At 41.8% G+C, this 288,358-nt stretch overlaps 1 protein-coding gene across 1 annotated transcript; it reads right to left on the bottom strand.

The window, feature by feature from the left end:
• Positions 1–19,794: 19,794 nt before the first annotated feature.
• On the bottom strand, positions 19,795–215,992 carry PHLPP1 (PH domain and leucine rich repeat protein phosphatase 1; the record flags this gene model as incomplete). The annotated part of the gene is made up of 17 exons (XM_080926865.1): positions 19,795–21,892; positions 23,895–24,123; positions 26,372–26,566; positions 32,234–32,338; positions 35,657–35,787; positions 44,458–44,620; positions 48,005–48,205; positions 60,333–60,488; positions 63,825–63,920; positions 66,084–66,144; positions 68,906–69,108; positions 77,088–77,318; positions 77,846–77,992; positions 99,055–99,221; positions 116,094–116,219; positions 120,036–120,232; positions 214,525–215,992. 17 exons carry the CDS (start codon positions 215,990–215,992, stop codon positions 20,699–20,701), a joined length of 5,070 nt encoding a protein of 1,689 aa, XP_080782991.1. The 3' UTR covers positions 19,795–20,698.
• Between the last annotated feature and the right edge of the window lie 72,366 nt (positions 215,993–288,358).

Genomic DNA, 288,358 nt, shown 5'->3' on the forward strand with positions numbered 1-288,358 from the left:
TTAAAAAAACTGTAGGCCAGCAACAATGAAATGTTTTCACACACACACACACACACACACACACACACACACACACACCCTAAAAAAGAATTAGTAGTAGTAACAAAGAATGTTTTTAAAAAGGAAAACTATTGGGTACTCTACACATATACCCACAAATGAAAAAATAAAAACAAGTTTTTAAATTAAAAAAAGGCACAAAGAAGGCAACATAGCATGGTGTTTTGTGAACGGGAACTTGGTGACATGTTTAAAATCCTTTGCATTTACCCTGTGAGTCAGTAGTACCACCTCAAGAAATCAATTTTAAAGAGACACCAGGGAAATGGTGCGACCGCAGTGGTGAGGCTTGTGGACACAGACATAGCAAACAGCCAAATGCCCACCCTTAGGATGAAGCCAGGACCACACAGCACATGAAGTGCTGTTTGTGTGGCTGTAGAAAGCAAAAAGGAGCCCCTTCTATACTGATGAAGAGAGATCTCTAAGACCCAGTGTTAGGCTGGGAGGGAACAGAATGGGAGGGCAGTAACTACGTCATAGGATCCTATGTTTGGGGATATATCTTTCAAAAAGGAAACAGAGGGAGAGGGAAGGAAGTGACTGGACATGAACAGTTGCATGTGGTGGTGATATAATCTTACTACTCATGAGCCAGAGAACGGAAGACCTCTGTGAGTCAGAGGGATGCCTGAGCTATGGAGTGAACTTGAGGCCAGTTTGAGTCCTAGAACTCTAGGGTAAGACTACATCAAACATATCTATGCGGGGAGGTGAGGAAGAGAGAGGAAAGAGCGATGAACACAAGGGAGGGTTGAGTGAATAACCAGATAGATCTTTAGGCAGATCTTTCCAATATCCTTAACACTGCACATTATACTTGTATACATAAAGCAAAACCCAGGATTATTAACAAGCCCCCATTTTCCTGGTCCCAGGTCATTGCAGAAAGGACCCTTACCCACGAGCCCTTACCTACTGTATTTTTTATTTCTACAGGATAGAATCTTAAATGGAATTTTGGAGGAGGTCATACATTTTTAAACTTTATATTATGAAATTGTCAAGCATATGGAAATAGAACAGGGCCATGAGCCCAATGTTCATTAAAAAGGTAGGTGGTAGAAACTCAGAGTGCAAATTACTTTGGCATCTTGTAAATGCAGTATTTCTGCATATTTTTGGGTGGTGTGCCCTCCAGGAAACAGAGAACAGCAAAGTAATTAAACACTGGCCACTGGAGCCAAAACTTTAAAGGGGTCCCACCAATCTAAGCCAGACTAATTTGTGCATTTAAGAGAACAATGGTTGCAATGATTTGAAACATATAAATTATATAAAACCCATGAATTAACAATTACACACACACACAAAGTGTAAAAAGAAATCAATGGGTCTCACTAGTGGGACCTAGGGCACCAGCTTTTTCGCTATTCTGAAAACTTACACAAAAAATAAAAACCCAGCATTTACCATTCCTTTTCTGAACAAACTACTTCAGGGCAGCTCAACAGTTTTTAAAAAATTTAAAAAGCTCAACAGTTTTTTTAAAAATTAAAAAAGCCCAGCCAAACATTTCACACAACCTACCAGAAAATCACACGGTCAACGTGAAAGGGAAAACTGGATCTAGGCTACAAGTCAGTAGATGCTCAGCTTATACAGGGAGAAGGCGGTAGGGGGCCTGAGTTAGGACTGAGCAGTCTGACTTCCTTCGAACCCTTTGGTCAGTGCTGTGGTTTAAAGGAGGGTGGTCCTCAAAGGCTCATATGCTTGCATGCTGTGCCTCAGATACTGAAACTATTTGGGAAGGATAGGAGGTGTGGCCTTGTTGGAGGAGGTTTGTCACTGGGACTGGGCTTTGAGGTTGCAAAAGCCCACACCAGGTGCTCCCCTCCCTCTCTTCCCCAGCCCCTGCTGCCTGGGGGTCATGCAGGGGAGCTCTTTGCTCTTGGTCCAGCACCACGCTTGCCTGCATACCACTACACTCCCTGAATGACGGTCCCAGACTAACACTCTAAAATGGCAAGCAAGCCCTCGATTAAGTGTTTTTTTTGGTTTTCCTTTTTAATAAGAGTTGCCTTGGTCATGGTGTCTCTTCACAGCAACAGAACAGTGACTGGGATGGTATCAGCTATCTCTCTGGGTTTGAACATTTTGGGTGTACATGTATATAGCATGTAGGCCCATGGGAATATATGAATATTGGAAAGAGTAGGAAAGATCACCTGCACCTTAAAGTGAGTCATCCTGAGGGCTGAGTTTAGATGGTGCCATCCCACTATAGAAGGCCACATGCTGTAAGTGTGCAGGAAGAGAGGTTACCACACAGTGAGGGTGCTCTTTGCACAGACTGTTGGGCTCCTCTGAAGCTTCCTGGGCTCTCAAGCACTCTTGCCATAGCCAACTGCTGTACCAACTGCTGAGGGACAGTGGGGGAACACACAGCACAGGGAGGTTTCTGCAGGGGTCTTTGACTATCCTGTTCACTAGGAACTGGGACCACACAGCCCTGCAAAGGAAGAAATCCCAAAGGATCAACCCCACAAGAAGCCAGTGACCAGAAATGGGATGGGATGTGAACTGGGTCATTAGAATCCAGGTCAATGACAAACCTCTTCAGGTCTACTGGGTATCATCCAAGTGCCTTTAAGTTATGGTTAACATCACAGTGGCCCTCCACTGTTAAGTGCCCACCATCTTTCATTGTCAAGTGGTCTAGAAGCCTTGAAAGTCCTATGCAGAAGTAGTTCGGGTTTTGGATCAGTCTGTATCTCTCTGCAGAATCTAACAATTTGCTAATATGTGCATGTGTGCTTATGTGTGTACCACAGATATGTGCTCTGTAAACTTTAATTGGCTCCTTCATGTTTGACACCTTTAACTTTCAACTTGGTTGCTGAGGGCAAGCCCCAGTGATGGCCAGATCCCACAGAGGGGATATGGAATTGGAGGAGTGAACCAGGCACAATGGGGGTGTTTCTGCAGCCTGACTGATGGGCAGTGGGGTGCTTCTTTATCCATACAGAACCTGGGAAGCAGGGATAGTCATGCTGCTCTAAGAGAAATAGATGCTCCCACACATTCAGTCTCTAACTCTAAGCCAGTTGTGCCATTTGGAGTCACTGCTGCTGTGGAATTTGATTTGTGTGCTTAAAAAAAAAAAAAAAAACTACACCTGAAACAGGAGGAGGCAGGAAGGAACTGGTGGCGCTGGGGAGGGAGGATGCTGGCTGCTTCTGAAGGAAAGTCTGAAGGGTCCGTGACATCCTCTCACTGAGGACCCGAGAAGATTCATCAGTCTTCCCCAGTGAAAGAGGTGATTCTCATAGATCTGCCTGATCCGCATGCTCCCATTTTCAAACGGGCTAGGGTTGGGTGGAGGGGCCCTCCCTGTGGACCACACCCTGGCATGTTCTCTACTTGTCAGAACTGGGGCCAAGAAATGGGGGGAAAGTGGAGACAGGGCCCACAGAGATTTCACCTGGAGACCAGCATCAGTGTATATATCTAACTTTATTATTCAGAAAAAAAACTTATATACAACTTTTCAGCCAATAAGGGTGCAGTTATATAATCAAAATCTAACCAGAAGATTACAGGAGCTGTCTGGCTTTGCTTACCCCTGACTCTGTAGGAGAGGGGGCCGATTACCCAATGGAGGATTTCAGTAAAGGCAGAGAAAGCAGCCTTCGCTCTGGACTCCCGTCCCTTTTCCTGTTTGCCGGAAGCCCTTCATATCTTAGGCTGCATCTGGCCCGATCAGGATTCCTTAGGCAGGAGACCATGATGTCTAGCTCTCTTTCACTTCCTCCTCCAATTGGTTCACTCTCACATCCCCCACACCTAGTCATCCCTGGAGAGCCGCACAAAGCCATCTTTGCAGGTCCTGGAAGAAGTACCTCCTCTTTTCAGTCACCCCTAGCATTTCTGTCTCTCCTGGCTGTGGTCCCACCAGGTCACTTCCTTCATTTGCAGACTGAGATTCTGAGACAGTGACTCATCCAACTGTGACTCTACCTCACCCAGGGCCAGCAAGGTTTCAACCATACTCAGCCCCCAGCCCCTGAGCCAAGTGCCTTTTTTAGAACCTGTTATTCCGCTGTGAAAATGTGGTACCCTGGTTTCTGATGTACTACTCAGTAAGGCCCTAGAGTTCTTTACTCAACAGGTGTTGAGAAAGAAAGAAAGAAAGAAAGAAAGAAAGAAAGAAAGAAAGAAAGAAAGAAAGGAAGGAAGGAAGAAAGAAAGAAACCGATGTTATTCTCCTCAACCTTCACCTAGGCTGCAAGAGTACAGCCCAGGAAACTTTAGGGCAAATCTGGCTGGCTGCTCCTATTGTGGCTACTGACTAGCTGTCTCTCTGAGGGAGAGGTGGCCACAGAGCTTGCTACAAGCTCAGTTCACCAACTAACTGACTGGCAGTTGAGGGCAAATTCACTGATAGCTCTCACTAAAGCAACCCATCAGAAACGGGCTCCGGTCCCAAATGTCCTCAGCACTGTTTAGGGATCCTTGAATTTCTCAGGTGTTCACTCCAGTAACCACCACTTCCTCATGCTCCTATATACCATACTTTGGTTCCTCCTGGCTCCACCCAGCCTCAGTGACGCCTTGGCCAGACACTGTGCCCAGTTCCAAGACCGTGCTTCCTAATGGACTCATTGTTAGGTTTCAGTGGCGGAAGGAGGAGGAGCTTGGTGGATTGATGAGGTCGGGGGCAAGGAGTGCCACAGAGATCACACCAAACAACAGATCCCACACAAGAGATAAGGAGCACAGGGAGGCAGAAAGAGACACAAAGAGCAGGAAACAGAGGGACCAGAAGGCAGACAACGGGGCCTCCATGTCAGGAACCTTTCAAAGGATATGAGTGTAACATTTGGGCTGGTATGACAGGGCTATTGGTAGAGTGACTGAGGGCAAGGCGGGACTAACATTCTTCCTCTTTGTTTATAACAACAGGCAAGGAATAGGAAGGGGAGATGGTGAGGCAGGAGTGGGGGTACCATGGATTTTTTAGACTGCTTCCCACTGTGCGGGGCATTGACATCTTTAGGGACCCAAGAAAGCTGGGGTGCCGCCCAAGTCTTGGAAGAGCAGGCTGTTTCCCTCACTGTCCAGCTCTGGGGGACAATCTGGGGGTACTGACATGCAGCTTGTAAGGAAGGATAACCTGGGCTAGCTACAGATTTTGAGGGAACACCTGGAGCTGGCAGTAATATAAGTTTTTCCTTCCAGGCCTTGGCTCCCAGACTAACAACTGAGACTCAAATATATTCACAAACACCTAGGCTATAAGCTTTGTCTGTTCCCTGATTTGATCATAACTTATTGCTGGAATTCTAAAAAGAAAAGATGATGTCTGGCACTAATGTTAGGAAAAGGATGAAGGGAGTAGGGGGTGGGGGGTATGGCCCATGGAGGTGCAGTGAGGTATGGGGATAGAGGGATGCCTCTGGGGGACCCATGTTGGGAATCCCATCCCCCTGATGGACCAGCCACATGATAGTAGAGTATAGAATAAAGTTTATTCAGGGCATTGGGAGGGGAGTTAAGAGGGTAGTAGAGGCAGAGAGAGAAAGAGAGAGAGAGAGAGAGAGAGAGAGAGAGAGAGAGAGAGAGAGAGAGAGAGAAGCAGGAGGAGTGGAGAAACAGAGGCCGGCCATGAGCACGTGGAGATAGAGGGGGGAAGGGAATGGGGAGAGGTGGGAGGGGGAGATTCCAAGAGGCCAAGAGAGCAAGAGAGAGAGGAAGGAGCAAGCAGCCCCTTTTATAGTGCCAGATAGCTAGGGTAGAGCATACCTGGCTGTTGCCAGGTAACTGTGGAGTGGGGTTTACAGAATCCCAACAAACATCCCATTTATTCACACCTAGGTTCTGCTGTGTGGCTGGTTACCTCCACTTAGCTCCCATGCCTCTGAGCCCCTCCATGTTCCCGGGTCAATCCTCCCATGCTTCTGTCTGTCCCAGAATTCAGTCTCCCAACTGGATGTCCCACCTTCTTTCTCCTGCCTACGTTTATAGGCCAATCAGCATTTTATTAACAGATGCTGCATCCATACAAAAGAGATTCTCTCTACAGTTTCACTTTTACTCCAATAAAAGGCAATTTCTCTTACTATAATAAAGTATATAAGAATAACAATTATGAAAATTAAAGATAAGAATCACATTCACAATGTCCAGTCCATATGTATTTGGCAACTTAAGAGAAAGTACTAGACAACTATTACTGTGTACTTGAATAAAACTAAGGAATTTATAAATCTCAATTATCAAATATACCTTATTCATCAAGCGTGTTACTCATCTAAATTTCCTAGCAGCTTGGTGTTGAACAGTTAGCAAAAACATACGTAGCTAGACATAAGCTTAAGTCAGCTTTGTTATTCTGAATAGATCTTCATAACCTTAAAATTTTATCATTATGGTCTGGAGAGATGGCTCAGAGGTTAACAGCACTTGCTGCTCTTTCTGAGGTACTGAGCTCAATTCCTAGAAACCACATATAGGCTCATAACTACCTATAATGAAATCTGGTGCCCTCTTCTGGCATGAAGGTAGAGCACTATACACAATAAATTTAAAAAATCATAATTTTTTCATCATATACAATATATTCTAAATCAGAGTTGAATCATATATATAGTATGTTGGAACTGATATAACCTTACATTTTTATCATCATACAAAAATCAAAATATTTGAGACATATTGTTTTATTAGTCTAAAAAAGAGATACAACAGATAAACAGAGAGTTCACTGGGACTAAGAAAATTTGTAATTGTTGCTTTAGTCAATATGGTTATCTTAAGATGGTGACGTCACGTGGCATGTGCTCTTTAACCTTAGTAAAGGTAGTTGCCAGCTATGTGGCTGCTTATATCCTCATGAGGTCATCAGCCAAGATGGAAGACAGCCACATGGTTGTTATTTTAAAACTATGTTTTCCTAGTAGATCTTTTTTTTAAAATGTAGTTGAATCCAAGTTATATACTTATATACACAAAGTTGAATCCAAGACACACACACACACACACACACACACACACACACACACACACAATCCTTAGTAAGAGTTGAACTAAGAATCTATACCCAAGTATAAATTTTTAGCTAAAAGCCTTTTTTTTTTTTTTTTTTTTTTTTTGGACAGGTTTAAAGCCAAGTTTTGTTACAGAATTTGGAAATCAAGTGCACAACAGTTTTGGCCATCAATCTGTCCTGGGGTCAAGCTGTAGTAATAAAATCTGAGTCCATGGGAAACTAGAGAGATAGTGACAAACAGGAACACCATGTGGGTGTGTCCTATAAGCTCCAAGGGGGAGCTCTGAGCTGAAGCCACTGGAGTGCAAGCTAAAGACAGAGATAGCCAGGAGGGAGCAGGAGAAAAAGCAGATGTCTACGTGGATGCAGCGATCCAGCAGCCGGCCAGCAACATCTGGAAAACCAAATTCACAACCAAATGATCCATACACACTTTGGGAGACTTGGTTCAGAGTGGGTGCTGAGAGACAGGTGTATTCTGGGTGTGTACATACTTGGGGCAGGGGCTGCTCTTTTGCTACCCAATCTCCTTCTCCCCAGGTCGGGCTCCCTCTTTGCAACAAATTTACAGATCCATTAACCATAACTTAGAGAAGGACGTTTACAATGTTACCAGGTGAGACAAAACAAACAGGGTTAGAGTAAGGGAAAAGGTGATAGGGAATGGGAAATTTCTGTTTCCCCAATTGCTGGTGTAGTTTCAGAGGTCCCTAATAATGTTAGGATCTAGGGTGCCACTGGGTGGCCCTTTGATTGATTATCTAAGGGGTATTAAGGCCAAATTCGGCAGCAAAGGTGAGTATGTTTTGAGGCCCTGAAGTAGGGTGCTAGGCAGAGGGTTCAGGGGTTCTTCCAAAGGCTACCCAAAGAGGAGGTTGCCAAGAGGTATGGAGGACACAAAGGAAGGGAGGGGTGGTTCATGACCTGAAACCCAAGATGTTTTGGGACTCAGGATTATCAGTTGAGGAAGGTACAAGCTGTATAGTGGGTTGTCACCTCACTGGACCAGGGCCAGAGCTAAAACATCCTAGGAGACTCTGTACCTGGTTCCGTGAGTTTTTAATGAAGCCAAAAGGTGAAAACTGAGCTAAATGAATGAAGCCTCACCCAAGGGAAAGGTCAGAGGTGGAGTCAGCAAAGAGGATCAATCACAGCCTTAAAGACCCAGCTGTGGTTATCTCTGCCCCCAGAGGGTATTTTCTGAGCTAGATGCTCAGAGAAGCATTTATCCTAACCAAAGGGAACATGAGCTGCCACTGTTGGACAGTATGCTGGAGAGTGAATCTGTTGCAGGTTGACTGAAGATGAGGGATAGCGCCCCAGTGTGGCTCAGACCCCCAAGCAGAGAGTGCACAGCACCAGGATATCCTGCTGAGTTACCAGTGTTAGGGGTTTACAGCAGAAGAAAGGGTACCTCGGCAGATTGGGACAAGAAACTCCACAAAGCCATACCATACAACAGGCACTGTTTGAGAAATTTACTGGGGGCCAGGGTTGGGGAGACACAAAGAGAGACAGACAGTCAGAGACTTGAAGACAGAGAGAAGGCCCTGATGGTGGAGACCTTTGAAGGAGGACACGAGTCACATTTGGCTGCTGGTGATTATGTGGCTGCTGGCATTGAGTTGCTGAAGGAAGACTGGGACTAAAACCTGCTGAGTCACTGCAGAGGTCCATTCTGAGTCTCTTCCCTCACCCTCTGTGATGGAGTTGTCCCATGCCGTCACTGACCAGGTGGACCGGCTTTTTCCTATCAGCCCCCTTCCCCGACGACCCCATCCTTACTCCGGTTGCAGGGCAGAGTTGGTTAGAGCCACACAAGGACATGGCTGGTGGGCCCACATTCTCTTTCCACCATGGGCTTTCACAGATCCTGCTTCTGTAGATGCCAAGGTCTGTTCCCAGAACACTCTAAGCCCCTGGACAGAGTTTCTTCTATTAACAGAATTCCTGAAAAGCTGTGTCCACAAAGGCTTATTACTACAAAGGCTTATTAGAAAAACATCGACGACCATGAAGTTTGCAAGGTCCAGAGCTTGATTGCAAGCAGTTTCTCTTGGGCTACCTTTAGTCTCACAAAGAACAAACAGTTCCTTGGCCACCCCAGCATTGGTTATAACATACAGTTAAAGGTCTTTGGAAACATGAACATAACAAAACCCCATTCTCCACCAATGGAAAGGCTAAGAATAACATCTGAGACCTGTAGCTGAGGTAACCCCCTCTCTGATCCTCTCTGATGCTTCCACCAATGTGTTTTAAGAGTCCCCCAATTCTCACCTCCCAGGTCTCTAGAACTTTCTAGAGGGTGTCCTGGTCTCCTACCCCCAGAGGCTGCATGTTTCTGATCATTTTCCCGGTTCTCTGGGTTTCTCTCCTGTCTATGCCCCAACCCCCATACCTGATCCGGTTCCCTTTCCCCTCTCCCTCCCCTCCTCCACCTACACCCCTCCCTCCCTCTGCCTCCCATGATTATTTTGTTCCCCCTTCTAAGTGGGATTGAAGCATCCTCACTTGGGCCTTCTTGCTTGGTAAACTTGACTGAATGGAGGTTTCCTTATCCAAAATGTCCAACAGTGGGGAGATAGAACTTGAAGAGTCCACCTTCAGCAGATAGACAGGGCCTTAGGGGAGAGATGGGGTTACCAACCCACAGTCATGATTTCTGGCCCAGAATTGTTCCTGTCTAAAAGAACTGCAGGGATAAAAATAGAGAGGAGACTGAAGAGAAGGTGGTCAGTCCAGTGACCGGCTGAACTTGGTGTCTATCTCATGGGGTTGGGAGGCTCTAAGACCTGAGACTATTACTATGCTATATTGTGCTTACAAACAGGAGCCTAGCCTGACTTCCTCTGAGAGGCACTACCAGCAGCTGAGACAGACACAGATACTTACAGCCAACCAATGGACTGAAGTCAGGGACCTCTATGGAGGAATTAGGAGAAAGATTGAAGGAGCTGAAGGGGAGGGGGACCCCATAGGAAGACCAGCAGTCTCAACTAACCTAGACCCGTGGGAGCTTCCAGAGACTGAGTCACCAACCAAAGAGCATACATGGGCTGGTTCGAGGTCCCCAGCACATATATAGCAGAGGACTGCTTAGTTTGTGCTCAGTGGAAGAAGTTGCACCTAATGCAGCTCCCTGGAGGACTAAAAGACTCATAGTCCTTCCATAGCTCTTACCTCAGGGCACATTCATCTCAGGTTCACAGTTTCCATGTGCCATTGTTGTTGACATACACAAAATCAGTGCAGGTCCGGATTAGTTCATGGTTAGTTCAAAATGCAGGGTAAGCTAACAAGCCCCTATGATAAGACTGTTCAATGTCAGAATCTCAAGCAAGGCCTTCACTGAAGTGAGTAGAATTCCTGCACCTCTCAGTTTCCCAGAGTCCCCTGAAGTTGCAGTTATATGTATGGTCACAGTTGTTCCCTGAGAAGGCCTTGTTACGGCCACATTGTATCTGCCATCCAAGCCATTAGGGTTGGCATAACTTTCTTTGAAAGAGGGTGGGCACCAGTGAACTAAACAGATGAGCTCACACTAAGTTAGAGTTGGGCCCAATTTAATACGAGTACTCTTCTTACTGCAAAGGGACACAGAGAAGTATACAGAGAAAAGGCCATGCATGATGATGAGTTAAGGCAGAGCTTAGAACAACGTTCATTCAAGCCAAGGAACACAAAAGACTGCCAGCAACCCCCAGAAACCAGGGGAAAGCCCTGGCACAAAGGGGTCTTTGCAGCCCTCAGAGACTGGTCCCCTTGATACCCTGACCACAGACTCACCTCCAGCATGGAAAGGCAGTGTTATGTTTTCAAGCCAGTTACTGGTTCTCTGTAATAACTGCCCTAGCAAATCAATGATGTTCCAGTGCTGCTCATCCCCAGGTACCGCCTACCCCTCCATCCCTCTGGTCACTTGGTCTTCCCAAGTCTCTTAGTTGCTTGGGCACATAGTCTTTCTCTGCTGGTGCCATCCTGTCCCCTTTCCCTCTAACATCCACTAGGGGACTGAGCTGGTTGAGAGAACAGATGATCCTCAGTGCCAGAGGTAGGACCTTCTGAGCAGCTCTCCTGAAGTCATGGCCGCAGACATCCCCAGTACCACCATCATCCATCCTCTACACTGTTTAATATGGCTTGCATCTCAAATGCACCTCACAGGCTCTCTCAGTACCCAGCTGCTGGCCCTGTTTTAGAAGGAACCTGCCTATGATGGTTTGTATATGCTTGGCCTAGGGAGTGGCACTATTAGAAGGTATGGCCCTCCCTGTTCAAGTAGGTGTGGTCTTGTTGGAGTAAGTGTGTCACTGCGGGTGTGAGCTTTAAGAGCCTCATCCTAGCTGGCTGGAAGCCAGTATTCTCTTAGCAGCCTTCAGATGAAGATGTAGAACTCTCAGCTCCTCCTGTACCATGCCTGCCTGGATGCTGCCATGTTCTAGCCTTGGTAATAGTGGGCTGAACCTATAAGCCAGCTGCAATTAGATGTTTTTATAAAAGTTGCCTTGGTCATGGTGTCTGTTCACAGCAGTCAAACCCTAACTAACTAAGACGTTGCCTATTGGTGAGTGGTGGGCCTTTGAGGGTTAGAGCCTGCCTTAATGCTGGTTCTACTGTTTTGTTTTTCAGGTCACCAGGACATGGGAAGCTGCCACTTATACTTGTTGCCACAGTTAGTTCTGACCAGCTGCCATGACTTTGTTGCTATGATGGCCTGGACACTCTGCAGTTATAAACCGAACAAACCTCTCTCTTTAACTGCTTCTGCCAAATATTTTGTCTCAGGAACAAGAAAAGCAACTGATATACACTCTGCATGTTCTTTGAAATCTGCCATAGGCTTGTGAGATCTATGAGACAGGGATGCCCTCCAGCCTGGTTCAGATCTGACTCAAGTCCCTTACCACAAGTATCACTCCTTCCAGAGAACTATTGGAGCTTGGGGTCTTTATATGTTAATTTATATAATATAAGACATTACCAGTGCACACCAGCTTTAGGTGGTAGGCTAGGCTGGACAACATCCCCAGAAGTTTATGACCACCATGTTGGGATGGGCAGCTTTATGTGATAACAGGGTCCTTGTAGATACAGTTAAGCCAAGATACTGTCCCAGTGGATTAGGGCAGAACCTAAGGACAGTATGCCTACCATCCTTAGATGAAGAACAGAATCCCAGACTCACATGGAAGGAGGCAACATGATAACAAAGGCAGGTTGGAGTAAACCCAGAGGGTGGCCCTAACCCCTAGAAGCTAGCAGAGGCAAGTAAGTGATTCCAGAGTCACGAGTGGAGCTGCTTACAGTGCTTTGGGGCTCTAGACTCCAGGGCTTCCCCAGAAGCCACACACTTGTATTTCTTTGTTACAGTAGCTCTTGGAGACCAAGGAGGGATCTGCCCATAGTCCTTCCACAGCTCTTACCTCAGAGAGTCTGCTGGAGATATGCCCCACATACTGCCCAACCTGTTGATGAGCTGTCTCAAAACGGAATGCATTGTGTATATTTCTGGTTGCTTGATAAAAATGGATATGTACTTGCAGATAATAATTAATGGATAGGTACAACGGCATCAGTGTACACATGAAATTGCTTTCAGCACTGCCAGGGAGAACATCGTATGACCAGACAGAAGCTGCTATCTTCCACCTATGTGTATGCACCCAGCTTTCGCCAGGGTTTCCCTTATGTTCTCGCTGGAAGTGGATTTTGTGCTGGAACCAGTTGTGAAAAGGAAAGGTAAGGTTTCACCTTTTAGAAAAAATGCTTCCCAGAAGTTCTGTGCCTGGCCTCTTTATGTAGGTTCTGGTGATCACTGTCAGTTTCTTGTGCTTGGAAGGCAAGCATAGCCTGGCTGAGTCATTGCCCATTCCATCAGGAGTTAGGATCAAGCATCTGTCACTGAGCTTTATCCAAGGCAGGAGGGAGAAAGAGACAGTATGAGGAGGGAGGGGAAGGAGGAGAAAGAAAATTAATTTAATAAGCATAAGACCTTGGTAAAATATCTGGAATCTTGACTTCAGGCAATGAGTTTCCAATGACTTTCCCAATCAATATCTTCAGCATCGTCTTTAAGATGTATGCAGGTAGCAGAGTTGGTGACTCAACGTTAGCTCACCACAGTCATAAAAATGACTGATTCTTCCACCCTATCCATACATGGAAGATGTTGCAATGAGGACCACAGACTGTTGCTTGAATCTCCTCCAAACCCCTGGGGATCAAAGCCATGAGTATCCTGGGCACTTAGCTCAAGCGTACAGACATGCTGCTCTCTGGAAGGACAGGCACTTTCGCAAGCTTACTGTGCTCATTGTGTGAGCAGCTGCATGTCTATCATAAATAATCTGGTGATTCATTTTTCTGCTGCAAGCTTCAGAATTTGACATAAATTTTGTCAGGGCAACCTTTCCCCCCTCCGCTTCCGCTTCTAATATTTAATTGTAACACGATGTGGTTGCAACAAGCTAAAACAATTGAGATTAAAAAATGAGTTGTAAAAAAAAAAAAAAATAGTGGAGAAACACATTCTTTGTGGTGAATACTAATCTTGCAAAGCATTTTATTTCCAGGGAGGCTGCCAAGAGCAAGTGTGGAAGAGTAGGGATTGAAATGACTCACTGCTTCTGCAGCCTCAGGAGGTCAGAGCTGACAAGGAGATCAAACAGTCAAGGGCTTGCCCTAGAGGCCAGAAAGGCCTGCCACGTGAGGGCCAGAAGCAGAAGAGCATTCCAGTCAGCAGCCAGAACAGAGGCATGTCTGAAAGGAAGGATTCCCACACTGGGTCTGGGGCACCTTCCCTTTCCTAGGTTAGCTTCCTGACTTGATGAATACTCCCCTCTCGAGAGTCAACCAACTGCAAGACTGAATTACTAACTCTTGGTTCTCTGAACTCTGGTGGGCTGTCTTAGAAATGACCCCTCTGCCTAGCCTGTGGGATCTGCTCAACCAGGCCTGTGTGGTCACTCAGTCACCTTCTGAGGGTACTGGGGACTATAGGATGGAACCTGCCTGGAAGAGCTAATGGTGGATGGACCACAGCAAGCTTAGCTCAAATGGAGGGATATGACTGGAAGGCTCAGGACATAGGTACAACAGAGCCCAAGTCCCAAGATGCTGAGGATGCAGGCATGTTGAAGAATTCCGTTCTCCAAGCAAAACAGCCACCAATTTCACCAGCTCAGCTGTACCTGTGCCCACCAACAGGTCTGTGGACTGACCACACTCCCTAACAGTAGGGTATAGGGAGTCATTGAATCCTAACCTGAGATTTTAGCCATCTGTCCTAGCCATTTGTAATCCTGCCCTAACTCTATGTTGCCTAGAGTACATAGGTTGGGGACAGTTGACTCAAGGGGGCTGCATCTATGTGGCTATTGAGGCAGGCACCATTCATGCTGGGTGAAGTCTGCAATGCAGCTGTTTTGGAGTTACCAAAGTTCCAGTATACAACCCCCTCACCCATGCTACATAGGTAAGGCCGATAAACTCGGTTGAACTTTGAATTACATATATTTCTGTTTGTTACTAGAGCTTTATGGGAATGTAGGTATTCTTTTGGTCTCCATTGGACAAGAATTTGAACAGCTGAGGCAGAAGGGCAAGGAAGATCCGAGAAAAAAGAGAAAGGAGGGAGGTCAATTCATATGTCTCCTTTCAGCTTCCTCAGAGAAGCCCAGACCATGGCTGAGCAAGGGGTGGAGGCCCAGAGAGGTTTGGAACTTGTGCAGAATGGGAGGAGATGTCTAGGCCGGGTATAAAGGTGGCCAAGCAGCCCTCAGACACAATGGGAACTTAAGGCTGGATCTCTGAGGGATAAGCCTCTGGTTTCACTGGGGCTGCTTATGACCATGGGTAAAACAAGGAGCCACTGTCACTGTGGTCAAGAAGGTTGCAGGGGCTCAGTGTTGCTGTCACCATAGGAATTTTCCCCCAGTAACACATATTTGAACTTTGTTAGGCCAAGGAGGAGCAAGGCCTGCCTTAGTGAGGGACATCGAGGCTGAGGACATTTTGGGTAAATGGAGAGTATTGAGGTGAAATGCAAGTAGAAGGGCAGGTTAAGAGACGTGCCAGAGGGTAGCAGTGGAGACGGCTGCATCCACTTTCTCCAAAGGCCTGGCACGGGAAGGTAAGCAGAGTCAGAACTGTGAAACGGCTTATTAGGTGCTGGCTGTGCAGAACAGCCCCGGCACTCCCCGCCTCCTGTGTTCTCAAACTTGGGATCCAAGTTAGCACTTAGTACAGTTCTGTCTGCTCTTCCGTCCTTTCTGGCTGGTGCTGCTGGCAGAACTGGGGATGAACACAGTAGTTAAGGCTCTTCAAGCAGGAGGTGGGTCATCTGGGCAGCAGAGTATGACTGACATCTGTCTCTTCCTTCTCTCGAGGGAGGAGTCAGTCTTCTCTCTCACAGTGTGGTCACCAGGGCAGGGATATCAGACTGTGTTTTTAGTGGTCCTGCTGTGGGCTGAGCTTTGGACAGTTTGCAGTCTCTGTCTGGGTCAAGTTCTTCTCTGTCTGCATGCTTTCTCTCCAAGTGTGAATATACCCATGGATATGCATGTCTCTCCAGATTACCATCATTAAATGTGTTCTAGTGTTTGCCCTTGGGGTCTCAGGCACTCCACCTACCTGCCATTTCTACAGAATGGATGCCCTGTGGACTTAAGGAGATGCTTAGTTTGAGGAAGGTTAAGGAGACTTCAGAAGAACAAAATGAGCACCCCAATCCATCAGGATGAAACTCCACCCCTATACCCCAGCCTGATGAAGAAAAAGATGCATAGATACACACACACAGCAGGATGAAACACACACACACACACACACACACACACAATACACAACACACCAGCAGTATGAAGGGTAAGACTGTTAAATATGTAAGGCAGTATTTGTGTGGATTTGGTGATAGAAGTTAAATTCTTCACCAAACAACAACATCACCATACAGAATACACAGGCTGCGTTCTGCCTGCATACAGGAACCGGGTAGGCTCCTGATGCCGTGTCCTGTGATGCTGAGACTAGAGAGGTAGAAGAGAGCTCTCTAGCCCACACCAGCAGGTTTGTCACTTGCGTCACTTTCTTTTCTTTCCTACTATTCCATCCTGTCCTTAGTTATTCGGAAGGAAGCCAGAAAGAACACTACAAAACCCCTACAGGTAGCCTATCTCTAGAACCCATCGTGGAAGATGGGACATGAACAGGAGCTGAGTTTCAACATGTCTCCTTGTGCTCAGGGAACGCTATTACTTTCCCCCTAACTATACTGTGCTTGAAGATGCTGACAATCAACTGCTCACGGTCAGACTCTAGAGGTTGGAACCAGCACCAGCTAAGTCATCCTGAACCGGATTTCCTTCTTGCCTCTAGCAGAGAGATACTTTTGCTGGCCCTGGTGGTCATAGAGACTCCCATGGAATTTCAACTGATAAGTTTCAACTGAGGGCTCAAAGGTGAAAATGACATGCAGGTGACATCATAATAGGAAAAGAACGCAAGTATTTGCCTGCAATGGGTGGCTGGGCTCCTGGGAGGCATGGCTCATATTAAAATGAGATATAGCCTGCTGAGACACTCTATAGGTAGTCATCAAAAGTGTGGTAGGTCAGGAGGCAAATAAAGGGTGTTGCTTGGCTTAGTTCTGACTTAAAGGCAACTCTCAATTTGGAGCTGGTTCGGGCACACTCAGGCATTATTAGGGAGGTGGTCTTCTTAAAGACTTGGAATTAAGTATGGGTGCATTTAAGGACTAGACATAGGACACTGAAAAAAGTCCTAATTGCCATTTTGATGTCTTTTCAACAGACAGGGCTTCTTATTGGAGAAAAGGTCAAGTTCACTGAAACCAAACAGAGGAGCAGAAAGTGAAAGACTTCAGTGTGCTGCCCGGCAGCTCTTCCTGATGTTAGAGGATTAGAATGATAAGAGAAACTCCAGTTGTGTGCAGGAGGGACCCTTCTCTAAGCATTCTGTTCCTTTACACAGAGTAGACAGTTGTGTTCTTGAACAAGATGATCCAAAGGCCAACAAATGCAGCACTTATTTATGTGTAAAGTGAGGCCAGGAAACAAAATGGTAAAGTCAGGGGAGGTGGTGGCAGGAGGGCCATTTGCCCATTTCTTCCTGTGTTCAATGCCTTCTAGAAGGTAAGTGGGGCCACTGTGAGGGGACCATTCTGAGGGGACACCGTTCTGCTTTCAGACATTCATGTGGGGTTAGGGTCAACCTGGGGCTAGCTTAGACCCTCAAGGCTCTCAAGATCACACCCCAGCCAGGCTCTGCAAGTCCTGTGCTGGTTTTGATCCAGCCTTGGATTCTGGATGCGGGTGAGTAAAAACGTAAGTCAGATGGAGGTCAGGACAGGGCTCCTTTCCCTTAACTGAGCAGGACCAAGTGTGAACTTTGTTCCAACTGATAGAGCAGGTAGGGGTTAGGAAAAGAAAAGAAAAAAAGCCATCACAAATACTTTAGAGCTATTTACGTTTGCAAACACATATCAAACATACCGATCTATATCCACACAGGTCAGATCAATGACCATGACGAAAGCAGTTTGCACAACATGGGAATTACAGGAGATGAACTGAAAGAAAAAAAAAAAACTAGCAGTATTTACTGACAAGAAATACAAGGAACTTTCCCCGCAAAAGTTCATCTTCTCTTCCACTTGCCACTTAGTAGCCGTGCTCCGGATTCTGAGCAGCCTAGTTCTAAGCTGGAATAGTGATGGCTTACAAGTAAGGCCTTAGTGACTTTTCTTACTGTCCCTTGGGAGGCGGTTACAGGCAATACAACCCTCACGTTTCAGCAAGTCTCCTGCTTAGCACCAGGGAAGGATTCAAGACCCTTTGAGGAAGAGTCAACATACACCAACGGGGCTCTTTTTCCCTCCCTTAGTTACAGCCAGCAGTGACGTCACAGATTTACTGTTAAGACTCAAGCGTACCATTGATGCTTTCTGTTTTGCTTTGTTTTCTAACCCTAGGGAAGACAAAGGAAGACAAATGCTGGATAGAATTATAATTCTGGTAACATGTTATTTCTGTATTTTAACTTCCCATGGGAAGTTGCCTATTATAGGAAGCATGAAGGTCACCCATGATACCACATAACAAAGCAGAAACAGGTACAGGCGCAGCAGACACTAGGACTTAATACAACATCTCTGCCACACTTACTTAGTGGCGAGGATTACTTTCTATTCACGTTGAAGAAAACTGTTAAACAGTTTCTTCTGTCCAAATGACGTCCACAGCTGCTCCCCCCAAACTACTCACCAGTAGGTGGTGCTACAACAAAACTGATAGAAGGGAAGCCCCGCCACACTAGTCTGGCCCTGGCCAGATTGGCCTGGAGGCTGTCTGAACAGGGTAGTACATTGCTGATCCAACAGGAACCGGTGTCCAGGCCCCCCACAACGTCATCAGCTGACTAGGGTCACTGCTTCCTCCTCTTCACTCCCGTTCTCAGTGGCCTGAATCTCCTCACAGGCAGGACCCTCAGGGCCACCTTTTCTCCTTAATGCCTGCTGTGTAGACATCATGGCTTCAGGGGTCTTCAAGTATTAATAAAGTACTTAATGCTCAAACCCCACTTGAGATTTATTAGCAGCTTTACATACGCTATTAGAATGCATCTTGGTAAACAGAAGGGAAAACTCTTTCCTTAGGAAACAAACTGGGGCAGATCCTACATAAAAGCGTGGAGGCTTCCCTGTACGTCTACACCTCTTCAGTCCCTTCGCACGGATGCAGCATAAGAGCTTCTTCTCTCCATGTTCTATGTAGCGCAAGTCCCCAAAGGGGAACTTCCGTCTCCATGGTTCCGCATATCTGGTACGCACACAACATCTCAGTGACAGAACAGACAGCACGGATGGATGGGGACACACAAACACAACAACATCTATCCTGCTGTTCTTCCCCACGTCTGCTGTCTCAGGTGCCAGCACAGTCCACAGGTTCTGATCCCTCTGGAAGAGCCACACTGTGCTTCCTCTACAAAGGTGAGCTCTTCCCAGAGTTGGAATTTAAGCACTGATAAACTAGAAAGTCAGCTCAGCTGAAAAGGAAATAAGGCACTGGGGAAAACCAGGAACTTGTGTGGCTTCTCTGGCCTATGCCCCACAGGGTATGATGCACAGTAAAGGGAGGGAAGGGCTAGAGAGTCGGACAGGATCATCCTCTGGGATGACTGGACTGCCAGTTCAAGGGACAGGGCCCCTGCCACACTTGGGAAACACAGCTCCTCAGCTACTGTGCAGGCATGAGCTAACTCATTCTGTGGCCTTGGTCACAGTCTGGGCGCCAAGCACTACTCAGTGCATACCTGAAGGGAGACAGACAGACACTGGTGCCACCTGTCTTCCAAGTACAACTCTTGACTGATGCATGATCTCCTGGAAGAGCTGAAAGCCATCTTGGTTCTCTAGGTCTGCAGGTTTTCTGCAGGGCTCTCCTCTCTGCGGCATGCATCCTGTCCTCTTTCGGTATCTACCTTGCATAATGCTAAAGAGAAAAGGGTAACAGCAGCTGCGTATACGGTTGACCAGAAGATCACTTTCACTACCTCATTCACTGCAGCTGAACTTGAATATTAAAAGGAAACAAGCCCCAAAGCACAATGTTGGTCAATCTCAACCCCCACCCACCTATTCCTTCCAATCCTAAGCCAGTATGATTGTAAGACACACTTGGATGTCGAGATAAAAGCAGATGGATCCAGTACTTGTAAATTTCATATTTATTATAACAAAAATTATGACATGTCCATTTGGGCATTCTGTTTCCATATAACTCTGGATATGTAGATGGTCTAAGGAACTCTATACAGTCATGCTGATTGTGACAGCAGGAAGGAACACAATTAAAAAGTATCTGTAAAAGGTTCTGGGTTCCCAAGATCTGCACAGAAACACGCTGAGCAAATGGCCCACACTGAAGATGAACTAGGTGGGGCTGGGGCAGGGGAGACTCAGCAGAGCAAGGAGGAAGTCAGTTACTGAGGCTGTGTTCTTACGCCAAGACTACAAACACTTTAAGCTTTACTATGGAACACTGAGATATTTACAATAGAAATCTCTCAATCAACTGTTCTCTCAGAGAAAATTAGTGAGTCCCAGTGACTTAAGTCACGTGACAGAGTAAAGCAACTCCTAGGAGTTAGTCTCCGTATTCTACAAATGTCTATCATTTTCAAGACAAAAAAAAAAAAAAAAAAAAAAAAAAGCTTTCCCCACAAAGAAATACACAATTACAATATTATTAAATCATTTAGCAATGGCAACTAGCCCTGCCTTCCAAACAAACAAAACAACAAAAAGCCATTTTTAAAAATATTACATTATCATTTACTGTTTCTTTGTAATATATTAAACCTTTTGTTCTTTGTCTTTACACAGCTGATATGTTAGGGAAAGAAGTTAACAAATTTAAATCATATTGGTAAAGTGTCACTAGAAGAAAAGTGGTTAATTATTAAAAGTAACCAATACAAAGAGAACCTACAGATGAGCTGCAGAGACAGGTGGGGCAGTGTCTGGGAGAGGGCATGAAGTAACACCCCTGGTTTAATGTGAGCCTGGGAGACTCTCTCGGTCTCTCTGGTTAGTTTATTGTTTAAAACAGTACTTAGGCTGGGTCATAGTGGTGTATCGTAACAGTCTGGCAGGTGATCCATTTGGAAGTGCCGCTGTGCCTGTGGCTGTGCCTGTGGCTGTGGCTGTGCCTGTGGCTGTGGTGGCTGGAGTGGAGGCTGCTGCTGCTGCTGCTCCTGGTGATGTTTCATGATTTCTTTGACTTCCTCTTCCAGCTCTGGGGGTATGATAAACTGATCATCTGGATCTGGCTGAGCAGGGGCTGCAAAATAGCCTCCTGGCTTCCGGAGAGGTGCATCCGTGGCAACCTCTATCACATTATGGCTCCTTTCCTGGGGAGCTACAGAGCCATTAGCTCTGCGCCGCCCAATGGTCCCCACAGCAGAAAAGTCTGCCTTCTTGGACAGACCCGACTCATCCTCATTGGCACTGATGACAATGCCCTCGTCACTGGCCTCGGCTGGCACCTGCAGCACGTGCTGCTGTCTCTCCTTCTCCTTGGCCCGGCCGCAGTGGATGTCCACCTCCACCTCTACCCGGCTGCCATTGCTGAACACACCCTCAATGGGTTCTTCATCGTCACTGTCAAGGCCGTTGTCAGAGAACGCACTGGAAAACGTGGCACTGGACAGCTGGCGTTGGAAGGAGTTAGACAGGCAGACGGGGTGGAGCATGCAGCGCTGCTCGCTGGGGTAGGCAGGGCTGCTCTCATTCAGGACTCCAGACGGGGGCTCATCAGAGGCTGTAGAGCCCACCTCGCTGCTCATCTCGGAGGTAGACAGTTCACTGCTGATCTCAGATGCCATGCCACTGCTGGAGGATGGCACTCCCAGCCCATCTGAGGGCCGGTCTTTGATCACCATGTTGACGGAGGGCGGGAAGATCCCTGGGCTGGGTGGTGGCATGCTCCCTCCAGCACTGAGCTCACAGCAGCAGAAGCTGTCTTCGGTGACACTGAGCTGCACCACCACAGCACTGATGCTGTCATGGCAGCCATAGCTCTGGGCCAGGGTGCACAGCTTCTTGGCAGCGGCCAGAGCATCCGGAACATTGCGCACGGCTTCCACAGCCTCTTCAATGGATAGGCTGTCCCACAGCCCTTTACTGCCCAGGATAAAAAACTCATCCTGTGGAGTCAGAAGCACCGACTGTACATGGGGGCGAGGCACCACACTGGGGTGGAGGAAGGTGTAGCCCAGAATGCGTGTGGACTCTGTCACTCCGTTGACCTTGCCATCCTAAAAGAAGAATTTCCAAAGAGACAGTGAGCACAGAGCACATGTGGTTACCAAGCAGCCTCCCTCTGGGCCACTGACTGGGTCACAGGGAAGTGTTGGGCACCTCACAGAGGAGGCTCACACACCCTATATGGAAGGGCTGAAGTGTAGACCTGGGCTTGTAAGGAGCAATAGCATTTCCTTTTGGCTATTCCTTTAACAGGGACCACATTTATACTGGGTGGTAAGTCTCTTCGAGACAAGCTGATGTCTAGTCTCACATGGCAAGCAGGCTTATTGGATTCTAAAGAGGTACGCCCCATAGAAACACCCAGGACAGTGACAATTCAACTTCATGACTGTCCAGCAGCACCGCCAGCACAGAGAAGGGCTAGGCCATCTTGTATGACCCACGAATGCTTGTTTCTGGGTCACAGTGCTCTGTGTTTGGAGAGGCAATGCTAACAGAAGTGCCCATTCTTATGCTTTTCTTGAGCCTGACTTCTAAGGACAAATGTAGAAACCAAGGAGCCCTGTCTTGGACAGCTCATATTGTTGAGACCAGCAGCCAAACCCGGGCCATTTGCTGGGGAAAAGATGAGTACTTTTAAATCTTAGCTGTGCTCTCTACCTTCCAGGGATGAGGGTCTCTCTGGCTTACATACTTCTGCAAGAGAATGCCCCCATGCTTCAGCTCAGTGCGTGCCTCCACCTGTACCCATGAGTATCTGCTTGTTCCTGGGGCCTTTCCAGTGTGACCTCACCAGCTATGCTTGGACCAGGGGCTGTGTGGGAACTAAGGTGGGTAAAGCAGGCTTTCAAGCAGTTTGAAACTCCCTTGATTCCAGTAATGACATCTGCTCACTGGTGTGGGATCTGGATGCGAGCCACTCCTCAGGCTTCTCCCCAGTTTGTGCTTTGAGGACATCTTCAAGGTACAGAAGGATGCGTGAGAAGTACTCACTGTCGAAGACTGAGCAGAGCAAGCAGAAGTGAGGAAGAGAAGCCGCACAGAAAAGGGGAGAACACAGCTGACTACAGACTGAGACTCATGTGCAAGACATCTTGCACTCGGTGTTGCTGCTCAGCATTAAACGGCCCACCCTGACCTGCTCAACGTCCACGCTAACCTCAGTGCTGGAACAGCAGGGAACTGAATGTATCTATGTGCTCAAGCCCAGGTCTCATGGCTGCCTGGTGTCCTGGGATGCTCAACACAGCCTCTTTTTCTCTTCTGGACATTCTCCTTCAGGCAGTGCATTGTTCTGAGAGTTTTACTGCTAAGAGGTTATGTTCTCATGAGCAAATGTGTTATTTATGAATATTCCAGGCTACTGGTGAATGACCGGTATGCTGGTAAAGTAGTAAACAAAGAACTGTAGAAGCTAGTTTTCAAGTTTCATTGATAATAGATTGTGCCATAGTTTTGTTTTTGTTTTTTTAAACAGCAGTACTATTGCCATTTGGGACCAGGTAAATTTTGTTGTGTAACTATGCCCACACTGTAAGCTCTTTAGCTGGAGACCTAGCTTCTACTCTTTCTATGGCAATAGTGTCCCAGTTTTGGTGATCAAATATATCTCTAGACCTTGTACTTTGCCTCCTACCTGCTGAGAATGGTAGTACTCAACTGGCAAAACAGAAAATATTACACACTTGAACAGACACCATAGCTATTGTGCAAGATTACCCTTGTCAAGTAGGGCAGGTATCTGATTCCCACTTTACACGTGAGAAAACAAAGACACAAAAGCAGAAGTGTGATTCAAGAGTCCAGTTATCTACTGGGACAGTACCCATGAAGCATTCCTGTGTCCATGCAACTGATGAATGCCTTATTATTCTAAACTACAGTGATACTCCACAGTGATGTACAGAATTTACTTTGTAATACTATGGCTTTGGAACTCTAAACCTGAGCTAAGATCAAAAGTTTCCTCTGAAGAGAAATGTTGCCCAAGGATTCTCCACCAGAGGGTGCTGCTCACGTCTCCCTGCTGTCTGAGGAAAACTGGCTCCTCACCTCAGTGATGATGGCTTTGTGCTGCTTAATCCTCTTCCGCTCTTCTTCACAGCTCATGGTATATGACTTGGACAGAGACAGTGGCTTCCCATTTCGACAGAGAACTGTTTGGCACTTGCCAACATTAGCAGAGGTCAGGGTAAAGGATCCTCCCAGGTCCACAGGGTCATGCTTGATGTGGCACAGGACGGCAGCGCCACCAAGTTTCTGCCCAGCAGTTCCCAGTTTCCTGAGCCCAAAGAGAAGGGTGAACACTCAAACACCTTACTACATTTTGTCATTCAGAAGAAAGATGACACCACTATACAGGGCCAGAGCTTAGGCTCAGCCCTGTTCAGCAAAGCCACTCAGCTTCCAAGAAGAAAATGGTCTGATGCTACACGTGCACATGGAGAGGTGTCTGCTCACCTGGCAGGGAAAGGGCACCTGTGGGTTGAAAGCTGCACTGCTGTCCTGCATCAGTTGTACAGCCTCAGCACTACATTCCCAAACATCAAGAAAGTGTTGCTTCTCTCCCCACACACTTCTCAAAACCCTCTGTTCCCATGGAAATCAGAATAGGTACAAACACTGTATGTCCATGCATGAACTGCAGATTGATCCTAACCACCCTTCTTCTAATGGATGCTCACCACCGTTCTTGTCTGTACAGCCAAGACTTTCTTGATCATAAAAGCCACAGACACAGCATTCAGGTGTCAAACACTGAGTGTTTTCACCTTATCCTCCACTGTCCATTGACCCATGTACTTCTTGACTATTTTGAGAATCTATAAATACTGACCATCATAAAGAGCAAAGAACTCTCATCATAGGTCTAACCAATGGTCATTTCCAAGCCTCCTATAATGAGCCTTGTCAGTTACAAAAAACACAAACAAAAACAAAAAAAATTGCCTGTCTTGCCCAATGAGGGCAGGAAAGACCCAGAAGCACTGCCAGAATCTGAGTTCAACAACTGGGAACAGAAGCAATGGAAACCAGGAACGCCCAGCCACACACATGACAACTGGGCACTAAGAATAGGCAGTTACTCTAAGGACTGAAGTGCTCCCTGGCCCTATCACCTGTTAACCAACAGGCAAAGTCACAAAGACGACACTGCAGGTGGGCCTGTTGTAGGACTCATGGCCAGATCTGACTGGTACATGCTTCTAAGGCAGCATGACTTCCACATGCACAAAGACTGGTGAGGAGAAGCTTGAACCGAAGTCTACTAGAGGTTTATTTGGATGGTGTGTGTGTGTGTGTGTGTGTGTGTGTGTGTGTGTGTGTGTGTGTATGTGTGTGTGTGATATTTCCTGTCTTCTAGGACAAGGAGGTGGCTGAAACTAGAAAAGTTACTGTGTGTGGTGACAAGAGCATCCATGGGGTCTCAGAATTCTGCCTGTACAATCTATTGTGCCTGGAGGGTACTTTGCTTTACCTCTATGTACTTTGGTTTCACAAACAAGATATGCAGAGTAGCAATGCCTATCTTACTGGGTATGTAAGGCAGTTAGAACAATGACTGTTAGCTTTTACTGTTGTGCTCAATTACTGTCTGCACCCACTAGGAACCTGGCAGGCAGGGGGAGACCCGAGAGCCAGAAACCTGCCTGCTTTGGCTGTGCATGAGGCAGACAGCCATGGAGGCTGCTAGGGGCAGCATTCCACAGCAGGCAGACGCTGCCTATCTTGGTTATGAGCCATCATCTCTGTCAGGTTCTCCATGGGGAGAGGAAGAAGAGGCAGAGAGCTTATCAGCACTGCCAGAGCCTTCAAAGCACTAGGATCTTTATCACCACAGATCCTGTAAGAGCAGGGTCTGCGGCACACCTTTCACAGTAAGGCAATTCTTTACAATCCTTAAAGTCCTCAAGGTGACAAAAGAATGAAAAACTCTTTGACTGAGGAGCCCTTGTAGTATGTGACCCTAAGAGTTTGAGTCGTATGGCTTAGTTCTTGCAGTGACCTGAAGCTCCGGTGCAGGTACAATGAGAGGAAGGCAGCAGCCCAGAGGTTGGCAATACTTGCACCAACCTTGAGTAAGGGAAGAGAGGGTAACATACAAAAATGGTTTAAAACTACTCTAAAATCTGAGCCACTCAGTTTCAAACCAGTGAAAGCATTTCCTATTGGTCAACAAACTGGGAGAAAAACAATCCATTCCAGAGAGAATTCCACACCCCATAAGAGAAGATCTAAGAAACCTATGGTGTCCTTGTGGTTGGAGGAGGCTAAGTGTTATAAAAGATAAAAATATGTTACCAATAGAGGCCAGTTCTGTGAGAAATGAATCCCTGTCACTGACGTAGGAATGTCAGTGCATCTCATATTGAAGCACAGTCCACACCTGACAGAGAAGCCTGACATCAGCTGCTACACTCAGCCATGTGTGCCCTGACATTACTGTAACCAACTTTTCTAATAACAGAGAAGCGTCAAACAAGATCAATAATAAATACATAAGATAGAGCGAAGAAGAAATCATTTACCGTTGCATGACTATGAACGTATTGACCATGTATTCTTCTTCATTTTTCGTTTTCTGAAGTTCTTCAGCCAAGATGTCACTCATGGTGCACTGGAGAAGGTAGGGCACCTCCACATTCCGGTCTCCATCAAACACACCATAGAGGGCCTCTCGGTTGTCACGGAAGTTATTCACAGACAGGGCTGCGACACACAGCCTGCAGAGTCAAAACACTTTTGTGATGAGCCCATTCATCATTTCCTTCTTATGCTGCCTGACACAGTTAATTTCCTCCCCTACCCACAATGCTCTGGTTGGTCTTTCTTTCTGCCTCCGGGAAGGTTTCAGTGAACAGAGCAAAGACAGTTTGTATCAACCGACTTCTGCCTTCTCTCACCCTTCTCTTCCAGTTTTAGTACCGTTGAAATGTTTACAATTTTTATTTATTTTCAAATGTTACATGTGTGAGTGAGTGTTTTGCCTGTGGGGTTGAGAGCAGAGCAGGGAACCTGGAATTGTAGGTGGCTGTGAGCTGTCGTGTGTAGGAACTGAACCCAGGTCCTCTGCAGGAACAGCATGTGCTCCTAACTGGAGCCATCTCTCCAGACCCCATTTTTACATGTTAAAAAGCACTCATTTTATTTATGTGTGTGTGTGTGTGAGGCTGGGGTGAGGACTGTAGATATGAGTGCAGATGCCTGTGAAACTAGAAGCATCAGACCCCGGCCCCAACTGCAGCTACAGCAGCCTTCAGTGGCCTGACGTGGGGGCTGGAAGCCAAACTGGGAACTGAGCTTGACTTATCTGCAAGGGGAACATATGTGCTCTTAACTGCCGGACCATCTCTCCAGTTCCAATGTTACCTCTAATGACAAGGAAGAAGGGAGAGTAAAACACATGAGAAATAATATGAGGATATAACTTGTAACCTACACAAGCATATCATTATTGAGGAGAACAGACACATAAGCTAGAGTAGCAGTACAGCGCCGGAAACATCAGCATCCAGGGTGATGCTGACCCTGCTTATCCCACAGGAAAGTACAGAGGCTGCAGGAGAAGACAGTGCTGGATGAGGAGCACCAGGCCATGAGCACTAGAAGGCAGGATATTTCCAAAGTAAAACCAAGAAGCCAGGCACAAGGACACAGGCCTATGATCCAAGCACTTGAAAGGCTCACATGAGAGAAGCAGAAGTTCAAGGTCGGCCTGAGCCACGTAGTAAGACCCTGACAACAAACCCCACACATACAACAGCCAATGGAAACAGAGAGTGGAAAAAGGATTAGAAGGAGAGTTGGGCACTAGAGCATGGGGGGTGATATCAAACAGCCTAATATATGGGAACAGCAAGAGCCTTGAAAAGACAGACAGGAAGGAACTTTACACATTTATAGTTACACTTTAACACGTGATGAAAACTTTACCCCCATGGATACAGAAGCTTAACAAACTGCCAGCAAGAGACAGAAAAGAATGGCTTAGGGCACAAGAGAATCAAATCGATACAAACCATGAAGAAGGGAGGCAGGATACAGTACAAAGCCACGAAGGGCAGACAGCTTGTGGCAAAACCACAAGGGACATGACTGCAGAGGAGCTTCTGTCAAGTACAGTCTAGATTCCCAGCCAGTGAAGAACAGACTGGGAAGGTAACAGTCCGTGACATTTCAGATGCACAATCAAGAGGGTTCCACCTGAAGACTTCACTGCAGAAACACAGAGAGCAGGACCAAGGAGATCTGACGCCTGCAGAACAATGAAGCCCAGTGGAAAACATGGGGTTCCTGCTACAGTGGGATTGTGGCACCTCCACGTGAAACAAGAGATGTTGCTCACACCCCACGATAAATAGGAGGTTTCCTCCCCTGCCGCCTTTTACCTGGCTCAAAATGCCTAAAGTACCGATGCCGAGAAACACTAACTACTCCAGGAAGCAGAGCACTAAGCTAAAAATGCTAAGCAGTGCATTCTGGAATTTTATAACAAATGAGAAAGAAAAACAGACAAGGCAACAGACAGTATAAACATAGACACGGGAGAAGCTGAGATGTTTCCCACATTCTGTAAGAAGAGATACGAAATCGAAGGGAAGCTGTAATAAGTAAAAGAATACAATATAAAGACATGTGCTTGAACACACACACCTGCCCGCACCCGTACACAGAAATAAAACAAGGAAGGTAACATGGAAAATGAGATTAAAGTCATTCAACCCAAAATAATGAAAAGAAAAACAACTAAGATTTTTAAGAGGGGAAATGAAAGAAAGAAAACAAGCCAGGCATGGTGGCACACACATGAATCCCAGCAACCAGGAAGCAGAAGCAGGTGGATCTTTGTAAACTCAAGGCCACTGTGGCCTACAAAGCGAGTTTCAGGACATCCAGGCTCTGTTACACAGAGAAACTTTGCCTTGAAAACAAGTAAGCAAGCAAGCAAACATTCAGACAAGAAAGAAAACAAACAAAACCCAAATAAGTTGAAATTTAAACTTAAGCTATTTTCATTAGATATGAATAAAAGACCTAAAAATTACCCCCCCAACCAGAAAAAAAATCAAACCGGATAAAAAAGGAAAATAAGATTCTATGCTGCCTATAAAAAAGAACACTTAGAATAGAAAAAGGAAAATAGGTTTAAAGCACAAAAGTTGAACACCAGCATTACCTTCTAGCCAGGTTCCTAGAAACACTTGCTACATGGGGGCCCCAGAGGCTACTCTGACTGAGATTCAGACCTCTTACATTACCCTTCATTACTCTTGCCACAGCTCTGGAACAGCCTGCTTACAGGTGCCTCACTCTCCCACCCCTCCTTTGGGTACCTCCTTTCCCGGCATCTAGCTTCGCTGTTTTTATGCTCACCTGCAGTCCTGTAGTAGCCTGCTTGCAGCTTGCTAGTACCCCCTTGCACCTCAACTCCATCCACTGGGCACTCCAGCTCTTGTTCTTACACAGGGTCCTCCTCATCTGCCCATTCCTGACTCTCCAGACATATCCTTTTCTACTGCACCCACTTGCCCGTCCTCCCTACGATTCCTACCTCTGGATGTGGACAGGATCCCCTAGCTCTGTACCACAGCCCTTCTCGGCTTTGCTTCTAGCCCATCTCTATTGCTTTTGGCCACTTGCAGACATGCAGGAATACTCTCTACCAGGGAACCTACAGCCACACACTTTCCTAAGATCCAGAAAGGGCAGCAGAAACCAAGGCACAGAACACCCTGTCCAACAAAAACAGGACTAGATATCAACAGCCAGCATCACCTTAATCATCCTAACTCCACATGCCCAGACACTAGTGGAAAATCACAATCAAGAATAGCTAAGAACATGCTTTTACCAGAGTCCAGCAAGCCTGCTACAGCAGGCCCTGGAAATGAAGCACAAGACAAAGATTTCAAAACATGTACCATGAATATGTTCAAGGACGTTAGAGAGGATATGAACAAATTACCCAAGGAGGGCTGCGAAAACACACAGTGGAACAGGGTAATAAAAACATTCTAGGACACGAAAGGAGAAATAGAATCACCAAAGAAAAACCAAACTGAAAATGAAAAATTCAGGGAAAGAAGAAGCCAAAATATTTTTGTTTGCAGATGATATAGCTTTATATATTAAAGACCCTTAAAATCCATCTGGAAACTTCTATAGATTAGAACTATTTTCAGCAGTGTAGCAAGATATAAAACTAACACACAGAAATCAGTAGCCTTTCTAAATGCAAATGGCAGACTGAGAAAGAAATCTGGGAAACAATACCTTTTACAATAGCCTTACGTGTGTATGTGTATGTATACACAGACACACACACATATACACACATATGTATGCATATGGATAACTCTAACCAAGCAAGGGAAAGACTAGTAATAATAAAACCTTTAAGAAATTGAGGAAACAATTTGAAGAAGGTATTAGGAAATGGAAAGATCTCCTAGCTCATGAATGGGTAGCATTAATATTGTAAAAATGGCCATCTTCCAAAAGCAGCCTACAGATCCAATACAATCCTTATAAAAATTCCAACATAATTCTTCACAAAAATTTTAAAAAATTTTTCAGGTTCATTTAAAAACACACATACACACATACAAAACCCAGGAAGCTAAAACAATCTTGAATAATAAAATAACCACTTGAAGTATCACCAACCCAGATTTTAAGTTGTACCAAAGAACTATAGTAACAAAAACAGCCTTGTATTGACATAAAAACAGACAGGTTGATCAGTTCAATTCCATTGATCCACCCAGATTTGAAGGCAAAGATGCTGAAATGACCAATTCATTTATAAAAGAATAAAACACACAACCGTCTAGGAAAAAAAAAAAGACAAAATAACCCCATAACTCTCTACCCCATAAAAACACAAACAAGCAAACACAAAACAATACAGCAACAGCAAAAATGCCCAAGCACATGTGATGTGTCCTGGCAACAGCAGAGTCAAAGAGAGGGCTGGCTGATGTGCTGGGGCTGGGGTTGCTGTTTGCCTTCTGTTGATCCAGTTGGCTGTCTGCAAGTGTGTTCAACTCCAAGACAGCTCACAGGCCAGTGCATTCGCTACTTACACACATTTCTCAATCTTAAGTAAAAAAATAATAATATTCAGAAAAACAGATCTAATTGTTGTTTACATTACTCATATAGGTGAGTAGGTAGCAAATGTCCTAGAATTAGAAAGCAACCACATCCTGAATGTGTAAGAGGCATCCTACAGTCTAACATGGAATGACCTCCACAAAGGCATCCTGAGTTTCCAGAAGAATATGCCAATCTCTTCCTTCGACAGTGAGAGCACACAGTGAGGAGAGCCGGAGTGTAGGCTGCTCAGGGCTTCTGCCTTTGTGGAGTAGAAAGCACAAAGCCAAGTCTACCTACAGGGAAGGAGGAACGACCCAGAAAAGCACTTGGGTGTGGTAGCATGCCCCACCTTCTACTGTCCATGAAAGGCACTCAGAAAGTGTGTGGTTCTCAATCCTTGACACTTAGAATAACCTCAGACAATTTAAACTTTCTAATGAAGGGTGACAGTGAGAAGGCTGTGAGGACCTCTGTCTCTATGTATGTTGGTTTTTCTTTTTCTTTTTCTATCTCCTGCCTCTACCTTCTGAATTTGGGGATTATAGACCCACGTGGGAATATTGTTGTTTATCGGGCTGGTTCTAACTATGCCCATGATTTAACGAGTTTAGTACTGGATCATTTTCCACTTTCTATTCATTCATTACTCTCAATACTTTGCATTCTTAGGCTTTAGGCAAATAAATTATGACTATTCTACTTTATAGGACTTTGCTTTTCATCAGTACCTCCTCATACAGTGTGAGCAAGTCTGATCAGCTTGATTGTATTATCAGGAAAAATCCTTATCCACAGCTAAGATAGAGTGACTGGTGAAAATAGTTTATAAAAAGAAATGAATTCATGGCAGGAGAAGCAGATGACATGACAGGGAATCGAGATCAAAGGCTGCCAAGCTGGTTTGGACTGTAGGCATATTACAGTCAGAGATGTAAGTGATCTTGAGCACAGACAATCAGCTGCTTCTCTCTTTGTAAACAGACTTCCCAGAAAGATAAAGGGCTTTTCAAAGGAGCTGAGATACATTTCAATACTTAGGCCTTACATAGATATAATGTGTCAGCTACCCTGTATCCTAGCAACAGCTATCACAAAAGGAGAGCATGTGATTCCAAGCAGGTCCTCAGTGTGGTGCTTAAACATTGAGGAGTGAGCCTCATTCTGGAGAAACATGCTCTAAGAAACTCTACAGGACACAAGGATGTACCATACTACCCACGGATGCAGGTCTCCTACCCAAGAAAGGCGGCACACAACAAGCATTTTTGGGTCCACAGTTTCACAAAACGTACTTGTTTTTTACTCCCGATGCTTCAGTGTAACCATGACTCCATACTGCTGGGGCTCCAGATGCATCACCTGCTGACGGCTGGTCAATCTTGAAGCAGCGGATGTTACTAAGGGGAGAAAGAATGGCAGGGAACGTCAGGGACAGTTGAGTGAGATCTGCTGCCTTTACCTGAGAGATGACACTGCTAAGCACTCTCCACTTTCCACCTCTGCTGTGTCTACAGTGAATGAAATATTTATGGGCAGCAGGAACCTGCTCCTCAGGTGCCTTACGTTGATAATGAGAACACGGGTGTGGATGCGGCACAAAGACCATTTCCCAGGGACTGTAGAGCAGCAGTTAGAGATTGGCAGACTGTACACTACATGTCAACTCTTGGCATGAGTAAACAACACAACTTAACACAACAGGGAGATAGCTCAGTTGGAAAAGTGCTGTGCAAGCTTCAGAATCTACATGGAAAGTTGCAATGCCAGCACTGAGGAGACCTGGTCAGACCAGGTCTGGTCACACAGGAGCTCTGGTCAGATAGTCTAGCCTAATGGTGAGCCCCAGACCCCAGTGAGAAACCCTGTCTCAATTTAAAAAAAAGTGGCTGACTCCTGAGGAACAAGGGCGACCTCTGACTTCATGAGCACCTGCACACATACAAACATGAATACAGACATACATAAATAAAACTAAAAAGCAAACAGAAAGTACTTGTCATGCTAAGTTATATGCAAACTTGAAAAGAACAAACTCTTCAGAGTTGTGTGATAAAAAAAAAAAAAAACTCTTCAGTATTCATCTACAAACCCAATTCTGTCCACATCATCCATTTCAATAGCCAACAAACATTACTGAGGACTTGCCACCCCCTAGATCTTCCAGTGTCTTCCTAAAGCATACAAACCTACAGCAGACATGTAAAATTATATTAATAAGTTACTAGTTCACTATATGTTCTAAGATGTGAGATTTGGGTTCTCTCTCAGCTCATGACTACTGATGGTACCCTTCTACAGACACTGAAATCTTTGTAGATCAAAGAATTTTCACAGAAATAATTCCATTTCCAACAATTATACAAAAAATACTAATGTGTCTGTCTCATTCAAAAATCTTTTGTAATGAAACGACCACCTGCCAGCTAACTAGGTAACTAAGTGGCCTCCCAAGAAGATGGCTGTGTGGACTGTCCAATACGATGACATCTGGAAAGGGATTGGGCTCTGGAGAGTTCCTGTATGCATTCACTCCAGCTTGGAGAGGCACATCCCCAATCACAGTACTATTCGGAAACTCCCCAGTGTTACTAAGAAGACTCTGGGGTACTAACCAGAAGGTAACATTTTCAGTATTATGATTCATCCTTAGTAATTATTTTTTAAGACTGAGAGCACAACGCCTTCACCATAGAAGGTCACTCACTCCAGTAACATATGCTTACTGCAGAGACTACCAGATTTTATTTATGCAAATATAACTGTGGGATCCCTTATCCATCATCTATCTAACTGCCTATATCTATCATCCATCTATCTATCATCCATTTATCTACCATCTATCTATCAACCATCTATCCATCAACCATCTATCTATTATCCATCTATCTATCATCCATCCATCCATCCACCCACCCACCCACCCACCTATCCACTCACCCATCTATCCATCCATCCATCCATCCATCCATCCATCCATCCATCCATCCATCCATCCATCTATCTATCTATCTATCTATCTATCTATCTATCTATCTACATACCTACCTATCTATCATCTATCTATCATCTGTCTATCTGTCTATCATTTATCATCTATATCATTTGTGGTGGTTCAGCATTATTTGTCTATATTATAACACAAATATTATCAAGTTACTTTATTTCATTTCAAATATAACTAGAAATATCCTGACGATGATCTCTGTGCTTAAAATAAACATTAACTGCTTTTTAAAATGTAAGTGTGAACTGAAGATCTATGAACAGCCAATGACTTCTGGAGGGTAGAGTCAGTTCTCTCTGAGGGTATGGTAGGCTGACCACATTCCAGGGGATGGCCCCACACCTGGGATTATCTGAGTAGATTAGTCATTTAAACCACACAATGTTTCATAACAATCCTCCTGTCTCAGCTTCCTACATACTGTATTACAGACAGGTATGAGCCAACATGCCAGGCACTGATCAATTTAAAATAAAGCTTTCATATCAAAATTATTCATGAAGAGGAAAATATATGTTGACATTTCATGCCAGTCTTGTTGTCAAGTACCTTAGGGATAATGCCAACCATCCACTCAGCTTACAGGGCATGAGGACACTGCAGTCTGGTGTCTGAGGGCTTCAGGCAATACCCCATACAGAGTGAGGAAAAATCAGGTCCCCATGTCTTCCCTGGCATTCTTTGTTAAGACAGCATTCTTCAGTTATATACCACATTAGTTTTTCTATCAAGTATTTAAAAAGCCAGCAAGTGAGCATTAACTAGAACAGCTGGGTTCTAACCAAAAAGCAGATCTTTGAGCTTTGATTTGTGCTCCCCAAAAAGATTACTAATAACCCATTTACCAAAATTCTCATCTTTTCAGATTTTTCCTAATATATGGCAGATGACTTCTGGGGGGTGGGCAATCCATCCTTGTGTAAGAATATATGGAAGAAACAATGACTACGCTGGACACCGTTCAGGTCAAGAATGTTATTTACAAAAGCAAGGGCTGAGAAGTACAAAGGAGAAAGCAGAGGCCCCTCACAGAATCCACTACTTAAAGGAGAGTATGGAGAATACTCTCAACACCCGGTACCTATCCTTTGGAGTGTGCTTTAGGCACATGCAGATGCTCACATGTAGAATGCATACATACTTAGTTTGAAAAAAAGATTAATATGTGTAAAAATCCTTCATAAGTGTTCTTTGTCTAACATTATACTATAAAGACCCTTTGGATGACTTCTACAGCTTGACATCGGGATGGTAATGGCTGTAAAGTATCTGTGAAGCATGACTCACCCAGTTATATTAACTATATTTGGAGTTCTGGGATGAACATTCAAATAGTGGCATCTTTTCTACTGATGCTACCCTTAAATGTCAACCGATCACACTACCAACATCCACCATGAGCTCTCCTGAGTTTTTTTTTTTTTTTTTTTTTTTTCCCTTAAGGATCTAGATTGTAGCATCTAATAAGTTCTTTCACATAATGTATCTCTTTCAAAATGTTTCAGTGACATTTGCATTAGGCATCACAGTCACGTGACCAGGACCCATTGTGATTTGTGTTCCAACTGAGGATGGTACCTTCCTTCTGTCTTCTTCCCTGCTGTGTATATGGCTTCTAAGTCAAACGAATCTTCTGGTTCCAAGTGTTTGTGAAGTTGTAACCCCTCTGCTAGTGAACATGTGAGGGGCCACAATGCTTTGCAGTACTCACTTGAGCAGCTCCAGGCTTTTGTGGTCCAGGGCAAGTCTTGGGTTTCCAGTCAGGTCCAGCTCCTGCAGTTTAGGTGGCAGGTTTTCTGGTAATGTGATTTCACTCAGCTCATTACAGCTCAGATCTACACTCTGATGGGACAATGGAAACGAGAGAGATGATCTGGAGAGGCTGCAGGTGAACATCAATCAATAAGAGGCAGCTGCCTACAACTCGGCCAACACACATTTCAGGTCTTGGCAACAGAAACTGTTTCCACTTTCTTTGACTCCATCATTAACTTTTTCCATTGAAGTTTACCTCTGCATTTAAGATAAATCATTAACTGAAAAAAAAAAATCTTAAGAGTGGGATCTTTTCCCATGGCTTGTACCTGTGCATGCTTGTATCTTTAGGTTTATAATCCCCTCATTAGCATGAATGCCAAGGGCCTTCTTAATGCCAAACAAAAGACAAGGGAGACACAAAACTTTAAAAACAAAAACAAACATGGATGACAAGAAAACAACCCAACTTTAAAAAACCGAGTTTTCCAGAGATGCAGCATGAACGCAGACGCAGGCTTACAGGAGTGTTCGGCTTCCATGGCCATCTCACAGACTGTGGCATCAAGCACAGACCTTTACAGGCTCAAGCCAAAGGGACCTCAGTATGAAAGGGGGTTGTGGACATCATGTCCCACTGTTCACCAAGAGCTAGTCACTAAGAATATCAAAGGGAAAGTCAATTTTTCTCTAATGGAGTGTCACTGGGTATATTAACCACACTCCAAGGCCAGCCATGTACCCGGAGGTACAAACTGAAGAACAAACTTAGTGGTGGGCTTTTATTTCGTTTTGCAATGTTGTGGCACTTTTTGTCTTACTGGCCTTTTGCCTGTTTGTTCTGATTTTTGTTTTTGTGGGGGTTTTGGTCTTTTGTTGTTGTTGTTGTTTTGTTATTTCTTTCTATTTTTGAAAGTCAGAGTGAGAAAGGACAAAGTTAGATGGTAGGAAGGTGGGAAGGATCCGGAAGGAGTTGGGGAGGGTATAATCAAAACATATGATATGCAAATTAGTTAAAACTTATCCACTGGACTTCCATCAGACGTGGAGGAGGAGATTCATAATGCAAGAACACAGAAAACGAGGCAACCTTGGGCTGCTGCATCGTCGATATGGGGAATGATATCAGCCAGTCAGTGGGAAGAACGGACCAGGTCAGAGAACCAGGGGGCAGGCAAACCTTCTGTCATCCAGTTTAAAGACCTTGAATTGAAATCACCTTAGGAACATCTGCCAGTCTATTATTAGAATAATGGCTAGATTATAGAGATTTCGTTCAAACAAACAAGCAAACAAACAAAACACTAGAGAAAAATGATACCTAAGAGAAAGATAACTGACCAGAAATATGCCTATCAATCTAAGACCATGTTTTACTGTAAGAACAGAAGTCAAAGTATAGTATTGCTTTTCTAAAGTTGCATTTGGATATAGTTATTCAAGTCTAATTAGTATTTAAACTTAATCTGTTAAGTAGCCTATCTTTTCAATTGACATGTACTAATAACTTCATTGATTGCTCTTGAATAGATTTTAGATTTAGTTACAAGAACTTTAAACTGATAAATTACAAACAGGGTACATATTTTCTTTCTAAAAGTACATACTCTCCCAAACAGCATTCAATTTCTCTATATACTAGATTTCCTGGAATAGAAAATTAATAGCAAAATTTGAATGGAGGAAAATGCATTATAACAGATCAATTTCTTTGTGTCTTTACTTTTTATTACTGGCTATAGGTGGCCTGTTACAATGTTACAGGTACAGGCCTTTGCAGGCTTTGGTTGAGTCTTTTACAGTTTTTGTGAGAAGAACCAGTATTTTTGTAGTAAAGCATTTTTAAAGTAAAGTATTTTTTTAAATGGCAAAACATAAAGTGAACATGGCATTTTTGACTGAAAAAGATCTTAAGTTTTGAAGTCATCCCAAGCTGTCTTCCACATTCCACAGAGCAGGAACACACCATGCTCACCCACAGGTAATGGGAACAGGAAGGAAGCCACCTCATGGCTGCCTCTGAGGACCTTTGTACAAGGGCAACTATAAGCAGATGCTGAATATGTACAAGGAGCTGGCACTGGCTGGTTTTACCTACTCTGAGAGATGAGGTGTGGCCTAGTGGGAAAGTCTTGAATTCACAAACATCTGGGGGAACTAGAGCTTAAAAACAGATGGAAACACAACCAGTCAGAGTGCCCCAATTTTCTAAGAGTGAGAATACGTAGCTCAGAGCTTCCTACTGGTCTGTTCCTGAGAAGACCAAAATAAAGTGGCTTTAATGGCTATCTTGTGCTCGCTGCTTCTTTCCCAAGCCCTCTGAAGGTGCTCTGCCTCAAACAAGAACTGACACCAAATTCCCTGGCTGTCAGAATGACATTTCCTAAATGATTATTCCTGAATTGGCTTCCATAACTCAGACTGTGGTTCCAGGTCCAGTCTGTTGGATGTACATCACAGAAGCCACTCGACTTGAAATGTACGGATCTACCACCTGCATCCTGACCTAGCTGCTCTCCGTTATCTTTTTCTTTCTATCCATGTTAACCCAACCTTCTCCCCAAATTTTGGGGAACTTTCTAAGGAAGCATACACTCTCTTTACTGTTTGTTAGCAGACAGGGTTTCCCGGTACAGCTAAGCCAGGCTGAACTACATTGCTGACTCTGAGCTTGTACTTGCCTCCCTTTCTGACTGAGAGCTGATCTATACCCAGAGGGAGGTCTATTTATTTTCAGCTTCTTATAGCCACTGATTAAAAGTAACCTGTAGTCCATTACTCAAGGATGAGCTTACACAGCATGTCCACAGAGTGTGCAGCATGTATTCGAGAAAGATTCCTGAACAGAATGCAGGAAGCCATATTCAAGAGTAAAGAAGACACACGAGAGCTCGACAAACAGGATCTGCTGATGTGGTGCTGAAGCCCTACAATTCAAGTTGTACTGGCCAAGTTTCAATTGCTGAAAACCTATTTCAACTTGCTTAAAATAAAATTCCATAAAACATTGTAGTAATTTACTAATTTAAAAATTATTCAATTAAAAATTTGGGTTTTGAAGCAAAACAGTGCTAACATGGCCTTTAGGCAGTTTACTGGCCCAGTGAAGAGAACCAAGTGCCAGCAGCACAGTGACCTTGGTTTCTGGAACATGCCAGGCACCAATGAACTAGGTGTGGACCCGGGCCCAGGTCTAGCCAGGCCAAGCCTTATGCTGTGATGTTGAACATGTTTTTCTCACTAGCTGCTGGAAACTAGTTAGCTACATAGAAAGTTAAAGACCAGCTTGAATACATGAGACCATGTCTTAAAAACAATCAGGAAAATAAAATCCACCTACAAAACTAATGTCATCTAGGAACTTATGAATAGACATATGACTTTGAAATTTGGAAGTTAAGGCCACATGAAGAAAACTATCTTAAGATCTTGCCCTTTCAAACGGTTAAGTTTGATAATTATATACTACAATGATTATAGCACCTTTATGAAATATATTGCAACTACCACTGTACTTTATTTTTAAAAAACAATATAAATGAAATTTAGATTATCAAGCTCAGTAATAAAACTATTATTACCATGGTAAAAGTAGACTTTATAGTGTATTATCTGGAGACATGTCTCCGTGAGTAAAAACACTTTCCCTGCAAGCTCAGTAACCTGGGTTTTGTCTCTCAATCCCATGTAATGGTGGCAGAGAACCAACTCCACACAAGTTGTCCTCTGATCTCCAGCATTTCATGGTATGACTTTTTGCTATTTTGGATTTTTTTTCAATTAAATGCTTTTTTTTTAATTGAACAACGTTATTTTAAAAAACAAAGATAAATGTACAATTTTTAAAGGCATTCTTGCATAAAACTATATGAATACATTTTTGTCAGTACTTGATTTTTTTTTAAAGGTTTGATAGTATGCCTTAAAATCTTACTAGTTACAATGAGCATAAACTACACGTAAACCAAGATGTAACCTGGAAATAGTCAAAGTTTTCTTAGTGTGTAAAGATTAAGCATAATGATTTTTTTTTTTTTTTTTTTTTTTGGCCTTTATTTTTCTTGAACTTCATACAGTCTGTAAGTTGTTTCTGGGGTGTTCAGAGCTTTTTTTTTTAAATCCAATTATCAGTGACTGCATATTATGTCTGTTCTTTTGTGACTGGGTTACCTCACTCAGGATGATATTCTCTAGATGCATTCATTTTCTTAAGAATTTCAGAAATTCATTGTTTCTGATAGCTGAGTAGTACTCCAGTGTGTAAATGTATCACAATTTTTGTATCCATTCATCTACTGAAGTACATCTGGGTTCTTTCCAGCTACTGGCTATTATAAATAGGGCTGCTATGAACATTGTGGTGCATGTGTCTTTGTTGTATGTTGGAGCGTCTCTGGGGTATATGCCCAGAAGTGGAATAATTGGGTCTTCAGGTAATATGTCCAATTTTGTGAGGAACTGCCAGACTGATTTCCAGAGTGATTGTACCAGTTTGCAACCCCACCAACAGTGGAGAAGTGTTCTTCTTTCTTCACATCCTCGATAGCATCTGCCGTCATCTGAATTTTTGATCTTAGACATTCTGACTGGTGTGAGGTGAAATCTCAGGGTTGTTTTGATTTGCATTTCCCTGATGACTAAGAATGTTGAGTACTTCCTTAGATGCTTCTCAGCCATTCGATATTCCTCAATTGCGAACTTTTTGTTTAGCTCTGTACCCCGTTTTTTAAATAGGATTGTTTGATTCTCTGGTGTCTAACTTCTTGAGTTCTTTGTATACCTTGGATATTAGACCTCTATCTATCAGACATGGGGTTGGTAAAGATATTTTCCCAATATGTTGGCTGCCATTTTGTTTTCTTGACAGTGTCCTTAGCCTTACAGAAACTTTGCAATCTCATTAAGTCCCATTGTTGATATTTGACCTTAGAGCATGAGCCATTGGTGTTCTGTTCAGGAAATTTTCTCCTGTGCCTATGTGTTCTAAGGTTTTCCCTATTTTCTCTTCAAATAGTTTCATTGTACCTGGTTTAATGTGGAGATCTTTGATCCACTTGCACTTGAGCTTTGTACAGGGAGATATGAAAGGGTCTATTTTCATTCTTCTGCATGCTGAGTGCCAGTTGGACCAACACCATTTGTTGAAGAGGCTGTCCTTTTTCCATTGAATGTTTACAGCTCCTTTGTCAAAAATCAAGTGATCATATATGTGAGGGCTCATTTCTGGATCTTCTATTCTATTCCATTGATCCACATGCCTATCTCTGTACCAGTACCATGCAGTTTTTAGCACAATTGCCTTGTAATATAGCTTGAGGTCAGTAATGGTGATTCCAGCAGATGTTTTCTTGTTGTTGAGGATGGATTTCACTATTCTAGGTCTTTTGTTATTCCAGATGAAATTGCGAATTGCTCTTTCCAACTCAATGAAGAACTGGGTTGGAATTTTGATGGGGATTGCATTGAATCTGTAGATTGCTTTTGGTAAGATGGCCATTTTTACAATATTGATCCTTCCAATCCATGAACATGGAAGAACTTTCCATTTTCTGAGATCTTCCTCAATTTCCTTCTTTAGAGATTTGAAGTTCTTGTCATACAGGTCCTTCACTTGCTTAGTTAGAGTCACACCAAGGTATTTCATATTGTTTGTGACTATTGTGAAGGGTATCTTTTCCCTAATTACTTTCTCCATATGCTTGTCCTTTGAGTAGAGGAAGGCTACTGATTTGTTTCAGTTAATTTTATATCCAGCCACTTTGCTGAACTTGTTTATCAGCTGTAGAAATTCTCTGGTGGAATTTTTGAGGTCACTTACATACACTATCATGTCATCTGCACACAGTTACGTTTTTACTTCTTCCTTTCCAATTTGTATCCCTTTGATTTCCTTTTACTGTCTATTTGCTCTGTCCAGGACTTCCAGTACTATGTTGAATAGGTAGGGGGAGAGTGGGCAGCCTTGTCTAGTCCCTGATTTTAGTGGGATTGCTTCAAGTTTCTTACCATTAAGTTTGATGTTGGCTATCGGTTTGCTGTATATTTCTTTTATTATGTTTAGGAATGAGCCTTGGATTCCTGTTCTTTCCAAACTTTTAACATGAAGGGGTGGTGAGTTTTGTCAAATGCTTTCTCGGCATCTAGTGAGATGACCATGTGGTTTTTTTCTTTGAGTTTGTTTATATGGTGGATTACGTTGATGGATTTCCATATATTAAAACATCCCTGCATCCCAGGGATGATGCCTATGTAATTATGGTAGATGATCGTTTAGATGTGTTCTTGGATTCAGTTTGCAAGAATTTTGTTGAGTATTTTTGCATCAATGTTCATAAGTGAGATTGGTCTGAAGTTCTCTTTTCTTGTAGGGTCTTTGTGTGGTTTAGGAACGAGGGTTATTATGGCCTCGAAAAATGGGTTAGGTAGTGTTCCATCTGACTTTATTTTGTGGAATAGTTTGGAGAGTATTGGTATTAGGTCGTCAATAAATGTCTGACAGAATTATGCACTGAACCCATCTGGACCTGGGCTTTTTTGGTTGGGTGGCTTTTGATGACTGTTTCTATTTCTTTAGGTGTTATGGGATTATTTAGATGGTTTACCTAGTCCTGGTTGAACTTTAGTATCTGGTATCTGTCTAGGAATTCATACATTTCCTCCAGATTTTCCAGCTTTGTTGAGTATAGGCTTTTGTAATAGGATCTGATGATTTCTTGAATTTCCTGAGTTTCAGTTGTTATGTCTCTACTTTCCTTTCTGATTTTGTTAATTTGGATACTCTCTCTTTGCCCTCTAGTTAGTCTGGCTAAGGGTTTATCAATCTTATTGATTTTCTCAAAGAACCAGCTCTTGGTTTTGTTGAGTCTTTGAATGGTTCTTTTTGTTCCTATTTGGTCAATTTCTGCTCTGAGTTTGATTATTTCTTGCCGTCTACTCCTCTTGGGTGTATCTGCTTCCTTTTGCTCTCGAGCTTTCAACTGTGCTGTCAAGTTGCTAGTGTATGCTCTCTCCAGTTTCTTTTTGGAAGCACTCAGAGATATGAGTTTTCCTCTCAGGACTGCTTTTATTGCATCCCATAGGTTAGGGTATGTTGTATTTTCATTTTCATTAAATTCTAGAAAATCCTTAATATCTTTCTTTATTTCTTCTTTGACCATGCTATTGTTTAATAGAGCATTGTTTAGTTTCCATGTGTATATGGGCTTTTTCTTGTCTTTGTTGTTATTAAAGACCAGCCTTAGACCATGGTGATCTGATAGGATGTATTTCAATCTTCTTATATCTATTGAGGCTTGTTTTGTGACCGATTATATGGTCAATTTTGGAGAAGGTGCCATGAGGTGCTGAGAAGATTGTGTATTCTTTTCTTTTAGGACGAAATGTTCTGTAGATGTCTATTAATTCCAATTAATTCATAACCTCTTCTAGTTTCACTGTGTCCTTGTTTAGATTTTGTTTCCATGATCTGTCCATAGATGAGAGTGGGGTGTTGAGGCAGAGTTCCTGCTCCCCTGAACCAATAGGGGTGGTGGGGCATGTTTTCCGTGTGCTCAACCCAGACCTCTCTGCACCTCAGCTACTCGAAGTGCAGTCTCACAAGGCCTTCATCTCTGGATCTCCGCTGTTCCCAGAGACAGATGGCCTGAGCGTCGCTATTTTATATATATATGATCGGCATAGATATGGTATATATACATTTGTACATTCATACACAAATATATATGTATATATCGTCTTTCTCTTTCCATGTATGTGTATCTATATATAGTATATTGACACATTTTAACTTTCCAAAAGAAAATTCCTGGCTTAAATGTTTAATAAATCTATTAAAGTCTTCACAGCAAAATAAGCCCTATTGCCGATTTTAAAGCTTGTTATTATTGTGTATGATATATACATATACACGTATACATGTATATATATATATATATATATATATATATATAAAATACATATGTGGTATATATGATACATATAATACCCATTTAGACTTATAAAAGAAAACTAATTTTTTTCAACAGCAATTTGGGTATATAAAAAACCAACCAAACAAACAAACCAAAACCTCCAAAAAGACAAGCTTGCTCTATTACTTAAACTCCAGCCACTAGACTCCTGAAGTCAGGTATTACTGGATCTATTTGTAATGGAGGAGCTAGAAATGAAAAATGCTACAACATAAGAAAATGGAAGAAAATGAATCAAAGAAAAAGAAATTTAAAAGCAGCAACAGAATCAAGCAAAGGGGGTGTTAGGGCTGCAGAAATGATTCCACAGCCACGTGGACCAGGGTCTGGAGCTCAGCACTGACTTGCAGCTCACAACCTGCAGTTCAAGGGGATCCATGGCCTCTTCTGGCTTTCACAGGCACCAGGTACACATGGAATACACTTTATTCTTAAGAAGCACTACGTATACAGACAAACACTTAAAACACGCAAATGAAAATAAATAAAACCTTAAGAGAGAAGTGCAAAGTGTGTGAGAGACAACAGCAGAAAATGAAAGATCTCGGCAGAAACAGAAAGCATTGACTTTTGAATTAAGAAATCTAAGGGAAATGCTAGGATAGAATTACTTTTTCACTCAGTAAGGCCATATTTTATAACGTATAATTAAAAATCGTAGACTTAAAAGTCTACTCCTATTGTCACCTTCTAGGTGTGTGAAAGCCACCCAGCACAGCCCCTCACTATGTTTGGGAAGGAAACTCTTTGCTGACTTGAAGCCTGGGGTCCACGATCACCCACAAACCTTGACTTCTGGAAGCTGCATAACTTCAGGAAAGACTTCGATACAGTTGGAGTGAGCAATCACTGTGTGCATGCGCCTGCAGTTCATGATTGTTGTTGGGATGGCTTTCAGCTTATTCCCACTGACATCAATTTCTTCAAGTTCCTCCAGTTTTGCCATTTTACTAAAGAAATGAACAGGAAAATTATCAGTTAACTATAAGACAATTTAAGTGCAGAGACACAATGAGAAAAAAAGAGGAATTTATGAAATATTATATGATTCACTTATAATAGTCATTTTTATAAATACTTTTTACTGTTGCTTTTGAGTAACAAAATGTTTTGCCATTTCCTTTTTTCTTACATAACACTTGTGTTCAACTTTTAAAGTAACAAACAACATGAAGGAAAAAGGAGGTTCTTTTCCTCTGAAATTTCCTTTGACCACATAGCTTAGTTTGAATTCTAGCGGAAATCCTAGATAAACTGGTCAAAAGCTAGTGAGAATCACTGTAACTGTTCTGAGCTTAGGGTGGCGTGACTTCTTTGTGTTGGAGATGAATGTTCAGGAAGATGCAGAGAAGTATTTGTCAGCTTTTGTTCTTAGACGCAGCACCCAAACCTGTCTGGCACCATCAGTGATTACAAAGTGGAAGTGAGGAGCAGGGTAGGTTGGAAGTCATACAGTTCACCTTTTCTTCATTCCAAGATGGTTCCATCACCTCAACCTTACCTTAATGGCCTGTTACAATGTAATTTAGCATTGTATTTAAGAACAACTTTTTTAAACATCTGTAATCTTAATAATGAAAGTAAGCAATTAGGGCATGGCCTAAGGACCAGAGTTTCTTGTTGCAGTAAATATTAAGAATGGAATAGCTTATCTCTTTATCAGCCCTGCTGTCTCACTCTGCTATGCCACTTCTAGTATGGCGTCAGTGCACAGACTGTCACTCAGTCCAAGCTGCCACCGCCATCGTGGTCTCACTCTGTCCGCACGACTGCCTCCGTCCCCGGTGAAATCACCACCCCACCCAGCAGAAACATGGCTCTATGGCCCGGCAGCTTTTCATACAGGTTTATAAATCAAACTCTCAATCCACAGACCCTCTACACAATAAGATTACAGCAAATGGACAAAGATACAAACTGCCTTGTAAAATCCTTAAATGTTCATAACTACCTAACGTTAGTCAATTAAGTCCACTTTATTTGACTCATTATTAAGGATCCAATTCTTCCTTCCCGAGCTCCATCTTGATCCTCCTCTGTCCTCCCTGTCCCCTCCACTTACCCTTCCCCGGCTCAACCACAGCCTTGGCCTTTATTTTACTAATTAAAATGGGAAGCTTCTGATGAAGTCACCTGAGTACTGGACTAGGCAGCCCTTCTTAGGGAAGTGGAATTAACATAAAAATACAAATGGCTGTAGGACAATGTACAACAGTTTCTCACTTTCTGTCAGTCTGGAGGACAGACCAAGTCCACCCTTGCAGCATTCACTCCTTAGATCCATTTCCCACCCTGGTGATGAGCAGCCAGGGACTGTGACAATCCTCATGAGTTTACAGCCCCTGCTATTTTATCTTCTCATAGCTCCACTTGTTCCAACACATTTGAAAAACCACATCAGGGAACACTATTGCTGTGTCACCTCCTCTGAAATGTGAAAGATTACCTCTTTCTTTGCTTGATAAAAACATATGTCTCAGATATAACAAGTTTTCTTATGAAACCATGTCTTTAGATGTCATAAAACACATCCACCAGGCGCTGTGCTTATAGAACAAATAGTAATATAGAGTCTGAGGTAGTAAATTTATGACATCTACAATTTAGGTATGTTTTACTATGTGGTTCCTCATATTTAAAAAAAATATGAAGAAATCTATCAGCAATGGGGCATGAAAAACGAGGGGAGGTATAAAAACTAGGCCCACGGAAGGAAAAGGTTTTATTTCTCAACACAGAAAGAAGGTGGCTGAGCAGTGGCTTCATTACTGGAGCGAGCTCCCAACCATCTGGCTAGTGGTCTACTCTGAAGGAGACAGGAAGGCTTCCAGGAGTGCAGGTTTTAGGGAGATACTACATATTATAACCCTATGGGAAAGAAATCATAGCAAGATTTTTTCCAAGTACATAAAAATCTTCTGTAATCTTCATGTTAGTGATTGATGCCTGCAATGTGTAACTGGGGCACAGCCAATGACTGTTTTTCATACACAGATAACCACCCAAAACTGGACAAGAGAAGCTCTTAGTCACATTACTATGTATGGCCATGCCCGCTCCCAAAGCATTGTCTTTGTATTCCACTAAGTGTTCAAAATACCATAAATAAATTTAAAACTACAAATGCACTGTTTTATTAAATACTATATCAAAATAATCTCAAAAAATGCTACTACTAAGTTTCTACAACAGTTTGTATTAGGTGGAAAATATAAACAAAATTCTATCAAATATATTTAAAATTTTTCATTGCTTGCTTATGTGTATGTGTGCTCATGCATGTAGGTAGTTGGGGAGTCCAGAGGAGGGTGTCAGGTCTCCTAGAATTGGAGTTATAGGTGGTTGAGCCAATTTTGGGGTAAAGAGAACAAAAAAGTCTTTTGAAAGACAAGCAAGCACTCCTAACCACTGAATCCTCTTTCTAGAGTTGTCTGTCTGTCTGTCTCTCCCTTTTCTTTCTTTCAGTGTGTATAAATATGTGTAAGAACAAAAGTCTATTTAAAAACTAAAAGTTGCGAGTGGTGGGGACGCACACCTTTAATCCCAGAACTCGAGAGGCAGAGCAAACTGATCTCTGTGAATTTAAGGCCAGCCTGGTCTACAGGGATAGTTTTAAGACACCCAGGGCTTCACAAAGAAACTTTGTCTCCAAAACCCAAAAATAAAATAAAAATATAATGTAAACTTCAGTAAAGAAAAGCTTTTCTTTATCACTCTAGAGAAATTTATACTTAGAAGTACTGATAATATTGCTCAGCAGGATACCATTACTTGGTAAGATTCAACTGCCAACTATTTTGTTAAAAGATAATTTATTAATTTATATAAACACTTTGCCTGCATATGTATGTATGTACTACATGTATGGCATCTCTAGAGGTCAGAAGAGGTCAGAGAGGTGCTGTATCTCCTGGACTGCAGCTAGAGGGAGTTGTGAGCCGTCATATGGGTGCTGGAAATCTGAACCTAGGTCCTTCACAAGAGCAACATGTCCCATCTCTCCAGTCACCCCACATTCCAACTCTTACAAGCACATTAGTGGGTTTTGTTTTTCAAATAAAACTTAGTAGCTAAAGAGAAGCAACACACAAACAGCTACTGAAAAACATCTTATTTGAAAATCTTAAGAACATTTTAGTGGTTTGGGTTTTGGATATATTCATATTAGAAAAACCAATACAGTTGTTGTAAGGGAATACCTTTGGTTTCAGCTTGCATAACAGTAAATGAGGAAAAAGAGCAAGCACACTTTAGTCACCTGGGGTCAAAGCTTCTGCTGTGATTTATCCTTCTGTGAATATGTGTGTAAGAACAGCACTTTACAAACCCCTTACCTTGCTGGGAAGCTCTGAAGCCGGTTATAAGCCATGTGTAGGATCTTCAGACGGGGGTGCCCTGTTAACAAGGGCACACACTTATCGGTGAGGCTGTTGTTTGTCAGGTACAACTCCTGTAATATACTGCTTGTCTCCTCAGAAAGTGTGGCTGGAGGCAGGGTTTCCAGTTTGTTTGCAGATGCATTCAGGAATCTCAGGCTGCAGAGACAAAATGCAGGAATGCCCATTAATAAGATGGAGCTCTAGTTCAGCTCCCTCAGTAAATTCAGAGTTTAGAAATGGGCTTAGAAGCAGAAACAAAAAGACAGGTCCTGGGTTCGGGGAGTTAAATTCAGCAGGTGTATGGATCCCTGGCCTACATAACATAACATAACATAACATAACATAACATATGTTTAACATAATAACTATCTGGATTAAACACAAAGTCAAATCACCTTTTACTGGTAGAAAATAAAAGAGGTAATACTAATAATCTGGAAGAAAGTGGTAATCACATTTTTAAAATAAGGGATTTTTTATACTCAAAACAATTCAGTTAGATCACAATACAACTAAACCCTGAGGTGATGTGCTCCTTTTCCATGAGGTTGGACAACATTTTGCTGTCTAGTACTCACAGCTATTTGAGGTGATCTGTCTCCACGGTAGCAACACAATGGAGATTGGTGGCAGGGTATGAGGAGTTACAGCTACTGAACCAAGGGCTGACTGTCAGAAAACAGTGCTGAGAGAAGCCACGCAGAGCTGAACACAGCTGGAGACATCTCGGTTTCATCACATACAGTCCCTGTCAGACACAACCAGTTCTTGGACAGAGAAGGGTGGCTACCACCCACGGGTAGGAGAGAGTACAAGGAGAGGTTGTTTCATGTTTCTGTCTCCTTAGACCGAGTGCTAGTTATACACACGTTTACTCTGAGAAAGTCATCAGGTCCTACACTTAGGATTTTGCTGTGTAATTTCCCCTACTTACAGAATACTTTAAGAAAATTTACACTCAAACATCCAGGAAAGATACTGCGTGCTGCCATGGTTACCAGAGGATGGTGTGAACAATGGGTAAAATACAAACAACAGGTTTATACCGAAAATAAACCAAATCACTTCCTTCCACTTACTGTGAAACACAAGTCAGAGAACAATGCAGCGCAGAGGACAGGGAGAGAACCCATGCCTCCATCAGGTTCCAAATTCTCCACAGGGACAGGAAGGACAGGGTGGTGACAGAATATGCCATAGTTTTGGACTCAGATACCAGGCTATACAGGTGCTCAGTGCACAGGGTCGCCAGCCAAAGTTTGAGGACACCTCCATGTGCCCAGCAGAGACATGTGCCATAGGAAATAAACCATTCTCACAGAGCACAAACAGTTGGTAAACTGGCCAACATTCAGAGAATAAGAGATTGCAAAGGATCCAGCCCTAAATACGACGTGCAAACCACATCCAACCCTCCAGGCTCAGGGATCACTGTGAGAGAGGGGGCAGAAAGACTGGTAAGAGACAGGGGTGTAGATGTCTATAAGGAAACTGTCTTCCAGATACAATAGGGCAGGTGAACATAGGAAGTCACAACAGTTGTGACAGTACCCATAAGGTCTTTGCAAACTCAAGCCAGGAAAAATACCATCCCAGCAGGAAGAGGACAGGTGGGCATAAAGGGGACGGGTAGGCATGAAGTTCCACCCGTAGTCGAAGAGCTACTGGCATTTGAAAGCTTTTAGGAGAGGAATAGCTAGTTTTCTTTAATGGTATGATCTCCATGCTCTGGTGCAACCCTCTCCAAGAATATGAAGGAAGCACAAACTGGACTTGACTGATTAAAGGAGGGAAGGAGAGTATAAGAATGAGAACACAAAGGAGGGAGGGAAGGAGAAGTTGGAGAAAAGGGGGATGAATATAATCAAAATTCATTGTATAAGTTACCAAAGAATTAATAAAATTATTTAAAACATCATCTTGGATTAAATATCAAATATGAGCTCTGGGCTGCTCTAGCATATGTTGAGAAAAAAATTTAAAAAGGAGCAATATAGAATGTTGGGTACAGTTATTTTCTATTTTGGAAAAATTTTAAAGGCTTACATTAGGAGCCCTTTTTCGTGCTCAGTCCTCATATACTAATTTAACATGCAATTCTGTACACACACCCCACTTAAACACACACCCAACTCCACTATTTATCTGAGGAAAAGCAGCTTCCCCCAAATTAAGGAAACATGTATTCTGTTGACACTTAAAGAAAGCAGGGTGGGTAGGTGAGGGTTGAAGTGGACTGAAGAAACCCCAAGGAACTGTAGGAAATGAGATCTGTGTAACAGAGTAGAGAGTAAAAGGTCACAGTTTTCAAATTGGTCTTAGGAAGAAAACCAGTTTCTAACAGAATTCTTTATTTGTTAGGTCCCATTTCTACAAGCTGATTTAAGTACGCCAGTTAAGAACTTACTCTGTATAGAATTAGGATAAATTAAAACTTAAGAATTGCATTTTTATTGCCCTTAAAATATCATGCAGTAGGGTCAGTTGGGAAACCATCTAACAACTATTAAAATACAATTCTCTAGGAAATGTGCAGTGAAAGACACATGAAAGACCTCAGAGAGAATGAGACCATGAATATTTGCATAGTTTAGACCAGGAAGGGGGAAATATTGTTCTAAAAACACTGACACACCAGTGCACATCTATAAAGCTGCAAACGGGACCTCAAAAGCTCTCCCATCTGAACAAGAGGAAGAAAATTATTTCCCAGAACTTCTCCTTGGCAGCTTGAAATTGCCAGCTTGTATGGAACTTTCTACACTCCACAGAAAATTAAGAGTGGGGAAACCTTGTACTATACTCCTTCAAGACATGAAGCTAAGTTAGCTGGAACTGTGATTGTTAGCTTCAAAGGATGGTTTTGAATCACATAAAGCACAACTGTGTTAATGCCAAATATGTGGACTGACACAATTTTTATTCTATCATGATCCCAGGAAAACTATGCAACATCTACTCTCTTTCTTCAATTTGAATAGTGAACAATGTGAATATTGTAGCAGGTGCTGAACTGAGTATATTTAGTGGTCTAGATGTCATCCTTCCTCCAGAAAGAACAGGAGGAGGACTGTAATGGGTAAAATCCTCCAGTGTAGACACCAACTGACTTCACAAGCTGCATCAGCCTTCCCCGTGTGTTCAACCTGAACAAGCTACATCCCTCAAGCCACTGTGATGTGCTAACTATTCTTAAACTTCCCTTTACCAGCTTCTATAATATCAGCATGGAAGACTGTTTAATGTAAAGATGTTTCAGCCACGTAGCTCTGCTCACAACATAACATCTAATTAAAGAAAAGGCAATAAAGTGCTTCCCACGCTTTCATTTCAAAGGTGCTTTATAGGAAGCAGAGGGCGCCCCTCTTTTCCATCTTTCTGGATGTTCTCATGATCCTAGACGTTCCTCATTTCCGAGAAGATAGAAAGTGAAGCAGAGAAAAGCAGATCACTTGACAATGGTCACACAGAGATGAGTGGCACCGACAGGAATTTCATCAGTTTCAACAGCCCACTACTCCTTACACATCTTCCAGCATTCAGATGCTAGAAACAGGACTAAGACCTTCTCCAAGAATGACTTCACAGGCCCCTTTCTCGCAAGCTGCTGGGGTCTGGCAGAGATAGCTGGGCCAATGTGAGGAGGCTGTGTGCATGACACTTCAATAGAGTCTTATCATCAACAGCTCTGAGCTCAACACCTCCTCTTAGCAGAAAGCAAAAGGCACAGAAAACACGGCACAGATGTGGTTCCCTCCCAAGAGCACTTGGGAAGCCACAGCAAGACAAAAAGCCACTTCCTGCCTCTAGAGTTCAGTGCCACAACAGACTTATCCTGTGGCAGGACGTCAGGCACTATGTTTTGGATTAAGTTTTGGGATAGGTGCTAGGCCTTGTTCTCTATTTTAATCCAGTGGCCAAGATACAAAATACTCTACTTGTAGGTTATTCCTTGACTTCTGTGTCCCATGTTTTAAGGTGTTACACAATACAACATATATTTTTTTTATTGTTTATCTTTTAACATCACTTTCACAAGACAAATACTTTTATGGCCTTTCCAACATTCCACGATGACTACTTGGCACGTAAGTTTTATGCGGCTGGACTATACACATGCAATACAGATGCACAACTCAAAGTTCATGCAACAGCACTTAGTCTTACTCATTGCCATTGTGGACTTTTTAAGACAGGATTTCACTGCATAGCCCCATCCGGCTTCAAATAGAAATTCTCCTGCGTCATCCTTCTGAATGCTGAGACCACTGATAGGAGCCAGTAGGCCTGACACTACTAACTTTTTTTTTTTTTTTAATGTGTAATCCAGGCTGGCCTTGAACTCAGAGATCCTCCTGCCTCTGCCTCCTTCAGCAAATCCTACCGGCCCGCGCCACCAGTGCTGGCGAGCTACCGGAACGCCACACCTTTTTTTTTTTTTTTTTTTTTTTTTTTGACACCACTAACTTTTAAGAGTAGTTATAGCCCACTATCCTCATATTATAGCCCACTAAGCAGTTTGAAAACATGACCAAGATTGTTAATTGTTAATGGTTTAAGATTAGTATGATAAAGTAAGAAATAAGGGTGAAGGACATTAAATCTTACACACTTAAGTCAATGCTATCAGGAAGATCTAAGGATTTGGACAATAGAGGCTTTAAGTGAACATATAAAACAACACATATTTAACAAGCTGCTGAACACAACAGTTAATTTTAATGGCTTGAATTAGTTAATACTGATACAGTGCGGTAGACACATCTTCAGACTGAATTCTATGTGTGCCAATTATCCTGCTGTGTTCCTCACAAGGGCCAGCACACACCCTGTCTTCTCTAATCATGCTTCTCTCACGAGTATGTCTCTTACATGACTGATACCTTCGAAGGTTCCAGATAATCATTTTGTAGAATGTTACTCTAAATGTGTTGCTCCACAGTTGATAGAATAAGGTCACATAAAATTGAGGTGGCCCCCTAGACTTATATATATTTGAAGACTTGGTCCTTGGTTTGTGGAACACATGGCCTTGCTGGAGGAGATGTGTCACTGTGAGAAAACTCTGATGTTTCAAAGCCCACACCATTCTGAGTTAGCTCTCTCTTGTTCTCTTTCTGTCTTGTCCTTGTGGATCAGAAATAAGCTTTCAATCACTGCTTGAATATCATGCCTGTCTACCTGCTGCCATGTTTCTACCACAACGGCCATGACTCCCCCTCTGAAACTGGAACCCCCATTAAGTACTTTCTTCTAAGTTACCTTGGTCATGGTATTTTATCATAGCAATAGAAAAGTGAGCAAGACAAGGAAGTTACTCCATATTCTTTGTTTTTCATCACTAGCATACAGGTGTGCAGATGCCACTGCATCTGAGTTGCTACATGGCTCCTCTGTAGAATAAGGCCATGGAGAATGTTATTCTAAGTGGCTTGCTCCATGGCCCATCATCATGAGAATAAAGCAGAGACCAAAAGTTGCACCATTCTCAGTTTACCATTTTAGAAGGGGCACAAAGCCAGTGTCATACTACAGTCAACATTAGCTCAGATTACTTGGTATTATCAATTATAACCACTTACACTGCTATTTTCGCCAACCTGGTAGTTATTAAATTTGCAGGGAAGTCAGTTAATACTGATATCCTAAGTCAACATCCCACTTCTTATCATACTTTCTCTCTAAATTTTATTTATTTATCCACTCTTATGCGTATTGGTGGGTTTGGTTCATGGTTTTCTGCTATGTAGAATCAGGAAACAACTTGCAAGTGTTGGTTCTCTCCTTTTAATGTATGGGTCTCAGGAAGCACTTGGGTCATCATCTTGAGTGCCAAAGTGACTTCAGCAGCCAAACCCAGCTTGTTGGCTCTTCCTTCATATCTTTTGCTTTTAACATTTTTTTTTCAATGATGTGACTCTTTTTACTTATGTTAGCTGTTTGGAATTAACTATAAAGAGAATTCCTATTCATCTACTCAATTTTTTACTTTGTGCAAATGAAGACTTACAGCCATTTATTTTATGCTATAAAGAATAATTCATTACTTTTATTTTGCATTTATTACTAAGTCTGTCCCAGAAACAGCATTTTTTCTGATTTACTTTTGAGTTCATCTTGTGTTTGGTCAGCTCTAGTGTTAGAATCAGTTCTGGTTTACTGATATCTTTTTTTGTTTGTTTTTGATATTTTCTTCATATAATTTTTGAACATTTCTTAAATTTATTCCTAAGCATCCAACCTTTCCTAATGCCATTTTAAATGGGGGTTTGTAATCAACATACTGACTATATTATCTATTGCTTGTACATATAAAGCTCCCTGCAATAAATATTATATCCTCTTACCCTACCCAACTGAAGTGTTTAAGAATGAGTTATTTATTAGGTTTCTTGGTATGCTATTATATTTTATGCAAACAAAAAACTTAGCACTTTATTACTAATTCTGATGCCTATAGTTAATTTTTGTATAATTTCATGGCTAATATATTTAATGTGCCATTAAATAGCAGTAGAAATAGTGGGCATCCTATTCCCATTACCAGCCCTAACAGAAACACACCAGAGGTTCCTAAAAAGTTACTTTTAGGAGGCTGAAGAGATCCCAGCAACCACATAATGGCTCATAACAAACTATCATGGTATCTGATGCCCTCTTCTGGCATGTAAGTGTACATTAACTCATATATATATATATATATATATATATATATATATATATATATATATATATATATATAATTAAAAATGGCTTTTAGAATTATGGTGTGTGCATACAAGGGCAGTAAAGTGTCCCTCAATCTCTATCTTCTTATTAAAAGCTTTCTAGCATATAAATCATAGTTCACAAATAGATACACAACATTTTGTTCACCAATCTATCATCTAATGGACATGGGTAATTTTACTGTTGAGGATAGCTAAGTGCAATCTTATGTATTGATAAGTGTGAGTGTGTGTGTGTATGTGTGTGTGTTCACATGTGTGCTTGATGTTTTGACTCAGCTATTATATTACATGCAGACACACTTTTTTTCTATAGGATTTTTTAAAAAGGAAAGTGGATTTGTTCCAACAGTTACCTAGTACTTATACATTGTCACTAGATGATCCTAGATCCTAACAAGAGTGTGTGCACTGTGCATATGAAAGCAAGAGGTTAATGCTGAACTGGATGCTTTCCTCAGTCACTTTCCTCCTTAGCTTTCAAGGCAGGCAGGGCCTCTCACTGAGCCAAGAACTCACTCATTCAGCTAAATTCCTGTCTGTCTTCTGACAAGCTATAGGAATCTTCCTGTCTGCCTCCCAGCAGTGGGGCTGCAGACTTGAGCTACCACTCCTGGCTTTCTACCTGTGGGGTTGGCAATCTGCAGGTCTCCATGCTTGTATGGCAAGCACTTTGCCAACTGCACCATTTCCCCAGCTGCCATTGGATTTGTATATGATCATTACTGTCTGGCTTATCATTTTCCTACTGTAACATCTTCAATGCACTACCAAAAATATTCTTTGGATTACAGTTTTAAGTACCAGTTTTGTTGACTGTTTTACATCATTGCTCTTCAAGGACTTACCCACAAAGCTGCTCTTCTGTTCCCTCTTCCATTCACATTAATTTACCTCTAACTTCTTCTTTATGGCATTTTTAGTTTTCACATCTAAGTCTCTGTTTATTCTTAAAGAGAACTTGGCCTGCTATAAAAAGTTTAGGTTATACTTTGATCAGTTTTTAAAATATTGCTCCATTATTGCTTTGCATTAATACTTTTGAGGTCTAGTGACTATCTAAATAAATGTCCCTTTAAGTCCCTTTAACCAATCTTTTAATATAGCCCTGAAACTATTTTTCAGAACCTAAATCTTACTATTAGATCTGAGAGTTAATACAGTGTCCAAGGCCCCAACTTAGTAGTTCTTGTCAAATATACTTATGAGTCAGAAAGAAATCTGTCCCAGTCCTTTCTCTGTTCTGCAAGCTTCTGATATGCAAATTCTGTTCCTTCAGAGCTGGTTTTCCACACCCTCTTCATCTCTAACCTTTTTATTTCTTCAGTTCACTTTCACTTCTCTGCTTTTCTTTGATGCTTCTTTCTGAATTTTTAATCAAGATTATTACCCTTTATCCACTTGGTAATATGCTGTTCATTTATAAAATAATTATTATTTCTTCCATTTTATGAATTTAATGACTTCTCTTCCCATTTGTCCATTTTTGTTCTAAACTTCCCAATATTTTTCATTTTTATATTCCCTAATGCTCACAAATATATTTAATTCAGCTTGGAATGTTGCCTTTTGTACATTTTTGTCTTAATGATAACTTAGGGGAGGATGTGTGTTCTTTGTTGTTTCTTAGGCATTGTTATTATGTATATGTTCATCGTTTCCCTGTTGGTTTTCATGGCATCTGAATATTTATGAGAGTATTCAAGGGATTTTAAATTATGTGCATGTGTGTGTAGGCTTGCTGTACTTGAGTACAGTGCCCATGAAGACCAGAAAGTATCAAACCTCTCAGAGCCGGAGTTACAGGCAACTGTGAGAAGCAGAGCCTGCATGCTGGGAAGTAAACTTGGGTCCTCTGCAGGAACTCTGGTCCTCCTAACCACTGAGCTACATCTCTATCCTGTCTATGAGATTCTAAGTCTTTGGAACCAAAGGAATTAGCCTAAGGAATTTTGTTTGGATTGAAAGCAGATGGATGCTGTATCCTCCAGTGTTCTGTTCACAGAACATTCCTTCTTTACATTCCTGCTCCTGCTCTGCTTCCCGCCACCAGGCCAAGTGGGCAGCCTCTGCACCGCACTCAATTTACCTAAGCTTGGGATGGTAGCTGTAGTCCACGCTGCCACTCCCGTCCACTGTCCTGCAGAGTGTCTCCCAGCCTGAGAGTAAGATGGTGGGAGGCAATTTGAGCCTGCTTGCTGAAACCTTTTTCTTTAGCTTTACCTCTCTGGAAGCTAAGATTGGATAATATGCCACTGGGAGGAAGCTAAAAGAGCAGTGCTCCCCATACAGCTGCTCTTGGCCAGCAGCTCACAACAGGGATGTGCTTCACAATTACCCTGGGAGCTCTCAGAGGAGCGGCAGCTCAGATGTAACCTCAGTTAGTCTTGATAAGTGAGTCAGGAGTACACTCAGTATCTAACTGCAAGGGTTCAGTCTTGTGTGGAATTCACAACTGTGCACACCTCCCATCGTAACACATTCTTGTGGTCACCTAAGAACAGATGACCCCTGTGAGCACCAGCAGCAGATGGAATGATCCACCTATTATGAGGGTTCTAGAGAGTGGGTGACAAAGGTCACCAACGTACATCCTGCATAGCAGACAGCACGCTTGTTGATCCTCCCTGCACCTTCCTGTGGATAAGTAAGTCTTCTTTGGTAGGTCTCTGTCAAAGAACCTCCCACGGTCACCTTGAGCTTTCAATGTCTGCAAGACCTCATGTACTACAATTATGATGCTGGCCTTGTTAAACATGCTGGTTCCAGCTCTCTCTCTAACATCTAAGTCAGTAGAATGGAGATAAAAGCCAGGAATCTGCAAGTTCTCTAGAGGCTTCTGAAGACATACTTTTAGAAACACTTAATCTACCACATCTCCCAAAACATCACAACTTCAAAGATAGCTCACATAAAGAAGTGTAGGCAACTCAGCTTTTCAAAATGCCAGAAATATCTGCCTTTGCCAAAAGGCACCAGTTGTCATGGCCAATTGATCACTCTCCTCTGATTCTCTGTTCTCTTTTAGCTCCTTTGATATTTACACATATTCTTTCTGAGTCACTCAAGCTTATGGTTATGGTGTGACTAATACTCTAGGGATAGTTAATGAGCACAAGAAAAATACCACAAGTCTCATTGGCACATGGATGTCCCCACCCCCATCTTCTATCTCTGAGTGTCCCTCTGCTACTCCAACCAGGTATAAAAATAGATCTGGGTCCCACCAGTACTGGGATCCATGCACCTTCCCTTTAAACACATCTGTGCCAGCTTTGTTAGTTGGACTAAGTCCATTGGGAGAAGCTATCTGGCCATCAAATGTGCATGAAGATGCTAGGTGGACAGGGAGTCAGCCACTGCCAAGATTCCAAGAAAGAACAGAAGGCTAGAAGTACCTCTGGCTGTGACTCATTCACTCTGATGACCCACGGGGAATTACCTAGCCTTCCTCCGACCATCTGCTGGTGACAATTATGTATCTGAAAACTCCTTTGGTGTTTTCATCACGAGAACTCTCAGCAAAAAGATGTTCAGCAAGATGAGGATTAGAATATTTACCAGTTTACCCAACAGAACCAAATTCTGCTTTCTCTCAAGATGCAAAATCAATTAATTTCTTAACAATATATGGTCCTTCAAATTTCACATCCATCTACAACTTTGAGGTATGACCTTATATTTATTTTAAAATATATATTTATTTTAATTCTCATAAATGCGTATGTTAATATTTATACAGTGACATTTCAATTCAAGTACAGAGTATGAACTAAGCAATAAAATTCAAAGGTGAGTAGAAAACTTAACTTCATAACTTGGTGATCAAGTCATAAGAATGCTAATAGGATGGACCCCAAGCTCCAGGAGAGACATGAAGACTTTACTGAAAGTCACCTAATTGAAAGTAGATTCCCTTCTCTGGTTATAAAAAAAAATTCCTGCTAACAGGGAAAGCAGATCAACACATGCTATTTCTCAGTTATAATACCTAACCTAGAGCTGAAAACAATTTATTATCACAAAAAGTATTTTGTGATAACTATTGTTAAGATTTGAACTACAGAGCAAGCTGAAAGAGTAATTCAGGTGATTTCAGTAATAACTGTAGCTACCCGTTAAACACAAAACAGTAAATTCATTTCATCATACAGCAACAAAGTGTTCTTCCTCATACCAATATGCCAGGCTGTCCCTATTTTCTGTCTTTTCTGTCCTCTTAAATTTAACTTCTAAACACCATCGCTGTGATCTTTCTGAACTACCAAGCAGCCTTACGCCATGTGCAGTTATCAAGTATTTATTAAATTGTAAAGGAAAATAAAACACTACCCAATTAAAACTTTTTAAATTCTATTATGTTCACTGTACAGGTTTTTTTTCAAGTTACACATTAAAGCTGAAGCAACTTGGTGGTAACAGTTATAGTCACTAATTTTCAATGTCCTATAGCATCAGGTACAGTTGCTGAGCCATCAACTATAACAAATCAATCACAACTGAAACTGTGTACCTCAAGTCTGTGTCAAGGCTCCTTCCTGAAAAGCCCCAGTCCTCACTCAGGTGTTCTCTCTGCTATCCAGTGCTTCACTCTAAAGCGCTTGTAGACCTCCACAGCTGACCATGACAGAGATCTACCTTTCCCCTTCCTCTTCTCCGTCTCCTTTCTCCCAGAAGCTGACAAGGTTTACAACTTGCCTAAGATGTGGTTCTTCTCTCAACCTCCAATTATTTAAATGTTTACTGAATTTCAAAATTAGAATTTCATTTAACATCTAAATTAATCCCTCATGTCAAATCAACTTCTTCAAATGCTTAGATACAAGTTATTTAGGAAAACTGAAAATATCAATTTACCTAAATATGAGTGGAAGCTGGTTGGTAAAATATTTGTCTATAGCCCGGTAGACATCAGGCCTAGGGTTCAATTTCTAGCATCTTAAAAAACTAAAGGTAAATTTTCAGTTACTGAGAACACCCACTGACTGTGGGTGGCACCATTCCTGGATAACGTAAGAGTAGAGGATTGTGTTTAAGTTGAACATTAACATGAGCACATTAATTCATTGTTCTCAGCACTCGACTATGTATATAATATGACCAACTCTTTCAAGTTCCTGCTTCCTTAACTTCCCTACAGTGAAGAAATTATGACTTGGAATTGTGAGGCAAATAAACCAGTCTTTCTTAAATTTCTTTTATCAGGGTGCTTTACCATGGCAGCAGGAAATAAAATGAAGACAATCAGATAATTAAGCTAAGCCCTAAAATGGCCCACACAACTCCTGTCTAAGGAGCAGTGTATGAGTTCACATCTCATTCCCATGATGCATACTTAGCCACAGTACAAAATACCTTTCTGTAAAGAACAGTGAAACTAGAGAAGATATGCCGTTTTCTCTATTCCATATAAAATAGTAGAAAGGTGGCTAGCTAAGCCATGTTGTATTCATACACCTGGGAGAGAGAGAAGTTCCTACCAATGAGCTCAGATAATAGGTGAAGACATCCTTAGTGACACGCCCTGTAATACTGAAGACAGGGAAAATGCTTACCTGTCAGCCTTCATGAGGAGGTTTGGTGGGAGCTCAATGATCTGGTTATGCTGTACATCTAAGACCTCCACTGATGTTCTCTCCAGCCTTTCAGGAAGCCTGGCCAACCGGTTGTGTCCTGCCAACAACTTCCGGAGACTACTGTTACAAAACAAGCTGTATGAAAACACACAAAAGGAGAAGACAACTATTTATATAAGGCTAATTTAGGATGAGGGTTAAAAAAGAGAAAGACTTGAGTAACTATCATTCCACAATTTATACAATTCAGTGCACGCTAACAAGTTCATTTTAATGTTTTATTAAATTTATTTATTTTAGTTAGTGTATACAAATGTTTTCCCTGTATGTATGTATGCACACCACATGGTTGCCTGGTGCCTGTGGCAGTCTGAAGAGGACATCACATATCCTAACACCAGAGTGAACATGGTTATGAACTACCATGTGAGTGCTAGGAACTGAACTCAGTCTTACGTCGGAGCTGCCAGTGCTCCAAACTGCTGAGGTATTTCTCCAGCTTTAGCAGGTTTATTTTAATACACACTTGGAGCTATTTGTATGAAAGTACTTTCTATATTCATTTCATAGAGGGAGACACAAAGAGCTTTGTCTAATCTTGAGTGAGAAGGTGAGTGCCACCCGCTGTATGCTTCTCTAGATCCATGATGTCCTGTCCAAACATGGCTGAGCAATCTTTGCAGAGAAGATAAACAGTAAACAAACTCTTCAGAACATGAAGCTTTTATAAATACAAATGAGAAAATGTTACATTTACTTTATTCATACGTTAAAATTCAGTCTTCCCTTTTTCTCTCCCCAATGCCTGTATAATTTAGGGATGCATAGTTTTATACTACAGAGAATAGAATGGGTGGGTTCCATTAACTGCAGTATCAGTCCATCAGATGCTAACTCAGTTCAGGTCAATCCTTCTGGATGTTATCTATACATTAAAATATTACTTTCCTATTAATATATTTTCATTAATAAATAACTTGTTTTGTTAAACTCATCATATACCTTCCTTAGAGACACAAAGTTTAAATACTGAATCAATTCTAATCAATCACTTTTACGTAAAGACTATACCACCAACTACATCACCCAAATCTTCAGCTAAATACCCAGAGGGAGGAAGCAATAGGCATTGGTTTTGTTCTCAGTTAAAAATACAAAACACTAAACTCTATGATAATATAACACTTGGTATTTGCTTTGAATAAGCATTTCTTTAGATCCCCAAAAGCCTATACTAGTGCAGAACCAAAGACTGGCTTTGGAAAATGGTAAACAAACAAACAGCTCAGCTAAAGTGTGCATTTTGTACTAATGTGAAAGCACATTTAGTCACTGATGTGATACCTGTTAGACTGAGAAATAAGAGGAGAGAAAGACAACACCAAAGAATAGCAAAAAAGGCAATGGTAAAAAATTTTCCAACAATTTTCTTTCCCATATGTGGCCATTCTTTTTCAGTGTTCCTCTTCTAGAAGCACTGGACATGGGCTGTGTCTGTCTGTCTCTAGTGATGACTGCTGCATGAGGTCAATTAAAAGCCCAATTAACTCTGGGGCAGAAAATGTTTTTAATGGATCACACTCATGGGCATTATGATGGTTAAGAACAAAGAGAAATTAGTCGTGTCAGTGACTGAAATGTAACTTGGAGGCATTTTATTACAACACAGCAAGAGTTACATATGCCATTATAAACTCCTAGGTGCCACATTAAAAAGTAAAACAATAAAATTCTTATTGTATGACTACATCTAAAAATGCTTTTAGTACTACTATTACTAATACTTGACATTCAGTGTCTCTCTACCTATAGTTTTCCATTAGAACTAGGTACATCTCAGATGTTCTCTCTCTCTCTCTCTCTCTCTCTCTCTCTCTCTCTCTCTCTGTGTGTGTGTGTGTGTGTACATAGATAACAGAAGTCACACTGGCTATCTTCCTCAATCACTCTATATTTTTGAGGCAGGGTCTCCCACTGAACCCACAGCCCACCAACTGAATTAAACTGGCTGACCACTGAACTACAGGGACCTGCCTGTGTTTGCTTCCCAGTGCTAGGATTAGATACATGCAGCTACACATGGCCTTTTTCTGTGGGTAATGAGGTTCCAAACTTAGGTCCTTATTCTTGTGTGATAGGCACTTTAGCGATGAAACCTTCTTCCCAGGCCCTTCTCACACTTGTATGAGTCAACTAAAAGAAGACTGAAGTAAAAGATCAAATAAAGTTTAAACTGCATGTTATTTCTATCATTGATATTTTTAATTGTACATTGATAACAAGTTTTCTCTGTCCTATAATTGGCTAAAAGCATTGAAATAATCAAACTTTAAAGTTTGCCATCAACTGGCCATCAATTAAGTTTAGTTATTACTTAAAATTAACAGTGAGTGCCATAGTCAGAAGAGCCACACTTCAAATGCCAGGTCTCCCGTGTAGACATGGGAGCATCAAGATGAACACTAGATTCATCATAGAATGTTCTTCATGACAGCCCGGGAAAGACTTCTCCTGTTGTTTACTAACTAGCTGGCTAGTCTATTGGCCACTATTAGAGCAACTATTCTACTGGAAGAGTTTTATCTTTTTCTATGGATGCTACAAATCATCATATGACTGTTTTAAAAATCTTGTTAATAAAGAACAAATCATGATGGACTGGGAAGGTGGCACAGTGGGTAGAACTCATGGTGAGGCTTAGCAACTGGCATTCAGATCCTGAAACATGCAAAAGCCAGAAATGGTGCAGGAAGTCCTTGTGCTTCCATGGGTGAAATAAGGGTCTCCAGAAGTGCAAGGGCCAGCTAGCCTAACACACCATCAGTATGTATAAAGACCTGACTTCTCCAAGGCACACTGAGGACTGAGCCCCTCCCCGAGGCAGTCCTCCAGCCTCCACGTGTCACTGGAACACATTCACACCCCTCAACACTTCTAAAAGAACACAAATGATGAACAAAGGTAAATGTTAAAGGAGAGAAAGTGAAACTTGTAGGTCTCTTACTCCAACTCTGAATTCAAAGAGAAAAACACAATATAGTTTGCAGTTTCAAGGTTTAGTGATCTAACAATATCCACCTGCCTTGTGTCCCACCACCAACAAAATTATATCCCTGGGAAAACAAAACTTGTCCATGGTAAGGTAGACATGCTGTCAACAGACAGTAGAGATTCTGAAAGAATTAAGATTCCCAGAGGTAAACCATTTATATTGTTTGCTAAGTCTCTTAACATTTCTTTTGGTTTATTTATAATTTTCCAGTCAACACTACTGCCTAGTATAGATTTGCAATGTCAAACTAAAAAGTCTCCATCCCATGATGATACATGAATAAAAAACAATGAATACATTCTAAAATACAGAGTCTCTTGGGACTCAAACCAACCCGCTAACAAGATAAACACTAAGCTACCACATTATTTCCAACCATCTATCATTTCGTGTCCTTTCATTCGATCTGAAATGCTTACCGGGCAGGAAGTTCACATATTTGATTATGGCCAATATCCAAAACTTCTAACTTCCGGCTTTCACATACCCACTCAGGCACACTTTCTAGGCAGTTTCTAAAGATGAGAACATAAAAATTACAACTTAAAAAATTAAATCTGGCCTTAAATATCTAGTCTAATTTTTTCTTTAATTTATATGTGTCTGTATACATGTATACATTCATGCAGGTGCCCACTGAGGCCAGAAGAGGGCAGAGGATCTCGGAGCTGGAGCTATAGCCAGTAGTAAGTCACTGGTGTAGGTGCTGGGAGTGAACTACAATTCTCTGCGAGAACACTACATACTCTTTACTACTGGGCCAGCTCTCCAGTTCCTCAAATGTACTTCTAAGCTCAAAACTACAGAAAAGTAAAACTTTACGAGAAATGCCAATCTCCAAAGCAAGGTTAAAAGGATATATGTAGTCACAGTATTTTAAAACCAGCACGAATCATTATAATAGAGAAAAAGAAAAAGCTAACACAAATCTGCATCATCTGCATCATTTCTAACATCTAAAGGACTTGTACCTCTCAGATGTTAACAAGTCTTTAGAGACCACTGCAGACTCAGAAAGAGGACTACCATAGGGAAAAATACACAGTGATCGAGTTAAGGCAAACGATCAACTAACAAATTTTTTATTTTCAAATGTACATCTTTTTCACTGGCATTAAAAATAATCCTCAAATCTGTGTCACCGTGAAGATGCAGCTGTGGGGAAGGAGAGTGACATGGTGCATGGCCAGGTATGACTTAGAATTAGTGATCTGATGTGGTTAGTTGGCCGTGTTGTGCTCTAAAATTGTTTTATTTAATAATAGTTGACTTCTGAAAATGGATTAATAAGAGAGAGATGTGGGAAAATTCCTTACCAATGTAATTGTAGCAGATGGAAATTAAAACTATAAATGATAAAAGCATGTAGAACTCTGTGCTAAAGAACTCTAAGCTCCCTACTAAAGGCCTTTCTTAACACCCTAGGGAGCAGTGTACACAGTGTACACAAGTAAAGCACACGAGTTAGACATGTACCATGAGATTTATAAAGGAAGGTGAGCACTATTGAGGGTTCTGACCTCGGGTTTTCAATGGTACCATTAGACAATTAGATTCTGCAGGTTAGATGGAAACAGGTTCACTCTGTAATCAGCTCTCTTGAAGTAAATCTGCACAAGGTATTTATATGTACCTATGTATACAATCCTGTTTTCATTTAAAAGATGAAAAGTTATATCCAGGGCTGGGGGGGGGGGGCATACCCAAAGAACTTAAGTAATGTCTAAATTTAATTAAATAAAACTGTAGAAATTTTTTTTAGAAATTTCATTAAACACTCCAAGGAACTTTATATCTAAGTGATAATAAAGTTACAATTGGAATAATTCTTTAAATATCTAACAAACTGAAAAGGTGCTTATCATTAAAATAGCTACATGTATATACTTTCACAATGTAAGCTTGTGTGCTTTACAACTCACAGTGCCAGTGGAATCCTAAGGATGCAGTCACACCCTCAAATGTCTCAGGAGGTGGCATCTTCAGAGCCCCAGAGCCCCATGTGTTTTGAAATTTTGGGTATTTCCTTAAATTGACTTTCAATTTTAGTATATTGAAATTAGTGAAGTTTCACTTGTATAAATGCATGCTGTAGTCACAGATGACTAGCCTTTATGTCATAAGGGAAGAGAATCTATCTTTTTATTTTTAGGCACTGCAACAGATAGTTTCCCACTGCAAAAGGGAAGCTACTTAAAAGTCAGAGGGTCTGCCTACCTAAAACAAACTAAGAGCCCAGCAACTTCCGGAAGTCTTGGCAGGTCGATGTGAACAAAGTGACAAAGAATCTCAGAGAAAAACACAAGGTGCAGTTAATATACTTAAGGGTGACTGGACCTTCACGCCACACTGGTCTCCAATCTTTCAGGCTTAACGTAAGGTCCAAATTGGTTCTAGAGCTGGGGCCTCTTCCTCAGTGGTAGGGGCTTGCTTAGCTTGGATGAGGTATTGAGTTTGAATCCCAGTTTAGGAAGAAAACCAAAAAGATGGCATCCAAAAGGCAGTTGGTTGCATTTTTTAAAGATGAAATTTTAAATTAAGTTTGATCTTTACTATTTTAAAATAACTTAAGATTACTTTCCTTCAAAGTCTATTAAAAACATTGCCATAGGTTTGGATAGAATCATCTAAAGAATTCTCAGAAGAGCCAACATTTCTATGGGATGCTGTCTTCTTACCTTGAGACATCCATGTAAGACAGATAATTTGGAACTGGGTAGACATCAAGGTGAACAAGTTCTAGGAGGAAAAACATAAGTACATTACTACTATCCACATGGCTCTTTGTTCTCCTCTACGTTAAGAAGTGCAATGCATTTTCTTCTGTAATGTTACAATTGTGGGAGAACAAAGACATCTTGTATGCAATTGTAAGACATTCACTCTCTGTTCCTATTAGTTTATGTGGTTTCTCGGTGTTATGTGTACTAAACTGTACCTCAAAAGTTACTTAAATGATCCTTGCTTTGGGTCCCTCACAACTGAAGCAGCATACTCTGGAGAGCAACAGATGAGTTCCACGAATCAAACCACAAGGTCTTCTGAACTTTATGAATGTGACACCGCTGTCTGGAGCTCTGTCCCTTGGGCAGAGTAGTTTCTGAAAGTCCTGCTCTCTTTGCTCATACGTTCTGTCCTTATCTAGTGCCCACTCTGGTCCCAGCTGTGAGAGGCTTACAGCAGCACTCTCAGTACCAGCTCTTCAATCCCACTTACAGAGCAGGCCCAGGCTCCCTCAGCTCACACGAAGCCCACCTTAGATGCCTGCACAGCTGGTGGCGTGCATTATTGTTGTACTCTCTCTTCAGTGTGTCTTGCCTAGTGCACTCTCTCATGTTACGTTTCTAAGCATCACTCTATCGTCCTAAAGATCTCTCCCACATCCTTATGAATTATTATACTGTGTTCAGAATCTCAAAATCAGGCTCCACACCATAATTCCTTGATTAAGGAATTACCCGAAAATAAGCAGTCTTATGAGATAGCTAAGAATCTTGCTATTGGTATTCCAGTGGATACTTAGTTCAGGTTTATCTCCAAGTAACCCCATTGTCAATAAATCATGAAATTGCAGGTTTTAAATGGAGCCTACAGTGGACTTTCTTCTTCTTCTCCTTCTTCTTCTCCTTCTCCTTCTTCCTCCTCCTCCTCCTCCTCCTTCTCCTCCTCCCCCCCTCCTCTTCCTCCTCCTCCTCCTCCTCCTTCTTTTTCTCCTCTTCTTTTTGACATTAGAATATAGGGGTTTTTTAATTGAATATTCTCTACATTTACATTTCAGGTGTTATCCCTTTCCCCCAATCTCATCCCCCTCCCCCTCCCATTGTCTCCATAAAGGTGCTTCCTCTCCCACCTCAGCACCTTGGGGTTCTCCTACACTGGGAAAACAAGCCTTCCAAAGGCCTTTCCTCCCATTGATGTCAGAAAATGCCATCCTCTGCTGCATACATATGCACCTTGGGCCACGGGCCTCTCCATGTGTGCTCATTGGTTGGTGTTTTAGTCCCTAGGAGCTGTGGTGGCTTTGGTTAGTTGATCATTTGTTCTTCCCATGGGGTTGCAGACCCTTTCAGCTCCTTCAGCCCTTTCTCCAGCTCCTTCATTGGGGCCCTCGTGTTCAGTCTGATGGTTAGTACCCTCCTCTGTATCAGTATGACTCTGGCAGAACCTCTGAGGAGGCATCCATATCTAGTTCCTGCCAGTAATCACTACTTGGCATCAGCAATAGTGCTTGGGTTTAGTGGCTGCATATGGGGTAGATCCCCAGGTAAGGCAGTCTCTGGATAATCTTTTCTCCAATCCCTGCTCCACTATTTGTCCCTTTATTTCTTTCCATGAGCATTTTGTTCTCCCTTCTAAGAAGGACTGAGGCTCCTACCTTCTGGTCTCCCTTCTCTTTGAGCTCCATAAGGTCTGTTAATTGTTTCTTGGGTATTCAAGCTATTTGGGCTAGTATCCACTTATAAATGAGTACATACACTGAGTGTTCTTTTGTGACTGGGTTACCTCACTCAGAATGATAGCTTCAAGTTCCATCCATTTGCCTAGGAATTTCATTGTCATTGTTTTTAATAGCCGAGTAGTACTCCATTGTGTATATGTACCACAATTTCTGTATCCATTCCTATGTTGAAGGACATCTGGGTTCTTTCCAGCTTCTGGCTATTATAAACAAGGCTGCTATGAACATGGTGAAACATGTTTCCTTGTTAGATGTTGGAACTTCTTTTGGGTATATGCACAGGAGTGGTATAGCTGGGTCCTCAGGTAGTACTAGGTCCAATTTTCTGAGGAACCGCCAAATTGATTTCCAGAGTGGTTGTACCAGTTTACAATCTCACCAACAGAGGAGAAGTGTTCTTCTTTCTCCACATCCTCACCAGCATCTGCTGTCACCTGAGATTTGATCTTAGCCATTCTGACTGATATTTCATGTATGTTTTCATGAATGTAGAATTTCAGGGTTGTTTTGATTTGCATTTCCCTGATGACTAGGGATATTGAGCATTTCTTTAGGTGCTTCTCAGTCATTCAATATTCCTCAGTTGAGAATTCTTTGTTTAGCTCTGTACCTCATTTTTTAATAGGATTATTTGATTCTCTAGAGTTTCATTTCTTGAGTTCTTTGTATATATTGGAGTCTAGCCCTCTGTCAGATGTAGGATTAGTAAAGATCTTTTCCCAATCCCTACAGTGGATTTTGCTTCTACCCTCTATCTAGTATTTAATCAAGTAGCCAGTGGAACATTTTACTTTGCCCCTTATGTTAATCAGAAGAAACAAATGACCAGTGGAAACAATTTATCATGATAAATTAAAAACAAGAAAGGAACAATAAAATCTTTCCTTCTGATTTAAGTAAATACCAAGCCAACATCTTTCTTTTATGCCTTTTATCTAGAAAGGATTTGACACTTATTTAAGAGATGAGGTAAGAGTGTCGGTAAGCCATGGCTGACGGTGCTGGGTAAACAGACCGGCTGGGGTGGAGTGTGCTACTTACCATTAGAAGAAGCATAGAGTGCTTTTAGAAAATAGCCACAAATGTTCAGTGTCACCAGCTGATTCCTCTCACAATGCAGAACTTCGATGTTGTTGAAGATCATAGCATCTAGATCACCAAGTTTATTGTCTCGAAGGTCAAGCTGAGTGACGTGTTGCACAAAGTCCACTTCGTCAGCTATAAGTTTTCTGAGTATGTTCAGTCTTAAGGAGGAAGGACAGAAATATAAGCTATTTAACTCCAACACTACTCCAAACAGTGTTCAGTGATGAGGAAGGACTCATGTCCCAGTGCACCACAGTTCCTCATGCATCTGGCCTTGTATAACTGGCAACATTTATGAGATATTTTTGGCGACAATTCTAAGAGGCCTGAGCCTTTATGGTATATTTTGAAAAACAATTTAGGCCATAAAGACTGGAAGAAGAAAAAGTATATTGACTTTACCTAATTCACTTCAAGAGAAGAGAAAAAATATCCATTTAATGTACTTATTTAAAAAAAAAAAAAAAGACACTATAAAACATCAGACACAAGCCCAGAACTATCAGAGATGCACTGCAACTACACTGGCTCCCGAAAGGGGGAGATGGGATGATGGAAAATATATGGGTAATCACAAAGAACAAAGTCAAGGACAATGACTTCAAGTCATGTATTGAATGGGAGCACCAGAGATGGAATGTAGGAACAGAGAATCTTGATTCTCAGGATCAGGACGAATAGGCAAAGGTATCTCCATACATGGAATACTACTCAAAGAGGAAAGTACAGAAGGCACTAAGTGCTGGCATCCAGGAGTCACTGAGAAATCATAAAATAAAGGGCATCAGTGGGGACCGACAATCTGGAACACATTGAACATAGGAAAGAATCATTCGTCCTGACAACTAGTTGTTTAACTGAATGAAGCAGTTGCAGGTGAGGTGCCAGTGACAAGCAGTGATGGATCAAGAAGGAAGATAGGAATCTAATAGAACAAATATAGGTTTATTTTTCCACTTTGAGAATAGATAACAATGTTTGTCACCTCTTAGTACCAAGGTTTGGAAAGAGACATCTCTCCGTAGTTGAGAAAGCACCGAGCTTGTGTACTGGATTAGGGTGCTGGTATTATAGACAGAGTTTGAGACTAGACATTCTCTGCAATGCCCACCCTTTAAAAAACAAAACAAAGCTACATCTATGAACTGATAAAACATATAGTAAAGCCATCGAGTGAAACAATAGCGAGTGACAGCTCCAAGTGAGGATTTGTCAATAGCAAGTGTAGCACATGGTGTCTTCAAATGTCCCCAAAGTGATAGTTTGGCTCCTTTTCTTGTTCTGGGTTGTAAAAATCAGAATTTGGCCCTAACCCAGAACGTTGCCTATTTCCAAATGTTCACTAGACTGTCAGAACGTGCACAGTGATTAAAAAACATGCCTCATCTTTGAGAGAAGAGGACAGAAAGAATTTAAAGAATGTTTCCTGTTCTCCACTGCCTCACACTTTGAAAAAACATAATGGCACTGTCATCTTCATTGCAAGCAGCAGCCCACTCACAGTCACTCTATGGGTAGTAACGAGGTAAGAAGTGTGTTAATGGGAAGCAGTAAACGAACCCTAGCAGGATAGGGAAGGTGATACGCTTTGTGTGGAAGACCAGCTCCAGGTGGAGAACCTTGAGCAGCAGTTGCCTAACGATCATCTGTGAAACGAGAACAGCATCCTTGTTTGAAAAAGAGTTAAGAAAACGAAAGAAATCTCTGTGTCCCAGCTCTGTGTACACTGTGAAGGGCTGAGGTCGTGGTGATGACAAGGGTGATGACCTCCGCCTTTATACTGAACAGTAATAAGATGGAGTGCTGTGCAGCATTCCATAGGAGAACTCTCAGTGCTGTGAGAAAACCCAACAAAGCAGAAGCCACTGAAAAGGAAACTCCTCATCTGGCTCTAAAGGGTATGGAAAAAAGAGAAAAGCGGGTCACAGGAAGTGGCACTGTGGCATCTGAACCACAGGCAGGAACGTGGTGTCTTTCACGAATACTACAGACTAAGAGGGAAGAGTAGTAACATGGCTGGCTATGCCCATGTACTGCTCAGTTAGAATATTTTTCAAGGGTTTTACCTACTAAATGCTAACATGGGGGATCGAGGATAAGTAAGGGTATTACTTAACAGGCCATGCCAAGGGGTCTTCTTTCTAAGTCACCACAGTACACACCAGCACACAGCTTCTACAGCATGTGACTTGCTATGCAAATCTAATACTCCAGCTGTTTTTCTGTAATCATTCTGTCATACATAAAGTGCTTGAATACAGTACTGATGTCAAATTACTACATATTTCTAAAATATGAGTTTCTATCTCATTATGGAAAAGTAGAAAAGAAAGGCTTCCCAGCCTGTGTTGGAGGACACATGGAGGCAGCTCTAAGACAGAGACAGAGCCACACTTACAAAAGACTTGTATGTTAGGGGGCTGAGAGCAAACAACAGAGCTAGGAAAACTCGGGCTGTGCTTCATGGGCACAGGAGAGTAAGGGAAAGCTAGGATACATTTTCCAGCTGGCAGCTGAAGAGAAATTAGTCCCAAGAAGACAAAGAGCTAAGGAAAGATTAAGGAATGATTAAAATCAAGATGATCAAAAAGATGGAGTTATGAGCACACACCACCCAAGTTAAAATTCAGAGAGAAAAGCCAGCTAAGAGAGAGAACTGGGACCAGTTACGTCAGGGGCTGGTGCAATTAGTGCTACAAAAGAGGACACTTAGATTGAAAGATGTCAATGTAGGGGAATGGATAAGAGAAAAGGTGATGGTTTAAGTCTGACATAACATTTCTTTAGGACAGAAATGCAATACAATCAGCTCTTTGCAGTCACTGTGAGTTTGAGGCCACTCTGGTCTACAAAGAGAGTTCCAGGACAGCTAGAAGACTACACAGAGAAACCCTGTCTCAAAAAACCAAAAACTAAAAACAAACAAACCAAAATCAGCTGCTTGCTCAGAGGAAATCGATAATGCCACAAGTTACTCACTAGGTTCAACTGAAGCACCAGAACAGAACTGCAAGACAGGCTACATTCTCCTCTCTGCTTTAGCACAGCAACCCAGAAGGAAGCAGTTATCTATGCACTCAGTATTTGCAAAATGCCCAGAGTCCCCTCTGGTAAATTTTATCTACCTAATGTCATCCAAAAAGACAAGACTCAAGTTAGAATGGTCAAGCCCAGGACTTCACAAAGCTATTCCTAAAGATTGTTACCTCCAGACACAGTAGGTCAATCTTATTTGTAAGCTCCTTCAAAAAAAAAAAAAAAAAAAAAAAAAGAAAAAGAAAAAGACTCCTTTGACACATATACCACTAAATTCTGAAACTATCTCAAGCTTGTTACCTGAGGTCTGTGCCCATCATTTCTGGGTCTAACAAACCTATGCCATTAAGTCACTGAGGGTAAAAAACCATAAATTATGAAATATGAAATTATCTATACAAAAAATTCAAAGTTAAATAACATTATGTTTGCACATAAATTTAACTGGGCAAACTATTGATCCCTGTCCTATTCTGCAAAGTTCTCAGGCTCAAATTAATCACAACCATTTATGTTTGGCAAATTAAGAGTTCTAGCCCTGCACAACATTAATAGCCCAGAGTTAGGAGAGCCTGCCTGCTTTAGTGTGAATGGTCCACAGGCCAAGCCACATATGGGAGAAGAAGGGACCAAATGCAACCTTCTTCTGTAGCAAGGGAGGAAAGTGAGTAATTCAGCAAAGACAGACCCACCTTCCACAATCATTAAAGACACCAAGAAAGACAGCTGAGCAGTTTAACTTAATTCACTCCACAACTCTATGAAGTGGGTTCCATTATTAAGTATAATTTGTAGATGAGAAATGGAGGCATAGAAGTCAAATAGCTCAAGATTTACAATGGCTAATAAGCAGATATAAAAGTCTGGTTAAGCTGAGAGAGTTAGCATTAAAGACTCTCACCCCAGTAAACTGTTCTGTAAGAAGTTAAATTCATGAATCTATAGATGCTCTTGTGTTTTTTAGGTTTTTGTTTGCTTGCTTGTTTTGATTTTTAAAGATAAAATTTTAAAAGCATTTTCTTGTTTACATGGTATATTATGTTGATGGATCTTCATATATTGAACCATCCCTGCATTCCTGTTTTTTGAGAATTTTATTGAGCATTTTTACATTGATATTCGTAAGTAAAATTGCCCTGAAGTTCCCTTTCTTTGTTGGTTCTTGGCGTGGTTTAGGTATCAAAGTAACTGTGGTTTCATAGAATAAATTGGGTAGTGTTCCTTCTGTTTCTATTTTGTGGAATAGTTTGAAGATTATTGGCATAGTTTAAGGGTATTCGTATTAGATCTTCTTTGAAGGTTTGATAGAATTCTGCACTAAAACCATCTGGCCCTGGGCTTTTTTTGGTTGGAAGGTTTTTAAGGCTTACTTTTATTTCTTTATGAGTTATAGGACTGTTTAGATGAATTAAATGCCTGATCTTAATTTAATGTCAGTATGTGGTATCTCATTAAAAAAAAGTAACCTGATCTGTAGACAAAATACAACACCCCTTGATGTTAAAGTCTTGGATAGGTCAGGAATTCATGGCATGACATAGCTAAACATAATAAAAGCAATGAATAGCAAAGCAACAGCCAACAGCAAATTAAATGGAGAGAAAATAGAAGCAATTCCACTAAAAGCAGGGACAAGACAAGGCTGCCAACTCTTTCCCTATCTATTCAATATAGTACTTAAAGTTTTAGCTAGAGCAATTAGACAATAAAAGGAGATCAAAGAGATACAAAATTGGAAAAGAAGAAGTCAAAGTATCAATATTTACAGATGACATAATTGTATACATAAGCAATGCCAAAAATTCTACCAGAGAACTTCTACAGCTGATAACTTCAGAAAAGTGGCTGGATATAAAATTAACTCAAACAAATCAGTAGTCTTCCTTTATACAAATCATAAATGAGCTGAGAAAGGAACTATGGAAACAAAATCCTTTATAATAGCCACAAATAATATAAAATCTCTTTGTGTAACTCTAACCATGCAAGTGAACTTCAAGTCCATGAAGAAAAAAATCGAAGAAGACCTCAGAAAATGAAAACATCTCCCATGCTTTTGGATCAGCAGGATTGACATAGTGAAAATGGCCATCTTATCCACAGCAATCTACAGATTCAATGTAATCCCCATCAAAATTCCAACACAATTTTTCACAGACATGGAAAGAGCAATTCTCAACTTCATATGAAAAAACAAAAAATCCAGGATAGCAAACATAATTCTCAACAATAAAAAAACTTTTGGGAGAATCACCATCCCTGACCTCAAGCTGTTCTATAGAGCAATAGTGATAGAAATTGAATGGTATTGGTACAGAGACAGACAAGTTGATCAATAGAATAGAATTGAAGACCCAGAAAATAAACCTATACACCTATGGACACTTGATCTTTGACAAAGAAGCCAAACCAAACAGTGGCAAAAAGAAAATATCTGGTCTAACTGGTAGTCTGCTTGTAGAGGAATGAAAATAGATCCACATTTATCACTTTGCAAAAAGGTTAAGTACAAGTGGACCAAGGTCCTCAACATGAAACCAGATACACAGAATCTAACAGAAGAGAAAATGGGACAGAGCCTTAACTCCTTGGCACAGGGGGAAATTTCCTGAACAGAACACCAATGGCTCAGGTCCTAAGATCAACAATTGACAAATGAGACCTCATGAAACTGAAAAGCTTTTCTAAGGCAAAAAAACAATGTCACTAGAACAACCTAAAGATTGGAAAAAGATCTTCACTAACAGTACATCTGATAGAAGGCTAATACCCAAAATATATAAAGAATTCAAAAATTTACATCCATAAAACCCAATTAACCTAATTAAACAATCCAATATAAAAAAAAATTGGGTAGAAAGCTAAACAGAGAATTCACCATAGAGTAATCTCAAATGGCCAAGAAGCAATTAAAGCCATTTTTCTAAGTCTTTAGTCATCAAGGAAATGCAAATCACAATGACCCTGAGATTCTACCTTACACCAATCAGAATGGCTAAGATCAGGTGACAGCAGATGCTGAGGAGGATGTGGAGAAAGAATAACACTCCTCCATTGTTGGTGGGACTACAAACTGGTACATCCACTCTGGAAATCAATCTGGCAGTTCCACAAAAAATTGGAAATAGCTCTACCTGAAGATCCAGCTATACTACTCCTGGGCATATACCCAAAAGATGATCTACTATACCACAAGGACACATACTCCATTATGTTCACAGCAGCCTTATTTGTAATAGCCAGAAGCTGGAAAGAACCCAGATATTCCTCAGCTGAAGAATGGATACAAAAAGTGTGGTTCATTTATAAAATGGAATACTATTTAACATCATGAGTTTTGCAGTAAAAGGGATGATGGAACTGGAAACTATCATCCTGAGTGAGGTGACCCAGACCCAAAAGGACATGCATGATATGTACTCAGTGTTAAGTGGATTTTAGCTAAAATACAGAATACCTAGGAAACAACCCACAGACCATAAGAAGTTTAACAAGCAGGGTGGCCCAAATGAGGGTATTTCAATCACATTTAAAAGAAGGGAGAAAATAATCATAGGAGGCAGAGGGGGTAAGAGACCGGGGTAAGGGAGGGGAAGGGAAAAGGGGGAATAAGATCAGGTATGGGGGTGGGGAGGAGACATGAGAGAAGTTCAGAGGGCCAGAAGAATAAATGAAAACATGCAACCTCTGTGTTTGGGAGGTGGGGAAACCCTCTAGAAAGTCCCACAGACCTGAGAGGTTAGAGACTCTCAGGACTCAATGGGAGAGACTCTAGCCAAAATGTCCAACAGTGGGGAGATTATTTATACCCAACCATTGAAATACAGTTGGGGACCCTGATGGTTGAATTGGGGGAAGGATTGAAGAAGCTGAAGGAGAGGGCAAGCTCATAGGAAGACCAGTAGTTTCAATTAACCCTGACCCCTGGGAGCTTCCAGAGACTGAGCCACCAACAGACAGCATACATGCCTCCCCGTCCTGGAACATATATAGCAAGGGACTACCTGGTCTGGCCTCAGTGGGCGAAGATATGCCTAATCCTCAAGAGAAGTGAGGTCCCAGGTAAGGGCGATGCCTGATGTGTGTGGGAGTACCCTCTTGGTGGCAAAGGGGGAGGACGAATGGGATTGAAAAATGTGAGATCGAGGACTGTGAGAGGGGGCAACAGCTGGAATGTAAATCAATAAAGTCATTTTAAAAAGGCATCTCTTTGGGCATCTAGAGATGGCTCAACTGTTAAAAGCACTTGCTTGCCTTTGAGGACTGGAATTTTGTTCCTAGTACCCACACAGCAGCTCACAATGTCCATTACTCCAGTTCCAGCAGACTTGACACCTTCTTCTACTATCAGTGGGCACCAGGTATATACCCACATGCATACAAATAAAATAAATAAATCTCTAAGGAAATCTAAAACCAGATCCTTCTTGTATAATATTTCTCTATGATTAAAAATTGATAGGACCTTACCTACCCAAAGAATAATGACTAAGCAGTCACTGGAAGCAAAGTCTGAGGCAGAAGATTCTTGTTGGGTTTTAATGTGGTCTCTGAGTTGAGGGGGCAGCTAAATTTGGACCTGAGAGGAAATTATAGAATCTATATTTTTGTGAGGAATGATAAGCTAAGCTCAGAGCCACTTGAATGAATATAGAAGAAATTTAAACCAATTTAACTTAAATTAAGGAAGCCAAGAGAAAAAAAACAAAAAAAAAAAAATACAAAAAGAAAAACAAACCGACAACAACAAACCAAGAGATGCTCTGCAGTATCACATGCCTCAGGTGAGGTGATGAGAAAGACTATGAACAAGGTCCACTGTGTGCTTGATGACTTCCAGTCAACATAAACAGTTCCCTACCCCAGTGCTCCTACAGATCCATGCAAATTCCAACTGAACTCAAGTTTACAGAACCAACGTGAGACAGAGCCAAGAGGTGAGACAGAGTTGGTCAACAGTAGGATTTTTCAGTGTAAGCTTGAAACCTTATAATTAGTCATCTCTTCCTTCTGGTACTAGTACTAGCCAGACAGTTTGGCTAACTCACTCCACAATACAGCCAGTCCCTCAAGCAGGATCTACTTCTGAAAGGTTGGTTACCTTAGGTCCACATGTTTAATATGAGGCATTCTTCTTAAGGCCTGTAGTCTAAGGGTCTCCATACAGTTTCCAGCCATACACAGTTTCTCCACAGCAGTCAGCTTCTCCAATACCTCTGGAATGTCAGTGAATTCATTAAAGGAAAGACCCAGATAGCTGAGCTGGTGCATGTTCTCCAACTCAGCAGGAAGGGACTGGAGAAAATTTCCATCCAGCAAAAACGTCTGCAAGCTATCAAAGAAGACATAACAATTATACACAAGAGTAAACAGTTTTGAATTTCACTATCAACATACAAGTTCATGAAGATCATATCACTGTAGAAATGCATAAAGAGAAGGTAGAAGGTAACAATGGACAACGAGGGAAAAGAAGAGAACTAAGAACCTTGAAGTCTATTAAAATGGGAAATGTTACTGATCTCCTCAACTTGCAAAGGCATACATGGGGAAATGTGCTAACTGCAATACAAGCCAGCCCCAATATTCATTGTTACCTTTTTTCTTAAAATTAATATCTAAAACTTAAAATTCAGTAACTCAGAAAATGAAAAAATCATTCACAAAAAACTTTAGTTTAATTTTTACACAACTCTGAGACTCTAAATTTTTAACATGTGAACTCTACACAGACCACACAGTGACTTACTGCTAGGTCTAAGGCAAATACTTCCTCAGTAAACATAACAAATTAATCAATATGATGTTCAAGTTCCACAGAGCTTTCTACAGATAGCCCCAGTGGTTTAAAGTACTCACTTCTGCATAGCTCCAACAGCTGCTGGGACTTCTCGCAGGGCATTGCAAGATACATTCAGCTCTGCTAGGGTTGGAATGCTGCAGACTGCTGACGGGAAGGCTCCGAGGTGGTTATTGGAAAGGTTAAGGCTCTTCAATTTGGTGAATCTATCGCAATACAAGAAACAAATGTCACAAATGCACAGCACAGCCTTGAGGATAATCCTGCTCAGCTCCCTGGTCTGACTGAGGCAGACCTCGGCCCTTCAAGGCTTAGGGAGTAGAAAAGCCAGAGAGTAAGTTTGAGTCCAAGGGCAGTGTTTTACCTAAAAGGTAAGAGCATTCAGCAAGACTTGATGCTTTAAAGTTGGGTGAAGTGGTAAGTTCTATGGTCAATGTTTTTATGTAAATGATCCTGGGAACGAACCCAGGCAAGAAAATCTGGGAAACAAGGCTTCCTGGTGTCTCCAAGTCCAAAATTTGTGCCTCTCACCTCCAACCCCAACTCAGGAGAACAAACTATCAAAGTCAATTTCCTAGATGCCCCAGGCTCTGTAGGGTCAGGTTTAGGAACCAGTTCCCATCATCCCCCACCTGAACACAGCACTTGCTGCTGCTGCCCACCGCCCTTTCTGAAGATCTGTCAGTTCATTCCAATGATGTTTCCTTCCCTGCGCCCTTCTGAACTCTCCTTAACCGTCTTCCTCCTTATGAGCATCTTAGCCTCCATTTCTTCTCCCACTTCAGACGGGCACGCACGACCAGTCTATTATTCATCTTATTCCTGTCCTACACTTGTCTTCCTTGGACTCACTGCTCCACGAACGGCTTGTTCCGTTCCATCACAACCTGTCCCTGCTCTGAGCCATCCTACCTCTTCCATCAAAAACTAAATAAGCCCTTCCACCTGCTTTGTTACGGTCCTTTTATTTTCTCTGTCATTTAGGCAACTGCAGTTGCTGTCTTTAATGTCTGCCTCTCTATGTACTCAACATTTACACTCTGGACATCGACTCATATGAGATGAGAAACAGTGAATTCTTATAAAGACTGTCTAGCCTAATAGTTGGCACTTCACACCCTGCCAAGTGCAGACGGATGATCACATGACCTACTCACTAAAATTTATGATAATATTATTAAGCTGTAGTCTATAAGAAATGTAAATTTTTATTCAGCATAGAAAGCTGATAGTGTACTACTGAACAAGGTCAAAAAGTTACCATCATTTTTAATAACAGTTATCTTATTGAATGCATGAATACAGATCTATTAGTAACTTAAATTGACAAAATAGGCAAATAATTAACTGAATTACCATTTTTAGTTGTTTTTAATATTATACTTCAATCCATTAAATCTTTTTTTTTAATTGGATATTTTCTTTAATTACATTTCAAATGTTATCCCCTTTCCAGTTTCCCTTCTGGAATCCCAGAATTGTAAAAAAAAAAAAAAAAAAAAAAAAAAAAAAAAAAAAAAAAAATAGCTTTGACCTTGGGATTTAATGAGAGGATCTTAGAACCCTTTGGAGGTCCCCAAAAACATCTTTACAAAATTCCTAGGCAAATGGATGGAACTAGAGACTATTATCTTGAATAAGGTAACTCAGCCACAAAAGAACAGATATAATATGCAGTCACTGATAATTGGATACTAGCCCCAGAAAGCTCTGAATACCCAAGAAACAGTTCATAGACCATATGAAGCTCAAAAAGATGAATGGCCAAAATGTGGAAGCCTCAGCCCTTCTTAGGGAAAAAATAAGTATATAGCACCCTCTCAGAGTGTGGTACACCTAGACCTTAAATCATTAAAAATTCAAGACCTAAGAATGCAGCCTTGTGGCAATCCTTGGTATTTAAAAATCTTTATGTTTTAATCTTTACACACCAAGAAAACTTTGACTATTTCCATGTTACATTTTGTTTTATATGTACTTTATGCTCATTGTAACTAATTAAGTTTTCAATGCATCCTTATCAAACCTTTAAAAAAAATCAAGTACTGACAAAAAAATAAATTCATATAGTTTTATGCAAAAAAAAGTTGTCAGTGTTTAAGGGCAAAAGCTAGAAAGTCAGGGTCCAGAAGTATAAAGTGAAAGTAAATCTTATCCTTTCTAATCCCCATGTTTTTAAACTTTCTTTCCAGAAAATATATCTGCACATGTAATTATGTATATAAAATTGTTTTTCCCCACAGATGGCACTTTGACCTTTCCATTTCATATATAATTTGAAAGCATTCGAGTATGCAATCATTTGAAAATAGCAAGATCTGAACAAGTTTAAATGGTACAGGATGTTTATACAATTTATAACAGTTGACTTAATCAGTTCCTCCACTGAAGTATGTTTGGGTTTTTTAAGACAATTCAAAGTGGACAGCTATGATATGCCTCTGCATGGTTTTATTAAGTATTACCTATAGTAATGGATTTAACAGGAAAATGAACACATTTTCCATTTAACAGTTAAGGCCACGTTGCCATTTCCTCAATTGCTATATTCTCAGCATCTGTATGTCAATAAGTTCTTTATAATCTACATAATGCATTTCTTATTGATTGGTTAGGATGCATGACTTTTTTTCCTCATGGGAGGGGGCTGCTCATCTCTTCTTCATTTATTGGTCACTCCTGCTTTTCCTTCTTGTACATACTCAATATAGAACACTAACAATGTATCTTTACAGCTATGATTTTATAGAAAACATTAAATAGGGCATTTAATAAATCAAAATTTTAGGTGAATTTTTTTCCTTTAAAAAGATAATACACTGTCATCATACATATCTAATACCCTTTGATATTTCCTGTTTGAAATTATACAGGGAAAGGGTAGTATTGTGTAATTGACTTTATTCTCTCCCAATTTTGTCAAAATTTTATTTTCTTCTGATTTTGGTCAGAATAACTTTGGAAATAAATTCATACTCATGGATGTAGAATAAAGCAGGAAAAAATTTAAACATGGACATTTGGCCAAATAATTTTTAAAATCCTATTTCAAACTAGTACTTCAATTCACCATCCACCATAGGTAGAGGGAAAGAAAGTATTGGAGTGTGTGTGTGTGTGTGTGTGTGTGTGTGTGTGTACCTATTTAGAAAAGTTCTTTAGAGCAGCTTCTGTGTTGTCTGTTCACAGGTCAGCAGTGGCAGCTCGATCACTCACAAACACTTCACAGACACACCAACAGTCCAGTGCGGCAGAGTTGAAATAACCAACACAAATCACCAGCAGTGGCCTTATTCCTAACAGAGACTAATACAGAGTAATTCTAATCGTTACAGTGATGTTCATGAAGCAGTGTTACAGCGGTACACTGAGCAGACAGTAATGGGCACTGTAGCAGTTCAGACCATTTGAGTTACCCCAAAGCTCCGAGGCACAGTTTTGCTTTGCAGTACTGGCATTGGAAAGTCTGGGCACTGGACAGACTCCAAAATTTTCAGAGACTAGACTAGAGACTTGTAACTAATTATGGTTTGTCACAAGCAACACTTGAAGTCCCCTTCAAACTGGATACCATAAAAGCCCCATGTATAACAAAGTACATTTTGGCTTGTTAGGAATGGGACCTCACCTGACAGGTGCAAAGTGAAATCAGGGACAAAACAGTGGAATGAAGCTATTGATAGCACTACAGGTCAGGTTGATGGCAGGTCCAGAGTTGCACCCCCTTACTCTATGGACATCACAAAAGCACTGAAGTAGGACACGAGATGTCCAAAGTGCTAAAACATCTAGAGTGTCATGCGTTGGTGCACGTTTTTAATCTACATGTTCCCTTCTGCGGTTTCAGAGACATACTAATAAGCTGCTGAGAGGAAAGGGTACCTTTAAAACTGGGACTGAGGGAACAGGGCAATCAGTATTTCTGCCCTTTCCTCTTTAATCCAGGCAACAACACAGTGTGCAAATGTATTATTGTCTGTGCTGGATAATTTCATGCTAACTTGACAAGAGCTAGTCATTAGATAGGAGAGAGTATCATCTGAGAAAATGTCTCCATAAGACCAGGGGATATGTAAGCTTGTAGGGCATTTGCTTAATTAGTGACTGATGGGGGAAGAACCAGCTAACCAGAGCTAGTGGTCCTGTGTTCTACTCCATGGAGAGCAAGCCAATAAGCAGTCCTCCTCCATGGCCACTTTTTAAGACAAGCTTTTTAAGCTTAGTCCTCGCCCTGTATCCGTTCTGAAAGGTAACATCCATAAGGGCTCAGGTGGCCTCAGTGGACAGTTGCCAGACCGCCAGTACTGAGACCACTCACTGGATGTGCTTCCATAAGCAAAGCTGCTCATGTTCATGACAAATGCTAGAAGCATATAAAGAATGGGTTAGGAACAAGTTATGAACTTCTACTTCTCTCCAATTCCATCCTCCACTGAGGATAGTTTGGTTCACATCCACACTTGGCGTATTGATAATTTCAATTATAATGCCAAGGCTGTGGTATAGCCGAAATTCTGACATCTAACAGACCCCAAAGAAACGAAACCTAAAAGCTCTGCTGTAATGACTCAACCGGTACCAAAGACATGAATGTTCTCCAGAAACCAAAATGTGCTGTCTATCAGCCTCCAAGTCCTGTTGATGGTGTGGGAAAAGCTAAACTACACAGGTAGTATTTTGTGTCATCTGAAAAATCTCTGGATTCCATAACACAAAGGGTCTCAAAAGTTTTTCAAATGAACTTGTATTTTCCAAACTATCACTGATAGAATAAAGAATGTGTATAATTTAAATTTGAATACATGGTGCAAGTTTTTAAAAGAAAAACTATAGCTTTAAAACAAACAAACAAACCAACTGAGGTTCCTCCTCTTCCCTAAACCCTGTCAGTCATGTCCAGTGTGCAAGTCCTCCCAATGCTGCAGACAGACCAATGCTGCTCGTCTGGCCATCTTTGGTCTGTCTAAACCTCTCAGTGAAGCACAACTATTTACAAATGGAAGGATATGCACGAAGTGCCTTTCAAAGATATATATGCTTTGCCCATTTTTCTAAAAAGTTTCCACTCAACAGTCTGAGGAGCCCTGTGAATCAATCTGCATTATTAGATTTGTAAAAACTCTCTTAAGTTTTCCTACTGTTAACTAGTGTATGCCTTTTGGCATGCACTGATTTTTAAGTTTTGTTGAATCAAATTGGTTATTCTTTCCTAGTTTTTGTTCGTTAAATTTATTTTAATATTTACACTTTCAAGAATTTCCACTTTTAGCTATTTTATTTTTATCTATTTCATTGTATACTTCATTTACTATTTCCTTACTATTACAATTTTTAGTTCATATATTAACCTATAGCATTTTCATATACATTGTATACTGTACCTTTTACCTTGCCCTTTCCCCTGCTGTCTCTCTTCCTCCCCCAACTGTCCTATTTCTGCTCTCGGAACATCTGCTTTCTCATAGACTGGTAGAAACAGTCTGCTTTCTTTTTAGTAGCTAATTACATTTACTATCTAAATCACTTTTTTCTGATGCTTAATTAAAAACCTTCTACACTGGGGGAGAATAAGAGAAGCATGGCTGCTACTTAACTCCAACAGAGCAGCATGGGTAAAACCAGCAGTGTGTGCTTTCTGTTTCCTAAGACTGCTTCCCAAACCATGCTGGGCTTGCTGTCTGAGAGCCCACCTTGAATTGTTCAGCTGGTAAACATCTGAGTTTTGCATACTGTAAGGGTTCTCTTGATTTACCTTCTGTGTACTCTTCAGACTGAAGCCCTTGCTCCTTGGTGCTCTATCTAATTGGGAACTCGATCCTATAGCATGTCAGGTGTGACATAAGGAACCTACATACACTCTAGCATGTAAGAAGCTGAGTACTTTGCATGGTAGAGGCTTGTGCTCCTGCATTCAGAGGAAGTAATAGAAAATACCTTTGACCCCCATTGTCTTATGGCTATTTGTGTTTGTAGGAACATGAAAAACCCTTTGCTCCCAGGCCAGCCTCAGCATCACTAGGAACACCCGTCCCTCAGAAGGCATGACTCATCTTCTGGCGCAAATTTGTCCTCACATCACAAAACGACTCCCCTGGAACTGAACTTTCATCTCTTCCCAATTTCTTGGCACATGTCCACCCTATATAACTTCGGAGACTCTGCACTGATTTATGCAAGGCCTGCTCCAAGAGATGAGCAGTTCACCAGCTTCAGTCCAGGAAGTACCCATCTTTCTTCTGAGGCTCAGAAGTACACAAAGCAAATGTGGCTTACAATCAGCTTTTCAACATTTGAGCTAAAACAAACAGAACCCACCCTATCTGGATTCTCAACACAATAAATGACTCTTGGACTCAGCAAAATACGCATAACACCTCCTCATATGACTAGAAAACAAAAATAAGCATATTAATATTTCACTTGGCTTGAAATTTAAATTTGCTCCTACAAAAAGATCTGCTCAAAATCTTGGGGAAAGGATTACTGTGGACATTAAACCCCAGAATAAGGTACCATAGCTAAAGTAGGACAGCATGCTCTGCACCTGCTAGGTCAGGGGTCAATCTCCAGGCTAGGAAGCTCACAAACATTTTTCTTTTTCTGAAGTAACAAAAGAAAAACAAAGAACACTTGATGTTGTGCAATGGAGATGCTGCTGTAATGTCAAATTAAAGCAGTTCCTAAAATGACAAATTTATATTTTAATCCTTCTTCAATGTTAGGCAAATAGGAGAACATCTACTGATCAGATTCTACATCTAATACCCTAGCCTGGGTTAACTAACTAACTAACTAACTAACTAACTAACTATATATGGTAAACAATATGGCTCAAAGGATAAACAGAGGTGGGACAAGTAACAGTGTTGAAAGACTTCTGTACAAGACAGAAAAGAGATCACCATCTAACTTCTCAACAAAAAGAGGTAAAACTGTGATCGGTTAAAAGCCCAGCTGATTCATGCAAGAATATACAAGAGCCAGGGACCCACATCAAAGCAGCGCATGTTCTAGGAATGAGAAAATGAACGTGAGCTAAAGCCACAGAAAATAGCTAAAGCTAAAGTCACAGAAATGTTCTGGGAGAGAGCAGTGGTGTGAGCTCCTCACACAGCCAGACTAAGCATATCGCACAGTGAAATAAGAAAATTCCAACACTCAAAGCTCAAAGGATAGTTACCAAGGAAAGACACCAAAGCATCATTCACTGAACATGTACTGGGTTCTTAATGCTGCCCCTGGAGCATACAGATATGAAAGGTGACAGGGACTTTACTCCACGGGAACTAGGAATGCTTGGGGAAAGAGTTGCAACCATGTAAAGTGGAAGGTGGGAGCTCAGTGAATGTTCACAGGGGGATCTCCTCTCGCTGAAGAGTATGACAGGCAGCGGGTGACTAATGAGAGAACAGTACCATAGACTCCAGGCTCTGTGACTAGACGGTCTAACTGAAGCCTGAGATAACAGAAGAGCTCCAACGACCCCAGTAAATACCAGGGTGAGCCTAGTGTGAGTAGTTCATGAACCTTATTTTGAGAAGAACTGAGGCTATAAACTACAGGACATACTTGGGAAATACTAAGCAGGCCAAATTCATATAGCAAACGAATGCCTATGGTGGTAAGGGCTGCTTAATCCCTAACCACAGAGCATCTCAATGGAAAGAACACTGGTGTTTACCTAGAAAAACTTCAAGCTAAGTCAACAAAATCCCAGGATGCCTGATTCATATTTATCACAAAAATCATACCTCCACTGCCATCCTCCCTCCCATGGGAGGAGGGGGTTAAATTCAGGAGATAAGCAAAGCTATGCTTTCTCTAGTTGTTTTGTTTGTCTCTGGCTCATTATAAGTCCAAACACCCTAGAAAGAGAGGGTGTGTCCTGCTTTCTACACAGGCCACTGTGGATACCCCGCTGGGCAAGTGCCACCATTGAAACCTTCCATTCAAAATCCATCTGAACGGCATCAAAATTAGTCACTTGGGGGAAGAAAAAAACAAACTCTCCTAGGACTGCAGCTTACAAAAGTTACACAAGTACTGTGTGAGCATTGGGAGTTAGTGTGCATGTGTGCCATGAGATGTGCAGGCATGAAGCCGACTGCTCTAGCAGTGTGCTTACACTGGCCACCGAAAGGACACATTTCACAAGCCATCGGGGATAATGCAAGTCCCAAAGACACTCATTACCCAGTGTTACAAAGCAAAGCATCTGCTAGCCATCCCTGTCGCCAAGAAGATAGGCAATGAGTAGCTGACTGCCACTCAGATCAGGGGATACCTACAAACACTGTGTGGTTCTAGACTCTTATAATTTGGGTAAGGCTTGGGGAATACAGCAGAGAGTTAAAACCACAGAAAAATGGAGTTGGGCAGGATAAAAATGCTGAATTGGAATCTACCAGAAGCTTTAAAAGTCACTATTATCCCCCACATATTATCTATAAATGGGACAAATGTTAAAAGCATCTTAGCTGACTGCGAGAAGTGATTTGAGCAAAGTTAAGACAGACTGGGTACAAAAATCTTTTGTTTTCCTTTGAGTTTCTTTTTAGAAAGTGCTGTCTGAGGGGGAAAAAAAGCAAACAGGCCATAATTGTGAGAGCACAGGAAGCAGAGAAAGCTGAAAGGGAGACTAAAGGTGCACAACCCAGAGCCCTAAGTCACATCAAGGCTTTCCTTTGGTACAGAGCTCGGTGCAGCAAAATGGGAGGCCTATGAAACAGAAAGCTCCCCTAGAGGATCCAAACTGCATCTGCAGAGCTCAGCTGTGCAACAGCTAACAGGAGAGGAAGTCCATGCAGTCTTTGAAATTTCTTCATCATCTGGCAAGCCTCGAACCCGGCGCTGGAAATCTGCATCCCCGCCTACCCCCCCCCCCCCCCAGCACTTTGCATGGCTACCTTCTTCCTTTACATGACAACCTCTCACCACTGATCATCTCCAACCGTTACCACTGTTCTTCCAGAAGTTACTCATTAAGTAACAACTGAATTGCTTCTTAGACAAAGCCTAAGAATGTTAAAGTGTGGCAAGCATAAATAATTTGATAGCTTCTTATTGCTAGAATGTAAAAAGTGCCCCAAGACAAGGCAGGAAGATACAGATTGGAGACATTTCAAGAAAGGGAGCTGAACTGCAGACTGAACTGGGAGTCCATTCTCGTCTCCCCACGGTTACTGCGATGTCACACTATGCTTGCGCACGCAGCGTCTCTCCCACTCTCTCCTTGTCAGAAAGCACCAATTTCACATCTACTCGTAACTCAGTTCACTGCTTCCTTCTAAGTCTTTCACGTCTTAAACTCATTCCTTCCACCCACAGGAAGCTCTCCCCTCGTCTGAGGTGATACTAGGCTTATCTATACCACTTAAGGTTCACTAAGATTGATCTTTACGTATCACATCATGTTGTGATCAACCGAAAGGCATCTAAACAGACTTAAGACCTATATATGAATGCCGCTGCTCAAAGCAGTTTGCAAACCTTCATCTATAAGTCTTGTAAAAGTCTTACAAAGGGAACCTTCCGTACTCCTTGGTGCTGAAACCAAGAACTGAACTGAAGCACACCGTCCTTGTGTCTGCCCTCCTCCATTCAGCTCTAGGCTAAATATGAAGGGGAAACAGAGAAAGTAGAGACATTCCACCTCTACGGTCAAGACATTTACAGATATCGATTTAGAAATGTTTGAGAGGACAGCATCTCATGAGGGGTGAGAATGGAAAGTATGTCAGAGACTGGCAGTGGGTTTTGCTTTGCTTTGGTCTTTTTTTTTTTTTTTTTTTTTTTTTCATTAGAAAAAAAAAAACATTATGGGGCCTGGGGAGCTGACTCAGTTGTTAAGAGAGTGGTGCCCTTCAAGACGACCAGGGTTCAATTCCCACCACCCATAGGGCTGCTTACAACTGTCTATGACTCTAGTTCCAGGGGATCCAATATCCTCCCATAGCTGTGCATGCAGGCAAAACACCAATACACATGAAATAAAAAATAAAATTAAAAATAGATCACTCTGCCCATTCAAACTTGCTTTCTCTTTCTCCTACTTCCAATTCTTGGTTACAAACCTCCGTGTCATACTTCCTCAGTGGTCTAATTATGCACCAAACCTTCAACCAAAGAGAAATGACGAATTACCAGTTTCACTTCTTTCTACAAATTGCCACAAAAGCCTGTTGCAAAGAAATGCGTATGACTAACAAGAAGTGGTGACTAAGAGCCACCACATTCTCACACGTAGTCACAGGGTGTTTAAGGGTCTCCCTCACAATGGCAACCATCTCTGGGGACCCGATTTCTACCTTTTAGGAATTTGAGCCTAAAGTAGATAAACAGAACAAGGAGTAGCAAAGGTCACGAGGGCAAATGTCTCCTCATCTCTAAGACAAAAAATTAAAGGTAATCAAATGCACAACAGTTAAGGTTATAGTACTATTTCTACATTTAAAAAAAAGTCTTTTACAAACTATATCCGAAAATTCTGTAAAACTGCCAGGGAATAAAGAATCACACTCGAACTTGAGCAATAAACAGCAATAACAAATTGCTACTGAAAAAGATGTTGGCTAAAATCTGATGGTGTAGTTGTCTTTTTATGTGTGCATGGCTTCAGTGTTATAGTGAAAATAATTCATTAATCATCGTGTGAATTCCATTTGTCACTTACAATATGAATTTCTAATGATATTAAAGACTATGAAAATAACAAAATGACATGAATAAATTTAAATCTTTTGATAGTAGCTGAATATTAATGGCCTCATTTCTTCCAAGCAAAAGACACAAGCTGTTACAAGTGTGGCTCGAGTCTGGAAAGTGAGCGTGGTTTCCATGTCCTTGTGCTTCTCTACAATGCACAATGAACTGTACAGTGACACGTGGGCAGTTACAGGAGAGGGAGATACAGAACCAGGAGGTGCCCTAGTCAACTCAGTACCTGACTCTCTCAAGATTGTGTGTGCACCTTTCAGAATGTCTCTAGGTTCAGTGCAGCACAGGGAGAGACTAGAGGTGGATTCAGCTCTTTCTGTTGCTGTCAACATTTATATGGTGATTTCTGGAATGTTCTCTCCACAATTTCTCGTAGAACTGTGGTGTCCCAAAAGTCTTTCGCAGGTACAAAGACAAGACAATCGACCACCTTCTATAACTATGCCCATGCAGACGAGGGACAAGACTCTGCCTATCTTACCTATTGTGGGAAGAGGCTTTGGTTTTTCGGGCCTGGGAGTTGCCTAGAATTTCTGTGTCACCGGGGGTTTAATTTGAAATCATTAGACATCCGAGAAGAAACAAATTTCATAAGATTATAATGCAAAGTTTAAGTAAGGGCAATATGATTAAGTTAAAACAGTGCTCCACGGCTATACTGGCTTTAGGAAGTCATGTTCACAGGTTGCTTTCAGGAGTGTGATCCCTTGCATTGTTAAGAGAAGGAAGTCTAGTCTAGTACTGTCACTCTGCTAAGTGGATGCAGTAATCAACTGTTCCCTAAGTTATTGTTATACACAGACTAACTTGTCATCACAGCCGCTCTTTTTTGTAGTGGATGGTTGGTAACACAGAGACCATAACTGGCCAACATGTAGAGGAAAAGAGACTGTGGAGTGCTCAGCTACATCACAGTCCTTGCACCGAGGCTCAAGGGTCATCGAAGAATACGAGGTGGAAAGGATTGTAAGAGCCAGAGTGAGTAGACATCTGCAGCAAAAAACTAATTAGGATGACAGTGCAGTTGCACACATGAGCTTACAGTGGCTGTGACTCTGTAGCAGCTCTGTACATGCATTGTACCAGCACCGGTGAGGCCATTATGAAGCTCCACCCCATCTGAAAACTTCTGGCAATTGATGGCTACTGTGGGATGGAGGGTTAGGTTTGTTCATAGGTATGGACCCAGAGAAGCGACAAATGTTCCAGAAGGTTATCCCACACTCATGCACACATAAGCAACATTAAGTAGACTCCGGGTTTTAAAACAGACTACATAATAAAAAAAAAAAGCAGTCCTAATTAAGTCTCCAAATAATGGGGGAGACAGAGTCCCAACTTGGCCATCTCTTGTCACCAAGTGAAGCTTCCACTACTGGGTCTGGGTTACATTAGATAGAGCCAATTTAGTAAGTGGCTAAAAGGAGTCTCATAGAAAATCACAAACAACTCAGGCTGTTGCCAAGACAATACGTTACTCCAAATAAACTGAGAGCAAGGTCCCATTGCTGAAGACAACACCCGCACACCTCACTGAACATGGAGAGGATAAGTTGATGCCTACAGACTAGTGTCCTTGGTACAGGAAGGCACTCTGCGGGATATCAAAGGAAGACATAAACAGCAACACAGTTTCTAACCCTGTGACCTACAATACTTTTCTGCAAGATATGCTAGGGCAAAGGTAACAAAGAGCTTGTAGGAATAACCACCACTGTCTGATTTGACTTAAGGCTCACTTCACAAGATAAAACCCATACCCAAATCCTTTTGTGTGGCCAAGATAGTCCAGAGACCTAAAGTAAAACCAAATACTACTGGTTTTTAAAAAACAGTGCATCGCTCACTTCTGGATCTCTTGGTTGGCTTGCGCCCTCTATTTACCCTCCCCACCCCATCATGACCTGGATAAGTCTGCTGGCTATGTTGAGTCTAGACCCTTCCAGGTGCCTCTGGTTGTTCTCTCATATGCACAACAAACCTTGTCCCTAAGCACATCTAGGAGCAGAAATGTCCTCATTTGTCATCAGTCTCCATCAAGCCCTTCTGCTCAGAGAGCAGGAAACCTCATGGAAAAGTAGGTAGAAAAAGTGTAAGCCAGGACACTAGAAAACTAAGGCCCTCCAAATGAGCAAAGCTCATATGAACTAGGAGATAGGGCTACACCAGTTCTTCTGTCTACATATTAGAGCTTTCAGCTTAGTTTTATTTTTATTGGACTGCTGAGTGTGTGAATAAGTGTGTCTTTGACTCTTGTCCCTTCTCTTGGGCTCTCTTCCTTCTGTTGGGTTGCCATATCCAACTTCAACCTGTTATTATATTAATCTATTCTATCTTATTAAATTTTGTTTTGTTATGTTTGGTTGTTAGAAGCCTGTCCTTTTCCTTTTTAAAAATATTGGATATTCTCTGTATTTACGTTTCAAATGTTATTTCCCCACCTCCGCTTCCTTCCATGAAGGTGCTCCCTCTTCCCAATCACCCTCTCCACCTCAGTGCCTTGGCATTCCCTTACACTGGGAAAACATGTCTTCACTGGACCAAAGGCCTCTTCTCCCATTGATGCCAGAAAATGCTATTCTCTGCTACATATGCAACTGGAGCCATGGGTCTCTCCATATGTGCTCAGTGGTTAATATTTTAGTCCATAGGAGTTCTGGAGGGTTTGGTTAGTTGATAATGTTGTTCTTCCCATGAGGCTGCAAACCCTTTCAGCTCCTTCAGTACTTTCTCCAGCTCCTTCATTGGAGTCACTGTATTCTGTCTGATGGTTAGCTGCAAGCATCCTCACCTGTATCTGTATGGCTCTGGCAGAGCCTCTGAGGAGGCATGCCCATCTGCTTCCTGTCAGTAAGTACTTCTTGGCATCAGCAATAGTGCTTGAGTTTGGTGGCTGCATAAGGGGTGGATCCTCAGGTGAGGCAGTCTCTGAATGATCTTTTCTTCAATTCCTGCTCCTCTATTTGACCTTGTGTTTCCTCCCTTGTTTTGTTCTCCCTTCTATGAAGGACAGAGGAATCCACCTACTGGCCTTCCTTCTCTTTGAGCTTCATAAGGTCTGTGAATTGTTTCTTGGGTATTCAGAGCTTTTGGGGGCTAATATCCGCTTATTGTGAGAGCATACCATGTGTGTTCTTTTGTGAATGGGTTACTTCACACAGGATGACAGTTTCTAGTTCTATCCATTTGCCTAGGAATTTTATAAAGCCATTGTTTCTAATAACTGAGTAGTACTCTATTGTGCAAATGTACTATAATTTCTGTTTCCATTCTTCTGTTGAAGGGCATCTGGGTTCTTTCCAAGTTCTGGCTATTATAAATAAGGCTGCTATGAACATGGTGGAGCATGTGTGTTTGTTAGATGTTGGAGCATATTGAGGGTATTCCAGGAGTGGAATAGCTGGGTCCTCAGGTAGCACTAGGTCCAATTTTCTGAGGAACAGCCAAATTGATTTCCAGAATGGTTGTACCAGTTTACAATCTCACCAACGGTGGAGAAGTATTCCTCTTTCTCCACATGTTTGCCAGCATCTGCTGTCACCTACATTTTGATCTTAGCCATTCTGACTGGTGTGAGGGGGAATCTCAGGGCTGCTTTGATTTGCATTTCCCTGATGACTAGGGATGTTAAGCATTTCTATAGGTGCTTCTCCACCATTTGGTTTCCTCAGTTGAGAATTCTTTGTTTGGCTCTGTACCCCATTTTTTAAGGATTATTTGATTCTCTGGAGTCAAATTTCTTGAGTTCTTTGTATATATTAAATATTAGCCCTCTTGTCAGGTGTAGAATTGATAACAATCCTTTTCCAATCTGTTGGCTGCCATTTTGTCTTCTTAACAATGTCCTTAGCCTTATGGAAACTTTGCAATTTCATGAGGTCCCATTTGTCGATTCTTGATCTTAAGCATAAGCCATTGATGTTCTGTTCGGGAAATGTTTTTCTGTGCCTATGTGTCCTAAACTGTTTCCCACTTTCTCTTCTAATAGTTTCAATGTACCTGGTTTATGTGGAGGTCTTGATCCACTTGCACTTGAGCTTTGTACAAGGAAAGATAAGAATGGATCGATTTGCATTCTTTTGCATGCTGACTGCCAGTAGAACCAACACCATCTGTTGAAGAGGCTGTCCTTTTTCCATGGGATTTTTTTAGCTCCTTTGTCAAAGATCAAGTGACTATGGGTGTGTGGGTTCATTTCTGGGTCTTCAATTTTGTTCCACTGATCTATCTGCCAGTCTCTGTACCAATACCATACAATTTTTATCATGATTGATACAGCTTGATGTTAGGGATGGTGATTCCCCTGGAAGTTTTTTTATTGTTGAGAATAGTTTTTGCTATTCTGGGTTTTTTGTTATTCCAAATGAATTTGTAAATTATTCTTTCTAACTCTATGAAGTATTGAGTTGGAATTTTGATGGGGATTGCATTGAATCTGTAGATTGCTTGCGGCAAGATGGCCATTTTTACTGTTGATCCTTCTAATCCATGAGCATGGGAGATCTTTCCATCTTCTGAAGTCTTCTTCAATTTCTTTCTTCAGAGACTTGAAGTTATAGTTATGCAGATCTTTCACTTGCTTATTTAGGGTTACATCAAGGTATTTCATATTATTTGTAACTATTGTGAAGGGTGTCGTTTCCCTAATTTCTTTCTCAGTAAGATGATGCTTTGAGTAGAGAAAGGCTACTGATTTGTTTGAGTTAATTTTATATCCAGCTACTTTGCTGAAGTTGTTTATCAGCTGTAGAAGTTCCACAAACTCAAAGAAAAAAACCACATGATCATCCCATTAGATGCTGAGAAAACATTTGAAAAAATTTAACACCCCTTCATGTTAAAAGTCTTGGAAAGACCAGGAATTCAAGCCCCTTAATTAAACATAGTAAAAGCAATATACAGCAAACCAATAGCCAACATCAAACTAAATGGTGAGAAACTTGAAGCAATCCCATTAAAATCAGGGGCTAGACAAGGCTGCCCACTCTCCCCTTACCTGTTCAACATTGTACTGTAAGTCCTGGCCAGAGCAATTAGACAACAAAAGAAAGTCAAAGGGATACAAATCAGAAACGAAGAAGTCAAAATATCACTATTTGTAGATGATATAATATGATAGTATACTTAAGTGACCTCAAAAATTCCACCAAAGCCTGTCCTTTTCTAATGAGAGGAGAAAAAAAAAATTATTTATAGAGGTGGGATGAAACTGGGAAATGTAATCAGGATATTTTGTATGAGAAAACAACTTGTTTTCAATGAAGGTGGGGAGGAAATGGACCAGATTAAGTTAGAAGGAACAGAGGGATGAGGGAGTTTAGGAGGAGCTAGAAGGGAGACAGTAGGGGTAGATTTGAGTAAAATACAATGCATAATATGTGAAATTCTTAAATGACAACAAAAACCACATTAAGACAAAAGTTAGTATTCCTCCTAGAAAAATAATCCCAGTCTTGCTTCCTGTACCAGTCTATCAATATGCAAGAGCAAATATCTTGTTTGTGGTTGGCAGTGAAAACAAAGACTGATCAAAGCAACATATTTAATAATTTCTATTTAACAAAGAAAATTCCTAGGTAGAGAATTAAATAATTTAAGTGTGAGCATACATTTCAAGAATGTACTAAAACATAGGCTTATCTATTAAACAAAATGATTACTGCCATAGGTAAAGAAGTTTAATTTAAATTATAAAAATCACAAGAAGTATGGACAAATCCAGGAGAAATGAGCACATGCAAAGTGTTACTGTCCGAGTGCACACTCCACACTGGGCCTTCCTAAGACTGCAAGTACCATAATAAAGAACTCTGCCTGCTATCCTTTTAAGAAATGGCTTTCACCCCTAAATCTGCCTTTGTGTCATAGGATTGTTTTGAACTAAAGAAAACAGTAGATGATAAAGCTGCCCTTTGGTCCCTTAATTTTCCTGAAGAACAAGAGAGATGTGTATGAATGGTGTCCTCACGTACCAGGAAGGGGAAAGGCGTTTAGCACTGACATGGGATTAGGGCTGCAGGGTTCTCTAGAAACTGACCCTGTTAAGGCTAGGCTATCTCTTCTGGGGCTTCTGCTCTTGTTTTCCTACCATTGACTCCCTTTGTTGAATCTAATAACAAGCTCTGGGCTTTGTTCTTCTCAGATCTCCATTTTCCTGTCAAGACTCTCATTGTGTGTAACTATATGGAATGGGTGCTTTTCTCTTGTCATCAGGAGACCCTTGTAAGACACACAAAGTTTGATTTTTTATACGCAAACTCTGGGTCCTTCAGTGACCCAATCCATGACATTGCAATAAATCACAAATTAAATTATTAAAAACATAAAAAACAAAATATCTAGGCATCAGTACAGTTCAGTGCAAATAAGCTAATATAATTAGCTACCATATTAGAACCAAATTTAAATATAAGGCCAAAAGTTAAAAGTCCTTGAATACACATCAGCAAAAACCTGTCCTATTCAATGACTCTACAAAAAATGTTAATTAAACATAATTGTCTATTACAAAGAGCAATGACATATTAAGACTACTTGGTTCACTTACATGGAGCTATGATTAGTTATATGAGGTACTGTCTACTAATAAAAAAGAAAGGTGTAAATAACACAGGATAGTTACTAGTCTGAAACAGAATATCTATATCACCCCACTTAAGACTTCAAAATACTGCACAGTTATGTCACAGCCACTGTGATCATGAGCCCAGTAGCAGAGAAGGTGACCTCTGCTGGCTTCACAAGACTGGGCCTGACATCAGACAGCCATGATCAAAGGGGCTCAGGGAGACCTAAGCTCCCTCCTAACTATGGGATACTGATGGATTTTGCAGGAAAAGCAATCAGTCTTCAGGTATGTACCCACATGTGAGCCCACCAAGTTCCCGTGAACAGTTCCAAAGCTATAGACACAGATAGCCTTGTTAAATTCAGTTAATTCACAAAATAAAAAGACACCAATATAAGAAATAGAGTGGTAGGGAAACAGGATGCATGAGGAGTTGTAGGGAGACAGGATGCAGGGGAACAAGTTGTAGGAAAGAGGGAGTACTAAGTGGTACAAGTGTATAAGAGAACAGCCTAAATACAAAATGTATGTAGATGTACAGATACTAAATTTTCATGTACAACATATACTATATTAAATTTTATGTTTTATATATGTATTTGTGTATTTATATACATATATATAACAAATTATATATAAAGAACAAACTTGCTAAACTATATTTTAAAACATATGCTAGTGATTGCTAAAGTATAAATATGACTTCCTTAAATATACATTATAGTTTTAATTCCTGGCATCAGTATAATTGAATGTTTTGTTTGACTATTTACTTCTTACCTTTAAAACATGAACAATGGGGTGTCATACAAGTGCTGCAGAGTACTGTGTTTAAGGAGGATTTAGTTTGAAGCCTACTTTATTTTCTGAAAGGCAAGGTAACAGCAGCCTCACCAGAGGCTCACACCTCACAGACCAATGCTCTTAGTTACACCTGCTCAGCCTTAAAGCAACAGAAAACAAAACAGCTCTTTTATAAGATAAAATGTGATAACCTTCCACCTTATATCAAGTTGTTTGAGTTGGCTAGTCTTTCCAGCCTGAGACAAATACCAAGCTGACTGAATACTCTGCTTTGCTTTTTTACAAAAACATGATGTATGAAAGAAAGTCGATAGATGCACTGTGTGGACTCATTTATATTAAGTACGTAAGCAGGGAAAACTGAGTCAATGTCAGCAGCTAAGTCAGAGATCACCTTTGGTTAACAATGGGGTTGGGGGAGGGGCTATGTGCTGTTAACAGTCTATTCTCAATATGGGGAGTAGTTATATAATATGCGCATTTGGTAGGAACACACCAGGCTGCATGCTTCTGTTTCGGCCTGCCCTACATTTTTGTTATACATCTGTTAAATATGCCGACTTTCTACCTAGTTCCATCAAGAGAATTTATTTCCCAAAGAAACTAAGGCAGATAATTACTGGTTCGAAGATATTGGACACAGCGAAACATAGTGTTTTGCAAAACAGGGACACTAGAAAGAAATGCACATAGTAAACTTGAAGATTCTGCTCCTCTTGTCCACTCATTCTTGGAACACATCGCTCAGAAGCCAAAGGATTCCTCTCAAGTAAGACTGACATGCCCTGCAGGAAAGGATGTACTCACTATCTTTGCTATGTAGCAGACAAAAGGTACAAATACCTGCACTGCCTCCCAGAGTGGGGCAGTCTCCAAGTAAAAAGTGTTAGGAAGAAAACTAAGTTCTGTCTGTGCCCACAAGAGCTACAGAAGAAGAATGCAAACAAAAAGAAGAGGCACGTATTGAGCCAACTCCAGAAATGTCATCACAGAACTTAAGTTCCTTGGCTGGGGACAACAGTTCCATGCTAATGATGGTAACAGTGAAGGCCAATAGTTCAAAAATTGATGACATATCAAGAGACTGGAAACAGAGCAGTGCATGCAGCATGAAGCAGGAACGGTGGAAGACAACAGGAGAGCCAGGGCCTCCCCTCTTAAGGCAGTAAGTAAGCCAGCACACAATGTCCAGCATGGCTTCGTGTGCAGATTTAGGAAGAGCAGAAAAAAACGCAGATCCAAATGGCACCAAAGGGACTCATTCGAGAGCAGGACTCAGGAAGAAAAGTGGACTGAAAATTTAGCCAACTGTTTATTCTAAACCTTGTTTAGTAGAATTTTAAAAATATATATGACATTATTTGAATGAGGAAGAAGTATATGCTTTTTAAAACACACACACACACAAGCAAAATCATGAAATGTATAAAACATGAGACAAGAAACTGGCTAGCTGGGTGGGAAGCGAGTCCTCATTCCACACAGAATTCCAACACCAGATATAGCTGACAGGACAGGTACAGGGCAGGAAGGTGTGTGTGTATGTGTGTGTGTGTGTGTATCTGTGTGTGTGTGTCTGTGTGTGTGTATGTCTCTGTGTGTATGTGTCTGTGTGTGTCTCTGTGTGTGTGTCTGTGTGTGTATGTCTCTCTCTCTCTCTTTCTCTCTCTCTGTGTGTGTGTGTGTGTGTGTGTGTGTGTGTGCATGTGAAAGAGAGAGGGGTGTGCAGGAAGGCTGGGAAGAGGAGTGAAAGGGGAATGTTCAAAAGACAGTTCAGGAGTCACGGGGTGAGGGTCGAGTGGAAGTGACAGAAACAACAAGGTGAAACCTTCACCCCTCTGGATTTGGGTCTATCTGCATGTTTACTTATTTATTCTTTTGTGACTATTCCTGTAAGTAGTAAGAAACCCATCTTATGTTGGTTGTAATTTTTCATTGCTATAGAATACCTAAGCACAAGAACAGAGAAAATAACACTGACCAGATACTTAACAATCCCCTTTCTCAAATGTTAACATTTTTGCTATGTTTACCTCTCTATTTTTTTTCTTCTTAAAGAAGTAAACATTACATAGATAGCTGAAAATGCCTTCAAGACATTCTGCCATCCCAGCACCTAACCTCCTCCTCAGATCACAACTGACCTGTATGTGCCTTAATAGCCTATAGACCCGTCCATCACAGGCTTAGTTCAGGTGACTCCTGATGCCCCTTTCTAGCCTAAAAAACCGTTTGTCAAAATTGGTATGGTATTAAAATAAAGTTTATAACTTTTTGGAAAACATAATTAAAATATTCTCTCAGATATGGTGGGAAGTGGAGAAGAAAAATTAGAACAAACTTCAGGAACACAAATGGAAATGCTGCAATGAAACTGAGAAACGTGCATGCTAACGTTGAAGTTAGCTGTTAAATACTACCTCATTTTGCAATTATATATACAAAGTTCACAGTAAAATGTGGTTGGATTCTTTCTGGCTGTTAAAAACCATACATAAATAATCACAATGGCTGATCAGCATAATTTTCTTTCTAAGCATATTGGCCACTTAATGTATGAATCCCTCTACTCCTTGAACACAACTACACCCTAATCAGTACAGTCTCTACATGCACAGTCACAAGTGGCTTCATGTCCCACAACCTCTCGGGTCCTCTTTAGAGATACTCCCAGTCGTAATGGGGCAGATTCTCCTTGCTGACCCATATGACTCAAGTCCAACATACTGATCTCCAGATGTCACAGAGTTTGGGATTTAAACTATGGTTCTTATATTTCTAAGATATGTATTTTCATGAGGAAAACCTGATCCACACATTTCAAAACAAGTCATTTATTCTGAACAGACTCTTGAATTTAGAAGAAACACATGAAATACCATGAAAATTTCACACTCTATTTGCAGATAATGTAGGGGATGAAGTTTGTTTAAAAAAAGAACTGCTCTTATGTAAATCTACCCAATGGGAAACTACAGTCATAATTTTAAAAGCAAGAAACCTTAGAGAAGATTTTAGAATGATAGTTGATACTGTTCTCACTATAAAGCAAAGCTGTGTTATATTGCCTTCTGAAGAGAAAAATGTAAATACACTATACCTGTCAAAATAGTGACAAGACCACTCCCAACTGGTCTGTCCCCCAGATTCTAAAGGATTCTAGCACTTGAGCAGGCTCACCTTTGCAGTTCACCAAGTCCTCTGGCAGCTGGGAGGCTGGGGTTTTGCCTTAGGAAGTTCTGTTTTAGATTGAGATGAGTAAGGTCTTGGCTGTAAAAGAGGTTGGCAGGCAGATGTTCAAGGCTACAACATGAGAGGTCTACTGAGCTTATGCGCTGTGATGCAACCTGGAGAAAAAAAATAATACATTTAATTAATTTTTCCTGTGAACTATTGTCTATACATAGAAATGAGACGTTCCCTCTTGGGAACTCAGGAGCACCATGAAAGTAGCACTTCCTGTCCAAACTCAAAGGGATGAAGTATTGGCACTTCTATTGTACAAACCACACTCAAACACGCCTAAAGTAACCAAGCACAGGGCTCCGAAGAGCACAGTTACCTCATTAGGCTTACTGATGCTACTAGTCTCTCCTACAGGTGGTTTTAATCCTAAAAAAAAAAATTAAAATCAAGAAAGAGAATTTTGAACAAACTAACACAAGAGTTTAAAGGAAATACACAATCATGAGCTAGACAGGAAGACAGATGCATGATAGAGATACAAAGCGCACTGGGCAAGCTCAAATGTTCTCTAGGAGTTACAATGTTAATTTATAAAGAAAATAAGAGATTTAGCCCACTTCAAATATCCTGGCTCTCTGATAGCAGACACATAGTTCTAAGGCTTTTCCCAAGTTCATTTCTGACTTTACTTTGCAAAAAAAAAATGAATAAATAAAGAAAGGAATATTTTATCCTTGATCAACCTGATGTACTTTTCTGTTACCAAATTCTAGCTTTTTTTTCCCTAACCCAGAAGAAGAAGAACAGAGTCCTGGCAATGTGGCTCTGGACCCAGAGGGCATGGATTCTTATCCAGGAGCCACCACCTTGTGGCCGAGCTAAGATGAACAGACAGATCATTGATCTCTTCTGAGTCTCAGTTTTCATGTCTATGTAGCAGTATTAACACTGCATCTAGTCCTACTTTCATAGCTAAGAAAAATCATCAATAAATCCTGCTTTTAATTTTATTGCTTTTATTATAAAATAGAATTACTCATAGTTTATATTCACCAATTCCCAAATTTCCTTGATGCTAAAAAAAGTATTTAGAAATGAATAATGCATAAAACAGACTCTACTAAGGTCATACTCGAAATTAAAGACAAATTACATTGTACATATGCAGCAGAAAGATGCTGATGTACACACGCTCGAATACAGAAGTCTAAGTTGGCATTTCAGCAATTTTGGCTTTTCTTGAATTTACACCATTAAAAAAGAAAATTCCAAAGAGAGCCAAATTCCTGATGTAAACCAAAAGGACTTGAGGTTGTGGGGGTGGCGGTGCTTTATTTTGCTCACTGAAACAACCACACTGAGTACTCACTATGACCCTAAGATGCTGTACAAAAAAAGAGGGTCAATGGCCCACCCCACAAGTTCTTCTGCCACCTACACCAGCAGTTTGCCTCTGGCCTGCGTAGTACAATGTTCCCTTGGAGACTACTTTGAAGAAAACAGGTTCTATTTTAACAGAAGTCAAACACTGCTCCCTTTGGACAAAGAGAAAATGATTAAACATCAAGTTGTCCTTGCTCCATTCCTCATTCTGGACTAAAAATTGTTACTGCTGGAAGCAGGAAAAGACGTGGGCACAGGAACAGGATAGAATCAGCCAGCACGGTCTCAGGGGGACCATAGTGCAGAAACAGAAACATCTATAGTAAGACCATGAATTCAATATGTAACAGCCGTAGGGCAGGGAGCAACCCAGGAGACCACAAAGGCTACCACAAGCTTCTCCTGTGAACAGAATTATATCTTGGACCCAAAATAAATGAAGTAAGCACATCAGCACAGACTAACCAAGGTACATCTCATCCAAAAGAGAAAGCACTGCTCCCAAAGAAGAAAAGATGGACATCCAGCCGAGAATCTGTGCTGCACCTACATAGCTGCTATTAAAACTCACATCCTTCCCGAAATCTACATACACAGGAACTATTAATAAGAAAGCCACCTGGGTCCATCTCAGAGCAAGCAGCGTTCTTACCCAGTTTCCTTTCCCAGTAGTTGTAACTTACTATTATACAAAGGAAGTGTGGCCCCAAGGAAAGATAAAGATACAATATTGAGGTTAACTTCCAACAAACTCCATATAGTGAAGACTAAACCCCTGACTTTAATTTAAAGGTTAAAGTAAACTGAACTTCATGCCACAGCTGAACCAGGCCCAGAGTGTGAACAAGAGCCTGCACTATTAACCACACCCATCAGGCCAGGGCCTGGACCACTGTTAGATGTCTTCAGGACCAGGAAGGGAGGAGGAACATTCCCCTACTTCTCAAGGAAATGGGATCATTGCTGGAACACAGAAAAGCAGTCCCTAAAAGAAATGTAAACATAGGTGAGAAAAAGGAGCAGTAACAGGGCATGAATGCTCCAGAGAAATAGAGAGACCATTGGCTCAGCAAACAGATTCCACAGAAAGGGTGAAATCCGGTGGGATCATGATTCCTTGACATCATGGTTCTGCCCACTCCAACCCTAAATCCCTTGTCCATCTAAAGAACAATGACTCCACAGTGAATAACTGAGGAACATCAACTCCATCTTTATAAGTCTGTGAGAAAGGTACAACTAATCAATCAATCAATCAATCAATCAATCAATCAATGTTATTAAAATTTGGAAAGTAAAAGAAACTACCCTATGTGAAAAATGCCTAAAATCCTTGTTATGAAAGGGACTTCTCAAGGACCTCGCAACTGAAATATAAATCTCCCTTTGGCAGAAGCTACTGTACATACATCACACCAGCAAACTACAAGCCACAAAACTGGGGATCAAGAACAGTATGTGTAAGATGACTTTCTAGCCTTGTGGCTTTGAACAAGTCACTTCATCTCTCCACCCATCAGTTTCTTCATCTCTGAAGTGGATCGCCTAACACATACCTGATTGAAATCAATACATATTTCTCATTTTAAAAAATGTCCTTAATCTTTTATTTTTATTTTATGTGAGTAGGTATTCAGCCTACATGTGTGTCTACACACCATGTGTGTGTTGGGCTCCCTAGGACTGGAGTTACAGGAGTTGTAACTGGAGCTGTGAGCTTCTCTGTAGAAGCTGGGAATTGAACCTAGGTCTTCTGGAAGAGCAAGCAGTTTTCTTAACCACTGAGCCGCCTCGTCTGCCCCTACCCTTCTCATTTTAAAATTTCAAGGAAGTTTCAGCAACATCAACTACTATCCCCAGTCCATACCCCCATCGTTTGAGCAGTTAAATAACAATGTGAATGGATTATCAGTTCAAGATAAGTATAGTTTAAAAAATTGTTTCTAATCTGTATTAAAGAGAGAGAGAGAGAGAGACAGAGACAGAGACAGAGACAGAGACAGACAGACAGAGAGAGACCAGAACTGGAGAGATGGCTGGGTGGTTAAGGGCCTTCGTTTGCTGTTCCTGCAGGAGACTCAAGTTCACTTTCTGCACCTACACATGGTGGCTCACAGAGACCTCCAACTCAAATTCAGAGAATATGGCATCTCTGGCATCTATATTAACAAAGACACACATAGATAGATAGATAGATAGATAGATAGATAGATAGATAGATAGATAGATAGATAGATAGAGATAGTAAGACTAACTAGAGTCAGAATGAACAAAGCCTGAAATATATATTAATATAAATATTAATTCTAACCACCTATTCAAATTATTCTTTTGCAAATGTCTTATAAACATATACAATGGGAAAAGTACGTTTAGTTCTCAAAATATTTCTTCCTAAACACTATGGGGTTAAAATATAACAAGAAAAATAAAAATTTCAGATGACTTAATAGAATTTCTTATATTCACTAACATGTTGCTTATGTCGACAAAGTCTTAAATTGTGTCTTTCCCTACCCTTAGGACTCTTGGGCCAAGAACTTTTCCTCTGAGTCTAGCTGAGCTGCATTTCTACATCAGAAGACCCATCCTAGCCTAACCTGTATCTGTCATGCTCCCAACTGTCGACCCCCCTTCCCTGTGATGGGCCTGTCAATCTCATCATGCTGATAGCTGTTCAGGGGACAATATCTTCCTTAGGCAAAGAAAGGTTGCAGTAACATCTGTGTGACATTTAGTACCCCCTCTACTTTAGGGAAGTCATATCTAGCCTTTTTGTGTGCATAGCAACTCAAATCCAAGCAGAACTACTGAAAGCCTTGGTCAAAGCAGCCAAAATAGCACAATGAATTCTGCACATAAACTAAAAGACTGCTGTGAACTAGCATGAGTCACTAACTGCTCTGGTCCAACCTTGAGTGGTTTAGAAAATGCTGTCCCTGGCTAAAGGGAGAATCTCAATGAGGTCACTAGGCTTGGGTAATAATTCTTAACTTCAGCTGGTCTAGTTCTAACATCTCCACCCATCAATGCTTTGGGAAAGAGTGATCAGGACATAACTCGTTAATCTTTCTCAGACATTTTAAGGCTTTACTTGTTTCAACTTTGTCCTCACCAGCACCATGCACTCATATTCTAATTTTTAATTCATATGTGTGTGTGTCACACACACATACACACACACACACACACACACACACACACACATACAAATTCAAACAGTTGAACTACTCTAAAGAAGCTATTTGCTTTGCAGTTAGAACACAAAAATCCAAAAAGGAAAAGATGTAAGTTCTAAGTTTCCTGTGCAATGTCTACATGTTAAATATACAGTTCACGGAATCTTCTAATCATCTCACTATTTATTTCCTAAAATTATTAATTAAACCAATACAGATACTCTAGCCCTTCATAATAATCAGAATGCAATGCCCTAGGCTAAAAACAATGGAACTCCTAAAGATAAACAAACAAAATGGGAGATAATTTTTAATAATAAATATCTACTTAAGTTAGTCTAAACCCTCAAATTAAAATCATTCAGCTTCAAAAACTAATGACTAAAGCCAGGTGTAGTGGCACATGCCTTTAATTCTAGCACTTAGGAGGCAGAGCCAGGCGGAATTCTTAGAGTTTGAGGATAGCCTCTCTGTAATACCTCCTAAGCCAATCAGGGTTACATGCTGAAATCCTGCCTCAGAACAAACAAATAAACCCAGTTTTAAAATACACACATGAACACACTCAGGCATACATGAATACACACACACACACACAATCACACTCATACACATAAGCATGTACACTCTTGCATACCTATATGACCAGATATCTGGTTAAAACTGCTATGTTCTTGATATAACAATATTTGACCAATTTTCAAAGAATCAGACAACAGTTCCTGTAACACTGACATCAATTTAACCTGCACAGGAACTCATAGTGCATCTCATGTTCTTTAGTGTGTGCTATTCAACATAAAGATGTGGAATGGTTGGTTGATCATGTGTCTTCAAGCTACACATGTTGACATGGAACTTGGAAGCCACCTTTTCTATAGCATTGAGTAAACTGGATCCTGCTGAAAACTGTATTGTGGAATCCTGCCAGTGAGTCTTAGCTGCTGTGTAAACCCCAGTTTTAGTCCCTTCAGTCCTCCTTTGCAAAACAATGAAAGTAGAGACAAACAAAAAGAGGAAGCAGGAAAATGTATCACACACAGCAGTGCAAGGTCTTCATACCTCCATTCCTTTCTCTACAAAGTGTGATGACATTGTCTCAGGAGATACCACACTGGTTGTGAAGCCAGGCCTCATGACTGTTGTGAGGGCCACTCATTAGCTCTCACTTGTTACTGCTACCTCATAAGGTTGTTAGAAAGTAGGTAGAACAGTTTGTCACATGATAATGGGCAAGGGTTTAGTCTTTACTCTGAACCTTGCAGATTATTGCACTACAGCATAAATTCAACTAACTGCAGTTTGTAATTAACAAAATAAACCCATTAACAACTTGAAGGAAATCAACACAAAGCCAGAAGAACTTATATTGTTTTGTATCGGCCTCACCACACTGACGACCTATGTCTAAGGCTAGAAAGACAATAGTCACAAACTGTGATGCTCACTCACAGGGTGTCACTGTGTCAGTCAGCACACCAGATAACACCAGAAGGAAAGCTGCTACACAGGGAAACTGAGAACCAAGTGACAGAGAAAGCACAGAGATGCTCCCCCTGAAAACGCACTGCTAACAAAAGGATAAGGACCATGGTAATTCTGCAATACTCAGAAGTTAGCGGTTAGGAGAGGAAGCTGACTTATCTTGTTATTCCAGCAAGCAAAACAGGAGTCAATACCACAGGAATCAAAAACTCAGTTCACTTATAGGAAAATAATTGTTACATCAGACCCTAAAAGAATCAGAAACACTGTAGACCAGTGGTTCTCAACCTTCCTAGTGCTGCAATCTTATAATACCATTCCTCAGGCTGTGGTAACCAACCCCCAACCATGAATCATTTTCATTGCTGCTTAATAACTATAACTTTGCTACTGTTATGAATCATAATATAAGTATTTGACATTCAGGATATCTGACTGTGGCCCCTGTGAAAGGATCTTCCAACACACACACACACACACACACACACACACACACACACACACACACACACACACGAATTACAACATGTGGTTGGGATGAAGCAATAAGGGTACAAGGTCTTTTTTTTTTTTTTTTTAATCTCACATTCTAAGCCTATGAGTGTATCTCTGTTTAAAATGGGTAGAATTCAAAGTCAAAGAATGTTTGCAAAGAAATTGCCAAATAATTATGAGAAAAATCACTTTCAATAATTATAATTAATACTGCATCCTTGGCAACTGCAAGAGACCTTCACAATGCTAAATGACATGCTGTGACTTTAAAATGTAACTTTAATTTCTCCCCTTGAAAGTTAGAATGTATTTTATACTCCCAACCACCTTTAATAATTCTAGAGGAAACTGTTTAAAGAGTTCCACCAGTTCTGAAGAACCAGCAGTCACTGGAGCCTGGAAGAACAGTACCTGGTGCAAAGAAAGTAAAAGATGTGTTGTCTTTCTTCCCTCCAGCTTCTTCACTTCCCTGTTAGGCAGGAGTAGCAAGGGGGCTATTCCCAACATGTTGGAGAAAAGAGAAGGAAGGAAAGTAGAGGGGAAGGGTGGGTTTGAAATGGTAATAATCTGAATCTACAAACATGTGCATCAAACACTACGAGACAGTAAACAAATGAGATATTCATCTATTTGTATAAGACTTTAGAGAAAATAAGATTAAACAGTTTTAAGCTGAAATACCTTATGGTGAAATGAAAATCCCTTCTTCTGGAACAACAGTCACCACAGGAAAAAACAAAAGCATTTCCACAAAGGTGGAAACAGAACAGAAAACAGGGCTGTAACTGTAAGGGGATTAGCCTACTGTTTTACCCACTTAATCAGGTTCTATACAACAAAACAAATTTATACAACACAAAATACTTCATTTTCTGCCTGAATTCAGAGTAGAGTTTCTATGTTCTCTAAACACCATTTTATTAGTAATTAGGGACAATTCCAATATGGCATTATTCTATATTAAAATCCATGCTAAATGCCACAAGAAAGTAAACGGCGACCAGGAAAAAACAATGTATACAGGCATTCACACTTTGCATTCATGTCCCTTTGCCCTCCTCATACTGCATAGCCATCACAGGACTAGTCTGTACTCTCACGTCTTAGCTTCTAGATAGATGTCTCTTCCACACTGTTTAGATAAGGTCATGAACATTTCTATGTTTTACATAGGCTTGCCTTTCTATACAATTAACCTCTATGTGGAATAGATATTCCTCTCGATTTTTGTGGTGTAGGAAAATGTATGAGAACAGTCCCTGTAAGCTCATATTTGAATACTTGGTCTCCAGTGGATGGAGCTATTTAGGAAAATTAGAAGGTGTGGCATTGGTGGGTCACTGGGTATGCTCTTTAAAGTTTCAAGAAATTCATGCCATTTCCAGATTGTGTGTATCTTTCTCTTCCTCGCACCCCCTGTCTCTGTCTCATGGGTGGCAATCAAGATGTGAATAATCAGCTGTTCCTTTCTCCATCAGCATGGATTCTAACCCCTGACCAATAAGCCATATTAAATGCTTTCTATTATAAATTACTCTGTTCATGGTGTTTTAATATGGTGACAGAAAAATAATAAAAACTAGGTACCAGAAAGTAGGCTAGGCTACTGCTGAGACAGAACTGATCGTGTTTTTGTTTGTTTGTTTTAGTGTTGTTATTCTTTGTTTTTGAGGAACATAAAAGACTTTAGGACTTTAGAGTAGGAAATTAGTTGAACACTGTAAGAGAGATTAATGGCTATCCTAATAGGAGCTTGGAAGACAAAGGTGCTGATAGCAATATAGGCTGAATATAGGGTCAGCCAAAGAAATTTCAGAGAGAAACAATTTTAGCAACTTGGCTAGAGACCATTCTTATGATATTTCGGCAAAGAATTTGGCTTTTCTTTGCCCTTGTCCGAAGTCTGCATGAAGATAAATTGAAAAGTAATAGATTCATTTCCTTGGAGGCAATTATAAGACAGCCTAATATTGTCTCTGTCATGTGGTTAGTAGTAATCAAGTGGGGTAAGAAGAAACACAAAATGTATACAGTTTTGAAAGAACAACATAGGGAATTTGAACTTGGAGGAAAGCCTTGTGCTGAAAGAGATGGTTAAGATTAAAGAGAGACCTGATTTGAAATAGATTAAAAAAGAGGGGTACCCTCAAGGCAAGACCCCACTTTCTACAAAAAAAGGCCTGAGGAAAAGCAACAAAAGTAATAAAAGTTTCTGCAAATGTGATTCAAGGAGGCAGTTCTATCCCAAGAAAGCAGTCAAATTTGGCCATGTTTTTCCACATGGTTCTGGCTTTAGAGTCACAAGAGAAAAGGGGTTGTAGAATATTCCTCTGAAGTTACAGAGAGCCCCCAAGGCCAGGAGTGTCCCTGATAATTCATTGCACGAAGCTGTAAACATGAAGCCTGAATTGTGTAAGTGACTCCAAGATGGTGGAGATGCCATAGCTATGGGTTATCTGTCCAAGAGAGATCATACAAGAAACAGAGAGAGAAGAAGATTATAGGCAGCAAAGCTGGAAGAGACGAGCCATCAAAGACCTTTGATATCAGACATGGAGTGTCAGCATTTGGAGTTTGTCAGGCTAGATTTCTATTTTGCTTTGGTGTAATATTTATTCATTATGTCCCCCTTCCCTGCTTTTGGAATGGTTACGTGTATTCTGTGCTATTATCTGTTGGAAGTATGCAATTTGCTTTTACAGGGTATTATGATTAAAAAGCCTTGGAGTATCCAAAGAGACTTTGGACTTTTTAAACTGTGTTGGACCAAATGCTATTAGTATTAGGATATAGCTACAAGCCAATAGGACCAAGTATTAGAATGTAATGGCTTGAATGGGAATAGTGGTCCCCATAGATTCATGTATTTGATTGAATACTTGATCCCCAGTGAGTGGAATTGTTTAAAAAGAATTAGGAGGTATAGGTTTGTTGCAAAGGTGTGTCACTGGATGTGAACTTCCAGGTTTCAAAAGAGCCACGTCGTTCCCAGTCCATGTCTGGGTGGCAATCAAGCTATGAACACCCAGCTGTTCCTCTCCTCCCCCATCACAGACTCTAACCCCTTGAAGCCAAAAGCCAGATTAAATGCTTTCTTTTAGAAATTGTTCTCTGTCATAGTGTTTTATCACAGTAACAGAAAAGTACCAAAGACATCATTCAAGATTCATTTTGATACTGCCCTCATTTATCCTCCTATGCCCCAACACCTCCTATTCAATTTCCAAGATTTTTTAATTTTCACTACAAATTGGTACAGGAGCAACTTTTGAAGATATAAGCAGATATCCACATCAGCAGACCCCTACATCCACTTCTGATTCTACAAACCTTGTGGATTGCACTTGGTCAAAGGATCCTTCATTATTTAAAGAATAAATGTGAACTGAGAGTTTCCAGAAAATTCCTGGGTTCTTGAGAAGACTGATTCTAACAACCTTCTTGTGTGGCATTAGAAACATAGGAAACAAACTGAAGAAGGGTCCCTAAGGCACTGGCTATGAGAAGACTCTTTAGACTGCATACTACAGATGACTAAGTCACATTACAGTGTCTCTTGCAACTACTGCTAATGACATGAACCCATCTTAATCCTATTTCACACTGATGGCTTGGCTCAAGTGGTCAATTAGGTACTCTCTTGAGTTAAATCTGGGCCTCAGAACATTTTTAGCACATGAAAACTCGAACGTGGCTCACTGTGTAGCTCACTTTTATTTCAAGGGTGTCACTTAGTCATCATTTCACGTAAGCTTTAATTCAGCATGAAGTCTGCTCCTGCCCTTCACAGCAATGACTTACTTCCTTTTCAGATGAGGGCCCCAAGACATAAAATACACTTCTATAGAGAGTCACACAGCAGGAACAAGTGACAGCAGTGAAGTCCCAGTTAGGAAGTAAGTCAGACCCCAACTGCCAATACATTGGCCATGTGAGCACAAACAGACACACTGACAAGCTACATGGCCCTGAAGAAAACCTAGGATGATAATTACATTTTAACCAAACCAGTCTGATTTAGGCTAGTTCGGAGCTACTGAGGTCCTCAGAAGAGACCATGATGTGCCTTTTCCTTTCTCCACAGAAAGCAAAAGGGGAGGCCATTATCAGAAACAGTCTAAGTTGAGGATTATCAATCTGAAATTCTATAATCTCAAATGGCCCAAACATTTTCAATAAGGATTGGAAACTCTTCTAAATGAAACCAAAGCCAAGGCAGTAGACACAATAGAGAGAAATCAACTCCATTACACCAAGTTACCTTTATGCCCTCTTTTATACAGGATATACAACGAACAGTTCGAAAGTTAAGCTCAGGCTCTCTTCCCTGGGAACAGCTCACTACCCCTGTGCAAATATTCTAAAGTCAGGGTGAAATGAACCTGAGATGGTCCTGGTCCTTAACACTTGAGGTCAGAATTATTCAAGACAAACTCCTACCTGTGCGTTTCTGTGCTTTCCAGCCAATTCTTTTCTGTAAGTTAGTGCCAAGTGGTAAGTCATTGCCAGCTTCCTTTAGCTAATTAATAATTGAAAACATCCGATTTGTCTTAGAAGAGCAACTTAGTATTCTTTGAAGCATACTTGTAACAGCAATGATCTGAAACAGGGCTGGAGAGATGATCAAGAGCACTTGCTGGTGCAGAGGACCAGAGTTCAGTTCCCAGCTCCATCAAATGCTCTCTTCGACATTCTGCAAGTATCCCCAAGTATCCAGAGGGTGCCCGTATATCCACACAAGCAAAACATTCATATTCATAGACAAACATTTTTAAGAATTTAAAGAAAAAATATTTATTATCTGAAACACTTGTTAAGCATGAAGGAGTGGTTTTGTGGTTAGATCTGTAAGCTATGTCTCACTGTAGAGAGTTGCAGAGAGTCCTATACTGCATTGTAGCTATGCAGAGAAAGGGAACAGACAGTTTAAACAGTGTGGCCATGAACTGTTAGCTGTGCAGGTGAGTTACAGATATGCTAGTGTTAAAAACATTAACTCTACTTCATAATATTTGACAATTCTGTAATTAAAGTTAAAAATACAAAGCTAGTGTGGCTCAGCATTTGGAGGCAGAGGAAAAAAACAACCACAATTTAAAGAATAGCTTGTTACTAGCTTGTTGCTATATAGCAAGTACTGAGTTAGCCTAGGCTGTGAGTGCACCCAACCACCACCACTGCCATCCCCACCCCCACCACCAACACCTCAAACAACAAACCAAACCAAAGTCAGAAACGCATACACACAATGCTAAATCAGTGACCCAATTCCACTTTTAGCATGTGTAAATTAACATCAGGTTGAGGTTAGGTTACAGATTCACATAAAAAGTGACACTGAAGAGAGGTCACAGGATCAATCAACATGTCTAAGGAAAGCATGCTCTAAAAATTTGGCTACAAATGTGGACAAGTAGGTTAGCAAATCCTCAGTGGCACAGGTATGTCTGAAAGTATAGTGAAAACACCATAGTGAAAACACCCTAGATTTGAGTCTGTATGCTGAATAAACGGACGGCCCCTTCACACTGCATACAAGCTCGTTACTGAATTTCTAAAACATGCTGCACATTTGTACTTTAGAGATGACTTCAAAACCAATGCCGTCACTGTCCCACAGGATTTTTCACTAACATACGCCCAATATAAACCCGAAGCTCCTGCCTCTGGCAAGCAATGCCAAGTGCTACAATTAGTCTGCAATAAACTTTTAACCATTTTCTCAAAAACAACTGACATAACAAAAACACTGCTCTCAGAGCTAAAATCCAAAACCACACACTGAAATTTAAGAACTTTCTTTTAAAATTACTTATCTGGGTCGTGTTGATTTAAAAACCATTGGAATTTGGTAATCTGTATCTTTTCATTATGACTAGGGTAGGGAAAAGGACATTAAAATACAAAATACAATTTTCATGTTGCTTGTATTATAAATCCTCTTCAAAATGAATCTTATGTTCTCTCAACATAAAGAGTTTTCATAGTGACCTTGGGTATGACTAAAAAGTACCTAGCTTCCTAATACTACATCTGAAGAATGCAGATGACAACCAATTCTGAGTAGAAGCCACGCCCACCCCACCTTCTGTTAGTACCCCCTGCCTACCCTCCCTGGATTTGGGGTTAAACAGATTATGATGTTTGTTCCCAATACTGGGGTTTAAACATCATAATCTGCCCAGAGCCTTATATACAAATTCTACCCAAATGAAGAATTCTGCATTTATTTCTTCTCCAATAGCTCATTATAATTTGTTTTTGATTACTAACCATAATAGTAAAAATAAAATAAGAAAATAAGATGAAATGAAGTATTTGCGGTCCTGGAGAGCTAGCTGCATCTTAGAACACACTGACCAGGATCCTACAGACTATCTGCATCACGTCGGACATGTGGGAAGTTTCTCAAGTACGTATGTGCTGTTTGAGATTAATGTTTACACTAAGCCATTCCCAGACCCCTGTTTTCTCACAGAATATCCATCACTTCCCAAAACAGCTCCTATGACTGAGAACATCAGAGTTTACCCAACTTGGAGTAACAAAACATGTGTTCTCTTATTTGCTAGAAATAATATAAACAAATAAGTCTTTAAACAATGGCCTGATCAAGTGATAATGGCAGAAATGACAGTCATAAAATTAGCACATCTGCTTAGTTATGTACATCCACACAGACACACATATACTTATTAGAGCTGTATAGGTCCATTACACATGCATTTCACACAATCCATAAGAAACACCATTATTCTCCCTTCTATCAGATAACAAAGCTTAATATTTGAATCCTAGGTAAAATCATATAGCTAGGAAGTAATAGAATAGTAATGACTACCTTATTTAGATTACTAACCTTCACACACACACACACACACACACACACACACACACACTGTCCTACACTGCTTCCCAGTGAAGTCTGGTGTCTAAATCTGTTCATAATTTGAGCAATTAGAATGAGAGGCTCATCTAAACCACAGAGACAGTACATTATCCAACCACAGCTAAGAAACACTAACCAAGCTAACACCCGACGATCACAATTATCAAGACAGAACTAAATATTTTCCCACTCTACTGAGGAGATAAAGCTCGTGAATCTATCTCTTGTGTTCTGCTTTTTTGTCTACTCCTGTAATAGAAGCTCTTGAACAGTCAAATCATATATGTAGAGTACAGTTAGTGCTATGATTTCCAACTGAGGCTTTAATCTATCACAATTCAAAGTAAAGGTCTAGAAGACATGAACATTTGTGCATTTACTTAATTAGCACAATCCTGCAACTGTTAGGGACTGAACTTTTCTTTGCTATAATCTCTATAAATAAGTCACAGACCTTAGCAGAGGTACTGAGTAAATGCTTAAGAGAATTAGAATAGTAGCTTACCAACTGTGGTGCTCCACAGACAAGACAATCTTTTTGTTATAACTGCGTTGACCAACTGCTGTGGTTTACTTGTCAGTTTATATATGCTCTTCTCTACATTCTCATCACTATTGAAAAATTTGTATCTCACTTGTTTTTTATTTAAGCAGCTCATATTTGGCCTAATATATATTATTTTGCATTTGGTATACAAGACCAAGAGTATTTCATATAGGACATTCTACAACTCAACTGTACTGAAAAATGGCAGTCATAGAAAATAGACTATAACAGCGGTAACGCAGAAGTAGGGACAAGAAAGCATAAAGACCAAATGATAGGTAGTACCTTGCATTAGAAAGAGAACAGAAAGGGATAGGACACACACAGGCTTGATGGCAGTCCAGGGTGACATGCCAATAGGTCTGTTGGTCTCCTGTTCTGATAGATGCACCATGACTACATGTTCTGGAAACAGAACAAGGGTCATGTGGAAACAGTTCTTTACAACACTTCTGTAAACATTAGATCAGTTCAAGGCAATTAAAGAAGAGGCTTAATTTATCTCGACACAGAAGAAATTATGTGCTGGCTTTGTATTCTGAGAGAAGGAGGACATCAGCTTCGAACCCACAGCGTCACTTAACTGTAAACACACGTCTAAAACTATCTAAATGCGAAACATATTATTTATGCTTGTCTACTAATGGCTACAAGCACAAGAGGAATGTTAAAACAATTATGCAAGCATATATATACTTTATACCACAGTTGGCCCATGGGTGTCCCTGAAAGGGACATACCATCCTTCCCACTTCAGCTGTAAACTGCTTTCCTGTGCACTCAGAACCTACATTTGCTCTGTTAGGAGGATCCAAGTTCCATCAACCAAACTCTGCCAATGCTTTTCTGAAATGGAGAAAAGCTAAAGATTCTAAGAGCCAGCCTTCATCAGAGAACAGCCATGCGCCTGTCCAAATGAAGGAGTACAGCAGAAAACCTAGGAAAGGCCATTCTCCGGTTTTCCATTAACTGTTTCTACAGTTATTCTCTTACTTGCTTGCTCAACAAATAACTCCATCATGCAGCGATGAATCATAGTGAACTGGGATAACAAATTGGATTGTAACTTTAAAACTATGACAATGAATTCTGTGGCAATGTTCTTGCACCCAGAGACCATCATTTAAAATGCACGCCCAAAGCCAAAACACTTAGTGCAACAATCCAGCCCATCGCTTCCCAATAAGATGCAAAAATGCCTGCTCATAGAGAACCCGAAAAATCAGCATTTACTCACCTTAGTTATATGGTATTCTGGTAATACAGAAGGTGTGTTATTTCATGAGACAAATACATGTGCATAATACACAAGGGACTAGGGGAATATAAAATAGCCAGAATAAAATTTTAAAAAAATGAAATTACTCAGTGAGGCAGAATAAAAGAAAAATGGAGACTACATAGAGGTTAAATGGTGCACATGAAAATATAATCAGAAGATAAGGGAAGCTTGTGAGATTTCTAGCATATTCTGTGCTTTTGTATTTATCCTGTCCTAGGCTAGTTAGTAAAACAGTCTCAATCTATCATCATTGATCTGTAACATTAACATAGTCATTCCAGTCTACTCAATGAATTTAAGGTTTACTAAAATCTAACAAATAAAAAAAACCTATTTATTTTTACTGGGTATAGCTTTTTTTGTCACCATACAGGTGACTGTGAGCTGCATGTCAAGCATGGGAACTGAACCCAGGTCTTCTGGAAGGTCAGCAAGTACTCTTAACAGGAGCCGTCTCTCCATCCCCCATACAAAAACTGTAAAGGCTCATTTTCACTACGCTGGTCTTATTTAAGCAACCATATTTTTTGAGAGTCTATGGGTGCCGTTTCCGTGTCACGTGTAGAGACGCTGTCTCACAGAAGATGTCCTGGTACTCAGGTTCTTACAGTCATTCTGACAACCAGCTTCAGCAACTGTCTCTGAGCCTTAGGTGTAGGACTTGCATTGTAGATACATCGGTCTGGTCTATGCACCCCACACTCACTCATCTGTACTGTGCCCAGTTGTAGACTACAACACTTCCATCTACTGCACAAATACAGTTTCTTTAAGGGGGTGAGAGGTACACTTATCTGGGAATAAAAGGGTTAATATTGAAAATTTACAAATTATATGGCTTTAGGAAAATGGCCAAAGTATGTTCTCTCTAGGATCTATGACTTCTCTAGCCGGTGGTAGTTGGCTAGGCCTAGATTTACAGTACCAGGCATGAATGCCCTCACAATGAGTGGACCTGAAGTCCAATTAGACAGCTATCACTATCTCAAGAAATGAATGCAACTACTGTACCACAGTGGCTATCTTGAAGGGCCAGTCACAGGCTCTGCCTCAGATGCAGAGCTACAGGCAATGAGTGGTTGATGAAGGAGAGAGCATCAGGCTTCTTCAAGGATGAGCTTCCTGATAGTTATCCCGTCCCAAGTGCTCAGCCGCAAACCTTAAACACATGTGCATATGAGCAACACTGAACGGGCTCAGTAGACTGCATCTTTTTCATTGTCTCTCTCTCTCTGTCTCTCTGTCTGTCTGTCTTTCTCTCTCTCTCTCTCTCTCTCTCTCTCTCTCTCTCTCTCTCTCTCTCTCTCTCTCTCTCTCTCTCACTCACTCACACACACATACACACACCACCACCACCACCACCACCAATAAACAAGTTACAACTTTGAGAATGAATGGGGGGAATACAAAGAATTGGAGGGGTAGAAGGAGAAAGAGAGATGAATACTCAAATGAAATTCTAGGAAGGAAGGAAGGAAGGAAGGAAGGAAGGAAGGAAGGAAGGAAGGAAGGCAGGCAGGCAGGCAGGGAGATACATCTATTAACTTTTCTTTAAAATGCTATGTTTGGAGACTAGGATTTAGTGTCACACAGTCAGTGACACCAAACTACGATTAGTGGGAGGTGTTCATTTTCACCCGTATTTAGCTTTTAAACACTAAAAGTTGCTAGCCATTAGTCTGAGAAGAAAAAACACAGTGCAGAAAACAGTGTTTGGGAACGAAGTAAGGCACAATCCTAAGGGCTGTAGGCTCCTGCAAATGTACTGCTTACCTTGGAGACTTGCCGCAGCCACCGTAAGTACTCCGTGAAAGTATCAAAGCAGATGTAGTACGTCTGGCTCTGAGGCCCAGAAGAGCTGAACGCTAAACAGTGCTGGTGCTTTTTCACTTCTTCCACCTGTGGAAAGATGCCGAGCACAAAGACAGTAAAGCAGACGTCCTACAAAGGTGAAGTCATTACTGCTAGTTCTGCCTACAAGCTGCTGAGAGGAGTGGTACTTCTCATCAGAGAGCATTTAAGAAGTCACCAGGCATTCCTTACACATGGCTACAGTCAATAGGCTATAGCTCCAACGTGGGTGGGAACAGAGAGACAGCTGCAGCTTGTTGGTTTCCAGTCTAGCCAAGAAGTGAGCCTGAGGTTCAGGAAGAGGCCCTGCCTCAGAGAAGCAGGTTGGGAATGAGTCAAAGGGCAGCTGATGCCCTTCGCACCTGCATCACACAGACACAAAAGTAAGTCTTTAAACAGATAAGAGCCAGTGAACGATGTTTCAGTTAGTTCTTCCTCTGCCACAGGGCACAGACTAGACAACAGAACAGAGGATCAGGAAGGGCTCTTACAGAAATAAGTGTACAGAAAGAGAAATCAACTCCAAAAGCCGCCAGCTCCTAGTGGACACATGATATGAATGAGAAATCACTGCTAGAAACCAAGATCTCCAAGTTAGTGTTTCAGTCTTTGTTGTTTCTATCTGGGTGCCCTGGGTTTGCCCTGTGACCCACTCCTACTGGGGAAGGGAGGTGGGCAGGAGGCACAGATTTCACTGTCACCTTAAGTCTAGAAAGTTCCCCTAGGTTTTCCAGGACCTAGACTCAGGTCAAACTGGGATTCACAGCTTTGGTGCTGAATGTTTAATGAAAATTGTTTTATGGGTACTAAGAAGAAAGCAAGATACACCCCTTGAAGCCAAGCATGGGCTTTTCAACAAAGACTTACAGAAAAGAAGATATACCTAGTGTCAGTACAGTGTCAGCATAGACATATACTTCTCTATAAAATACCGATGAGCACAGAAAGTCTCTTGTAAACAACTGTAAGTTCTGCCTCAAAACAATGTGTTTACCAGGAGGCATATCACTCTAAGATTCTGTCAGCAACAACCTAACAACAAAAACATGGAAGCAACCCAAATGTTCATCAGTAGAAAAATTATGTTAAAAATTGTGAAATATTTACAGATTGAAACATTCGGAAATGGAAACAATGTAAACATGAAATCTTATGGAATATATGCAGTGAAAAGCCCCTATCTCAAGGCATGCCCACCATCTTCTTAGTCTCGCTGCTCCTGGAGTCTGTACTGGGTGCTGTGCTGACTGGTGTGATGTTTCCTATGCTCTTCCGTTTATCACCACCTCCATACCTGAGATTTATTCTTTTATTTTTCTTTACTATACACTTAATAAACTCACTCATTCAACACTAAAGTATGGCCATCCTGGATAATACTCAGTAATATATGAAACAAAAGGTAAACATTTATTTCATTTGTTATTCCTTCGTCTTTATTTGAATAGGTATTAAAAAGCCTTACTTAAATGCATTTATCTAAAAATCTGCTTAATTCTAAAGAGTAAGTTTAGCATAACTACAAAATGAATAAAAAACATATCAATATTTTTCAACATGCTGAGAGAGCTTTAGCTTTTTAAAACATTACACTATTTGTGTGTCTGTGTTCACAGGGGCTAAGGTGCATATGGAGGTCAGAAGACAGCTTGCACAAGTCAGTTCTGTCCTTCTTCCAATGCAGGTCCCAGGAATTGAACTCAGGTCATTAGGCTTAGCAGCAAGTGTCACTACCCATGGAGACAACTCACTGGCCCAAGTGAGATTCCTTTAACAATGTAGCCACTTGTTATTTGAAAACTGTAAACTGATCATGCTCTGGTGAGGAAAACTGATAGGAGAACAGCCATCCCTAGACTCTGACCTGCCTACTCCACACTTCACTTCTAGCTCTTCCAGAGACTAAAAAGAAAGGAAAAGGGTTCAATCTCACTCTTCCTTTACCAGATGAAACAGGATGACAAAAAGAAATACACCAATATTACTGAGAGCTCAAATTACACAAAGTGAATTATTTTCTCTCAACTGGGTCAACAGGTTTTAAAAGACCCAGGTCTACAGCAAGCCCCATTATTTTAAAACAGTACAAAGCAGGTTTGACAAGATCTACTTGTAAAAAGCGGAAGCTATTAACTTTCAATTCACTCAATAGTGAAGTCTGTCCAATACCAAGCCTGAGAAACAGGAGGAGACTCTGAATGGCAATGCTAATTATAGCTAGCTTTTTCTGACCTCACCTGAACACTCCATGTGCTTTTCTGCCTCTCTGGGTACAATCTTCATTCCACTATATGTCAAAAGATTTTTTTTCACCCTTCAAGTTCTAGTATCGTTACAACTTTCATTACAAAATTCTCTCTTTCCTTCAAAGTTCTGGCCTTTTCCTAACCTCCCACAGTGCTCTTGCTTTCTGAATCTCTCCTAGAGCTGTAATGCAGGTGATGATGTACCCACCCTACATCTCCTGATTCGGAATCAAGCTGTTCAAAGATACAGATCGTGACTCTCATTTCCCAGATCAAACATAGTACCTTCAACCATAAAAGATATTTAATAGTGTTATATTCACATTTGCCTGTGCAAATCCCAGCATCACAGACAGACAGAATTTAGGTCTAACTGCATCAAACATTAAATACAAAACTTTCAGTAGTCCATGAAAAGACAAAATGTTCAATAATAAGTTGCAATACCACATGAAACTGATGTCACACGCCTGTGATCCCAGGCAGGAATATCAGGAGCTCAAGGTTCTCCTTGACTACATACGTGGTTTCACTCAGCAGCCTTAGTGCTCAGAGGAGGTAAATACGCAGTGCTTTCAGAATGGGAGAGTGACAGACCTAAATCTGCTCTTCAGTCTGGTGCGATGCTTGAGCACCAGCCTTCCTAGGACTAGTGTATGCAGAAGAGGAGAGGACCTTGTGCAGGGCACTCACAAGGGCGGGCCAAACTACAGAGCTGCTGAGCATCAAAGTCACTATGCACATACAGCCTGACCTTCCATTCTGAATCTCAGAACACATCAGACACTGGTCAAGTTTTTTAAGATTGGATTTCTTAAAATGAAAATTGGCTTTTAATTTTTTTTTCTCTCTAATTGCGTTTTCCACCTCTTTTCCTATCCAGGAGTAAAAATATTGTAAAGAGAACTCTTGGTTTATATGTCCCCAATTCCAACAAACCATTTCTTATCCAAATCTTCCCCTTTAAAAATTGTGTCATTTAAAAAGCAGCAAACATTGACATGTGTTTATAGTCATGCTATTCCCACAACAGAGAATTTAATACTTCTTTATAACTAACTAGCAGGAAATTTAATATTTCCCTCAAAAAAAAAGTTCTATTTTATAAGCAATGGGCATGAAATAGTTAACATGCCCAAAGAAAAGCAACCGGTAATGTTGGAAATTCCTGCCAAGTGTATGGGTGCCATTTCCAGTTCACAGTAAACTAAGGACGCTGATCCCACTAAGTCACTAAGCAGGAAGCAGAGGGCAATGGGAGTCTGGCCTGAGTTCTGCACCAGGAGATCTTCATCTCCATCATCACTTGCTTATTCCTACACACAGACTCAGGAAGAGTGTCCTGCACTCTGGGCCGTGTGCTCGACAGCACAAAGAATGCCTACTTATGAGGACATTATCATTGGCACTCTGAAACAGAACGATGACACTGTTGGGCCGCTCTCTCCTGTGAGCCAATGGCACTGTGATTCTCCAGCTCCAATAAACAACAATGCCCACCAGCGGAACACAGTGAAAGTGAGAACTCAGACAGGTCAACCCCATGTCCCTCTTATTACAGAAACGGATGGAGGTCCTTACTAATGCTGGAAGACGTCAGTATTCTTGCTTTACTTACCTTTCCGCCAATGAGGGGCAGAACATGCATCTTTCCAGTCGAGCTGTCTTTCACAGACGACACTATCAAGCATGTCCCACAAAGAATGACCTGGCGTCTCGTCCATCGGTTCACTGGCAACTGCATCTTGCCTTTTCGGACATTGTACATTCCCGAGAGCTGAATCCGCTCAGAGCTCCCAGTGCTATGAGGCTTTCCTGAAACAAACACAAGCAAACATGTTACACGTTAGTTTTTGAAAATGAGCTTTACCCCTCAGCTGTATGCCAAATAAAGTAATTAGGAAGCAATAATTTTAGGGGGTTAAAGCTAACTTATAACTAAAAGAACATATAGTCAAACTCATTGTGGAATTATGGTAACAAAAACAACCATAATTATTCCTAATGTATATTTTAATGTCAAGTGAAGTGCAATCTTCTTTTGTTAAAAACACACACAAAAAGACTGTTTTAGGCCCTTTCTTATTTCCTATTTCTATCGTTTATTTTATATATTATAAGAGATGGATTCAAGATGTTTATGGGTAGCTAGTCACTAGTAAACTAAGAAGATGATATTATGAGCCAAGATAAACATTGAGCATTTCACATTTGACTAACAATCAGTCCTAAGAGGACTAGTGCTGGTTTGCTCTCCATACTTGCCCACTGTGCACTTCCTGAAAAGAAAAGGTAAAGTGTCTGCTCCGATAGGAGCATACCACAGGATGCAGGCCGGGCACTGCACGCCTGTGATCTGTGCAGACAAGTGGAGGCAGAGACCAGCACTGTAAGTTAGAGATGCGGGGAGAGGCTTCAGAAGCTACTGCTCTGAAGAAGAGCGTGAACACAACACTGTCAACAGCAGAAACCACTTTGACCTGACACCACACTGATAAAGCTATAGAACTATCAATCAAAGTCGGATGCTGAATACATCAGAAAGACATAAGAGACAGATGTCCAGCACTGGGACCCAAGTGAGCAACGAGGCATTTAGAACTCCAGCTGCCAAGGACCAGGAGAGTAAAAAGTTCAGGAGATACTGTATTATTAAAAATGAACAAACAGTTGACAGGCCAGCAGTAGTGCAATGACTGATGGTGCAAGCCTGACTGAGTCTGATCCCGAGGACCATGGTGGAAGGAGCAAACGACCTCCCAGACAAGCTGCTCTCTGGCCCTCGCACAGGTACACTCCATGGCAACATACACACAATAAAAAAGGAGACTTTAAAGTTTAAAGGCAGAGCAACAAAGACCCCAAGAGTTGAGAGATGCCTGATGCCCAGCGAGCATGGGGCAAGAAGAGCCAACAGCACTTAAAAACAGACTTCAAGAGGACCCAAGGAGTTTTGAATCCATCCAATAAACACAGTTGGGCCGAGATGTTATTTTCTAATAAAATAGCATGTTCTTATTTATTTCCTTCTCCAGCATACCAAACTGTTTTTATAAAATGACTACTTTACCCTTCCAATTTTACGCTGGCTAAGCAAGGATGAAATGTCACTGTACAGCTACTTGAGCTAGTGCCCAGCCAAAAACTATCCTACTGAAACTCCCGGCAGGAAGGGGTCTGTGCTGCCGCCCACCAGTGCCAATCTGCCCGCAGCACGTTGGAAGCCAGGAGACTGTTCATAACGCACAGAACCTGCCACTGTCCCGGTCCATTCTGGACATGATCATTTATGCCGAGGGAAGATGCCCAATGTCCTACTGTGCTTTCTCTTGTGGTGATAAACACAATGCCCAAAGAAATTTGATGGGAAGAGTTTATCTCAGCTCACAGGTCGCACTCCATTACTGAGGGACTCAAGGCAGGGTCCTGAAGGACAGAGCTGAAGTAGAGGCCATGGAGGAGTGCTTGCTCTCTACCTGCTGTCTTTCTTCCCCAGCCTAGGACCACCAGTCCAGGCATAGTTCTGCCCACAGTGGGCAAGGCCCTCCTCTATCGATCAGTAGCCAAGACAATGACCCTCGGACATGCTCCAGAGCAATCTGAGGGAGGTAGTGCCTCACATTTGGTTCCCTCGAGTATGTCGAGCTGACAACCAATACCAGCTACTACAGGAGTCCAGTTTGAGACCTCTGTATGTGACAGATTTCTCTCCCATAGAGGAGATGGTGGGGAACAGATTATAAGGAAAAATAAAGACAGACTAAAATAATGCCTGAATCCTAAAACCCAATTTCCTTGACTGTAAAATAAAGTAACATTCTCCAAGAAAAGATCTGATCTAAATACACTCACACCTCCGCACACATGTGTGAATACAGAGAAGCAAATGTATCATTTAACCACAGCAGAGAAGCTTCAAGGACACATAGAACCTATCGCATTTATTCAGATTTGCAAATAGGTATAATAGACACTAAGAGGGAAAAAACAAAAGCCGGCGTATATAAAAGAGAGCCCTTCAATTCTCCAAATCCAAACACCCAGAGAAAGCCCAAGCAAATACGAGACAGACTGACTTAGCCCAGAAAGAACCTTTAATAGAATGGACATATCAACAAAGACTGGGTTTTGTTTTCTACTCAGAAAAATTCCCAAGAGTTCCACATAGTCATAGAATCCAAGGACAAGACAGGTTTGTTTTTAGAGAACACTAAAGGGACCACACTGAATCAAATCCCCACCTGCCTACCCCACCCTACCCACCCTCATCCCACCCACACCCACACCCCTACATCCACCCCCATATTGTTCTGGATACATTTCACTCTAGCTGTTTCTCTCCAGGGCGTTCCGTATCAGACACCTGCAGACCTGGCTGTGTACCAGCTGCCCTCTCGGTACTATGGAGGTGACTGAGGTAACATACACCTGGGCACTCACACAGGCACACCCTCCTTTGTGGGAAACTTCCTTATTCTCCAACACTGGGATTATTTCAGCTCTCATACGTAGTCGCAAAATTTTTAATTTAATGTTATTTCAATTGCTTGTGCTCTAATAAATACCAGTAACATCACGGCAGTTGTCTGCCGGTTTGAAGCTAAGCCAGTGGGTATAGATTGGGCTGTAGAATGTTACTCTGACCCCTTGCGAGCTCAAGACAATCTCATGACGCAGTGTATGCTCTGAAAACAAACATTTCAGGCTCGAACAGACATAGGACAACAGACATTTACAGACATATGCACACACGTTCTCTCTATCTGCTCACTTGGCACATAGCAGAACTGGTGGTCTAGAGCCAGCACGATGGTTGGTTCAGCAGGTTCCCAGTTTGCCCCGAGGCTTGAAGTTCTGAAACCAATCCCTGGTACCCACATGGACAGAAAGCTCCCACAAGCTGTCCAGTGTATTGCTGCACATGCATACATGTATGAATACATACATATACATATGTAATGATTTTTAATGGTGATCTATATAACCCCCAAAAGACATTACTCCATGAAGGGGGTTAAGGCCCTTGTAGGAAATTATACCATGCCTTTAAACGATCTGCTTCTTAATGACCCCTTTCCCACATGAAAAGATAATTTCTTTCTTTTACTTATTTCTTATACTACAACTCCTGGCTTTGGTGATGGCATGTCCACTATAGGCTTGCGCAGGAAGTATGCACATGCACGTCACGCACACGCCTGAGTAACAGTCTTCTGTGGGTCATCCCTGCAAATAGGCCCCACAGCCTAATGCCCTAGGCATTGGTACCCATGACGACGCCATGGCCCTCGAGGAGTTACTACTAGGTCTCCACAGAATGTAAGCCCTAAAAAAAAAACATGTCAGCCATCACTTTCAGCAGCAGCGACACCTGGGCTCTTTGTCCTGTAACTGCTAGTTGCAGAAGTGTCTGGTACCCCAACACACACACACACACACACACACACACACACACACGGGACACCGTGCCCCACATCCAGGGTCTCCCTAAGGCTGACCCGGGCCATTGATGCACCAGCTTCTTTTTCAGGAAGTCAATTTTCATTCACAGACACAGTGACCGAGAGATAGAGTCTCCTGAGCAGAAGGCCCCTCCCTTCCCACACACTCCCCACTGCTCCAGAAGCCTGATCATTCCTGAAACAGTGAAGAAAAGTCAGTCATCCACCTGGGACAGGCCAACACCGGGGACCGGTCCTGAGCTGGCAAAACCATTAGCCACCCCAAGCTTATGTGGTGCTAGGCCAGAGCTCCATCCACTCATCCAGTAGGAAGGCTGCAGCAACAGACGCCAGCAGAAGATAGTTCACAGCACTGAGTTTCCCTGATCTTATCACTGTGCCTTGCACCAAGCAGAAAATAAACTCCCAGCAACCATCTAAAAAGAACGAGAAGAAGGGAAGGAAGAAGGGAGGGAGGAAGGAAGGAAGGAAGGAAGGAAGGAAGGAAGGAAGGAAGGAAGGAAGGAAGGAAAAAAGAAAGAAAGAAAGAAAGAAAAGAAAGAAGGAAAGAAAGAAAAAGAAAGAAAGAAAGAAAGAAAGGAAGAAAGAAAGGAAGAATACTATAAACCAGACCTATTAAAAATTCTAGGGGTATTAAGGAAATCTTTCCTAAAATACACAGCTTAAAGCAATGTTTCTCAGGATGTGGTCAGAGACATGCATCAGAATCACTTGGCTTTCTGACAACTCTAAAAGACTACAATTTTGGAATCCTGGTAGTCACCAACCAAATGCTGCTTTCAGCATTGCCACCAAAATTTTTGCTTTACGGCAATAAATATAAAAAATTAATACATCTGCAACTCATTCTGCAAAGTAAGATTTTCCTCCAACAAATGTATTCTTTATACTCATGAATTTCAACTTTGTGCTCTCTACAAACCAACTACTTAAGTGTTTCTATACCACATACAATCACTTGAAATATACATGAAAGAAAGCTATGGACTCTAGAAGGAGTAAAATTAAGAGGGAAAAAAATGTATAGAAGGCTGGAGAGATGGCACAGAGCTTAAGAGCACTTGCTGGTCATGCAGAGGCCCTGGTTCAGTTCCCTGAAAATGGCTCACAATTGCCTACAATCCCAGTTCCGGTGGGTTCAACGCTACATGCATGCAGCATGTGTATGTACTACACACACACACACACACACACACACACAACTTTATATATAAAAGTCACTATGCATAAACATCACACTTGACAGATAACTGCAATTGCATTCATGTGACCCATCTCAGAAAAATAAAGGGTGTTGACAATAGGGCAAGAGTCTACCAAATTTCCTCAAATCACACCCCAAACATTTCTAAGTTTTACAATAAACATTAAATTACTTTGAGAGAATTCTAATATCTTTTATATCTATTATTTCAAGTGCTTTTCACTCCTTTATATCAATCCAATCCATGTGAGATTATTTTCATTCTGCCTTTTCTTGTGGTACAGATCTGCCAATAATAAACTTTGTCTGCTTTTGTGTATAAGAAAGCCCTCTTTTCCTCTGTTTTTAGTAATATCTCAGAGCACTGTGGATTAACATTATTTTCTTCAGAATTCTGAAGTAAAGAAGTGCGCTGCTGTAAGTGTGCATGTCACCCGCTGCCTTGCTGGCCTGTTAAAGATTCTGTCTTTATTGACAGTTTTAAGTATTTTTTTTTTCTCGTTAATGCATGGTAGTGGGAGGGTGTACAAGTACAGGCCAGAAGACAATCCTGAGTGTGAGGATCTCTGTCCACAACCCGAGCGACAAGGTTTCTGGTGTCTCCACCTTCCTGGACTGAGATTACTGGTGACACCACAACAGGCATTTTTCAGAGTGAGGACTGGGAGTCAGCTAGGCTCCCTGTGCTTTCGAAGCCAGCATTTCACAGGCTGAAGACTTCCCCAGCTCCCTGCTATTTGACATTTGATATAGTCCTTCACCATTTCTAAATCACAAGACTTAGAAATGGCGGTCAGAATTGACCAGCTATTACCACTTCAAATACTTTCTCTGATCTCACTAGTTCCCTTTGGGGTTTCCAACTGCACATACACATATTAAGTACTTAAAATTATAATGTTCTTTCTATTTGCTTTCCTTACTGGCTGTGCCCATTACTGTAGCTTCTAGTTTACTAATCTTTTGTTCTGCACTGTTTAAATTTGGTTTTTATTAAATCAGTTCTAGTATACTTGTTATCTTTAGAAGCTCAATTTGGGTATATACACACACATACACACACACACACACACACACAGAGAGAGAGAGAGAGAGAGAGAGAGAGAGAGAGAGAGAGAGAGAGAGAGTTTCATTCAAAGAATGAGTACAGGAGCTGTGTACATGCCGTTGAAATTAATCCTGTCCCTCACACTGCTGCTGTCAGTGTTTTCAGGGACTCTTCTCGATAAGCATCTTTTTCCCACATCACTGATAATTTTTGTTTGAATACCATTTGCTATGAATCCTAACCCAGTGAACGCTAATTTGTGTTTTCACAAATACAGAACTGTTCTAGAACAGTTATTTGGAAGAAATGTATTTCTTGTGAATTTGTTTGCAGGACAGCAGTCTTGGGCCAATAATATGAGCAATCAATACTCTGGTAAGTGCTCTTTTTCCACTCTCGATAGTGGAAACATGACCTACTCCTGGGCTGCATGTGTGTCAAGTCCAGTCTGCCAGTGTGTTTAGTGTCTTCCCAGCTTTGTATACTTTCCTCACATGTGTGCTCTGATTGGTACTCATTATGTCTCAGTGAGGACCTTGTGCAGATTTCTAGAACTTTGCCTCCCTGAGCTCGTTTCTCTCTAGTATCCAAGCTTTAATTATGTGGGCTACTTCCTGAAAAAAATGAAACTATGACTTTGTTGCCAATGAACTCTCTCTGCTGAGCACTTGCTAGAGCCTTTGTTGCTGGTGGTTTCTTAATTATGTACTTGTTTATTCTGTGTGTGCTTGTGACACCTGAAGAAGTTAGTTTTCTCCTTCTACCATGTGGGTCCTACGGCTCAAACTGAGGTCATCAGACTTGACAGCAAATGCCTTTCCCTACAGTGGCAGGGATTCAAGAGATGGCTCAGTGGTTAAGAGTATGAGCCACTCCTGCAGAAGACATGAAGTCCACTACCAGAGCCATGTCAGGCAGCTTACACCCTCTTCTTCGGGCCTCCATGGACACCCACACACAAGTGGCATAGACACACACACACACACACACACACACACACACACACACACACACGCACACACACAAATACATCCACATTTAAAAAAACATGTTCACAAATTCTTTTATATTATTCCTTCAAAAGCTGGCCCCTCCTTCCATCCCCCTTCCGTGTGGCTAGCTTTACGTTCTTAATAAAAAGAATGGTAGAAGGAGCACTAGCTGCTTGCCACCTCCAAAAGTGGGGCATAAAAGACACAGGGCTTAGATACCACTCACTTTCTAGGATTTTATAAAGACCAAGTTCGTTGGAGGAAGCCACTGTGGGGTCATGAAGGCATGCACACAAATGGATGAAAGGCTGAAGAGAAGAGGTACAGGGACGTCTCACTAGCAGCCATGGAGGAACTGTGGCTTCTAACCACCTGCCATGTAAGTCCTAACACAAACAGATGTTGAAGCTGCTGGCAAGCCCAAATAACTGCAGTCCCTGGGACATAGGACTGCAAACTTCATGACAGACCTTAAGCCAGGCATTCAAAGAGCTCACACCCAAGCTACCAATGCAGAAAAAGCATGGGGGGATAAGGTTTGAAATTCTGAGCCACTGAGTTTGAGGACACTAACAAGTGTCCCTTACCATGTTGGCCTCACTTAGTTCTGTTTCCTGAACACAGTAAAAACATAATCGCTTGTATTTCTCTAAAAGGATCTAAGAATATAGAAAACTTTATAAAAATTAGTAAACCTGGAAATGGTAAAGAGAAATTAAAACAACTGCCCAATGTTATGAACCTTCATGAACCAAAAACCAAGGAGTGTCTGAGGACTCCACAGTTCATGGAGAAATTCAACCTGGCCCCGTATGAGTGACAGCACTCAATGCTCTCCCTTCAACAGCTCTATCTTTTGAGCTTAAGCACTAATAAACTATAAAGTGTGTTCTTATTGGACTCAAATCCCTAAATCCTTTCTGACTGGTTCCAGTGATAGAAAGGATGAATTTAATCACTTGTCTAGGGCCATCTCAAGAGCTGACAAATAGACTAAAATGACCCTGTAAGAGTCTAGAGACCTGATCCAGGCCCTAAACCACATCCCATAATTTTGTCTCAGACCAAGAAGCTAAGGTCGCAATGAAAAGCCCTGGCTCTGAAACAGACTGAAGTCTGATTGCTCTTAGCTAATGAAAATGACAACCATTCACTAACTGGATTGGGGGAGGGTTACTTTATGCATCAGATCAAAACGCATCAAGTCAGCTGTCCAGTAATTCCTGCTTCTTCCTGATAGCTACTCAATTTGATTAGGGTTATTTATAGCTCTCAAACTGCTGTAGACTCTTAAGCCTTGAAAACACTAACAGAGGTTACAATTCGATTTACAATACTCATTAAGTAGTGCCAAAAATTGTGTACTCTCCCCAGTGGCCTTAATGATTCAGTAAACACAGAGCAGAAGTAATTTAAATGTAGGAAGAGAAATCTACCAAACTCTTAAATAAGCTATAACAAAATCAGTTATGAACTTTCAAATTATAAGATTATTGTTGTAACTGAATGACTCTGCATAAATGCTAAATGGAAACCAGTTCAAGTGGAAGACATCAACTTTTAGCATATACACCCAATCACCTAGAAGCCCACAAATAGAACAGATTGTAGGCTTTCACCTCCAAGAGTTTTAAATTCAACTTAGTTTTAAAATTCACTGAGACTATAGTTTGAGACACACCAACTTGCAGCACTGGGTGCAATGGCTCTTTTAACAGAGGCTCTGTAGCCTTTGATTACACTAACTTGAACCACAGAAGCAAATGGACCAGGCTGGGGGTAAGATGAACTAGCTTAAGTTCTCAGGCACCTTTAACTCTACCCTCTATGCACCAAGGAAAACAGTGGTTTAGCTGGCTTTAGTAGTCGATGCTTGGGTCTGTTCTTGGGCTGTGTGTTTTACAGAAGGCTTCTTTAGGTGTTGGTTTTGTTATAACTTTGCATTCAGAAATTATAATTATCTCTCTCTCTCCCTGCCCCCGTCTGGTTCTAGGAGCAATAGATGAATAGCGATCCTTGTTTGCTTCTTTGTGTCTATAATAAGACAGTGACCAAACTCAAGTTGGGGAGGAAAGGATTTATTTGGCTTATACTTTGACATTATACTTTACCACTGAAAGAAGCCAAGCAGGATGTCGGGGGCAGCAACTTTAGCAGAGAAATGCTCCTTCACAGCTTATTCAACTTCTTTCTTATATAATCCAGAATAGGGGTAGCACTATCCACAGAGGGCCAGGTTGTCACTAATGAAGAAAACAACCCAGAGATAAGCCCACAGACCAGCCTAATAGAGGTAATTCCTTAGGTTAGGCGCCTTCTTTGAAGCCAGGTGACTCTGGCTTGTGTCATGTTGACAAAAGCCAACCAGCACAGTAGCTGGTTGAGACGACTTCCTGCTTTTAACTTCTGACAAAGAAAACATAATTCAGAAATTTTCAAATTAGTCTTCACTCTCAGCCTAAAGTCTTAACCACCTGTTGTTCCCCCTAAATGGCAGGCTGTAATGTTCACTGTGCAGAACTTTACACAATATCCTCAGTCTTTCAGTATCTCCCTAAGTTGTCTTTCTTACCTGCCCCCCTTACTTTCAGTAACAGCTGCAGTAACTCCTGCTGCTGCTGTCTCTGTTGTGACAGACAGTAGACCTGTCCAGGTCCGAGGGTCACATGTCTGCTGCACTCAACTCGGGCTACCTAGAATTCCTATTTTCTGACCAAAACATCACTCTGGCAGACTGCATCACCTACCTTCCTGACTTTGGTATTTCTGTACAGAGAATGTCACAAGGCACAGGGATTTAAGTGTAAAATGCCATGAATGAGAAGAAGCAGCTGAACTTCATGGAGCTGAGAAAGCTGTGCAGCAATCAGGCCTGAGGGTTGGCTTAATTTAAATTTGAACTTGAGAAAACTAAAAGTACAACTTCTTGTGAGGCTTTAGAGGTCTAAGGAATGCCTAATTCTTTAACCTGGAAATAAAATAAAACCTATATGGCTTCTAAAATAGACATTATGTTCAGCTTCTTCCTTCTGATGGAGCCAAGTCCTTGAGAGGTGATGAACAATCTGTGGGCGGAATTCAGGACGACAAGGCAGGGCAAGACTTTCACAGCTCCAAGTCAAATGTCCACTGAGAGAGGTTTCTACTAGGTGTGCTATGATCCATCAGGTATATAAACAAGTCTAAATAAATGCTAAAATAAAATCCCTAATACCAAGCATGAATGGCTGTCGGAGAGCCTATGCTACTGTCCCACTCTCTTAAACCGTTTAAGAAAAATTAAAAAAAAAAAAAAAAAAAAAAAAAAAAAAAAACTGGCTATATTTCCAGTTCCTTTCCTGATAGATTTCAGCCATGGTGCATTCAGAAAATTACAAAGAACAATTTCTATATAGCCATAATAATTATATTGTGACTTATAGTCACAATATAACTCGAAATTCTTTCAACAATAATTCTCTCTAGGAGGCAGGGTTATGGAAGTTATCCCCCATGTCATAATACATTCTAAATGTCAATTTGTCAAAATACATTTGTTTTATTTCAAGGGCAAAACCACTTTCTAAAAACTGTATTCAACTCATCAGCTGTATTAGGTAACTCTCTGTTAACTACCGTTTTCCCTACAATGTCGATTAGAGATGAAAAGTCTAGAATCAAAAATTCAAAAACTGACTTAAGACGCTAATCTTGAGCCAGCTAATGGTGAAGTGAAGACAAGGCTGGCCATCCAAGTTAGATTCCTGGACCCACATGATAGGAGAAAAACTAATCGCCACAACTGTCTTCTGCCCCCTCCATATGTGTACACCCACATACACACATGAGCACATATTAAAGTATAATAACCTCATCTTCATCAAATGCCTAAGCCTCACTCATTCCAAACATACTAATTAGGAATCTCTAAAAATATACATATGAAACATTCCACATTCCTATGATATTCCATAGGAAATAAAGTTTAAACTTCTTCAGAGCTACACATAAAACGGCTACAAAGTGATCATTTAATTTTCCCAATATAATATTAAAAACAAGCCAGACAGAGTGCCAGATGCCTGTGATCCTAGCACTTGAGAGATGGCAGCATTAAGTCAGTTGCTCAAAGTCATCCTCAGCTACACAGAAGTTCAAGGCCAATCTGAACTACACTAGACCCTGTCTCATACATACATACATAAGTACATACATACATATATACATACATGCACCATCATCAAAAGTTTGAAAGTAAAAAAGAATAATCTATGCTACCCTATACCCAGCAGCAGATGGAAAGAGCCATGCCCACCATGGGTCTTGCAGAGCTTTCATCACAGAGCCACACCCAGCAGTCTTTCAGACTGAGGGCACTGACTCAGTCCTTGTGAGACATATTCACAAATCAGACAGTATTTATCAGGGGTCTTTTATAACTTCATAGTCCATTCCCACTGTGTTTTGGAGACCTAGTCCAACCATATCCCATGGCTTGTAGATTCTAGTGCAGGTAAAATATAGGGAAATTTTTCTCTAGGTGCAAGATCAAAGCCTCACCTACTATGTGGTGTACACTGTGTTCTATAAGTTACCTACTAGAGAAATGAACACAATCTGTTTAGCCCAAAGGAAGCCAGTTCCTGAATATGCAGCAAATTAGTCAAACAATAAAATTTCAGCTGAAATTTTGAGAAAGAAAAAAAAAATCACAGGAAAATGAGTGTCTCAAAGCAAATCTTTGTGCCCTCTAATAATCCTCAGTTTCTACAACCGTGATAGTTTGTCTATGCTCGTCTCAGGGAATGGCACTATTAGGAGATGTGGCCCTGTTGGAATATGTGTGGCTTTGTTGGAATAGGTGTGTCAAGGTAGGTGTGGGCTACAAGACCCTGATCCTAGCTGCCTGGAAACCTGTATTCTGCTAGCAACCTTCAGCTGAAGATGAAGAACTCTCAGTTCCTCCTGCACCATGCCTGCCTGGACACTGCCATGCTCTTGCCTTGGTGATAATGGACTGAATCTCTGAACCTGTGAGCCAGCCCCAACTAAATGCTGTCCTTCTAAGAGTTGCCTTGACCATGGTGTCTGTTCAGAGCAGTACAACCCTAAAACAACAAATGAACAAAATATTTGTCTAGATTATTAGCACAATTATTTTAAGCTTCTCTTCTAGAAATACTAAAGATTTTGTTGTTATATAAATCATAAAAAGCCATTACTCAAAACAGCACTAAAACTGTGGGAAATATTTAGAATACACACAGGAAAAGTAATTCTCACTTTAAAATGGAGAGCACTACACAATGCAAAATAGATCTATTTTTATATGAATGTACAAAGATTACAATGTGCTGTTTAGCCAGAGACTGGCCAAGTCTCTAACAACTTAAATTTTAATTCCTGAACATACATGGTCGTTACATCTCTCCATTTCTCCTGGAATGCAACTGAAGACATATATTGGTCCTGACCAACAAACTGAGGGCAGGGACATACATGCCATTTCCAGAACTGCCTATGAAACAGCCCACACTACACTCTGCTCCACATACTTTCCACCCACTGCCCAGACAGAAAGACTCAGGCCAGCAGATTCTGAGGGCTCTCAGGCATGGGTAAGCCACAAGACAGCAGTCTAAGTTCCTGTGTCAGCTGAAATGGAGCTCCCTGCCTGGATAGATTAGCCATGAACTCAGTGAAGAGAACTTAAAAAGAAAGAAAGAAACCTTCTATTACACTTTATCACTTGATTTGTATAGTTGCTACATTAACTAAGATTTCTTCATCAGTTACATTCAAATTAAATTATACCCTCACTAGGGTACTAGGCTCCTGTTCTTCCATCATGCAAGCAAAACTATGAAAACCTGTAAGTGTGCCTGTCAGGAGACACAGATTTCTAGAGTGTGGCAAGCAGTCTATTCCCCAATACAGGAGTGACTCAGAGCTTCCAATAAAGGTCCCCTGGAGGAAGTAGGTGGCAAGGTTCTGTTGAGAGCAAGTCTTGGAGCCCAAACGCTGCACAACTACCATAAACTGTATGGACTTAAGTAATCTATTTTCTCATAGCTCTAGAGCCTACAAGTCCAAAGTCAAGGTACTGGTGTTGGTTCTGGAGGCTCTAGGAGAAAAACCACCTTATGTCTAGTTCTTGAATTCTGGTAGGACCAAACAAGTCTTGGCATTCATTCTTCTGTTTGCAGTCTGACTTTATATCACCACCTTCTTGGTTTGTATCTCTACACTATTTTCTTCTAAGGGTACTTCTTGTTGGATTTAGGGCCTAATATAATCAATAATGATCCCATCTTGACTAATTATAGCATGTTGAGATTCCAGTGGGACAATAATTTTTGGAACAACCATTGGCTGTACGACCAACCACTAATCTAAATAAGTCTAATTTTCTTCATTTTTAATTCAAAAATTAAGCATTTACTACCTATATCCAGTATTAATACTTTTCAGTACAATGTAGTTAAGAGTATTTGTGAAACCTAATATCTTCTAATTAATCTATGTAATTCTCACCTAACAGAGCTCTAAATAGATTGCAAGGCACAATATATAGTGTTTTGACTTTGAACTCCTAAAGGTAAATGTAGTTGTAAGTATTAATAAAAGTAATAAGACACCAGGCTATGCTACCTCTTGCTATTCTCTGGCCCTAGTAGTGAACGCCCTGTGACTCTCTACTGTGGACTCTGCCCACATTACCAGCATCCGCCCCCTGTGGTTACTGTCGCAATTCCCAGTAACCCGACAAAATCAAAACTCTAGAAGCTTATAATTTATTCATCAGATTTATATCAGTATATTCTCACTCCACAAAACATCCACACAATAAACTCAAAGCCAACTGATAGGATATAAACTCCCCACCTAGATAAGACAAATTGTCCTGTAATTATCTATCCCTTATAAGATATTTATAGCTACCTGTGGCTGTTTAAAGCCTCAAGGGTCCAGGTCATCCTTCTCTCCCTCCAACTTGGTTTCTTCTTCCCTCTCCTATCTCCCCTGCCTCTCAAAAACTCTGTCTGCCCTTCTTTTTCAATGCCCAATCACAGGCTTTGCCTTATCTTGTGCCTGCCTCATCTGCTCATAGACATCAACCCATAGGTAAATGCTGTGGAAGGGGTATCATGCCTCTTGGCATCCTATCTAGAAATCCAAGCTAATAAAGGCACATGACACATTCAGCAGGAGCTTTCTTCGGAGGAGTGGGGTTGTGGGACAGTAACTTAGCACAAGGTCCACTCAGCCTAATAGCAGGCTGCTAAGGTGAACACTTCACTGTAAGGTGAACTTTATTTCACTATTTTATGAGGCGCTCTTACCAATAGAAAAGAACTTCAAAACTACAACAATCCTGGGAATTATCATAAGCTTACAGGTTCAAATATTTTCCACCTACTCACAACTCTATCCAATAGAACTAACATTCATTAATTAAATCTAAACTAGATGGTAAGATACAAACATGGTGTACAAATGAAATATATACCGAAATCCTTTTTCATTTTCTATTTTCCTAGGAAGTACTACCTGTCTTTAAGAATACAGAGTTTCTCAAAACCTTAGGACCAATAAAATTTTTTAAGAATAAAATTACTTAAAAAAAATAACAAGCTAAGTTGAAAGTATAACACTTAATTATCAACTCTATTACTTAAGTCATATGCTTTAATGAAAAACAGGGAATACAGAAAATCTGCATGATTATCACAAAATAACGAATGGCTAATATGTAAAGTAAAATGCAATTTAAAAATAAAAATGGTCGCCAGATTTGAGTAGTTGTGAGATGCTGACAAATGCCAGTAAACTTGTAAAATTATTTCAGTGTACTGAAGGCGACCTGTGAGGGAGTCAACCGCACATCTTAGACTCATGTTGACAACAAATCTTACCTGCTCGGCCTCCCAGATACAACCTGAATCTAAGTCACGATGCTGTCCTATAGAACACAGCCCTCTTTCTTATGCTCCCTTGTTTCTACTCTTCAAGTCACAGTGGCAGCTATCCACTGCCCCCATTAGCACCTCAAAGTTGTGTTTGGGCCTTAACATACAGAATATATTAATTCAATGTAAGCAAAGTCTCTTCATATATAACTAAATTAAGATAAGGTTTTATTAGATTAAAACAAATCTTAATGTAATGACTATAGTCTTTATAAAAAGGGAAATTCGGAACACACACAGAAGGAATTGAACAAGTGAGAAATGAAGGCAGAGGCTGGAGTCATAGTTTAGTAATAAGAGCATTTTCTATGCGTGTGCAAAGCCCTGGGTTCAACCTCCAGCGTGGGGAGAGGAGAAACAAGAAAGGATGAGTAGCTGGGGAGCAGGAGCACAAGAGAGACATGGACAGGCAGACAGCAAACATGGGCTGGGACACCCAAAAACAGTAGGGCTCTAGGAGGCCAGGGATGAATCTCTAGGGAAGGACCAGCATCTAAAGCAGCAAGACCAGAGAGGACACCCACGGCATCAGAGTGGGAGCCAGGGCTAGTGTGGACTCTGGAACTGCCTGGCAGGGGTTGGGGGAAGAAAAACTAGGGTAGAGGACAATGAAGCAGGACCATGAATTTGAGGTGAGTTTCAGATCAGCGTGGGCTTCAAAGCTAGCTAGACATAGCAAAAATAGAGGGAGGGAAGGAGAGTGGAAGAGAGTGAAAGGGGAAAGCAAGGGAGGGGGGGGAGAAGGCGGGCAGGGACTGAAGAGTAATGTACAAACTTGTACAAACCAAGATCTCCAGGAACTGCCACCTGCAACCAGGAGCTAGAAAACCTTAGGAGGAAGTCAGTCCCTTCTGAAATCCCTTAAAGGGGATATTTTGTCCACAGCCCTTCCTTTCTTCTCCTTTGCTTACAGGCTACCATGAGGTAAGAAGCTGTGCTCAAGTAGGCATGCTCTTCCATCATGACACTCCCAGAGACAATGGGGCCACGAGACTACAGCAGAAACCATAAGCTCAAACAAACCTTTGCCTTTAAGTACATTTTCTCAAGCATTTTGTCACAGCAGCAGTGACCTAACATAGCTGCCTCATCAGTAACCGCACCACTACCTAAAATTAACTAGAACAAAGAGCATTCCTCTCATACACTGTCTTGCATTAAAGCACACAGTGGGAGCAACTGGGTAACGGTGCACTTCAAATCATGTAATCCCAAATATATTTACAAGGAAACAAAGTTAGATTTATAGGCTTTAAAACTGAAGAATATAATCTTATATTAAGACCAAAAGGCAACATTCTACTGAAAGGAGCAGTTAATTGTGAATTTCAAAGAGAATGTAAAATCCTCAAATAAATCACTTTCACCGTGCAAACTACATTTACATACCCAACTACACAATACCGTGTGCAAACAGTATACCACAAAATCCTCCATTTTCTGCTACCCTTGGAAGTACTACTTATCTTTACAAATAAAGAGTTTCTCGAAACCTTAGAACTAATAAAATTTTTAAGAATAAAATTATTTAACAAAAAAAAAAAAAAAAAAAAAAAAACCAAGCTAACTTGAAAGTATGACTCTTAATTAACAACTCCATTACTGCAGTCATGGGCCTTAGTAAAAAATAGGGGAAACAGGAAAAAAGAAAAAGTATGAATAATAAAAACTGACAAGAGGAGCAGTTTTTCTTCCCTTCCAGTCTCTAAACTCTCTGGAATGACTGCTATACAGCTATCTAGAAGGAAGAACTAGACTCGGTGACACAGGCACTGATGTACCCAAGACTTCCCTGTTATCTATGGATTCTCTGTTCTTTAATGGAAACATAAATATACCTGAAAGTGACCTAGAAGATTATCTCTTGTGTTCAGCATATGTCCATCCCGAGGTGATAGAATCCTTAAGTTTTTGTTTTGTTTTATAAAGAGAGGTCCCAAGATAAAAAACAAAAGACAATCTGCATACAATTCGTATAGTAAAATAAAAACAAAGAAATATTTAATTCTACTAAAAGAACGCATTTTATTTAACTCACTTATAAAAAGAAAATATTAAGTTTGATGAATACTTTGAAATATTCTTCTATGATTTGAAACAAACAATACAATGTCAGTTTTCTGTGTGAATGTAGTGGCCAACTATCAACCTTACATCACCAAACCAGTGCATCAACTCAGGCATTGAAACTACAGGGTACCACTAAGACAGACTAGGGAGGTGGCACAGGGGGTGAAGTGTTTGCTTGTGCCACATGAGGACCTGACGTCCAATCTTCAGCATACAGATAAAGCCAGGCTCAGGAGAGTAGAGAAAGGCAGCTCTGTTTCAAAAGGACAATAGAGTAATAAAAAAAGATATCTCTTGCCTTCACATGCACACACATATACAAAGGGTGGGGAGGAAGAAAAGGATACTATTAAGAAAGGGGAGGAATGGTAAGCTACAGCACAGAACCATTAACCTGGCTGTGCACCCTGCGATCACAACACTCAGGAGAGAGAGGCAGAGAATCAACAGTTCAAGGTGGTTATCCTTAGCTACAAGACTAACTCAATGCCAACCTGGGATACAAACTAACCACTAGCAAAGGTTTCATAACAGAAATACAAAAAGAATTTTTATGACTTCGTTAAAAAATAAAAATAGTATCCTTTTAAAAGCAAAATACTAACTTGTACCGCAAAACATACACAAGCCAATATTAAGAGGTTGACTTCAGTTATGCAGGAATACAAACTACTATCACAATGAACTTACTTTATCCATCAACCAGAATGGCTGAACGTAAAACCATCAAACCTGACTCAACTGTTCCACTCCTGTAGGTTTACCCCAGGAAAGTATGTGTGTATGTGCAGTAAAGGATGCCCAGTAATGTCACTGGGGGAGAACCTGAATCTCCCATAGCACAGTAATCCATAAACTGATGCAATTTCACAAGGATGAGCTTCTACATGAAAAAGTATCTTTTTAATTCTACAATCTTAAACAATGGAAGTTAACACACACACCAAAAAAAAAAAAAAAAAAAAAAAAATGTATTGTAATGAAAGATCTGACTTTTTAAAGTAATGATTTAGACAATCAATAAGTGAATAAATGTTAGATTAAAATTTCTACTACACAAAGTGTTAAGACCAATAGGTGACAAGCTTCCAAAAATGAAACACTTTGAGATTATTTCTAATTCTAAGTCAAGAAGTTAGGATCTAACTAAAGCAATGTTCTGCCATTCACTGTCTCATAGCAACACTCAGTCCGAAAGCGGTCACCCTTTCCCACATGCTCCCCAGCTGCTACACCCCCACCTGGGATGGCTGTTATAAACTCCAAGTCAGTTTTTCATTTGGATTCCATAAGACTAGACTCACCATACCTAAAAGGCATATCTGTTTTGTTTTTCCTTTCTCCTGGGAAGACTAGCTACTTTTCTTTTTCTCCTTAAAAACTCTCACTGCTAGAAATTTCATGCAACAGAGAACATTTCAAGGCCAGAGGGAAGGACATGGGGTTCAAATAACCACTGTGACGGCTAACAATTCATCTAAACACATTGGCTCAGGAGGAACATCGCTTGGCTAAGACACTGCAATTCTCGGGGTTGTTTTGGTTTTTTAAATATTAATTTTTCTTGAATAGGTGTCAAGTAGACACACAGGAAGAACTGGGAACATCTGTTTTCTTACCACTGAGACTCATCAGGGACCTTTCTGGTTTTGATCAATGAATTAATTACCCACAGCAACTACCCAGAGATCTCAACTGAAGAATTCAAAGAGGAGTCTGAAGTAATCTTTCAAGAGCAAATGAGCAATGCAGAAACATGAGGCAGAGATTCTCTTTTCCATATGATTTTTGCTGGAATGGTAAGAACAGGACAATAAACCTCTACAGCCACTCAAACTCAACAGCACAACTCCAATTACTCAGTGTAAGTTTAATTTTTTTCCTAAACCTATTTTTAATGATGATTCTTAAGCGCTTTAACCTTCCTTGTATCCCACCGCTCACCAGAGATAGTGGAAGAGAAAGGACTGTTTAGAAAGGTTCTTTGAGCAACTCCCAACTGTGTTGTCTGGAAATTGACAGCTCAGTTCACAGGTCAGCAGGCAGTGGCAGCTGGATCCACTCACAAACACGTCACGGATAACACCAACAGCCCAGTCCTGTACAGTCCTGTTAGCAACAGTGGTGACACAACCCAGCACAGACAGCCAGCAGGAGTGACCAACAGGAACACCACAAGCTCTCGCTGTGCCTCTCAGGGAAGCAAAGATCGGTGAAGATGAGAGATCCACAAGTGTTGCACAGTTAGCTGTTGCAGCAAGCCAAGCTCTGTCACTCCACTCTGTGACATTTATACCCGCCAAACATCCCGTGTCCTCCACGCGCCTTGCCTCAACATGTGCATCCAACCAGCCAGAGTCCATGAAGCAGCAACAAACTGCAGTACAGCACCAGAAGTTTTGGTGTTTTTCTCTATGGCGTCCAAACTCAACTATGCAATGTAATGTGGACCAATACCTGCGTGTTGTCACCCCTGCGTGTTGTCACCAAAGAATTTTTTATCACGTGTTCTTTCAGAGGCTTGCTTTAGCAGAACATACTCTCTCCTGTGTCTGCTTCAATGAACCTTTCTCTCATGAGTCTGCCTTAGCCTTTTACGCCTGTGTCCACTTTTGCCCCAGCAAAACACCATCCAACTGACTTTCCAAAGAACCGTTAAGTTTCCACTTCAACTCAAGGTGGAAGTGAGCTGTGGTGTGCGGGTGTTCGCGTCTGTGCACACGTGGAAGCCAGAGGAGGACACTGTGTGTCCTCATCTCTCACTTTCTGCTTTATTCCCTTGAAATAAGGTTTCTAACTGAAACATGGAACTAGGCTGGCAGCCAGAAAGCCCCAGAAACCCTCCTGTCTCTATCCCCACCACAAACATGCACATCAACACTGGTTTACAGGCATACATGCTCATGCCTGCCTTTTAAAAAAATGAGCACCAGGGGGTAAAACTAAGGTGCTCAGGCCTGTGTAGCAAATGCCCCTTTCCAGTGAGGCCTCTCCCCGGCCCCAACTCTAAAATGCTCATCATTTCAAAGGGCCTTTCTGGTTGGCAGTTTAATGTGCTCTACTTTAACAAAAACAGGCCAAGTCCTTCATGGGTCAACACTTATCAAGTATCACAGAGTTTATATTTTGCAATATAAAATATACCAATGTCAGACTTAGGAATACTAAGCACTAAAAGATAACGTATTCCAAAAATCTCCAAACAATAATCTAAGGAATACACAGACTAGAAGAAAGCAATTCAATGCCTTGGGCAAGTTAAGTTCCTTTCTGAATAACATAGAAAATACAGCAATTTCTGAGGAAAGGGGCAAGAAAAAAATCCAGAATCCACTCCATCAGCACCAGCTCAGGACTTGCTAGGATGGCACATCACTGGGACAGACTGCCGAGTCTTTAGCATGCTACCTGTGTCACAGGCTGCCAGGAAGGAATCCGGTTTGCAATACCCGCACCTTGGAAATGGCTTTCAGTATTTTTTCAGCTCTACTTAAGAGTCCAGTTTTCTCCTTTCCAATGCGTCTACTGAGAACCACTACATAATGAGAGGCAGGCACAAATGGCAGAACACAACTTCCCAGTGTCACCCCTTACCATCAACTGATATTTTATCAAGAAGCTCACACTGATTTCACTGAGCCATAATCAAGTTCCATCCACAGTGATACAAATCCCTAAAGCAGACCATTTTGAATGTGGAAGGCTGAGATACGAAAAGATGATATACAAATGTCTTACACAACTAGGGACAAGTTCTGTGTGCTGCTCACACAGAAATTGAAGGACATAACTGCTTAGCTTATCCCCTCATTTCTTTCAAATATTTGCATAAAACCAGGTACACTGAATCTAACAGAAGAGAAAGCAGGAAATAGCCTTGAACACATTGACACAAGGGAAATTTTCCTGAACAGGACACCAATGGCTCATGCTCTAAGATCAACAACTGACAAATGGGACCTCATGAAACTGAAAAGCTCCTGTAAGACAAAGGACAGAGCCAATAAGACAAAACCTCAACCTACAGACTGGGAAAAGATCTTCACTAACCGCACATCCAATAGAGGACTAATATCCAAAATATACAAAGAACTCAAGAAATTTTACTCCAAAAAACAAAACAAAACAAAAACAACAAATAACCCAATTTTAAAATGGGGTACAGAGCTAAACATAGAATTCTCATCAAAGGAATCTGAAATGACTGAAATGTTCAACAACCTTAATCATCAGGGAAATGCAAAAATCAAAATGACCCTGAGATTACAAACCATCAGAAAGGCTAAGATATAAAAAAAAAAAAAAAAAAAAAAAAAAAAAAAACACCTCAATCAACAGTACATGCTGGTGAGGATGAAAAGAAAAAGGAACACTCCTCCACTGCTGGTAAAATTGAAAACTGGTATAACCACTCTGGAAACCAATCTGGTGGTTCCTCAGAACATTAGAAATAGATCTACCTAAAGATCCAGCTATACCACTCCTGGGAATATACTCAAAAGATGCTCTCCTATACCTCAAGAAATAATGCTTCATCATGTTCATAGTAGCCTTATTTGTAATAGCCAGAAGCTGGAAACTACCCAGATGTCCTACAAACAAAGAATAGATACAGAAAATATAGTTTGTTTACACAATGAATCCTATTCAGCTATTAAACAACAAGGACATCATGAATTTTGCAGGCAACTGGATGGACCTAGAAAATACCCTGAGTAAGGTAGAATTTTTCTTATCAAGCAATTAACAATGCATAAACAAGATACTAAAAACAATTTTTGAAACAGCTGGAAATTCATAAAGTTCCTTTCTGGCTTCAAGCAGATGGCTGGCCAAAACAGTATTTTGTTTGTGTATTTAATAAATTCCCACAATGAAGAATCATGTGCAAATGCTTCCCCTTGTCTTTGTTTGTGGATAGAGTCCCTAGCAGGCTATCAAAAGACACCTATCTCACTTGGTTCTAGGAGTAAAAAGGTTGAATGTTTCCTAGTCTAATAACATTCAACTCTTCCCTACTTCAAATATTCAAATACTGTCTCAAAGTTCAGCCAAGTTCACAAAAATCTGGCAAAACAACAAAATACAAAGGTCCTGAAACCTTGGCAGGGAAAGGAATGAAGGCTAAGGCTACGCTTAGAAGATTCCAGCCTCTCCTCTACTAGCTTCAACGCCCTTCTTTACTTCATCAACTCATTAGGGAAGCAATAGAACAGTGTTTTCTTCTGAAGCCATTTGGCCTACATGTGCCCCTACGCCCAGTAGTCACCCCTCTGAGCTCCTCTATAAAACTGTAAACAGCTCCTTCCTCCATAGTGTGTGGGGAATGCCACGCGAGCCAGTGTTTTCTTTAAAGCACAATGGCCAGTGCACAGTATTATGGCAGCCACTGAATAATACCTGCACCTTTTACAAACTTAAAAGCGTATATTTAACACTGTACTTCCACAATTCCAGTTATGTCTAATAAATGTTAGACCTGTCAGGGTATCAATCATAAGCTATGATCTATTAAAGTGTGGGCTCTGAGAGTGTTCAATGTATGAGAAGCTCAGAGTCAATTCTTAAGTAATGAGATGACAAGAGTCAACATCAAACAAGAAACCAAAAACACATTAGTAGAAATTATGGAGCAGACCTATGTCAACAGTGCTTTCAGAGAACAGTGTAGCTGAGAATAGCAACAGAAGTAGTGAGAAACCTTCATTCACTGCAACAACGAAACAATAATCCATAATCAGGGAATAAAGGTTTAGATTGTAAAACAGAATTAGAAAATAAAACGTAGATGATCACTTTCTACGGATGTGGTTAAATACCCCAACCAACAGCAACTTTGAGAGGAAAGGATTTCTATGGCTTACAGCTTACAGTTCGTCATCAGAGGAAGCCAAAGCAGGAAGGATGTAAAGACAGGAACTTGGAAGCAGGAACTGAAGCCGATATCATGAGAAAATGATGCTTACTGGCTTGCTCTACCTAGCTTGCTCAATCTACTTTCTTACAAATACTAGGACCACGTGCCCAGGTATAGCATTACACACAGTAAGCTATGCCCACTTACAACTGTTAATCAAGAGAATTCCCTACAGTCATGCCCACAGGCCAATCTGATAGACTCATCTCAAATGATTTTCTCAATCATTTCCAGATGGTTCTGGCCTGTGTCAAGTTCACAAAACCTTGCCAGCCAGCACAGATCCTACTCAAAGGCTGATAGAAGGATGCCTAAGGGAATTACTCACAATACATAAACTATCTAGCCCTTTGAATGAAAAATTTGGCTCTATTGTTCTAAAATACTCTCAGAAAAGGTTTCAAAATAAGTGAACCAGTTGATAATAAAGAATCTGGATGCTGCAGTAGAAGGCCCAAATGATACATTGCTTTCTACTCTGGTCCTTTAAGAGACATTAGTTCCCTACTGTCTCTCTACCTAATCATTAATTTGCTTGTAAGTGAAAATGCTGCTTCTCATTAAAAGTCACTTCCCTCTAGTACTGTAAACATCAATTCTATAGTCACCTTTGAACATTTAAGTCATAAAAGAAATGATCACAAATCCATCCTTTTTCTTTGCTTTTTTAATTTGTTTTTAGATTTACTCATTTTATGAATGAGTAAGCCATCATGCAGATGCTGAGAACTGAAGCCAGGTCCTCTGCAAGTGCAAAAGGTGCTCTTAACAGCTGAGACATCTCTCCAGCTCCATTTATCCTCTTTCCAACAACAAATTTCCAAGCATGACCTAAATTATTTTAAACAACAACAAAATTTTGTTTAACTGTTAATCAAAGTCTGAAACAGTAAAAAGATTTCAAGAAAAACTATTCGATAGTTCATTTTCTCTATCTTCAGAACCATAGTTAGCACACTAACTCACAAAGCATTCCACAAAAACTTGGCTTAGCACTCCTGAGAAGAAAGCACATCAAATACACTGAGGGTGCACTGCATATGTTTGTGTGCTTGTGCACATGCACAAGTGTATATATGTGTATAAAACTACATGAAATTTCATCTCAAGTTTTTAAATATATCACAGTCTTGAAGACAGCCACTTTCCCCCAGCACAGAAATGATGGATTAAGTTATTTAACCCAGTTTCTAGTAAAGGTCATTACATATGTACACAGCAACAACAAAGAAGGCCCAGTAACATTAAAGAAAAAAAGCAAACTAGGATGACATTGATTTGATACTATAGGATTAGACTCAGATCTTAGGTCAATAAGCTCCAGGCTTGAAAAAACGATCAACTAGTCTAACCATAGCAGCTCGACCATAAGAGTTAAGAGCACAGACTTGGAACTGGAAGACTTGAGCTTGAATCCTGCCTCTGATGTCAGACTGAGGTCAAGGAAGATGTTAGATTATGAATCTGTGAAGTAGAGAAAATGAAACTGTAACTATCTGTAGTACTTAGCAGAGTTTCTGAAATATAGTAAGCATTCAACAACTGCTAATTAAATGTGTGTGTGTGTGTGTGTGTGTGTGTACCAAATGAAGATTATGATTACTACAGGAAAAGTAAAGAGCACACTACATGAGACTGGCCTATCCCATGTCAGGAATGGGCAACACTAAACATCCGTTAGACCAAATTCTCTGACGCTCATTTTGAATGGAGTGACTCAAACTGGAAAGTAAGCAAGCTAGCAGAAAGGAGAGTCAGGAGCAGGGGTAAAAGACCTAACTTGCAATGCAGTCATTCCAGCTGGAGCTGGACCAAGATATCTCCGAACTTCAGTACACAAATGCAAAGAACACTTGTGGAACTACACTCACTACCAAAGGCTTACACATATTTTCTAACAGACTGCTGTCATCATTGGTCTTTATCAGGAGCTACACTTTTAGCTGCAGGCCATTCCTTTGTGCACTGCCTACAAAGCTTCAGATATAAGAACAGCCCTATTTTCAAAAAAAGATAAAGGAAAGGAAATTTTAAGAACCATTTTGGCCAGCAAGATGCCTCCCCAGGAAAGGTTGCTCGATGCCACACCTGAAAAATCGAGTTCAATCCCAAAACCCACACTATGAAATGAGAAAACCTGTGCTGTTACACACACACACACACACACACACACACACACACACACACACACACACACACACCCTAACAAACAGGAGAGGTTGTGGTTGTTTGTCAATTTTTCATTGGAATTAAACTGTTTAAAATTTTCAATGCAAACTTAGTCTGAAAGTAAAAAAGAATCAATAATTTATACCCTGTTTATCAGTAGCTTTTCTTTTTATTGTGTTTAGGGAATAAGGCATTTTGAGAAATTAGAAGGTGAATGAAAGAAAAAAAGCAAAGACTAATAGTGATACGTTAATGAGAAAAGAGGAGCAAAGTCAGAATATTTTTCCCAGAAAAAGTTCTCAAACTTCTGAGAAATCATCTATCCTAAAAGGATATCAGCAACAAAACCAACTGCTTCACAGTTGTGACTATAGAGCACAAATGTGACAGCAAATTACAGTTTTACTTCAGAACCAAAAAAAAAAAAAAATTAGAAATTGAATAAGGCATGCCTGAGAAAATATTCTTTTCCAGAAGCCTGAGCACTTTGAAAGACTGGTACCTCTCCAACTCTAGAAATAAAGCTTAGTCAGTATAGTACACTCCCCTGTAGCCCAGATACTTTTTCTGCAGCATACTTCAGGGAAGGGAGAGCTGAAAGAGGTCTATGAGTCAACATTCCGGATTAGAAAAACATATGCTTAGCTTTGTAAAAACAACTCCTTGGTTATAGGAATTCAAGTTGACTAAGTCCAGGCTGGAAAAAAGAAAATTTGTTTTTATGATATTTTTATTCAGATAGAGAAAAATCCCTTCCCTAACTCACTAATTAATAAATAGAATGCTCAGTAATTAACAGAGTAGTTACTAGAGACAGAAAACAAAAGTGGAACTAATCCAGATCACCCACAGTTTCCCTGAGGTCCACCTCCTAATCTATTAGGCTTTTAGCAACACTTTCTGCCATTATTAAGCAGTGACTTCAATAACCTTGGATTTATTATGAAGACTGACGTCCTTAGTCACCTCCAAAGTGTACAAGGAAGTACAGCTGGAGCATCTTACTGTGCCAACAGCATCCTACAATGTGCAGCCAATAAACTTGGAATACTTGTGTAAAGATTAAAGAAGTTCCAAAACATTCAAAGACACAGCAAAAGGGATACCACATTGAGAGTGGAGAAACTATCCCTTGGAGTTCAAGTCAGTCATGAGCAAGTCACCTCAGTAGAAGAAATGCACAAGCACAGACAAACATGGTGGAAACTTCTCATGGTAATTATTAATGTGCCTGTACTTTTAAAACTACAGGGAAGTCAGCAAAGTACAGGACAGCAGAACAGTGAGTTGGTGTGACATTTCCAGAGACCGTGCTGGCACAGGGATCATGGGCTAGCCCACTGGAAGCGTATGGACATGTCTCCTTACTTTTTGTAAGTATCTGAATAAAGTTTATTTCTAAGCAAATCCAGTCATTCCACAAAATTCAAAAGAACTACAAACCAAGCAATAATTATTAAGCATTTACCAGGGCAACAATGAAAGTATGCCTGTCTTTGCTTGCCTGGGGATCTGCTGAAAAGAACCATTCAGAGCTCCAGGCCGGTACATCCAAGCTCCTGTCAGGTCTCTTGCCAACTTAACTCTGCACTCTAGAACAAAGCCAGCTTTCCTCCTTGCAAAACGCAGTGTCCCACTTCTGCAGTGGTAATGCACATGCTACCAGACCAAAACACTGCAAAGTCTACATCACTTCCACTTACCCCTCTTTGTCATTTACAGCCGCCTCATCACTTCTTGCACATTTTTTCCTGTAAGTCTTCCATGCAACCTTTCCACTCTTGTTTCCAGACCCAGCCCACCCCCCCCCCCCCGTTTTTAAATTTTATTTTTAATGGATATTTTATGTATTTACATTTCAAATGTTCTCCCCTTTCCCCTCTCTCCCATCACCCCTCCCCCTCTCCCTGCTTCTATGAAGATGCTCCCACTCCTACCCACCCCTCTCCCACCTCACTGCCCTGGCATTCCCCTACACTGGAGAAACATGCCTTCACAGGACCAAGGGCTTCTCCTTGGTCTTGGTTCCCTCATGTCCTACTCAGCTACAGCAATAGCCACATAGCTCCTTTTTCTGTCTCTAGCCTCCTCCCACTACCAGGATTAACTGCTATATTCACTTAGAAGTCTAAGACATTGTCTAATTCATTTCGATCCTGTACTTATTAAACATAATACAATGGCTTTCTGAGAGTTGTGAGTCCAGATTGTGGAGCTTTATAGATGTCCAAGACTTAATTCTTCTGGCAATAAGTCTTATTTCAATACTTAAGAATGTTATATAACTTGTCCTGTCTTATCACAAAGCAAATAAACACTGAATATTTTAATGGCCTTAGATCATCATTTTAAGAGCATATAAGAATACAGTATTAGGCTGGCTATCATCCACATTATGACTGCTACTTCTCCCATACCGGAAGTGTCTATTCTTCTTGGACTACTTAAAAACCTCTTCTGCTTAGCATCTTGGATTAAAGTTATTCTTGGAAGTGATAAGACTCTCAAAACCAGACACCAAATGTATTAGTCTTCTCACTGTTGCAACAAAATGCCTGACAAAAGCAACCTAGGAAGAAGAGGTTTACTTTGGTTCACAAGTAACAGACATCATGGTAGGATGTCATGGTAGTGGGAGCAAAGGCCTGGGCACATTGCATCCACAGCCAGGAAGGAAGCAGAGAGGGAAATCTTGTAGTTCTGCCCCTTTCTTCTTTTTATTCAGGCCAGACCCCAGCCTGTGGAAACATACCTGTCAATATGTAGAGTGGGTTTTCCCTCCCTAATATTCTAGATCCTATCAAGTTAACAGATTGGCCATCATACTGAACAAATAGGATGTGTACGTATCTACCTTCATAGTTATAAAGTCTTACCTTTACAACTCTCTGACAGTTGGTGGAAGGTGGTGGCCCTCTTTATATACTCTGCATTTCCTGTCATCCCCAGCCATGGTTTCATCATCTTTTGATTCATGAGCTCACCAACCTCACAGAGTTTTTTTTTTTTTTTTTTTTTTTTTAGTTAGTTGGTAAATAGGTACTTTCAAACAAAACTTTAACCATAATAAACAACATATGGAGCTCAGTGAATTTGTTTCTATGGAGAGTAACAAAGGTTTCTATGCTTATTTATTTTGTATTAGGTGTATGTCTACTCATGGAGATGGACATAAAACAGGCCTTTCAAGTATGGTTTTAAACCAGTTACCTTTACTAGTCACAATTAAAAGACTAGCTCAGGAATCTGTAGGATAAAGAACAAAGCCAGACAAAACAGGAACTTGAAACAAAAGCTTTGGAACCTACAGACTATAACAAGAATGCAGACAATCTGGTGCTGGTAAGACTGATGCACAGAGGGAGCCCGTCCCCACTTCCCGGTGCTGGGCTTTCCTGCTGCACCTACCCACACCATCAGGGCACAGTAAGACCAATGTCCTCCTATGTACCCTACCTCACCAGAAAACCTTTTAAAAAGACTGAAAATTCTGATAGCAAGTTATTTTTAAAATCCAGATATATATGGTTCTTCAGAAACAAAAATATTGGTTTTATTTTCTTTCAAAACCAACATGCTGTCCTAAATTGATACAGCCACATATATATACACAGAGCCATCTGAGATTTTTCCTTTATAACATAATTCTACAATTCTCAGGATAACAATACCATTGAACCACATGGAAACACTTACCTGTATTGTTTATTTCCATGCGAACAACAAAAAGATCATCTTTTCTTTCATTCACATTTAAAACTACTACACAGCAGACAGCAGTCACCCCACTCCCCAGAGGTGCTCATTTGACATAAGTATGGCTCTCCCTGTCTGGCTCTCTGCCTTAGCCCAACACCTCGATATGTCTTTGTTGATTCTAGCTTTATGGGCTTCTCTGCCACAATAGCAACATCTCACTAGCAGGTTAACGCTGTTTTGTTTGCTTTTTTTCACTCTTCCATTATTTGCTTCCACCAAAATAGAAGGGCCTGATAGAACTGGTTCCCATCACAGAAAATAATAGAGGTTTAAAAGAAAATCACATAAACAGATAAAAATACATATACAAGTAAGATACAAGAAACTCTGCATACGATCACACATGAGCAAGGGGAAAGACTAATATGTGAAATTTCAGATCTAGCAATTTTAGTGGACTATAGTTTTTTTCTGAAGATTAGAGCAGTTTATGACCACAAACAATAAATAATAACTAAAAGCAAATCAGACAGGTAATAGTAGTGACAGTGAATAAGATTTTCCAGATAGTTCTACTTGCCTATATTCCGTATAGATAAATAAGGCTAGCTACATTTTTTAAGTGAACAATCTAATCTCAAAACAAAAAAAAAAAGAGGAGAGGGGTATTCTCTTGAAACAAATACAGTCTTAAATTTTCCATTCACTAGTAAACCCTTTGCCTTAGCAAGCATTTGTGTTTTAAATATGTAAAACAGACCAAGTAGGCTGCATATATTTAATCCCACTAGGGAGGCAGAGATAATCCAGGCCAGTCTGGTCTACGTAGTTTCAGGTCAGTCAAGGAGTAAGACATACACAGTGAGACCCTACCTTTAATAAAATGGAAGGGGGGGGGAGGAGGGAGGGAGGGAGGGAGGGAGGGAAGACATGTTTTAACCACAATTTATGATGATGGTCCTAGGAAAAAACTGATGCTAAACAGTTTATATTTGGGGTGTGTGTGCGTGCATATGAGCACATGTAGAGGTCAGAGGACTTCTGTGGAGTCAATTCTCTCCTTCTACCATGTGAGGTTTCTGGGGATCAAACTCAGGTCCATCAGCTTGGCAGCAGGTGTCTTTCCTCTCTGAGCTATCTCTGGTCCTCAATTAAAAAGTTCTCATTACACACATTTTGAGGGAGCACTGGCTGGGACAAGGCTGCTATAACTAGCATCCAAAGGCTAGAAAGCACAATTCCACTATAAACTGGGAATGGGGACGCTGATCTTACTTTAGACTTGCCCTGATCCTTATTTTGGCAATGGAGATAGATGCACTGGGGGTCCTGACTTGCCTTGGCTGTCCCTGACCAGTTATCCATTCCACTTCCTGAATTACTCTCCTGGCTTTTTGTATTCCAATTACCTAGCTTATCCAGAAAAGTACAAGAGTACCCAAACTACACAGTGTGTGGGCAGTATAAGACAGCTCGTCTAGAATACTATGCTTGGAACCAGAAGTTCCCCACTAGCTCATTGTGACAAACATGTATTGATTTGGTCTCCAGTTAATGGCACTACTTTGAGATGTTCTAAAGACTGAGAGGTGGGAGCTAGCTCAACAAAGTAGGATCTCTGTGCTGCCTTGATCCTGGTGTCTTCCTAACCTTCTGCCTTCCCGCTCTACAGCACCATGCTGTTCTGCCACACTCTTTGTGCTCTCTGATATGAAAAATAAAACTTTAAATCTGTGAGCTAAAACAAATCTCTTGTCCCTTCTAAGATGGTTCTGTTGGGCACTGGGCCACAGTGACAATAAAAGAAAACCAGCAGCAGGAACTAGGGTGATTATAGGGCTCTGGGGGAAGGAGACGCTGTTAAGCCTTTGGAACTGGTTTGTAGGAAGAATGTGAAAAAGCAGGCTACCGAGCCTAGGCTGCTGGGGAGTAGAACTTTTAATAGATGATTCTGTAGAATGTGGGCAGGGGACTGGCCTAGAAGCTGAGTATGTATGTTCAGGGAAAGAACTGTTCACATTATACTATGAAAACTTGTGGGAAGCCAATATTAATCTAGCTGGATATTAGGTCACTGAAACATTCTGCTTGTGGCATGGCTACTTTCAGCTAGATTTACAAAGAGAATTGGGTGCAAAATGGCTTTTAAAGAGATTAGTACCATTAAAAATAAGCCAAAGGCTCAGGATTTAATCCCATCAAAAGCCAAAAACGAAACAAACCAACAATGAAAAGTCACCAGCACTCCAAAATACTCACTGAAGTTATTACTGTCTAGGTCATATAGTTAGTTCTTGTTCCAAGTAATAAAGACAAGAACTTTGCATGGGACAAAAGTTAAGGTGTTATGATGATATCTCAGGAATCATCTACCTTAGGTTCTAAAGTTATAAAGAATTAAACTAATCTGAAAGACATTCCCCCAAGAGTAAATATCTCTACAGTGCCTTGTTCAGTCGAGAATATCTAAGAAATTATTTCATAATTCATTGTCTTAAGCCCAGTCACCTAGCTACTCAGATAGCATTTCCCCATTGTCCAGGGGACCCAGCTATATCACGGGCAGTTAACTGTGTTGCCATCCCCATCGAAATGGTTTTCCAAGCATGAAAAATATATGAGTTATAGGGTCGTGGAGACTTCCAAGATTTCAAGGGAGGGATTGGAGAGATGGCTTAGAAGTTAAGAGACTGGCTGCTCTTGTAGAGGACCTAAGTTTGATTCCCAGCACTCACATGGTGGCTCACAACCATCTATAATTTAAACACACACACACACACACACACACACACACACACACACACACTGGGGTGGGGAGGACAGAGAGAGGGAAGAGGGAGAGGGAGAGAACCTAGGAGATGGCAAAGATGGGGAAACCTAAGTCTGAGTGAACAGTGTTTGAAACTAAGAGGGTAAAATCAAAGTTATAGAAGACCCTGAGCCCTAAGATATTGGTGATGCCAGGATAGAACGCCTGCCAAGGAGAGCGATACATAGCAAATGGAGCTAAGTCTCAGAGACAGGGTAAGTGGGCTGCCAACAGCAAGGCCACTGGGGTGGACTGCCCTGAACGACTGCAGCACATACTATGTCACTGTGTGCTCTGGCGGCCAGACACAGGGACACTGCAGTGTTACACAACAAGAGGTTGTCTTGCTAGATGTGGGTCTTGCTTTATCTAATCCTTCATCGGACTCTCCTATTTTTCCCTTTTGGAATGAAAATGTTTACCCTCTGCTGCTTTGTCTACTGCTAAGTCTACAACTTGCTTTTTTCTTTTTGCAAGGATTTAGCACTAGGAATCTGCTTGAGTCTCAGAGGAGACTTTGGGTTTGGACTATCAAGTATATTGGGATTGTTAAGATTGGCAGGTCTTGGAAATGAACCAAATGTATTTTGCATAGCAAGATGCCATAATTCTCAAAGGGACACACGTAGAATTTTCTGGTATGAATATGAAATGTGGCCAAAAGCTCTCTGGTAACCAGTTCATGACAGACTCTATGGAGAGAATCTAGAAGCTTTGCCAGGGAGGACATAGCTGGAGAACGTAGATTATTGGTGACAGTTCAATCCTTGGAGAGATCCTATCCCTACCTCTTCTGCCCTGTCTGCTTTCTGGCCACCATGTCATGTAACTGTTCTGCTCCATCATGGACTAAAGAAACAAAGTGAAATAGATCCTTTCTGTTGGTATTAGGAACCACTTTCACCTCTGGCCATGATGTCACTCACAGGTGACAGGGACCTGCATTATCCATTGCCATGGCAATGGCCATACATTTCCAGCATACATTTGGTTCAGCTCCGACCTTCACCTGGGAGCAGTTTATGTACTGACCCTCATGTCCCAACCTCCTCTCGTCCCCACTCTTGTCTCTGTTGTCCCCAGTAAACCTCTTCCACATGGGATTGTATTGGCCTAATGTAGTCTGTTTGGATGCGAGCCACTTCCTCCCTACATAAGCAAGCAAGCCTGTATACACACACATACACACTTACTTCTGGGTATGTTCTTCTGAGTATTCGCATCACAGTGATAAGAATGACAATGAACACACTGAAATGTAGTGTAAGATTTTATAACAACCAATGCAAAGGAAGGAACTTAAAAACAAAAAAGGGCCTCTTAGCAGAAATCTATGGGACTACAAGGTCTTTCACTTTGTACATAATATGTTTTTATTTTTCCTATTGAATGGAGACTCAACATGCAATGCTAACTAGACCTTTTATATTAAATTTTTATAGATCAGTGAAATAGGAAAACAAATTATTTTTATAAGAAAAAGAATATCTTGGAGAAAATCAATTAATAAAAGATGAAATAGTTTGGGGAAGAAAGTATAAGAGCAATGGCTAACACAAACACCACCTCATTCTTAAACAAGTAAGAGTTCTACCCGTCCCTCTAAATGTCACACTAGAAATTCCTGCTCTGCTCAGAATGAGAGTTTAGAAGCTGCTTATCTCCCCGGCACGGTACAAAGTGTACAGTGAAAAACCTTACAAAAGTACCTTCATTGGTTTTTAAGTACGTGTTAACTAGCTATTTTTTAACTTAACCAACACAAATGTAGTTGTATTCCTGTTAGCTGAAGTTTTACATGAAACAAGATTAGCATAAACCATGCCATGGCTCAGAGACAGATGTCACCAGTTATTTGACAGGTGTCAGCTTGCAAGCAGATAGCTCAGTAGTAGGGGGAAAAACTGAGTGGTAGGGCTATAAGGGCACTTTATTCAAATTATTTTCTACAAGTATAGCTACTATTAATAGCAATTATTTATGGACACTCTCTAAGTAAGGATACTGGGGGAAAATAGCCAGTTTTTATTTCATTTGTTTGTAAATAGCACCCTTAAATTTCAGATGACAGTTTTTAAAGAAATCTGGATGCTCAAAAGGGAAGTCTGGTGCACTGCTCTCCCCAAAAAGGCACTGATAAAATGTGGCACTAGAAGGTTATTAATAACATACCCAAGGATCACAGGGCTAGGAAATAAAATGGCCAAGGTACTCTGAGTCCATGGACTTAAGTTTTAGCCAAAAAGTAAAGGTGGTAAGGACCATGATTTACAAGAGAAAATATACATAAAATACATAAAAATACCAACTGTCACAGTTCAAGTCATGAAGGCCAAGAAATAAGAAGCATCAGTTTCATTGGTCTACTTTGGAAAATTCAATAAAAATAATGTCCGTCTTTAAGTCTGTGTCATTCTAGATGGGGACAAATATTTGCATGCTCACTTTTCCTCACAGACATTTTATGCACAGATATCTATGGATAAAAGAAATGGAGTCCTTTAGAGTTAAAGGAATGGCTCAGCAGATAAGAGTACTTGCTGCACAATCCTGAATAGTGATGTTCAGATCCCAGCATCCACATAAGCCAGGCATCCCACATGGCCCTGGAGCCCCAACTCCCAGGGAATAAGAGATGGGAAAACCACTGGAGTTTACTCTTTCAAGCCTAGCAAAGCAAATGTGAGTCCAGGTTCAGCGAGAAGTCCTGAAGCAAAGCAATAGATGGGAAGTGTTAGAGGAAGACACACTAAGCCCTCTCAGCACACAACAGACACACACACAAACACACGTGCACACACACACACATACATGCATGAATGAATAAATGAAACACAATGCTTCTCCTGCAGTAAAACACTCCAGCATTTTTTTTTTTACAAGAATGGATAAGAACTTTGAAAAACAGAAATGGCTACTGTTTTCCAGTTTCAGTTTGCTATGAAACAAGAAACTAAGGAGCCTGAGCTAACAGGGCTGAGGCAGATAGTCAAAGAAGTTGATGAGACGCACTTAGAAAACATGCACCTCATTCTATTTGCCTGTTGTTGTTGTTATTATTATCTACAAACTATTATAGTTACTGATGCACTTGACTAAGATGGAAAATGTCAAAACAAAACAAAACACAATTCAGTTCACAGCCTAATGTACCTAGTGCCCTAAACTTACCTAGTACCCTGTGCCCAAAGGATGGCAAAGTTTCCTCACTGCAAAAGAAACTGCCAGGCAATACCATCTTTTCCTATATGGGTTCCAACAGTATGGAAGATAATGATTCAAAGAAAAAAAGTGAAAATCTAAACAAAACAACCCAACGGGCTGTGGGCATCTGACAAAGAGGACCGCTGACAGTCAGAAAATTAAGGTGGCTCACTGGGTCTTAGCAGGGTCACCCCAAGGAGCCCAGGCTGCCGGGAGACTGATCAGCCTCCCCAGGGCAGAGACTACACACCACTCAAGCAGAAGACTAGTTTTAAATTAACCTCTTTCTGCCTGTGATAAAGCTTTGTGATTTCTGTTGGTTCTGTTTGCGTTCACTTTTGTTACACACACACACACACACACACACACACACACATACTACAGCCATTGCCTTTCCTAGTAAGAACTACTCATGTAAAAATAGTGCTAAGAGTCACTGCTGAGTTAGGCCAGTCTTAGCACTGTCACCCCATGTGGCTATATGCAGGCAGACACAGTATGGAAGGAAACCAGCATGATTTTCTCAGTTCAGTGTTATACATGCCATACTTAAGGGCAGGCCTCCTGCCGGCCAACACAAACACACTCTGGTGTTCTGGAGGTTTTTGTTTTGCCGTTGTTGCTGTTTGTTTTGTTCAGTCCCAGTGTGCAGCTGCTGTAACTGTTCTGTACTCTCTGCATTCTCTCTTTTTCTGATGATAAATAGAATTTGCGAATTATAAATAATTAAATGTTGTACACGCCACTTAAAGCAACAGAACCCAGGAACACAGTAGGAATCTTAACAGTGCTTCCAGTTCTGCACAAAGTCCCCCTGTCCTCTCATGATGCTCATGGAGAGTCTCCAAGTGTCCTTTCTCTGCTGACAGTGACATCACCATTGGCAGCCCTGCACTATAATCGTTTAGGAGCACAAAACATCTCAGAGCTGCTATCACATGACTCCTCAGTGCTCTCTCTACCATCCAAACACTGTGTTTAGTGAGCAATATAAACAATGCATCAATTAGAGTCTTTTGAAATTGAGAGTCAAACAGAAAAGCATACCAATTATATGGGTTGTTTTGTTTTACAACAACACGATTTTACAGCTATAATTTATTTGCCTTAAAAGTTGTAAATGAAGAGTGTTTCAAATTATTCTCCTTTTTCTACATGTTATACTAATCTTTTCCCAAAAATATCCATATATTCTGACTTATGACTCATTTTGCCCTAAAAAGACTACATTTCAACATCTCCACTGTATCAACTACGTCAAAAAAGAAACCACGCTAGAAATGCGTTAAGAAATGTGTTAAAAAATGTGTTAAGAGCCAGTGGGCATAGAAAGCACCAGGGAAGCCCAGCTCTGTAAACAGGGCGGGCGCACATATGAACTCAGACACTGGCAGCATGCACTGGCCCTGCACATCTAAGCCAGATGGGGTCCCAGTACCGAGAGAGACACATGCCCCCATCCCTAAAGGAGAAGCTATCTCCAACTGATAACTGCTTGAAAAGGAAAAATTAGGTTTCTCCAGAGTCTCACTTAAGGGCAGGCCTCCTGCCGGCCAACACAAACACACTCTGTGGTGTGTTGGAGGTTTTTGTTTTGTTGTTGTTGTTGGTTTTGTTTGTCTCATAAAGCTTTGTCTGGACTATTCTGTAATACAGTACAGGCCTTTTGTTTGTATGTTATGGTTTCTGGTTTTATGTTTTTTGGGATTTCTAAAAGTGCAAATCTGTGTGTCTTTATGTCCATGTGTTTCTTGAGCTTTTTCATTGGCTATATTTTCTGCTTCTTTGTTTTGTGCTGTTCTGGTTTGCTTTTATCTTATTTTATTTTATGAAGATGCTTACTTGTTTTCCAATGGGAAAGAGGAAGAAAGGGTATGAATAGTAAGGTGGGGAATTTTCTGGGAGAAGTTGGGAGTTAGAAAAACTTTAATCAAAACATACTACATAAAAAAAAAAAAATCTATTTTCAAGGGGGAAAAAAAACACCCAAGGTCCTAAATGTCTGTGAAAGAATGTCCTAAAGCAGACATCCATCTAAAGCAGGTGAAAGAATATTTTGATAAAACAAACACATGAAAAGACCTGTGATGAAGGAGTATAAATATGACCCCACAGACAGTGTGAGAGGAGCACTAAGCCTTGGCTTGGTTTGTTTCACCTCCTTATCCTTCACTAACAACATGTATGTATTGGTTCCCCTTACACAGAGGCTCAACTTGTGGTAATGCCACCATTGAAATAAACTTGTCCAACAACTGCTGTGAGGTTCCTGTGAGGTTCCCTACAGCTCTGCAGTCTCAGGCTGGTTGGTGAGCCTGGTGGTTCCTTCAAGGATTGAACTACCACTGCTGGCTCCTGCCTGGTGTCTGCCTGTCTAGAGGACTGGTCTGCAGCAACTGATTCATATTTGGTGTTTTCTATGAGACTGAACTGCTGCCAAACGAGATTAACCCATAGAACTACTGCTGAACAGGTCCACTTCCCCAATATCCCAATAACTTTTCTCTTCCACTACTTCTGCTGGGTGGTGGGCTGGAGGAGAGGTTGAACCCTTATTAAAAGTAAGATGCAAAAAACATTTATGTCTACAAGGTAGGGCTCAGGCCACTTTAAAGCAACACCATCCCTACATGGGTATGCCTAGGTGGGGTAAGTGAACTCCATAAGGAAGAGAGCTAATAAGGAGCCTTCCTCCACGGGAGTGGCTTCAGGACTTACCCTGACTTCCCTCAGTGTCAGACTGCTGGCTGAGAAGTGTGTGAGCCAAATAAGCCCTTCCTCCCAAATGTTTATCACAATCCAAAGCAAAGTAGAACAAGCAGTTTCTGAATTTGTACCACTCACATAAAGCAAACTGTCCCTCACTGAAATTAACCTAGACCCTAAAATTCTCATCCATCCAAAGATAAGGACTGTAAATAAAGTCATTAAAATGTGAGAGACTTATCATAGCTAGTACACCAATTTCATTTTAAGGCAGTAGCTAAATTGGAGTTTCAACTCTTACTTTCTCTGAATGGTCAGAATATTATACTAGAAAATTCTGCATCCTCCTATACCTCTCTGGGAGGATAATAATGCTTAAATATTAGGTTTCTCACCTTTGGCACTACTATAATTTTGAGCCATATAATTCTTTCTTGTGGACTGTAGGATATACCACTGTCCAACAATAACAAAAGACAAAATTAGTCTTCATAGTTTTGACAACCAAAAATATCTCCAAATGTAGCTGAATGTCCCTGTAAGCAAAGCCAGCCCAGATGAGAGCCACAACCATAGAGCCGTCCCACCATCGGCTTCCCACAAGGCCTAAAAGGGAGAAGTGGGCTCAAAGAATGACAGTAACTTACAGATTTCCCATTGTCACAAATGTTGAAATGGCCTGAGGCCCACAGCTTGGAGCACTGCTCCACTCTGTCCCTTGCTCCTGACTAGCAGACCTGCTGTGTTGAACTCTTTATTTTCAGGTCCTTGAATGGTCCATCAGAACAATACTGTGAGCATATACATTTTCCAATCAAATTCTTTTTTATTTTCATTATGTAGATGACCTATAGTCACTTATTTTGCACCCAAGATCAATAATTACTGAAAACTATATTAAATCATAAATTATACTGGGTTATATTCAAAACATAAACTGGTAGATGCTCTGAGAGAGAGAGAGAGAGAGAGAGAGAGAGACAGAAAGAGACAATAAGAGACAGAAAGACAGAAAGGGATAGGGAGAGAGAGATACCAAGAAAGAAAATCTGGGCATGATGTATTATCTTTATAACCCCAATACTTGGAGGCAGAGGCAGGAGGATACCTATCAATCCAGTATGAGGCCAACATGGTCTACAGAGCAGAACCCTACAGGTTCCAGGGCAGGATCTGCATAAAACAATCCCATTCAAAAGCCAAACCAAAACAGGAAGAGAGGACAGGTGGGTAGTGGCTCACATTTGTAATCCCAACACTTGGAGCCTAAAGCAGGAGTATCAGTAAGGGTTTGAAACCAGCTTATGGCTACATTGTAAGTTCCAGGACCACTCGAACTATTTATTAAATAGGACCTTATTTATTAAATGAAAGAACAGGAAAAAGAGGGAGAGAAGGAGGGGAAGGGAGGAAGGGAGGGAGGAAGGGAGGGAGGAAGGGAGGGAGGGAGGGAGGGAGAGAAGAAAAACAAGGGAGGGGAAGAAAGGAAGGAGGGAGGGAGGGAAAGAAGGGGAAGGGAAACATTCAAAATTTTAAGAAGCAGAAAAGTTTTTCTTTAACTTTTCTTTAATCAAGTGTGCCCTTCTTAGAGATGTTATCCACAGATGAATTTAACACATTCTTTTTGTAGAAACTGTTACATATGGCATTTGCCTCAAGACCTAAGGAGCAAAACCAACATCTAGTATCCAGTATTTATAGGTGAGGCATCATTTAGCTCTAAAGAGAAATACAGCTCAGCAAGCTTTGCACGAGCACCACTGACACATACCATTTACACTCTTCAAGAAAAGTGTTATACTGACCACTACACTACTCAAAAGACTCTCATAGACACAATAAAACTACTGACATCTGAGAACCAGAATCTCTCTGAAGAACAGTCCGGCTGTGGAGACAGCTTACTGAGTAAAGACACTTGCATGACTGATGACATGAGTTAATCCCTGAGAAGTTGCACATGGTAGAAGAGAAGCAACTCTCTTAAATTGTCTTCTACCTCCACATGAGTGCTAAGATGCCCACCTCCTCTTATATATTTATATGTAAAATAAATGCATATTTTCATCTAATAAATTCATGTAATTCTAGCACATGCATCAAAAAGTAGACCAATGGGGGGAAAAAACCTTTTTGTTCAAAAACATCTAAGTTAATCCGTGAAAACCACTAGATAGTTCTTTATATATACTTTCTCAACTACACGAAAAGACAGGATTCCTGGTTACTTCTCCAATCCTGAAAAATGTATCAGCAAGTTACATATTAGAGACAGATACTTGAATCAATGAATAGAATAAAATTATAGATTTTAAACCTTTCTTTTACCAATTCCCTTATACTTACAAAACATACTTAATACAAAAGATAAAGATCATAAATCTAGATTTATGCAAGTAAAATTTGCATATGCTGTCTGTACTGTACTGAGATACTCACCAACACTCTAACTAGCAAGCACACGGGCATCATTTTTACAGTAGCCCTTCACAAACTCTATAGTCACACATCTTCAGCCACCAATCAATCCGGGGGATTCCAAATTACTCAGGGGATGGTGGGACTATGGCATCTGTACTAAATGTGTTCATACTACTTTGTATTCTCAAGATTCCATAAATGATACATCATGACAGCTACTTACATTCTACTAGAACATGTAAGTATCTAGAGATAATTTAAAGTATGTATAGAGATATGCAAAGATTTCCTAGAAATACTATTTATATGCAGAGCTTACCAGTCCTCAGATTTTGCTTCGGGAAGGGAGTGTCCTGCTACCAATAACCTGTGGCTAGCAACTGACAGTAATGGTCAAACATTTATAAGTAGTCATATCTTTTTAATAGTTTCATGTGATAATATTGTAGCCAGTCTTAATTTTCTAACATTTAAATATCAAAATTCAATCCAGTGAAACTACCACATTTTATTTCTTTGTCCATCATAATTTTTGACTCCAAATGTAAATAATAATCTATAATCAGGGGCTTATATCTTTCCTTGCAAATGTAAGCCAAAATCATAAGCAAGTGTTCAAATGGGCAAAATCACACAAATTGCTAAGATCCTCTGAACAGATGGGTCCTGGAGAAGTGAAATGAAAAGAGAAAACATTCGTTTAAATGTTTGTCACAAACCAACCAAATCCTTTAGTGTCTGAAAAGCATAAAATCATAAATGTGACTGAAAATACACCATTACAAGAAGCCTTAGGACAACAGAGAGGCCATGGTCCCAACAGAAACACACAGAGAATGGTGACAGTGACACAGGGCTGACTTCAGCACTGCCCCGGGCAGCTGTGATGGCAGCAACTGGCACCTAACACTCCACAGTTGTGCAGCTCAGCTTGTCAGAGAACCCAAGCGTCGGAATTCACAACTGAACATTCCTCAAGCATATCTCAAGCTAACTACAATCTGTGACTATATGTTCTTTTCTAGCAAACAGAGCAAATCACTTTCTCTTCATGAGATTGTTTTCATGAATATTCAAGTTTAAAACCAGAGTTGAATAGTCCTAAGAAAAGTTTGTTTCAAATCTAAAGAAACTGAGAACATAAACTTACATGCCTCTAGCTACACTGGTTTTCAGGTGAAGCTGGAAGAGAATCTCAACGTCACACTGTAGCGGTTCAGACTGCAGTCAGGAACTGGCCACATTAGGTTGTCAGAGTAAGAAGGGCCTGATGTAGAACTAGGAGCAAAGCTAATGCCCAGGACACAGAGCCAGGGTGGACAGAAAGACCACAGCACTCCCAACTAGCAAACAGTGCAAACCCCTAGTTGTCTGCAGTCCAGAAGCAGGCTCAGAAAGCAGCTTGGGTAAATGCTCTCACTTGCTTTGTTCCTCTCATAAAACACTGAAAAAAGCAATTCAAGCATTTCAGCTTAGAACTAGTACTCCATCACAGAGGGAAGGCACGGCAGGAACTGAAGCGGAGACCGACCGTGGAGTGCTGCTTACTTACCTTACGTTCTTACAAAACCCAGGGCCATGGGTACAGGAGTGGCACCAGCACACATATGCCTACAGGTTAGTCTGATGGAGTAATGCTACATTGTGTCACAAGGACATAAACTATCCAGTACAGTGAGCAGGGCACAAACGCAACACTGCCCTAGAACAACATGGAAGTTACAACTTTAACATTTAAGTTTTCCTCTTTTTAAAAAAAAAAAACTTTTTTTTTAATTTTTATTCACGTGTATGTGTGGGTGCCCTCTGAGGGCAGAAGAGGGAGTCAGATCCCATGAAGCAAGATTTACAGGTGACCGTGAGCTCCCAGCAGTAACTAGAAACCAACTCCAGTCCTCTGCAAGAGAAGCAAATGCTGAGCCATCCCTCTGGCCCACAGTTAGATTCCTCTAAAACCACTAGTTACTGAGCCTCTATGAAACAAATTTTTATAGCCTAATTAAGTCATCACAAAATCCTATTAGGCAAATATTACCAATTTCACTTTAAATATAAAAAAAAAAAACTAAGTTTTTGTTTATTTTTTTAAAGTTACATGGTTTTCTCAAACTCCAATAGCCACTGAGTGGTAGAAACATCTTCGAATTAAGGCTAATTTTATTCTAAACCCAGGGTTCTCAATTGACAAGCATAAACTGCCTGTCCCCTCTAAATGCATGCTTGCACACGACCTCAAAAGGTTAACGTTACTGGCAATACCTTGTTAAGGATTTCGTGTACATTTCAAATTTTGTGTCCTACTGTATCAAGAGGTTGTGAAAGGACTTACCATGTGGTGAGAGGAACATCAACAAGTCGTGAGAACTGCTGCATTACAGAATTTGGAACAGAACACAGTATTCTGTAATTTTCTTAAACCTGGTGTGTAGCCAAGCCTGTGGCATGAGGCTTTAACCACAGGACCTGGATGCAGAGACAGGTGGATCTCTATGAGTTTCAGGCTAGCCTGATCTACAAAGTGAGTTCCAGGACAACCAAGGCTACTGAGAAACCCTGGTCCAAAACCAAACAAACAAAAGATAGGTACTTTACAAAAGGAATTATTATACATACATATATATATATATATGTGTATATATATATATATATATATATATATATATATATATATATACATACATACATATATATTCAGTGTGGTGGGGATACAAATTAATACAGCTTTTATGGAATTCAGTTTGGAGGTTGCTCAAAAAATTAGAACTACTACATGACCCAGCTATGTCACCACTGGACATATAGCCACAGGACTCCATATCCCACCACAGAGTTATTTGTACCCTCATATTTATTGTTGCTGTTTTTGGAATACAGCAAGGATATGGAACCCACCTAGTTGTCTGCCAACAGATGAATGGATACTAAAGCCCTGATAAATATTATAAAATGGAATACTATTCTGCTCTAAAGAAAAATGAAATCACAAAGATTGTCAAGAAAATGAATAGACTTAGAATGTATAAGATTAAGCAGAAAGAGGAAAATGCACGGTACCCTCATATGTGGAGCCTTGCCAATAATGTACACAGGTATACATGCAAAGTCAAAGAGATGCACATGTGGGTGTAGTATCACATGCAGCGGGGAGGATAGGAAAGGATACCATCAGGTGGTGGGGCGAAATGAAGAACGCTCAGGACACACATGATCCTGAAGGAGGATACAAATATGTTTGTTTTTCTAGTTTTAACTGTTGTAGACATTTGGTGGGTTTTGTTTGTTTGTTCTCAATTTGGTTTGGTGACAGATAAGTGAATACGAAGCTAACTGACAATGAAAGTGCAAAATCCAAGTGAAGCAACGTGGCTTCTGAAGGGCTGTTTAATTGTACAGAAGTTCACTGAGATGTGCAGGCGCTACGTCTAGTCAAGCACTCGTTTGAGTTGCTATGTGTAGGCCTAATGTTACAGTGCCCTGGGTAAAGACTGTCCTTGTTCAGATGCTGACTTCTGTGCTGCCACATATGGTTACAATCCTTATTCTGAGAATCTCCTGCCTCAATGTTGTGTAAACATTGCTCCCCAATTATTCTCTGATTGGTCAATAAAGAACTGATCAGCCAATGAATGAGCAGGTGAGAGAGCAGGGCTGGTCTTCCTCCGAGCCAGGGGCAGGGAGGGGGTGAGAGAAAGTGGGAATTCAGCCTCAAGGGCGAGGGTCCAGAAGACATCACCAGAAAACAGCTGGCACTATGAAAGCCATAAAATTAAAAGATCATGAGGATTTTGGCTGGGAAGTAGCCAGATTAATTTACAGCATAAAACAGATTAATATTGCTCAATTGTTCCTTAAAACTGTTAAATATAGTAAGTCCTGTCTCTGTTTTTTGGGAGCTAGCTGGGTTAAAATAAATCTGCAACATTTATAAAACAGCTACTAACAGCTTCGTTAATCTAGCTCTGTGATGTTTTTATTTGCAAGTTCTTTATAATATGGATTTTTATTTTAAAATAAACTGATGTGATAAAACAGACAGTTTAGGCTAGTGATTTTTCAACCAAGAACACAGAGAGGATGCTTGAACAATGCTCCCTAAAGCTAACTGTTACTATTTAGTTAACTAATATGGTCTATTTCCAAGTCACTGCTTCCATAAATTATGTATGGTATCCTTACCACAGCTACTGCCAAAAGTAAGTGACAACTGAAGTCAAATGATACAAGTAACCATTTCTATATTCCTCAGATGATTTCGTGTTTAGCTAAGTAAAGCAAACTTGACTTTCCACTCTTGCAAAAGCTTAATGCTCTCTGGACAACTATCATAGATACTGAGTTATCAATAAGTAAATAAAATAGTAAATAAAAGACTATGCCCAGAATTACATAACTACATACTGTTAAAAAAAAAAAAGACAGATATTTGCAATCATCTTATTCAACCCTACTACTTTATGAATTAGGGAAGGGAGAGCCAGGAGTTTTTCACGATGAGCTGGTACCAGCAGAATCACAAGAGGAGCCTGAGCTTCTGAACTCTGGTTCTGGTGCTCTCAGTATGCTTCGACAAGAAACCAACACACAACAGCAACATTTTAAGAAGCCTTCAATGTCTTGAAATTAATACGAATTTCTTTAAAAGACAGTTATTATTCAGCCATCTGTCTTAAACAGCTGGAAGGAAGTGAAATCATAACACAACAAATCAAATGCAAGACAGGACCTTATACAGAGACAGCAGCTACAGAAACATGAGTATCTGCTTCTACGGTAATTGAATTCTGGACCACATAATGAAAAGATAGATCAATTACTGAGTAATCTAAATGGCAACTTATGAATTAGTACCTGTTTAGTCACAAGTTGGCTTTGACAAGTCACTTTATTTCAGTGAGAATAATTATGAAGATGACGGTCATCTCTTCTAACACTTAGAGAACAGCCATCATGTAACCCTGTACAGGGATAGCACAGTGACTGGATAAGCAAGCAAAAACATAAAGGCTGTCCAGAGGACCACTGACCAATGAGTGTGTGACACATACTAAGGAGACAATAAAAGAAGCCCGGTGGATCAGGTGACTACTGGGAAGCAGAGACTGATAAAGACTTTTGCTCAGGTGGTTAACAATGATCTAATACCTGAGAGGAGTAGATAGGTCTAAAGAAAGGAGTTAGAACAGAAATGGCAGAAAAGGATTAAAACAAACTTATAAAGGCCTGGACAAGGGTGCACTTGGGAACCAGAGGCTGTGGCTGAAGCAAGGGAAAAAGGAGACAGATGTCCCAGGTCTGAGAGCAGAAGCAGGTGACCAGCTGGGGTGTTTGTGTCCCATTCTCAGTACAATGGGAAACCCCTGGAGGTCTTAAATAGAAGCACAGCAGGATCTAATTATATATGAGTAGGAGCCCATAATTACAAAGTCTAACCACCCTTTGAGTTTTTACTACCACAACACTCATCCCCAGAACCGAAGATACAAGCCACAGCTAACTTCACTGCAGCACAGAAGAGAGAACATTTCTTTAGAGTATTTCCATTGCACATTATGAGCAAAATGCTACGATATAACTCTAGCCTAACCACACCACTGAGCTCTGGATTGTAAGTCAATAAACTAAAAGATATCCCACATCCTGCATTACTCTGTTTACTGGGAACCTGGTCTATGTATTAACTGGGATGCAGTAATAAAAGTTTAATAAGGCACCTCCAAGAGCCCACTAAAGAATAAGCCTAACTTGACAAATAACATATATGGTGGTTTAAATAAGAATGGCCCCCATAGGTTCATGAATTCCAGTGCTTGGTCATCAGGGAGTGGTACTGTTTGAAAAGATGAGGAGATTTGGCCTTGTTGGAGGAACTGGGTCATTGGTGGAGAGCTTTGAAGTTTTCAAAAGCCCAAGCCAGGCCTCCTCCTGCTGTCTACAGCTCCAGGTGCAGAACTCTCAACGTCTCCAGAGCCATGGCTACCAGTGCACAACCATCCTCTTCTAAGAGCTGCAGTCACGGCATCTCTTCAGAGCAACAGAACACTGACCAAGACACCATGCTCCTTTAGAAATTTTATTTCCCAAAGCAAAACAACAGCAAAGCCCCTAACAGAGTTGCCATAGTACACAACATCAGAGGAAAATCAGATTAATAAATATCCTCACCATTCCCAAGAGAGATTCAACTTCCAGTTCAAAAGCTACTTCCTAATTACAGTGAAGGTTATATTTCCTCTTGTAGATTCTCTTTAAATTTAGGGGTTCCAAATATAAAATTACATTTAAAAAAAAAACCACATCACAAATATACAAGGTCCATACACTCCTAAAGTCAGTCATTTCCAGCACTAATATCAGTTTTAACCCTAACAGATTTCCCTTCCTACCCACTCTCCAAAAAGATATAGTTTCCTGTGTCACCATAGTATGTTAGGTGCTTAGGATACTATAAAAGGCACCAGAGGAACAATGAGTCATAAAATAAGGCAATCATAAATAATAAAAGGCATGCCTAAGCCTTCCAAGTGTGGGAACACTAACTGATGTCTTCCCTCCTCACCATACCCCTTAACATGGAAATTCCATAAAAGGACTTCGCCTACGGTAAGGTATTTATTGGGAGATGGTTGTTCAGTGAAGACTTTTCAGCCAGAGAGTAGTAACATGAACGGGCTGAGTTTTAGAATAACTTGTGACATTATGAAAATAGATCAGAGAAGAAAGACGCCAAACAAAGGGCACAAACAAGAAACATTTTCATGTTAAACCCAAAAACAATGTAAGCGTCAACAAAAACTGGAAGGCAAAAGAGTCCTTGAGGGGAAACAAGGCTGTCGTGAATCAGTCATCATAGCACAGGGTGAGCAGTCCTAGGGAATGCCTGAAGATAGCGCAGACAAACTGGGTCAGATACCTCGGGACACAGTCATTTAAAGCACAGCCCTGTGAGCTGCGGGAGATTCCTGGGGTCCACATAAAGGGAAGGAGAAAACCGATTCTGCAGTTAATCTATGACTTGCACTTGGACACACACACACACACACACTGTGCTATAACCACAGCTGCACTCACATACACAATAATAATAAGTAAATGTTTAAAGAAAATGCATAAGAAGCATACAAACAGGAGAATCTTCCTGCAATACAAAAACTCACATAAACTCAGCCACAATCCAGTGAGAAAAGATGGGCAGAAATCTGCCCATACATGCATTAAAGAAGATGATGTGAATGGCAAGTAAGAATTACTCAAGAGCCGGGCCTGATGTCTTACACCAGTGATTCCAGCAGGCAGGAAGTTTGAAACAGGAAGAGCCCAAGCCCAGGGCAACCTGGGTTATATAGGAAGAGCCTGATTCCAAAAAAGAAACTCAAAAATTGCTCATCAGGAAAATGCAAATTTAAGCAGAAAGTTACCGGTAGACACCTATCAGAGTGGCTAAATCACACACTGAGGAGGATGTGGATAGTTAGAGCTCTCACACTGGAAGTGACAATGGAAAATGGTGCCCACCCCTGAACCTGCTTGGAGTCTCTCACAGAGTTAAATAAACAGCTACGAGAAAATTGCTCAGTATTAACCCCAAGAAGTAATACATTCAGGGAAAGGATCATATACAAATGCTCCTACAGCATTATCCACACCAGGAAGAACTGGAAAGTGTTCATTTTCCATCAAAATAATGACTAACCTAATGTTCATACAATAGAGTACCATTCAGTAATTAAAAAGGGGGAGGGCTACTAAATATATTGTAGATGAAGCTCAAAACTGTCACAGTAAAAACAAGCAATCCAAACCCAGAACACAGCTGAGACTGTCCCAAAGAAGTAGACAGTGCTCTAGAAGAAAACTCCCATGGTTCTCCCCCAGCCTCCACATGTACAAACAAGCACATGTGTACATGTATACACACACACACACCACACACACACACACACACACACACACACCCCAATGGAATTTTTAAAGAGAGTACACAGCTCAGATGATAAGATTTGAATGTCTACACGCTGTGCAATGATGCCCAGCTTTTTGGTCAAATATTAGTCTAATTTTTCTTCTATTTTATACATGAGACCAACATCTACAACCATTGAATTAAGCACTCTTATCCTAATAATGTGGGTAAGCCTGACCCAGTCAGTTGTGGGACATTAAGACAAAAACTGACATTTCCCAGACGATTTATGACTCTAACATAACAATCCTATCTAAATTTCCATACTGCCTCATAGGTTTTAGAGTCAAGACTACGTCAGCTCCTATCTGAGCTTCCAATCCTGCCAGCCAACTATAAATATCTCACAAGACTGTAAAGTAATCTTGCACAAATAAGTTTCTAACTTGCCAGTTTGTCCTAAAAGCTTTGGACTTGACAGTCCTCAAAAATAAGCCAGTTCTCTCCCCTCTCCTCCCCCCTTCGCCCATATTCCCCGCCGTGTGTGTGTGTGTGTGTGTGTGTGTGTGTGTGTGTGTGTGTGTGTGTGTGTGTGTGTGTGAAAGGGAGAGTGAATAAGAATATTTCCCACAGGTTCAGATGTTGATGTTGCTGTTTGGGAACATTTAAAAGATGAGAGCTTATGGAGAAAAAGTGTCCCTGGGGACAGGAAGGCTTTGAGATTTAAAGTCCTCACACCATTTCTACTTCTCTCTCAGCCTCCAGCTCCAGCTATCCTCCCTCGCTCTGCCACCACCTACTCTAAGCTGTTGGAACCATAAATCCAAACAAACTCTTACACAAGTTGCTTTAGTCACATTTTTAGCACAGCAATATGAAAAGTAGCTAATACATCATATCTATCTAGATATCATAAACTTACTTTAGAAAACCCTGACTAATTCAGCATTTATACTGACATTATATTCAGTATAAACACTGACATAAATGTACAGAGAATTAAAACTAATAATTTTAGTAATTTATAGGGCATTTATGTAAAATTATTTTAAATTCAGAGTACTCTCAACTGGAAACAACTCACAGTTCCCTAAAGCTCAAGGTAGAGAAGAATTGAATTACAAAGTACCATGAGAAAACTTCTGAATAATGGATATATTTTACATCTTGACTAGTTAAGATAACGCTATATACTATTTAATGGGTAAAGTTTATTGTATAGTAAATCATACCTCAATAAACCATAGCTAATATAGGTACCTAGGTGTGTCATGGTGTTATTATATTAGTAGACTTCAAAAAAAATCAGGAAGTACACATACTAAAGCAGAGTCACCTCTATTCCTATCAAACTGTGCCTCTTGGAGGTGTACTAAGTTAAAACCAACAGAGCTCATGAATGTGAGTCCAGGCCTCCAGAGGATCAATCTACAATTGTAGCTTTTAGGGTCCTTTACAAAATAATATTAGCTGAAGCTAAAAGGTAAAGACAACAAATGCTTCAGAGCATCTCAGATTATGGTACTGAGTCTCAAAGAACCTCTTTTGTGACCTCAAAGAACAATTTTAATAGTTTGAAAATTGGGTTGGGTCAGTTTGAGAAAGGAAAATATGACAATAGTGGGTGAGCGGTTATGGTTATTTAAAGGATTGTATATTTAATTCATTTTATTATTTTTAATTATGCACACATAGTATGTCTCTCTGTATGTAAGTATGTACGTTTGAACATAGGTATCCATGTAAGTAGGAGGCACCTGACGTTCTTGGAGCTAGAGTTAGAAGCAAGTGTGAACTACCTGACATGAGTTCTGGGAACTAAACTTGGGTTTAGTTGCAAGAGCAACACTTGCTCCTGACCTCTGAGCCACCCCTCCAGGTCATAAAAAAATCATATTTTAAAGAAACTACCTATAAAATGGAGAAAACAGAAGCTGATAAATAGGAGTAAGAACCAAGATGGAGTTATCTTATCAGTTTTACATGTAAGTAGGCATATGTACTTGCATGTGTTCTCGTTTGTGTGTGTGTGTGTGTGTGTGTGTGTGTGTGTGTGTGTGTGTGTGTGTGTAGGAGCCAGAGGTTAGCTGTGATATCCTCTGTCACCTTAGTTTTGAGACAGGGACTCTACTTTTGGTAACATTGGAGCTCACTGACTGAGTCCTGTGTCTGAGAGGAGGCCCTGTCTCATCTCCTAGCTAGGGATGGTCTCCCTGCACACCTCACTGGTTCTTAGGCATGGCTGCTGCAGGTCCACACTGAGATCCTCAGGTTTACATGTCAAGCACTGAATGAGGGCCTCCCTCCCACCCCCAAGAAGATTTATTTTTAATTAGGTTTCAATGAATAAGTATTTTATTTGTTTGCATTTTATCTTACTATTCATTTGACCTGATATATTATTTTGTTTTATTTGTGTGGAGATAAACATAAAATTTTTCCAAAATGTAGATCAGTTGATGGAGTAAGGCTGGTTTTCTAGATCCAGATCAAAGGCACAGGCGCAGTTGTTGATACCTGAATAAGGCAACATCCAACTTAAACAATACTGACCTCACGGCATACTTTCAAAGCTTTCTCCTGTATCAGCACACTGACAGACCACAACTTTTTATCCTCCCAATCCACTTGCAGAGGACAGTGAAAAGCTCTTGAGTTAAATCACTTTCCAGCATGAAGACCCGTCATCAGTGGAGTAAGCCTCAAAGAAAGGTTGGCCTAGCCCCACGGCTCTTGCACATGCCTAAGCCACGGGTCCATAAATGTGGACATCGCATAGGGTTACAGGATGATTCAGCCACAGCAAACAACAGGAGAGAAGGGACAGGCATGACAAACTGCAGGTGATCTGCACGGGTTAACAGCACACTGCTGGTGTCCACTCAAGTACCAATTAGTATTCCCACGTCCTTTTAAAACAATTCCATTTGCAAGGGCCATACTTCAAGTTTCATTTTTCTCTTGAAGATCTTCTGAAAACAAAATGACATTCAGGCCTTTCAACTGCACGATGGATATGCTGTGGCATTTTATAAATATACAAAGCATTACAGAATCTCACTGATCTTACTTTGCTTATTACTTAAAATCCTTTGCTATTATCGCCATCAGGAATATTTAATCATTAGCCAATCATTACCCAGTATGCTCTTTTAAAATCTGACTATAAGAAGAAAACAAAACAATGGCATAAAGACATAACAGTGAGCTGTCACTCCCACCGATCCCTGCTATACCGCCTAAGTATCAGACCATTCAACGATAAAACACGATATAGTCTTTTAGCTTTCATTGAAAAGACCTGCGAAGTGTTTTTTTTCCATTTTCTGCCCACTATAACAGAGAAACCTAAAAAAGAGGAGATGTATTACAACTAAAATCCGAAAATGAATACACTCTAGATTTTAACGACACTGATCAATCTAACTATGAGTTTACATGATGTACATACATAAATATGAAGATATTCGAGGTATTTTTCTCACATTTCAGAGCTGGTGTTAATTTTAAACATACATTAAAAAGTGCACAAATTACACTATAATATTTTCATCCAGTAAGTACTTTAACATAAAAGATCATCTTAATTTTGCAACAACTTGGAGTATACCATTTTGCCAAAAAGGCCCGACCAGTCATTCATGTATCATTGTGTTGACACGTAAAAATTTGCTTCATATGGTTCAGGGGTAGATAATAAATTAACATATTGAAGGCAGAAGACTAAAGAAATACATGACACATAAGCAAAAAGTACTCATTTGAGTGACAATTTGTTTTTATTAACCAAGAAATAAAATCTATTGCAATTATGAAGCAAGGGTAACATCCCTTCCTTCTTAATAAAACTGAGTAGACTGTAATTTTGGAAATCTAATTTAAGTACATCATTTAATGAATTATAAAAACATGAAGCAATGGCAGAGACATTTTTTAAATTTGAAACCAATGGGAACAAGATGGATAAGCCTAAGACTCAAGCATTAACATAATAACGGATTTCTGCCTAAGTCTCTTTTAAACCCGGAAAGCGATGAATAAGAATTTGTGTTTCTAAGTTAAAACTGTTATTAACATTTCTAATAAAGTTGTTTCCAACTACCCCTTTGTTATCCTGTAAATTATATTTAAAATATGGATAAATATTTTTTAAAAAAACACATTGGGGCTGGTGAGCCAGCTTCGTGGATAAAGGTGCTTTGCAAGCAAGCATTACCTAACAGCCATTAAATGCCCTGTCTTTCCACAAGTTGTCTTCTAACTTCTGCACATATACCATGCCATACACACACACACACACACACACACACACACACACAATAAATGTAACCTTTCCACTTAAAAATGAAAAGAAGCCCTGGGTCCCAAGAAGTAAGTGAAATAATAGAGAATTTTTCCTGGTTTATAGAAAATAAATACATGTCTATAAATGCTTTAAAGATACAGTTTAGAAAAAGATCTAAATTTGTGATTTTATTCACTTTCCTTGTGGCAATCACATTCGGTCACTCTACTCATTTCAAAATCAGAAATAATTTCTTTCAATTTTGGTCAGTAATGTTTCCTCTACAATGATATACTATAAAAACATAAACACCCAGGCATTCAGCAGGGACTGCATGAAATCCTCTTTATGGTGGTGCCCAATGTGGATATCTGATTCCATGATACTGAAAGTTTTAGTATTCAGTATTAAGTATATTTCTATTCTACATTAGGTATACTTCTATTCTATAACTTTTAATTACACTTAACTTTGACCTTTCAGTTACATAGCTGCCGAAGTCTGCACATAGTGCTATATGAATAAACAGTCCGTAATCATTTCTAGATATGAACCAGTTCTAAGCTCATTCTATTTATCTTTCATGATCTTTAGTCTTAAAATTATACAATGGCATATTACACTTTCAAAAGTGTGCTTCCTTCCAACTCTGATGAGCAAGGACAGCAGCGGTGACCATAACACACTGCCATCTGCATCTGCTTCCCAACACTGCAGAGAACATAAACCAATTCGGATGTCTGCAAGATAATTGTAACTTCAATACCTAAAGGCTTAAAGCAGTACGGATTTCTTCCTAGGTCATCATGTGACATCTCCACCTACATGCTTTTCTGATACTGTCACTATGAATGCCTATAGCAGACTCTTTCCCAGCTGCATACTTCTAGAATACAAAGCCAAACTTGGTAGAACTGTGTGTGGAGAAGGAAACCTGAGGTAAGTAGACATCAATTTGGGATATTCGGAGAATGTGGTGTATTTTCTCATGCCACACAGAGCCTTTTGCAGAGCTGCTATTGTTTGCAGAGCATTTCCCAGAGTAATAAACTACACTGCACTAAGCTTAGCCAATGGCACTGGAAATTGGCATTGTCCTTCCTGCCTCACCGGTCGTTTTGGAATATTATCCATCCAGTCCCTTTCATGTTTAAGGTGCCTAATCACTGTTCTAGGGCTTAAAGAATGAGAAAAAAATGTGTTTTGTTTGTTTGTTTTGTTTTTTCTTTCATCACAGCAGCTGAAACTTTTTTGCCAAGCTGTGGCTTCTTCTACAATGTACCTTTCAAGACTTCTAAACTTGCATTTCTTTTGATAGTTCCTAAGATAAAAATTAAATTTAATACCAGGTAGCCTTGGACCTCCATCCTCTAGCAACCTTTTGTCCCACCTTCATCAGACCTGACAATCCAGAAGCATCCATGTTAAATTCCCTTCATGAATCCATCTGTGCTGCCTACTGAGACCTCCACTGTGAGGAGTGTGCTGCCAGTGTGAGTGTTCTACTATCCTCTGGACCTCCACTGCCCAGCCCCCTCTCTGCCCACCTTCATTATGCCTGCTGAAATGGAACTATACAGGTTAGATTCACCTCCCCCTACCCACTGAGTCCTCTGGGGCACGCCTAGCTGCCCTGAGTGGCCTGCTCTAGCCCACACCTCCACCTCTCTACCTGCCTCTCCTCTCCCCAATGTTCTTCCCACCCTATCACCAGGAGCACACCCAACTGCTACAAGATTTGCATTACACCTGAGTTACACTGTCCAACCCAAGTACACCCACAAAAGGCTGGCCACAACAGGATCACCAAAGTTAGATCTCCTCCCAATACCTGCAACAATGGGAACATCCAAGAACAACCAGATGGCTAAATCCTTCAATAAGAAAAAGAAACACACACACACACACACACACACACACACACACACACACACACTGGTAACAAAAGCCAGGGCACTATGACATCTTCAGAGCACAACTACAGAAAGCCCTGAATATCCTAACACAACTAAAAAACAACAAAATGTCCTTAAGTTAATACATGCCTTAAAGAAATACAGGAAAGTATAATTAAACTGGTAAAGGAAAGAAATAAAACATTTCAAAGCCTGAAAATGGGAACAGAAGCAATTAAAAAAAAAAAAAAAAAAAAAAAACAAGCTGAGGGAATCCTGATGTAAGGATGGTTCTGATGCTAAGGTCCTGTTCCCAACTGGTTTTTGATCTGTCAGTAAAGAAAGCTATTAGCCAATTTCTGGGCAGAAGGTACAGACATGGGGGACTTCTAGATCCCAGGAGGAAAATGGAAGACAAAAGAAAGGAAAGGAGGAGCTCATCATGCTTTGGAGAGAGGAGAACCAGGCAACCATGTGAGGCACTCAGCAATTGCACCTACCAAGAAGGCAAGTTAAAAATGAATGTGTGTGGGGCTGGAGAGATGGCTTAGTAGTTAAGAGCACTGACTGCTCTTCCAGAGGTCCTGAGTTCAATTCCCAGCAACCACATGATGGCTCACAACCATCTGTAATGGGATCTGATGCTCTCTTCTGGTGTGTCTGAAGACAGTGACAGTGTACTCACATACATAAAATAGATAATACATTTTAAAAAAAAGAAAAAGAAGTGTGTGTGTGTGTGTGTGTGTGTGTGTGTGTGTTTTAACCACAAAATCAAGGGAGGCTGAGGGGGGCTAATAGGGCAGCCTTATCAGAGCAAAGATGGGCAGAGCAAAGTACACACACATCCTGGAGATAGAAAACCTAGGAAAGAGAACGGGAACAACAGATGCATGCATCACCAACAGAATACAGAAAATGGAAAAGAGAATTTCAGGTTTAGAAGATATAATAGAAGAAATTGATACATCAAAGAAAATGTTAAATCTAAAAATTTCCTACCACAAACCATCCAGGAAATCTGGGGTACCATGAAGAGACCTAATTGAAGAAGGTGAAGAGTCCCAGCTCTGTAGGCCATAAAATATTTTCAACAAAATCATAGAAGTAAACTTTCCCAACCTAAAAAAAGACATACCTATAAACACACAAGAAACTTACATAACACCAATTAGACTGAACCTGAAAAAAAAATCCTCCCACTGTATATCATAACAATAATCTCACAACAAAGAAAGAATATTAAAAGCTGCGAGGAAGGGCTGGAGAGATTGACTCAGTAGTTAAGAACATGACTATTCTTCCATAAGTACTGAGTTCGAATCCCAGCAACCACATGGTGGCTCAAAACCATCTGTACTGGAATCCAATGCCCTCTTCTGACATATAGATGTATTTAGAAAGGGTGTGTGTGTATATATATATATATGTATATATATATGTATATACATATATATATATAAAGTAAACAATTTTTTAAGCTGAAAGGGAAAAAAATATCCAGGTAACATACAAAGGTAGACCTATCAGATTAATGTCTGACTTTTCAACAGAGACTCTCAAAGTTATAAGGTCCTAGCCAGATACCTTCTCTTTAAAAACAAAAACAAAGCTAATAATAATAATGATAAATAAAATATAAAAACACAGAAGGCAACCTATACTATTACTATACCTATCAAAATTTCAATCACCATACATGGAAAAAACAATGTATTTCAAGAAAAAAAAATTTAAACAATATTTATCCACAAATACAGCCCGACAGACTATACTAGCATGAAAACTCCAACCCAAGGAGGATACACCTAAGAAAACACAGGAAATAAGAAATTTCCATGTGACAAAAGAAAAAAAAAAGGGAGCAGATGCAAACACACACACAAACTAACACAACCAACATGAAAATAACAGGAAACAACAATTACTGGTCATTAACACCTCTCAACATCAATGGACTCAATTTTCCAGTAAAATGCCACAGGCTAACTGAATGGATGTGAAAACAGGATCCATTATTCTGTTACATACAAGAAACACACCACAGCAATAAAGACAGACATTACCTCAGAGTAAAAGACTGGAAAAAGTTTTCTAAGCAAACGAAACCAAGAAGCAATTATCTACTAAAATATACACTCAACCAAATTTAATAAAAAGAGATGGGGAAGGACATTTTATACTCATCAAAAGGAAAAATCTACCAAGATCCTGAACATCTATGCTGCAAACACAAGGGCACCCACATTAATAAAAGAATTACTGCTAAAGCTTAACTCACATATTGAACCCAACACATTAATAGTGGATATGAGGCTTAAGTTATTGTAGGCTCCCAGAAGAGATATGAAAAACCCACAAGGCATAATGTATTTGGGAAAAGGGTGGGGAGGTTGTTGTTGTTTTTTGTTTTGTTTCATTTTTTTACCAAAAGTCCCTATTTTGTACATTTGTTTCCATTGGTATTCAACTTTTTTTTTTAATTTTAGTTTTTTTATTCACTTTACATCCCAATGACAGTCCCCCTTCCTCCTTTCTTCAGGACCACCCTTACAGGTCCTTCCCCCTATTGCCCCTTTCTTTCTCAGAAAAGGCAAGTCCCCCTTGGGTACTACCCCACCCTGGGGCATTTAGTGTCTGCAAGTCTAGGTTCTCTCCCACTGTGGTCCAACCAGGCATCCAAGTAGTGGAGAAGGGGATCCAATTGGCAAGAAACAGAGAATGAGACAGCTCCTGCTGTCTTCTTAAGGGACCCACATATAGATCAAGCTGCACATCTGCTACAAATGTGTAGAGGGTATAGGTCCTGCATGCTCATTGGTTGGTGGCCCAAGCTCTGTGGGCCCAGTTTAGTTGACTCTGTGGGTTTTCTTGTGGTGTCCTTGGCCCCTCTGGCTTGCTTACTTCTATCCCCTAATCTTCCACAAGACTCCCTGGGCTCTGACAGATGTTTGGGTGTGACTCTCTGCTTCTGCCTCCTTCTGCTGCTGGATGAAGCTTCTCAAGAGTGTTAGCTAGGTTTCTGTTTGCAAGCATAGCAGAGGATCATAGTGTCAGGGGTTGGCTCTTGCCCATTGGATGGGTCTCAAGTTGGGCAGTCATACTCTGCTTCATCTTTATCCCTGCACATTTTCTAGGCTAGACAAATTTCAGGTTGAAGGTTTTGTGGACAGATTGGTATCCCCCTCCCTCCTCTGGAAGTCCTGCCTGGCTGCACAGCGTAGCCACTTCAGTCTTTATAAGCCCCTCTGACAAGAATCTTAGCTAGGGTCACTCCCGCAGACTTATCCTATCCTCTCCCATCCCAGGTCTTCAGCTATTCACCAGAGATGGCTTCCTGCACCGACCCCCACTCCAGTTTTCATTCTCACTCTATCCTCTCTCTCCCCTTCTCCCCCACACCTGATCATCATCCCCATTCTCCTCCTCACCTCCTCTCCTGCCCAGGTCCCTCTCTCCCTCCATCTCCAATGAGACACTTCAACACCTGACTCACCAATTGACAGGTCTTGCAGACAAGAACTGAACAGGGAAAAAAGTGAAAGTAACTGAGGTTATGGAAAAATGGACCTAACAGGTATCTACAGAACCTTTCGATGAAACACGAAAAAAAATATGATATGCCTTCTTCTTGGCACAAGCCTTAACAGATTCAAGAGAATTGAAATGATGCTTTGTATTCTACTAGATCACCATGGATTAAAGCTGGACTTCAATAACAACAGAAACACAAGACTGATGTGGCTGTGATCATTCCTGTGAGTCATTCCTGCGGATACCGCTGGTGTCATATTCCAAGGCATAAACCATTCTATCTAAACCTTCATAAGAACCAGCTGCCGTACGTGTGCTGTCTTTTCACATACATGAAAAGGCACAAACAAAGCACTGCCAGAGATGCTCGTCTTCCTGGTGTATACAGTAGTGAGTCTCTCTTGCAGGCTGTGGGGCTTGCTCAAGTCTCGGTCGGGATTGTGGTTTCAGGTTTCCCTGCTCTAAGACAAATATATTACTTAAATGTTTGCCATTCTTTTTGGAAAATTAATTTTATTGATCTGGTATTTCTTCATTTGTATGATCTTTGATGCTGTAATAATAGTATAATTCAAAGCCTAATATCAAGTTTATATTGAAAATGGGCTTTTGTTTCTTTTGGTTTGATTTACAGTTCTGGAGACCAATGCCCAGCCTCAAACCCAGGTATGTGGTATTTTTCATTTGCTATATTCACATGCGCACATGCAAATCTCATCCTGTAATCCCAAGTGTGTGCCACTTTAGAAAACTGGCAAAGGAAGATCACAAGTTCTGTTTCCAAAAGAAAAATAAAAACAAAACAAAATCTCATCGTACACCTAAGACTTTGGTAGTTTGATTTTAGAGGTAAGGGCTTCTTGGTGTAAACTAAGATTCAATACTTAGTGGCCCTATTTTCCTACCCAAATTCAAACCAGTCAGAGAAACTGACTGGGACACTTAAACAGAATAAGACTTGTGTCTTTTATTAATAAAGGTTAGGTTGAAAAGTAGCTGAGCTCAGTCGGAGTGCCCTGGCTTATTATTTTTCCAGTTATCTACCCATTTGCTTAATGAAAACTAACTGCATCCCCTGGAAATAGACTTGGGCCAGCACACATAAACTGTTTGCAATGTGCTGAGAAACAAAAGACAATGGAGGGCTACTGCTTCTCCTTTCAGTCTTCCTTGCTTATTTAAGATATATCAAGATACCATGGGTTGTACACTTATCAAAGTTACCAATGCCAGTGCACACACAAAATGATTTGAATTTATGCATAAATTCAGATCTTAGTTGTTTCTTCCTATATCCAGTGTACCTGTATTTTTGTTATGGTATTGGAGGGAAGATCTGTAACACAGGATGTTCTAAAGGAAAACAGTCCATCCTGCTGGGAAGCTCCTTAAGCTTTTGAAGTTAACTCAAAGGACTCAAGAAGTCCCTGAAACTGCCCAAGCACAAACAGGCAGTAAAGACTAAGAACAGGTCCTCAGACCAGACAAACAAAACAAAACCCTGAAAACAAAAGCCCAATGAGCTTCCGGAAAGAGGCTCAGACACGCAAGCTACCTGGAGAGGATACCCTCCAACCTGTAGGGCTGTGTGCACACTGTGAAGTGTGCTCCAGGTGTCTAGCTTCCATAAGCTGCCATTCATGCTGGGTGGGCTTTGGTGACATAGCTATCTTTGAGTCACTTTTGCTCCTGTGAATAACCCCTCACCCATATTTCTACAAAGAACCAAAATGAAACTTGTTTGTTCACCAAGTTGGACTTTAGCAGCAACTTTACTTTGGTCTATTATCAGTTTCTCAAAGGGGGGGCTGCAGTTCGAGATGTGTGCACATGTCCTCCATGAGTAGTGTCACAAAGCATCCTTCTTGGAGACCAACACTTCATGCAGTGGGGAGTGATATCAGAGATGAGCGTCAAGAAAAGTGGCCACAGGTGGCTGTGATTGAGGGCAATTCCAGAACTCAGAAGGCAGAGGCAGGTGAGGCTATTTGAGTTCAAGATCAGCCTGATCTACTTGTTGAGTTCCAACCAATCAAGGCTACACAGTGAGACCATGTCTTTAAAAAAAAAAAAATTCAAACGAAAAAGAAAAGAATGAAGGAAAGAAGGAGAAGAGGGAGGGGAGAAGAGGAGAGAAGAGAAGAGAAGAGGAGAGGAGAGAAGAGAAGAGAGAAGAAAGGAAGGAAGAGAAGAAAGCTTTGGCTGCAGTGTGGAGAAAGGAAGTGACCAACTATGTAAAATGTGATGGTATCAACATGATGGACAAGCCCATACATGCTAGGGTTGAGGTACATCATTAGTGTCAAAATTCTGTGCAATGACTGACTGAAAATAGAGAAACTCCTCCTAGGAGGGCTGAGAAAACAGCAGCTGAGGAGGAGCCTGGAGGAAATGGTAACGTAGGCTCAGGCTTTCCTTCACTGGTGAGTCAGTACAGGACTAAGAGGCTGAATGAGACACTTCCTGTGTGCGAGATGTATAAAGCTGACTGAATGACTAAAGGCAGTAGGTGGTCAGGGCCAATAACCCATAGGAAAAGCAACTGGGTTGTAGGTGGCACCTAGTTCTCCTCAAACTCCAGAAGAAACAAAGGAGCAGAGTGACAGGTCTTTACACTGTAATTATCCATCTCAGAAGCAGATATACGTATGTGGAGAAAAGACTGTTCAAACGCAGTGGACGAGGCAGGTGGTTACACTCAAGTTTCAACTGCTTGGGAGCAAAGGGGAGAGAAGGGAGTGACGTCTGGAGAAGCCATGATGTCTTACAGAGACAGAGACAGCTCCTGGCTTGCAGAGGACTCGGACTCCTCACACAACATCTGTGAGTCTAGCTCCACAGGGACCTGGTGAACACCTGCATTCAAACGCACACCAAGACAGAGACAGGCAGACACACACACACACACGTGTGCACACATACACACAGCCCATAATTAATAAAAATAAACCTTTTAAAACGTATTTTTCCTGTGTGCATTGTTGTTTTGACAGGTACCCTGAAGTGAAGTTACAGGCAGCTGTGAGCGGCTGTGTGGGTGTTGGGAATTAAACCAGAGCAGTCAGGAAGTGCAGACAACGGATTAATCGAGAGCCATTTCTCCAGCCCCATAAGTCTTTTTTTTTTTTCCCTCCGAGTAAAGAAGTCTATACTTGGAAATTTTCTGAAGGAAAATTTTAACCAGATACATGAATCACTGGGCTAGATTTTGTGGATTTCGTTGCAAAGTGGTAATTATTTTTAAAGTAACGGTTTTACACAGTTTATAAGTCATCTGTCCAGGGTAAAAGCACTCTTTCCCACCTCTGCCTCTATCACAACTATTATAGTAAAAATATACCACCAACATTTCAAAGTAGACTATAAATGTACAACAGGCATTTCCTCTGAGTAATATATATTGATTATTCAAAAAACTCAAACTCATAAAATTAAAAAAGTGTTCTAATTCTTAAAACTAAACCTCTAGACGTAAACCTCTGTGAAAAGCACGTGACATCACAGAAGCCGAAATGGTTTCTAGAATAATGCTTAGTAGGCATTTTAAGTTTGTTGCTTGCTCTTCAGAGCTATAGAAAAAAGTGAATAGAGAAAGACTGGGGTCAATCAATACTGATAAATAAGCTTATGATTTTGTGTCAGGCCATAAGTTAAATACCCCCAAGTTCTGAGTTTAAGATACAAGTTAATCTGCTGAGCAGTGGTGGTGCACACCTTTGGTCCCAGCTGTGGGGAGTCAGGGGAAGGCTGATTGATCTCTAAGTTCAAGGCCAGCCTGGGCTACAGGGTAAATTCCAGAACAGCCAGAGCTACACAGAGGAATCAAGTCTCAAAACACAAGCGTGCACACGCCCACGCACACACACCTAAGTTAACCTTACTCTTTAAATCTCATTTTAATAAGAAACCAATGACTTCTGGAGCCCCCAACCCTAGCATAAGCTACAGGTAAGAGCCACAGCACATATGAGAGAAGCCAGCCACACACAGAAGCAAAGGTATGTGCTGGGAAAGGATACATCAACAGAGTGACAGACACCTCTCTGGGCCCAGGGCATGGAGCCTTTGACCTTTCCCAGGCTCTGCCCACTTCCATCCCAAGTACCTTTGTCCCTCAGAAAAATACCCCCTCTTCTGTCACTGTCCATGTGCTCAGTCCGAAGCCCTGTTCAGGGACAGAAGAAACTAGGAGTCCTAGGGGTGCCACAACACTCCCAAGCTCAGCTATAATACCCTGCTTCAGTTCTATGGAATGCATCCATTTAACCTCAAAACTGCTGCTCATCTCCCGTTCTCAATGTAGCAGTTTTAACATGCTGAACAAACACACTGCATTGCTTCCATGTTTGTAGTGTACCCTCAAACTTATTTTGGGGGGCCAGAGTTTCTCACTAGCCTGGAACCTGCCAGGTAGACAGGTTTGCTGACCAGCTTGCCCCAGAGACCCTCCTGCTTCCACCTTGCATGGACAGGGTTACAAGCCTGGCTTTTTAAAGATGGGTCCTGGGAATCAAACTCAAGGCCTAGTATTTACAAGATAAGCAATTTACCCACTGATCTGTCTTCCCAGCCTAGATCTCTGCACCACAACAGACACGTTTGGCTGTGTATCTGCTGCCTTGCCTTGTTAATTGCACCAATGAGATGTACCTCGTGGCAACTTTTATCTTTTCTTCCAAGTCTGAAGCAGATTGCCAATAAAGAACAAAATCCAGCTATGCATAAAATTTGCTTGAAATTTACCTGCAAACTCTGAAATCCCAACAAAATTAAATTGTGTTATCTAATTTACAATGTAAATGATAAAAATAAAAAAAAAAAAAAAAAAAAAAAAAAAAAACCCAGTTGGAAGAAAGTGGAAATGGAAGAAAAATAGAAGACAGTAAGAAGAGCCTTATGTCTAGCTACTGGTGCACCAATGGAAACCACACATTCACTGAGGAGGAAGCCAAAGGTTAGGTCAGGACCTAACCTGACCATTTCCCCTCAATGGAGTCACCAGGAGAGACTTTAAAGGGGAGAGACACCTTTTCAAAGTGTTGGGCAGAAGAAAGAAAGGAAGGAAGGAAGGAAGGAAGGAAGGAAGGAAGGAAGGAGGGAAGGTTATGTCTGAACTACACCAAGAACCAAAGGAAGAAACAGCAGAAGCAATGCAGGCGAGGGAGGAAGGAGAGGAAGACAAGCACAGGCCAGGGCAGGCCAGGAGGAAGAGTTGGAACTGCAGGCCTCAGGGCACAGGGACCCCTCACCTCCCACAGTGATCCTGTTCACACTCACCTCTACTCTCTTGTCCTCTGAACATCAGTTCACTGATCATCAACATGAGATGTTTCATTTTATATTTCCATTTTTAAAACTGTTAATGTCAGTCATATAGATACAGCTGAGCATGCTTGCAACTAACCATCGGACTGAACTCGGGGACCCCAATGAAGGTACTAAAGAAAGGACCTAAGGAGCTGAAAGGGGTTGCAACCTCATGGGAAGAACAACATTATCCACCAAACAAACCCTCCAGAACTCTCATGGACTAAAACACCAACCACTGAGCACACATGGAGAGACCTATTGATTCAGTTGCATATGTAGCTGAAGATAGCAGTGTCTGGGATCAATGTGAGAAGAGGCTTTTGTTCCAGGGAGGGCATGTTTTCCCAATGTAGGGGAATGCCAAGGCAATGGGGTGGAGAGGGTGATTAGGAGGAAGTGCACCTTTGTGAAGGATGATGGGGAAGGGATAACATCTCAAATGTAAACACAGAGTATCTAATAAAAAAATGAGAACAAAAAAAGAAAAACAAACTATTAATAATTACTTGTGCCCACAGTATGATATGGTTTGCTTTTTATATGAGGAAAAATTACAATTATTAAAAGGGGGGCCCAGAGATCACTTTTTTACTAGTACTTTTTCAGGCGCTGGGGAACAGGCCATTTTACATTCATAAAAACTCTATATTTATTTATCTAAAAATGTCCCTAACCTGGAACCTTATATAAATGAGAAGCACTAGAACATCTTTTAAATCACAAATGCATAAATTTTTAAAAGCTTTGCTTGGCAAATACTAATGAACATCTTAAGGGCCCAGAGCCTGATGGGCAATATGCAGGGTTTTTGCATGAATGGTCATTTCTGCTGTCTGTTTGTAGTCTTTCTGTAAGGTTACAATGTAAGACAGCAGTGAGTGCTGACAGCTGTAAACTAGGAAAGAGTACCAGGGCAGCCTAGGGCAAGCCAGCACTCCAAGGCAATCCAAACGTCCCTGCCAACTGATTGATAGGGGAAGGGAACATTGTACTAAAGAATGCAGATAAAAGAAAAGCTATAAATACAGTCCGGTGCCAGTTTTAGGAATCAACCCCTGTCCTGGGTACTTCAGAGGCTTCATAAAAAATTAAAGTTCCAACCTTAAGTATTTCCACTGGGGGAAAACAGGCCACACAGTACAGATGGGTAGAACACATATCAGTCTGGCCTGCATCAGGGAGGTAACAGAAAATTACAATACATCTTTTCCAAAATCTCAAAGAAAAAACAAGAAACATATCAAGTGGAGTTGGGGTAACATACTAATACAGTTCTAATACTAAGAACGGAAATGGAAATTAAATTTGTATTTGAATTTTATTTTACCTAGGACAGGAAGTTTAAGAGGTACTAGACACAATGGCCAATCTCTGCCTGCTACATGGAGGACTTTGCTTCAGTAGTTTTGTAACTAATGGCAGATTATAAATTTGCAAGAAATTTAGGACTTGTCTTTTCTGTAGCACTCAATCTGGCGCCTACTGCAGCATTATGCACACACTGACTTAGCACAAATGACATGTTCATTCACTGTATCTGCTGAGCTATCTGAAGGCTAAAGCCACCTTTGTCTAATCAAGTCACCTTCTTACATATCCTCTTACACCCATCAGACATTAGTATCTCAACGCCATCAGGGACAAATGCCCAGATCACAAACACACCATGAGTGTAGCAGGTGCTACCTCAGCTCATTCTGCCCTCCCCTTCTTGATTAAAGCCCACTTTTGTTGACCATCCACATACAGCCATATGGAGAATGGCAGTCAACCCTATCCCTAGCTCCAACAAGTGGGTTCTGATTTTTAAATCAATCACAGTAGCTGGTTTAGAAGGGCAACACGAAAATCCTTTTGGGATCTGGAGGGATGGCTCAATGGTTAAGGGTACTTTTGCTGTTTCAGAACTCCCAAGTTAAAATCCCATGAATCAACTGATGGCTTATAACAACCATAACCCCAGTTCCATAGGACCCAATAGGCACATATGTGGTACAGTACACACTCAGAAGCAAAACATTCATTCCCCTCATGAAAAAAAAATTTTTTAAGTGAACCATATGAAACCTGTGTGTTTCTAGGAGTGACTGCATTAAGGAGAAAAGAATGGCAAGTTCTTTCCTGAAGCCCTCCTTCCTTAACAACTCTCTAGAATCTCCCTAGCATCTCTAGAAATGCTGTCTGAAATCCTGTGCAGCTTAGGGACAAGGGGTGTGCACAGCTGAGAGCAAAGCTCAACCTCAAGATGGCAGAGCTGGACAGGAATTCAAAACCTAGTGACATCTCTGATTTATTGATGACACCACATACTTTCAGGATCCAGCCTCTAATATCTCCACATTTTGAAATAATAAACCTCCTTATTGTTGAACTTCGCTTGATTCGCTCTAAAACTTGCCACCAAACATCCTAAATGACCCACACTGTAGTGTCACTTCACCTGGACACTGGCAGAATTACCCTTCCTAGCTCCCTGGGGGTTGAACTGTATGAGCGCTGAAGCTTCTTTGACAACAAGCAACGTACCAGGCAGTATTCGCTCTACCGGTGTCTCACGCAATAACAGTATATACAGAGCTCTCTGTGCTCCACAATTATTATACACAAGATTCACAGAAAATATACATTTATATACACACTAAGACATTAAAGTCATCTGGGAGCTACTAGCTGGTTTAGCATAACCTTGTCTTTTAGAAGACATTCAGTTATTTTATTATGGGATAGTTTATGTATTTACATTTCAAATGTTATCCCCTACATTTAATTTTTAAGAATAAGAATAAACAATGTGGATTTCAGATTAGTAACAACTGAAAATAGGAGGGGCCGCTGATTTACAGGTTGATATATGATACAGAATGACCATCTATCTAGAGCGTAAGAAAAAAATAAAAGTTTATACCTCTGTATCATAGTGTGTATCTGTATGCTGATGTGTGTGTGTTTGTACATACATACTCATTTGACTACACAGGTCATTTCAAATTGCTGTTATTAGGCAGCTAACTCAAAATCAAAAGCTGTTAATTGCTGAACCCTACTGTGGTCCTGAAGGCATCCTAAAAAGACACAGCAACGTGATGCTTCCCATCACATACTGTAAAATTGACCTAAACCCTTATGTTTTCTTCTCATTTATAGGCAAAATTGGGTACATTCATATGCCGTTGTTACTTATGTGAATGGCAAACCACGTTTTCCATGACCTTCTGGAAGAGCAGCTGATTACCCCGACCTTCCAAAGGAGGCTCTGCTTTTGTGTATCCAAAGCTCAGTTTCTTAAACACCTTTCAGTCTATTCAGACTCTTCAAAGCAATGCACTCTCAACACTACTCAAACTGCCATCTATTCATCCTCTTACCAAAAAGCCTTTGGTGACACCCAGTCACATTTACAACACTGATGCCATTATGGTTGTTTGTTTGTTTGTTTTTTCTTTAAGGCAGTTCAGAAATTTAAACATGTCCTCAACACCGGCCATATTTTTCAGAGTGAGCAGAAATGAAGACAGGGTCCCTACACACAGACTTATGCACATGTGGACACAGTACTGCACCCCAGCATTCATAGCTACCCAGTCTGCCAGAGTGCTAAGACAGGTGACGGGGAATGCCTGTCCCAAAAGGATGAAGGAATTCCACAGCAGAACAGAAACAGCTGAGCCTGAGCCCAGGACAACCAACGGGCCAGAATCTAAGACAATGAACAATGGGCACACTCCCCAGTCTACAGAAGGCAAGATGGAAGAACAGCAGTTCAGAACAGCTGCAGTGGTAGACAAGGCAGTTTGGGTGGGGGCTAATCATATGTAACAAATGCTTTAATCACACACAGTCTTTAGTGAGAGTTTGTAATAGGTGACAGCAAGAAAATAACCAGCCAGGCCACCTCTAACAGTGTTGTTCTGAAGAAAAAGGAATAACCTTAGGATCAAAAGTCACTGTAGCTTCTTCTCTCCAAAGAAATTATTAAAATCTACCAAGTTTTTCAATTAAACTTGCAGACAAAAATAAAAACTAAAGTTTTTAAAGCCAACACCATAAACCACACTGCTATTAGTCTAATTTGTGAAAAGATGGGTCAACAACCACAGTGCCGGTCACAGCATGCCTTAGCAGAGGTAAGGTCAACTGAAGTTGGAAACCTGGGTTATGGTGTGCTGACTTCCATGTGTGTACTATGGCACACAGGCACCTCCACTATGCACATAGGTAACACATGAGCAGATTTAACACACATACTCACCCACACACTTTTTTTTAAAGAAAATTTACTTAATTGCAGCCTTAAAGACAATAAAATGTCTCAATAATTATCTCAATTATCTATCACCACCAAACGAAAGACAAGAAAGAACAAAAACAAAAAACTGCACTATATTTCCCCAGAAGAGCTATTAAATGTTCAGACTGCCGTCGGTATTCCATCCTATGGCTTCCTCATGCACATGGTGAAGGACTCCGCCCATAAGGAATCTTGCAATCATGATCCTTAGATCACTGTTTTTATATGTTATATGTTAAATTATCTCTGTAGAAATGCCATAATACTCAAGCATGTTTGTCACTCACTTGGGTCTAATTATTCAGTGGCATTACTTTCTAGCAAACTTCACAGATTTAAGGAGATAATTCTGTCTAATTGCACAGCCAGCTTTAGGAAGACTCTAATATAAGAAACCTTTACACTTGAGCTGACTTAAATACCCCCGAATTGAGAAGAAAACACTATTTTAAAGTAAATTCTAAGGTGACTACCCTATTCATCACTCTACTTTGGGTGATATTCAGTCAACAAGAGGGAAGGAGGGATGGAAAGGAGGGAGGAAGGGGAAAAGGAAAGAGAGAGGCACCGAGGGGGAGGAGGTAAGGGGAGAGGGGAGGAAAAGCTAGGCTCCACTGGATTGACATCCAGAACTCTGTAGGGTGAAGGAGACTGGTCTTGGGGATTCAGAACGTATGCAGCACTTATTCATCCTCAGAAGTCCGTGAGCCTGCACACACCGCCTGCCAGCAGCTTCTCAAAACAACTACTTAAATCATTGTTTCTCTCACTTCACAGAGCACAGTTCTGCACCCACTGGTGAAAGATGGCATATTCCAAGCCAGACCTAGGATGACATCTACTTTCAAACTGTGGTCTGAGGAAAATGGCATTCTTCGGCCTCCTTTTTTTCTTATTCGGATTTTAAGATGCTTGCCCCAGTCGCTGGCTTCTCCTCTCCTACCTTCACTGCTAATACAACCCTAAGGAAGAAACGGTCCTTTCCGTACACTCAGCTGGAAGAATGAGTCCTTTGGAGCACATTGGCATCTATTCTTCCCATGCCTGCTACCCTCATCTGACCTCCGTGTTTATGAATAGAGACCAGAAGGAGACACATTTTCTCTTATATTCCAGGAGTTACCACTCCACTGGGTCACTTGAGAATCTCCTTTAGAGCTATCTTCCTGAGTTTGCTTTTTGTCTGGAGTTTGGTTTTTGTTTTAAGGAACTGAGCAGGAAACAGAAAAGGGAAAAGAGATCCTCATAGCCCTCCCCATCTTGCCCCTCCCCCACACCACCCCAAATGACTGTGAGAACTTCCTGAAGTGAGAACACTATGAATAGGGTCTGGCACGCAGACAGGAAAGATACCGCAGGCCGAGCAATGCTCTGAATAAGGCTTCTATGCAGCCATGAAACTAAAGGGATTCAGGAGCAACACAAAGGGCCTGGGCTTGTTAATGGATTCAGTCCTTTACTTTGCAGTATAATTAGACTGCATACTAATGAAAGCCTTTTCCAAGGGGCTGAACTGAGCTAACAAGGCCATGTCTCCTCTACATGCTTGCCCTTCTCCCTCTGAGCTCATGCTGTTCTACTCTTAGACAAACACTTTAGGAAGAAGTTCCCAGATACAATAATTTAATCTACCCTCCTGAGGAAGTATGAATCATTTTTTACACACTCAAGCTTTATTCCGTTAAAAGTTTTCACACACAATTTGTTTTAGAGACCATGTTCAGACAGGGCAAAGCTACCTCCTTATGCCCACAAACATTCCACATGCCTCACACTCACTTACAAAATAATAATAACAACAACAACAACAACAACAACAATAATAATAATACTAATAATTGCAAGCAATTCTGCCTGCAAGGCTTATGCAAAAGGCCACCAACTTTTCAGATGCACAGCTGCCCACAACTTACTCCGGGTCACTGACCTCAGGATCAGTACTCAAAACCCAAACCACAGGTGACCCAGTTTACCTGCTTAGCTTTGTTTGGTGTTACCTGCAGCTATCTCTCTGGGTATCTGAGAAACGGTCCTGACAGTGAGGACTAACGAGATGACTTCACAGGCCAGGATGAAACCATACAGTAGAACAGAACCAACTCCTGCAAGCTGTCCTCTGATCTCTACACATCAGTCTACACCGTGCATATGGTCCTAAAATGCAGTGTTAATGTTAATGAGAAAGTGAACAAACCCACAGATCAACTCCAGTGTCTGCCTGTATCACTGTACCGGAACTCATTTTTTCTTTATTTTTATTCTTCAACTAAGGCCTTCCCCTAGAAAAGGATTGATTTTACATTAAAAACTTAAAGGAAGGCATTTTTTTGTTGTTGTTGTTGTTGAGGTATAGCAAAAATCAAATGCACTAATGAATTACAAAAATAAAGTGGAGAAGCTAGGAGTTCTAATTTAACTATATTAGAACTATAGAGTAACATCTTTCCAATTAAGTTATGCAACTAGCTAGAAACACAAGAAAAAGAAAAAGAAAGGCAAATGGCAAAATCTAACAGAAATCTGGAGACATGCTAAAATGGAGCAAAACTTGCTAACGCACTGTAAAAATCTCAAAACTGCCGTATTTTCAAGACAAACGGCATTTTTCTTTTCCAAAGGAGTGGTTGTATTAACACTACACACATGGGCACATGTGCTATGTGTGGCTGGCGGGTAACACCCACAACAGGAGCAGAAGTGAGAGGAGGGAGAAGTAGTCGGAAGTTTCCCGTGGACACACTACAAACCTCATGAAGACAATGACTATGTCCTACTCACTACAGTCTCCTCATGGCACACACGTCTACACACGGCTACAATCAACACTAGGGGAGGGGAGGGGGTAGGAAGTGAGTGTTACAGGGTGAATCCTGTCACTGAAGAAATGATACATGCCAACTCTCCCTATGGCAGAGTTACTTGCAGGAAACTGTGAGGAAAACGGACTGAGGACCAGGTATAAGGTTCAAAGACACATAACCTACCTCCCAATTAGGCTCCACTCCCTAAAAGTTCCAGAGCTTCCCAAAGTATTGCTACTAGCTAAAGACAAACATTCAAGAAGTTTTAGAATTCCCCCGCCCCTCTCTCTCTCTCTCTCTCTCTCTCTCTCTCTCCCTCCCTCCCTCCCTCCCTCCTCTCTCTCTCTCTCTCTCTCTCTCTCTCTCTCTCTCTCTCTCTCTCCACACACACACACACACACACACACACACACACAAAGGGGATTTATTAGAACGACTTAAAGGCTGCAGTCCAGCTAATGCAACAATGGCTGACTATAAACAGAAAGTCTTAAGACTCTAGTAGTCGCTCAGTCCACAAGGCTGGATGTCTCAGATGGTCTTCAGTGTAGGCTAGACTCCCAAAGAAGTAGTCTCTAATGCCAATAAAGGAATGGATGTACTAGCAAAGTGAGGGTAAGCAGGCAAAGAGCAAAAGCCTCCTTCCATGTCTTTACTTAGGCTCCCAGCAGAAGGAGTGGCCCAGATTAAAGATGTGTGTCCATACTAAAAGTGGACTTTCCCACTTCAAACCAAGCAGAAAATTGTTTTCTGACTGTAGTTCATTCCAGATGCAGTCAAGTTGCAATCAACAATTACCATCACACACATTTACATCTGAGGGAGGCTCCCATAATTCTTTTCTTCTCTTTCTAGTAATTATTATATAAGGTAATCCATAAACTAGGCAATTTTGTCTTGCTCTTGGGAACTCAAAGAAATCCAGCCGTCAGCTCTATAGTCTGTCTCTACAGACGCCAGTCTGTCATTATAACTGCTACTTGCAACTCATATGGATCATTTTCTTCCAACGTATGAAAGCTCATCATTGATATCGAAAGGCAGAAAGATTAACATTCCTAATTTTTCTAAAACTATAGTCACAAGGGGCCACAGCCACAGCTCAGCTGGAAGAGCCTAACATATATGAAGCCCTGAGTTTGATCCCAGCATTGCCTGTAATCACTGCACTCAGGAGGTGGAAGAGGAGGAAAGAAGCTCAAGAGCATCCTCCACTGTACACTAAGTCCAAGGCAAGCCGGGATCCGTGAGACCCTGCTACAAACAATAAGGACAGAAACACAAAAAGGTGGCAATTATACCATTAAGGATTTCCCTTTCAATTAAAAAAACTCCACAGATTTAATGGACCAATGATTATCACTTCAATACTTAAAATGCTTTGAAAATGGAGCATTTTATTAAGTACTAATGCTGTTATTAAAATCCACCTCAAAATACCCTTTAATTTCTGTCAGCATCACAGTTCGTCCTAGTAATAGTCCCCAGCTCTGTATAAAGGTATCACATTCTCAGTTTATAGTTTCTCACACTCATGCAAGCCACTCAGGAACTCTAGAGCAGAAACACCTTGCAAAGGTACCAAGTGAAGCTCACAATAGCAAGCACGCAATGGCTTCCAGTTTCTCAATAGGGTGCTAGATTACTAGGGGTCTGGAGTCGTTCAAACTATATTTGCATATATTACTACTAGGTAACAGAAACTCAGATGATGATGCTGATAGCATGCTTTATTTCTGATTCTCAACTGTGATAAGTAAATGTGTAAGAGCCTGACCTGGTCCACCCTTTTGATTGAAGGATGTCAAAAGACATGCATATCTAATAGCTACTCAAAAAGGAGAAGAAATCTCAAAAGCTTGTTCAAATTTAAAGCTTAAATATAGACTTATATTAAATAAATTCTATTAAGCCTTATAGTAAAATACTATTCTTTATGTAGTTTCTGTTTTCAATGATACTCAAATACTAAGTTTAAAAACATCAAGTCAGATGTGACATGTATGACATGCTTATCAATAACCCCAGGATCTGGAATGCTGGGACAGGAAAAGCACTAGTTTGCAGCCAGTCTGGACAACACAGCACAGCAAGTTTCAGGCCAGCCTATATTACTCAGGAAGAAAGACACACACACACACACACACACACACACACACACACACACACACACCTTATCTCCATATATGCATACTTACATGCACACATACATATCACAATTTACCATGCATACTTCTTGAACTATCGTCAAATGTCTATGTCCTTCCTCGTTCACACCAGCAGTGAGTTAACATAGGCTATAAAGTAAATTAAAGAATTCACCAAACTCTCAGGGCAAGATTAAAAATACACTGAAAGGTCAAGAAATCTGTCCACAAATTTGCATGTTATTAATGTAAATTATGCCGACTACTGTACAGCATTATAATAACACACCATGGTAATAATCACCCTTAGCACAACAATGGAAGACGCAGAAGTAATAACATGGCTGAAACTTCAAACATTGCCCTGTGTCCCATCATGGCGTTTCTTGTCATTTCTCTCCTAGTCATTTGTTTGCTTGCTCTGTCGCTGTTCATTCAACAAGAACGGGGGTACTTAACCATAGTACCACTGTGCTAAGCATTAAAACTATAAATATCAATTTCCACAGTCAAATGGAGAGGGCCCTGTAAAGAAAGTACAGTACTAATGCTGAGTAGGGCTTATCATAAACAAAGCACAGAGCATCAGCTGGCCTTCTGACTACTATCTGAATGCACATCAATTCAAACAAAGCAAATACCATCTCGCAGGGAAATGTGCACAAAAGTTATCATACATCCAATTTGAGAAGCACCGTGGAAAATAATCTTGGTTGCTCTCTGTCAGGGCTCACAAACCATCAGTCAGCCGTCAGAGCCAAGCAAGAGAGCAACTCAGGGAAGCACTCTGATGAGGTGGGAAACAGCATTCTACTGACACAAGCCTGTGCACCGGAACGTGAGCTTAGAGATTCTTATGGGAAATTTACAGTGTTTGACTAATGACAATTAGTTGTGGAAGATTTCAAACTGTCCACCAAACACAGCAGGAACTGTGTGCTACATGTACCCCAGGGTTCCAGAACCCACACTGCTCTAAGTCCCCCACAAACTGCACATGAATTATACTCACTTTTCTGATTACTTTAAAAGTTGGAATTTTCCATAGTAAAAAAAAAAAAAAAAAAAAAAAAAAAGGATTTTCCACTGTTTTACCTTTCCTGATCCTGATAATTTCATGTCTTCAAAAGTAAGGAAATAATTAAAAAAGATTAAGACAACCAAGAACAAATCCATGTCCTCATCCTTTGATCACTGCCCCTAGCAGTCTGGGAGCACCCAGTGTGGCAGAGTGAGGAAGGGCAGGTGGCAAGGGCTAGAAGATCAAGAGGAGCACTTCCTGGAGCACTGGGCTTGTTTTCCTCCTGTCCCTCCTACTCTGGTGATAAAAAGAAAATTTACAACTTGATTGATGGTTACTACAACTGACCTTAAAAAGGATATCCTTAAAAGAACATTTAAAAAAATCAATAGAATGATTTATTATTCTTAAAATCAATTCCAAAACACTAACTGTGCCTCTAAGGTAAATGCAAACTGACCTATTCTGTATTTTATTTAAGACAGGAGTCGAGCTGTGAACTGAAGTACCCCCCTGCCCCCGCCCCACACTGTGGTTCTTGATGTCTGCCAATAGTCCCAACCCTTCCCAAGATCCTTAAAGAGGCCTTGCTTCCAGCTTCGGGCCTGCAGCCTGTGTGCCCTCTATCTAAACACGTTTTCATGTATCTTTTACTCCAAGCACCATCCAAAACTCAGTGCTCACAGTAAGGATTTACAGCATACTCTACCCCTAGGGGCACATATCACAGTTACTACTGATCTTTACATAAGCACTTAGTAACTTGGGGGGGGATATGGAAGGTGAGACAAGGACTTGCTCTATAGAACAGTCTGACTATGAATTTGCATCAACTCTCATGTCTTGCTTCCTGAGTGATAAACTGTAGAAAGGTGACACCAGATCTGGCTTAATATTCAAGGTAAAGTCACACTTTTCTCTGAAGTCCTGAAAGCAGGGGCCTTATCTATCTGATTATAGACTGACATTTTCTAAGTACCTAGTTCAAGAAGTCATAAGGGAAAGAGGAAGAACGTTCCTTGTACTTTTCTCATGACAATCAGTGTCCTTGTTTAAATTGGTTTAGTCTTCTGGAAAAAGCAGGGGTTCATTCATGTTTTCCTTCCACCTCCAAAACACCTTGTGCCCCCTTCAAGGTAAAGGCAAGCGCTCTACAACTGTTTGAGATGACAGAGGGGGTGGGGGCACAACAGTAGCTCATAATTTTAAAGTTCCTTTTACCACTGATCAGTGACTTTTGAACACAAATAAAACTTCATGCCAGTAACTGCTAACCCTGTAAATAACAAAGTTCCTGTGTAAATAAACAGCAAAACTGTGCAGCTATCCCAGCACTCCTGTCAGGATTCCAGGCCCTGGTAAACTGAGCTCAATTCCCCAGCTATTCTGTCTGGCCATCCATCATGCTCGATGTGAAAAACTAACACTCTTGGGCCTTCTGAATGGCTGTTTTAGAAACCTGGACTTGTAGCTGTGGCCGAGTGGTTAAGCAGTGAAGTAGAAATCATGGAAGCTGGGGTTAGAGAGATGGTTCAATCTGTAAAGAGTCTATAGACAGGGTAAGAACACAAGTGTGTTGCTTAGCAGTGAGGCACAGGGGTATATACTGGACACAGTGGCACATGCAAGAGTTTCTTCCATAGTCCTTAAAAGTTTATTACTAGAAATTTATGGAAACCAGGGCAGGGAAGATGGGACAATCAGTAAAGTGCTAAGCATGACTGCCTGAGCAGTCCCCAGCACCCAGTTAAAAAGCCGGGCATGGTGGTGCATGCTTAGAACCAGCCCTGGAGAGGCAGAGGCAGGATCCCTAGGGCTTGCTGGCCACTTCAGCCCAGACTGGAGCCCAGTGAGATAGTCTCTCAAAAGAGGTGGGCACACCCAAGTTAGTCACTGATTTCCACACATACATAGACATATACACACACATAAGAAATGTATAGACATATTGAAATTTGAACATAAGATAGCCAGATGATCTAGAAACTTTTGTACATACTTGAGGAATTGCATTCTTAAGAACAACCAAAATAACGCCAAAAGCTGGACCTCATTTTGAAATCTCTGCATATATTCCAATAATGAGCACAAAACAGGAATTCAATGCTTACAACTAAGAAGAAAAATAACATGTTCATTAGTTTCTTACTAATATTTATTTTTCAGAATAAATTAGCTGTCCTCTATATCATCTGGTTTGCATTCATGTACACACATACACATATATATACACATATGTAAATATATATGTATAAATATATATTATATTTATATACATAATCTTATATATATATAAGTGTTACCATAATCTTACACCCATTTATAAACAGATTTAAACTTTGAATCACTTTATGAATCTAAAAATGAAAAATCACATTTACCAAACAGCTCTTATCTGTAAATATAATCAAGTCATAGGGGAGGGAGAAAAAAAGCCAAAATATTCTCAAAAGTAATCCAAAAGTGATTTTACAAACAAAGAAACAAACAAAAAAATAGAGAAGGCATAATCCCAGTGTGTCATTTACAGCACGCTGTACGGCATCTGGCCACACTGCTGCCTCCTCTCCATCTATGCCTCTCCTACACATACTCTTACACAGAAAGAATCACAAACTGCTACGCAACAGCCTGCCCATTGCAAACCCAGCCAAATCTACAAAGCCATGCCTGGCAAATCTGTTTCTAATCTCGCTAATCACGCTCTTTCCAGTGCACCACGACACACTAAAGCAGGCCAAGAATGCCCACCCTTTAGAAAATTCAGCACAGTTGAAAACGGTCCAGAGTTCTCAACTTCTAGGGGTAGACTGATCAGCTGATTGGCTACTCTAAGAAAAGGTACACTACAATAAATATGAAGGCTCGATGCCCCCGTCTGATTCACTAGAAAGTCTGGAACCAACTGAGTCCCAACTCTGAACTCACAGGACAAGAATCCTTTCCTTCTTAAAAAAGATTAGTTTTGTTTTAATGTATGGGCATTTAAGTGAGTATGCTTGAGTTATACCTGTGTACGGAGGAGCCTATAAAGGCCAGAAGGGTCCACGGCACTGGAATTACAGACAGTTGTGAGCCAGCGGACAAGGTCCTCTGTGAGCAGTGAGGACTCCTCATTGCTGAGCCCTCTCTCCAGACTCAAGACCTTTTGTCTTCACTCATCCTTCAGTCTCAGGGAAATGTCTGGATGGTTCAAGGTTAACATGGATCCAAGAGGGTTCTTAGGTTCTGCCTCCTATTGTTTCTTCTAGGAATTCCCTTCCTTTATTTTTCTTCTCCATTCATCCATCATCTTTGCCTCTGTCTCCTTTCATCTCAGGACCATTTACTTGTATTTTTCCTCTGAGGTACATCTTGTATGTGCTCAACCTCACCACCTGTAAAGTGTGGGGTTTCATAAATCTTCACTCTAGGCAACCAAACTTCAGATTAATACAAAGACTCGGTGACTCATGTCTTTTCCCATCACTAACTCTCTGACAGATACAACACCAAAAACTGGCGACTAATTGCCTACCATATAGACTATATCTTTTCTGTGTCTTAATTTTTTTTCACTCAATATTAACCCATCAACGCTTTTTATTAAAGTATTCCTCTGAGCTGCTTCCTCTGAACTGTGTGCACCCTAACACTGCACTTATTCCTTTGTGTCAACCTGGGAAGAGGGATCCTTAATTAAGGAACTGCCTCCATCAGGTTGGCCTTGATTAATGATTGATGTGAGAGGACCCAGCCCATTGTGAGCAACACCATCCCTGGATGGGGGTGTATGTATAGGAAAGCAGGCTGAGCAAGTCGTGGGAGCAAGCAGTGTTCCTCCACTGATATGGTTCAGCTCCTGCCTCAGGTTCCTCCCCTGACTTTCCTTCATGACAAACTACCAGCTGTAAATTAAATAAACACCTTCCTCGCCAAGCTTCTTTTGGTCAGTGTTTAATCCCAGCAATAGAGATGCAAACGAGGGCACTACACTCTCAAATCCCACCCAAAACTTGAATGTTTCAGTATAGATGATCCCTGAGCTTATCAGGTATACCTGAAGTCCCTCAGAGCACCACACTCAGCATATTCAAATGTTAACTCCTCTCCCCCTCATTTAAAGAATTCTTAAGAGTTGATTAATGGGACTATACTCACTCACACTGGAAACCAAGTGAAACTGGTATCTGAAACCTTGTGAGTCTTGTCTGACACTGTAACTCTTACTTCCCAAAATGGAAAACATATTCAGATTGGATCAGAAATTAATGTTTAAAAAAGTCCTGACTCCCCACCCCCCACAGACATATTACACACATAATTAAATACTAAAACCCAGCAATTCTATAGTCTAAACAATTCCTCTCTGCCCATGGATTTTTCATCTACATGTCATCATCCAAACATATTCAATCCACGGCCCAGAGGCCACAATAGCTATGAATGTGGCCCAACATATCGTAAATTTACTTAAAACATGAAGGGTTTTGTTTCATTGTTGTTTTGTAACTCAACTGTATAATTCTTGAGCATGGACTTTGTAAAAAACAAAATCCAGTCAAAGTAGCAAAAGGTTGGCTACTCCCTTCTTCATGGAACAACTAGGTAGCTCCACTACCCCACCCAGGCCTTTTCCCACACACTCCTACTTCCTGGTTAACTCTTTCACCACCTACCCTAACCGAAGCAGAGGTGGTTATTTTTCTATTTGGCACAACCACCATGTTTATAAACTTTAAAAGTGGCAGAGTCCACACTGTTAATTCTTTTCTTCTTTCCTACTAGACTGAACTTGAGGCAAAGGCAATGAATCACATCTCTTGCTGGTAACAGGCAACATTAGCATACATGAATTCTCTAAGAGTTTATTAAATGTTCCACTTGAAGAAGCCCCAGTCTCCAGGAACTTCCAACTCAGCCTCCAGCTGACTATCCATTAGATCCTATAATACAAATCTAATCATGTCACCCTTCAACTTGCTTGCTTGCTTGCTTAACATGAACACCACTCATTAGGTGACCCTAACCTTCCTTTTCAGTCCCATTTCTTACTACTGTCAATCTCATCGTCTGACACTTCACCCATCTGAGTTATTACCATTCTCACCCACACAGAGCTGTCATTCATACTTTTTGTTTCAGGAACTCTTTCCTAGGAAAGACAAACATCTACCACCTCCTTATTGGCCCTGCTGACAAACCATGGTGAGATTCCACCAAAGTCCAACTTGGGGGGAACCAGTGAGTTTACTGAGTTACCTACAGAACATGGCCGGAAAGTTACGTAAAGGAGAATGAGTAACCCCATAGCAGCCAAAGGGTCTCATCCCAGTGTGGATGACGACTTTCTCCTAACTGCACAGACAGAATCTTCCTTCAGTTAACCTTCCACAGCATCTCAGGAAGGTTACCATGTACAATGGTGGCTAACCTGGGACATGCCAGCAGGAGTGACTCAGGGAGAGAGGGGAGCCAAGGACTCTCCCCATCCCCTCTTTCTATGAAGGAAGGTCAACAGTCAATGGACCCAGTCTCCAACCTTTCTTGCAAAGTAGTTAGAGCTGTTCTGATGAAAACTATATCTACTATGCTTGGCGGAGAATGTTCAACACTTTAGCACTGCTCAGATCCAATCCACAAAGTTGAAGCATTCTATTTTCAAGAAGTTGGATGGTAATTGTTTGTATAAGTCCCCACCTCTACTATAAAGGAAAGCATTGCAATTCAAAATGATACAACCTGAGAATGTCACAAATTCACTAAAATATTCTTCTTAGACCTCTTCACTGTGTCCCACCGTCACAGCCAGTACTCACATTTATTTTATATTTTTAAAAACACACTCTTGTAAGATAACACAATGTTTCTACCATCTTCCTGAGTCTACACTTAAGCTAACAAGTAGAAAACAAGGTGGACCAATTCTTAGAAGCTGGTGTCGACCAAGGCCGCCAGCTGAGGAGAAGGCAGCAGCCAGTTCACTCATGTCTCAGCAAGCGCAGTCTTCTAATGTGCCCTCTGTGAACCCTCACTCATGCCACCAGCCTCTAACCACATGCCCGGTCCATACACTGTACTAAGCGAGTGAACCTCACACCTACTACTTTCATAAGCTGACCCACAATCCTCCCATCGCATAGACCACAAATTTACAAATTTTGTGATTCCTACCAGCAAGATGGTCACTTAGCTAGTGAATCTCAGGATGAAGTCATATAGTGAGTCTCAGAATGAGGTAATTTTTCCCCCTCCTTCTCACTGCCCTATTCTTGGCCCCACTGTCCCTCCTGAGTCACATCTGAATCTCAAACAATCAATCCACCCCCAATTTATTCAGCACCAGTACTTCTCAGAGTCTACAGTGCCCACAAAAACACCTAGGGAATCCTGTTAAAATGGTGACACAGAAGTCTGGAGGGAGGCCTGGAGAGTCTGCATCCCTAACAAGTTCCAAGGAGCTGCTGATCCAAACAACATATTTCAAATAGCAAAACTCTAGAAATGCTGTCCTGGAACAAAATGTTTACCTTCCTATCTTGCAGCCCAAAAAGATGATGCTAGGTGACCATTCTTCAAGAGTTTTCTAATACCAGACTTCTGTAAGAAGTAAGAAACTGGACTAGTAGTGAGTGGGTTATACACAGCAGTTATTTACTTAGAGAAGCTGAGGCAGGAGGATGGAGAGTTCCAAGGCTAGCCAGGGTTCTGTAATGAGACTTTATCAGAAGTGAGGGAGGAAGAAAGGGTAGTCTAGATGCCCTCTGAGTTCCTCCAGTACTAGGATTCTAAACTCTGGGATATGCCCCCAAGGCTGCCTCTCACTTTGCCAGTAAAGCCTGGCAAAACTATACTTGCATAAACATTACACTATTTATCCAGTTTCAACTGGATAGCTCTCCACAAACAATACTCAAAAAAAAAAATTTCTATAAGAATATACTGTGCATGGATTAAATGTAAATGACCACATCAAAGTACCTTAAAGATAAATGAACATGATTTATGCCTTTACCCACGAGTATAATCTGGAGGTAGATGCCAGATAGACTAATCTTTTGTTCCTTAAAGCAGGCCCACAAACCACTTTGTTTTGTGTGTACTAAGAGCAGAAGGCACAATGACAGCTCCAATGGTCTATCAGCTACAAGGTGACTCAGGCTAGAACACAGCATCCTGACCATACAGGACAATCCCTGATCTCTGAAATAGTCTTTTGTATAGTGTCTTTAGAACAGCCTTGTGCTCTTAAGTAGTTCCAAGATATACACTTACAAAGTGTTTGTCCTCCTGTATGTGAGAACAAGGGCTCGTTGAGGTTCTGCTTTATAATCACATGTGCCAGTAACTATCCTTCTTATGATCACACTGCTGATAACATGTCTGTTAAAACATCCCATGAAATCAGCCTGTCAGGTATGGAAACTGTGGTAATGAGTCAGCTAAAGTCTCTGTAAACATTTCCAGAGGGCAAGTAGATTCTAATGGTGGTGGAAAATGTATAGTGGCAGATAATTAGCTTGAATACTGATCAGTCTGAAATATAAGTATTTTCATTTGACTTAGAAGCATGACTTATTTTTGTCAGACAAGATCAGAAATATTTTATGCTATATGTCAGAATCTTACAGCTAATATAGAAGAGTAAATCAAAGTTCTTCCAGGGTTGTCATTCACATTAATACATAGGCAGCATTTCACAGAGCCAGCTAAGAAGATAATTCATAAGACCTCACTAGTAAAGACTTCACCTTACCAATGAGAGCAGCAGGTTGTCCTCCACCTGCTGTGCGATGCACACATATGCACATATGCATTTATATACATTCTACACACATAAATATATACACATAGCACATATATACACTTATATACATATACATCATACATACACATGTATACATACACACATAAAGATATACTCACATCATACAAACACATGCATACATGTACCTATATATGCACACATACACACAAATACAAATAAATAAGTGTAACAAAAAAGTTTAAATGCCCTACCTGTGAGCTGTATTACAGACAGGAGGGGGAAAGCCAGTAAATTGGTTATGTTTATGCGAATTCCTAAGAATTGTACTTCCTCCTAGTCAACACATAATTTAAAGGATAAAAATGGTACATGAAGTTTAAGACATTGAAAGTCTAAGGCTTTTTTAAAAGCACCAAGTCATGACCAGTTTGTTATTTAAATTTTACATTAATGTGGTCAACATATGGCATTTAAATGCCTTCTTTCAAAAGATAAACATAGCTTCTTCCATAAAACTCATAAATTCACATAAAAATAAAGCATGACCAGCCTTTTTTAAAAAGAAGAAAATGTCTTTCAGCATAACATGGGCCACTGCAAAGCTTCAGGCAACCTCAGCAGGCATATTCCCATCTAAGCAGATGATGTTAAGAGAAGCTCATCCCAAACCTAGACACTAACAAGCTAGGATCCAAAAGCAAGCCCCAAATAATTCAAACAAATAAAAATGCCTCAGTACCTAGGGGGGTGCTTGGCAAATTTTAAAGATGAAATTGGAATGACTAACCCAAGCGATCTAAATGGACCTTGAACTAAAGCCTTATGGTTGCTCTAAACCAGTCAGCTCCCAGGAGTAAGGCGGCAATTGTTCCCTGTGGCCTCTCAAGGCCTCAAGCTTTCCCAGAGTGCACTCTGTATAGTTAGGAATCTCCCTCCTTTTCTGCTATTAGAGCAACCAGTGAGAACCATGCTTCCTTCAAAAGTTCACGTTTTGTTGTAAATGTTACCACGTCTCCCAAAGGTGCCCTCAAGTCTGCAAGTGTTTCAAGGCATCTTAGGTAAATCATATTAAACACCTTTTATGTTGGAGATATCCAGTAGTAACTACCAATTGAATGTGGTCCTCCATAACTGAGCATCAAGGCTAAAACAGTATATCCCCCCTCCAGGCTTCCTTAGTGAGCCCCAATTAACACTCATTAACATCTGTGGCAATTTACTATTGCTAAAAATAATAGAACCACATTACATTTACATAACATCTCACAGTTTACAAAGCACTTCCACATATATCCTCAAATCTCAACCGCACAAAGTTCTTTCAGATGGATTTTTTTTAATCGCCTTTTCTCCCTCTCTGACAAATGAGGCTGAGGGGGTTAAAGGGCTTATTACAGGCATCACATCAAGTGTAGAGGATCATGGTTAAACACAGGTCTCCAGTGTCTCAGTCAACGCTCTTCCCACCAAAAAGAAAAACCTAGCAATGTGTGGCTAATTAGTACCTGGCTTGTCATCCTGTGCTCCTAGGCAGTTCCCTTCATGTCCCAAAGGGTCCTCAGCAAGCTTAGGCAGCAGGAAGGAAAGGAAGCAGAGCTGGAGGCACAGGCAGGACTCTTCCCAATACAGACGTACCACACCTGACCACAGGGCCTTACTGTTTTCTCCATCAGGTCAAAGAGGACACTTACTAGTGAACTAGTCAACCCAAGCTTCAGATACATGAGGACCTAAATTTTACCTCTGCCTTGCTCTCTATACAAATCCAGACGGAATGCAAACTTTAATTCAGTTTGTGTATCTGCAATACACTTAACACGATCTACCTTCTGGAGTTACAATGAGAATTAAATCAGCTAATATTTATAAAGAACATGAAACATGGCCTCAAACTGTCATATCGTTGCTAAAGATAAATTGCTATCCATTTTTTAGGCATTATACAGCAAGATACAACAACGATGAGGCAGCTTAAATCCTTTGCATTTAACTCTGCAAATTAAAAGAAGTGACCTCTGCTGTGTTAGTGTGGAGGGGGAAAAATGTCATTTGCTGTGCCTGTTAAGTTTTTTCTCAACCTGACAAAAGCTGGAGTCCTCTGGGAAGAGGGACTGCCTCCATCACAGCAGCCTGCGGGCATGTTTGTGGGCAGTGCCACCCTGTACCAGTAACCAGCATTCCTCCTTGGCCCCTGCTCCAGTTCCAGCCTCCACATTCCTGCTTCAGGTTCTACCCCTGATTTCCCTTTAAAAAAAAAAACAAAAAAAAACTTTAAGCTGTGAAGTGAGACACCCACGCTGCTTTGGTCATGGTCTTTATCACAGCAACGGAGAGAAAACTACAACACTTGCACATAGCTTAAATCAGTCTGTCAACTAAACTTTTATCTCATTTAGTGTTTCAGAGCAATGGGTCTGTACACTTCCCTTCTAAGCATGGATGCATTCAAATCGAAAGTCTACTTCCAGCAATGGACTTTTGGAACCTCAGCAACACAACTAAATGCCCATGACCAAGTACAGTGGTGTATACTTGGAATCCCAGCACTTAAGAGGCTGAAGCTGGAGGACTGCTGCAAGTTCAAGATTACCCTGGGCTACACTAAAAGACCTTGGCTAAAATAATCCTGCAGAAAAGAAACCCAGGTCTCTACCAAGTAAAATCTTGTAAAGCCAAAGCGTAACAGCACTACAACTTACAGCTTGTAGAGACTTCATAATTAAGAATTGGTCACCAGATTGTAAAAGCTGCTTAACAAAGATGACAGATGCTCTAATTGAATCTTCTACGTGTAACAGCAGTGCCTCACCCTTCCTCCATCCCCACTAAGTACCACGCCACCATTTCTGGGAGTTCATGTTTCCACAAGAACACCGGCCCTGGTAACACAATGTTCTCCTATATCAAATCAGAGTTCTTTCAAAGAACTCATTTTATAATGTGTGTGTATGTGTCTGTGTGTGTGTGTCTGTGTGTGTGTGTCTGTGTGTGTGTGTCTGTGTGTGTGTTCATGCGTGTGTGTACAGGTACAAGCACACAAGGAGGCTGAGAACAACCCTAGGTGTCATCCTCAATAACACCACCTAACGCCTTTCAAACAGTGTCTCTGACTGACCTGGAGCTCCCCTCCTTGTATCATCAAGGCTAGGGATGCAGCTTAGAGGGCAATGTACACTGCCTGGCACTCGTGAGCCACTGGACCAAACACAGCAGTCTTGATTGGTTCATGACCACTCTTCACACACCTACTTCCCAGGTCAACCAGAGAAAACCTCAAAGCTCTAAGGCAGCCAGGCCTCCTGACTCCAAGAAGCATCATAGCCTTACTTTTTCTAAATCCCAAAGATAAACCTCCTGTATTTCACAACAGCCATCAGAGTAATTCAGATTTCTCTAGAAAAAGAAATAGAGGAATTTCCAGGAATTTAAATTAAAAAAAAAACTGAGATTAATACCTAATGAAAAGGAAGTTATGCCAAGACTTCACATTTGAAACATAGAATCATGTTTGTAAAGGGAAGGAGGAATGGATATGACCAAAAGGCAGCAAAGTGGCTCAGTGAGTAAAGGCATTTGCCACCACGCCGGACAACCTGAGTTTCATCCTGAGCTAGAGAGATGGCTCGGTGCCAAGGACACTAACTGTAGGCCCAGCATGATGGTGCACGCCTTTGATCCCAGTACTTGGGTGACAGAAGCAGGCCCCTTTCTGTAAATTCATGGCTAGTCGAGACTTCCAGTCTGGGATACAGAGAAAAACCCCGTCAAAAAAAAAAAAAAAAAAGGAAGGAAGGAAGGAAAGGGGGAAGGAAGGAAAGAAAAAGAAACACACACACATACACACATCTCATGTTCTTCCAAAGAACAGAGATTCAGTTCCCAACACCCAGGTCTAGTGAGCTCACAACCACCTAAAACTAGTTCCAAGAGCTCCAACACTCCCTTCTGATCTCTACGGGTACCGAATGCATGTAGTGCAGATACATATAGTCAGGCACACATAAGTCTTTTTTAAAAGTAATGACAATATATGAAATTAAACATAAGAAAGAAGCACTGCAGTAAACTGAATAGCCTTTTCTCTCTTATTTCTACCTCAACAAATTCAAACATTACTGGACCAAAAATATTCCATAACATAAATCTTAATTTCCTATCAAGTAAAAAGCAAAAATCTCTGAGAAAAAGAGAAGGATTTTTAATGAGTGAAGAAAGCTTAAAACTCAACTTAAAAATGTGGGGACAACTTCAATTCCCTACTTCCTATTTTAATCAAATGACAGATAACCAAACTGACAGTAAGGACTGTTTTTCAGTCTTGGGATGAGAACGGCATTCCTAAGTATGACAGGACCTGAGAACTCAGAGGGGAAAACAGGGAAACAAATATCAAAAATATCAGAGATGGGGGGGAAATTAAACTTGTCCCTAAATGAACCTCCCAAAGAAATTTATAAATCAAGAGAAAAGCGTCCCACCCAACAGATTAGTGACCTAAACAGATGCTCACATAAGCTACTCATGTAGACAAAACCTCAAGAAAACACCAAGAGCAGTTTGTTACGGTTTTTTTCTTCCTCAAGAATATGCTATTCATATACCTCACCCACAAATACAATCACCATCAACCAACTCCTGCTGTTGTCTACTTAAAAACACAGTGGGGAACATGTGTGTGCATGTGTGTGCCTGAGTTCAAGACAGAATAAGTCTGGTTGCTAGAGCAGGAATTGTGCATAGACATTCCTTGTTATTTAAATCCGAATGTCCACAGCAACCAGGCCAGCCCTTCTTTCTAAGAAACCGTCAAGAAATTCCACCCTTGCTTCAGCATCTGGGATACATCACTGAATCTTCCAGATGCAATGTAACTCTATCCTTTCATACTTTGGTACTTCTGTGCTTTGAAGGTTTCTATTCTCATACTAAAAATGAACAGGAATTCTTCAGGGAATCAATTCACAAAACTTCTGCATTAACAGGAAATCAGTTTCTCAAAAATAGTCTCTTAAAAAATACCTGGAAATTTGTTTCCAGAGCTCACAAATTATGGTTTTTGCTACCACAGATGATAGGTGGGTGGATGGGTGGATGGGTGGATGGATGGATGGATGGATGGATGGACAGATAGACTGATGATTGGTAGATACTTCTCAAAGCATGATACAGACTTAAAAATCAATACATAACAGAAGTACAGAGATCAATGAACAAAGTTTTTCAACTGTTCACACTATACAAAGGCAGAACCATGAACAGGTACTTCAGTAGAACTTACATGGGTACAAGAATAATAAACCGCATAATTAACTTTAGGTTAAATTATATTGAATTTTAGGTTTTTTTATGTGGAAAAAATTTATATGTTCCATATACTACAATAAATATACAGAACAATTAATATGGAATATTGTATATAGTACACATATGCTTGGAAAGAAGTTTTTCAAATCTACTCTAATTTTTTTCTGATTATTTTTTTTTAATTCAGTGATTTCTTTTTCCAACATTTCCCTTCTTCTAACTACTTGCACTTCAGAGTTGAAGCAAGCCTGAACCACTATTCTAAAACTCAGCCTCTTCTCAGCCAAACTGTCTAAGTTCTATCCTAAGTCTCCCAAAGGGTAGGTAGCACCAAGAATGAAATCTAATTTCCCTCTGTGCAGTGAGCACCCAGCTGTTGGCTTCTCAGTTTCAGGCTCTCCTCTTACAGTCTGTCATGGTGATATGCCACCTCTCAAAGGCACTGATTAGAAAGAAACAGTAAGAAAGAAACCGGGAAATGTGTAAAGAACAGTTATTAACTTTCATATTGAATAACTAAAACATAATGAATATCTAAAAGTAGTTTTTACAAGCTCACAATGTGGAGAAAAGGACACTAGAGAACTAATCAAATCTGGGTGTTCTCTTAATTCTGATACTGAATTGATCTGAGTTTACTTTCCTCATCTAGTAAAATACAACACTGAATTATCTGTTTTCTGAATTGCATAATCTAATAACAGTAGTGGGAGTGTTCAGTCTTTTTAGTGCTCCTCCTCCAGCTATGGGTCGCTAAGTACTGGGACACAGGCACATAGCCTCCCATGAGCTACAGCTAACCTACCAGAGCTGGAGAATGGCTCAGTGGTTAAGAGCACTTGCTACTCTTCAGAAGACCCAGATTCAGTTCCCAGTACACACAGTGTGTGCAGCTCACAACTGCCTAGTTCCAGCACATGTCGTACCTACACACACACACACACACACACACACACACACACACACACCTGCATAAACACACATACAGAAACATAAAGCATCTTGAAAAATACTCAACCAACAAGTCTTGAGTGATGAGGTTCCTCTACATGCTATTACAGTAAACTACATAAACAGATTGTGAAGGAAACTTTACAAATCAATTAAGAAAAGAGTTTAACTTCAACTCACCTCTAGCATCTAGAGTCTACTTCAGAAAATATCAATTATAAAGAGAATAAATAAAACATTGTTTATGTTCTCTAGTATGAATTCTATCGAAACAGAAGTCTACTTTGACATCTAATAAATTATGTGTACATTCTTTCTAGGTGATTTGACAGTTTTGAACCAATAATACAGAACCCAACTACAACTTTCAAGATGCATCTAAAAGTAGGGTACAACAACAACTTTCAAAATCTGAATCGATTAGGCTTCCTGAGAGTCTCAGAATGGTAAGAGTCTGAAGAGATCTCGGACTTGTCCTATTTCCAAGCTCATCATTTTACAGATGAGGAAATCACAGCCCAGCATACATAAAAATGAATGTCCAAGTGTTCTGCTACCTCACACCAGTGATCCCAACAGCCGAAGGACAGAAAGATCTCATGTTCAAAGCCACAGTAAGATATAAAGCAACCAAGACCCATCTCACAAAAGCAAGGGCTAAAGATGAGGCTAATTAGTGTAGGACTCTTGTCTAGTCCTTATCAAAGGCTTTGGATTCCCTCCTCAGCACCAGGAGAAAAAAAAAAAGTAAATGCACCAAATCATATCATGTTTAACAACTGGCAGAACAGACTGGTTTCTCAAAAACACACTACCATTTCCTCCCAAACTATGAAATAAGAGGTAACTTTTACTCCCAAAGTTTTGTACTTTGATAAACATTTTAGTTTACTAACTCCCTGTCCCCAAAACATATACAGCATCTTCCAAATGCAAGAACCACATGATGTAGCTTCAACAAGGCTGCAGCTAGCCACACCCTCAATGTGCATGGGTAAGAAAAAAGAAAGCTCTCCCAAGGAATACATTTCCCATAGTAAAGCTCAAAACTCAATCTGTTTATAAAATCTCAAAACCTGAACCAATGTTTCAGAGGTTAATTGAATATTAAACCCAATAAATATGCAACAAAAAGCAGTATGGCTGGTGCTTACTCTTGCTACATTTAAAAATACGCCTGGTACTTGACAAGAAAGTCCAAGTGTCAGAACACATCATTAACCGAGGCAAGAATATGAAACAGCCTATTCTCCAGGTGTTGCTAACCGCACATGTGTGGCACAAAACACACTGACAAACAAACCTCTTCCTACTTGGGAAAAAGGGAAAGAAACACTAAAGGGGAAAACAAACAAACAAAACAGCCATTTAAATCCACTTATAATTTAAATTTCTAAATAGAATTTTCACTGATTATTGAAGTGGCTCACAACTAAATTATCATATTCTATCCAATCTTCAACTGAATGTATATAACTAGAAATGAGACTGACTTATTTTAGTCAGGCTTCACTTAGAAAAGTTTATGCCAAAAATACTGGAAATGTCTTCCTTTCTTGCTGAAATATTTGTTTTCAAATGCAAAATAGTTACAATATACAAAGAAATTATTTTGCCCAATTCTAACAAAACACTACAATTGAAGAAGCCACTAGATGTATACCTAATTCAACAAGACTTTATCATTAAATATGTTTAGAATGAATACAGACAGTATCAAATCTAAAAATAGGAGAAAATACTTCAACACAATTATGTGGGGCAGCTATGCTTTGTTTCCATCTAACATACTAAAAAGTGTTCCAGAATGACTCAGGATAACAAGAAAACCATTACAACTTAAGCTGTGCTTCATTAATCAGTGACTACTGTCATTTATGATAAAAATTACTATGCCAAAGAACCTGAAAGAACCCTGGCTAGCCAAATATCCTAATGTTCTTTAATCAAAGTACCATTAAAATTCATTCTTTCCAGATCCTTGAGTTGTCGGCTTCCCAGAGTTTTCTAAATCCTTAATGGAGGCTTCGTGTAAATCTAGACCCTCAAACAGCCTTAGGTTAAAAAAAACTACCTAAAACTCTATGAAGTAGGCCTTTGGTTTGGTGTGGTTATTATGCTGTCTTTAGAAAGCCGAAGGTAAATAGAAAGTCTGCCTTAGACGTACAGTACAGGACACTAGGCTGGGTCCAAGCCTTCAGGGCCAGTGTAACACAGAGAGTACAGGGTCTCAGAATGCAGGCTGGAAGAGCCTTATCTTCCCAGCATGTTAGGAGACACTTTGATATGGCCACTTTCTCAATTTTTACAAATGCCAGGTGTTTTTAAAGAAATAGTTTTCCCATAGAGTGGACTTTCAGAGTTTATAATTAAGCCTTCTCCAGTCCAAACGGACTGGACTGCATAAAATGTGACACCTAACAAAATCATTAAACGTACGCTGCCTCATTTGACAGGTGTCTCATTGAATTAATCTCAATGGTGAGGTATGAGATGCCTTTGAAAGAGAGGAGCTGTTAACTGTCTGGAAACTTTGAGGGAAAATTGTTTCTCTCAAAGTCCACAGAGCTCAGTCACGTGAAACAGAAGACATTAATAGTATGTGGCACATCAGAAATCTCCAGCCATGGGAGAAATGCCTCTGTGTGCATGTGTGTTTAACACATCCCTGGGGACCCACACAGGATGGAAGTCAAAAGAATCAGGACACATTCTACCAGCTGCTTAACAAAATTACATAAACTCAATTCAAGAAATAAGCAAAAATACCAAGATTTACACAAGGCTTGGATCGTACGATGTCAGCAAAAGTTACCTTCCTAGTAAAGCTAAAGCTAAATTCAACTGTATATGAAGAGCAAATACATTTTACTGTTTAAGGCAGATGATCTGGCAATCGATTTGGTTTTGTGGTGGTAGTGCATACTGACCTGTGCGCACACATGCTAAGTCTGCACTCCTGATTAAATCTTACCTCAGGAAAAAGCTAGAACTTGGAACCTGAGACTTCACACAGACTGATGCATACCTGTCTCCCCTCTACAATCATTTTTAAGAATACAAAACTACCATTTTCAAAATGCTACAGTAAAATTCAAAGAATGCTTACTCTCTAACTCTTATACACCTAAGAACTTCAAAATGGTACAAGAAAATGTCAAAATACATTATTTATTGTTAAAATGCTGGTAATTCTCATTTCAAATACATATGCTCTTTAATGATGGGTATTTTCCTTGCTTTAAAAGGAAAGATCACATAAACCCCCATTCTCAAATTATCTGTTCAGATAATTTCCCAATAAAGATTTAACAAACAAGAATACTTGGGTAAAAAGCTAATCACTCCATACCCTTCTCAACTTTAAATATCATGATTTAAAACCAGAATACTTAGAATATTTTAATACTTTCTGTACTGGGCTCACTTGTCAATCTTGGTTCTTTACATTTTAAAAGGCCATGTGATAAAAATAGAATCATCAGCACTTTACAAGGAACACCACATAGGAAGCGGTAATAGCACCTCATTATAAACATAGCATGTTTTCTGAAAGCTTTTAGGGAAATTTCAAGTGTAAATTAAATTCAGTAGCAATTCATAGAAAGTGAGTTGAATTACAAAACAGAGAATCTCTGCTCCCTAACCTCAGCTCTGCCAGGGGCTGAAAAGCCAAGGCAAGCATCAGATGGGCAATCTGAAAAGAAGACTGACACCAGGGACTCCTCCCTAATGGAGCTTGAAGAGACAAAGGAGGTCATTTAAGTGAAGCCCTTTCATAATTCTAGAAGACAATCAAAGCCCAACATCAAGCCGTGGTCAAAAGATTCACAAACTTCATATGAAAAAAGAAGATATATGAACATAAGTGTTAAGCACAAAAAACAACAAAAACAATTAAAACCCTCTTGTACTTTGAAAGCACTATTGAGGCACACACTGGAGTGACAAGTTCAAACCGTACTACTGTAATTACAGTAATAAGAACCTGCTTGTCAATGCACTGCTGATACTAACCACCCGCTTTTGTAGGAAATCCTGTAAGGAGTGAGCATTTCCAGAAGAGAAAGAGAGTAGAAACATGGAAAGGGCAAGCCGACTCTACCACATAAGCCCACATAAACAGACCTTCCAAAAAACACTAGGTAGGGTGTGTTCTCCGTTCTGGCAACAATCTTTCTTGTTGCTACAATTTGAACTAAGCAGGCAACTGGAGCTAAAGTGAAAGGTAATGAAAAAAATGTTAAGTAAGACTTTACTACTGCCCTATGACACGGATGCCCCAGGGAGTCCTGAACAAAACAGCTCATTCATGCTAGCTATTCATAACTTAAATCAGGTAACTGAATTCCTAAAATTCTTTGAACTTAAAATTACTCTTTCAGGTAAAACTTAAGATGTATGATTTTTTAAAAGGAGATTAAATATTAGCATAATTAGCAAACGTAATTAATGAAACATTAGATAAAGCCAATTGAATTTCCTAATATTTTGAAACTCAAAGAATGCTTTTGTCATAAGTGCAGTACCAATTTCAAACTTAAGTTTTCAGTAACTGTAATTAAGTAATACTTCTCATTCTACACTGATTTCATTTAAAGACTTTCATTTTATGTTACCCAAAACCATTCCAAGTACCATAAATAGCTTTCAAGGCCCTTTCAATCACCTGAGAAAAATTCTAAGTACTGAAATTGAACAGTGACCTTCAAGAGAATGGAAGTTCTCTGTTAGACTAGGGCTTTGTGAAAATAAGAAGCAAGGTGGCTGAGAAAGTAAAAACACGGATAGTGATAATGTGCTCAATTTAAATAGAGGGAAATATATTCAAGCAGTCTCAAACTTCCTAGCTATCTTTAACCCCACCTAGCCCCACTAGAAAAGACATGTAACAATAAATTCAAGAATACAATACATATAAAATTATCAAAGCAAATCAATAGAGTTTTCCAATGTCTTTTCTAAGGAAATCATGTAAAACATACATGAAGTATCCTCTCCCTAAACAAAGGCACTAGCAATCAAAACACAGCAGCCTGCTTTAGGCTGTCCCATATTCCACCAGCGCATAGAAGCAATTTCTAGGAATCTTGTCAGCCTTGGGTAAGCTTTGACCATATGTCCTCACAACACTCAGCTATGTGAGGCCACCTTCCAGCAGCACCTTCTATTGGGAACAAACATCCTTGCAGTAGACTGAGACAGCAGCATGTCTAGTAATGCTGAGTTTTGTTCTATGACGAACATCAGTACAGAGATGCTCAGTATGTGATATTAATTTAGGCTTAACGTAAGTTCGACTTCGCTCAGATACAAATAGACCATCCCACATCCTTCCAACAAGCAGACACCTTCCTTCCAGAACACCTGCACACAGGCTTCAGATCCCATAGGCTGAGTATGTGTAGGGCGTCCTCCTTTTAGTGGTTGTTCTTATGAGCATATACACAAACGCCTGCATCTATTAAATGCTCTGCTCATAGAAACAAAGCAGGAAATTCAGGAGGTAACAATTAGCTGTTCATAAACAAACAAAAAGGTTAAAATAACCACACATTTAAGATTTAACCAGTCATCGGATCATTTATAAACAGATGAAAGAAAACAAACTGCTTAAATCCCACTCAGAATATTTTAAGCACTTCTGAAGACAACCAAACTCTCAGGACTGTCACATCCCAACCTTTCCCACAGATATTTCTCCTGATCAACATCCAGTCATGAACAAAGCAGAGAAAAACTTCCTCCATACATTAAAGCATATTCTAATACTGTCCCCATTGTATACACCTTGTCTTATACCCACTTCCCTCTATGTGATTAAGACAATCATTCTCATCTGAAAAAACTCCCCTTTCCAAGTGTGATTACTATTTGATGCCTCTGAAAAAAAAAAAATTTAACCAGTCACAGGAGTCATGAAAGAAAGATACAGTTGCTGTTGCTACACTTTTCTGGACCAAACAAAGAAAAAGAAGAAGAAAAACATTAAAGGGCATATCGCCCATTAAGATAATGCTCCCTCCAGGAGCTAATGTTCCAGGAAAATGCTTATTGTACTGCAATTTGTTTTTCTTTATAAGGTAAATATTAATCAAAATATCCACGTAAGTTCAGAAAGTCTTCAATAAGACAAAGAACATTTTATCCAGGGATGAGATCTTGCATATATCAATGTGGGTGTTAAAGACTAATTCATTCAAACTAAATTGCAACTAGGACACATGTTGGCCTAAAAAAAAAAAAAAAAAAAAAAACACTAACTGTTGAAGAACTGCTATGTGCTATGGGGTTGTTAGTATATAATACACCTACAATATAAAACCTAAAGTTTTAATTCTCTTAAGCTAACATTATTTTAAACAGAAGTTCTGACCACTAAAAACTATTTCAGTCAGAGAATTCGAGTAGCTTACAAAGCTCACAAACAATAACCAGTAGCCATATAATTCCACATGTTAGTTCCAGCCAAGACTCTAGGCAAGGGAGAAACTGACTGGTCACACCCGGACAAGCACGTTCATAGATACTAAAAAAAAAACCACTAGAGAAGAGTTAAGGTCCTATCAGAGGCAGTAATCACCGACATTATTAAGTCTAGTCTGTTTCAAGTCCCACTGCAGTTCTGACAATAAAGGCTGGAAGACTGGAACAGGCCAACTCATTTTTTATGCAAGATTCAAACTTGGAAACTGAAATAAAGCAATTAAAGGTAAGCAGCACTCAAAACAACGAACCTGTACACTTCTCAGGTGTGTAAGAGGACTCTGAGCAAAGAACCGTGGCAGACCGTGGACAAACAAGAGCATCAGTTGACAAGAGCAACCCTTCCAGAGGCCCACACTACACTTTATTGTCTATGAATGCAAACTGTGGACAGTTGAATAGGGAAGGCATCATGGAGTATTTTTTGTTGGTCATTGTCGTCTGTCTAAAGTGTCGGACAGTTACCTGGAATCCCAAACCCAAGGAACCAGAACAGAGGCCTGGAGGAAACCATCTTTATAGTTACAGACTGGTACCCCTCTGAGGTGTTACCTGTTTCCTCTATTTCCAGGTGACGCTGTCACCTCGTCCACCCGGCTTTCCAACCTCAGACCTGGACACTCGACTAAAACTTGCAGATTTACAGAATGCTCAATTTAGTACTTGCACAGACGGCTTCTGAACAAGCTAGAAAAGAGTGTCAGACAGACTCACCAGGCCCCTCGAATCATTTATCGATCCCTGCCAGGGTTCGAAGCCATACATAAACATGCATGCAATTTCCTTACCTGCATAGAATCGGATGAGGCATCCAATCTCCGAATCCATGCCTTCCTCCTGCACCCTCCACAGCTCCCCAAATCCCAGTTGGAAGAGGTAGTCATTTTGGATCTGCAATGGCTTCTCGTCCGCCTCCAGGCGCCGAGTAGTCTCTCCGTGGAGCTGTACATACAGGGAGGGCGGCGAAGATGTCTTTTGCACGGTCTCTCGGATCCTCCCCGGAGTCGACAGAGGAACGCCCAGAGCTGCAGCTGCCACAGCCTTATCATCACGGGGACCCTCGCCAGCCATAGCGCCAGTGCCTTCGACGCCCGTCGGGGCTTTCGGCTGCGGTAACGCCGAGGTCTTCGGGGAAGGCGGTCCAGGCTGCGCGGGGCGGTCGGGGCAGTGGGGCGTCCCGGAAGGCCCCGTCAAGACCATGGCCGGGTCAGCCTCTAGCTCTTCCGAAGACGAGGAGGAGCCGCCGCCGCTGCTGTAGGGGTCCAGCCGGTCTGACACACTCTCGGCGCTGGGGCTCAGGCTGAAGCTCTCGGTGTCGGAGGCCGGGCGAGGGGTGCGGGACGGGGAACCCGGGCAGCCCGCGAACAGCTCTCCGGGGCTGGAGTCCGAGGGCGCGGGGCTGGCGCGGGGTGCACAGCGCGTCCAGGCGCCCCCGGGCAGCGGCAGGTCGGCGGGAGGCGCGCGCGCAGGGCCCCGGCCAGCATCGACGGTGCTGCTCGAGGGCGGTGGCTCCACGTCCCGTCCCAGCTCCGCGGCCGGGGTCTGATCGCTGGCGGCCGGGGCGGCGGCCGGAGGTGGCCCGTGGCCCAGCACCTTCACCACCCCGCCGCCTTTGTGGCCCAGCTGCAGAAGCCGGGCCGCCACCTCGGCGGCTGTGGTGTCCAGCGTGCAGAGCACTGGGCGCAGGTAGGACGAGGCCATGTGGCGGTCAAAGACGTGCACACAGCCCCGCTGGAGCTGGTGCCTCACCCAGTCCCTGTCCGACGGCTGCAGCTGAAGCAGCTGCCGGTGCTTCAGGAGCAGCGTCTTCCTGTCCAGGCTCCGGGTGCACAGCGACGCCGAGGCCGAGCAGGACGCCGGGAGGCCGCCGGCGGCCGAGGACGGCGACGAGGACGAAGAGGCGGCGGCGGCGGCGGCCGACAGATTCCTCTTCAGCCGCCCTCTCCTCAGCAGCAGCGAGTTGGCGCCGCCGCCGGCCGCGGGCACCGGGGCGGCCCCGCCGGCCGCGGGCTGGGGCACCCCGCGCCGCCGCCTGCGCCCGGTGCCTCCCGCGCGGCCGGGCAGCGGCCCCGGCGGCGCCTCGCTGGGGGCCTCCTCTCGCGCCGCGCCGCCGTTCCCGCCGCTCGGGGCCGGGACGCTCAGCGCGGGATCCGGACTCCGTCCGCCCTCGGCCGCCGCCGCCGCCGCCGCCGGGGCTCGGTCCTCTCCCGCGGGGTCCGCGAGTCGCTGTGCCGGAGCTGCAGCGGCGGGCTCCATCGTAGCGGGGCTTCACGTCGCCCCCCCAGCTCCGGAGGCAGCGGCGGAGGAGGAGGTGAGGCGAAGGTGGGAGACAGCGGCGGCGGCGGCGGCGCGCGGAGAACGGAGACGCTGATGGCGTTCGGCGCGGCCGTTCCAGAGGATTATGTGGCGATCCGGAGCATTCCGTCGGTGTCTCGGTGTTCCATCCCGCGCGCCGCCCGCCCGTTTCGCCGCCACCGCCCCCCCACACACACCCTCCCCGCGGGTCGCGGGCTCCCTAGCGCCAGGCCCCGCCCGCTGCCGGACAGCCTCAGCTCCGGGGAGCTGCGGCCCGACCTCGCCTCATGAATATTAATGAGGCGCGGGAAGGCGGGCGGTGGCGGGGCGGAGTTGCTCATGAATATGCATCGCTAGCATGACGACAATTCTGGGGAGAGCGGGAGGCTGGGGGCGGGGCCTCAGGGTAAACAAACGTGACGCGTGCGTAAGGGGGTGGGGCGGAGCTGTTTCCCAGGAGGTTTGTCCTCGCCATAGACAAGAGGTGGCGAGAGGGGGCTCGCGTTGCACCGTGGGGTTTGTAGTTCATCTCCCGGGCGAGCCTCCAGTAGAGACTAATAGCGAACTACAAGACCCAGATTTCGTCAGGTTCTGCCCACCCTCTCCTCCAGCTTCTGGCCATAGGTAGTGGGTATTGTGCCCTCTGCTGTTGAACTCTGTGTCCTGTGAACGTTTTTCATTAACTTGCTCCTCTCCCCCTTGCCAGAGGAGTTTTTATTTTTCTGGCTAATTGAGATTGCGGGCTTTCGGGGACTCTAAACTCTAGGTAAGGCCTCTTTGTATGAGACAAAAATTCACAGTTCACAGGATCGCTGGCCCGGTCTTCCTGACTTTTTCCGCACTTTTTTTCAATGCCGATGAAAACTATCAGCGTTTGGAAATTATCCTTTAGAAGAAAGTTGAACATGCTTCGTGTAAAGCACTCAAATTAAGTCCATCTACTCCCTCCCTTATTAGGACTGAAATAACTAAGGACTTGGTTGGGGCCTTGTATCCCGTTGGTTTTAGCAAAGGCGCTTAACACACAGAAAGCAGTGGACGAAGGAAGAAATATTAGAATGGAGACATAATGGGACTTGCTTTCTCTTAGTCCTTTCTGAATTTTTCTTTCCACACACGGGGCCGGGTAGAGGGTGAAAGGGACAAGGTTTCCCAGTATAGTCGGCTCTCTATACTTTCTCAAACTGCTCACCACCTAAGCTCTACCTACGCTCTGTGAGTGTTTACTGTTACAATGTATAAGCTTATTTTTTTTTATTGGCTAAAACTGGCTGTTTTAGAACAATTACCTATTTGAAATGATTTGATAGACGTTGTTCACTGAGTTACCATTCCCTTAGTAGCTTTACAGATGTAGATACTCACTTTTGAGACTTGATGACATACTATCCAGGACCTGCCTTAATTTTTAAAAAAAAACTTGGGCAAGAGAGGGAGAACTGAAATTCCTATCAAGGCACCTCGTTTTTAGGTTATCTACACTGTTTCATTGAAGGGGGATGGAGAAAGCAGCCAGGACAAGATTAATTTTTCAATGATTCTTAAAATTTCTAAAAATTATTTTCTATACTCTTTTTTTTTTTTTAAGTCTTTTTTCCAGGGTTAAAGAAATGGCTCCAAAGCTAAGAGCATAGGCTGTTCTTGCCTAAGACCTGTATAATAGTTCAACCTGAAGGCAGTGCCCCATGTAATGCATAGACATATTTCAGACAAACCACTCTTATATAATCTTTTTAAAAGATTAAGTCCTTCCTTTCTGACACTCGGTAGGCTAAGACAGGCAGAGCTTTGTGATTTCAAAACTGGCCTATTCTACAAACCAAGCTCCAGGCCAGCCAAAGTTACATAGTGAGACTCCCTCTCAAAGACTCAATAATAGTAATAATGATGATAATAGTAATAATAATATCCTGTGTTTTACCTCTGGTTTCAGAAAAAATAATAATTATAGGAATATTATACACATATGCATATATATTTATTTATAGCTATAGGTCCTAGTGGCCTTTAATACTACCACTCGGGAGGCAAAGAACTGCAGACCTCTGAATTTGATGCCAGCCTGGTCTACATGGTGACATCTTGTCTCAAAACAAAAGAAATTATAGTAACAGTTGTTCAACACTGTTAGAGCAGTGGACAGACTTGATTAGATCCAACTTGATTAGATTTAGAATCATCGTGGAAACACTTGGGATATGTCTGTGAGGGTGAGGTGCTCTGAGCACTGACAAAGTGTACCCAGCTGTCTGGAACTCCCGCCACACTGCCCTCCCTGCCCTGACGTTCTCTACCCTCAAACTGTGCCAAATGTCCTTCTCTATTAAGGCATTTGCTAACCTTTTGTTAGGTGCTCATTATAGCAATGAGAAAAGTAACTATTTCCAAATAAAGAAAAAAGATCTATCCCCAGCACACAGAAGAACAAGTGTTGGAGCTGGAGAAATGACTCAACACTGAGAGCAAGAGGACCCGGGTTCAAGTCCCTGCACCACATGGTGTTTCACAGCTGTACTCAGGAACCCCACTGGCAGGGACAGCAGAATGGCAGGAAAGGCCAGCAGTGTGATCCCAAACCTTCCGGAAGTGACAAAACAAAAATATGAAAAGAAAGAAAGAAATTACCCTCGTAACACCAAATAAAACAGAGCCCCGGAGTTGAAATATCAAATTGGTGAAAAGCAATGAAACATAAGCATTGTGGAGGTTTCCGGAGTCATGGGATATGACATAGGCCCTGTACACCAACCCACACTATACAGTTTCTGTGAAGAAGAGTTTTGATTTGAAAATAAAACTAAAACTGTTTTCCAGGGAGCTTCACCATGATTTGGAGTGGGGAATGCATCGTCCTAATGTCCTAACCCACAGAACAACATACAGTGCCCTGCCCTTTGGAGCATTCCACACATGCAGTCCACTGTGTGCTTCTGCCCAGCAACACCTTCTAGTCACTTTGCTGTGGTATTGGAGGATGAACACAGGTCATGCTGAAGGCAAGGCAACCACAAAGGAAGACATCTTTCTCTCTCTCTCCCTCTCATCTCCTTCCCATTCCCTGTGTGTGTGTGTGTGTGTGTGTGTGTGTGTGTGTGTGTGTGTGTGTGTGTGTGTGTGTGTGTGCGTGCGCGCGCGCCCTGGTGGACATATGAAAGTCAGTGGACAAACCTGGGTCCTAGGAATTGAACTCAGGTTATCAGACTCAATGACAGGTGCCTTTACCTGCTGAACCATCTCACCAGCCCCTTCAAATCACATCTTAAAATGCTAAAGGATAATCCTGAAAAGAAGCATCATAAACCCCGATGTCCACTTGCTAAACTATTTCCACAGCTAAATTTAGAGAGAGAGAGAATAAAACCTATTACTTTCTGCCCCATGATTTATAACTGACTTGCTGTTTTCGGCTTCTAGGTTAATCCTGGGTATATCCTAAGATCTAAGATAAAAGAAACCATCTTTGACATTGTTTTGTAATATAAGCAGTTGGAATGTTAATGGAAGCTGAGACAGTGTCGATCCGCACTGTCAAGGGCTCAGCTGTGTCCAGAAATAAACTCAGAAAGACACACTATACCATGTAATACATTTAGTTTGTACATTATGAACAAGGGATCTAATTACAGCTTCACATTTGTATGTCCCTTGAGCGACTCGTGGTTTACCATCCTAAATTGCTCAATGTTTACTCATTCTATTTTACTATGAGGGACCCATTTAACAAATTACTGCTCTAGTGCACTAAATAGGTCTCAGGTGGCCACACTGAATTAATATGTTCTCTGTTCAGTGGCAGGGTGACACCGTCTGAGCTCTGAGCTCTCTGAAGTCATACACTCATAAACTTCCAGTGTGGATTCTGTTAGGATCCAACATGGCCACTGTCTTGCTTCATACTCCATCCTGTAAATATGGCTTGATAGCTTTTTAGATTTTAGTGACTCTTTTTAACCCCATAATTATCTCTGTCTTTTGGGAGGGGGGGTGAGAAAGAGAGTCTGAGATTCCTAACGAATGCCATTCCTGTGTCATACCAGAGCATTTTCTGGTTTACCCATGACTGCAGTAGAAAAGTATTCTCAAGATAATGAGGCCACAGCGCCCTCAGTTTTACTTTGAGGAAGCAGCTAGGTGTTCTCCTTCTTGCTCTGTGGTGCAGAGATTAGAAGAGATGCCACTGGCCTCTGGAGCTCTTAACCTTCCCCTTCTGCCTCCTACCACAGCCCAGGACTCCTTCTGTTGATGATAGCGTACTGTGAGCCTCAAGAGCGGCTCAGGTGAAAGCATATGTGTTGTTTCATGATTCTCACTAGAAGTCCAAAGTCAAGATGCAGGTAGTAGGATTCTCGCTCACTCTGCTTAGTTTCGGATGGCTGTCAGCGTTGCTTGGTTTGTAGCCCGGGTTGTTTCCACTTCTCCCTCTGTATCTGTCCTCATGAAGCCTCTTCCCTGACCCTGCTTCAAGGAGACACATGGAGTCTTGGAGGACAGTAGTCACTACATCAAGTCCTGCCCTAATGTTTTCTAATTTTATCCTAGCTGGATTATTTGCAAAGACCCTGATTCCTGAGATTCTGTCTAGACATGAATTGGAGAAAAACACTGAACCAGTGTAATGGATGCTTTGGGCCACTCAGGAACATCAGTCTGAATTAAAAAAACAAAACAAAAAAAACCTTTAATATTTGTATTATGTTCCTTTAGTGCTTGAGTTGTGGGAGCAGGTGAAGTTCTAAATGAATGTGTATTGTTGACATGAGCATGGCCACCCGGGGCCCTGCTGCCTCTGATCCACTGGGAATGGCAAAGCCTGATCCTTTTGTGGATGCTGACATTGTAAACTGAAAACCTCCCAGTAACATCTTCCCAATGTAAACATCTTCCCAGGTGTTTACAGCGCGAGGCTGCTCCCATAAAGAGGCCTCTGCTCAAAATTAACTACCCCCTCGTCCTCCGACTGTATACTATAAGCTCCCCTCTTGCATTCAGGTGTGTAAAATAAATGTGCTCAGCTTCCAGGCTGCTGGTGATGTATCTTCATCAGCCCTCATGATTCCAGCTGCTTTTGTACGTGAGTCTGTATGTAATTTCTTTATCCTCCCTCACCCCAGTTACATCAGTCTCTGAACTTTGCAACAACCCTCAGCGGTGGTTTTGGGTGTGTGGATATGCATATAACTCAAAGTATAGGAGGTGGCTTTCTCCTACCATGTGCTTTGGGGGATTGAACTCAGATCACTAGGCTTGGCGGCAAGGGCCTTTCGCTGCTGAGCTATCTTACCAGCCCTCGGGCTTTGAAAATTAAGGCACAACTAAGCCAAGATAACTGTCTTTACTGTTTATTTAAGCACTGTTTCTCTGTCATGAGCCAGATACGATATTAGGAATTGGGTATATGATGGTAAGGTAAACAAAGTCCCACCATTATCCTCCCAGATATTTCAAATACACACACACACACACACACACACACACACACACACACACACACACACACACGTTTCTCAGCATACAGTGGGGTCCTTTAAAATCAAATCTGACTAACATCATCATAAACTCTTCCCCTGGGTATTACAACAGTGAATTACTAAATTTCACACTGGCCTTTGGGGATCACAGTCCTCCAGCATCCAGGCTGTCTTCAGCCATTTTATAGCTAAGAACAGACAGTTACAATAAGAATGTAGCTTCAAAAAAGAATATCAATAATTTCCAGCACTCCGTGCCAGGGGTACATCTTGTTATAAGACATGGCAGCTACACCACTGCTATCTCATAGGATCTTGCCATGTCTCCATTGTAAAACCAAAATACCAGGAGAGCCATGCAGGGGTTTGTGCCCTGTGACCACTTTGCTAGAGCAACAGATCGATGGTGGAAAGTACAGGCATATCTCCATATCCTTACACAAGCTATCATGTTAAACCCAAGCAACATTTTAGGTTCAAACTTGAGAACCAGAAGTTCTGTTCAACGGTATTAAAGTATGACCTTGGGGTAACCTTGGGGAGATGCCTGACCTCAAGCAGGCAGTTCATTTACTGGCTTATGATGTGAATATGGTTGAGCTGAGCGGTGTCTCTAAAATGTCTTATACCACAAACAATAAATTTCTGATTTTTCTCTTAGAAGCAAAATTGCCTAATTTGAAACAGTGGCAAATGTTTTTGTGAGTCAAAAAGCAGAGACCCTCACATTTAGATGCTCTTAATTTGAAACAAAAAAGAATGCTAATACTGATTCTTGCCATTTAAAAGATTTTTAATGCCTTGAGAGTAACAGCAGGTTTATTTGACATTTAAGATAACTGCTGGTTGTTGGATCTTTGAAATGATGGCTTTGTCGTGAGTAAGAATCGGGGCAGGAAAAGTTCCACAGCTCCCGAGCATCCGTGCATCAGTTGATGCTTTATGACCCTGGATGGGGCAGAATCTTATTTACACAGTGCAGTCAGTCAGCTACAAAAGCAAATCCCTCTGCTCTCGTGAGCAGAGGGCAGCAGGGGACATGGATACTCCTATCCTACTCAGAGCAGCTGCAGGTCCTGATGCCAAAATCTGGACTTAACCTAAAGGCCAGCATTAGAGGAAAAAAACCACAACATAGTCCTCACCTGAAATCCTAATAAGGAGATGGTAGCAAGGTAAAGAAGCTTACAATTATGTCCATGAAAAAAAGGCCAGGCAAGGCATCACAGAAGACAAACCCTGCCTTGACTGTTTTACTCTGTGGTGGTGAGACAGTGATGTGCAGGCTCAGGAGAAGCTGTGCCTTCAGTCTTGGGCCCAAGTCTTCTCCCAAGCGAGTGACTTATGTGTGATACATCTTGAGATGCTGGCAGAGGTGACAAGCCACAGCTCCCAGTCATGTGACCCCCAGGGTCCACAGCAAACACTCTACAGCAGAGGTTCTCTACCTCTGGGTTGAGATCCATCCCTTTGGCAAACCTCTAACTCCAAAAATACTTACATTATGATTTATAACAGTTACAAAGTAGCACCAAAAATAATATTATGGTCAACTCAACATGAGGAACTGTATTAAAGAGTCACAGCATTAAGGTTGAGAATCACTGCTCTCTACAGTACACTGTGTCCCCAAATCGAAAGACACATTGGGGATGAAGTGTATTGAACATGTGACCAGCATAAAATGGGTTTATTAGGATGAGATTCCATTATTCCACAAGAAGCAAGTATATTTACCCCATGAGGTGGTTTGAGTAAGAATGGCCCCCATAGGCTCATATATTGAATGCTTAGGGAGTGGCACTATTTGAAAGGATTAGAAGGTGTGGTCTTGTTGGAGAAAGGATGACACTAGATGTGAACTTTGAGGTTTCAAGCCAGTCCCAGTGGCTCTCTTTCTGCTGCCTGTGGATCCAGATGTAGAACTCTTAGCTAACCCACCTGCATGTCTGCCTGCATGCTGCGATTCTCCCCATAATGATGACAATGGATTAAACCTTGAAACTAAGCAAACACTAGTTAAATGCTTTCCTTTATAAGAATTGCCAAGGTCATGGTGTCTCTGCACAGCAATAGAACCAAGACACCCCACAACTCTATAACAAAACTCAACGTTGTGATCTATGGACACAGTGGGGTCATGGGAAGTAAGAGTGTTGATAGTGGAAAGAGCCTGCAGCTGCAGGGGAGTCTATCCCCAGTTCATTTCTTGACTTCAGTCAGGGTACTTGACTTTTTTGTTTTACACAGTGTGTTCCGCTGGGTATGCATGTCTTACATACTTGCCAGATGGGTATTTTCCAGAACAAGCATATTTTAAAAGATCAACTGTGTGGTTTTCTATCTGAATGGCTGTATTTTGTTTACTTCTATGAGTTTAAGAGTTAGGTTGTCCCATGTTATATAATTTTTTCACACTGCAGTATTACTCGCTCCTGGAGAGAGGAAGACAGCTCATAAGATTCAAAAACTAAGGAAATTTTCAAGACTGATGGACTCCTCCCTCCACAGGTGACATAGCCAATCTGCAGCTGCCATGAGAGGGGGAGTCTTCAGGGTAACTGTCTGAAAATGCTGTCAGACCTGAGGCACCACAATGTAGATTGTATAAGTCACTGCAGGGCTATGTGTGCTTTCACTGTGGTGTGCGCACTCGTTGGTGACACAGCTGCTTGAGTCACTTGCACTCCTGTAAGTAACCCCAGGAAACTCCTTGGTTCAGTACACTAAACATAAATGCATGTGATTTTTAGTCCAATGTCTGGGAAGTAGACATTCATTCATGTCTTCCCAGGAAAAGTCACATAATATCCCTAAGTTGCTAAATTCAGATAATCTTAACAGTAGTTTAAAATGGTTGAAGAATTATTAATACAACTCAATTTAAGAGAGAACATTAAATTTTGCTTTAATTGTAAAACCAATAATTCCATCACAGAAGGTATGTACAAAGTTCCCGGTATGGACAGCACTCTCAGAACTCCTTCATCCTAACATAGCAGAAGTCCTGATCTCACTGTGTTTTCCGAGCCTGCTTTTCTCACATGAAACTCTACCAAAAAGACTTTTCAACATGCTACTAACTGTCCACAAATGGCAACTTGCTGCTTAGTTGGTTTGGCTTTGGTATTTTGGATCAGTGGTGGAACCTTACTCACCAGTGTCCTGTCAATGTAGTTTTCTGTCACTGAGCTTACATGCAAAACCCTCAACCTTAAATGTCTAAATATGAATGCTTTTTGGGTTTGTGGGTTTTGTTGTTGTTGTTGTTTTGGTTTGGTTTGTGTTTTTTGTATCTGCTCCCTCCCCAAGCATGCACGCCCCAAGACAGCGTTTCTCTTTGTAACCCTGGCTGTCCTGGAACTATCTCTGTAGGCTAGGCTGGCCTGCAACTCCGCCTGTCGAGTAAATGCAAGGATTAAAGGCATGTGCCAGCACTGCAAGGCTTTTTTACTCTTAGAAATGTGAATTAGGGAATATTTTGCCATCTCTGTATCTCCCCATCATTCACACACCATTTAAAGAATGCAGTCTCTGGAGCTCTGTTTAGATGAGACCATAAGGAAGTTGAATGAGGAAAGGAGTCATGGCTATAGCATGCCGGGGTCAGACAAACCGGTCTAGCAGATAGAAATGGAGCACACGAGGCCTGGCTTGGTGGGTGAGTGTTTCCTGTTCTCACCAAAGACCAGAGTCTGTCTTAAGTATCCACATAGAGAGGCTCACAACTGCCTACTTTCTGGTTCTAGTGGGATCTGATGCCTCTGTTCTCTGTGGGCAACAGCACACTCACAGGCAAATTCACACACTGATATCCCACACACACATGTAATTAAGAACAAAAAGCAAATCTTTAAAATGGAGGCCACTTAGTTGTGTAATAACTATTTATTATTGGTCTGAAATTTGAATTTCATTGGGCATCCTGTGCTTTATCTGGCAATCTTATGGCAGAGTCCTGCCAGGACGAGAAGGCTATTGTCTTATTTAATCTCCTTGACCTCTCGGAATGTCAACGTGTTCCCATTGGGAAGAGAGCTCAAAAAGGTTCAGTGTCCTTTTTTAAGGTCACACAACTAGAAAGGAACAAAGCCAAGGTATAAACACAAGCTTTGTGTGTATGTGAGTGTGTATGTATCCATGTGTGTGTGTGTGTGTGTGTGTGTGGTGCATGCATGCATGGGAATATACAGGTCCGCATGCCTAGCCTCACCCATGTGGAGGCCCAGAGCAGGATATCAGAGGTCTTCCTCCATCATCTCTGCCTCATTGCCTGGGGACACCGTGTCTCCTTTTGGCTAGGCTGGCTGGCCAGTGAGCTCCAACGTTTGTGTTTATCACAGCCCCATTGTACTCGGGTAGCATGGGCTCATTCATCTGCCTAGGAAATTGCATACTTAGGGTTTCCATTTGTGGTTATTGTTTCCCTTAAAAACTGTCTACCACTCATTTGAACTGCTGTGTGAAGAATAAGTCCTGTGGGATGGAGGAAAGTCCTCTTCCCAGGTGACAGAGCCCAGCCACTGAACCTAACTCCAAAACTGAAGTCCAGGGCCCTGCAGAGATGGCTCAGTTGGCAAAGCTGGGTGTGAAGGGATACACTTGCAATCCCAGGGCTAGGTAGGCCTGCACAAGCAGAACCCTGGGGTTCACTGGCCTACCAGCTGGCCAAATCAGTAAGACACAGGTCCCTTTGAGAGACTCTGTCTCAGAAAATAGGTGACTGATTCATGAGGAACTTCAATCATCAAAGGCCACCCTCTGGCATCTGCACACATACATACCCCCAACACACAATGCAGACTCCAGACAGACAGACAGACACCACACACACACACACACACTAGGGTGGAGGTGGCAGGTCCCCAGGGAAAACTGCTATAGCTACAGCATACCCTCTTACCCTTCAGAAACCAAGAGACCCACTGTTGTTTCTAATGAAATAGTGTTATTTCAGGTCTTCTCTGGGGAAAGGTATGGCTTAGTGTTTCTCGTTTTTATTTTTAAATAAATACCATAAGCAGCGATCCTCTCAGAAAGTGTTCCTCTGAAGCAAGGGAGGATACCCGACCCAAGCTGTCTAAGATTCTCCCCTAGCTTGAACAGGCAGGAGCCCGCCCCAGGTCCTTGAGCCAGCAGACTCTGACTGCTCTGCTCTGCTCACAGATCCCTTTCCTCCTTGTTACTTCCCTTTTCCGTAGGACCAGATCCCTGCTAAAGTAACCACTGGCCCGGGGGCTGGTGACTCAGATATGAGTTACTGATGACATCATCCCCATTTCCTCTCAGAACAGAGGCAGACCAAGATGGTTGCCACTCCCCTTAGTGTGACTGAAGATCTGAGTGCTTCCTCCTGGGGCAGCCTCTTGCCTCATCTTTTCTTGGAACATTTACTTCAGAGAAATATGTCCTTCTAAATCTGCCATTCTCCCCTTTGGGGTATATATGCAATGTTTTTAAGGTTTTGGCCAACTTTATGGCCCAGACTGGGAACCACATCTTTGAAATGTGATCAAAGAAGAAGATAGCACCCCTAAACCCCAGTTCCACAGGGGCAGAGGATTGTAACTGCCATGGCTGTTCCATTCCAAGTTGCAAAATTTTCCCCATCTTTTGTTTTGAGACAGGGTTTATCTTGGGTTTCTCTGTGTAGCTCTGGCTGTCCTGGAACTCGCTCTCTAGACCAGGCTGCCTCAGACTCAGAGATCTACCTGCCTTTGCCTCTAAGTGCTAGACTCCCATCTTAAAGACATGAAGATCTCATTTTCCTCTTGGACAATGTGGGCTAACACAGACGACCTAACATTCCTGGCACTCACTTTTCTGCTTCCTCATGAAAACATAGCTTAGGTCACGTGCACTTCTAGTCCCTAGACTTTCAAGGGTCAGTGGAGAAACCCTGCCCCAGTGAATCATGGGTGATACCCACTATCAAAGTCGGGCTCTCACAAGCACATGTATATATATGTTCATGTTCACTACACATACACATGTACCTACACATATGCACACTACACGAATATAAATGAGAAAAGAGGGAAAACAGAAGGAAATCTTGCCATTTACTAGTACACAGATGAACCTAGAGGACAAGGTATAAAATAAAATAAGCCAAACAGGCACCTGTGTGTGAAATCTAAAAGAATCAAACAGAAACAGAGGACATAGTAGGCATTACTAGGGTGTACTGGCTGGTTTTGTGCCACCTTGACACAAGCTGGAGTTATCACAGAGAAAGGAGCCTCAGTTGAGGAAATGGCTCCTTGAGATCCAGCTGTAAGGCATTTTCTCAACTAGTGATCAAGAGGGGGAGGGACCAGCCCGTTGTGGGTGGTGCCATCCCTGGGCTAGTAGACCTGAGTTCTATAAGAAAGTAGACTGAGCAAGCCAGGGGAAGCAAGCCAGTAAGTGACATCCCTCCATGGCCTCTGCATCAGCTCCTGCTTCCTGACCTGCTTGAGTTCCAGTCCTGACTTCCTCTGGTGATGAACAGCAATATGGAAGTATAAGCTGAATAAACCCTTTCCTCCCCAACTTGCTTCTTGGTCATGATGTTTGTGCAGGAATAGAAACCCTGACTAAGACATAGGACCAGGGTGGGAGTAGGGCATGGAGTGGGGGAAGCAATAGTCAGGGTACACAACACCAATGGGTCAACAGCACTGTATTGTACACTAGAAACTTTCTAAGGTGGTAGTTCTCTGTGTATTGTGCCTTTGGAGCGCTGAGGTGTCAGATCCTCTGAAGAGAGAGTTACAGCTGTGAGTCACCAAAGTGGGTACTGGGAGTTGAACCCAGGTCTTCTGCGTGAGCAGTACACTATCCTGACTCTCCAGCACAAGATGATAGATCTTATGCTTAGCATGTTTGTCACAAAAGTTAAATACACTCATGGGGTGGGGGAAACTTTGGGGAGTGATGGACAGTTTTTAAATATGGATGACTCGGTCAATCCCATCCAGTTTCTCTCCTATGGTGTGAGGAGGATCCATGACTGAAGCAACTTACACCAGAAAGCATTTAATTGGAGGTTTGCTTACAGTTTCCGGGTTAGGTCCAGGATTATCATGACAGAGGGTGTGGTAGCAGGCAGGCACGGTGCTGGAGCAGTAACTGAGAGCTTACATCTAACCCAGAAGCAGAAGGCAGAGAGAGAGGGAGAGAAATTGGGCCTGGTGTGGGCTTTTGAAACCTCAAAGTTCACCCCTCATGTTAAACCTCTCCTAATAAGTAGTTCCCCCAACCATGGATCAAACATCCAAATATATGAGCCTATGGGGGTCTTTCTCATCCAAACTACCACAAGTGATATCTCAATAAAGTGGTCTCCAAATGATAAGATGCACATGGGGATAGGTTAATGACTGATAGAAGAAACATAAAAGATTGGTAGGCATATAGATGACAGGGGTAGTGTTGTAGAGGTGCTGGTGATAATCTGAAAGGGGAATGTCCCAAGTTACTAGAACTGGGACAACAAAGTTCTCAGCCAACTACAGAGCAATCTGAAGCAACCTGTGTGCAATGCACAATCTCCTAAAGCTATGGGGCTAGGCCTAGTGAGATGGCTCAGCTTGCCATCAGAGCTGATAACCCAACTTGGGTTTTCTAGGACCCATGTGGTTGTAAAAAACACCTCCCAAAAATTGTCCTGTGACCTCCATATGTGCTACACACACACACACAACAGAGAGAGAGAGAGAGAGAGAGAGAGAGAGAGAGAGAGAGAGAGAGAGAGAGAGAGATCTAGGTCAGGGGCATTAGGCTCAGTGCTAAGATGGTGGGCCACACTCTGCTAGAGTCTTTTCCCATCCCCACACACAAAGCCCCTGCTCAGCTACAGCACTGGGTCGGGACAGATCTGGGTCTGGAGGACAAGTGGGGCTGAAATCCAGCTCCTCTCTTGGGCCCCAAGTACTGGCACAAGCCATGACCAGAGGAAGAGGAGCCTTTCCTTCCTTGTCCAAGTGGAACCAGGAGGTCACTAGCAGTGGGCAGTGCAGGGCACCTCCTTTACAAGAGAAGCCTGTTCCCAGTGTTCACAGCAGGCTGGCATGGAGCTTGCAGCTCTCTGTCTGGGACCTGACCACCAAACTTGGACTCTTCATGAAAGACTTGTATGAAAAGTCTCCAACAAGCCTCCCCGACAAAACCCATGACAGTTCAGCTGGGTGACTCTGCCACAGGACTACAGCACTAACTATGGGCAGACAGCTGAGCAACAATCTGAGGACAAGAAAGCCTCCTCAGAAAAAGCTGAAACAATGGGGGGAGGGGGCACAGAGGGACAAGAAAGACAGAAAGACAGAGAGAGACCGAGGGTGAGAGAGAGACGGAGAGAACTTTTAGAAATGGAAGTGCAGGGAAAGTATAGAGAAAAGAATTAGAAAATGGTTGATATCTCAATAGAAAGGAAAGATCATTTTCACAAATTAAAGGGTATGGTTGTTGGAAAATAAAAAAAATATATCAAGTAGCCAGAATAGGAGATTAAGAAACAGACGTACATCAAGGTGTACCATCACAAAATTCGAAATAATGATGTTGGGGGAAAAATTTAAAAGCTCCTATGAAGAAAAACTTAGTTCTATTCAAAATTTTCAGAGTCAGAATTTCTTCAGAGTTCTCAAGCCCCAGAGACCATGGTGTATGCCTCAAACTCAGGAAGCAAAGGAAAGCCTTGTCAATATAGGAGAATTAGGCACTTGCTTAAACACTGGCCAGTCATTATGGAAGAATTGAATAAATGAAAACAAGTCCAAAGGCTTGAATAACTTCAGCCCCCATAGATTCATGTGTCTGAATACTCTTGACCCAGAGAGTCACACTACTAGGAGGTGTGGCCTTATTGGAGGAAGTGTATCATTGTGGGGGTGGGCTTTGAGACCCTCCTCCTAGCTGCCTAGAAAACAGTCTTCTGGATGCGATAGGATCAAGATGTGGAACACTCAGCTCCTTCTTCGGCTCCATGCCTGCCTGCACTCTGCCAAGCTTCCCTCCGTGATGCTAATGGATTGAACCTTTGAACCTGTAAGCCAGTCCCGATTCAATGTTGTTCTTATAAGAGTTGCCTTGGTCATGGTGTCTCTTCACAGCAGCGGAAACCCTAACTAAGACAAGGAACTCAGGTAAATTGAAATACTTTTTTGGATACAGAAACGCCCCATGTCTTACTGTTAAGAGTTGTGTGTCTAAGGTGCTGCTGGAGAGTTTTCAGAGAGATAGAAGGTAAAGGATTCAGGAAACAGATCCCAGTTCAATAATAGGCAGGAGAGTCTCAAAGTCAACAGTGAAGAGAAATTCTCAAGTGTACAGTGGATAGTGGACAGAGAGACTCCAGAGACCTCTAGTGAGGTCTCTAGGGACACACAGAGGACACCCCTGGGGTCCGTGTATTCTTCAATACACTGCCGCTCCAGTGGAGGGTTTGCGGTGTCCTCGCAGTATAGAAAACAGACCACCAAATAAAAACAGGAAGCCCTATGAACTACAGGGAAATCAAAAACAAAAGTTATGCAAGAAGGAAAATTAGTCATAAAAATGTTATATGGGCCCCGTAGTATATTGGCTGAAAATGGATCTAACCAAATGTGTTACATCACTAATTCAGAAATTTCACGGTCACAGAGCACCTAAGGGCCTGGGTGTGAGACTGAGAGAGCTTACAGAGGTAAAGGGAAGGAAGCTTCCACGTGGAGAGAGCTCTTGTGCTGTGGAGGAAACACCCAAATAACTAAGAGGGTGAAGAGCTTTAGACTTCAGGGAGAAGGAGATAGGGCAGCCGACAGCTGCCGTTAGAAATTCAGACTGTACACTCACTATTTGATGAGCCCACGGATGAATGCATCAACCCTGACACATTTAAAGCAGATGTGCAGTGTTCACAAAAAAAAAAAAAAGAAAAAAAAGAAAAAAAAAAAGCATGTTTTCTGTTTTTGTGACTGTGAGTCAGGATCTCACTATGTAGTGGGGCTGGTCTGGACGTTACTGTAATCCGGGCTGGCCTTGAATTTGCATCAATCCCCCTGCCTCTGCCTCCTAAGTTCTAGGATCATAAGGATGTGTCAGCAGCAACAAAGCTCCAGTTTTAAAAATCAGAAAGACCGGTTTTCTTTTGTTTGTTTGGTGTGTGTATGTGTGTGTGTGTTGTGTGTGTGTGTGTGTCTGTGTGTGTGTGTGTGTGTGTGGTGTGTGGTGTGTGTGGTGTGTGTGTGGTGTGTGTGTGTGTGTGTGTGTGTGTGTGTGTGGTGTGTGTGGTGTGTGTGGTGTGTGTGTGTGTGTGTGTGTGTGGTGTGTGTGTGTGTGGTATGTGTGGTGTGTGTGTGTGTGTGTGTGTGTGTGTGGTGTGTGTGTGTGTGTGGTATGTGTGGTGTGTGTGTGTGTGTGTGTGTGTATGGTATGTGTGGTGTGTATGTGTGTGTGTGGTGTGTATGTATGTTGGTGTTTTGTCTGTTTTATGTTTTTAGGAGGGAAGAGCTACAGGAACAGCATGTAAAACTAAATTTCATTTGCAGAAGCAAGTGTTGTGATGACCCCATGAAGGGAAGAGTTCTCAGGCAGTCTGGAGCAAGCTTGCCATGAGGATTCTACAGTGAGCGAAGCCAGAAGGTCAGTAGCTCTACAGCAAGCATGGCATTGAGAAGTCACCAAAGAAGTCTTTCGAACAACATCTCACAAGTGTCATCAGGAGTGTCAGGAGAGACACCCCATTAAAAGAGCAGTCAAGAAATCCTAGGCTAATAGAGGGTTCAGTGATTGAACTGAGACGTCAGTCAAGGTTAAACGGTGGGAGGAGCTGACAAAGAGACCCAGGTCCTTAGAATACTCATTACAGACATTTCTAAGCAGAGTGTCAGAATATAAGAATTAAGTTCCCATCCTTTAATAAGACTTATATTTAAAAAAAAATATTTGGAGTTTTAGAATGATTGTGTATTTTTCCAGTACACCACACAAAGAATATGATCCTGTTTTCGGTGGACACACAGTTGTCTTTCATGGGACAGTAACACAAACCCTGCATTAAGAAAGTGAATCTTAGGGCATACTGTCATTCCTATCCGGGTACAAAGCCCTGGCCCTGTTCTTTAGCAGCACAAGGGGTGGCATTGTCTGCCTGAGATGAGTGTTTGAACTGAAGTTCCTGGCTTGGCTGGGATCTTCCGTTTGGCTGCACTTCCCCAGAGATCAGCTGCCTGTCACAGGCTCTGCACTATTGACACCCCAAACAAGACACAAGTGGGGGAAAACAAACAAGGCCAAGCTGCTTTTTCTTGCTGATGAGTCAAAGGCTACATTCAAGCTACCAAATGTTATATTAAATTTCATCGTGAGAGGAAACTGAGCTTCCTGGAAGACTCCTGATCTGTTTTTGCTGATTCGAATTCAGGACTTGGCTTCAAGACCAGTTAGCATAATTGGTAGCAAATGTAGCTTCTCCCCACACTCTTTTCTGCTGTGCTTCCTAGCATGGCATGTGTTACACTCACACCCTCCAAACAGATGCAACATGAACAGAACAGTCTAGTTCTTGCTTTTTTTAAAGCTTCCCATCATATTTTAGTGCTGACTTTCCCATCTGCCCTTGTACCTTACTGCCACTTCCCAGACAGCTGTATCTCAAGCACACCATAGACAAATGTAGTTACAAGAAGAGCATCAGTTTGGAATTCAGACAGTTCGCACAAGTCTGCCAGCAGCACCCCAAAGTCTTTTAATTGACAAATATATTTGTGCCAGTGTGTTTAGCTGCCTCTCTCCACAGCAAAGGCAAACAAAATGAATAGTTGTCAAGGGACAGAGAGTTCCCACAGCAGAAGGGATGAGCACAGCAGAGGCAGACCACCATACCATGACCAAATGCCTGTACAGGGCTATCAGCAAAGCAAGTAGATACCCAAAATACCATTGAAGATGGATGAGAGAGCAACTGAAACCAACTGATTAATTAGAAATTTGCAACTATTTATTTATGCACCCATAAATATCAAAGACGATACTGAGAGATCAGTTTTAAATGATTCTAAACATTAAACAAATATTTAAAGTGGCCTGATCAATAACAGATTTGCTTTGGAGCTAGCAGACAGGAGAGACACTTCTCCAAGGTCACCCGAACACTTTTAGAGATGTCCGGCGGTAGAGACAAAGCATGGAAGTGGTTTGTGTCCGGCTGCACTTGTTCTGGTGGTCCTATGGCACAAGTCCCTCTGCACAGGTCCCTTGCTAGAGTTTACAGGATACAGCAATGTTTTGGAAACGGGAGGAAGCTGTGCCAAGGTATTTGGGCCATTCTCTAGAGCTGGAAAAGGAAGGGAAGGGGCTTTCCCCAGGAGCCTCCAGAAAAGCAGGCCTCATGTTAGAACCTGGGCCTCCTGAACTGGAGGGTTATACATTTGCACCTCAAGCTGTTAAACGTGTACTCCTTCATTGTAGTAGCCAAAGAACCCAGTAGGCAATGTGTCCTGGACCCTTTCTCGGCCCTAACTGGCCTGTCCTACAATTGTGGTCAGGTGAAAGGTCAGTTACACACCAACACATACCTCCCACTAGGCCTATGGATGCACATAAAGTATTTGTAATTTGTGGTAAAGAAAACTGTTATGAATATTAGCATCTCTGCCTTAGTTTAGGAGCAAAGTGCCAACAAATTTGTTTTGTAAAAAAAAAAAATCTGATTATACTTTTATCTATTTTGAATGTGGGCTCTGTGTGTGTGTGTGTGTGTGTGTGTGTGTGTGTGTGTGTGTGTGTGTGTGTGTGTGTGAATTTGGGAGTCAGTTCTCTCCATCCCTCCATGTGGGTCCCAGGGATCAAATTTGGGCTGTCAGATTAGGTGGTGGGTATTTTACCTGCTGAGCCATCTTGCCAATCCCCATTTTTTTCCTCTTTTCTCTTTTGTCTGTTTTGTCTGGAGACAGGGTTTCATGTAGCTAAGCCGGACATACATTTACTATGTAGCCTAAGCTAGTCTTGAGTCTGACTCTCCTGACTTTCGTCTGTGTGGAGATCACAGGTATGTGTCAACATGCCCAGATTAGTGAGAACAAATTTGCAAGAATAGAATTCAGTGTTCTCTGGAGTGCTCGAAAATAAAGTACCATTTAAAGATGAAACTTAAAGCCAGGGATGGCTATCCCAGGACGAGATACATCCTTGCATAAGTCTTCTGAGGGAAGGAAGTGGCAGGGTACAAAAGAAAACTGCAATATGCTAGCTGTCTTAGGGTGACCATGGCAATGCTCATAAAGGAAAACATTTCATTGGGGCTGGCTTACAGTTTAAGAGGTTTAGTCTATTATCATCACGGTGGGAAACATGGTAGCATCCAGGCAGACATTCTGGAGAAGGAGCTGAGAGTCTGCATGTTGGTTGACTGTAGCCAGGAGAGCCTGACTAGTGGACAGCTAGGAGGAGGGGCTCTTCCATACTGGGTGGGGCCTGAGCATAGCCCAAGCATAGGAAGAGAACTCAAAGCCCACCTACACTATGACACACTTCCTTCAACAAGGTCACACCTACTCCAATAAGGCCACACCTCCTAATAGTGCCATTTCCCCATCTCCAAGCATTCAGACACATGATCCTATGGGGAATCAAACCTTTTCAAACCATCACACTAGCCAAATAAATTATTAAAAATGAATGAGAAGTTAGTTATCTATAACAATTTTGATTTTTAAAAATGATCCCCAGATCAGGATACCCAAGAAACAACTCACAGACCATATGAAGCTCAAAAAAAAGAAAGGTCAAAAAGTGGAAGCCTCAGCCCTTCTTAGAAAAAAACAAAACAATAAGTGTATAGCACTCTCTCAGAGTGGGGTACACCTAGACCTTAAATCACTAATAACCGAAGATCTATACACACCCAGAAAACTTTGACTATTTCCATGTTACATTTGTTTTACATGTATTTTGTGCTCATTGTAACTAGTAAGATTTCAACACATACTATCAAACTTTAAAAAAAATGTACTGACAAAAATATATTCATATAGTTTTATGTCAAAATGCCTTTAAAAATATGTACATGTATCTTTGTTTTTTAAAAAAAATAGTTATAAGAAAAAAAAAGATCCCCTGTGGTCCCATCAGTTGTTGAAGAAAGGAAGAGATGTTCTGTAGAGACATTAAATGAACAGGCACTGGGGTTCTTGTCTGATTCTCTTGATGCCATCCTACACTCTTTATGTTTTCTCTACTAACTTCAAAAGAAAAACAAACTCATGAACACACACACACACACACACACACACACACACACACACCAACCAGAAAGAGTGTTAGAGCTGGTCCATTAAGCTCAAGGAGCCTAATTCTAGAAAGACATACTTCAGGAATTCTAGCTGCATCCTCACACAAATCCAGAGGTGACCTTGAAGAAAGTTCTGACCTTGTGCCACATTTGAAAAAAAAGGCAACCTTCCTTAGAGAGACTATCAATGAAATACACACACACACACACTAACACACACATACCACAGCCAGCAGGTGCATGTGTTAACAGCTTCTGAGATGTTTTCGTCGGTACTAGACCTGGTTCCTGAAAACATTCACTACGCTTATTGGCACAGTCTTCTTTAAACCACAAAATCCTAGTATGGGCTAAGCATTCAGATGGGAGTTTCAGCTGAGTGTGAGCTCCTTTCTGAGACAAAAGGCAGTGAGGTCTTGTGCGCCCTCAAGAGGCGGAGTTAAGAAATGTCTGGTTGTGCCTTGATTCTGGACAGCTTGTAGGCTGTTTGTAAGCCTGTTTCCCACAGGGAACCAGTGAGGAGAGCATTTTAAGTGGCCAGTAGGTGAGTCAAAACAGAGAACACACTCCCATGTGTTGTAAGCCACACAGAGTAGTAGAGGTTTCGAGTAATATTACTTTGAGGTTTAGAAGAATTTTCTCAATGTCTATACCTATATATTCTAAGCCCAATTATTTGCTATTATGTACAAGCATTTATAATTTTATTATTACAGCAAACATCATTTTCTGTTATAAGTATCAATCAGATCTAATGATTACTTTTCTCCATGTTGGTGTAATTCTGAGCTCTACTAAAGAAAGAGTTACATTAGAGTGAGAAGCGTGAAGGCTGTGATTTGGAGAACAAGAAAACCACAGTTGTTGCCTTGGAGTGGAGCTCTGTGGTGGCAGTCCTAGTGTTCACAAGGGAAGCCCTGGTTCAATTCCCAATGTTACCAGGGAAAAAGAGGGAGAAAAGCAAAATCACAGTAGCAGGCTGTGGAGACGGCTCAGTCAGCCAAGCACTTCCTCACAAGCAGCAGAATTTGAGTTTGAGACCCAGAACTTACAAAAAGAAAAAAGAAAAAAAAAAAAAAAAAACAGTCATAGTGACACAGGCTTATGGTTGCATAATGGGTGGGGTAGACAGAGGGCCCTGGTAGGACTGTCTTCTGTCTTGCCTGCCTACCATACCCAGCAAACACAAGGCCACTGAGACATCTGGTCTCAGCAAAAGGGTGGATAGCTCCTGAGGAATAATACTCAGGGTTGTCTGTCTTCTGACCTCCACATTCACATACATACACACTCACCCACTCACAATGTGCACACGTGTACACACACACACACACACACACACACACATCACAGGTGTGCCTCCAATAACTCTTTGGCTGACCACAACCCCCATTCCTTTGTTTTATACACCTTGCTGAGGTGAGGACAAAACATATCTCTGTACAAATGCACAAACCTGTACAAACCTGTACAAATGCCAGTCATAGTGACACAGTACTTTTCCTTAGCACAATCTGCCAGGCTGTCTCAGCTCAGCAGGGGTAATGTGCCTCATTCTATGGAAAAACAGATGACCACCTCCACAGACATGCACACTTCCTATTTAGATACCTCAGACCACCAAGCACATTCCATTTCAGCAGGAATTCTCGGAAGTTGGAAGATGCTTTCAAAGGAATTAAGGCATGCCTGGATCAGAGGTCTGACCTAAGATTGTCTGTTCTTCCCACATTCCCTGAAATGACATTGAGGACACAAAGTTATGAAGGGTCAGCACCTTTAATCAGGCCAGGGAGAGCTGTGTATTTAACCATGCCCTATCCATGTCACGAGGACACATACCACGAGAAGAGATGTACTTCTGTGCAAACAGATCTGCTTGGGAGCCCAGGAAACCTTGGCATGAATGCTTTTCTTTCACCTTGTCTTGGCTACAATTACTTCGAACAACAACCTCATTTTGAAGTTATTGAATTAAAGAAATACACATTTTCTTTCTCTACTTTCATACATGCATGTGGTATGTATGTGTGTGTGTGAATGTGCATGTGTCTATGTGTGTGAGCACACAGGTGGGAGTAGTTAGTACATTACACGAATGTGCGTGTGGAGATCTGAGACTGGTGTTGGGCATGATTTCAATTGTTTCCTCTTAGTCACTGAGGCATGGTCTGTCAGTCAAATCCAGACACCCCCAATAACACTTGCTGTGCTAACCAGCTTGTTCTGGGGTTCCCCTGTCACATTCATCAGGATCTGGGATTACTGGTGGACACACATTTGGCTTTTGTGTGTATTTTGGGAAGTCTAAACTCCTGTCCTCAGACTTATAAGCCAAGTGCCTAACAACTGAACCATCTCTCCAGATCCAAGAAATAGGTATTTGAGGAAATCACAGTATGCTTTTTCAACTACATCCCCCCCCCCTCTCTCTCTCTCTGTGTGTGTGTGTGTGTGTGTGTGTGTGTTGTTATGTAGCTGAGGCTTGCCTTGAATTGTCTTATGTAGCTGAGGCTGGCGTCTGACTCCCCAGTGCCTGGCTCCCCTGTTTTCTTCAGAAGTCAACTCCTCCATCATAGGACTCTCTTCCATGATCCTATTTTATTGGAGTTAAAAAAAAAAAAAAAAAAACAAACCCTAATCCCTCAGCCTCAGTCTGCATGAAATGAGAGCAAGTGAAAGGGCAGCGAGATGGAGAAGCAGTAATACGCTCCTCTGCACGACAGCCAGGGTTGTTAAAAGAAAAAGCAAATGGCGTCATACATTTCCCTATTTAACCACAGCCCAGCAAGTGCTCAAAATCAGTACAGATATATAAATAGGGCCTCGTTGCCCAGCTCTCAATACCATTTATCGCTTTAATGTTTACATAGTCCCTTGTCCCTGGAACAATTTATGTGGGAGACTCTTTCCCTGGTCCCCATGTAAAGGGGTAAAGCAGACCAAAAAAGCACATAGCCTGTGATCTCAGGCGTAGCCATATAATAAAACAGCACCGGCTGTGTGATCTGGCTCATTGCTGGAGGGGACTGGACTATTATTAGCACTTGAGGACAAATATGAGTTCTGGCTGCTCCTTCATTAGCCAGCCTCACGAATGGTGAGAAATGGTGGGGAAAATAACTCTTCATTTTCTGAAAACTAATACCAAATACTGAATGTTGATTTTGGCTTGTATAATACTGATGATTTTAAAATGTGTAATTACCTATGTTTTGGAAAAGGTGATACATACACATAGAATTTATTTTTTAAAAATGCTAAAGGATTTGCAGGAGAAATCCTGTCTTGCCCCCAATCTCCAGGAAAACCTCTTGTCGGTATATTTTTTTTCACAGAGGTTTTCATGCACAGAGAGCCAAGCTAAGCTTCCTCCATCCATTCCTGGTGCTTGACGTTTCTTCTACACTTTACAGTCAATGGACTTTGGTCTGTTTAACAGATCAGTGTAGAACGTCAACACATACAATGACTTGATTTTTACATCAACACTGTTTCTAAAACTATCGTCTTATACTTTATAAGTCATAAAATTTATCCATTTGGGGGCTAGAAGGATGGCTCACTGGTTAACCCAAGTTCCAATCCCAGCACCTACATGGCAGCTCACAACTGTAACCCCAGTTCCAGGAGATCTAATGCCTTCTGCTGGTTACCTGGCACACACAGACATACACAACCTGGCACACACACATACACACACACACACAGACACACACAGACACACACACACACACACACGGACACACACACATACACACAGTGCACTGTCATAATGCAGGCAAAACATTCAGGTATGAACAAATAATTTTTAACTTGAATGCTCAGTTAAATAACTTCGAAGAAGAGAGTTTTGTAATGTGATCATATTCATTGCTCTCTCCAGGACTCCTTCTCCAAGACCCCACCTAACTCCTTACTCACTCAAGTCCACGATCTGTCTCTCTGTCTCTGTTGTCTCTCTCTAACAAAGACAGAAGCCAAAACCTAATAAGGCAAAACAACAATAACAAGAACAAAACAAGACAAAAAAAAAAAAAAAAAAAACACCCAAAAGCCACAAAGTCCATTTTGTATTGGCCAGCTATGTTTGGGCGTGACACCTGCCCAGGAGTGTGTCTGATCCACCACCCAGTGGCACTCACTGGAGAAAACTGATTGTCCCTCCCCCAGCAGGCATTAATTGCCAATGGCTTCTCTGTTAGCTGTGAGACTTTGTGTTCACTTGCTGTTCTCAGTGTGAGGAGTTTGTGTGGTTTGAACCTGTGCGGGTCCTGAGTGTATTTATACTTTTTAATTAAGGTTGTACTCTGTAGCCCAAGCTGGTCTGAAATTTGTAGTGATCCTCTTACCACAAGAGCTTGGGTTACAGGCATGGCCACCACCTCCCATGGCTTGTACTATGTTATCCTACGTCCCAGCTTTTGACCTATTGCATCATTCCAGCAGACCCTGCTGCTTAGAGTTAGTTTCCGTTCCTTCTTCAACTTTTAGCAACTGCTCGTCTGCTTTCTATCTTCCTAGGTTTGCTTTCCTTGAATAGTTCATAGAAATGGAATTATACAATGGTATTTTATAACTGCCTTCTTCCACTTAGTGTGTGTTGAGATTCTTCCATAGTCATAGTATGTGCCTGCAAATTTTCCTTGTTTGGGGATGAAAAATATTCTTAAATGGATGTCACACATGTCTGTCTAGTTGAAGTAACAGAGTTATTTGGGCTATCTCTAATCTGAGACTACCATGCTTCTACAAAACATTATAGGTGACCTAGACCATATACCAAATGTGTGTGTTGCATGGGGGCGTATATGTATACATGTGTACAAGTATGTGCAGGTTCACTTTCCTGTGCATGTCAAAGGTTGGCTTCTGCTGTCTTTCTCTATCCCTATTTTCTGAGATAGGCTTTTGCTGAACCAGGAGTTAACACATCCATCTAGCCTAGTTAGCAAGTGAAGAGAGTGTGTGTTTGTGTCTCTGCTCTCCCAATGTCAGCATTATAGATGCACACCACTGATGCCGCTTTCTATGAGTTATAGGGATCTGAACAAAGGTCCTTAGGCTTAGACAGCAAGTACTTACTGTGTTAGTTAGGGCTTTACTGCTGTGAACAGACACCATGACCAAGGCAACTCTTTTAAGGACAACATTTAATTGAACATTTTACAGGTTCAGAGGTTCAGTCATCACGGCAGAAACATGGCAGCATCCAGGCAGGCATGGTGCAGGAGAAGCTGAGAGTTCTACATCTTCATATGAAGGCTGCTAGCAGAATACAGACTTCCAGGCAGCTAGGATGGGGCTCTTAAAGCCCACACCCTATTCCAACAAGGCTGCACTTCAAATAGTGCCACTCCCTGGGCCAAGTGTATACAAACCATGACACCCACTAAGCAATCTTCCCAACCCCCACATCCTTATGTTTTTTAAGGAACTGCAAAACTCTTTGTCAAACCACATATACCATTTTCACCAGTGATTATCAAGGGTTCACCAGGATTATTAGACGTGGCTATTCAACATAGTCTTGCCTTGGCCGTGTGCTGTACTGTGTTCTTTACAGAAAGATTTCAAGTCCTAACTCCCAATATCTTTGTAAGGGACCTTATTTGGAAATAATCTTTATAGACGTTCCAGTTAAAATAGCATCATTGGAGCAGGCTCTTATCCAATATAACTATGTCTAGAAAGAAAGAAAGAAAGAAAGAAAGAAAGAAAGAAAGAAAGAAAGAAAGAAAGGAAGGAAGGAAGGAAGGAAGGAAGGAAGGAAGGAAGGAAGGAAAGAAGAAAGAAAGAAAGAAAGAAAGAAAGAAAGAAAGAAAGGAAAAGAAAAAAAGAAAGAAAGAAAGAAAGAAAGAAAGAAAGAAAGAAAGAAAGAAAAAGCAATGCCTTGAACCTCCACTTCTGGCCTCCAGAGCCATGAGACAATAAATTTCTGTTGTTACTGGTACTTTGTTAGCGTGTCCTAGCAACCTAAAACAAATCCTCAACCCCAGAGTCATAAAGTAAGATACAGGGTATTTAAACAAATCCATTTTCATCTGAACAGTGAATAAACTGTCTCTTTAAGGAGTAACTAAGAAACCATGATAGCAAGATTGTCTGTCTCTAGAAACCATCTCATCTCCCATTAATTGCAGAGCTGTCTGGTTATGACCAACCTTGATGCATGATTGTCTCTTTGTAGACCTCAAAATGTGCTGGGAGTCCAAAGATGAGTATAATGCAGGGGCTTCTGTAGGAAACCGATCAGCCTACTTATCAAGGCAGAAAGTGAAAATTAAGTCATTTGCATTTTTAGGGTATTTTTACTTAGGTCTACCATGGAAACCAAAGCCCGAGTTATCACTGGGTTTTTCCTTTTCACTGTCCGTTTCTGTAACTAACAACAGGAAGACAATGCTCAGTGCTCTTACAGATGGTCTATGGACATACGAGCACCAGATGTGTTTTCCTTTAGCCTGTCCAAATCTGCTGTCTATTCTGTGCCCACTTCTGTGCAGAACAAGTTCATGCATGGGTCATATGAGCTGGTCTCTCCTTATAACCTCTATCAGGGCTCAGTTTTACACCCCCCTACACACACACACACACACACACACACACACACACCTGGTATCTGGAAGGAGACAGGGCAAGTGGTGGGTTGGATCTCCACTTTTCAACAGCATCTTCTCAGGCTACTCAGGTTGGCTTTCTTGGACATAGTGTACTTTTCTGGGGTGCTTTCCTTACTGTGGTTCAGGTAAGGGTTCTTTTCCTTTGTACTGGAGACATTACTGTTCATTACCACATAATAAATTACCTCGGTAACTTTAAACAAGATGCACTTGTAGCCTGGTTCCTTCTCTGTCTCAGGAGGTGGTTTAGCAGATGTGGTTGAGCAGATCCTTTTGCTCAAGGTCTCTGTAGCTTAGGAGATGCCCAGAGTGCATTTCTTTCTGGAGCACAGGTTCTTTTCTGAGCATGGTGGATTGCTGGCAGAATTCTTGTGAAAGTATTGAGTGCCTACTTTCTTTCTGGTTGCCAGCTGAGGATCACTCTCAGTTCTTAGGAATCTATATTTCTCTGCTTTGTGAGTCTCTTAAAATATGGTGACTAACTTCCTCAAGACTCATGGGAGACTCTGTCAAGGTCCTTGATGTGCCTTGATACTAGGAATGATGTCTTGACATGTCTGCTGTATTTTATTGGACAGAATCACAGGCACCTCCCATATTTAAGGTCAGGAGAGTATTCAAGAAGGTCACTGTAGAACTGTCCTGAATGTCATCCTAAAGTGCTTCCCGTGAAGCAGATGTCAGTGCTGTGTTCCTAGCCCTTGAGTTATTTTCCCTGAACTCTGGTTGTCTTGGCTAATTTTCCTGATGCTGTGACAACATATCTTGACAAAAGCAACTGAAGGAAAAAAAGATTTATTTTGGCTCATAGCTCAAGGGTATAGTCCATCATGGTGGGACAGTCTTGGTGGCAGGAACTTGAAGCAACTAATAGAGTGTGTCCATAGATGTGACCACAGGCCAACCTGGTGGAGTTAATTCCTCAATTAAGACTTGTTTCCCAAGTGATTCTGGGTTCTAGCAAGTGGTTTTTTTAACCTAACCTACAGTACAACTTTAGTACACAAGGATTCTATGATCTATCTTCAAAAAATTCAAGACAAAAAAATACAAATATGAAAATAAAAGCAAAATCAGAAACAACATTCTATATAAAGTGACTGTAGGTTGATGTTAAGGTGATAAGTGATTGAACAGTAAGGGTGGGGCAGGGACACAGTTTGGTAAGGCTGGAGAGGGGGGAAGGAGAGAGGAATCAAGATGGGGACAGTGGAAGAGGATGGCAAACTAGATCAAGGTGAACTAGACTGATTTTATCTTGTCTAGGTGGACAGTTTTTATCTTTATTAACTGTCAGTGAGTTTATTGTTTGGATGTATTGTGGACTGAGAATTTAGCATATAAATCTGATTGATAAATTATTGATTGCTGAGTCATGATTTTACCGGGCTGTGGAGGACAGTGTGTGAAAGCAGTGGCTGAGAAGCAGCCGGGCTGAACAGCTCTGGTTAAGTGGCAGATGCATGTAGAGTGGAACTGATACACAGGAACTGATAGCAGCAGATTCATTTTTTATTTTTACTGCAACAAGGTGACCTCTTAGTACTGCAGTGTGGCAAGTACTTGAGAGAGAAGTATGCCATGCAGGTGCTTAGTGGAGGGACATAGAAGTTTGGCATGTAGGTGCATGGTTGAGTGACATGGAAGCATGCCATACATTTTGAGTGTAGTAATTCAATCTGGCCATTCCTCAAGAGAGCACTGAACTCATGAAATGAAGGCTCTGCTCCAAGGCCCTCCTTTAGATGGGTCTCCCCACCTCACTTAACCAATTCAGGATAGTTTCTCATGGGCACAACCAGAGGCTCATCTCTTAAGTGATTCTAGATGCTATCAAGTTGATAATTAATGCTAATCATCACATCAGCCTACATTGTCTTCCCAAGAATCTCTCCTCAAACCACCCTTGGAGGGTTCTCTCTGTTCCTCCAAGCCCCTGCCTGGTAAAGTCCTGCATGTGATCAGTTCTGTGGTCACGTGCTATTCAGAGTTTGCACCAGGCTGGATTCTAGAAGACTCAGGCTAGGTTTAACTGTTTAACCTGTCAATGCAAAAGGTGGTAGAGTTTCCTTCTGGCTGAAGACAACAGCAATGAAAGAAGAGAAAGCCAATCTGCTCCTGGGAGCAGTAGCACCAACATCACTTGTAGTGATAGAAAAAAAATGTAAGCTCTTGGTTCCATCTCTGGCCCAATAAGTCAGCATCTCTGGTGATGAGACTCAGTAACCTATGACTTAATAAGCCCTCCTGATAACAATTTTATTTGCTTCAGGTTGAAAAACAACTGGCTACAAACAGAAGATCCAAGGGCTAGGTGTATGTGTGTGTGTATGCGCGCATGCGCATGTGTGCGTGTGTGTTCATTATGTGTGTTGAAGTCAGAGGTTGACTTATGTTCTTGATCACCTGTCTCTGTCTCCTGAGCCCCACAATTCAGATAAGCTGCTAAGCAAAGGACATGGGTGCAAAGGACCCAAACTCTGGTCTGTATGCTTGCATACAAGCATTGTACCAATGTAGCCATCTCCCCAGCCTCAAGAGTAGTACTGTTTCATAAGAAAATTATGAGGAAGCAATGAGAAAAGAAAGAAAAAGACAACGAAAGGACAAGGAGAGATAGTCTCATTGTTCCAGTAACTGAGGAGCCATGATGCGTTCGTATATAGTTTAAACTATCTCTGTGGGGGGTGTAAAATACTAGGTTATAAAGCACTTTATCATATTTGACCATTTCCATGGTGTCAATATTGCCACCTTAGCCTCTTAATCCTGGTCACATGAAGTAGGACTAGGACTTATGATGGGTACAGTTAGGTATTAATTTAAATTACATTAAATTAAATTACTGTGTTTAAGAGGTATAAAAGAGATATATAAAACAAAAATGCCTCTAACCTCACGATCAAGGACAGATAACTTCCTGGAATGCTGGGGGCTTTTCGAAGAGGATTGCAAACCTTGTGTTTTCACTTCTGTAAACAAGCTTGATTGCACCAACTGCACAGGACATGTGCTTGATCACACATAGTCAGGAAGTACATAAGGAAATATGCTTCCCCCTGATTGGGTGAAGGTAGCAAGTAACATACCCTTATGGGTTTTGCCTTTATAAAAGTCTCTGAGTTATATTTGACACCATACTCTGGGAATCCCAGGTACGGACCTGGACAGTATTTAATAAAAAGCTTGCTTCAAATTTGGCTCAAAAATTGTGGTAGTGGTCTTATTCTCTCCTGGTCGGATTAACACCATTACGAAGTGGCAGGAGTGGACTTCAGGTCACCTACTCAGTGAGATTCAGGAGATAAATTGTGTGATGAGCTCTGCTCAGCTCAGTCAGGTCTCCTGGGGGATGTTTACCAGGCCGCATAATTTGTTCACATGAGTGCTTCTCCAGGGTAACATTGCTGCCACTAGAATGAGACGATTTTTTTTGCTCTGGCACTGAGTGATGGTTCCATAACTCAGACAACAGTCCATACACTTCTTGTCCTCTTCTTTCTAGACGTTGACAAATGTCTCCTAGGTGGGGCAAACTATTCCTGGTTAAGAATCAGCACCTTAGATAGACCTCAGACACCTTCAATATTTCAGGGTGTTGTCAGGAATTTTTTACTTGTGTCTATCCTATATAATATTTTAATGATATCCTATAATTCTAACCCTGGAAGCCTTCTTCCCTCTGTTGACACTGCCTACACTTGGATGGCCTCTGGCAGTGTGCCAACCCTACAGTCCTAAAGCTGGCAGGCTTTCCTTCTGGCCAGTGTGCTGCCCTTGGTTTTTCTCTGCTCACTGGCCAAATTCTGATTTTGACAATTCGATGTTAGTATGTATCTTATTACTTCATTCGTAGCAACCACAAAGTCAGGTTCTCTTTCTATCCATTTTAGTGTCCCTGCTCCTCCTTAAAGATCTCTGAATGGGTAGAAGCCACACTGTCTCCTCTTCAGATTAAAGAACACAATGGGCCAGAAGTCTCTAATCTTCCTCTCCTTCTCTGTGAAAACTTTAAAGCAGCAAATAGTGTCATCTTACATTGTAAAAGCCCTTCTGATCTGCTAGACGCTACATAGTAATTACATCTGTGTTGAGATTTAGTATTCTGCTTGTATTGTAATGCTAACTACTGACCCCAAGGCCTGGTTGCTCCCAGGGACAAGAGAGTCTGCATGCACCCAAGTGATAGTATGTAACCTTGCCCCCCAAGTTTTCCCTGATTGGTGAATAAAGATGCATAGAGCCAATAGCTGGGCAGAAGAGAAATAGGAGGGGTTCTTGGGCTTGGGGTCCAAGGAGACCACGAGGGGGAGAGAAAAGAGAGAGAAGGAAGCCACCATAGGGTAAGTGAGTTATGAGCAAATAAATGGCCACGGGGGCTGGCCAATTGCAGTTAATAGCAGCCCAGATGGAACACTGCAAGTTATAATTCAGGGTTGTTGATGGGGAAATAGAGTCTAACGGCATATGCCCAACTCTAGTGTTGATTAAGGCTTATCATAAAAAATAAGACTTGAGTGTCTTTTGTCTGGGAACCTAATGATCAAAGGCAGGGTAGAAACCCCAATTTGAGATTAAATAACTACTCCAATGTATTTGCTCTGCGTAAATGGACCTCATTTAACAAAGTCAAGATTATCTCCACCACCTGTAACAATTTAAAATCTTGGCTAACCAACTTGTTAAGCATCAGTGATGAAGGCAAACTTGATAACTGCTTGATCACAGATACCTTAAAATAAAATGCCTCCTGTTCCAGGCTACCCAGGATGTGGCTAGGGAGAGGCTTATACTGAGCAGCACTTTGGGGTACTAGTTCCTGCCTCCAAATTCTGTGCCTCTGTTCTTTGTTTCTGAGCTCATTTCAGTACTGAGCGGATTGCCAGTTCAGCATCTCCAGATATTGGAAGATCACAGTCAGGGATAGTCAGTGATACTGAATGTGAAACTCTTTTTCAATTATTTTTGTTGTTTTTGCTTGCTTGTTTATTCAGGGTTTCCTGTGTCCCAGGTCAGGGATGACCTTAAACTTCAGATCCTCCTAAGTGCTGTGGTTACAGGTGTGGTTTCTTTTTTAAAAATGACCATCTATGTTAGTACTTTTTACTCTTTAAAAAAAAAATTCTCATCATGTAAAACAGAATTTCACTATGTAAAAAAAGTATTTGTTTTTTTATTTTTTCCTCTTCTTCCTTTTCAGTCATTGTACATTGAAGATGGTCTCTTTTCCAATTAGTTTACATAAAATGTAAATGTTACTCTTCAAATGTGCTTGAAATGCCAGGGCTTTCCTCTGTGTGTGGCAGCGCACACCTGCAGTCACAGGACTAAAGAGGTGAAAGGAACCTGGCAAACAAAACAGCACTCACGGGCAGCTTCAGTTATGGAGAGAACAGGGTCAGCCTGAGCGACACGAAACCTGCTTCAATAAAAAAAAGTCACCACGCAGACTCTGCGCTGTCAGACGGCCGCAGTGACCAACGGTTGCTGGGTTTTGTTTGACGTGTTTCCCCAACCATTTCCAGCTGTCTCCTAACTTCTCTTTTGTCTGTCCTTCCTCACGCAAGGTAGCCACTTAGAAAATAACCACAAAGATTACAGAACAGGAATTAGGAAGAAAAATAAGATGGTCGATTACAAGAGAAACCAGTTAAACAAAAAAGAAAGCAATGTCTAAGGGACTGAGGATGAAGAAAAATCTCATCCAAACAGCGAGCAAAATAGCGGGAGTAGGAGTCTTGGAGATTTAGTAAATACTTTATACATCCAATACACAGTATTCATAGCACATATTAATGCATGTATACTAAATAACATTACTTTATTCCAAAGAAGTTAAGCTAGCTGTGGTAGTTTGAATGAGAAATCTCTGCCATAGGTTCCTTCATGCATTTGAACTTTCTCCAGTTGGGGAGGTCACGTGACCTATAGTGGGCGGAGCTTTGCTGGAGGAAGTGCGTCACAGGGGTGAGGGGCTTCGAGGGTTTAAAGCCAAGCTCTGCTTCCCATTTGCTGACTGTTTAACATGTGTACTGTTAGGACACAATTTCTCAGCTTCCTGTTCCTGCCGCCAAGTCTCTCCTGACACTATAAACGCTAGCTCTCTAGAACTGTAAACCAAAGTAAATTCTTCCTTAAGTTGCCTTTGGTCATAGTGTTTTATCACAGCAGAAAGTAATACAGTCACTGTTATGTGGGACTGTAAAGTGTTCCCAAAGGTTTGAACCCTTGGACCCTAGATGATGGAACATATAGGAGGTAAAGCCGAGCTAGAAGTGGGTGACTGTATGGGCAGGCGTTATAGGTTTATAGAGATCTCTTTTTCCTGGTTGGCACCATGCCACAAGTAGCTACTATATGCCCTTTCTTTCCTAAATCAGACTGTTCTTTCTGAACTATGAGTCAAACCCTCTTCCTTTAAATTGTTCTGTCAGGTGTTCTGTGCTAATTAAAAAGCACAGACACTCTCCTGTTTCTGTATGATACTGTAATGCTAAATGTAAACACCATTCACTCGTGGAACCTATAGGATATTCAACTGGAAGAGAAGGTTTTTATGAACTATGCCAATACAACTTTCTTTTTTGTTTTTTAAGATTTATTCATCTTATTTTTGCTAGTCTACCGTCACTGTCTTCAGACACACCAGAAGAGGATATTGGATCTCATTACAGATGGTTTTGAGTCACCATGTGGTTACTGGGGATTGAACTCAGGATCTCTGGAAGAGCAGCCAATGCCTCTTAACCACTGAAACCATCTCTCCAGCAAACCCCGCCCCCCACATTTTAAAAATAAAAGTGATGGCAAACACTTCAAAGAAGTCGGGAGGGAACAGAGTGGATATAGGTACTCCTATACCTTCCATTTCTTCATAAACCTAAAACTGATCAAAAACCAGAAACTGTTCATTTAAAAAATGCGAGTATTGGAAATTTGTATTTTGATCTAAAGACATCACTGTGTTGAAAGTAAGAAAGATTCAGCAGGAGCCACAGCAAGCTGGGTGACTGCTATACAGTGCGCTTCAAGTCAGGTCTGTTTTTAAAGTCCATCTACAGAAGCAAAAGTGATGGAGAGACAGCTCAGTGGGTTATGTCCTGGGGACAGAGCGTGAGCTCCTGAGTGTGGGTCCCCAGCATCCACATTGTATCCAGCCATGGGCTGTGTGTGCATATGTGGCCTCAGTGCTGTGGTGTCAGAGGACACATGCAGACCCCAGGGCTTGCTGCCAGTCAACATTTTGTAAATGTTGAGCTCTAGGTCCAGTGAGGGATCTTGCCTGAAAAAGTTACTATAGAAGGTGGAAAGGGAAGGCAACCAAAGCTGGTCTCTGACCTTCACAGGTACACACATAGGCATGAATACTGCGTCCATACAAAGGACCAGTCATCAAGAAGATATGACAGCTAGCAACCAAGCCCTATAAGTACAAGAAGAAAATCCGGTCAGAATCAAAGGGAAGTGAACAAGTCTGTAATAATTAAATGGCTTCAAAACCCCACTTCCTATCCTACTGAGAGCTGGAAAAGTAGAAGCCCACAGTACCCATAAGCTGGAAATATTCTGATACATCCCTAAACTAGAATAGTACTTACTCATGAAAACAATAGATCTCTGTAACAATGTGGATGAGTGAGTCTTGTAAACACTGTGTTAAATGACAGGAACCACAGAGGTTCACAAGTCATCCCATTTACAAATAATTTGGAGTAGGTACATCCGTAAGCACAGAGAACAGACTAGTATTTGCCACAAGCCAGTGGAAGAAGAATAAGAAGGATGACATTTTCAAAGCAGAACATGGATGGGAGAATTCCACCTCTGGAGAATCCAAATCTTCCTCTGGCTTCGGAAAGCATTGCATGCACGTAGTACAAAAACATGCACATGCATATGCACACACACACAAGTAAGTATATATGTAACAACAATGAAAGAAAAAGGTCAGAGGTCATGGAATTGAAAGAAAACAAGGGTAGAAGAGTTGGAGGGAGAAAAGGGAAAACATGATTTAATTATATTTTAATTGATGAGTTATTTTACCACCACTGAAATGAGCCAAGTCAAGCTAGATTATGTTATATTAAATGCGTTGCATCAGAATAAAAGAGTGATAACCTGTTCTCTCGCACTAGTGAGGCACCAGTAGGACCACATGGCACTGTGGGGCATCTTTATCTTAGCAACTCCACACTCCATCTAAGTACTCCCAGACCCTGGCTTCTTTTGACCCAGGAGTGGTCCACTCGGCCCACCTCGGCTGCTTCTGTCCTAGGTGGTCCATGACTACCCCAGCATGCTGTTTTCACTCACCTTTTCTTGGCGTGTTGTTGCCAAGCCTTGCACACACACACACACACACACACACACACGCATACATCCCAACTCCATGGCAGGCTTTTGCATCCCACCACTATGCCCTCAAGAATACATCAAAATATTCTGATACAACTGGTACGATATAATTTGCCCACCTAGATAAGTCAAATGCCATCCCATATAAAATGTTCATAACAACCTTATCCATAAAGAGATGCGCCAAGAGAAACATCCATGTCTGCTTCCATGTTGTCTCCTCCTGAATCTCCTGCTTTCTCCTCCTCCTCTCTCCTTCATAGACTTTTCCCCCTCCTACTTTTCTTTCTTTTCCAATGATAGGCTGGACCTGCCTTGTTGTATACTGACATCATCCGCAAAATGTAGTATTATTGGGAAGCTACTCTTGGACAAGTTCACTGGCCCTTAGGACTGTGCCCAACAGTTACCTAGCAACAGCCAGGTAGGCCTGGCTTGCTATAAAAGAGTCTTTTTGGCCCCTCCTCATCCTCCTTCTCCCTCCCTTTCCTCCTTCCCCCTCTCCCTCTCCATGTGTTCCTGGGCTCTCTTCCTTCTCCTTGTCTCCCTCTCTCCCTTTCTCCCTCTCTCCCCATCCTCCTTTCTCAACACCCTTTCCATGCCCTAAATTAAGCTCTATTCTATACTACACCCATCCTATGACCTATGGCTGGTACCTCAGGAGAAGGGATGCCTCAGCACGGGCCCATACCTCATTCTACAAAAGATATCTTGGTCTTTTTATTAAAAACACAATGGTCACCATGGGAAGGAATAGAGAGGTGAGGTGAAAGAAAGAGAGAAAGAGCACCAGCAGAAATGGAATGAGAAGAGAGAGCAGGGAGAACAAAAATGTCTGGGAGTAGTTCAGGATTGGGGGCAGAGTATGCCAGTTAGGTACTGAGGGATGCTGGGAGGACCTGGAGGCCAGGTTTGCTGTGGTATGTAAAATACACCTCAGTGTCTTGTCTCAGGGTCCAGAACCCAACATCCCAGTCTTTTGTTGGTAACAAATGAATAAGGGGTGATATAATCACCTTTGGCCATTTCCTACTGACATTGGGGTGCAGTTTTGAATGTGGGAAAAAGCTGGAATGTGTGGCAAGTACGGGAGGAGCCCTTTGCCTCACTGCTGCCCAGGCTGTGGACCCCTGGGGTAGTAATGTGCAGGCCCAGTTGAAGCTGTCAGTGAGGCTGGGCCTGAGTATTGTGGGTAACTGTGTTGGAGCTATCCTGGATGCAGGTTCTGAGGAAACATTAATCTCAAAAAATATTTTTAAAAAGACCTAAGGACACGATGTGACCTTCAACACCTCTTCATTGGAAACTTGTAAATAAGAGTTTTCTTGATATAATCTTCTCAAGAACCTAAAATAGGGTCATCCTGGCTCTAAAGTAGGCCAGAAATCTAATGATAGGTGTCTGTATAAGAAAAAGATGACATATTTTTTTGACATTGTGATATGAGAGAAGGCCAAAATGGAGACAGGGACTAAGAGGTTTTGTCCCATAAGCCTGGGAGCATCAAGGACTAGGGAAAGGCATGCGCCAAGTTTCTCTTTCAGGGTCTCAAAGGCAATGGCTCTATGAATGCCTTCATTTCATAGCCTTTGCCCCTAAAGTTGAGTGGTAAGACCCTGCTATTTCAGGTCACTTGGCTCATGACACATGAGTCTCCACTGCTCTATAGTTTTGCTTGCATGGTTTTAATTGTGCTTCAAGATTTTTAAATGGAAAACTCCAGAAGCCAGCACTTTGTATATTCTAAACTGCACTCCATTCTGAGTAGTGGGATGCAACCTTGAGGCATCCTGGTATATCCCTTCTAGGAAGTAAATCACTGATTTGTCCAAGATGTCTGCCGTGAGCCAACAGCATGTTAGCTACTCAGGAGCTATCCCCTTCATCAGAATGTGCATCCTTGCAGGGCCTGGGTGTCGGACTTGATGCAATCCTCAGTTTCAGACATGCACTGGAGAGCATGGAATGCACCTCCTGAGGATAAAGATGGGCTCCTGTTCCGTTGTCCCAGCAATCTAAGAAATATTTGCTTTTCTTAAACTCAGAATCCTCCAGCAAAATTAATAGCCAACACTGTCAGAGAAACACACCTAGGAATCATTTGTACAAGCCAATAAGACATCAGCATGAAGAGGAGACAACTGTGACTGTCTTTGCTTACGTTCTTAAGGTGTTTATCATGGGAAATATTCTGCCGCATTTCCATGACAAATGTTCAGTCTTATCATCTGTACCATCTTTTGTTTTCATATTTGGTCAGTTCTATATCAAAAGTAGAAGGAACGGCAGGATGGCCCAACAGGGAAAGGTGTGAGAAATTGCTTTATTTTTGTTTGTTTGTTTAAGTAGAAGACAACCTTATTTGCATGTGCACATTGCTGTTATTGTTTTATGCTTGAGTGGTTCTGGGGACCAAATCCTCAGCTCTGCAAAGCTGCAGCCCAACCTGGCTTGCCTTTTCTCAATCAGGAAGTTCTTCTCCTCATCCTTCTTCACCTCCTCCTCCTCCTGCTTCTTCTTTCTGGTGTGGTTTTGGACTTTCAAAAAGGTCTAGGGGTCTGAGGGTACTTTCTCAGAGCAGACTAATCCTGAGTTATGTCAAAGCCCTTTTACATGCTTAACTCCTGCATCACAAGTCATGGTCAAGGTTAGGCAACTTGGTAATACATAACAGCGCTACTGAGGAGCAGTGAGCAGCAGAGGAGAAACAATTGTCATCCCCAAATCCAGATTAAAAACATTTTGGAGAAGGGTAAAAGTTGTGTAAATCTTTGGGTAAAACTCATCTGTCTCTCACCTTGATAGGGCACAGAGCAGCTGTTCTTCACCTGTGGGTTGTCACCCCTTTGGGGGTCGAATGACTCTTACACGAGGGTCACCTAAACATCAGAAAACACAGACATCTACAGTAAGATTCACAACAGCAGCAAGATGACAGTAGCAAAGAAATAATTTTAAGGTTAGACACCACAGCATGAGGAACTGTACTAAGGGGGCACAGCACTGGGGAAAAGATTGAGAACTATTGGTAAATACCTTTTGGGGAAAAGAAAACCATGTGAGTAGAATAAAGGCCACCCATAATGTCCATCCCCCAGTCCCCAACACGTGCATGCATTATGCTGTATGGCAAGGGGAACTTTGAAGGTGTGACTCAGTTGAGATTTTGACACAATTATCTTGGTACACCCTTAACAGACCCACAAGAGCCCTTAGAAGAGTAAGAGTGGAGAAGACTATAGGGCCAGAGCAGGGGTGTGTATCATGAGCTCACTGACTTTAAAGAGGGAAGGCACCTTGAGGGAAGGCACAATGAACGCAGGTGGTCTCAGAAGCTGGAAAAGCAGGAACAGATAGATATCCCTATTGGAGCCTGTAGGCTGTAGAAAGAACAGCTGTGCAGCCTCCTTGATTCTAAATGTACAACCTCAATATCCAGTTCAGATTTCTGATTTCAAGAGCCCCAAGATAAAGAATCTAGGTTGTTTTAAGCCACTAAGAGTGTGGTAACTTACCACAGCAGCAGTGGGCAGGCTCAATTCACTTTCTGGGAGATACACAGCAGGTGTTCTCTCCTTCCTAACACCACAATCCCTCAACTTCCTTTCCAGGCCAGATGGTGTCTGACCCTGAGAGTCGTCTAATATTTGACATATATCACCTGATAATTGACAAGGGGGAGGCTTTGTGGCCAGGATATAGGTTGGATTAGTTTCTTTCAGAAAAAGAAAATTAAAAGACAAAAAGAAGATTTTGAGCATAACATGAAATGCCAGCCCACCACATAGGAGATATTACTCTGCTATATCCTGGGATATCATGGGCAAAACGATAGCCCAAACAAACTCATATTTGGTCCCCTTTGTGTAATTTTCAGAATGAGCAGAGGCAATAAATGAATAACGGATGATTAGTGTGGTTGTAATTATTATAATTAACCAACTAAAAGAGGATTGTGCCCAGCTCTTATTCTACATCAACTTGGAAAGTGCTTTATTTCAGAAAGATCCCTATTTTGGAAGCATGTGAAATTCTGAAGGCATCAAAGTGGGCTGCCTCAGCTCAGAATAGCAGGGCTTTGCATGTCACCTCAGGACAAAGGCGGTGTAACTCACAAGGTCTGGGGGTTAGCATGGGAATAGGAGCCTAATGACTGGAGAGAGAGGAGCAGGATCCTCTGGGGAAATCAGACACACTTGGACATGTGTTCTCTCTGCAAATGGCTCTCAGCTGGCTGCAGGCCTGTCATTACACACTCCCTACCCTTGTTAAGCAAGATCTAGGGAGCCTATGTCCCTCAGATGTAAAACGTCTGTTCCAGAAAAATCTCTTTGATTAGTGGGCAAATTTGATTCCCTTGTGTGTAGGTGACATGGAGTGTGCAGAGCCATGTGAGCAAAAACTATGGCCAGCCAGCTCCCATGTTTCCAGCCCTCAGACTCTTTGTCCCCAGGTCTTGCTCCTGGGGGTGGGGAGTTAAGGTGCTACTGCAGCCACCAACCCTCTGCTCCTTGCCTAGCTTCTATCCACAACAAGCCCTGGGGAGGCAGTCCTAGTTAACAGTGGTGCCCTGGCATTTATGGGCTCATTCATGCAGCTACTCACTGTGATTCATTTCTACAGGAAAACACTTTCTAATTCTCATTAACATTTTACAGCTTGCCATTATGCAGTTGAAGAAGGAACCTTAACTGAAGAATTGCCCAGGTCAGATCGGCTTGTGGCCATCTCTGTGGGGAATTGGCTAGATGGTTGATAGACGTGGTCCTGGGCTGTGTAAGAAATCATCAGTGAGCAGCCCTCCTCCATGGTTTGAGCTTCCTCTCCTACTTGTGCTTCTGCCCTGACTTCCCTCAAGGAAGGGCTAAGCTAAATCAGTCCCTTCCCACCCAAAGTTGCTTTTGGAGACAGTATTTTATCACAGCAACAGAGAAGAATACTAGAGCATGCAGACAAGACATGAAACTAGAAGCAAAGCTGTATAAGAAACAAAGGAGACCAATGGGAAGGGAGAGGGGGGACAGGTGGCTGGGTGCAGAAGAGCATACTCCAACGTCCATCCCATGTATGTAGAAGATGGCCTCATGTAACTCCACATAATGACTATAATAAATTATAGAGTGGTATATAAATTCAAGTGTTGTTGTGTATGACTTATATGAACAGAGGCTCTAGAGAAGGTTTCCTCAGTTCAAATTCTGACTCTGAACCAATCATCTTCCCTTCCCTCCCCTCCCCTCCCCTCCCCTTCCCTTCGCTTTTTTCCTTTCCTTTTTATTTATTTATTTATTTATTTATTTATTTATTTATTTATTTTTGTGATGTGTGTATGTGGTTGGGGCCAGAGTTCAGCTTGGCTGCCATTCCTTAGGGGTCATCCAGTTCATGTTTCAAGACATGGTATCCTACTGGCCTGAAATTCTCCAAGTAGGATAGACTGGCTGGCCAGCAGTCCTAGGGATCTGCCTGTCTGTCTCCCATCCACAACCTGCAGTGCTGGAAATACAAATGTGCATCACCATTCCTGTATTTCCTATGTGTGTCCTGGAGGATTGAACTCAGGTTCTTGCTTTTGCATAACAAACACTTTGCCAATGGATCATTCCTTGAGACATCCATCCAATTTTGTGCTGACTGTTCATTCATTTGAATAATTGTGGCTGGATCAACCTGTGCAGGTTACTTAATTTCTCTGTACCATATCATCATCCTTGGGAAATAATAGTAACATTAAAAAATGGAAGTTGTGAGGATGTCTATGCAAAGTGCTTGCAACACTATGTGTGTAATCATATTGGCTTTTCTATGTTCACCCCAGTTTCCAAATAATAAGAAGGAGGCTTATTTTTATTTACAATGTTTACACTTTTAGCTTAGGCTTGCTTCTCAGCCAGCTCTTAATTTATATTAACCCATTTATACTAATTTAAGTTTGGTCACATGGCTGGTTACTTCTCTTTCAATTTTATACATCTGACTTCCTCGATGGTAAATCTTAACCTGCCTGACTCTTTCCCAGAGTCTCTATTTCTTCTCAGAAGTTCTACCTTCTACTTCCTGTGATTGCTACAGGTCATTAGCTTTTTATTAATTAATCAAAGATGATAGACAACATTTTTTACACAACATTGAGACAGGAGGTGCTTGACAATGCCAATGTCCAGACTTCAGCCAGATCTCTGGGCACAGTAACCAGCATCTGAATACACAGTGCACAAAACCACTCCCCCAACATGTGGGCTGAATAATAAACCCTATTGCAAAAATAAAAAGCACATAAACCCTTCTAAATTAATTTTGCCTTTTTATTTCTAAGATGAAATAAATATACAATATTGTATAGATAAAAAATATACGATACCTATATTAGCTCTACTATGCACAGCAGATTTTGAATGGCTAATAATGGTGGTTTAATAATGCCATCAGATGTTTCAAAAAGAAAACTAACTCTGCCCAATAGTAACTTTTTGTCTTCATAGAATCTATAAGATCAATAAAAACAAGTATATTCTGTCAAAAATGAAATATCTGACATTGCTAGTTCTATTATTGATTCAGTTTCTACATGCTGTTAAAAATAACATTTCACAGAAGTAATTTAAATATGATTTTTGGAGGAGCACTGAACTGTAGGAGAAATCACATATTCTTAATACTGTTAGAAACCCAAATGGTCTTGGCAGGGATGTCTTGACGATACATTCCACATGGCTAATGAAATTAAAAATAGACAAGTGGGGTGATGACAAATGCAGGAGCTGCTGAAGCAGAAGAGAAACAAGAGGGAAAGACAGCATCCGGCGGGAGGGAATAGTTGCAAGGTGTATGCCTGAAGTACCATAAATATCCAGAGTATGTACAGAGCTATAGGGGGCAGGCTCGATGGCCCAGTGGGCAGAGGCACTGGATGTTTATCATTCCAAGCCTGATGGCCTGACCTGGATTCCAGGGCGTCACACAGACGTGGAAAGGAGAGAACTGCCTCCATAGGGTTGATCTCTGACCTTCCATGTGCATGCCATAACATATGTGCCCCCATGTGTGATGTGTGCATGCATGTGTATACACACACATACACATACACACACATACATGTGCACATACACAACACATAATAAATAAATAAAAACTCCTGTGATTCAATACCATAAATAACAAATAAGTAACCCAATTATAAATTGGGCAGAGTACACCCCACAACACACACACACATTTTAAAAAATATAATAAATATCTATTTAAAGGAGAGAAGTCCTGAAAAAGATGTCCTCATGTGTACCCCTGCCCAGAACGTAAGTCAACAAGTTTAAATTTGACAAAGCAATCAAATACACATTTCTCCATAGGACAGGGGACATAGCAATGAACAACAGACATACATCTGCAGTATACTAGTAAATGGGTGACCCTTGAGGACACTCAGCTGAGTGAACTAAGCCAACAGAGAAGACAGCATGATCTAACATAGTGGGATATCTGAGCCAGTCAAACTCATAGAAGTGGAAAATAAAATGATGTTCACTTCAGGCTGAGAGAGGACAAAAAAATGGGGTACTGATAATTGAAGAGTAAAAGGTTGTCAAAGGACACTGATTCCTTGCCCTAGGGATTTCCTCTGCCGCTCCCAGGAAATCCCACCCAGGAAATCCCACTTTCTTGAGATTTGAGTTCCCAAAATACCACAGAAGGTCCGGATGACCTCTGTGGAATGTTCCAACACCCTAGGTGTGCCTGGGGGTGTACTGATAAAAAATGTATGATTCTTCCCCTTATGAATTTCCTCATTCCCCCTGTCCTCCCCCTCCTTTGTGATTTTTGCCTTTATAAGCCTGTTACAAGTTCAGGCCGGGGTCGAACTCCTCTACCCCTGCGTGGTGTATGAGTCTCGACCCCAGCATGCTGGCCTGAGATCTCACTCTTTCACTTTCAATAAACTTCCTCATGCGATTGCAGCAAGTCTGGTCTCGGTGCCTCGCTGGGTGCGCGCCTCTCCTGAGATTTGAGTGAGGGTCTCCCTTCGGAGGTCTTTCATTTGGGGGCTCGTCCTGGATTTGCGCGACCACCCAGGGGCCCTAGACCTACTTGGAGGTAAGGATTTTCTTTCCTTTCTTTCCTTGTTGTCCTGTTGTGACTCTGTGTTTGTGGATTGTCCAGATTGTGATTTTGTGTTTGTGGATTGTCCAGATTGTGATTCTGTGTTTGTGATTTGTTCAGAGGTCTGGTGCGATCGCAGTTCGGTATTCGCAAACGCTCTAACCGAGTCTGCTCTTCCAAGGGAGGAGCAGAGTGGACGGGGATAGACGTGTCCAGGGTCCACCGTTTGCTCGCCCTGGGAGACGTCCCAGGAGGACAGGGGGAGGACCAGGGACGCCTGGTGGACCCCCACGGGAAAAGTCGGGAGATCAGTTTTTCTCCTTGACGATCTGTGTCAGAGGGCCAATTGTGGGCCATCTGGCTCTTTTCGGGATTTCGGGTCGACTCGAGGTCGGCGACTGACTTTGTCTCTCTGTTTTGTAGTATCTGTGAGTGTTTTGTGTGTGTGTGTCAGAACTAGAAATGGGCCAGACTGTGACAACCCCACTAACACTGACTTTGAACCATTGGACAGACATTAAGACAAGGGCCCATAATCTTTCTGTTGAAGTTAGGAAAGGACCGTGGCAAACTTTCTGCTCCTCCGAATGGCCGAGTTTTGGCGTAGGATGGCCTTCGGAGGGAACTTTTAATCTATCTCTTATCTCCGCTGTTAAGCAAATTGTTTTTCAGGCTTCAGGGGGACACCCCAATCAGGTTCCATACATCATCGTGTGGGAGGACCTGGTCCAAAACCTGACATCCTGGGTGAGACCCTGGACAGCGGGGGCAGAAACGGCAACGGTGGCCGTGGCCTCGAACAAGCTGGCACCTGCGCCATCAGCCCCCACGAAGATCTATCCTGAAATTGATGATGGTTTTCTTCTCCTCGACAACCCTCCAACCCCATACCCTCAACTGGCTTCTCATGCAAGTCCCCCACAGGCGCCGACTCCCACTGACTCCCAGACGGCCTCTGAAACAGAACCAGCGGCCGGGACCCGAAGCCCCCGGGTTCTAAGCCCAGGGGGAAATGGCGCGGGGCTTGGCTCTGCTATTGCCCTACCATTACAGGCTTATGGACCCGCCCCAGCTCCGGGAGAACTAGTCCCGCTACAGTATTGGCTGTTTTCATCAGCCGATATGTATAACTGGAAAACTAACCACCCCTCTTTTTCAGAGGACCCCTCGGGCCTGACGGGACTCCTTGAGTCCCTGATGTTTTCTCATCAGCCCACTTGGGACAACTGCCAGCAGCTTTTGCAGGTCCTCTTTACTACGGAAGAGAGGGAGAGGATCCTCCTGGAAGCTAGAAAAAATGTTCCAGGACCAGATGGGACCCCCACCAATCTCCCTAATCTTATAGATGCAGCTTTTCCCTTGATCCGCCCTGACTAGGATTACAACTCTGCAGAAGGTAAGGAGCGTCTCAAGGTCTACCGCCGGGCTCTAGTGGCAGGTCTCAAGGGAGCCGCAAGGCGACCCACGAATTTGGCTAAGGTAAGAGAGGTTCTTCAGGGACCTGTTGAGCCGCCGTCTGTGTTTCTTGACAGGGGTTATACCTTGACCCAACCTCTGAGGGTCAGCAGGCAGAGGTGGCTATGGCCTTTATACAGTAGTCAGCATCAGATATTAAGAAAAAGTTACAATGGCTAGAGGGGTTCCAAAACTATACCTTGCAGGATTTGGTGAAGGAATCAGAGAAAGTGTTTCATAAGGAGGAGACTGAGGAAGAGAAGCCAGAAAGAGAGAAGCAGAAGGCAGAAGAAAGAGAGGACCGGAGGGTAGTAAACAAAAAAAGGAATTTGTAGGATTTTGGCCACAGTAGTGAAGGGCCAGGGAGTTAGGAATCAAGTCTGGCACTAGGAGGGAGCCTCTTGGCAAAGGTCAATGTGCTTACTATAAAGAAGAAGGCCACTGAGACAAAAAAATTGCCCCAACAAGAAAAAAGGGGGACACCAGCAACAGAAGCCCCGGACATGTGGCTCCAAAGTTTTAAATATTTATGGACTACCCGAAGATCTGTGGATCTCGGAGTGGGCCGGGTATCCCACTTATTCATTGTAATGCCAGACTGTCACTGCACCCTGTTGGGGAGAGACCTCCTGACTAAGATGGGGCACAGATTCAGTTCCACTCTGATGGACCACAGGTTAGAGGTCCAGAAGGGGAGCCTGTGCAGGTTCTAAACATTCAGTTGGAGGACAAGTACCAACTCTAAACAGCCTGCCTCAGATCAGACGGACTGGTGGCTGCAGGCATATCCACAGGCCTGGGCGGAGACTGCAGGAATGAGAGAGGCTAAGAACCAGCCCCTGCCCATATGGAGCTGAAAGTCCAGGCTAGTGGTGCGTTAGTACCCCATATCAAAGGAGGCATGAGACGGGATCAAGACACTCATCATTCGGTTACTCCAACAACTTCGTATGTGTCCATCATCCTGAGGTATGCCTCTCCTACTGGTGCAGAAACATGGAACCAACGACTGCTGGACAGTTCAAGATCTCTGGGAGGTAAACAAATTGGTGGCAGAACTTCACCTCACAGTACTTAACCCCTATAACCTGTTGAGCTCATTGCCCTATCCAGGACCTGGTGTACAGCACTGGACTTGAAGAAAATGCATCAATGGACTCATCTAGAGGTAGACAAACTTGTAAAGACTGTCTTGAGGTCAAATTCTTTTGTGCCAGATTTGACTAGATAACTGTGTGCCATGTTAGAAAGCAAATGTATGTAGAAGGCTGGGAGGAGAGAGGATAGACCTGAGGTTTACTGAGAAGTGGATTTTACAGAACTGAGCCAAGAAGATATAGATATATAAGTATCTATTAGTCTTTATAGATACATTTTCTGGGTGGGTAAAAGCCTCCCCACAAAGAGAGAAATGGCAGCAGCGGTCATAGCTAAGAAGATTCCAGAAGAGATCTTCCCTAGGTTTGGCACCCCTAAGGTAATTGGATCAGACAATGGGCCATCTGTGTTGCCCAGGTGAGTTAGATATTAGCTTGTTTATTGGGGACTAATTGGAAATTACATTGTGCTTACAGACCCCAGAGCTCAGGACAGGTAGAAAGAATGAATAGAACTCTAAAAGAGACCCTTACTAAATTAGCTATTGAGACCGGCGGTAAAGACTGGGTGACCCTCCTCCCCTTTGTGCTTCTTAGAGTCCGAAACTCGCCGGGGCGTTTCGGCCTTACCCCTTATGAACTCCTACATGGGGGACCGCCCCCCTTAATGGAGTCGTGCGGGATATTGGATCCTGGCACTAACTCCCCCTCCTCCTCTGCTCTATTTGCCCACTTAAAGGCCTTAGAAGTTATTAAAACACAGATCTGGAGTCGAATCAAAGAAGCCTACACTCCAGGAACCACCGCGGTGCCCCACGGGTTCCAGGTCGGAGACTCAGTCCTGGTCAGATGACATCGCGCTGGCATGCTTGAGCCCCGGTGGAAGGGACACTACCTGGTGCTGTTGACTACCCCCTCGGCAGTCAAGGTCAACGAGATTGCTGCTTGGGTACAGTGGCAGCTGGTGACAATTCTCTTAAGCTGCACCTTCGTCGTAGCCCCAACCTTGGGTAATAACCCCCATGCCCCTCAAAAATTAACCTGGGAAGTGCTTAATGAAGTGGGCAACATCGTGTGGTCAACTACCCCTTGGACTTGGTGGCCTGATCTTGCACCCGATGTCTGTAAGTTAGCAGCCGGCTCTATGGCCTAGGATCTTTCCAGTTATACCAATTTAGAAAAGCCACCCCCAGAAGAACAGTGTGTCCCTCATGGCATAGGGATCACATTGGAGTATTCAGGACAGTTTTACCGAGCCAACCTTCAGGCAGCAGACTTCTATGTCTGCCCCGGACAGGGACACACCAGGGAAATGAAGAGAGGGGCCTCAGACTATTTTTGTAGTAAATGGGGATGTGAGACCATGGGAAAAGCCTACTGGAACCCTTCCTCCGCTTGGGATCTAATTATAGTTAAAAAGGGTCGTAGGCCAGGGGAGCCAGAGAAAGGGGAAAGAGATCCATCCAAATACCTGGCTTATAGGACTGGGTGTGCCTCTGAAAGCTCCGGTAGCCCTCAGGGACCGTGCAAAGACAGTTATTGTAACCCTCTAAATATCAGCTTCACCCCATAGGGAAAACAAGATCGTCAGTGGGTAAGAGGAAACCGTTGGGGATGGAGAGTCTATACTGGCAGAGGGGACCCTAGATTCATTTTTGTTATTAAGATAAAGATAGAGAGTCTGCCCACATGACCCGTAGGCCCCAATTCGGTGCTTGATAACCCTGCACCCAGGCCTGAGAGTCCTCCTTGTCTCACTCTGTCACCAAAGGAGGACTCGTATCCCCTTTTGACCACACCCTCCTATCTCCCTATGAGAACTGAGGACCGCCTGTTCAATCTGCTTGATAGTGCATTTGTTGTTTTAAACCGCCGCTACTTTGACCTTAGCTGTCTTGTTAGGACTTGGAGTGGCAGCAGGAATTGGAACAGGGGCAGCTGCCCTCATCCAACAACCTTACTACTATAATGAACTCAGAGCAGCTATGGACGCGGACCTGGGAGCATTAGAACAGTCCATAACCAAACTAGAAGAGTCATTGACTTCATTATCAGAGGTAGTGCTACAGAACAGGAGGGGATTAGATCTGCTTTTTCTAAAGGAAGGAGGGCTCTGTGCTGCCCTAAAAGAAGAATGTTGCTTTTACTTAGATCATTCTGGTGTCATAAGAGATTCTATGGCAAAGCTTAGAGAAAGACTAGAAAACAGAAAAAAAGAAAGAGAAACATACCAAGGATGGTATGAAAATTGGTTTAACCGGTCACCCTGGTTCTCTACCCTAGTCTCTGCTTTAGTCGGGCCTTTACTCATTTTAATGCTAATCCTAACCTTTGGGCCATGCATCCTCAATAGACTGGTGACTTTTATAAAAGAAAGGGTGAGTGCTGTACAGGTAATGGTCCTAAGACAACAATACCAGATATTACAAGAAGCTGAGGGATCGCTCTAAGATTAGAGCTTTTTACAAAAAGAAAAACGGGGGAATGAAGAGTAAAAGGTTGTCAAAGGACACTGATTCCTTGCCCTAGGGATTTCCTCTGCCGCTCCCAGGAAATCCCACCCAGGAAATCCCACTTTCTTGAGATTTGAGTTCCCAAAATACCACAGAAGGTCCGGATGACCTCTGTGGAATGTTCCAACACCCTAGGTGTGCCTGGGGGTGTACTGATAAAAAATGTATGATTCTTCCCCTTATGAATTTCCTCATTCCCCCTGTCCTCCCCCTCCTTTGTGATTTTTGCCTTTATAAGCCTGTTACAAGTTCAGGCCGGGGTCGAACTCCTCTACCCCTGCGTGGTGTATGAGTCTCGACCCCAGCATGCTGGCCTGAGATCTCACTCTTTCACTTTCAATAAACTTCCTCATGCGATTGCAGCAAGTCTGGTCTCGGTGCCTCGCTGGGTGCGCGCCTCTCCTGAGATTTGAGTGAGGGTCTCCCTTCGGAGGTCTTTCATTTGGGGGCTCGTCCTGGATTTGCGCGACCACCCAGGGGCCCTAGACCTACTTGGAGGTAAGGATTTTCTTTCCTTTCTTTCCTTGTTGTCCTGTTGTGACTCTGTGTTTGTGGATTGTCCAGATTGTGATTTTGTGTTTGTGGATTGTCCAGATTGTGATTCTGTGTTTGTGATTTGTTCAGAGGTCTGGTGCGATCGCAGTTCGGTATTCGCAAACGCTCTAACCGAGTCTGCTCTTCCAAGGGAGGAGCAGAGTGGACGGGGATAGACGTGTCCAGGGTCCACCGTTTGCTCGCCCTGGGAGACGTCCCAGGAGGACAGGGGGAGGACCAGGGACGCCTGGTGGACCCCCACGGGAAAAGTCGGGAGATCAGTTTTTCTCCTTGACGATCTGTGTCAGAGGGCCAATTGTGGGCCATCTGGCTCTTTTCGGGATTTCGGGTCGACTCGAGGTCGGCGACTGACTTTGTCTCTCTGTTTTGTAGTATCTGTGAGTGTTTTGTGTGTGTGTGTCAGAACTAGAAATGGGCCAGACTGTGACAACCCCACTAACACTGACTTTGAACCATTGGACAGACATTAAGACAAGGGCCCATAATCTTTCTGTTGAAGTTAGGAAAGGACCGTGGCAAACTTTCTGCTCCTCCGAATGGCCGAGTTTTGGCGTAGGATGGCCTTCGGAGGGAACTTTTAATCTATCTCTTATCTCCGCTGTTAAGCAAATTGTTTTTCAGGCTTCAGGGGGACACCCCAATCAGGTTCCATACATCATCGTGTGGGAGGACCTGGTCCAAAACCTGACATCCTGGGTGAGACCCTGGACAGCGGGGGCAGAAACGGCAACGGTGGCCGTGGCCTCGAACAAGCTGGCACCTGCGCCATCAGCCCCCACGAAGATCTATCCTGAAATTGATGATGGTTTTCTTCTCCTCGACAACCCTCCAACCCCATACCCTCAACTGGCTTCTCATGCAAGTCCCCCACAGGCGCCGACTCCCACTGACTCCCAGACGGCCTCTGAAACAGAACCAGCGGCCGGGACCCGAAGCCCCCGGGTTCTAAGCCCAGGGGGAAATGGCGCGGGGCTTGGCTCTGCTATTGCCCTACCATTACAGGCTTATGGACCCGCCCCAGCTCCGGGAGAACTAGTCCCGCTACAGTATTGGCTGTTTTCATCAGCCGATATGTATAACTGGAAAACTAACCACCCCTCTTTTTCAGAGGACCCCTCGGGCCTGACGGGACTCCTTGAGTCCCTGATGTTTTCTCATCAGCCCACTTGGGACAACTGCCAGCAGCTTTTGCAGGTCCTCTTTACTACGGAAGAGAGGGAGAGGATCCTCCTGGAAGCTAGAAAAAATGTTCCAGGACCAGATGGGACCCCCACCAATCTCCCTAATCTTATAGATGCAGCTTTTCCCTTGATCCGCCCTGACTAGGATTACAACTCTGCAGAAGGTAAGGAGCGTCTCAAGGTCTACCGCCGGGCTCTAGTGGCAGGTCTCAAGGGAGCCGCAAGGCGACCCACGAATTTGGCTAAGGTAAGAGAGGTTCTTCAGGGACCTGTTGAGCCGCCGTCTGTGTTTCTTGACAGGGGTTATACCTTGACCCAACCTCTGAGGGTCAGCAGGCAGAGGTGGCTATGGCCTTTATACAGTAGTCAGCATCAGATATTAAGAAAAAGTTACAATGGCTAGAGGGGTTCCAAAACTATACCTTGCAGGATTTGGTGAAGGAATCAGAGAAAGTGTTTCATAAGGAGGAGACTGAGGAAGAGAAGCCAGAAAGAGAGAAGCAGAAGGCAGAAGAAAGAGAGGACCGGAGGGTAGTAAACAAAAAAAGGAATTTGTAGGATTTTGGCCACAGTAGTGAAGGGCCAGGGAGTTAGGAATCAAGTCTGGCACTAGGAGGGAGCCTCTTGGCAAAGGTCAATGTGCTTACTATAAAGAAGAAGGCCACTGAGACAAAAAAATTGCCCCAACAAGAAAAAAGGGGGACACCAGCAACAGAAGCCCCGGACATGTGGCTCCAAAGTTTTAAATATTTATGGACTACCCGAAGATCTGTGGATCTCGGAGTGGGCCGGGTATCCCACTTATTCATTGTAATGCCAGACTGTCACTGCACCCTGTTGGGGAGAGACCTCCTGACTAAGATGGGGCACAGATTCAGTTCCACTCTGATGGACCACAGGTTAGAGGTCCAGAAGGGGAGCCTGTGCAGGTTCTAAACATTCAGTTGGAGGACAAGTACCAACTCTAAACAGCCTGCCTCAGATCAGACGGACTGGTGGCTGCAGGCATATCCACAGGCCTGGGCGGAGACTGCAGGAATGAGAGAGGCTAAGAACCAGCCCCTGCCCATATGGAGCTGAAAGTCCAGGCTAGTGGTGCGTTAGTACCCCATATCAAAGGAGGCATGAGACGGGATCAAGACACTCATCATTCGGTTACTCCAACAACTTCGTATGTGTCCATCATCCTGAGGTATGCCTCTCCTACTGGTGCAGAAACATGGAACCAACGACTGCTGGACAGTTCAAGATCTCTGGGAGGTAAACAAATTGGTGGCAGAACTTCACCTCACAGTACTTAACCCCTATAACCTGTTGAGCTCATTGCCCTATCCAGGACCTGGTGTACAGCACTGGACTTGAAGAAAATGCATCAATGGACTCATCTAGAGGTAGACAAACTTGTAAAGACTGTCTTGAGGTCAAATTCTTTTGTGCCAGATTTGACTAGATAACTGTGTGCCATGTTAGAAAGCAAATGTATGTAGAAGGCTGGGAGGAGAGAGGATAGACCTGAGGTTTACTGAGAAGTGGATTTTACAGAACTGAGCCAAGAAGATATAGATATATAAGTATCTATTAGTCTTTATAGATACATTTTCTGGGTGGGTAAAAGCCTCCCCACAAAGAGAGAAATGGCAGCAGCGGTCATAGCTAAGAAGATTCCAGAAGAGATCTTCCCTAGGTTTGGCACCCCTAAGGTAATTGGATCAGACAATGGGCCATCTGTGTTGCCCAGGTGAGTTAGATATTAGCTTGTTTATTGGGGACTAATTGGAAATTACATTGTGCTTACAGACCCCAGAGCTCAGGACAGGTAGAAAGAATGAATAGAACTCTAAAAGAGACCCTTACTAAATTAGCTATTGAGACCGGCGGTAAAGACTGGGTGACCCTCCTCCCCTTTGTGCTTCTTAGAGTCCGAAACTCGCCGGGGCGTTTCGGCCTTACCCCTTATGAACTCCTACATGGGGGACCGCCCCCCTTAATGGAGTCGTGCGGGATATTGGATCCTGGCACTAACTCCCCCTCCTCCTCTGCTCTATTTGCCCACTTAAAGGCCTTAGAAGTTATTAAAACACAGATCTGGAGTCGAATCAAAGAAGCCTACACTCCAGGAACCACCGCGGTGCCCCACGGGTTCCAGGTCGGAGACTCAGTCCTGGTCAGATGACATCGCGCTGGCATGCTTGAGCCCCGGTGGAAGGGACACTACCTGGTGCTGTTGACTACCCCCTCGGCAGTCAAGGTCAACGAGATTGCTGCTTGGGTACAGTGGCAGCTGGTGACAATTCTCTTAAGCTGCACCTTCGTCGTAGCCCCAACCTTGGGTAATAACCCCCATGCCCCTCAAAAATTAACCTGGGAAGTGCTTAATGAAGTGGGCAACATCGTGTGGTCAACTACCCCTTGGACTTGGTGGCCTGATCTTGCACCCGATGTCTGTAAGTTAGCAGCCGGCTCTATGGCCTAGGATCTTTCCAGTTATACCAATTTAGAAAAGCCACCCCCAGAAGAACAGTGTGTCCCTCATGGCATAGGGATCACATTGGAGTATTCAGGACAGTTTTACCGAGCCAACCTTCAGGCAGCAGACTTCTATGTCTGCCCCGGACAGGGACACACCAGGGAAATGAAGAGAGGGGCCTCAGACTATTTTTGTAGTAAATGGGGATGTGAGACCATGGGAAAAGCCTACTGGAACCCTTCCTCCGCTTGGGATCTAATTATAGTTAAAAAGGGTCGTAGGCCAGGGGAGCCAGAGAAAGGGGAAAGAGATCCATCCAAATACCTGGCTTATAGGACTGGGTGTGCCTCTGAAAGCTCCGGTAGCCCTCAGGGACCGTGCAAAGACAGTTATTGTAACCCTCTAAATATCAGCTTCACCCCATAGGGAAAACAAGATCGTCAGTGGGTAAGAGGAAACCGTTGGGGATGGAGAGTCTATACTGGCAGAGGGGACCCTAGATTCATTTTTGTTATTAAGATAAAGATAGAGAGTCTGCCCACATGACCCGTAGGCCCCAATTCGGTGCTTGATAACCCTGCACCCAGGCCTGAGAGTCCTCCTTGTCTCACTCTGTCACCAAAGGAGGACTCGTATCCCCTTTTGACCACACCCTCCTATCTCCCTATGAGAACTGAGGACCGCCTGTTCAATCTGCTTGATAGTGCATTTGTTGTTTTAAACCGCCGCTACTTTGACCTTAGCTGTCTTGTTAGGACTTGGAGTGGCAGCAGGAATTGGAACAGGGGCAGCTGCCCTCATCCAACAACCTTACTACTATAATGAACTCAGAGCAGCTATGGACGCGGACCTGGGAGCATTAGAACAGTCCATAACCAAACTAGAAGAGTCATTGACTTCATTATCAGAGGTAGTGCTACAGAACAGGAGGGGATTAGATCTGCTTTTTCTAAAGGAAGGAGGGCTCTGTGCTGCCCTAAAAGAAGAATGTTGCTTTTACTTAGATCATTCTGGTGTCATAAGAGATTCTATGGCAAAGCTTAGAGAAAGACTAGAAAACAGAAAAAAAGAAAGAGAAACATACCAAGGATGGTATGAAAATTGGTTTAACCGGTCACCCTGGTTCTCTACCCTAGTCTCTGCTTTAGTCGGGCCTTTACTCATTTTAATGCTAATCCTAACCTTTGGGCCATGCATCCTCAATAGACTGGTGACTTTTATAAAAGAAAGGGTGAGTGCTGTACAGGTAATGGTCCTAAGACAACAATACCAGATATTACAAGAAGCTGAGGGATCGCTCTAAGATTAGAGCTTTTTACAAAAAGAAAAACGGGGGAATGAAGAGTAAAAGGTTGTCAAAGGACACTGATTCCTTGCCCTAGGGATTTCCTCTGCCGCTCCCAGGAAATCCCACCCAGGAAATCCCACTTTCTTGAGATTTGAGTTCCCAAAATACCACAGAAGGTCCGGATGACCTCTGTGGAATGTTCCAACACCCTAGGTGTGCCTGGGGGTGTACTGATAAAAAATGTATGATTCTTCCCCTTATGAATTTCCTCATTCCCCCTGTCCTCCCCCTCCTTTGTGATTTTTGCCTTTATAAGCCTGTTACAAGTTCAGGCCGGGGTCGAACTCCTCTACCCCTGCGTGGTGTATGAGTCTCGACCCCAGCATGCTGGCCTGAGATCTCACTCTTTCACTTTCAATAAACTTCCTCATGCGATTGCAGCAAGTCTGGTCTCGGTGCCTCGCTGGGTGCGCGCCTCTCCTGAGATTTGAGTGAGGGTCTTTCATAATCAAAGGAATTGACAGTCACAAAAGATTAAAAAAAAAAAAAAAAAGGTCCTAAGATATATTCAACAACAGTGTGTGTTTATTTTGCAATACTGAACCAGATGCTTAAAACTGGTTATGAGCTTCAGTTTGTGTCATGTGGTTAATAAAGTGGGGGTGAGAGTTGAGAAAGGGTATCATTTAGCTCAGGCTGCCTCCTGTGTAGCCAAGGCTAGTGTTTAACTCACAATTCTGCTTTGCTATGTTTATTTTTTTTAACCAGAATTTTAAAAAAAAGGCAAATGGGGCAGAGATATCTTTAGAGTTGTACATAATCTGTACCCAACAGGCTACAATAGTCCTTAAATAGAAATGTTCGTCGACATAATGTATAAATACATGCACAGAACAAACTGCAGAGATGCAGTATTTTGCACACTCAAGTCCGTGAGGAAGCTGGTAGTGAATGGACGTCGCCTGCATTAGAAGACCCTGTTATAAGGTCTACCATGTCCAGACAACTCCCCTGAGCTCGGTGCAAAATGGAGGACTCCCTTTCCCAGTGGGGCTTCCTCTTCTCTGGATGACCTTATCTGGGGAGCCTGACCCCACATCCTCTACCTGAAAAACAGTCCTCAGTGAAATTACAGGTTCACCTTCCTTCCCTGTCCATGAAGCACCGGAAATAGCTCTCCATGCACAGGAGCCATTCCCAGTACCTTAAGCCTCAACCAATATAACTTCACCTTCCCACACTCCAAACCCTGGCTCACCCCAAACAAAGACCACAAGCTGTTACACTGAAGTCTCTCAGAGAGCTGTAACAGGAGAAGCCTGGTCCCCCTCACAGCAGGACTGAGATCCCGCTGACTCACCTGTTTTATCCTTTCCTGCCTGGGGTACAATGGTGCCTTGACACCCCAAGGGAGGAATCGGAACTCTGAAGCAAGGGCCTGGAACTTCATTATCATGACTTGACCTAACTCTATCTGAGCTGCACTCAAAGACTCTGTCTTCTTCTATCCTACAGTGGAGAAAGTGTCCTTGTATGAAAGGGCCTCCATGGCCCCTGGTGCTTTAAGCTTATCTCATCTCGATGCTCAAAGACTTCACTTTACACATGTCTCTCCTGTCTCTCCTTACTGATTTCTCTCTGTCTTTCCCTCTCCCTCTTGCTTTCTTCCTCTCTGGGTCTCATGTATTACAGGCTGCCCTGGAATCCAACGTATAATCAAAGGTGACCTTGAACTTCTGTGTTCTTGGAGTACATGTTCTTGATGGCACACGTGCCTGGTTTATGTGGCACTGGGCATCAGATCCAGGGCTTCTTAGACAGCAGTTTAGCACTCTACCAATTCAACTACACCCCCAGCTCAAACCTGTTTTACCATCAACATAGAATATGTTCGAGCACTTTCCACTGCCTAAACATTTCTTCCCTTGATAGTACATTCACATCCAAATATCAGTCTGCCACTCTCAATTTTGTCAGTAAAACCTCCCTGGAGAGTTAGTTATAATGGGTCTCTCTGCCTAACATCATCTCTCTACTGTTCATTTCTCCTTCCTGATCCACACTAAAGCTGTGCTCTCTAATGACCCCTGCTTCCCACATCCAGTGTCACTCGTGTATTATTGTATTAGTTAGGACACAGTTGTGCTGAAGTTGGTTTTCAGTACTTGTTTGGAATTGAGTCCCACTGGCATCTTGTTTTACACTGAGAACCAGGAGCAAGCAGATACCTTGTCTGTTCTGTTCACTTCCCCCAAGTAAGATGCTGAAAGGTGAGTGGAGAGCATACAAGGAACACTCTCTATGTAGCAGTGAACAGTTTAATCCTCTCTGAGCTCCCAGCAGGTCATGCTTCTAACCACCCACCAGAGCTCTCTGTATTTGCAGAAAATGAACTCTCTCTCTCTCTCTCTCTCTCTCTCTCTCTCTCTCTCTCTCTCTCTCTCTCTCTCTCTCAATGTTATTTTTAATATGCTTTATTAGCTCAATGACTGAGCACTCCAAACTTCCCCATTACTAGCACACACTCTCCTCCTTTATTCTTGAATTAATATTGGCTAAATTTACATTTTATTTCTGCTACCCCAGACCCAACTGGGGGAGTGACCCCTAGGGTCGCTTCCCTGACTCTTACATGTCAGTGGAGTCTTAATTCTGATCTCTTTGTTTCTCCATCATGCTGGAGTCTCCTCTTCTCTCCTGTGTTGCTTGCCCGGGAACACTAAAAGTTGTACCTTTTTCTCTATGCCCAACCATTGGCTGTTGGCTCTTTATTGATCAATCAAAAACCATGGGGGACAAGGACCCTCAGCATCTGGACATGCAGATTCCTGAGTGATTTGGAGAGTCAAATTAAGACAAATCATTAGGACCAATCCCCAACATCTCTATAAGTAAGCCACATGGGGAGCACCCCGACAAATAATTCCAGACAAAATTGCCTGTATGAAAGAATTTGTATGAGGCAGAATCTAAAAGAATCTTGGTTATGTACAGAGGCCCGGTGGTTCTCAAACCTATAGCAGAGGCTGCTTATTTTTAAAGCTTGCTGTCTCTGACCCTGGCTGTAGAGGTCTTAATTCAACTGGCTTGAAGTGGGCTTGCTAGTCTGTGGTTCCAGACTGGGGTCACCAATAATGGCCACACCCTGATGACCTACTCAGCTAGCCCCCAAGAGAGAGGTCAGGGGTCTCTGATATACCTATGATACACAACTTCCAACTGAATTCAACTTAAAGAGACAGAGAAAGACACTACAGTGAGTATCCAAACTACCAGCAAATAAAAATGTGGTAGTTTCTCACTCTGTGAAACAGGATTACCTGCCCATGGCTGGCTGTCAGTCTTATGGATCTAGAAAACTGTTTCCAAAAGAACGCCCTACTGGCTAGGTAAGTAATGTTGAGATGCTCAGGACACGTCCATTAGGATTGGAAGCCATCTTTTCAGGGAACTTGTATGTCACATGGAGTCATTCAGGCAAGGCAGAAAGTTACATGTCAGAGTCTTCAGAGCTGGGCCAAACAGAATAAAGTTCAAGGAGGCAGCATTTATATTTCCAGGTGAATTAAAGTTGTTGAATCCATTGTTTCAGAAGCAATTTGCCTCCAGTGTTAGTAGACAAAAGACCAAGGAGTCAAAGAAATCCTTCACATGGGTTGTGTTTCAATACACTGTACGATATTTAGGGCTCCCTCCCTCATTTCCATTAAGTGGGACTCTTTACTTACAACTCCCAACTCCTGAGTAATAGCCATATACCTGATGATTTTTTTTTTTAAATCCATCTTGTCTTTCTGCACCCAACAGGGCCAGACTGGGTTCTTGCATTCCTTCCTTTGTCTCACTGGTTGAGATGGCACCAGGAGGTGCTCCCTCCTCCTGGCCTAGCCTCTGATGAGTACTTCAAACATGATTTTAGCCACAGTTAGAATTATGTCCCAGGATTTCAGGTTTCAAACTTAAAACCATCTCTCCGCCCACTTTGACAGTCCTAACACAAGCCCCCTCCCCACCTTCCTTTCTTCTCTCACTGTTCCCAGCACTGCCTGGGCTTGAGTCCACCCTGCCTTTCCCAGCTTCTGTCCCATGTACAGCTCCTCATCCAGTTACTCAATGTCACTTATGTCACAATGTCACTGGGCGTGGTAGGGAATAAACCAATGTCTTTTCATTTATTTAGTGCTTGGTATGTTAGAGTGCAATGGATACAGGTCCACACATCTTTCTCAATTATTCTCCATCTTGTGTTTTGAGACAGGGACTCACGCTGAACTTGGAGCTAAGGGATTTGAATAGACTGTGTGTCCCTGAGCTCCTTCTATTGATTTTGGCTACCAACAGGTGTCACCGTGTCTCGGTTTTATAGGACTCCTAGGGATCCACAACTCAGGTCTTCATGCTTGTGTGGCAAGGTCTTTATCTGGTGAGCTACCTTGATAGCCTTCATTGTCTTTCAAACAGGATGATCTCTTAGCCATTCATGCTTAGGAGGCAGCCTGGGTTCCCCTGTGGCTTCTGCATCCCCCAGGGAGGTTCTCTGTGTTGCTGTTGAAGTCTTGTTTCAACTTCAACATTTGGTTCCCTGTATTAAAGTCTTGCCATCTACTGCGTTCTTCATTGCTCACAACTGTTCCCTTTAACACAAAATACACAGAAGCTGTCCATACTTTATATTATTCAGCATTATTTGGTCTCCTTTTATCCCTTTCCAGTGTGAGTCATACTTAGTTCTGGCACATACTAGGCACTAAACTATATCCTAGACCTTAGTTTTTGAGACATGACCTCACTATATAGCTCAGAGGGGCCTAAGATTTGCTTCAAATACCAGGCTTTGTAAACTCATGACCTGCCTGCCCCTATGTGGTTTAAGCTTAAAACCCACCTGTCCCTGTCTCTCAAGTTCTATAATTACAGGCACATGTCACTAGTCCTAGTTCTAGTCTGCTAATTATTATTATTAATATCATTATCATTATTATTGCTATTATTATTTTAATTACATGTATATGTATGTGCTTGAGTGTGTGTCTATGTATGTGAGTGTAGTGATGTAGATGCCAGGCGAATGTTGTATCTCCATGAGCTGTGAGCTATTACGGACGCTGGGAACTGAGCTCTGGTCCTCTGGAAGAACAGGATCTGTTCTAACTGCAAAGCCATCTCTTCAGGCCCTCAGAGGGAATGACAGTACAGTCTCCCATAACTTCTCAGAGACCCAGTCTAAGAGATACACCATTCTGACACCATGTGCGAACACTCTAGCAAACACTGACATAAACACAGATGGTAGGCACTGCTGTCCCTGTGCTGTGCTGCGAGCCCAGTGTGTAAGGCTATGGAACATACTGTGTAACTTCAAAACTGAGTAATCATGAGTACAGCCTAAGAGTGAAAATAGACCCATCCCAGTAAAACACAAGCCACTAATGTGGTCACTCATTATCCCTGCCAAATGTGTGCTGCACCGGATAGAACAGGCTACGCTTCTCTGTGGCTGGCAGCAGATTGGGTTTGTTTGCATCAGCAGCATCGAAAACATTCAACCACTGCTGCTTGCTAGGATGTCACTGGGCAACGGGACGTTCCAACTCCATCACAACCTTACAGGACCTCCGTTCTTTATGCAGTGAGCTTTAGACCGAAGCATTGTTATGTGGTACAGGGTTGTGCTGTGATTGATTCCAAGGCAGTACAAACCGCTAGCATATGTAACTAGAGAGGGGAGATGCCTGACACCTTTACTCAAGCCATCAGCCGCTGCTGATTCCCTTCCTGCATTAAAACACCCATGTCCCTTACCCACGCCAGTGATGTGACCGGGGACCCAGAGTGATCAATGGCACATTGCTAGTTCAGTTGTACATAGCCCTAGATTTGATCCCCAGTAGCAAATAAAAATGGTTGCCTGTAATCCCAGCTTTCAAAAGTCTGGGGCAAGAGGATCAGAAGTTCAAAGTCAACTTTGGCTAAATAGTAAGTTATTTCAAAACCAACCAGAGAGAGCTGTGTGAGACCCTGTATCAAAAAACAAAAACAAACAAAAAAACCCAAACAAACAACAAAACAATGAAACTGCATTAAATCACACTGGAGGGCTGTTTTTGGAAAAACACTTTTCTGCTCCTCAACTCTAACATTTAAATTAATCTTTCTGATTTTCTCTGTTTCCTTCCAGTATCTATTCTCTGAACAACGGCAAGTTTTACATATTCTCTTTTTTTGTCTGCTTTTAAAAATATAAATATCTTATTAATTCATTGAGAATTTCATACAATGGATTTTGAACGTATTCACTCAACCCCTTCCCTCATTGTCTTCGAGACACACTCCTCGACTTCATGTCCTTTAAAAAAAATAAGCCACCCATTCCAGTTTGTGCTGTTTATATATTTCTAGGTGTGTGTCAAGCAAGCAGGAGCCACGCCCTTAGAAAACTGATTTCCCCTCCTCCAGGAGCTATGAATTGCCTAAGGCTCATCAGTTAAAGGTGGGGGGCGGGGCTCATGGACAGCTAGAATGCTGACTGGCTTGATCTCATGCCAATCTTATGCACACAATTGCAGCTGCTGTGAGTGCATAAGAACGCTCACCTCACAGCTGGTCCAAGTGCAGAGAGTAAGAGAGCAGAGAGGCTCAGCCACCGGTGGGGTCTCTATATCACACCCTCTTCCCAAGCTCCAGGACCATCTTGGAAGAGGGGCTGACAAGACTGTAAGAGCTGAGGTCGAGGAAGACTTGATCATCAGCATCTTCTGTATGGACTTAATCATGACGCATGTCTAATTTCGTGTTCTCTTATTTGAATTTTATCTTTTGAACTCACAATATTCAATTGCAGCATATTAGATAGTATGTTACAATTACATAGTTCTGTTGACTCGCAATGATTTGTGTCCCTTTTAGTCACATCCAGCCTGGAGAAATTATCCCTTAGGATCATATTCCAGGAGTGAGTGGGATTACTGTGTGAGAGGAAAACCTCCTTGATAGTGACCCCAAACCTAGCAGGACTCAAGTGTTATGGGACCTGAGTGCTCAAATACAATTTGCAAATATTTGCTTGTCAAAGTGCCCCACAGCAAGGTCTCCACAGATGGTCTCCTCCAGCCCCTGTACTCTGATAGAATTTTGTGAAGGTGGTTGCCATATATGAACCCAAAAATGTTCCATTCATGTCCATTTTTGATCTGCTTTGTTACAGGCACAATACAGAAACCTATGTCACTTATTCCTAAGAAACTTGAAATGCTCTGAGCTTATCTGTTATTCCCTTGTGGGTGCACTTTTTCTCGGGATAAATAACTGTATGTAAATGACCCAGCTCCAAACACTGGAAATTGGAGACTTGGGAGCAGGGAGAGAATGGTTGCAGAGAGCCTATAGACACTCACAGCCTGGAGGGCTCCTAAGACCTGACACAAAGTCAAGGGAAGAAAGGAGGCCCCACCCACTCACCCATCCACCCACCCACCCATCTATCTATTATCTATCTATCTATCTATCTATCTATCTATCTATCTATCTATCATCTATCTATCATCTATCTATATATCATCTATCTATCTATCATCTATCTATCATCTATCTATCTATCTATCTATCATCTATCTATATATCTCTATCTATCTTTCTATCTATCTATCTATCTATCTATCTATCTATCTATCTATCTATCTATCTATATATCATGTCTCTTAAGGCCTTTCTTTAAAATCCACATTCAAGGGGTCAGCTGCATGGCTCAGCTGACAAAGTTACTAACCACCAAGTCTACTAACCTGAGCTCAGGTGGAAGGAGAGGAACATGTCCAGGAAGTTGTCCTTTGACCTTCTAAAGTATGCCACGGTGCCTCTTACATTGCAAACAAGTAAACATAATTTTTAAAAATTCTAAAGTAAGCTCTGAAATATTTTTAAAATTTTAAATTGCATTCATTTAAAAAAGCACATGGATATTTGGCTGATAAAAAGAACACTGAGTTTTAGAAATCGCTGTAGTGGGGAGGGAGAAAAATGTTGGTTCTCCTCTTACCTTGGAAACTGTGTGTTGGGAGGGGTGGTCTATGCACCCTATATCTTTGTAATAGACTTGGTTCTTATCCTGCTTTCTCTTTGGATCTGTGTATGGGGAAAATCATCAACAACCCTGGACACTTGCAGCTCTCAGAGCAGCACAAGTGTTCAAGGCGGAAGCATGAATAGGTATGTGGTCATTACAAGCATTTGTTTCCTAAACAGCAAGCAGGAAAGAAGAGTGCTACTGCTGAAAAGAAGAAACTGGGGAGATTGCTGATGTAGGCCAGCTTGGGAAAAACAAAGAAGATTTTGGATGAGTTGTCAGTACATTGAGTTGAATGAAAAACTGCAAAGTTTTAGGCTAGTCTACATAAACTGACATTGCTTTCCTAAGGAAGGGGAAAATAAGATAGACATGATGGTGGGGGTGGGGTGGGAGTGAGGTAGTGCTGGTGACAAATGGATAAAGGAAATATGGTGGGTGAGAAAGCAGGGAACAGGAGGGTTCAAGTCTGGAGAGGACAAAGGGAGAGAGACCTGGGGAGAGAATGGAATTAGTGGGAGGGCATCTCTGGCTCTAGCTAGAAACCTAGGACAATGGGAACGCCCAGCATGACACTAGCTAACTAAGACTACTAGCAATAAGGGATATGGAACCTGCAATGGCCTCCTCCAGTAACCAGGAAAGTGCACAACTACTACAGAAACTGAGTCCTCACAAGGGTCAGCTTGCTGTGCGCGCTCCAGATAGCTGAAGAAGTAAGACAGAAAAGACCACTCTCATTAATTCCTGTACAGAAGGCTTTGATGTTTAGGGAATATGGTGTTTAGGTTACTCATTGCTCATTGAGGGATAAGGGAGGGTTTACAATGTCTATAACCTGGAACTGAATCACTTAGTGAATAAGTGGTCTGTGTTTTAAGTCTCCATTTGTCAATTCCAAGATTCTAAAATAGGGATGCAGGGAACATTAGAAACCATCAGTTGGTTGTTTGATGTGATTTCAGCAAAATCTTCTCTGAGCTATAAACTGTGGCATGCTCACAGTTCCTTAACATTTCCAATTTTGGTGCATGACATTCCTCTGCAGTCAGACACAGACTCTATCAAAACGGCAAACCAGCTGGCTGACCAAGCCATTGTCCACACTTGGTACTGCAATGACCATACAGATGAAGACATTCTAAATGGACATTGAAATTCCTCCTCTTGGCTATCAGACTGTGAAACAAGGTACCCCGAGGATCTGGAATATCCTTCAGGGATGTCATTCTGGGAAAAGGGAAGTCTCAAGCCTGGCATCAGGCCGAGGGCCTTGTATCCCAGACGGAAATTTCACACTGTGTGGGTAACTGGGCAGGTCATCTTGCAGGAGAGATTGGGGCAGAGACAGTGACAGGCATGCCTGTGCTTTGAGCAGGCCTGGTTAGGTGTGAATAATTCCTGCCCTCTGCTTTCACCTGAGCTGCGAGTGTGTTAGGACCACAGAAATGACCTGGGCTGGTTTTACCGGATCCCTTTGTCTTTTCCAATGTGGCCACACTGAATAAATCTCCCTTTCTTGCTTTTTACTATGAATTGATTTTTTTCCAGTTGGCACATTGGGGGTATGTGGCTGGACCTGGCTTGCTAAGGCACTGGCTGTGAACCTAAGTCCAGTAACTATATGACTTGATTTGAGGGTCTAGCTTGAGAGGAGTTTTGTTAGCTTTTTTTGCTTGTAAAGTTATTTTATTAGACAGGATTGCACGTAGCCAAAGCCGGCCTCAAACTATGTATGCCCTCGCCTCTGCGTCCCAAGTGATAGAATTTTAGACCAGCGCTATCACTCCCAGCTTTTCTCTGAGGCAGGGAACAAACCTCATATATTCTCCAGTAGCAAGAGGGGAAATTTCAGGAACAGTTCGGGCTCACTATAACTAGTCTAGGACCGGCCTCGTAGGAAACACCACCAGTACATCTTGAAACACAGGTAAGTCTGACATCTTTCTAGAAAAATGTCGGGGTCGCCATGCCATTCTGGAAGACAATGTCATGAATATAGAACAGAGTGGAAAATATTTCCAAGACAGTGTAGCTTCCCGGTAGAGACTGTCACCCTAAGGCAGAAATGGACTGTCTTCTAATTATCAGACCCGAGGAAGCTAAGAAGCAGAGGAGAGGGCCTCTGGTGGCTAATATTGGTGGTCGACTTGACTGCCTGCAGTATCTGCTAAAACCCAGCTTGCTGCCCGTTCTCCGGTGGGATTTTCTCAGTCAGTTTATTTGAGGGGGAGTGGGGGGAGACTCACCCTAAATCTGAACTACACCTTCTAATGGGCGTGGGAGGAGGAATCATTTGCTTTGTGTTGGTTTGTCCTGGCTGTCACCGGCAAGTCGATCTATCCTGTTGCTATGGCCAACATTAAATCCTAGTTTTTAGGAATTTTAGTGTAAATGGAGACCAGCAGTTCTCCAGGAATCCCCCAGGGGCCCAGTGCTCGACTGGACCTGCTGAGACCAGTGTAATGGATTGAGCAACAAACAATTGGATTCTTGGCTTTCCAAACATAAAAACCATTGTTGGACTATCCAGGTAGCATCTTGTAAGCAAGGCTAATAAATCTCTCTCTCTCTCTCTCTCTCTCTCACACACACACACACACACACACACTCACACACACACAAACACACACACACACTCACACACATACACTCACACACACACTCTCACACACAGACATACACTCACAGAGGGGGGGGAGAGGAGAAGGGCACAGAGAGAGAGAGAGAGAGAGAGAGAGAGAGAGAGAGAGAGAGAGAGAGAGAGAGAGAGAGAATAGCTCTGTTCCTTTAGAAAACCTTGACTATCACGGAGCCCAGGAGTGCACTGCCAACATTTGGCAACATTGGGCAGGGCTGGTTAGGTGAATTTGAGTCAGGTAAACGTGCAAATTTTACTAGAGTAGACCACTGAGGTAAGCAACAACAGCTACATGACCAGGTACTGTTTATGCTCCAACCTTGCTTTTCTGTGAAGCAGCTCAGGAAGAGATATTCTTAGGCACCTCTTTATTCCCACATCCAATAGCTCAATAGAATGGGTCTGGCTGAGTAGGCCGTGGCTTTCCACCTTGCTCACAGCAGCCCAGCTTTCCCAGAGGTGGGGTCTCTTCCTTAGCCAACACTCAATTATGACAGCCTAAGGGACAGTTCTTAGGACTTCACACTTTGTAAAAGAACAAAGCACTCTCCAATTCCTCCTTGGAAAATCTCTATCACTCAAGGTAAGCCACCCCAAGCCTGCCCTGGGAACGCTTCCTGCTTGGCAGTTTAAACAGACAGCAGCTTAGCTAGTGTGCTTTTCACCTCTGAAGGGCAGTGGGAGGGAATGGGGTCATCCCATGTGAGTTTTATAAGAGCTGCCTCTGAACACAGATGCTGTCCAAGGAAACCAATAATCCTGCATAAACCAGAGCTTCCGAGTAGCACACGTTCCAAGTACCTCATTCCTGTGGCTAGTTATGACTGCCAAGTTCCTGACTGACAGTGAGACCTCTGCTGCAGCCACCTCAGGATGGAATTCGCGAATAACAGAGCATCTTTAAGTCTGTGCCAGTGAAGCTGTGTACAGTCCTAAGCTCATACTTGTAAGACTCCGTTGTGTTACTTTTGTCATTAGTCTATTTAGCTGTTGTTTTATTTATGTGAATGTGTGAGTATATACCGCGTGTGCCTGTGGAGACCAGAGGAGGGCATCGGATCTCTTGGAGCAGTAGTGGGAGATTATTGAGCTGCCTGACAACTGAACCCAGCTTCCCTGGAAGATCAGGGTGTGCTCACAACCCAAGAGCTATCTCTCTAGCCCTCATTTCAATTAATAGTATAAACATACCACCATTTATTTATCGATACATTATGGTGAACATTTGGGGTAAAAAAAAAAAATTCCCAGATTTATGATTGGATGCTCCTGAGAATCAGGATACAAAGCACTGTTGGAGGGGAGCCCACAGCTTTGCCTTTCAAGCTTTTTAGAGGCCACACATGTCTGGGCCTCAGGATGCTTTTCTCTGGATTTGTAGTACCCTTTCCCCTATCTGGATCTGCTTTATCCTTACTGACCTTCCTGTGCCCCTCTTTTAGCTGGGATTTCCTAGATAAAGGAGAGCACATTCCCATTTCAACACTTAACTCCAGGAGAGCTACAAAGACCACTTTGCAAAGTAACACATTCACAGCTTCCTGGGGGTAGATTTCCTAAGAAGGGGACCTGCTAGGTGGGGGGTGGGCTGGGTGATGTTACTCAGCTTACTGTAAAGCCCAGCAAACTCTGTTTTTATATATTTTTTAATTTGTTTTGTTTTTAAAGAAACTCCATCTTGTTGGAGACCAGGAAGAAAATCACGAAGTCCACCTGAGCAATCATCCTACGAACTCCCCCAACCCCCCCCCCCCTAGCAACAGCCGGGCTACAATAGCAGGACCAAGGTTCCGGGGAGATAACCTAAGACATCCTGCCGAGAAGAGATAACCTGGCCATCCTGTTTGTCAGGTGGTTGTGCCCTCGTGTTTGGTTCCTGCAAACTAGACCAGAAATGCAGTTTTTAAAATATTAACTTGCTGACCCATATAGAAATTCCCCACACTTGCTATAACCGCAATAAAAACCTTAAACCCGTGGACTAGACTCAGGGGCTCTAACTCTGACCAACTGCGACAGAGAGACTGAGAAACCCTTGTGGGTTTGCACCAGAATTGGCTTCTCAGGGGTCTTTGGGATCCCTGGGACTTGGGCATAACACTTACCACAAAGCATTATGAATAATCTCCATGTCTTTTGGTGCACAGCATTCTTCATATTTTGAGTCTATAACTAAGAATGAACTTGCAAGGTTATAAGGTACATACCTCATCAGCCTAAGTAGATTTTTGAGAAATAAAGGCTTCCCAACATGGCGTTAACATCCTTGGCCCCACTATGTGAGCGACCCCCTGCTCTCCTCCCTCTTCCACACTTAGTTTAGTCTGATATTGAGGCAGGTGAGTCTTTTGTCAAAGGCATCTTGCTGTGGCTTTAACTTCCTGTCTGATGACTGACTACCAATGCTCAGCATTTTTTTTTTTTTTTTTTTTTTTTTTTTTTTTTTGGCTATTTGTTTATCCTCTCTTATGAAATACCTGTTTTCTTTCGTCTTTAGCTATTTTTCTTTTGTCTTGTCTTTTTCTATTGGTTTAGAACATCATATATTCAAAAATCTAAGTCCCTTTGAGTTTTGTTTTGTTTTGTTTTATATATGCTTACAAATACTTTCTCTACTCTGGCTCGTGGTTTCACTCCTATGATGCTCTCTTGGTATATTAATGTTTCTGTGTTTAGTGTAGCCAGACTTGCTTTCAAGAAAAAATTTTTAAAAATTTAAACAGAGCAAAAATGCAAATATAATATCAAGAGTTATGGAATGATTCTAATAGAAGAAAAATTAGAGGAAAATTTTCAATAAATGCTTACTTTAGAAACTAAAGGTTGACAAGATTGCTCAGTGGTTAAGACCAATGGTGCTCTTGCAAAGGACCCTAGTTTGATTCCTAACACTTCTGTTGGGCAGCTCCAGGGATTTTGACATCCACTTCTAGCTTCTGTGGGCTGAGCTCACATCTACAAACCCACATACATACACATAATTACAAAAACAAACAAACAAACAAAAAACCTTAAGAAGAGAAATGAAATAGCTGGGCATAGTGCTTTGTGACTGTATGCTCAGCCTTAGGAGGCTGAGATATGTTAGAGGCTAGCCTGAGCTGAACAGTGAGTTCCAGGCCAACACAGGTTCTAGAATGAGATTGTCCCCAAAAGGGATGGAGGTAAGTGAAATAATAAAAGATGGGAACAGAGAACAAGTGGAAAGCAGCCACGGAGATCATTGAGGGGCTGGAGAGGTGGCTCAGGGGTTAGAGCACCTGCTGTTTTCATAGAGGACCTGGGATCAATTCCTAGTACTCACAACCAATCTAGTTCTGGGGTATCGGGTGCTGTTCTCTTCTGACTTCCAAGGGCACTTCATAGTGCACATGCATGCAAACATGTAGTCAAAACACTAGTGCACATGAAAGTTTTTTAAAATTAGTTCATTGAAAAGATGAAATTACAACTCTTAACATCTTATTCTTTTCATAAAACATGTTAAAAATGTCTCCACCTACTCCATTTCTGCTTTGTTTGGCTTTTATTGTATGTGATACAGGTTCTCACTCTGTAGCCAAAGCTGCTTTGACCTCACGATCCTCCTGCCTCAGTTTCTCGGTGCTTGGATTCTAGGCATAAACCACGACTCATGGCTTTTTCTTATTCCTTGGAAGGAATCAACTGTTGGGAGAGTTTGCCAGTGAAACTACTGGTGGGCCTTTGCTTGTTTTATTTACCACCTATTTCAAATTAGTAGGCTTAGCGTCTTTATTAGATATAAAATGCTTGCATTAAAAAAATTGTCAGGTTTTGCAAGGGCAGCTTTTGTAAAGAAACTTGGCCATTTCATTGTTTTAAATCAAAATTTTAGGCATAAGGGTTGTCATGATACCCTTACATCTTCTAAGTACAAATTTAAAAATGATGTTATTTTTAATTTTTAATTTTTTTGTCTTCTTTGTATTGTCTTTTGGGTGTTGGCTTTAAGAAAAATTTAAATTACATTTGCTTGTTTATTTATTTATTTAACTGAAAGGGACAAGTGTATGATTGCTTGCTCGTGGGGGTGAGAGGACATCTTAAATGATTTGACTGTCTTTTTCTACATTCCGGTCCCTGGAATTGAACTCAAATCATCAGTCTTGGCAGCATGCATTTCACCCACTGAACAATCCTGCCCTCCTAGCCTTTTAGGCTTTTGAGTCAGGATCTCATTGTATAGTCCAAGCTTTCTTAAAATCCTTGGGAGCTATAGTATATTTCATAATTTGCAAGCGTTTGGAGACTTCTTAGCTTCTATAAATTTGTAGCTTTACTTCACTGTGGTTGGGAAAATAATCTTGATATTGCAGCTTCCTCGGTTCCTTGCTCTTAAAAATGTTTTCTATGTAGTTCTCCTCTCTCGTTGCTCTCAGAAGCAAGTTCAATACAAGGTAGTTCCCCTTCAGCTGTTGCTAAATGAATAACTACTACCCGTAGACAGTGACACTACCACAACCTGGAGATCACACGGGTCCCACTTTTATTAACAACAAAAAGCCACAAATGCACCCACAGGGTTCATCCATAGAAATCTCCTTATTTTCTCCACAGCCCGTGTAGTGCTACAAACATGATGCTAACTGCATTTATTGTTGTTTTCGGGAGTCTTCTTGGCAGGCCCCACCCTTCTTTTTTCTTTTCCTTTTTTTTTTTTTTTTTAAGATGTGTTCATTTTATGTATGTGAGTACACTGTAGCTGTCTTTAGACACACCAGAAGAGGGCTTTGAATCCTATTACGGATAGTTGTGAACCACCATGTGGTTGTTGGGAACTGAATTTAGGACCTCTGGGAGAGCAGTCAGTGCTCTTAACCACTGAGCCATCTCTCCAGCTCCTTTCCTTTTTTTTTTAAAGACAGGTTCAAATGTAACTCAGGCTGGTCTCAAACTAGCCATGTAGCCAAAGAAGAAATTTCTAACCTTCCTGCTGCTCATTGAATTGCAACGTGTGCCACCATACTTACTTTTTAAACAAATAAATATTTGTCTAAACTTGTCGAGAATTACATTTATACGTTTGATCATTTTCACCCCAAATTCTCCCCTTAACATCTAAGAGATTTGTATACCTCCACACCTATCAATTTTGTGTCCTCTCTTTTGATTTTTAATTAAAAACCCAACTATTCCAATTGAGCCGTCTAAGTCCAAGTATGGGAGCAAGTATGGGAAGTACAGCCAGTCTGCTGGAGCCACAGCCTTAAGGAAAACTAACCTTTTCTCCTCTAGAAACCATAACCTGTCCACACCTCCCCAGTTAGGGATAGGGCTAGAGAACCCCCTTTCCCTCTATGCTAGGATGTTGATTGACAGGTCTTGTGCAAGCAGCTGTAGCTACTGTGTGTTTATGAGTTCAGCAGTCCTGACGTTTCCCCGAAGACACTGTTTTGCTCTGGTTCTCCCTGATCGCTGGCTCTTACGATCTTTGTGTTCTCTCTTCGGCAGCGGTCCCTGAGCCTTAGGGAGAGGATGTGCTATAGATGGATGAGCGCTTCCATCACTTCTTCACTGCATTTTGACCAGTTGTGAGTTTCAGAGTCATCCCTCACTCACTGCACGGAGAAACTTCTTTGAGATCTCAGGGCTGCACTGATCTTGTGGTAGAGAGACATAAACTTAGAGGGAAGTTTAGTACTATGTTGTTTAGCAAGTAATAGTTTTACCCTTGGGCCTATGAATTCCCTAACCATGGGCCTTGTTCGGAATCAGGCATGAGTTTCCTCCTGTGGAGCAAGCTTTATATTCAATCATAAAGCAGTTGGTTTACCCTTGTAACATTCATGTCACTGTTGTACCCCTGGGCCAATCTTTCCGTGCCAGTCATGGATTTATGTGGTGTCAGGTCATAGAACCCAGGACTTCATGTATGCGACACAAGTACTCTGCCAGTTGAGCTACATCTTCAGGCAAGACCCCACATATTTTCTGTTTAAATTCCTCTCTCCTCTTTCCTTGTTTCCCATGTTAAACTTTCTCAACAGTCCAGTTGTCAAGCTGTAAGTGCATATTCCGTTCCTCTGTTTATCTTATGCTCAACCTCTTCTCACTTCCTGTTGAAGCACACACCCTCTGACTACTTTTGTCTGGTAGTAAGAAAATAAATAAGCATAAAAGTAAAAAAATAAAATAAAACAAAGCATGTCACCTGTCCATCATTAATGCTCCAGTGGTACAGCTCTTTCACCTCCTTGGCTGGGGGCTAAGGTGCCAGAGGATACATAGTGACTGACTGGAAATGTTATCAAATGAACCAATGTGTGAGCTTGGGAATATCATCTATACCCAAAGCCTGTGTAGGCGTCTACATTTTGAGATTCCTGGACCAGTTTCAAATTCTAAGAAAGAGCGTACAATTCTGGAAGCATCTGTGTTATTTAGATATAATTTTAGTTAGTTAGTTAGTTATTGTATTTTGTTTTCGTTTTTAGACAGTGTCTCAGTCTCTAGTTCATGCTTGCTTTAAACAATTTACTAGGTAGGCTTTAAACACATGGCTGTTGTCCTGTCTCACCTTCTCAAATGTTGGGGTTATAGGTATGAACCACCACATCTGGCTGTTAGGTATAATTTAAAAAAATAAGGAGATGTTTTATATCGAAGCTGCCCATTACAAGCCTGCAAAATGGTATCACTCAAAGTGGAAATAGAAATAGTTTTAAATTTTTACTAAAGAACTTCATGGTATTGCTTATATCTGAGTGAACTCAGGAGGAGGTGAGTGGGAGAAATGACCAAATTCCCCAGGGCCAAAAGTAAATAAAAAACAAAACAAAAACAATAACAGAAAACTCCCCTGTGCTGAGAATGGAGCTGGAAAGATGTTCTGAGGGAGGTGAAGTCCCTGAGCTTATTTGAAGAACTATGTCAACCAGTTCAGGCTGACTAAACCCTATCATAATTTCCAAGTTCCTCAAGAAAAAAGCAATTCTGTGAAGTCCTTGTCACCCCATTCCAAGACTCAGTGACATTGTGACCTCAGGACATTTCCTCTCCATGTCTCTTTAGTGAAGATAGGCCAGCCAGTCACCAACATTGGAAGATGACCTCTAGATATCAAACTCAGTAATTCTAGATCTGCACTTCAGCTTTAACACAGTGATTAGCTTTTCCTCCTGGAACCTAGGTCTCTACTTGACCATGAATAATCTAGAATTTTCTATAGATTTTTCACAGTTAGGCAAAGCAAAATATACTAGGTGCAACAGTAAGACAAACCAAGGAGCCGTCTGGCCCAGTGTTGGGCCAATTGCTGAGGAACAGAGAAGCTGCTGTGTCTCAGAAGTATCTCATCACAGTGAAGAAGGCACAGTCTCATACAGTAACATGCCCATCTCTGTGTACCCAATACAATGATGTCATGCCCAAGGGAGGAAAGCCAGTATCCCAAGATTTGGAACTCACTCTCCAGGCAGATGAAGCCAACAGGATACCAGTCTCACCAGCAGATCCAGCTGAAAACAAACCAAGATAAACAAAAACAAGGCCTTTTGTTGGGTGAGTTTCTAAGTCCTGGGAAGCTGAGAAGTATCATGTGTGTCTACAGGTCCAGTTCACACACACTGAAGCCCTCCGTACTGCCCGGGGTCATATGCTCACCAATCCTTGAGTACACAGGCTTTCTTCAGCCTCTTCTCTGCACGTGAAACTCGATAAGCTAGAGATCAGGTGGCTTTTCCAAGCTCTGCCCAGGCTTCTGCTTCTGTTAGGCTCTTTTTATGGGCCCAATAGGTAACACTCCCTTTCCTCCCTAATCTATGAGCCAACTCAGAAATGATGCAAGGAAAATGGCAGTGGAGACCACAGATCACCTGTGTTCCACTGATGCTGAAGATGTAGCTTATCTCTGAAAGCAAATAGACCTGCCTGCCCTGCTGCAGACCACCCTACTTCATGGTCCTGCATGGAAGGGTAGCTTTAAAGAGGAGAGAAGAGATGGGTCTATGTTCTCTAAGGTTTTATCAGCCAAGACCTTCTTCAAGCAAAAGGAAAGATGAGTTGGGATGCTTTATCAACAGAGGCCCACACCTCATCCAGGAACCATCACCAGTGGGGAGGAAGTGTACCTCAAAGTTAAACTTCGATGCCTTTCTCCTGTACTGCAAGCCAGTCTAGCATCATTCTACAAGCAAAACTAAGCTTCTACTGCAAAGCTAAGTAAAGTGTGTCTGTACAGTGGGATACATGTATACATGCATACAAGTACACACATGCATGAATTTGTGAAAATGTGTCTAGTTT

Source organism: Micromys minutus (assembly GCF_963924665.1).
Source record: "Micromys minutus genome assembly, chromosome: 12".
Classification (NCBI taxonomy): Eukaryota; Metazoa; Chordata; class Mammalia; order Rodentia; family Muridae; genus Micromys; species Micromys minutus.